The 288,358-nt window shown below is 42.5% G+C and overlaps 1 protein-coding gene and 1 long non-coding RNA gene across 3 annotated transcripts; both read right to left on the bottom strand.

The window, feature by feature from the left end:
* Positions 1-120,336: 120,336 nt before the first annotated feature.
* On the bottom strand, positions 120,337-272,458 carry KCTD16 (potassium channel tetramerization domain containing 16). Of its 2 annotated transcripts, XM_030212841.1 has the most exons (3): positions 271,623-272,458; positions 229,066-229,071; positions 120,337-120,778 (listed from the first exon to the last, which is right to left on the bottom strand). In XM_030212841.1, exons 1-3 carry the CDS (start codon positions 272,456-272,458, stop codon positions 120,337-120,339), a joined length of 1,284 nt encoding a protein of 427 aa, XP_030068701.1. The 2 variants fall into 2 exon arrangements, with proteins under 2 accessions (XP_030068701.1, XP_030068700.1); XM_030212840.1 differs by lacking the exon at positions 229,066-229,071 and having other exon boundaries at positions 120,337-120,791; positions 271,627-272,458.
* Positions 141,596-152,901, bottom strand: LOC115476456. Its single transcript, XR_003943179.1, has 4 exons — positions 152,824-152,901; positions 150,300-150,302; positions 148,220-148,224; positions 141,596-141,607 (listed from the first exon to the last, which is right to left on the bottom strand). It is a non-coding gene; the product is annotated as an uncharacterized LOC115476456 (long non-coding RNA).
* Positions 272,459-288,358: the final 15,900 nt, after the last annotated feature.

The raw sequence follows: 288,358 nt of genomic DNA, 5'->3' as shown, positions 1-288,358 counted from the left end.
TTGCTATAAAAATGCATTCAGATCCTGCTTAAGTCACAGAGCATTATTCATAATTAGCATTAATGTCCAGATAAAATATTTGACCAGTCTTTAAGTGACTTCTCAATAATTTATTCAAAGTTTATTGCAATAATACCAATGCTCTTGAACACCTTCATATGCAAGCTAATGTCATTATGCACCTCAATAAAAATTCCAAGGCAATTCAATCTTAATGTACCATAAAAACAGACAGCTACCCCAAAATGTTAATTACATCCACTGCATTCCGACTGCAAAAATCTCTCACTGCACTCATATAATCTGCAAAAGAAAATAAAGGGAAAATGGGTAATGGCAAAGATTAATTACATCTTGAAGCAGCTTGAGTAATCTTTATTCTATTAATTAGTTTAATGATACATTCATTTAGACTGAAAATATGAAACCAGTAAGATTTTAATTAAAAAATCAATAACTCGTTAGCAAGTTATTGCTGTACCTACAAGAGTCATCTATTTAATCTCATGTTGCTGGATAAGAAATGCTTCAGATGGCAATTTGAAGATTGATGTTCACGTGTCTTTTTTATTTCAAGTGATTGCTCATAAAGACATGCCAGTGATGCAGAAATAATAGGTCACTGGCTCTTTCCGCATTCTATCAAGCTAAGGCAAACAGGAAATGTTAGATTACCCCAATAGTATACTAGGTTATAATTACAGTCATCATCCATGATTGTTAATAGTATTTCTAGGTTATTGTTATGGACTGCTTGTCTCTGGTTGATGAAATGTATGTTAAGGGCCAGTTTTCAAACTGTTGGCATTGAGAAAGAAATCATCTTCTTACTAAAAGACATTCCACCAATTTTCAGTGCAAAAGTGCACATGTCCTTTTGCTTTAAGATTTGTTGTAGGTATAAATTCCACCTGTTTACTTGCACATTTATACACAGGAAGTAGGCATATTGCAGAATAATGTACAAACGTAGCTACACTGAGAAGTGCAATTTTCTGATAACCAGTTATGTGGATAAAATGTACTTTGCCAACATAAATTACTTCTGAAAATTGTCCTTTTCATGTTTCTGTCTTTATTTTATTGGAAATTGTTCACAGAAAATGGTTTTTACTAAAACCACGTTTTCTGCCTCGTTACAGCTGTACATCTTTGGTATTTAGTCTCAGCCTTCAAGGGATGCCAACAGGTTGGATTTTCAAGATAACCCTGATGAACATGCATGAGGGAGATTTGCATACAATGGAGTTAGGAGGCATGCCAATATTCATTAAGTACATCCTGAAAACCTTACCTGTTAATGGTCAATGAAGACTGGGAGTGAAGACCAAGGTTGTAGATGTGTTTTGGGCGCACGCTGATCCATTTTTCAGTGCACCTATAAAAAAAGGCTTTTTTTTTTATTTTTGTTGAAAATGGATGTGTGGCAAAGTCAAAATTGCCACGCATCCATTTTGGGTCTGAGACCTTACCACCAGCCATTGACCTAGCGGTAAAGACTCGCGTGGTAACCGGGTGGTAATGACCTACGCACGTCAAATGCCACTTGGTGCGCATCCGATACACGCGTCTGAAAATAAAAATTCTTTTTCAGGCGTGCGTATCAGACACGTACCAAAAATGAAATTACCGCAAGAACCACACGGTAGCCATGTGGTAACTCCATTTAGGGGCACATTGGGCATGCATAGATGCTTACAAGGCTTAGTAAAAGGACCCCTGAGGTGGCTAGATCTGTTGCTGTTCTGGAGGGGGGGGGGGGTGGATTTCACCATTGCAGCTTCTTCATTTTGGTAGATTTTAGCATAGGCCTGGTTTCCAAAATATAGGGAGAGATCTGAAAACTTTAACATTTGATTAGCTGTTTTTCCTTTGACTTAAAGTAACATTTCCAGGTCTCTATTTTCATTAAGGCATCAATCATTTTCCTTAAAAAAATTGCATGAGATTCCTTTCGTAATAATATTAGATGCTGGGAAAAAAAGGCTTTTAAAAAAAATAGGGCAGTAAATGGCCGTGCGCTAAAATTAAAAGCAGTACATGACTATTTACTACCTGAGCCCTTACCGCCACCCACTGACCTAGCGATAAGGGCTTACGTTCTACATGCGCAGTACTCGAGCAGCATGCACCAGTGCGGACCTGCTGCCGATTACTGTGGGAAACAGCACATGCACACGTGCGGTAGTCCTACCACCTCTTTGCAAAAGAGCCCCTTAGGAAGAGAAAAGGCTGTCCTTAGTTTCTGGGTAGCAGACTGAACATTGCTGCTATCTGGGTAACTTTCGGCGTTGAACATTGTGTCCCGATATTCAGCATCGGCCAGTAGCCACATAGTCCTATTGAATAACTGAAGTTAAAACAAAACTGACCCTGGTGGCTAAATATTGACCCGATTACTTCTTTTCTGTATTTGAAGCCGAAGTTACTTTCCAGTTCTTTTAAAATCACTTACTCCAACAGAGTTACGACGCCTGAATTTAAATTGAAAGGTCAACAGTGTTATTTCAGAAACATTCTCCTGCTTCTTCTGGGTATTAGTCTGCTTGTATAGCATGAAATTATATGGTACTGGAGAGTCTCATATCAGATACTGTGATCCTACCTCACTGCATAAACTGATATTGGTCAATTCATGCGTAAGGCAAAAGTCATTTTCATCCACCTTATGTGATGAGTTTCACAGAATACTCAGGGTACCCTGTATATCTCTTCCAAAATGCTTTGGCAGACACAAAATGTAAAAACCCCTTTTGAAAATGTGTTTAAAAACTTGTTGTTAGCGCATTACAGAGCCTTATATACTAAGCTGTGTTAGCTGTAACCATTAGGGGGTAATTCTAAAGTGGGCATTAACATTTACACGATAGTTGCACATGTAAATGTTCGGAATACTAGTGAATAGTGTATAAGCGTAATACGTGAAACACATCAATGCACTATTTTGTAAATATGAACATATCTTACACAGCACATGTTTTACAGGTGGATGTACATGTAGGCGGGTCCTGGGCAGAGTGTGGGAGGGGCACACATTTACATGCACAATTTATAGAATACCATAAGTTATGCCTGTATCATTGGCACTTAGGTGAACACATGCCAGATCTATGGTTGCACTGGTGCCCAATTTTGGGCACGCTGCCAAGACACATGCACAACTTAATTGGCTAATAAGCTGTTAACCATCAATAAGTGGACGATGCTAATTACTGACATTAATTGGCAGCAATTAGTATTTTTGTGTGTATCCGGCTGTGCATTATTCTATAACACTGGGTACCTAAATCCCATAGCGTGCAACCCAAAGGGGGTGTGGCCACGGGAGGGGCATGAATGGGTCATGGGTGTTCCAAATATTTGTGCACATTGTTATGGAATAATGGGTCTCTGCACTCAACTTGGGCACCTGGATTTACAGCAGGTTTCAGCAAGCGTTAGTCTGGTGCCCAGAACTGGGTATGGAAACCAGCGCTATTCTATAAAGGGGTTTTGCCCTTTTTAGCATAGCGCTTATTACCGAAATTATCTGACCTATTTTTGAATGCTATGTATATATCAGGCACTCTTTGGGGTTCCTGTACAAGCACACAGTTACAGAATTACTCCTTTAATGTGATACATAAGAAAAGCCATACTGGGCCAGATCAATGGTCCATCTCACTTAGTACCCTGTTTCCAACAGTGGCCAATCCAGGTCAAAAGTACCTGGCAGGAACCCAATTAGTAGCAACATTCCATGCAGAATCCCAAAGAATAGCAAGATTCTGGAATCCCAAAAAGTAGCAAAGTTCTGGAATCCCAAAGAGTAGCAACATTCCGTGCTACCAATCCTAGGGCAAGCAGTGGCTTCCTCAGGTCTGTCTCAATCGCAGACTATGGACTTTTTCTCTGTCTGTAACAAACTGTCCTACATCCATGACCTCTTTATCTCTCGTACTCTCTATCTGCTTGCCCTAACTGAAACTTGGCTTTACCCTGAAGACTCTGCTTCAGTTGCAGCCCTATGCCATGGAGGTTATCTTTTCTCCCATACTCCTCACCCAGTTGGCCGCGGAGGTGGTGTTGGGCTACTACTTTCACCCTCTTGTAGATTTCAACCTCTTCTTCTACTTCAGTCTCACTGTTTTTCTTCCTTCGAAGTCCACTCCATCCATCTATTTCCTCCTCTGCCTCTCCGAGTAGCAGTCATTTATCGACCCCCTGATAAGTCCCTTTCTTCCTTTCTCACTGACTTTGATGCTTGGCTTTCCTTCTTTCTTGAACCTTCTTCTCCTTCCCTCATTCTTGGGGATTTTAACATTCATGCTAATGATCCCTCTGACTCTTATGCTTCGCAGTTTCTTGCTTTAACATCCTCTTTCAATCTTCAACTGTGCTCCACTGCCCCCACTCACCAGAATGGCCACTGTCATGATCTTATCCTCTCCACTAACTGCTCACTCTCCAATTTCTGTGCCTCAACTCTTCCCCTCTCTGACCATCATCTGATAACTTTCACACTTAAACACCCTCCTCCCCAATCCCGTCCAATCTTAACCAATACATTTAGGAATCTTCAGGCTATTGACCCTTCTATTCTGTCCTCCAATGTTTCAAATTTCTTCTCTACCACTATGTTATCCAAGTCTGTCAATGAGGCTGTCTCTTCTTATAATACTATTCTCTCCTCTGCTCTGGATACTCTCGCTCCTCTCATTCCCCGTTCTGTAAAACGTACCAAACCCCAACCTTGGCTGATCTCTAGAATCCGCTACCTACGTTCCTGTGCCTGCTCTGCCAAATGCCTTTGGCTGAAATCCCGTGCCCATGCTGACTTCATACATTTCAAATTCTTGGTGACCTCCTTCCAGTCTGCTCTTTTACTTGCCAAACAGGACTATTACATCCAGGTGACTAATTGTCTTGGCTCAAACCCTCGTCGTCTCTTTGCCACACTGAACTCTCTCCTCAAAGTGCCTTCACCTCCAACCCCCCCTTCACTTTCCCCCCAGACTCTGGCTGAGTTCTTTCATGATAAGGTTCACAAGATTAAACTTGAATTCTCAACCAGGTCACCTCCACCTCTCCTTCCCTTAGTTCATTCTCGCAACCCTCTAACCCCTGCCTCCTTTTCTTCCTTTTCTGAAATCACTGAAGAGGAAACTACACATCTTCTTTCCTCCTCGAAACTAACTACCTGTTCCTCTGATCCTATTCCCACCCAACTACTTAACACTATCTCTCCTACTGTCATTCCGTTTATCTGTCATATCCTCACTCTTTCACTGTCCACTGCGACTGTTCTTGATGCCTTTAAACATGCCGTAGTCACACCACTCCTTAAAAAGCCTTCATTGGACCCTACCTGTCCTTTCAACTATCGCCCCATTTCCCTCCTCCCTTTCCTATCCAAGATACTTGAACGTGCTGTTCACCACCGTTGCCTTGACTTTCTTTCATCTCAAGCTATTCTTGATCCACTTCAATCTGGCTTTCGCCCCCTTCATTCAACTGAAACAACGCTTGCTAAAGTCTGCAATGATCTGTTCCTAGCCAGATCCAAAGGTCTCTATTCTATCCTCATCCTTCTCGATCTATCTGCTGCTTTTGACACTGTTGATCACAGCCTGCTCCTTGATATGCTGTCCTCACTTGGATTTCAGGGCTCTGTTCTTTCCTGGTTTTCTTCTTATCTCTCCCAGCGTACCTTTAGTGTATACTCTAGTGGATCCTCTTCTACTTCTATCCCACTGTCAGTTGGTGTACCTCAGGGATCTGTCCTGGAACCTCTTCTCTTCTCCATCTATACTTCTTCCCTTGGTACTCTGATCTCATCCCATGGTTTTCAGTATCATCTTTACGCTGATGACTCTCAGATCTACCTCTCCACACCAGAAATCTCAGCTGAAACCCAGGCCAAAGTATCAGCCTGCCTGTGTGACATTGCTGCCTGAAACCACTCCTCCTCCCCCATTCTCTATTTCTGTGGATAACACTCTCATCCTTCCTGTCTCATCAGCTCGTAACCTTGGGGTCATCTTTGACTCCTCCCTCTCCTTCTCTGCACATATTCAACAGACTGCTAAAACCTGTCGTTTCTTTCTTTATAATATCAGCAAAATTCGCCCTTTCCTTTCTGAGCACATTACCAGAACCCTCATTCACGATCTTATCTCCTCTCGCTTAGACTATTGCAACTTGCTTCTTACAGGTCTCCCACTTAGCCATCTCTCTCCTCTTCAATCTGTTCAAAATTCTGCTGCACGACTAATATTCCGCCAGGGTCGTTATGCTCATATTAGCCCTCTCCTCAAGTCACTTCACTGGCTTCCTATCCGTTTCCACATACAGTTCAAACTCCTCTTATTGACCTATAAGTGCATTCACTCTGCAGCTCCTCAGTACCTCTCCACTCTCATCTCCCCCTACATTCCTCCCCGGGAACTCCATTCACTGGGTAAATCTCTCTTATCTGCACCCTTCTCCTCCACTGCTAACTCCAGACTCAGTTCCTTTTATCTTGCTGCACCATATGCCTGGAATAGACTTCCTGAGCCGGTATGTCAAGCTCTATCTCTGGCTGTCTTCAAATCTAAGCTAAAAGTCCACCTTTTGATTGCTGCTTTTAACTCCTAACCCTTATTCACTTGTTCAGAACCCTTATTTTATCATCCTCACCTTAAATATTCCCTTATCTCTTGTTTGTCCTGTTTGTCTGTCCTAATTAGATTGTAAGCTCTGTTGAGCAGGGACTGTCTCTTCATGTTCAAGTGTACAGCGCTGCGTACGTCTAGTAGCGCTATAGAAATGATAAGTAGTAGTAGTAGTTCTCCAGGAACTTGTTCAAACCTTTTTTAAACCCAGATACGCTAACCCAGTTACCACATCCTCTGACAGATAGCCAGTGCATACTAATTCCTGCATTTGCACAATGGGGTGAGAATGGGTGGGGATGTACTGTACAGTTAAATAGAGGTAGTCACCATGCATTAACTGTTAATTAATACAGCAGTTAACACCTCCTAAATAGGTGGTGGAAGAGTAGCCTAAAGGTTAATTCAGCGAGGTGAGAATCATGGAAGCTACAGTCATGAGCCCCTTGAGTTGTTTTTGATCTTGGCAAGTCACTTACCCCTCTATTGCCTCTCTGGGGACAGGTAACAAAAAAAAGGTGGGGACTCGTTTCAAGCCTGTGTATCACAACAATAATCCAGAAATGAGTCTGTTCACACTGTATATTCAGCAGTCTATGGAACCTTTGGGTTTGAATTCCAAAATTGATTGGACTGTATTTTTTTAAGTGTGCAGGGAGCTTCACATGCCTGGGTTGGACGTCTGCTTGGGATTTGTATATTTTATTTTTCATTTTACGACTTTTGTTTTTCTGTACTTTTAATGGGTTTTTGTTTGTTCACTTTTCTCTTTTTGGCCATTTTTGCTCAGCATGTGGCTTGTTGTTTCACGCCTCGGGTGTTTCTTTAAAAGCCCTAGCCTCGCGATTGGTTGGTGATAAAGACAGTCTGTTTTTTTCAATCCTCTGCAGCCATTTCGTTTGATTGGCCACTTGTGACGTGTTTGTGGGCACCTGGCGTATATGAGACGCCGTTTTTTCGAGGCACTCTGTGCAGCAGCAGCAGAGCTCTGAGCCTTGAGCTAGGCAAACCTATTGTGTATGTGTTGCCTGGGGTTTTTTTGTTCTATCAAGCAGGGCAAGTGGATCACTCATCAGATTATTTTTGCTTGGTGTTGTAGGTCTTTGTAGAGATCCACTGGAGCAGTGACTGCCAGTCTGGAGTTGGCGTCCTTATCCCCTGAAGAAGCCCCTTGGTGAAACGAGTCCGTCGGGTGTGGATGCCTGTCCAAGACGCTGCAGCCAGCTAAGTGGTTGTTTCCTTCCTTTTTAAAGACTTTGCAACCATGTTGTTGAAGCACACTTTAGCAAACTTCAAAAATTAAACAAATACTGACATGTTGGGAAATCCACACACAGGGTGGACTGGGGGTTTTTGAGACCGACGATTAAAGAAGCTATGGTAACGTTCCCTTTTTGAAAAATTCCAGCAGTCTTGCTGTGTGTCACCTTCTCTGAGGTCTTTCCCCCATTTTTTCTTATTTTTCCCTGCTGAATATACATTGTGAACAGACTCCTCTGTGGGGACAGGAAAATATCTACAGTCCATGAATGTGACTCGCCTTGAGCTACTACTGAAAAGGCATGAGCTAAATTCAAGTCACAGTCTGAAAAGCAGTTATCGCACAGTAAATAACTTTTTTCTGCATTAGGAGAGTAATTTTATATTGAGGCATCTGCAACATGATTACTTGGAACCTATTCGAAAAAGACAAGTAGGTGTCTACTTTTCTTTATAGATTACCAGCATCTCATGCCATATTCTAGATGGGTTTACTTACCTGGTAGAAGCCTATTCTATAAATTATTATTATTATTATTATTTGTAGCATTTGTATCCCACATTTTCCCACCTATTTGCAGGCTCAATGTGGCTTACATTTGCCGTTAAGGCTATTGCCATTTCCGGACTTTAGATATGCACATGATTTTTCAATCAAGTGCGTACATACATGGTAGAAGAATGCATTGTGTACTTACGTACTTGTTAACACGTGGTTTGCAAATAAGTGTGTATATGTGTAGTAGAAGAATACATTGTAGTCTTGTGTAGATGTCGGCTTTATGTAGTTGCTCAGGTGATGGTATTATGGTGAAAGTAATAGTGTAGGGCAGTGGTTATGTCGTTTCGGTCTCAGTCTTCGTTGTTGTTGTTTAGAATTTAGGACGGTTGTTTGTTGTATGGTTTTTTTGAATAGTTCCGTTTTCAATAGTTTGCGAAAGATGGTTAGATCTAGTGTTGTCTTTATGGTCTTCGGGAGCGCGTTCCATAGCTGTGTGCAAATGTAGGAGAAGCTGGTTGCGTAGGTGGACTTATATTTTAATCCTTTGCAGTTGGGGTAGTGGAGGTTAAGGAATGTATGTGCTGACCTTTTAGCATTCCTAGCAGGTAGGTCTATGAGGTCTGACATGTAGGCCGGAGCTTCTCCATTTATAATTTTATGGACCATGGTGCATACTTTGAACGCAATTCGTTCCTTTAGTGGAAGCCAGTGTAGTTTCTCTCTTAGCGCTTTGGCACTTTCGTATTTTGCTTTCCCAAATATAAGTCTGGCTGCCGTGTTTTGTGCTGTCTGAAGCTTCTTAATGACTTGTTCTTTGCAACCCGCGTATATTGTGTTGCAGTAGTCTAGGTGACTTAACACCATTGACTGTACTAGGCTGCGGAATGTGTCTCTTGGGAAGTAGGGTTTGATTCTTTTAAGTTTCCACATGGCGTAGAACATTTTCTTTGTTGTATAAAGCAACATAAGTACCTATTTTGCTCTATAGAATACAGCTATTAAGCTTATTTGCCATGTGTGGAAGTTTGATCATGTTTCTCCTCTTCTTCAGAAGTTCCATTGGCCACCCATTGAACAGCACATTATTTTTAAGTTGCTCACTCACACTTTCAAAGCACATAAAATAGGTTTGCCAGATGATCTTGCCACATTTACCATTCCATATTTTCCTGCTCGTCTGCTCTACTCTATAAACTATCACAGATTGGTTCTTCCTAACCCTAATGCAGCTCAATTAGAATTCACCCATCACCCATCACTTTGCATAGGTTGTCAATGCCCCTGACCCGCCTCCCCTCTCTCTCCCTGCACTACCTAATTGTCCCCTTCCTTTTCTCCCCCCCCCCCCCCGTTCCCTCCTTTTCATCTTTTACTACCTTAGGTGCCCTTTTACTAAGCTGCATAAGCGTCTACGCATGCCTAATGTATGCCAAAATTGAGTTACCGCCCAGCTACTGCGTGGCTCTTGTGGTAATTTCATTTTTGGCCCACGTCTAATACGCGCATCCGAAAAATAATTTTTATTTTCAGATGTGTGTATTGGACATGCGTCAAGTGGCATTTGACACGCATATGTCATTACTGCCTGGTTACCGCTAAGTCAATGGCTGGCGGTAAGGTCACAGACCCAAAATGGATGCACAGCAATTTTGATTTTGCCGCATGTCCATTTTTGGTAAAAAATTTAAAAAGGCCTTTTTTTACAGGTGTGCTGAAAAATGGATCGGCGTGTGCCCAAAACCTGCGGCTACATTACCGTAAGTCATTTTTCAGCACACCTTAGTAAAAGGACCCCTTGGTTTGCTGTGAGTGTTTCATTATGATTGTTTTACTTTCTTTCCTATTAAATTTTGTAGTTCCTTTCTATACTATCATTTTTATGATTTTACTGATTGTAAACTGCCCAGTTCTGTGACTCAGTAGGGGCAGTATAGCAAGTTTTAATAAACTATAAACCACACAGCTATAAGTTAAGAACAAGCACTTATGCTTTCCATAGAGCTGGCATAAGTGGGCACAGCTATGTTCTGGTAATATGTATGTCTCTCAGCCAGGCTATGCCCATGTGTGTTCCTACCTGTCACATATGCACTATATAAGATACACATACATTTACAGAATATCACATATGTGGAATTTTGACACTTATACAGATATCCCCAAATTCTGTATATGGCACATACAAATTTTGACATGTGCCCAATTTATGCACACAATTTGAGTAACGAGCCAATCAGTGTCAATAATTGGGCACTAAAAATCAGTTATTGGCATTAATTGGCAACAATTTGGATTTACGCTTGCGTCTAGCTCAGCGCTATTCTACAAAAATGTGCACATGAATCTTTTCGCGTGCAACTGAAAAGGGGGAGTTGCCATGGGAGGAGTATGGGTAGCTCATGGGTGTTCATTAAACAGCATGCAGTATTAAAGAATTTGGGAAGTCCATGCCTAATGTACGCAGAAGGATATATGCCAGGTTTCAGTTGGTGTAAATCCTCACATCCAAAGTTGGGTGCGGATCCTGGTGCTACGCGCTATTCTATAAATGGTGCCCAATTTGGAGCGGTGTTTATAGAATTTTTTCAGTGGCGAAATATGGGCACCATTTACAAAATCTAGTCCTATATCTGCAATCATATGCATGTACATACGCCCTTATTCTAATCATTTGTGTGCATAACTGGTGTGTACTTGCTGGCATGCAAGACAGAAGCTTTATCTTAGATCTCTCTGTACGAAATCCTCAGGGGTCCTTTTAGTAAGCTGTGGTAAATGGGGGCCTCCACTTGCAACAGTGCATGTTTTTGATGCAGGCTGAGGTCCCCTTCTACCACAGTGGGTAAAAGCTGTCTCTTTTTTTCTGGAAAAGAAATGGCCATGTGGTAAGTGAATTAATTGCCGCAAGGCCATTTTGGGGGGGGGGGGGGGCAGAGCACTTACCGCCACCCATTTCTGGCCAGTTAAATCACAATGAATATCGACCCCACAGGGGTCCCTCCAGATATCCAGTTCTAAGTGCCTGTCTTAGAATTGCCATGTACAGGTCACTACTTTTATTTATTTATTCCCAGTACAATTTAACTATAAGGGTCTCAAAGCCTGGCCAACAGATCTAACAAAAAAGTCTACACTTTCATGCACTTCTTTCAACTTTTCATTGTTTTAAAGTATGAAGTGGAGGTGGCAGGTGACCCTCCTGCCCCTCTATTAAATGTTCCTATCTCTTTCATTTATCTTACTGCCTGATTCCTCTCACCTCTAATAAGTAGCCTCACTAACGGCAGTCATCAGATACTTTATAAACGGAAGCATCGGATGTGGAGATAGTAACCCTCCAGATTTCTTTTTTTTTTTTTAATTTACAAAAGTGACCTCAGACGTTAAAAAGAGAGCTAGGTCAAGGATGAATTCAGCACAGCCGAGTTTCTAGCAGAAGCACTAATGAACTACAAGCGGTTCCCATAATTTGTGGCACTATGACCTTTACAAAAAGACAAGTGCAAACAGACTCAAAGAAATTATGAGCCATGGTGCATTTTGAAATTTTAATAAAACTGTACAAGAAACAAAATCCATTTTTTCCCCCTGAGAGCTCTTAGCAGTTGCTTAAAGGTCATTGCTAGAGCGACCTTTGGGATTGATATAAGTTATTCTCTGAATTTGTATTTAAAAAAAAACAGATGTACTCTGTCGCTTCCCAATATTCAACAGGCAAATTTTTCAAACTCATTTACATGGCTGAATGCCAATTTATGATGGTAATTTAACCTGTTTGCTTTCTTTAAATGTGGCTAAAAATATGAGCAGAATTTACAATATATGTACATTTAGCAACATTAAAAAGGGGCATTACCGCAGGATTAACTTGGCTTTACTTGCCATGTGGCCATTTCCTGTAGGAAAGCGAAACTTCCCTTTTACCAGCTGCGGTAAAAGGGGGCCTCGCAGCGCATGTAAAACACGCATCGACGCCAGCACCAGCCCCCTTTTGCCGCAGCTTGGTAAAAAGTGCCTTGAATGAATGCCGTCAAAAAGATGGTAAATAAATCCTAATAAATAAAATAAATAAATGCGAAAAGCTCTTCTCCTGTAGGAGTCCAGTTTGGATCGTCTTGCCTATGACCCTAGATGCTTTCTCTTTAGCAGTGTGTAAATATTTTTAAACTGTCCATTCATTGTAAACTCAGGGAGGACATACATCTCACAGCGCACGTTCCTCTAGCCTTTTCATTATTCAAGATTAAGTTTTATATGAGGATATATGGTTTGGAATTTTTTTTCACAGATCTCAGGCCACCAAAGAATCGTTTGCAGAGCTGAACTCCTAACTTAACAGAAAACACTATTTCTGATCATGCCAGCATTGCAAGAGGCTTCTACATAGGCAAACACTTGGACACTGGAGAGACAGCAAAGTTAGATTACTGGAAAGACTCAGGGGGTATTTTACAAAGGCGCTCTAGTGTTCTTAGCGTGCGTTAAAAATTCACATGCCACTAAATGCTAAAATGCCCATAGGAATATAATGGGCGCCTTAGCGTTTAGCGTGCACTAAAAATGCTAGTCCACGTTTTGTAAAAGGGGCTCTCAGTATACTCAGCCATCACACAAATAATTATGGGTAAAATGGAGGAAAGAGCTGAGTGCTGAAAGACTTTCAGCAGAACCTGCTAAGGCCGGAACAGGACATTGTTGCAACGTCCGGTTTTCTGTTCTTTCTGGGACACTGTAGTCATACAATTAATATTTATCTCATGGCCTGTGAATATTGTGTCTTTGAATGTATTAAGCCTAGCTCAAATATTTTTAACTAGGAACTGAGTCGATGATATAACTTAAGCTATCAGTTTTTTTCTTTCTATATGTCATAACTGGATTGAGATTTATTATACTTGACACAGGTAAACACACCCTGATCTGTCACAGTTTACAATGATTAATCTCATCTGTGTCACCAATTTACCATTTACAGGCACAGACAAACTGTGCTCTGATTTAATATATGCAAAGAGGAAGAAATGATCAGAGTGCTTACATCCCTGAACTAGGGAAGGGATAAAGAAACTTGGTTTCTTCCTTTGGTGCCAGTTATATTCCAAAGCAGCCTACAAGCACAAATTAGATGGAGATTTAGTATGGAAAAAAGACCTCAATTAGTCATTTAGTTGACTATTTAGGAGTAATTTCTATAACGTGGATGCTAAAATGTACATGTTAATTATGCACATAGATGATTAGAATAATGGCACATATGTGCACACAAGGCCATAGAAGCCAACTTGCCAAAGTATTGAGGGTGCTAAGCCCAGTGGAAATTACCTCTTCCTGGACATATACAAGGAATTTTCTCAATATTGGGGGTGCTCAAGCACCCACAGAGTCGGCTCCTATGCACAAGGCATAAATGCCAGAATTCCAGCTAAGCACTACTCTATAAATATGTACATATCTTAGATAGAAACATTGAAAACAAAGGCAGATGAAGACCATATGGCCTATCCAGTCTGCCCATCCATGCCATCTACTCTCCCTATAATTCCCTTAGAGATCTTATCTACTTGTCCTAAGTTTTCTTGAATTCAGATATAGTTTTTGACTCCAGCACCTCCACCGGGAGGCCATTCCATGCTTCCCTTACACTTGGTGTATTTCCTTAGATTATTCCCAAGTCTGTCTCCTTTCACTTTCATCCTATGCACCCTTATGCCAGAGTTTCCATAGTGTATATTTTATAGGTAGGGAGAGCCTGGGCAGGATTCTTATTTTTGCACGCAACTGTTGCAACCCTACCTTGTTCTTCTGGCGGCAACCATATTGGAAGGATCATCTGAGCAGCAATTATCTTGGGAAGATCATCTGAGGGGCAGCCATCTTGGTAGGATTGTTTGAGGAGCAGCCATCTTAGGTAGCTCTCTAGGAGGCAGCCATCTTGAGTATCTTTTGGGTGTGCCCTATGGGATCTCTTGCCTCTCAGCTGAGACCAGGATCCTCTGATTGGAGACCTATTTAAGAGCTGGCCTGAGCTACCATCTTTGCTTCAGCTTCTTTCTGGTTAGAAATCTGGCGTGTTGGATTGTTTTCTCTCTACCTGATTGTTGAACTTGACTTTGGACTGGACTTGACTCTGCTTACTTTGCTGCCGGCCCTGACTTCGGATTGCACTTGACTCTGCTTACTTTGCTGCCTGCCCTGACTTTGGATTGGACTTCTGTAGCGTCCGCCTGCCTCTCCGGCGGCCGGCTGACCCCGTTCAGTTCCTGAAGTCCTGGTGGCCGCCTGCACCTGGAGGCTCAACTCCTGGGGAACGGTGGTTACGCCCAGGTGAAGCTGGGGTTTGTTCAGCTGCCCGACCGAGTGCGGCTTCTTCATCAGCACCATGCTCAGTCGGGGCACAAGGGCTCACTACCGAGGATCGTAACAGTAACTTAGAAAATGCTATAAATTGCATACATATCTGCAGCATTTAGGTATGAGCATGTACACTGGTTTACACATGGCAAAAGTGATCCCTGCAGCTACCGCAGGGCCCTTCTTAACGCAGCTTGGCAAAAGGACCCCTTAATTGGCTGTGTTTTTACCACTTGCATATATCCAGTAATTCAATGCTGGAGACTGGACATAACCTAGCATTGAATTTCTGGAGATAATGCCAGCAGTCACTGTTCCTCCTAAGCTGAGCTGGAGTCCTCCAACTGCATTTCTCCCAGTGGGGGGGGGGGGGGGGGGGGGTGGTAGTGCTTCAATATTGTGTTTTCAATTGCTAGGGACGTGCAGGTTCCCTGGAGCCCTGCATAGCATGCCTGTCCCTCACTAGTGAAAATATGATATTGAAACAGCACCCCCCACTGGCAGGACTGTAGGTAGCGGACTCCAACTCAGCTTAGAGAGAACAGTGCTGGCAGTGGTCAGCAAAATGCTGAGCACCACCAGGTGAACATCTATCCTGAAAGATTTAGGACCATAATTTTTGCCCTTAATATAATGGTTTGTTTGTTATTTTTTTTAAAGATTTTGCTCAATGTGAATTACATTCAGGTATACTTACAATTTATTTGCATTGAAGCAATGGAGGGTTAAAAGTGACTTACCAAGATCACAAGGAACAGCAGTGGGATTTGAACTGGGGACCTCTGGATATCAAGACTGGTGCTCAAACCACTAGGTACTCCTCCACTCTGATAAGAAAGTAACAAATAATATAAAGGGACAAAACCTGACATTAACCATAATTTAATTAAACTGTCTCTAATACACATTTTAGTGATTTTGTATCTGGGGTCCTTCTCAGAGTTTCTACAGTGCTACTTTGTAGCTGATTTCCAAAGAGAAACCAGCTGTGTAGATTGACCGTGAAAATGAAAATAAACAAACTAGAGAATGCCACTGACATCCCTTCTTTCATTTTAATCTGAAAGCATCACCTTTCAGTCTGTCTAGTGCAAGAGGCACATTAAGGAAGAGAAGCAGTAACAGAAATAGTACATCTCCCCATTCAGGCAACTATAATCGAGTACCATAGGCTTATCTAACCAACCTTTTGCTAATTTTTGAAGTTACTGTTCTGCTAAAATGCAAGTCTACTACTGAGTTTCATGATTACGGACTCTGAAAATGCTGGTTGCTTGGCTTCTTTTTAAAAGCAGGTGTTTATTCGACTCTGTGGTGACTCTCCTCGAGACTTTTAATTAATGGATTGATGTTCAGAGAGATAGGAATGTTGAATGCCAGGACAGTTCTTTAATCATGAGATTGATCTCCAATGAGAGAGGAATGGTTCCTCAGGAGCGTACTAATGAGAAGGAGGGGAGAAAGGCGATAGAAGTAATAGAAAATATTTTAGAAGACGTGAAATCTTTGGAAGCTCTGTGTGAGCTTCCTGCTTTCTTTTTCTTTTCAAATATTACACACAGGCAGCTAGATTTACTAACATGTACTAGCGTGTTAGCACACTCTAAAGTGTGCTAACAAGCTATCCCTGGACTGTATATATGATGCAAAAAATTGGACACCCTTCCAAGACATGTGCACAACTTAATTAAGTAATTAATTTATTAGGATTTATTTACTGCCTTTTTGAAGAAATGCACTCAAGGCAGTGTACAGTAAGAATAAATCAAACTTGAGCAATAGACAATTACAACAGTAAAAATATTCAAATAACAATACAACGTATGGCATAGTATACTGCGAAAAACTGCATTGGCTTCCCATTAGAGAACGAGTTGCCTTCAAGATATGCACCTTGATTCACAGGATCATTTATGGGGACGTTCCAGATTACATGCTTGAATTGGTTGAGTTACCACTCAGAAACAGATTCAGTCTCTCACGATCCTATTTAAATTTACACTACCCAGATTGTAGTGGACTTACGTATAAATCTACTTATGCCTCCAACTTCACCTTCATAGGCACACAACTGTGGAATGCTTTACCCAAATCAGTTAAATCTACTCAGAATTACCTGAATTTCAGAAAACTATTGAAGTCCGTCTTGTTCAAGAAGGCTTATTCTCCAGGTTCAACATAATCTGTTTAACTCCGGATTTAACAAGACTCATAGACACTAATTATTCTTTATCATCATCTACATATTTCTGTTTAAAAGTTATCTATATGTTTATTATCTTACTTAATACTGTTTGATTATACTTTTCTTTACTGGAGCCTTCATACAGGTTTGTGTAAGCCACAATGAGCCTGCAACTAGCAGGAAAATGTGGGATATAAATGTATTAAATAAATAAATATTCAAAGATGGAACAAGAAGAGTTAGAAAATAAGGTGACTAATTTAAATGTAATGAGCCATTAACGAGTAATAACTGGGTGCTAAGAATCAATTGTTGATGTTAATTGGTACCAATTATTATTATTATTATTATTTGTTACATTTGTATCCCACATTTTCCCACCTTTTTGCAGGCTCAGTGTGGCTTACATAATTACCGTTAACGGCGTTAGCTGGTTCCGGTCTGAACAAATACAAGGTATGAGTGAATACAAAGTGATATTATGGTAGATAAGGTACATGTATGGTAGATAATTGGGGGAACTTAGAGAGGGGGAGAGGGAGGAAGAGTCAGGTAATGTCCATTATGGTCTTTGGTTATATTGTGTCGCAGGTGTCCAGGTATTTTTTATGTTGGGTCGGTGGGGTATGCTCTTCTGAACAGGACTGTCTTTAGTGCTTTCTGGAAATTTAGGTGGTCTGGCGTAGTTTTTACTGTTTTTGGCAGTGCGTTCCATAGTAGTGCGCTTAAGTAGGAGAAGCTGGATGCATAGGTGGATTTGCATTTGAGTCCTTTGTTGGTTGAGTAGTGGAGGTTTAGGTAAGATCATGCAGATCTTGTGGTATTTCTGGTTGGCAGGTCGATAAGGTCTATCAGGTGCCTCGCCGTAGATAATTTTATGAACAGTCGTGCAGATTTTGAAAGTGATATGTTCTTTGATTGGTAGCCAGTGTAGTTTTTCTCGGAGTGGTTTGGCGCTGTCAAAACGTGCTTTTTCCAAATATAAGCCTGGCTGCTGAGTTTTGGGCAGTCTGAAGTTTTTTTTATGATTTGATCCTTGCATCCCGCATAGACTCCATTACAGTAGTCTGCGTGGCTTAGTACCATTGATTGTATCAGATTACAAAATATTTCCCTCGGGAAGAATGGTTTCACGCATTTGAGTTCCAACATTGAGAAAAACATTTTCTTTATGGTGGATTTAGCTTGGGTCTCTAGTGAAAGGTTATGGTTGATTGTTACTCCGAGAATTTTCAGGCTGTCTGAGATAGGGAGGGTGTATCCTGGGGTATTAATGTTTGTGGGTTTGTATATATTGTATTGGGATGAGATAGTGAGGCAAGTGTGTTTTTTCTGTATTGAGTTTTAATTGGAATGCATCTGGCTGCATGCTATTCTATAACACTGGGCACCTAAATCACCTAGCGTGCAACCCAAAAGGGGGTGTGGCCATGGGAGAGGCATGGGCTGGTCAGGAGCATTCCAAAAAGTTACATGCAGTGTTATAGAATAATGGGTTTCTGCACCTAACTTGGGTGATGGGATTTAAACCAGGTTTCTGCAGGCGTAAGTCTGGTCCCAAAAACTCATGGAAGCCATCTTTGTTTATTAATATTTCATTTTATTTTTTTCTAAACTTGCTTTACCACCATCATCATCTGATCAGCAGGTCAAAGCAATTTACAGTCTAAAATATATTTCTATATATGTCTCAAGAATACTAAGATCCTCTAGACCAGGAGTGAGCAAACCAAGCCCCCAGGAAGGTTTTCAGGATCTTCACGTTGAATATGCTTAAGTTCTTCTTTCATCCACTACCTCAGCTGTGTGCAAATAGGCCATATTCATTCTACAAATCTTGAAAACCTGGCTGGGTTATGACCCTTGAGGCTTGAATTTATCCATCCCTGGTCTAGGCAGTTTACAAATTAAAAGTTAAAAACTTAAAACGTATAATAAAAACAAAAATCAGCACACTATGCCATAGTACCATTTCTCCACTAAAATGATAGAATATTAGCTCTTAGAAGGAGCTTTGGTGGGTGGGGGAAGGGTCTAGGATCTTAGGGGAAGAGGTATGAGAAGAGAGCAGGGCTGCTTTGTAACATCCTGTTGGGGAGGAGTTTGGGGGATCGATCAAGTGGGAGGAGGATCGGAAGGGGAGGGGTTTATCTTGTAGGAAGGATCAGATCTGGACAGGATGATCCTGAAGGAGGGATTGGATCTGGAGGAGAGCAGACTGAGAGGGGGAAATGTGTTTGGGGGAGTGTGAGGTGTGTGGGACCTGACACTGCCAATGTGCTACTGGACTGCCAGTAGCACTGGTGCACAACTATCGGCAGTTGTGACATCTAGTGTGTGATACAGACTTGTGCACTAGCTGTCATGAATGGCCACGCTTCTTCCCTGCCCCTGTCTTGCCCACTAAGCTGCTTTAAGCAACTAGTGTGAATGTTTGCCATGTTAGTTGTGTTAGAAATTAGCACAGGTTTGCACTAGTCTAATACTACTACTACTATTACTACTATTTAACATTTCTAAAGCGCTACCAGGGTTGCACAGCGCTGTACAATTAACAAAGAAGGACAGTCCCTGCTCAAAGGAGCTTACAATCTAAAGTACAAAAAGTGCAGTCAATCAAGATTGAGGCAGTCTAGATTGGTAAAACTATTTCTAGCTGCTTAATGCAGCTTTGTAAACATACCCCGTAAACATTCTTGCTGTCCAAAGAGTAGGGAAGGGATGTGAGGCAACCAATCCAGGCAGGACCCGAAAAGCTGAGTAGATAAAATCTTTATTACCAATAACCAGACTCAACACTGTTCCGTGTTTCGGCAAATGATATGCCTGCCTCAGAAGTCAACATATTTTTTTCAATTGTGAATATATTTTCAGATGTGCAATCTTGTAGCTGGAAATCTACCTTTGCTAAATCGTCCAATGGCATCTCAAAAAGCACAGCACCAAGAATGTCACTTAAAGCGTGGTAATAATTCTTCACATCCAACCATTACCAAAATCAGAGCTAAACCATTACCAAAATCAGAGCTACAATCTTCTTGGTAATGGTTAAAGATTTGCAAGTTACTAACAATCTAGAGAAATCATGGCTATGTTTGTAAGAAGTTGTTAAATAAATTAGAAAAACAAGTCTTCCAAAGCATGTGTTACAACATAAGATCCAGTGCATAAAAATAGGATAAATACCATTTATTTTAGCCACTTTGAATGCTATTCATTTCAAGCCCTGCCATGCAGTCAAGTGTTATTTATTACTGTATCGGAGCTATTGAATGAAATAGTGAATTATTCAATTCAAATTCTAACAATATGAATGGAGAATCCACTATGCCAAAGGATCCTAATTATAATTACACACATTTGTTCCTTCTTTAATAGACATATTGTCTTTTAAAAAATCCCTATAAGGACAATACGGTAGCCCCTTCCACTACGTTTTGGCTGAGCAGGTCTTGAAGGGAATTCATTTTGGGACCCTTGTCTAGATCCTGGGACACCAGTGCTTTTTCATTATGCCCCAAGAATCTCACTGTCATAAAGAGCCAGGGCCATTGAAGGTACCACATTTCTACATTATTGACATTAACAGTCCAATCATTCAATAGTCTGCTTTTCAGTCTCCACTCATAAAAAGAAAATATGGTTATATGAGGTCTGATTTTGCACTTGTTTGAAACAAACAATATCAGTATTCATTAGAATAATCCTTTCATCTCAGCACATTGTTTTTATATTGTGGGTATTGAAGATGTGCAATAGCTGCTAGATTAGTTGAGCTCTTTTGGCCCAAATCTAGAGTAAGTTGGCATTCAGTGTACACATATGTTGTATCTTTCCTCTCTGATAGACTTACTGAGAGCTAGTTGTATGAGTCTTATAGAAATTTCTCTCAGGGTTTTCTAACTTAGGCTTTAAAATGTTGTCTGTCACAAACATAACAAGCAGAAGAGCTCCAAATTGCACAGCTTCATTGCAATAGGAATGTAATATGAATGGACAAAGAATTTTAGCACATTTAACTCATATAAAAAAAACCCTCTTTGATATTGGTTCAGCTACTCCACGTGTCCATCTTTCCCGGGGTTCAATAACTTCTCTGAAAATCCACTGACGAGGGCCAAACTTTAGACAAATGTGGAACATGAGCCTGGCACCTACCCTACTGAAAATGAGGCAATTTCCAATGCAGTCAAAGTTGAACCATGATGACAAATATCTCTGTTAAAGAATATTGTGATAATATTGGACGACATAACCAAAAGATCTGGGAGATTCATTTGTCTACATCATGTGAGCAGATCAAAAGGGCTAAATTTACTAACGTGATCACGTCATACCATTCCTGCAGAAACTTCACTGGCTACCAGAATAACACAGGGCTACATTTAAAACACTATGATCTTCAAGAAACCTTAAAGAAAATGGGCCAGAGTACTTGAAGAACAGGATCTCCCTCTACGCACCTCCAAGGTTGTGAAGGTTCTACCAAGGAATATCCCCAACCACACTCTCTCTAAAGGACATCACATGATGTGATACCTGCCAGACAGCCTTCTCTAGAGTAGCCCTCACATTCTGGAATGCACTCACTGAAAGGCTTCTCTCATTGCAAGACTATCTCTACTTCAGGAAGCAGGTGAAAACTTGGCTGTAATGGAAGATGTAACTAATTAGCTAGTCTCACACACACACACACGAAGAAGGAGATTCTATATATGGTGCCTAAAAAATTGGCACTGAAATCAATTCCAGCTAAGCGTATTCTATAATCAGAAGGGAGGAGAGCAGCAGGAAAATCTGCCGCTACCCAGAGTTTAACTCAATACTGGCTGAAAGTCCAATTCCCAGTTAATCTGCTGTCCGAACTTGTCTGTTTCCTAGTGGACTGAATATCACCGCTAACCAGCTAGGTCACTGCTCTGCACTAACTCTGTTCCCGGCCCGCCCCTAACCTAGCCGGTAAAGGAAAGGCTGTTTAGTGGGGGAATTCAGTGGCACTGTCTAGTTAAATGCTACTGGATATATCCCCACTTAGCCCCAGATAAGTGATGTAAACAGCCAGGGGCCTCTCCTGGCCATTGAAATCACTCACTATCAGGGCCTAAGCTTCTGCTTGAAGCTACAGAGGATGAAGTGACTTGCCCACAGTCAGAAGGAGTATCAGCGGAAGAACAAGGATTTGGATCCTAGCTTCTCTGGTTCTTAGCCTCCTGCTCTAACCACTAGGCTATTCCAATGGAAAGCATGAACTAACATTTTTTGAAGTGTTATAATCTGCCTTGGGCCCTTGCTTGGAGAAGAATAAAATAAATTAAAAGCACTATGTACTGAGCTATTCCATGAGGAACTGAACTGAGGCTAGGTAATCACTAATTGTCATTTTGCACGGGTAATCAGTGTCACCTACTGTTGTGTCCTTGACCTCAATTATTCTTGGGTTACTGACTAAAATCTAGCAGCTTCAAATCTTAATCAACATGACTATGGGAAAAAAAAGAAACAAGAAAAAGGTGAAGAAAAATATCAGCCAAAGAGAATCTAAAATTAAGTTGACTTCCAACAGAAGCAGTATCCTTTGCTGTCTTCAGAATTATTCTGACTCCCTCCAGGGGTTAGTGCTGCTCTCAGAACCAGTGACCTCTGTAGTACAGTTACTCCATCAGTTATAACATAGGGACTGTTACACATATAACATAACTAATTGGCATGAAATTGGCAATAAATAGTAATAATTAACATTAACAAGCACCAATTGATGCTAATTTGATGTGTGCGTAACAGACTTACAGCCCTAATCTATAAACCATGCACCTAACTTTTCTCGTGCACAAATACGAAGGAGGCATTAACATGGGTGAGGGAGCATGGGCGTGTCAGGAGCGTTCCAACTATTCTTCACACACTTGCATTGGGCAACAGTTTAAAAAAACACGATGTTTTTATCACTGACCTGCTCTGTTCTGCTTTTTGGTTTATCTGAGTTCAGACCTGTGCCTCTACTTTTGTTCTTTATAAATTAATCTCATGCATATTTATTGTGGGTATCCTGAAAACCTGACTGGCTAGCTGTGTCCCATTCACCTGCTATAAAATAAATCTATTCCCCAAGAGAAAAACCATCCAGATTAAAATTGAAAGAGATACGTATGCTCTAAGCAAAGATTCACTCACTTGGAAAACTTATTTTTTTTTCTTTCAAAATGTGTAACTAGAGGTTTGAATGCAAGAAAGAGATGGGTTATTGTAATGTATGCAAATATTCAATCCCATGTAAAGAAATCATTGCCTTGAAATAGAAATTTAATGTTCTTTACCAAACAAAGATATATTTAATTAGCAGGATGGAAATCCTTTAAAACAGTCATGGTATGTTTTTATCAGTTGTCACAACTATCAGGAATGGTGAGCCCTTAGACCAAAGCCGGAGCTTTGGCAGACAAATCACCTGGGCTGGCACAGGCAGGAATCAGAACAGACTGGACTAAGATAAACTAACAGACTCAACAAGGCAGGACAGAGGTAACTAAACACAATAGACAAAACAAGCACTGGATCCAGACGAGGCAAGGAAAAGAAGGCAAAGGGGCCAGAACTGGAACCCAGACAGGACAAGGCAAGACTTGGAACTAGAATAAAACTGGGACAAGGACCTAGAAATGCAAAACAAAGCAACACACGGAAGTAGATTAAAACTGTGTCCACAAAAGGGCAAGACATGGACAAGGCAAGAACTGGATCCGGACAGGACTAGACTGAAAGAGAAAACAAAGCACAACTAGACAGGCCACACAGGGCAGGAGCTAGGCAACAGAATAACAGAAGCAAGACAATACACAAGGCAGGAACAGGATTCAGGATTCTCAAACAGGCTTGGCTGGAACAGGATTCAGGACTCTCAAACAGGATTCAGGATTCTCAAACAGGCTTGACTGGAACAGGATTCTGGAATGGGCTTGGCTTGACTGGAACCTGATGCTGGAATGGACTTGGCTTGGCTTGACTGGAACCGGATGCTGGAATGGGCTTGGCTTGACTGGAACCGGATGCTGGGACGGACTTGGCTTGGCCTGACTGGAACAGGAGTCTGAAAGGGACATGGCTTGACAGAGAGAAGGGACAGATACTAGCTCAAACACATAGCAGGGGCAGAACCTGGCTCAAACACACAACAGGAACAGAACTTAGCAGAAACAGAGCTCAAGAGCCAGAAAGTAAACATGCAGGCAAAGGATTAAGCAGATTAAGTGAAGACAAACAAACAAAGAAGCAATGTGCATACCAGCATCCACAGCTGGAAGGGAAAGGCCAGGCAGATTGAGAGGCAGCAGACACACCTGCATAGCAGTGAAGTAATTAGGGACAATGCTGGCTTCTACAGACTCTCAGAATTAACAGACAAGAACTACACACACAGGAAACAGAACAGGGAAAACAGAAAACAGGAACAGAGCTTGGCTAAACACAGAGATTGGCTTAAACACAGAACTTAACTATAGCAAGAGTCAAAAGCAGGGCTAGACTAAAAGCAGAAGCCAAGGGAAGTCAAACAGATATAGACACCAAGGGCAGGGTGTGGCTCTAGAACCAGGCTTTTAGGATCAAGGTTCAAAAGCAAACTCACAGAAACAAAACAAAGCATTGAAACACAAGACTCAGGGAAACACAGAACAGACCTTCAGGAGCAAGGCTCAGGAACAAAGCCAAGCAGGGATATGACCTATACAGGCAACACAGATTAAGAGACCTCTTGCAAAGGCCATGTAGGAAAGCTCCCTGGGTCCTTATAAAGGAGTAGGCTGATGTCACAAGTAGGAAATGAAGCAGAAGCAGGGAGACCAAAGCGAGGCTTGGCTTACAAGAAGAACAACAATAAGGAAAAAGGCAGACTGGAGAGGTCACAGAGCTAGATACAGAGAAACAGTAGGTCTGAACATAAGGGCACGGCCACAACCGTGACATCATTTTTGTTCTTAGAGAGAAAAAAAGGCTTTATCTCCAGGAATGCAGGCTGCATTATCTTGGGTTGCAGCCTGTAATACACTGAAATGCAGCAGATGAATGAAAGTGGGTTACTGACTCTGCCTCATTTACATATGTTATGTTTTTTGTATTCCTAAAGTTCCTTTTGTTGCGAATGTTGACTAGAGCAGCTCAAATGAAGGCAATGAGTGCTTAATCCAATTTGCATTCCGTCATTAAAAACGGTAAGCCTTGGAATTGCAAACTATAACCGAAGGACCGGTGGTCACCAGTTTATTCTGAAAATCATTCTTCTCTGCTGACCATTAATTCAATCCTACTTTTAAAACAGAGGCATCTCCTAAGAACTCAGAATAACTGATAGTAACTGACAACAGCATTTCAAACTGGCTATTCATTTTATGCACATAAATCAAATGTCTAAAAGTTGTACTTCCACAATGTAACCACTTTGAAAGGAGGTATTCCTGCCATTCTGAGGCCCACTTTTATAGTCTGGAACTGCAGAAGGACCTTGGCAGACTGGAGAAATGAGCAGTGTGTGTCCTTATATAGAAAGATGACTCCTTAATGGTAATACCATGACACTACCACTAGGGGTTCCTGGAGCCATTTTGGATTATGGTGCAGATGAGGACAGGACTGACTGAGCATTGCTTCTGCCCAGATCATTACCCATCAGAACTTCAAGCACTTTAGCCGGGGGGAGGGGGGAGCTAGAGGTTTAGATTTTGAGATGGGGCCCAATGTGTTTGATCAGCCATAACAGTCTTCGTCTCTTTCCAGTTGGTACCAAGGTACTTCAGATTTCCTTTAATAATGTGTAACCATAATATTGGCTCTTACATGCCCATGTGCCTACATACATGCAAATATGTTGGTATTCTCATTTACACACATTCTTAGGTAAACATGGTGCCCTCCTTATAAAATTACCCTCATTCTGCATACTAACATAAGTTCAATATTCTTGTTAGCTCTTTTACCAGCCCAATAGCACCGAATGTCTTATATGATCTGGAATAAATTGCACATCTGTTCTCTTTGGAATTGACCAGGTTCTGTTGCTTTCACCCACTGTCTTTTTGTTTTGTTCTGTTTTCCTTATTGCAAGTGTTTCACAATTTCTTGTCTTCTGTGATTTAGCATAGAGCCATACTGGTCCATTTGAACCTGCAAATAGGTGACACAGAGGCGTATTTTCAAAGCACTTAGACTTATATAGCAACCTATGGAACTTTGTAAGTCTAATTCCTTTGAAAATGAGCCCCACAGCGAGGCAATTTTTGAAAGGTCTGACAAAGCTAAACGTACTTAACCAAGTAAAAATGGTATTTGGAAACTGTTCCCCTCTCAGTTTTTGTAAAGGCGCAAACACTGTTTCTACCCCCAGACAAAAGTGGAGGAGGGAAAGAGCACAAAGGGATTTCATTTTGAAACTTCCACAGATTCTTCTTTGCAGTTGCTTCAGAAAGGTGTATAGTTGCTGGATAGAAGATGTCTCCATCTTCCAATGACCCACATTTTCAAAAGGAAACTCCCCTATAATGCAGTGATTAACACATCTTCTCCCTGCAATCTACGAGCATTGCTCTGCAGCTAACTGAGTGCAGGTTCAGAATGTAAGCTCTGCAAGCAGATGTGCCTTGTAAGTGTTACTCTTATTGTTAATAATTTTTTTTGTTACATTTGTACCCCGCGCTTTCCCACTCATGGCAGGCTCAATGCGGCTTTGTTATGAGTGTCTAACTATCCCAGGAAATGAAGCAATGTGGTCTCTCAGTACCATAACTCTGAGAGAAACTGTAAATATCCATACCTACAAAGAGGCATCAGGGACTTAGCCATGGGGCGGGGGGGGGGGGGGGGGGGGGGGGGGGGGAGTGAGTGCCTGGGCCCCTGGCTGGTGAGGTCCCCAACCAGAAGTGCTCCTCTACTCACAGCCTACATTTTCGCTGCGCCACTGCCACCACACCAGACATCCACCCCCCACGCATGCTTGGTTTTTGCAAAACTAAGCATGCACAGGGCGGACCTCTACTGCACCAACATGCAAAGGGGGTTGGGCCTTTCCTGTGCATGCTCAGTTTTGCTGAAACTGAGCATGTCCTGGGGGAGGAGGCAGGGAACATGCAGGCTGCAGGTGGAGGAGCATTTCCATTGGCGGGGCTTAGGGACCTCTGCTAGCTCAGGTATGTGGGGGTCACGGAGGAGGGTGAAGAGCAGCAGCAGGGTTGGGCAAAGTTTTGTGCCCCACAACTTTGTACTTAGGCCTTTCCAAGGGGACTGGTAGGCATAAATTCTCTTGTTTACCTAAGTAGGTGCCTACTTGCCCCCTCAAACCAGGTACCCTTTTATAAAATTACCTTAAAAATGGCTTTGAAAACAGGGTCCACCATTGTTCCATTTTTTTCTGTTAATAACTTTAAGGGCGCTTGTCATGTGACTGTAAAATTAGCATTTATTAATGAAACAGATCACGTTCTCTGTATCACATTATCCTCTGGATTCTATAACACTGCACGTAACTTAATTGTCTTTAAAAGCTAATGAGTACTGATAACAGCACATAACTAATTGGCACTGATTAGAATTTAGGCACACTCGCTAAGCGTATTCTGTAATGATGTGTGCTGAATTTTTAATGCACGGAGGTAAAAGGGGAGTGGTTATGGGCGGGGAAATGGGCATTTCATGGGAATTCCAAAACTTAGGTGTCTAGTTCTAGAATATGGCCCTGTGTGCCTAAATCTACGCGCTAAGGTTTACACCAGGTTTTCATTGGCGTAAATGAATGCGCACAGATATTAGCGCTGAAATAACTAAGCATATTCTATAACTGGTGCCTAAATCTAGATGCCAATTATAGAATACACTTAGTTGGCACTGATTTCAGTGCCAATTTTTTTTTTTTTTTTAGTCGCCATATATAGAATCTTCACCTATATGGCTTCAGTATTCCTCAGACGATATTACTGAATTTCTTTTTATCGCAAGAAAACTCTTAGAAGGATATTTTTTTAACCAACTAAAATGCCATATAATTCTTAAAATAATGCAGTTTATTTTGAATTCTAAATTGGTCTATACTCCCTAAGGCAGCTCAATAGCAGTAAAATATTACAAAGATTATCCAGGGATGTAATCTGAATGATTTATACATGCACGTTGGCCTACATGTCATGCAGCAAAAAAGCTGTTTGAGTGAAATACGCACATTTGTGGCATCCAAGCAGAAAATGTCCACAGAATGGAAATGGTGATTGCTCTCTGTTGTGTGCTGCATATATTAAGGTCCTGTCAAACAGAAGCTGTATTCTACAAAAATAGTTAAGATACATTTCTACTTGTAAAAGGATCTCAGGTGACGGCAGTTTTGTTCTGTACCATCTGGTTCACTAAAGCGATATTAGCTGGTGCAAGTAATGAGGTAGGCCACGTCCATTTTCCATCACTGTAAATAGTCTCATTAGTTCTCTGTGTTTTCCGTCATACAGTGTTCATCCTTCACAGTAATTCAACTATTTATATGCTCCTATTGGCAAATAAATTGAACTGTATGGTGGAAAGAATGAGATGTATGGATCATTCTTTCAAAATACTTTGCATCCTTCTAACGCATAACATTAAAGATCACGTAGAAACATGAAAGACATTAGTCTCCAGTAAAGACCAGCCTGAGGGATATGGTGCCAGTAGGAAGAGATTATCTCAGGGAAGAAAAGTCATGCAACCAAAGATAGTAACATAGTAGATGATGGCAGATAAAGACCGAATGGTCCTTCCAGTCTGCCCAACAAGATAAACTCATTACACATGTTTAGGGCCGGATGAATGCGGTGGGGGAGAGCGAAGCTGCCTGTGTGTATGACAGCACAGCGCGACGGTCGAAAAGGAAAAGGATTCCACTTGCAGGGACGATGCAGCGGAGCCTGGGGAGAAGACAGGGCAGGAAGGAAGCGATGAACGCTGCCTCCGCGGGACAAAAGGGCAGCAACAGTGCGGGAAGGATGTGGATGCGCGGGCCTGGAGGGAAAGTGGCTGAGCTGCTGGGACATGGGAGGGAGAGGAGGAAGGGACTTGAGGGAAGGGAGAGAGCTGCTGGGACATGGGAGGGAGAGGAAGAAGGAACTGGAGGGAAGGGAGAGAGCTGCTGGGACATGGGAGGGAGAGGAAGAAGGGACTGGAGGGAAGGGAGAGAGCTACTGTGACATGGGAGGGAGAGGAAGAAGGGACGTGAGGGAAGGGAGAGAGCTGCTGGGACATGGGAGGGAGAGGAAGAAGGGACTGGAGGGAAGGGAGAGAGCTGCTGGGACATGGGAGGGAGAGGAGGAAGGGGCTGGAGAGCTGCTGGACAAGGGAGGAAGAGGAAGAAGGGACTAGAGGGAAGGGAGAGAGCTGCTGGACATGGGATGGAGAGGAGGAGGGGATTGGATGGTAGGGAGAGCTGCTGGACATGGGAGGGAGAGGAGAAAGGTGCTGGAGAGCTGCTGGACAAGAGAGAAAGAGGAAGAAGGGACTGGAGGGGAGAGAGCTGCTGGACATGGGAGGATAGGGAGAGAAAGAGGGGAGATGGATGTAAGGATGCAGAGAGAAAGGGGCGAGACTGGAAGGATGTGGAGAGAGAGGGGAGACTGAACAGAAAAGGGTAGAGAGATAGAGAGACACTGGATAGAAGGAGAGGGGAGATGGGAGATAGAGACACTAGATGGAAGGATCAGGAGAGAGGGTAGATGGGTGGAAGGATCAGGAGAGAAAGAGGGAAGACATTGGATGGAAGGGTAGGGAGAAAAAGGAGACGCTGGATGCAAAAGAAAGAGGGGAGACACTGGAAGGATGGGGAGAGAAAGAGGGGAGCTGCTGGATGGAAAGAGGGAGAGGACAGAGTAGGGAAAGACTGGAGAATAAGAGGAAGGGGCATGTGGAGAACAAGGGTGAGGAAAAGATGAAAAGCCATAGGTGATGAACGGACAGGAAACTCTGGCAAGAGAAAGACGAAGGAAAGCAGAATCTAGAGACTGGGAGCAACACAATGAGAAAAAGTAAATGACCATACAACAAAGGTAAAGAAAATAATTTTATTTTTAATTTAGGATAAAGTAATATGGTACCTGTGTTAATAAAGTTTCAGAGACCAATACTTCCTTCCTTAGATCAGGAGAGGATACCATAACAGCATTATACTGACCTGAGGCAGGAGGTTTTGGCCTCTGAAAGCTCATTGAAAAGGGTGTTAGGCTATTAAATAAAGTATTTTCTGAAACCTGATGCACTGAAAAGCAGCACTTCACCCCTGTGTGACAAATGCATCTGATTAGTGTGACTAAATTTTGCTGGGGAAGGGGGGTAGAGAGGAAATTTTGTGCCCACCCACTTTAGGTTCAGGCCCATCCAAAATTGGCAGTCTGGCTATGCCACTGCTTGGAAAAGAGACGGCTGAGGAGAGATAAGGAAGGCTAAGAGGGACTTCGAAAAAAGATTGCATTGGAGGCAAAAACACATAGTAAAAATTTTTTTTAGGTATATTGAAAGCAGGAAGCCGGCAAAAGAATCGGTTGGGCCGCTAGATGACTAAGGAGTAAAAAGGGCGATCGAGGAAGACAAAGCCGTAGCGGAGAGATTAAATGAATTCTTTGCTTCGGTCTTCACCGAGGAAGATTTGGGTGGGATACCGGTGCCAGAAATGGTATTCGAAGCTGACGAGTTGGAGAAACTAAATGAATTCTCTGTAAACCTGGAGGATGTAATGGGGCAGTTCTACAAATGGAAGAGTAGCAAATCTCCTGTACTAGATGGTATTCATCCTAGAATACTGATAGAACTGAAATATGAGCTTGTGGAGCTATTGTTAGTAATATGTAATTTATCCTTAAAATCGAGCATGGTACCAGAAGATTGGAGGGTGGCCAATGTAACGCCGATTTTTAAAAAAGGTTCCAGAGGAGATCCAGGAAATTATAGACCGGTGAGTCTGACGTCGGTGCTGGGCAAAATGGTAGAGACTATTATTAAGAACAAAATTACAGAGCATATTCAAAAGCATGGATTAATAAGACAAAGTCAACATGGATTTAGTGAAGGGAAGTCTTGCCTCACCAATGTACTACATTTCTTTGAAGGGGTGAACAAACATGTGGATAAAGGGGAGCCGGTTGATATTGTGTATCTGGATTTTCATAAGGCGTTTGACAAAGTACCTCATGAAACACTCCAGAGGAAATTGGAGAGTCATGGGATAGGAGGTAGTGTTCTATTGTGGATCAAAAACTGGCTAAAAGATAGAAAACAGAGAGTAGAGTTAAATGGTCAGTATTCTCAATGTAGAAGGGTAGTTAGTGGGGTTCCCCAGGGGTCTGTGCTGGGGCTACTGCTTTTTAGCATATTTATAAATGACCTAGAGATGGGAGTAACTAGTGAGGTAATTAAATTTGCTGATGACACAAAGTTCAAAGTCGTTAAATCGCGGGAGGATTGTGAAAAATTACAAGCAGACCTTACGAGACTGGGAGACTGGGCGTCTAAATGGCAAATGACGTTTAATGTGAGCAAGTGCAAAGTGATGCATGTGGGAAAGAGGAATCCAAATTATAGCTATGTCATACAAGGTTCCACTTTAGGAGTCACGGACCAAGAAAGGGATGTAGGTGTCGTCATTGATGATACGTTGAAACCTTCTGCTCAGCGTGCTGCTGCAGCTAAGAAAGCAAATAGAATGTTAGGTATTATTAGGAAAGGAATGGAAAACAAAAATGAGGATGTTATAATGCCTTTGTATTGCTCCATGGTGCGACCATACCTTGAATATTGTGTTCAATTCTGGTCGTCGCATCTCAGAAAAGATATAGTGGAATTAGAAAAGGTGCAGAGAAGGGCGACGAAAATGATAAAGGGGATGGGACGACTTCCCTTTGAGGAAAGGCTAAAGCGGCTAGGGCTCTTCAGCTGATATGATAGAGGTCTATAAAACAATGAGTGGAGTTGAACGGGTAGATGTGAAGCGTCTGTTTATGCTTTCCAAAAATACTAGGACTAGGGGGCATGCGATGAAGCTACAATGTAGTAAATTTAAAACTAATCGGAGAAAATGTTTCTTCACTCAATGTGTAATTAAACTCTGGAATTTGTTGCCATTGAATGTGATAAAGGCAGTTAGCTTAGCGGAGTTTAAAAAAGGTTTGGACGGCTTCCTAAAGGAAAAGTCCATAGACCATTATTAAATGGACTTGGGGAAAATCCACTATTTCTGGGATAAGCAGTATAAAATGTTTTGTACTTTTTTGAGATCTTGCCAGGTATTTGTGACCTGGGTTGGCCACTGTTGGAAACAGGATGCTGGGCTTGATGGACCCCTTGGTCTTTCCCAGTATGGCAATACTTATGTACTTATATCATTAAGGTCTATAAAATCCTAAGTGGTGTACAACAGGTAGAAGTGAATCAATTTTTTTTTACTGTTTCCAAAAGTACAAAGACTAGGGGACACTCAATGAAATTACATAGTAATACTTTTAAAACAAATAGGAGGAAATATTTTTTCACTCAACAAATAGTTAAGTTCTGGAACTCGCTGCCAGAGGATGTAACAACAGTTAGCATATCTGGGTTTAAAAAAGGTTTGGACAAGTTCCTGGATGAAAAGTCCATAGTCTGCTATTGAGATGGACATGGAGAAGCTACTGTTTACCCTTGGATTGGTAGCATGGAATGTTTCCACTATTTGGGTTTCTGCCAGGTGCTCATGACCTGGATTGGCCACTGTTGGAAACAGGATACTGGGCTAGATGGACTATTGGTCTGACCCAGTAGGGCTATTCCTGTGTTCTTAAGATAAGCACCCATTATAGAGTAATCAGAGGGAATATTCTGGAGCACTGCTTGCTTAAGGACAGCTGAATATTGGAGGATGACCAGCTCTGTGGGGTTTAACTGCTCTGGAACCTCTCTTGCCTGGTTAAACCCTTTTGAATATCAGGCTTAATTAACTAATAATATACGGACAGATACACAAACTTTGGATTGCATACCCTATTTGTATTGGTTAGAGCAATGAGCTTATACAACCAAGAAAGACCTATTACCATGACAACTCATATCCTTTCAAATATAAAGCAAAAATGAAAAAAAATGCTTTTAATTTTTCACATTTCCATGGTTCATAGTAGTCATAAAGATTTCTAACTTAGCCCATTGCATCTTCTTCACCAGCACTGTATCATAAAAAATAAGAGAGTAATTGTGGAAGGCATTTCTATGGGTTTAGCAGAAATAGCCTGCAGGAGGTCAGGAGTCAGGACTCACAGGAACAGATCAGCGAACGCACCGGAGACCGGCGCTGAAGAAGACTTTGGCTGGTGGGGGTTGGGGACCCCCACCAGCAAAGGTACCTAGCAGCGGTTATGGGGGAGGGTCGGCTGCCGGAGGGGGGGTCGAAAGTGGCAGTGAAAGGTTGGTGGTGGGCTAAAGTGCCCCTGCAAAACACAGAGGTGGAAGAGAAACATGCTCCTTATATGATGCATCATTTGATTCTGCTGACATTTGTCATACCTCTGTTATATGAATGTTTTACTGTGCTGCTTTAATGTGTGTGTTGCTTACACTGTATTATATTATTGCTTTTACGGTAATAAGATTTAAAGTTGCCTATCTTCAAGTTTATCTCATTGGTCTTACTATGTATTATGCTGACATCTGGTCATTTTCCTTTTGTTATGCTGTTAATTCTGTCCAGCTATACCTGCTGTATACTGCCTTGGGTGAATCTCTTCATAAAAGTGATTTATAAATCCTAATAAATATATATCATAGAGGAAAATCAGGTGCTGTTGTTTTCCATGTAGCTCCTCATCAAGAGACAGAGAGAAAGAGAGAGAGAACTGCATGATCACTTCTCAGCATTAAACGGACGATCTCTGATTTTGCCCAGTTTTTTTGGTTGCCATGGTCCCCAAGAGAAAAATACACAGTAGAGCTGGACCATCACATAAAAAAACTAGTATATAAAAACAGCTCAAGATTCACTTTCACAGATGCCCTTGCGTAGCGCTAACAGTTTAGTCCCAAAACAGAGACCGCCATTAAGACTAATATTCGGACAGGAGGTTACTGGTGTCTTTCCTGCTGATTTTTTGACTGAAAATCCTGTGTTGTTACTTGTTGCTCACCTGTGTAGGATAAAGAACTGTGTCACTATATTGGATGACAAATCAGCATCTACCTGTTGGCTTCTACCACATCTCTGAACAACATTTTCAAGTGAACATTTGAAATCTTCTACCACAATATAGTAAATATTTAGTCAGAGATGAAATTAAATTAAATTTAAGCTAATGTATTCATTTGTAGTCCACCTTTACCACAAATATGTTCAAAACAATGGAGTCATTTACCTAGGATCACAAGGATCCACAGTGGGAAGTGAACAAAGTTCCCTCCACAAGTACTTCAAACAAGAATTTCTGTGAGGTTGGGTGGGTTTCAACAGCCTAGACCTGCTAAGGACAGTGAAAAGGTATGTTTATTTATTTTGCTCACACCTTTTCCAGTAGTAGCTCAAGGTGAGTTACATTGAGGAACAGTGGATATTTCTCTGTCCCAGGAAGGCTCACCATCTAAGTTTTGTACCTGAGGCAATGGAGGGTTAAGTGACTTGCCCAAGCTCACAAGGAGCAGCAGTGGGATTTGAACCGGCCACCTCTGGATTGCAGGAGTGGTGCTCTAATCAGTAGGCCACTCCTCCACTCCACTGTCTTATAGATGTTGGTAGCAATTGTTAGTATGTTGGCATTGCCTTGCAATTCCACTTTAAAGGACTCTAGTGCAAGGTCACTGTGTGTAGATTGATGATTTGCTATTAGGTTCTATTAGAATTGAATATATGTGTTTTTGTTAATTTTAGAATTCTATGAGTGCTGCAGCCATGCATTGCCAACACAATATAAACAGTTCTGAATTCCTTGTCAGTACAGTTGTTGAGAGAAGATGGGGCTCAGAAGGATGAGGCCAGTGATAAGGTATACACATGATGGGTTGGATTGCTGGAGCATGTCGCAACGTCAGAGTCATATTACATCTTGTGTTTGCTGTAATTGCTCAGCTGGATTTCCTACAGTTGACTGAGTGATAGCAAGATAAATAAATGATAGCGTTACTCTATTATATTATATGTAATAACCCCCTAGTAGCACCAACTGAATTCAAGAATAAATCTTTGTCTACATAACTGGACCAACTCTGCCTCACAATATAACTAGAAGAAATCTATTTCTTTAGCTAGAGAGTTCATCATCACTTAAATAACAATATGCAGAACGTATGTATAAAAATCTTATACAGGGGGGTCCTTTAAAGTGCATTAACATTATACAGTTACTATGCATTAGTAGCAAAATGTAATGCACAGTAACTGCAAAGTTTCTACATTAACTACTGTTGGCATGCCAGCATCTTCTCATATAGTTAATGCAGAGAAAATATAGTTAGCATATTCAACTGCATTGCAGAAATGCAGATACGCTTAATTGCACTTATCTGCTGTGTTAATGCTAGCCACAATTCAAGCCCATTCCATGCTGTGCAGTTAATATAGCATGTTCAAGTGTACAGCGCTGCGTACATCTAGTAGCACTTTAGAAATGATAAGTAGTAGTAGTAATATAGGAATTAGCCCATGCTAAGTGTCAAGGTGCTACGTTGATTGTTAGCACAGTCATGCACTAACAGCACACAATAATTAGTTCCATAACGCAAATTACAATATTGGAATATTAACAGAAGTCCAGAGGTCCATTGTGATAACATTATCTGAAGAAGGAGGAACCCCAGGCTGTGTGTCTAATGTCTTCCAGCATTTCCCAGTTTTGCATCCATCGGTTCACAGTGTACTGCGTGATGCTTTTTCCTATTTCCCTGTCTGGCTTTCCTATGGTGTTCTATGGCTGTTGTTCACGCCTGATTACAGCATTGATTAGCTAATGGTCTGTTTAACAGGGGCAAAATGCTTGTTTGGCCACTTGTCTGCACCAGCTTGAAATGCCAGCTACATCCTTTCCAAAACCCTTTGAAAATAAAAAAGAAGCAGAGGACTCTCTGCCCCTAAAAAAAAAAATAATAATAAATACCCAGTGTACCTGAATGTAACTCACCTATGAGCAAAATCTAAATCAATAAAAAATGAATAAAAATAGTATTAAATTGATATACATTGGTCCTTGATCTCTGAACTCTAGGGCTAGATTTAAGTAAAGACACTTGAATGTGAGCATGTGCTAACACACAATAACCTGTTAGTTACCAGAGATCATTATTTTATGCAATGGAAGCTCGGTTTTTGTCCCGTTTGGTTTTGTCGTACAGCGTTTTGGCTGAATGCCCTCAAAAAGATGGTAAATAAATCCTAATATAAATAAATGTACTAATAATGCATGTGATAGTGCATTTTTGTAAATCTAGCCCTTTGCCTCATTACAGTTATTTTTAATACATTAAAACAGAATTGTAGGAGTGAAAAGAATGGATGTTGTTGCATGCAACCTAGGACATCAGAGCTAATATTACTGCCTGAACTGCATATCTTTGGTCACGTAAGATTAATGGAGAATTAATGGGATCATCAATCGATTTTCTCCATACTGATTATTCTCTGGCAAGTATTAATCAGGTTTGTTTCATGACTTATTAATGGTAAATTGATCCCGGGAGATATGATCTTCGTATTTACAAAGTGCTTAGTCATGCTGGGGGGGGGGGGGGGGGGGGGGGGGGAGTCTCTTCTCAATGCATACAGCTGCTGCATGTTTTGAGAACACAGATATTTTAATTTCCATTACATGCAAATTTTACACCCTTCCTTATCTGCAGCTTTCTAACAAACACAACTGAGAAGGGATCCTCGGCTCAGCTCCTAATCAGTTCATCACTATAGTCTCCAACATCAACATCGAGCTTATCCTCAAATATTGCTAAATATGCAATATATTATTACCCTGTCTTTTTGAGCTATCACCATATCAACAAGTGACGCACACACAGGTAAAGAAAGTCAAGCACCATTTCTGTCAAAGCTACTGGATCTTTGCAAAAGAGATCAACACAAGTGTAACATGAGCTAGTCAGTTCAGGTTGTTTTGGCACCAATACCCTTGTGAAACCATCCAACCAGCTTGTAAATGAGTGTAGTGCCATCTAGACAGATGGGCATGAGCATAGAAAGATGAAAAGACTGAAACACTAAAATGTGGAAAGACTGGAGGATCGGTCATTTCAGTGAGTTTCGCAGTGATTTTTCAGCCAGGAGATTGAACACAAAAGTGCAAAATTTACCATGAAATAAAAACAGACCTTGAAGCAAACTAGGGAAAGGCCAGTTTGTGGAATTTTCTGAGCAAGATTTAGCTGTTCTACAAATTGCTAGTAAGCTGATTTGCACTGTTCTTCGGCTCCTAAGTGATTTTACATTTGAGAATACACTCACATAGGCAACTGAGCAGGCAGAAAGCAATCAAATAATGCCATTTTTCTTCACATAGGTGCTTATTTTGGAAGCTCTATTTGTGTTTTGGATGTCTGAAAAATGGCATTTAGACATTTCTATTGCCTGGATGTCCAAATCTCAATTTTATAAAGTCAGGACATAGACATCTGAAACGAAGGTCACCTTGGGGCATGGTCTGGACATGTCTTGGACGGGACTAGGGAAGGGACATAATATTGGACTTCAAACACCGAATGTAGAAGGGAAAGGATGTCCATGTGAAGTTGTGGTTATAGAGAGGTGTTCTGACTGAGCAATGTTCCACTGAATAAAGTAAGGCAAGTCACAGTAGGCCTTTTTCTGTTCCTGGAGGACTCACAATTAACAACAACAAAAAAAAGTTACAAAGTACTGCAGTGGGATTCAAACTGGCTGGTTCTTAGCAGGCTGTTCTAAGCATGGTGTGGCATATGTTCCTTTGCAGCCACACTGATGTCCTTGTCCCTTGTTTTGCCCCATTTTGGACATTTCAGTTTGTAAAATGGATGTATGTGCTGGACATAGCCACCACTTGAAAATCTATCTCTCATGTATTTTAGAACAGGCTGTATGTTTTAAAATACAGGAGAAATGGACGTCCATATGTGGTGTACAGACTGGGACACTCATTTTCTGAGTTTCTGAAATGCTGCTCATAGTATCACATTTAGAAATACAAAACACACTTTAACGCATTGGCTTCTGTGCATGCACATTCTGATTAATGGGTTCCAGAGATAGTCTTACCCTTAACCCTCTGTGTGCCTTCATTAACTCATCCACCAGGGCCACCAGCGCTTTCTCTGCTTCTCATTTCACATGCCACAGCAGGAATTGTCTAATGCAAGATGTGCTAAAGCAATTCTGTGTTAGTTTTGCCATCTGAATGCACTAACTGTGTGGTAATTATTTACTTATTTCAGGGGTAGAAGTGTGGCAGGGGCAGAGAATGGGTGTGGATGTGCTAATCAGTTGCTCATGCATATTACTGCTATGCTAACTGGTTAGCACATCCATACTGTGGGACCCTTAATGTCACCTATACAGGAGGTAGTACGTGCTCCTGAGATAACGGGGTTCTTTTACTAAGGCACATAGGCGCCTATGCATATCTAACGCGCATCAAATTGGAACTACCGTGTGCCCTGGGTTCAATTCTGGTTGCTGCATCTCAAAAAAGATATAGTGGAATTAGAAAAGGTGCAGAGAAGGGCAACGAAAATGATAAAGGGGATGGGACGACTTCCCTGTGAGGAAAGACTAAAGCGGCTAGGGCTCTTCAGCTTGGATAAAAGGCGGCTGAGGGGAGATATGATAGAGGTCTATAAAATAATGAGTGGAGTTGAACAGGTAGATGTGAAGCGTCTGTTTACGCTTTCCAAAAATACTAGGACTAGGGGACATGCGATGAAGCTACAATGTAGTGAATTTAAAACGAATCGGAGAAAATGTTTCTTCACACAGTGTGTAATTAAACTCTGGAATTCGTTGCCAGAGAATGTGGTAAAGGCGGTTAGTTTAGTGGAGTTTAAAAAAGGTTTGGACGGCTTCCTAAAGGAAATGTCCATAGACTATTATTAAATGGACTTAGGGAAAATCCACTATTTCTGGGATAAGCAGTATAAAATGTTTTGTACTTTTTTGGGATCTTGCCAGGTATTTGTGACCTGGATTGGCCACTGTTGGAAACAGGACGCTGGGCTTGATGGACCTTTGGTCTTTCCCAGTATTGCAATACTTATGTACTTATGGTCAGTGGTGTTCTGAGGGGGCTGACACCTGGGGCAGATCGCCGATGTGCCCCGACCCCGGGTGCAGTGCCCCCCCGTGCAGCGCGCCCCCCGGCGAAGGGACACCCCCCACCCCGGCAAAAGAACCCCCCCCGGGTGCACGCCGCTGGGGGGGGGTGCCGCGCGCGGGTCAGCGTCGTTCGTTTCCATGCTCCCTCTGCACCGGAACAGGTTACTTCCTGTTCCGGGACAGAGGGAGCATGGAAACGAACGACGCTGACCGGCACGTGGCACCCCCCCAGTGGCATGCACCCGGGGTGGACCGCCCCCACCGCCCCCCCTTGGTACGCCACTGCTTATGGTAATTCCATTTTTGATGCATTTACAAATCACGCAGTAGACATTCCAGCCTGTAATCGAAAGAGAAAAACGCCTATATTTCAACCCAAATCGTGAGACGGGCGTTTTTCTCGCAAAGGCGCCCAAATCGGTATAATCAAAAGCCGATTTTGGGCGTTTCCACCTGCACTCCGTCGCGGAAATGAATAAAGTTGACGGGGGCGTGTCGGAGGCGTGTCGTAGGTGGGACTGGGGCGTGGTTATCAGCCGAGGAGAGATGGGCTTCTGTAGCTGATAATCGAAAAAAAAGGCGTTTTTACCGCGATTTTGGGTCACTTTTTTTGGACCCTTTTTTTTCACAAACAAGTCCCAAAAAGTGCCCCAACTGCCCAGATGACCACTGGAGGGAATCGGGGATGACCTCCCCGGACTCCCCCGGTGGTCACTAACCCCCTCCCACCAAAAAAAAACCCACTTTAAAAACTTTTTCCCGGCCTGTATGCCAGCCTCAAATGCCGTACTCACCTCCATGACAGCAGAATGTGTTCGATTCTCTCACAGCCTTTCCCTGGGTCAGATGTGGCTCTCGGGTGCACTACAGGGTCACATCAGCATTGCGTTGTAGTGGGTGTAGGGTATTGGGCTCCATGATTTCATTAGCTTGTGTTACAGTCTCACAATGTTGGTAGTTGGTAGGCTCTTCTCCCATGGTGCTTTTCCCCCAGCCTACTGGGTCAGAGTGTGCCCTGTTGTGTTTCCTGTTGTAGTCCATGCGGTACATTTTTGTAAGCCAGTTTTAGTTCCCTTTCCTGTGTTAGCCACGTTAGACAACTTAGTTCTTACCTTGAATGTGGCTGAAAGAGGGCATTGTACAGCATTCTGCCAGCTCTGACCTACTGCTCATCTCAGTACCAGGGAGACTCGTTGCCAGTGGGGCACAACCTCTGCAGTTAACTGTGAGTAAATGTGCTTATTCCAATAAAGGACGTTTTCGGAGAGATTAGTCTTCAGGTGTCAACTGGTGTGTCAATGTTATACAGCAGTAACAAGTCCTAGAGGCCTGCGTGTATGCAGGTCCCTGGAGCACTTTTAGTGGGTACCGCAGTGCACTTCAGGCAGGTGGACCCAGGCCCATCCCCCCCCACCTGCAACACGTGCTGGTAAATGGGAGGCCTCCAAAACCCACTGTACCCACATGTAGGTGCCCCTTCACCCCTAAGAGCTATGGTAGTGTTGTACATTTGTGGGTAGTGGGTTTTGGGGGAGGGGGGTTGGGAGCTCAGCACCCGTGGTAAGGGAGCTATGCATGTGGGAGCATTTTATGAAGTCCACCGCACTGACCTAGGGTGCCCAGTTGGTGTCCTGGCATATCAGGGGGGCCAGTGTACTACAAATCCTGGCCCTTCCCACGACCAAATGGCTTGGATTAGGACATTTTTGAGCTGGGCGTTTTTAGTTTCCATTATTGCTAAAAAAAAACAAACGCCCAGCTCAAAAACGTCCATTTTTTTTTCAAAAATATGGTTCGGCCCGCCCCTTCACGGACCCGTTCTCGGAGATAAACGCCCATGGAGATAGGCGTTCACGTTCGATTATGCCCCTCATTTTCTACTGCTTGGTGCTAACTGGGCGGTAAGCACCAGTGTACGCGTGTTGATGCTTACCATCCGGTTAGCATGTGAGACCTTACCACCAAGTCAATGGGTGGCGGTAAGGTCTCAGGCCGAAAATGGACGCGCGCTGGTTTTAATTTTGCCGCATGTCCATTTTCAGCCAAGACCTTTTTCCAGGCATGCTGAAAAAATGGACCTGTGGGCATCCAAAACAGGTGCCTACACCAGTGCAGGCCATTTTTCGGTGCACCTTAGTAAAAGGGCCCCAATGGTCATATGCTAACATTAGTTGTGACAAGGCAAGCCCCAGAAATTCCCCAGTGAAGCAGTTGAGCCCAGAACTACGGGTCCCAGAAGTCCTTGCAAGAATGAGTAAGGAAAGTAGTCCTAAAAATGGAATGGATCCCCAGTCCCAGCAGGGGGAGCAATGGCTCGAGGCAGGGTGAGCCTGTTACTCCCTTCCCCACTAGAGGGTGAGGGAAGGATGAAGCTCAGTTTCCCTGGCTTCACCATGAGTATATAATTCCTCCCAGCTGTGAGAAGGGGAGAGCAGATTTCCTGGAGGCTCTCAGTCACCAGGGAGAAGGAGAGACGAAGGGAGAGAGAGATTCCATGGAGTATGTGGAGGAAGGAAGTAGCCTGCCACTAGAGCTGCCTAAGGGAGAGGAGCCAGTTACCATGGAGTGGGAGAATTCAAAGGTTGCCCTGCCTAGCACTTGAAGGCAGTGGAGGAGGCCACACCGGGAGTGGTGCTGAGAGGTGGGAGAAACTGCCAACCCTGTCCTTACAGGGTTCCCTCTGTGCTGTGAAAAGGCAGGTAATTTGTGGTATTGGTTTGATGTGCAAAGAATGTCCATGAAGATTTGTTCTGAACTGTTGTGCTTTATTGGAAGTACGCTGAACTCTTACTAAACCCTTCTGAAGGAGGGAGGAAGGGAAAGCTAATGCCCTAATAGAAGACCTGAGGTCTTGAGGAGCTGAGCGTTTGCTGAGGGAGTTTGGGACCTGGACTGTACCTTTTTTTTCTTTTGAAGATTATCTTATGAGGACTGTACCTTTTTCTTTTGAAGACTATATTAAAAGGGCTGTACCTTTTGTTATGAAGAATTAATTACGATTTTTGGTATGAAATTGCCTTGACAATAAAATGCTTTGTCCCTGAGTTCCAGTATCAGCAGTATTCTGTCCAGGAACCCTGGGAGCCCCGCAGGCTTGCCTGCTCCACCCAAGAGGAGGAAGCGGACCCCCCTTTACATAGTGCATGGCTATAAATGAAACAAATTGAAAAAAAAAGCCCTTTTTGATGGCCATGCTAGAAATGGGCTTAGTGCAAGGCAAAGATCGGTAAGGGCACGCTAAACCCATTTCTTAGGGGAATTTAGAAAACGAAGCCCTGTGTCTGTGTCATTTTCCGAGAGGAAGAGGGTTGGGAAAGGACCTGAAACTGCAGCATTACAAGAACACAAACAACAGAGCTTTTGATGTGTTTTTATTTCTCTTGCTGTATTCCATTTCTATTAAGCAAAGAAAGCAGAAAGCTTTTCAGAATTTTTCTGAATCCGTGGGGGATTACCGCTGCTATAGTGTTTGAGAAGTAGCACATAACAAGTCCCTGGAGAGCTTTTTTCTTCCTGTTTCATGGGGCTTTTCAGTTTAAGAATGAGAAAACTTTTAGCCACATGGTTCACTTCAAATTAATTGTTTTCTAGTTCTAGACTGTGATTGATCAATTCCCCCCTTTTTTTTGTAAAATGTGCTGAAGTACTAAAAGAGAAAATGAAACATAGGTGTGGATAAAATGGAGTGCATGAACTGGAATTTACGATACCTGGGCAATCATAAGATCAAAGGCTACATTCTCACATGCTGAGCAAAAGAAGGTGATAAGATTGCAGCTGAAAACGAGATGAAAGATAATATGACTCTGGGGGCAGTAGCAGTAAGTAAGGAGTCGATATTCCGCGTGCAGGAGAGTAGCCCACGTTAATCATCAAAAGAGAGTAAAATACACATGCCTATCGTACATGTATCCAGTGGCGGTCCAGTCCGAGCAAGTGGCACAAGAGAATACATGAGTATTTTATTCTCTTTTTATGATTCTATGTGTGCTTGATACCATCAGACCATGTGACTCCTGATGCCGGTGTTTTCACCGAAACACGGCACCATGTCGAGTCCTTTTTCACCTGTTAGAATTATGTACCATTCTCATCTGATAGAATTCAGTCAAAAGGTTGCATTAGAAGCTTACCCTTATAGGTTAGAAATATAGAGGGTCTTTTACTAAGCTGTGGTAGCATCAGCGCGGTAAACACCGAGACACCCAAAGGAATTTAATGAGCGTTTTAGCCTTTACCGCCACCTGATGTCTACCATGAGCTAAAAACGCTTCCATGGCTTAGTAAAAGACCACCATAGACATTTCCAACTTAATTCTATATATAGCACTCAAACTTGCATGCTCAATTTTGGGTATGCAATTTAATTGCTTAATGAGCCAATTAGTGCCAATAATTGGGTGCTAACAATCAATTATGGGTGCTAATTGGCAATAATTGGAATTTACGTGCACATCTTTAAAGTTGCTGTTCTATAGAGACGTGCGCATACATTTTTCTGTGTGGATTTGAAAAGGGGGTGTGGCCATGGGAGGGGCCTGGGTGGGTCAGGGGCAGTTCTAGGATTTGCATACAGTGTTATAGAATTTGACAGATCCACAACTAATTTAGGTGCAGAAATTTACACCAGGGTTCAGTTGATGTAAATCCTTGTGTCCAAATTTGGCGTAGATCCTAGTACTAAGCGCTATTCTAGAAATGGTGCCTAAATTGAAGCACCGTTTATAGAATAGTGCTTAGCGTGCATTTTTTTTGTGCCCAAATTTGGGTGCCATTTACAGAATTGAGTCCTTCCTGTCTTTATTTGCTTTGATCCATGTTTTTAATAAACCTTTGTACTTTTATCTTGTGGATAAGTACTTTCTTATTTCTTTTTCTTTTTGTTTTTTTTGAAGAAGCCATCTCATACTAGGACTTCTCCTTCATATATTGTTTTGGTCTATCCCTACTTTTTTCTTTGTTTTCTGATTTTCCCATAGGGCATTTTCTTCTCCTTTGTTTGTCTTAATAGTGAACCACACCATCTAGTGATTACTAGATGCCAAATGATCACCCACTATAAGATCAGAAACACTGTTCCCATTTGTAAGCACCAGGTCTAGTATGGCTCTACCTGTGTGGGTTCTGTTGCCACCTGCTACAATAGTTTTCCCTGTAGAGGTACACTTGTCCATGAAGGTGACAGTATTCTTCATTCTAGTACTTGAGCAGTGTGTAAATATGGGCACCCTGTTATAGAATCGCCTTTCCAACAAAAGGAGTGAAACATGTGAAACGCTGCCAGTCAGTTGATCGCCTGTGCTGTCCCATATATTGTATAAGTCACCTTTGTGACTGCTACACACTCAGGCTCATTTTCAAAAGAGATGGACGTCCATCTTCCGACATAAATCGGCACTTGGACGTCCATCTCTCAGAGACGTCCAAATCGGTATAATTGAAACCCGATTTTGGATGTCTCTAGCGAAAGTCCGTTGCAAGGATGTCCAAATCTGAGGGGGGCGTATCGGAGGTCTGGTGAAGGCGGGACTTGGGCATTCTTAAGACTTGGACGTCTTTGAGCCATAATGGAAAAAAGCAGAGACGTCCAAGATTAAAATTTGGACGTTTTCACCCGGACCTGTTTTTATTGCGAGTAAGGCACAAAAAGTTGCCCGAAATGACCAGATGACCACCGAAGGAAATCGGGAATGACCTCCCCTTACTCCCCCAGTGGTCACTAACTCCCTCCCATCCTCAAAAAACATCATTAAAAATATTGATTGCCAGTCTCTATGCCAGCCTCAGAAGTCATACTCAGGCCCATGACAGCGCATGCAGGTCCCTGGAGAAGTTTTAGTGGGTGCAGTACACTTCAGACAGGTGGTCCAAGGCCCATACCCCCCTATCTGTTACATTTGTGGAGGAAACAGTGAGCCCTCCATAACCCACCAGAAACACTCTGTACCCACATATAGGTGCCCCCCTTCACTCGTAAGGGCTATGGTAGTGGTGCACAGTTGGGGGTAGTGGGTTTTGGGGGACTCAGCACACAAGGTAAGGGAGCTATGTACCTGGAAGCATTTTATGAAGTCCACTGCAGTGCCCCCTAGGGTGCCCGATTGCTGTCCTGGCATATCAGGGGGACCAGTGTACTAAAAATGCTGGCTCCTCCCACATCGAAATGGCTTGCATTTGGACGTTTTAGACTTGGACATCTTTGTTTTCGAAAGTCGCCGAAAATCAAAGACACATCCAAAGCTAAGGATGTCCAAATCCAAGGACATCCTTGGTATTTTCGAAACGAAAGATGGACGTCCATCTTTTTTCGAAAATAACCTTTTCCCCGCCTTTGAATTTGGACGTTTTACAAAGACGACCAAATTCCAACTTAGATGTTTCTTTCGAAAATGCCCCTCTTAGTGTACTATGTATGTCAAGGGCTCCTGATGAAGACACACCTGCTGAAACACGGCCATGTCGAGTCCTTTGATTGTACGTGCACAGTACTTTGGAAACAATAAATAAGATACATATATATATATATATATATATATATATATATATATATATATCATTCAGCTTTGGCTTCCTCAATTTTTATTTCCTCCAGAGCATGTCAGAGGGGATGTGAGGATTCAACAAGGATAGCAGTTTTGGATCCATATATGGCTACATACATATCTGTGTCCTGGAACGTAGACTCCTTTAGTTCCAAGAGGAACTTCTTGTCATAACTGAAATCCATTGAATTAGCATTTTGGTAGCACCATGTTGACCCTGCAAGCAGAGTATACCCTAGGACTATACAGTACAAAATATAGTATTTTACACTATGAGAAATTGTGAAAGGGCTTCCGAGGGGAGGGGCATAACTAGAAGCGTAACCAGGTTTTGATGTCGGGGACCAGACCTTTTTTATAATAGGCGCCGGTGCGAAGCTGATGGGCTGAACTGCATTGGTGGTGTTTCATCCAAAATTCATTTGGGGGAGCTACTGGTCCTCTTGTGTCCCACCTAGCTATGCCTTTGGGCATACCTCATAGCGGCGGCAAGAGGGCCTCCTCCTTCCTTTCAATACCCTTCCTTACACGGGCTCCATGAGCAGAATTTATGTCACTGTTCTGGATCCATTTTCAGCCTCAGTTTTTTGCCAATCCAGTGAATTGGGAAACGTGAATAAGACTATATTTAATTAACACTGATTGATGAATTCCACTGCTTACTTTATTTGTCCCTGGGATACTATGATTTTATTCATTTCTCATTGCTTTTATATGAACAAAGGACCTCTGAACAAAGACAGCATTTCACACAAATACAATGTTAAAACAGAAGGCCACGCACAACACAGGCAGGCAGGGAGCATTGCAAGTAATTGTCCTGTTCAAACATAAAAATAAATTCAAACTACTACTTATAGACCAACTAAAACCAGTTCAAAGAAAGTAAAGTCACTTCCGCAGAAGAGAGGAAAAATTGCCATCAAATAAAAGAAGAAAGATGAATTTGACAAAACGCTGAGATATAAGGATCTTATATGACCCCCAACAGACACAATCAGGAGTAATGGTAGCATTAGTGGAACAGAAAAAGGCATTTCAAAGAGTCTCTGGAGTGATTCACACTAGCCAGCCACAGTATCAAGAGAGCTATGTTCCAAGCAAGGTCTTAAAAAGAGAACGTCTAAACCAATGAAAACCCAGTTTAGCCATCGGCAACTAAACTACTTGTTAAAATCCCAATCAGAGTTGCATCCAACAGGTCATTTGAGTGCTGTGCAGTGCATGGAAAGGTCTACGTCCATTCCTATTTTGTACAAAGCTCAAAAGTTTTGAGTAGCAACTTTGCTGCCTAAGAAGTAATGGGGAGCTCTAGGGCTTTGACAGCGTTCCCTCCCGAAATTATGCATCGAGGTAAAGTAGAATATAAATGCTCATATTAAATTAAATTATTCTTGGATTGTCTCTTTTCTTTTGCATATTGCTGAACCTTGTTGAGGGAGGGGGCCCTGCTCATTAATAACCACTCCCATCCAACAGAGAGGTATAATTTACTGAATCTACTCCAATATGTGAATGTGTCTGGTTCTCATCATTGGGCCCTTGGCATTGACAGTTCAGGCCCTCCCAGAGGCAGAAGGTGTACCTGAGTTATAAAGACACAGGATATTAGAGACGGAGGAGCTGATAAGTACATAAGTACATAAGTAATGCCACACTGGGAAAAGAGCAAGGGTCCATCGAACCCAGCATCCTGTCCACGACAGCGGCCAATCCAGGCCAAAGGCACCTGGCAAGCTTCCCAAACGTACAAACATTCTATACATGTTATTCCCGGAATTGTGGATTTTTCACAAGTCCATTTAGTAGCAGTTTATGGACTTGCCCTTTAGGAAACCGTCTAACCCCCTTTTAAACTCTGGCAAGCTAACCACCTTCACCACGTTCTCCGGCAACGAATTCCAGAGTTTAATTATGTGTTGGGTGAAGAAAAATGTTCTCCGATTTGTTTTAAATTTACTACACTGTAGTTTCATCGCATGCTACAGTGTAGTAAATGCTGGAGCTAAGTGAGGATTTAGGCAGAGAAGTAGGAACAAGCTGGAGCAGAGTTTTGGGAAGAGGTCTACTATGGTCATTACACCAGGGAAACAGAGTTGCAGGGAAGTTCAAATCAAGCCTGGTCTCAGAGGCCAATCAAGCCTGGTCAATGCAAGGCCAATGAGCCTAATCAGACATGGCCCCTCCTAGGCCAATTGGACAGCATCTGGGTGGAGTCAGTCTCATCATGTGAAAGGAGATGTGAACTAGGTTCCTGGCTGGTTCAACAGCAGCTGGCCCAAGCACTATGTTAGAAAATACTCTTCCCTTAAAGTTTTAGGATTCTTACACTATCCACCTGTAAAATAAGCCAGTTGAATTTATCCCAACTCGTATTTTCCAGCTTTGTCTGAAGTATTATTTAAAGCACTTTTGTATGACTCGTCCTTGCTCACCCATCTGTCACAGCCTTCTGGAAAGAATTGAAAAAAAAAAGATCAGTGGAGGTTTCAGCACAAAGTAGTCATTTTTAAGAGGTTATATAGATCAGTTGGACATTATTGAAAATGTTCTCTACCAAAACGGTGCATTAGTGAGTATCTTTCATTTGTAATCATTTTATTAGAGTATACAGTGCTATGCTTATGAGTTATACTTACCCAGTGTTCAGGGCTATCGAGATGCCTACAAAAAGCCTGGTCACGGAATTCTACATTCTATCTCCCCTCCCCCAGTTGAGATCCTGTATCAGGTGTTGAAAACAAGAAAAATGACTTATTCTTTGGCTAAATCCCCTGCCAGAAGAAGCCATGATCTCTAGACACAACAACTGTGTCATATAGAAAGCACAGAATCTGTTGTGTTCCCCTTAAGGATTTTTAGGTACGCTGTCAGCTCAGTCAAGAGGCTAACTTGAAGGAGTATCCATTCATTCAACTGGAAAATCTGTGTAAGTGCTGCAATGCTTGAACTGTTTCACCTGGCATTTGTGTTGGGCTACCATCATATCAACGTGTGTGAGCCATATTACATGGACTCCCAATCCGCCTGGCTGATGGCGTACAAATGAATGGGGTCAATATTTAGTGTGATTTAACTGTGTAGGAGGGTGTTGACATTAAACACCTGCTTTTAGCAGGCATAAGTACAGCACCCAGAAGTTATTATTTATTTATTTTTGTTACATTTGTACCCCATGCTTTCCCACTCATAGCAGGCTCAATGTCGCTTGCATGGGGCAATGGAGGGTTAAGTGACTTGCCCAGAGTCACAAGGAGCTGCCTGTGCCTGAAGTGGGAATTGAACTCAGTTCCTCAGGACCAAAGTCCACCACCCTACCCACTAGGCCACTAGGCCACTCCTCCACTCCTAAGGCATGGGATCTACACCGATTGCTATTCAATAAAGGATATACACTCCTTACAGACCAGCGCTTACCCTCAGATTCTATGTAGCGCGCCTGGAGATCTACACCGAAATCCAGGCGTATTCTATAATAATGCGCATAGCGTAATTGGCTTACCAAGCTAATTAGCATTGATAACAGCACTTAACAAGCAATAATGAGCACTAATTGGCAATAATTAAAATTTATGCACACAACTTGCTAAGTGTAACACAGTACACCTAACTTCTAACGTGCACAGGCAAAAAGAGACATGGTTATAAGTGGGGAAATAGGCATTTCATGGGCGTTCCAAAATTTATGCACGTAGTTATAGAACATGGCCCAGTACACATAAATCTATGTACCGGGATTTCCGCCACGTTTTCATTGGCATAAATGGAGGCACATAGTTTTAGGCACTGGGATATAGACTAAGCATATTCTATATACCGCGCCTAAATCTAGACACTGCTTATAGAATATGCTTAGTTCAAAATGTTTTCTGCACAGATTTTTTTAGGTGCCATATCTATAATCTCCCCCTTAGCGCTCAAATTTTTCGTCGACAAATTTTTGGCACCATTTATTAAAATTCCCTCCTGCGTGCTGCCTGCTAAGCCCATTTTTAGCATGGACACTAAAAATTCCTTTTTGTTGTATTTGTTGAATATATGGTCATGCGCTTGCATTAGCGTTAGCTCATGGCCAATGAAAAAAATTACCGCAGCAACACCATCTCCTATTTGGGAGGCGCTATGAGCTCCAGTGTTATGGGGCTGCGCTAACTAGATAACACGGCAGTAATTTCAGTGTGCTAGCTTATTAGCATAGCCACGCCAATTTTCTACGCCTGACATGCCCCCATCCAATTAAATGTAAATATGGTGTACTTAGCGCTCACAGATGGCAAAACAATGTGGAGCCCTTTAACATATCCCACTTTAGGTAATTTTTGCTGGATTTGGCACACATTAGCACGTAACACAGCTTAGTAAAAAGACCCAAATTCAGCTACCATTGTTAAAATGCTACTTAATGAACAACATAATAAGATTTAGCATCGTTGGGTAAAAAATGTTTAGGATAACATGGTCACTCTATTAGCATGAACACAGACACAAAAAACATTGGCTAAACAGTGTGAGCTTGTTACTTACCGAGGGGAAGGAAATAGAGTGAGCTCACTAATATGAGGGGTCCTTTTACAGATGGTGGTAAGCCCAATGCAGGCTTACTGCTCGCTATTCTGGGACTACCACCGGCCCAACATAGCTGCTGGTGGTAGTTGTGGGTTGAGCACGTGCTGTTTCCAGGGGAAAAAAACCCAGAAATTGTTAGTGTGGCGGTAACCTGGCTGTAATTGGGCATTGTCGTGCACTGCCCAGTTACCGCCAGATTATTGCTGGAGTCCTTACCGGCACCTTAGTGGGTGGCAGTAAGGCTTCCCTGCCACATGGCCATGAGGTAAGAGGTGTTAAAACTAAACATTCAAAACTTTAATATTGAAAAATATAATGAAATATAATGTCCAATTATGTATTTTTAATATAATCATTCTGAAATGCCTGGTGTTGGGGTGATCATGATTTCTGAGTTGAATCTCAGGAAGAGCTAGAGACCTAAAGTTAACGGGTGTGGAGGTGGTGAAGGCTCAAGCAAGGCTGAAAGCTCACTTAAGGTGTCTAATCCCCTTGTACTTGTTCCGTGATTTCCCATCATGCCTCTGAAATCACAGCTTCCTGTGCAGCATGTAACTCATGCCCACAGTCATTTAAGATAACGTTGTAAATTGAGACTATCTAAATTTTGGCAGATAATATTACTTCTTCAGTTTTATCGAACCAAGAAGAACCAAAAAAGGTGTAAGCAAATTCCAGAGCGTGGGGGCTAATCCTGAGAAGGCTTGCTGGCGGGTATCACATCGTACAATTTCTTTTGATGAGGGTACAGATAGTGATGATCCTTGAGAGGACCTTAGAGGTCTTAAAGGTGTGTAAAGGGCTGAAGAGCCCAAGCCGCTTTAGCCTTTCCTCATAGGGAAGTCTTCCCATCCCCTTTATCATTTCCATCGTCTTCTCTCTACCTTTTCTAATTCCGCTCTATCTTTTTTGAGTTACCGTGACCAGAATTGCTCACAATATTCAAGGTGTGATTACACCATGAAGCGATATAAAAGCTTTATAATATTCTCATTTTTGTTTTCCATTCCTTTTCTAAGAGTTCCTAACATTCTCTTTCCCTCTCTACTGAAAATATGACACTAGGAACACTATACCAAAGCTGGAAATGAAGGTAGCAGGACAAAGGCTGTTCCTTCAGCTGCCTCCGATAAGATTCATTTTACTATTGGTTTAGTAGTGGAGGGTTCCTCCTGTCATCATGTTGTGTGAGGGGTATGGCGTAGGGTTCTCAGGCTGTATTTAAGCAGCAATGTGAATTAATGGAAACTGGATGAAGAAGATTCCCAATCAGTGAAGAAAAATTAGAAGAGCAAAAGTGAGGAATGAGAATCAAACTGTGCAAAATGTCTCCGCTAACCATAATGCTTCCATGCAGACAGTATCCTGTGACGAGCAGGGAAGAATGATAAATTGCTCAGGTATTAAGCAGTAATTAGATCTCTCTTAAAATATTGTAATATATGATTGATATTGCCTGGGTGGATGGGGAGCTGAATAACTAAAGTGTAATGTGTGGTAGAGGCATTGGTCCAGGTTCCTGACCCTGGGCTGTGCTCAGGGCCGCCGAGAGGGGGGGACAGGGGGGACAAAAGTCCCCGGGCCCGGGCCTCCAGGGGGGGGCCCGGCGCTGCCGCAGTCAGGCCCACCCGCCCTTCCGTCGCTCCCACAACTAACCTTAAGCCTTCCGTCGCTCCCACAACTAACCACCTTAAGCGTCTTCATCTTCGCAGCAAGCAGCAGCAGCAGGGCAGGCCACGCCTTCCTTCCGTGTCCCGCCCTCGCCTGACATAACGTCCGCGAGGGCGGGGCAGGGAAGGAGAGGTCTGCCCTGCTGCTGCTTGCTGCGAAGATAAAGGCGCTTCAGGTTAGATCAGGGGGCCTGGCACTGGCAGCGGGTGGAGGGGGGGGCCTGGCACGACCAAAAGTGTGGGGGGGGGGGGCCCGAGGGCAGCCTGGGGGTGGCCTTGTCCCAGGCCCGGCCCCGGCTCTTGGCAGCCCTGGCTGTGCTGGGTAGGAAAGAGTTAACTCTCAAGGTTCTACCTTCTTTAGAAGTTGTCCTCCTCCTGAGCTGTACTAGTCCTTCCAGGTATGAATCAGGTACTCCATCATCTACATCTGTCACTCTCTCTCAGCGCCAAGGTTCTGGGAGGATGGGTGGGATTCCTGGCTCTAAACACACCCTCTATGTGCTCCACGGCTTAGGTGTGAGATTCTTATCCCTGCCTTCTTCTCTTTTGTGATGGAGGAAGTAGCTACCTTAGAGGGTCTTTTACTAAAGTGCATTAATGTTTTTGGCGCGCTAATATTGTGGGCATGCTGAACGTTAGAGGCGCCAATGTATTTCTATGGGCGTCTCTAACATTTAGCACACGCTATAAACATGAGCACACCTTAATAAAAGATACCCTTAGCTCTGTGGGCTTTCTCTCTCTCTCTCTTTCTCCTGCATCCTGGGTAGGGTATTCCTGGCCTGGCACTGCCCATATACAGTCACAATGGCTACTGAAACAGCTATCACACAGTCTTTTGATTTTCTTAATGTATATTGTACTATGAAAACATTTATTTTCTTTTTACTAATATAGAACTACAAATTGGCTTGACCAAGTTACGCTTGTTTGAAGACAGAGCTTTGCTTCCAGGCAAATGACTTGCATTATCAGGTTTTGGACTCAGCTTGAACAAATGAGAAATTCAGGAAATCTCTGTAAAACAGGAGAGAGAGAGAGAGAGAGAGAGAGAGAGAGAGAGAGAGAGAGAGAGAGAGAGAGAGAGAGAGAGAGAGAGAGAGAGAGAGAGAGAAGCATCTGAAGAAAAATGCCCAAGTGGTGAACAGCACAGACTGGCAAAACACTGCTGTCCTGACAGGAGGAACCAAACCGATTAAACATCTTCAATCATAATTATAAATGACAGGCTAGAATGGTTAATTTCTGTAGATGTGGTTTCTAACGATGGTGAGGTATTTTGTGGCATGAGGTGAATGGGAATGGAATCTAATTATGTATGCAGATCTTTCATGCATGCATTCAGATGGCAGCATTTCAGTGCATCCAATTTTTTTTCTTTTCTGTGGAAATATGACTGTTATCTTTATTTTTCTAATTAACCAGACGACTGGGTTGCTACATATTGCCAAGCGCACGAAGAATGGCTTCACTGTGATAGCAGCTTCAGCGTGATGCACTTCTAGCAATAAGCAGACCCACTTTGAGCATGTATTTATAGTGCTACAAATTCACACCTTGATTAGGGCCATGCATTTGTATCACATTATCATACTGAAGTGCTGAAAAGTCAATATTTGACAGTGTAAAGGAACCATGGGGACAGAAGGACATTTCCTGCAAAAGGAAGGCAAAATGGCTGCCTCCAGTTTGCTTGCCCAATTTGAAAATGGCACTTCTTTAAGTCCTTAAGCAAAAACAGTTTCAAAACTGGCAAATTGAAGAATTGCAGTGGCAGTGTGTCTCACTGTACAATTTTTTAATATCTCCAACATACCCTCCAATGTGCTATTCTGGTGAATTCAGAAATCAAATATTTTTGTCAGTAATTTTTTAAAAAGTTGATCACTGCTGGCTTTAAAATTTGACCTATTGATATTAAAGCTGTATTGAATAGCATATTTTTCTATTTGGTGGAATACCCAGTGTACCTGAACGCAACTCACTTTAAGCTACTTCTGAAAAAGGTGTGAGCAAAATCTAAATAAATAACCACAAACCAGGTGTCTGCCACTCTGTTCAGCAGCCTCGGTTCTCATTTTGGCTGACAGGAGCCTGAGGATCTATTCCAACCATGTTGCTCCATTACAGTGCTTTTGGTACTTGCTTAATTTCTTTAGTGATAGGAATGGCCCTGGCTATAGCTGTACTGTTCCCTCTAAGCTGAGTGGGAGTGCTCAGTTTAGAGGGAACAGTGGGTGTAAGGGAGGGGAAGATGGGACCCAGAAGAAATATTTAGGTACTGGATCTGAAGACTAGTCACTTGTTGACTTGACAATATCCATAAATGAAGAAAAGCTTGTTGACTTCACATTATCCATAAGTGAAGAAAAACTCCCATTCTGCAAGTTTGAGTAGTGAGACAGTAATTTCAGAACAGCAGAGGAATGTCATCAAGAACATACCAGACTGGTGTGAGATGAAAGGTAAAAGAAATCTATGGTATTTAGGCACTGCCTTGTGGAATGGTGCCACTTCATAGAATTGCCCACAAAATGACTTACATGGGTAAATTCAAGTTAACTTTTGTAAAATTTAGGGTTGTGGATTGATCATGTGATCTAGCACAATTAACATGTTAATTTTCTGTATGTCTAAAATTTTTAATCATGATTAATCTGCAGCCACATCCCACCTCCTCTGATGCAACTTTCTGTTTCCATGAGGGTGGGTCATGGCTGCAGGAAGGCTCTTGAAGCCTGTGGAGGAAGCCTGGTTGCATCAACCCAGGAAAGTTTAGAAAATGGCCAGAAGGGTAGAAGGGAAGGGAAAGGGAGAGATGCTGGTCTGGAGGGTGGGGGGGATCATATATACAGCATGAGATGTGATACTGGGGGAGGGAAGGGAGAGAGTAACCTGACAGGAAGGAGCAATATCAGAACTGAGAAAGATGGAATAATATAGTTAACTCAAGATTAATTTTTTTTTAATTGTGAGGTTAATTAGATTAAAAAAATTTATTGTTCAACAGCCCTAGTAAAATTACGGGCTGACTATTGCATAAACAATAGTACGCACAAATTTGCACAAATTCCTAGCATGTGTACTTGTACACATTCAAAATAAACGACATAGATGGGGAGAAGAAAGTTATTTGTAGATATTAGTCAGTCTCCTCATATCACTTGTGTTGTATAGTTCTGCACCTGTTCCTATACTGGCCCAAAGGTAGGTGGGTGTATTGTACCTGTGATTCATGCTCTGGCCACAATTCAGTAGGAAACCGTGAGGCACTTTGGAAATGAGCTTGCAGCCCCAAAGGAACAAAATTCTGTGAGACTTCAACCTTCAGAGGGACTGGCAAAGAGAAAATTAGTATTTATTTATTAGGATTTATTAACCACTTTATGAAGTTAACCCAAGATGGTGTACAGCAGGTACAGATTAACATAAAACTTATAATTTTGTTAACAGCATAGTAAAATAACCAAGAATAAACATAAATACAATAAATGAGGTGAACTTGAAAACTTTAAATTGAAACCTAATAATAGAACTTCCGTGAAACAGTATCAAAAATATACACATTTAACAGCACTGGAATTCAAATATCAGAGATATAATATGTAGAAATACCTAATAATCACACATTAGAATATTCAAATAACAGAGATATGATGCTAATGCTTTTCTATTATATATGTTTATGTCCAATTTTATGTAGTATTCAATTCAGTACATAATATTTTTCATCTGATGGTATTAATTGTCTTTCATAATTAGAATCATATCTGTTGTAATTAAGTGGGACATCTGTGAGGGATTCATGCACACCTGGATGAAAAGGGGGAGGATGGAGGCTGGCATCAAATACAAATCTCTTTAAAACCAGTGGCACTTCAGGAATATACATGATTTAATGTTCCTAAGGACTTTGATCTCAAAAGAAAGGAGAATCAATATTTGAACATGGACCAGAAGAAAGGGGATAAAACCGGTCACGGAGAAATTTCAAGAGGGCTTTTCTCAAGTTGGGGTAGGACACAGGAAAGCTCTTAACACAAGCTTCCAGTGCAATTCAGTGTTATTAGCAGTTAACATGGAATAAGGAGACAGAGATTCAATTTGGCAGTTCTGGCCACTGCGACAAAGAGAAGTTTGAACCCCATCAGACTTATTTATTTATTTATTTCAATATAAAGAATTTCATTCATGAATGCTTGATGCAGATCTATGACCTCCAGCTCAATGCACTTCACTATAGCTCCTGGGTTTCAAGAAAGCAAGGCTCCAGGTGCCAGAACTAACTGTAATGACAACGACAAAGTCAATGTGGACAAAGGTTTATGATGGCTGAATGCACAGACACTGAAAAAAACCTCAAGCCAACAACACATTGCCAATTAATGAGCAGACTGTCTATTAAAAGGAGAAAAGGAACCTCAGAACCTTCATGGCTTCCTGCTATTACAACTTTGTAAAGCTTTTGAACTGCGAGTTATGATCACTGGTCCAACAAAGCTGGCATATGAGTCAATTAGAAGACAATAAAAGTGCAGTCGGTTGGTTTGGACCAGCTGAGCGGATTGCTCTAAGGGGTCATTCTCCCTAGATCCTTCCTTTTCCAGGCAGCTCCTCTTTAGAAGGAAGGGGAGGAGCCTGACTAACAAGAAGAAGTGGAGTTGGATCAGCTGGAAGTGGATCTTCTGCAACAGGGTTTTGGCTTTTGCTTTAATTTCCTTGCAAATAAGTGGCAATCTTCTAGGTTTTTGAAACTTATTAAAATGTAGGAAGATAAAAACCATATGACCTATCCAGTCTGCCCATCCATGCCATCTACTCTCCCTATCACTCCCTTAGAATAGAAAAAAAAACCTTGACATTTTATCACCAACATATTTTTTTTCTTAATATGCCACTCGCTTCATAAAGCACATCCTGATGACAGAAGAGGCCTGCCTGCTCATCTACCCAAGCAGAGGAGATCTGTTAAAGCAAGCCTACTCAAATGAGCCAAACTAATCCTATGAACCCAATTACCCAATACTTACACATTTCTACCCACCTATATCTTTTATTATTCTGCTATACTCAACTTATATTTTCCCTATCAAGTTTCACTATCAATAATCTGTAATCCCTATTACTATGTAAGCTGCATTGAACCTGCTTTGTGTGGGAAAGTGAGGGGTACAAATATAATAAATAAATAAATAAAATAAATGTGAGATAGAAATAACTTTAAAGAAATCAATACCATAACATAATTTTGATTTATAGTCCGCCATACCTTTCAGTTCTTAGTGGAGTTCAATCACAAGAAGCTGGATATTACCAGGAAACACAAAAACAAAAATGAAATCTAACGTCACTATTCTATGCTAATCCATTGTTATCAATTTTTGTTACCCAATACATATTTTTGAAAGAGTAACATTTTAAGGTGTCATCTAGGGGGTGGAGGAGGGGGAGAAGGGAGAGGGGATATGGGTAGTATGTGGAGGGGGAGGTTGGGATGTTAAAGGTTTGTATATAAAAAAAAAATTTTTATTGTCTTGCTAGTTATTGTGTGCTGTTCTTTGTTATTAATAAAGATGGTGGTAAAAAAAGGGTGCAGTCTAAACATTTTATAGGTCAATGAAATATAAAATAAGAAAAGATGGTGGACCAAATGTAATCATCCATCACAATGGTTTCATTGTCAGGCTTTTCTCTCTTTAAAACCCATCTGAGTTCTATCTTTCACTATCATTATCCTGATAAATGTATCTGTCCTTTCATATTAAGGGTACGTCATCTGCCAGCTCTGCCTTCCTCAGCAATGTCGCCCCTGCTACCCACCCCAAAAGATACTTGGGAAGGAAAGAATTGCCATAGTCAATACATTATTTGTTGCTGTAATCTAATCTAATTTAATTATAATTAATTGATTTTCAACATTGTGTATTAGCTTTGGTTAAAGTGGTAAATGCATCCTTGTACGGGATGCATTTGATTGGACAGCGTGCTATAGCAGACAGCACTGAGGAGGAACAGGGTGCTTGGACGGCACAGCCTGTAGTAATATAAGCAAGAAGGGCTGTGTACTCGGAGGGAGATGTTTATCAAGGATGTTTACCAATGATTGTTTATGTGAAGGTTTACAATAAATAAATTTTGCGGACCTGGCTGCGGCCTAAATAAATCCACATTTGTTAAAGAAATTGGCTTCTGGTGTGGTGTTTGGATAGAAGGGGGTGACTGAGTGAATGCCGAATGCCCGTGTTGATTGCAGAGATTACAAAATCTGGCTGTGCGTCTTTTAAGTAACCTTCAAAAATCAGCTCATGTGACTCAATCTCTGAAACAGTATCACTGGTTACCAGTAGAATTTCGTTTCCACGCTTAAACGCCTTCTTTTAACATTTAAAGCTTTTTATGGTGGTACTCAAGGTTATTTATCAATGTTTACTATTCCTTATTGTCCTGGGCAGATTCTTAGATCCCTGAATGATCATTGTTTAGTTTTGCCTAGTTCCCGCATGACGCAGCTAGAATGTGCACATCACAGTGCGTTCTCTTTCATGGCACATGCTACATGGAACTCTCTCTTTGCCAATCAGAGGCAAATTATCCCTAAAACAGTTTACATGTAAATTAAAGACTTAGCTTTTTCAGAAGGCTTTTGAGGGTACTTAAGTTTCTTGGGATTGATTCTGGGCAGCACGAGTCTGAATCATTGCTCCTTTTTGTCTCCTTTTTGTGCGACTGATGTTAACTTTCCTATATGATATTGTAGTTTTTTTCTTTAATGTGAATTTTTAGATATTTCACCACTTTGATCTTCCATGTGATAGTTAAAGGCAGTATAGCATGTTTTTATTATTATTATTAATAATAATAATAATAATAATAATCTTCCTTTTCATTGTTTGGAATGGACAATTTGGGGGCATGATGATACATGCAGTAACACTATTTCCTCCAGTGCATATGAAGGTGCAAAAAGGTCAAACAGTCGTAAACTACCCAGGCACTGTTAGAGATGAGTTTTATAACTGGCCATCTGAATTGAGAAGGCAAAAAGATGCCTATTTGCAATACATTTTACAAAGATAAATAAGCACCCTCTGTTCAATGTGCAGTGGCGGCTAAGAAAGTAAATAGAATGCTAGGAATTATTAAGAAAGGAATGGAAAGCAAAAAAGAGAATGTTATAATGCCTTTGTATCACTCCATGGTGCAACCACACCTTAAATACGGTGTGCAATTCTGGTCACCGCATCTCAAAAAAGATATAGTGGAATTAGAAAAGGTACAGAGAGGACGATGAAAATGATAAAGGGGATGGGAAGACTTCCCTTTGAGGAAAGGCTAAAGCAGCTAGGGCTCTTCAGCCTGGAGAAAAGACAGCTGAGGAGAGATATAATAGAGGTCTATAAAATAATGATTGGAGTGGAATGGGTAGATGTGAATTGTTTGTTTACTCTTTCCAAAAACACTAGGACTGCGGGGCACATATTGAAGCTAGAAACTAGTAAATTTAAAACAAATTGGAGAAAATATTTCTTCACTCAACGTGTAATTAAACTCTGGAATTCTTTGCCAGGGAATGTGGTAAAAGCAATTAGCTTAGCAGGGTTTAAAAAAGGTTTGGATAACTTCCTAAAAGGAAAGTCCATAAGCCATTATTAAGATGGACTTGGGGAAAATCCACTGCTTATTTCTAGGATAAGCAACATAAAATATATTGCACTGTTTTGGGATCTTGCCAGGTACTTGTAACCTGATTTGGCTAATGTTGGAAAGAGGATACTAGGCAACACTTATGTTCTTATGTGTCTTTGCAAAATACTAGCACAAATCCTGCAGAAATCTCATTAATCAAGAACAAGTGTGAATGTATCCGTCTAAACTATGACTCCACTTATAATTTGCCCAGACTCCACCAAAGAACATGCCTACAGAAAACATGCATATTTGCACATGTGATCTTGTCATCATGCACACTTTAATGTGTGGAGAAGTTTTATAAGAGGCATTATTCCCAGATTCTATATATGGTGCCCAGATTTGGTGCTCAACTTTGCACGCGATCCTGAGATCTGCTTGCAATAAATTAGTAATGAGCCATTAACAATCAATAAGTGACTGCCAGTAATTATTGACGTTAATTGGCTGTAATTTGGTTTGCACATGGATTTGGCCATGTATGCGGAAGTATGCTGATATCTAGGTTTTTTTCCTATCACATCAGCAGACAATGTGTCACAGGTTTTGGGGAAATGTATGGATCAGATCCAGTTTTGGAGAAAGGAAAACAAATTGTTGTTGAATGTATCTAAAACTGAAATAATGATGTTTGGAAGTCAGTCAGTTTTGTTTCCTTTGGGTGCCTGCTATGGTTAAACTGCATTTAAAAAGTTTGGGGGTTATTTTAGACTCTCAATTATCATTTAGACAACAGATTGGTTAACTATTACAGTCATCATGTTACAATTTGTGTATGTTGATGAAATTGAAGCCTATGTTGTGTGCATATGATTTTCAAATATTGGTACAATCATTGATATTAATGAAGCTTGACTACTGCAATGCTTTAAACCTAGTTGTGACGAAGATTTATTTATTTATTTATTTATTTGTGACATTTATACGACGCCGTACAGCACTTGTCTTTGGTCGCCGTCTGACAGAGCAGAGCAGTATCCTAGCCTCCAAGACCCTGATGCAGCAAAAATGAAACGCTGGCCACTGTCGGCTTGGGGCATGAAGACTTAAACTGACGCAGCAGCAGACAGTGCACTCGTTGCACACGGACTCGTTCAGCAGACACAGGCACAAGATAAGCCTGTTGGCACTAGCCATTACAATAAGTGCCTTTCTTGTATTTAGCACATTCTATTCATCGCTCAGCCTGAAGTGTATAGCTTAGCCAATGATGGAGTTCATCTAAGTTGCACAATTAATATTTGCTTTGCCACGTCTTTAGTTTCGTGGTTTACACTCCATTTCTGAAGGTTTTTTTTTTTTACGTGCCAATGATGAAGAGAGGATCTTTGTGATCCGGTTCAGCTCTGTAAATACATTGTATCCGTGAGCTCTTTGAGGCCGTTTTTCCTTCTGAATAATAGTCAATTCAGGCAGCTTTTTGTTTATTCGTATCACCTGGGGACAGTTCAGATTCTATTGTTATATTCTAGTGACATTTATATCCTACATTATCCCAAACAAGTTTGAGTTCAGTGTAGCTTACAATAAACAATATAGGATACACAACAAAGAATAATCCATAAGAAAGTAACTTGTTGTAAGAATCCAATTTTACAATACAGTATCATAAACATACTGGGATAAATATGGATGTTTAACATTTAGAAAATATATTATGAATGAGAAATTGTATATGAAGCAAAGAGAAAGTTAATGGTAAACAGAGTACTAACCAATTCAGGTAATTATTAGTTGTTTGAGATATGGTTGTTCTTCGTGAGGGTTTGTTTGAATAGGAACGAGTTGAGGATTTTGTGGAATCTAGTATATTACTGTATATTTCTTATTTTGGGTATAAGATGTGGTGAAACACTTTGCAGATAATTCAGAACTCTGCAGCTAAATTAATTTTGGGCAAATTTGAGCATGTCACTCTGCTGTTGAAGCAGCTCTATTGGCTGCCTGTGATGTACCGTATGCAATATAACATTTTGGTGTTGATCTTTCAGACATTGAAAAAGGTGGCACCATGATATTTACAAGTGATAAAACTGTTACTGTCCAGCACATTGAGATCTGATAGTGAAATGCAGTTTCTGTACCAGCATCAAATATAGGGACCCTTTGACTAAGCTGCGTAAGGGCCTACATGCCAAATCAACACTAACCGCCTGGCTAGTGCATGAGTGCGGTGGTATTTCTGAATTTGGCATGTGCCAGAATCCTGAGGTAGAAAATAGTTTCTACCTTGGGCTGCTTACCCAGCGGTAAACAGCAGTTGGCATGTGCTGCATGCTTACTGCGTGGGTAACATGTGACACCTTATCACGAGGTCAGTGGGTGGTGGTAAGGTCTCACGTTGAAAATAGACGCGCACTAGTTTCAATTTTAGCGCACATCCATTTTCTGGCCCCTTAAAAAAGGTCCTTTTTCCTAGATAAGGTAAAAAATGGGCCACCACATGGCCGAAAGACACACTCGCACTACCGCAGGCCAGTTGTTACGTAGCTTAGTAAAAAGGACCCCATAATTTGTTAAGCAGAGATATCAGCATGTGCCTTCTCTGTTGCGAGTCCAGCACTGTGGAACAGGATCCCAGGACATATTTGTCTTTGCTCAACGTTGCAATAATTTTAAAAACTTTTGAAAACTAATTTGTTTATGCAGGCTTTTTTTAATGCCTAGGTGAGAGCTTTAAGTGTATTAAGACAGATGGCTGTTTTCCACCTGATTAGAATGGTTTCTGCCTGGGGTTGTATTGTTATGCTTTACAATATTAAGATGAATGCTCTTAAGGGTTCTGTCAGCAAGCTTTTTCTCAAGCAGTTCTTTGATGTTTTTTTTATGTTTTAGTTTTAATGTTTTAATTTCAGTTGTTTGTGAATGATTACTTTATGCATATTTTTCTGTAAACCGCTTAGTTTTAGGTGGGGTATAAATTTTAAAAAGAAATAAATAACGATCAGCGCCCAACTCCTCTCATGTGCAACCCTAGAAGGGGGTGTGGTCATGGGAGGGGCATGGGCAGGTCAGGGGCGTTCCAATGAATTACGTGCAGTGTTATAGAATTTGAGGGATTCATACCAGGCTTCAGCTGACATAAGTCCTCACGCCCATTGTTGTGGAGAAGAATCCCTGCTAGGCGCTATTCTGGGGTGTTCATCCCAGAGCATTCCTTTACAGAATAGTGCAGAACATTGATTTCTCCCAGCAGTTACTTTTTGCCACCATTTACTGAATCCAGCCCTATATATGTACTAAAATGACTTTGTAAAATGGTTCCCCTAGAGGGGCGGAGAATGGACATGGAAGCGGTTTCAGCAAGTGTGCTGACACTGGTGTGCATCAAGGGGCCCTTGTCCTTTTACAGAGCAGCGGTAAGCCCAATGAGGGCTTATCGCTTGTTCTTCCGGGACTACTGCCGACCCAACGTGGCTGCCGGAGGTAATCCCACCCCAAGTGCACACCATTTCCAGAAATGGCTTGCATGGCGATAATCAGGCATCGCCCCGCATTGCCCGGTTATCGCCGGATTAAAGTGGGTGACCTTATCACCACCTCAATGGGCATAAGAGTTATTTCACCGTGTGGTCATTTTTGTGTGTGTGTGTGTGTGTGGGGGGGGGGGGGTTGCCAGCTGCAAAACCCCCAGAAATGGCTTGTGTGGCGATAACCTGGTGGTAATCAGGCATCGCCGCATGCTGCCCGGTGTGAAGAGTAAGGGGCTGTCCTATCCTGGGTAGGCCACTAGGTAGCACTGTTCCCATAGAAATGGGGGAAAAGGTCCAGGTCATGTCATTATTGAGGAGTCCACCAGGGGAGCCGGTAGGGGAAGGCCTAGATGGAGGTTGCTAGGACCGAGGAGAGTCCTGGGGTGGAAACAGGTGGAAGGTGTTATGGGCTGGGTTCTACCTGGAATTAGGGGGAAGAGCCTAAAGAGGAGGAAGCTAATTAACCCCCTTATACCTACCTGAGTTTTGAAAGGAAAGAAAAGAGAGAGGAGTTGGAGACCTGGCAGATGAAAGAAGAATATCCCCCTTTGAAGGTACTGGCTGGACTCTGGGGATTTTTGTTAATCTGTTGTGGATAGAACTGTGTATTAAGAACAATGAGCTAGCAGCCAGGGGCTGGAGGACAGAGCTGTATACTCCTGGTGAGGGGAAAACATCTTGGCCAGGACAGAAGGTTGTTAGTACTGAGCCCAGGTGTCTGTGTGTGGGAGGCTCAGTGGGAAGACCTGTGAAAGTGTTTTAACTGCAAGAAGTGTGCCCAGGGTGCTGGAATAAAGAGCTGCCTGATGAACATGCTGTTGTTGAGAACTGCTTAATCTACATCTAATTTGCATACTAAGAACAAGGTCACCCTGAGTGGAAAAGGGACCCCGGATCTTGAGGTTGGTGTGTTCAGGATGCTGGGGAGGGATCAGTTGGAGTCTTGCTCAGGAGCCATAGGCCAATGAGGCCTGCTGGAGAGCAGGAGGAGAAGCCTCATCTTCACACTGGTTACAGCCAGATTAGCGTGGGAGACCTTATCAGTACCTCAGTGGGCATAAGAGTTATGTCACCATGTGGTCTTTTTTTTGGGGGGGAGGGGGTTATCGGCTGCGAAAAAACAGCCCTGGTGCGTGGGAGAAAAGCTAATGCACGACCTTTTTTCCTGCAGCTTGGTAAAAGTATCCCTGACTGACTGATGCTGACAATTCAGGAGCCTTTAGCACCCGATAAACAGGAAGTAGTAAATGCATCTGTGCTAATTTTTGTAATGGTCGCAACAAATGCTAACATTAGCGCAGGGCCAAAAAACACATACTTAATAGAAAAAGGCCAAATTTACGACCATGCTAGAGATGGGCTTAGGTTAGCATATGGGAAGGACTTGCGTAAGAACACGCTAAGCCTAGAGCCCTTTAATGTAGTCCCTTTCCATAATTTGCATCAAATGTTCCCATCCAGTTGGCTGAGAGACCCCCAGCCAGCTGAGTTTTCAGAATATTCACAATGAATATGCATGAAACAGATTTGCATACATTGTCTAGAAATCCTGAACACCTAACTGGCTGGAGGTCCCCAGGACAGGGTTGGGAACCTATGACCTACATTCTTCTGTAGGGAGCCAAACCACTGACAAGCTTGGACTCGGATTTTTTTAATGGTGCAACAAAGGCACAGTGCTTTCCTTGAAATGTTTGCCCAGAGATCACTTATTTGTCCTTGGTGTACTATAGAATGTGTAAGCTTGCTTTTGCTGTTTCTCACTTTTAAGAAAAGAATGATTCACTGCTAAAGAAGTATAAAAATGAAATGCCCTTTGGAAGAGCTTCCTTTAACAGAAGCTGTCAGAGACACATGCTCCAAATGCCCATTAAAGAGCAAAAAGCTACAGATACACTGTAAGAGTTCCATTGTTGGCAAGACCCTAAATCTAAAATTTAGTTCTGTACAGGAGCAGGCAGCTCCAGTATTTGAGAAATACAAACATGTCAATTTTTCATCACTGTAGTGAATGTGCGCCAGTTATCAATTATAATAACAGGCATGTAGCCTGTATCCATCTGCCTATGAATGTGTATTTCAGTAGTGGCCAAAAGGTGGCAGTATATTCTATTATGATAATAGAAAACATTGCCACCTTTTGGATACTGACCGTACTGCAGCTAAGCTCATTTTCTAGATAGGAATTTAGGTAGCATTTACATAATTTTATATGTTTGCGGTACTCAAAGCCCAAATTTGCTTTCTTCCTACCACCATTGATTATTATTGTTACTATTATTATTATATATATTTTTATAGTTGCAGTGCCATCAGTGGTAATAAGTATTCAAATAAAATATGTTCCTATCCCATGGAGCTTATAGTCTAAGTGGGCACTTGAAGCAATGGTCATATGGAATGTCAATAGCAGAACAGGGTTTGAATCCTAGCTTTGCTGATTCTCAGGTAGTAGGGAAGGACCAATGGACTTTCGAATCACCAAAACAGATCTATGTACTCTACAGTAAAGGGTTCAGTTTTTCTTATCAGATACAAAGACTCCTGATGCAGGCATGTGATTGCCGAAAGATGGCACCGTGTCGAGTCTTATTATTGGCCTCTCAATAAACTTTCATAGTTCTCCGTTCCTGCGGATCTGTTTTGGTGATTTGGAAGTCCATTGGTCCTTTGCTGATTCTCAGCCCAATTCTCTAACAACTAGGCCTATGATACACTTTTCAGTGATAGCTCAAGGCAGGTTACATTCAGGTATGGTAAGTATTTCCCTATCCTGGGAAGGCTTAGATTATGTTTGTATCTGAAACAATGGAAGGTTAAGGGGTCCTGTTACTAAGCTGCGGTAGCGGCAGGGGCCATTTTACCCCGTGCCAGGGCCCTTTTTACTGCAGAGGGTAAAAGCCCCAAAAACAAAATGGCCATGTGGCAAGAAAACTCTTACCTTGTGGTCATGTGGCAGGGAGCCCTTACCACCACCCATTGAGGTGGCGGTAAGGGCTCCCGTAGTAACCTAACAGTAACTGGGCAGCATGCAGCAATGCCTGATTATCACCATGCTAACCATTTCTGGGGGGGGGGGGGGGGGGGGGGTTCCCCGGAAATGGCGCACAATCAACCTGGAACTAGCACTGGCATTGGGCTTACCGCTGCTCTGTAAAAGGGCCCGTAAATGATGCCCAAAGTCACAAGGAGATTTGAACCCTGGCTTTCCTGGTTCTCATCCTGCTGCTCTAACCATTAGGCCACTCCCCCATCATTGAAAGGTGGCCTACGATTCACTTAGATATTCAAGGAACATCTGCCTTTGTCTGGACCTTCTCTTTTATTTTTGAGATGGCGAAGGAACGTATTAAATTAGTCCTTATTTTTTATTGACTTTTATTTCCATGCATTCAAAAGGATTAACACAGCCGTCACATCACTTTATTTTTGTCTGAAATGCTTCCAGATGCACTTGAATTCCAAAGATTTAGTAGACGAGTAAGTCAGCTGAATATTGCTCTCACCAAATCTGCCCTTAAGAATTTTCAGTTCTTAGCCTGTTTTTCCATCTTTCCAATCTGGGTGTGCATGCCAAGAGCTGAAAGCTCTTAGGAGGGGCAGATTTAGTGGTGGAAGGGTAAGCTGTTGAAATATATTAGATAAACTTTTATGAGACAATGTGGGAAAATAGTGTGGTTTTATAGAGAATAAATGGAGAGTTGGCAGATGCTGACAGTGTTGGTCACTAATGAGTGAATGTAACTGAGCCAATTTAGTAAATTAGCAGAATCTTCCAGCATTCACACAGTTCATTGTACAAGTGGTACAGCAGAGGCTAGAAGTGGAAATTGTAAGATTGTTCAAAAGCATCAGCCATATCGAGTGCTTTTCTGTAGCAAACAGACATCTGTTGTCTGGGCCTTTCCACAGTCAGGGTAGTTGGAGCAGCTCTTTTGATCTCGTACTAGTAAAGACTATTGACTATTTTGATCACACACAAGAGGAAAGTATTCTAACTAAAGCCCCTGGATTATCTACCTCTGTACTTATTTCCTGGACATCAAGTCTCTGAAGACTGGTCACCAGTACAGTGGAGGCTTCAGTACCCTTGTATTGATTTTTTTTTTTTTTTTTGTCTGTGTAGGAGTGGCCTACTGGTTAGAGCACACAGTCTTGACCAGGGGCGTATCTGCATGGGGCCACAGGGGCCTGGGCCCCCGCAGATTTCGCCCTGGACCCCCCTACTGCCACCGTGGGTACCTTTGCTGGCGGGGGACCCCAACCCCCACCAGCCGAGGTCCGCTTCCTCCTGCCGCTGCGAGGTTTTTTAAGTTCATCGGGATTCGTCCTTCGTCACTCTGTGCTGCTGTTCAAAGAAGCTGCTAGCTGAATGCAGTTTCGGACTGAGTCTGACGTCGCTGCTGCACGTTGTACATGAGTCTGACGTCCTGCACGTACAACGTGCAGCAGCGACGTCAGACTCAGTCCGAAACTGCATTCAGCTAGCAGCTTCTTTGAACAGCAGCACAGAGTGACGGAGGACGAATCCCGATGAAGAACTTAAAAAACCTCGCAGCGGCAGGAGGAAGCGGACCTCGGCTGGTGGGGGTTGGGGTCCCCCACCAGCAAAGGTACCCACGGCAGCAGGGGGGGGGGGTCGGAAATGGCGGCGGCGGCAGCTGGGGGGGCTATAATGTGCCCCCTCACTCTGGCTTCGGCCCCCGCTACCGCCGACTTTCAGATACGCCCCTGGTCTTGACATCCAGAGGTGGCTGGTTCAAATTCCACTGCTACTCCTTGTAATCTTGGCCAACTCACGTAACCCTCCATTCTCTCAGGCAGAAACTTAGATAATGATCCCTCCAGGGACAGCAAAATACCCAGTCAACCTGAATATACCTAAATCACTTTGAGCTACTTCTGAAAAAGGTGTGAAAAAAATCTAAATAAATGGATAAAGTCATCACCTTTGAACTGAGCAGGGAGTGATCATGATTATAGATTTGTTATGAACTGAATACAACATTGTTAAAATCCTGCAGTATTAAAATATTATCTATAGTAACATAGTAAATGATGGCAGGTAAATAAAGACCTGTAGGGTCCATCTAGTCTGTCCAACAAGATAAACTCATTTTACATGGTATGTGATACTTTATACGTATACCCGAGTTTGATTTGTCCTTGCCTTTCTCAGGGCACAGACCGTAGAAGTCTGCCCAGTACTGTTCTTGTTCTAAGTTCTGAAGCTAACATCGAAGCCCCCTAAAATTTACACTCTAGCCCATCCCTATCTATTCAGTCACAATCAGGGCGTAGACCGTAGAAATCTGCCCAACTCCCGTTTTGTTTCCAATTACCGGCGTCGCCACCCAATCTCCATTAAGATTCCACGGAACCATTCCTTCTAAACATGATTCCTTTATGTTTATCCCATGCATGTTTGAATTCCATTACCGTTTTCATCTCCACTACCTCCAGCGAGAGGGCATTCCACATATCCACCACCCTCTCCATGAAAAAATACTTCCTGACATTAGTCCTGAGTCTGCCCTCCTTCAACCTCAATTCATGACCTTCCCGGCTTCGGAAAAGGTTTGTTTGCGGATTAATACCTTTCAAATATTTGAACGTCGGTATCATATCACCCCTGTTTCTCCTTTCCTCCAAGGTATACTTGCTCAGGTCAGCAAGTCTCTCCTTGTACGATTTGCAACACAAATCCCATACCATTTTTGTAGCTATTCTTTGCACCACTTCCAGTCTTTTTACATCTTTAACAAGATACGGCCTCCAAAACTGAACACAATACTCCAAGTGAGGCCTCACCAATGACTTGTAGAGGGGCATCAGCACCTCCTTTCTTCTGCTGCTTATGCCCCTCTCTACGCAGCCTAGCATCCTTCTGGCCACGGCCGTCGCTTTGTCGCATTGTTTCTTCACCTTCAGATCCTCCGACACCAACACCCCAAGGTCTCTCTCCTGAGTCGATCTTACTAATCTCTCCCCTCCTATCCGGTATCTCTCTTTTGGGTTTCCGCACCCCAAGTGCATCACTCTACACTTCTCGGCATTAAATTTTAACTTATATCCTACTGGGAATATTTGCTCGTTCAGTTTCACTTCTAGTGTAACTCTATTAGTATTAGAAACCTTGTTATATTGTGCTTATTCGTTCCACCTACTGTGTCAATGTGTGATGTGCTGTGTTATAATATAATAGTGCTCAGTATCTGATGTTGTGGTTTTAAGCTAACAGGTAGCATAAGCTACCACCTCTACGTCCAAGTGCTTAAAATGAACTACACCAGCATAACATGAAATAGAATATTCCAATAAAACAAATTTTAGTATAAAACGTAACAAAAACAAAATATTATCTATAAAAATACAAAAGGGCACTTTCAATCACCTCTCAAAGACCTAAGTCTTAGTAACCCCCCCCCCCCCCCCCACCCAACACACACATCTCTATTCAATCCTGAGAAGAATCAGCAGAATCTACAATTATCAAAGAGTCAATATTCAATGTGATTTAAGCAGGCAGGAGAGGATGGTTGAGTTGTGTACTTGGGGGCATGGTTTGGGTTTTGGGGAGGAACATATTGGGGGATGGATTTGTACCTAACAGGGTTGGGGTATTAGAGGGGTTGGATCAGGAAGGGTCAAGGGATCAGAGCAGGGGATTGAAATGTGAGGGCAGGGGGTTTGGCTTCAAGGTCTCTGGTTCATAAGATCATACACGGTGAAGTTCCGGGTTATATGTCAGACCTTATAGACCTACCAAAATTTTACACCGAATCTTCACTAAACATAATTCTGTACTTCCAGATTGTCCATACTAATCAACAAGATTGAAGTTTAATATTTCTGATTGTCCAAGTTAATCTATCACGATTGAAGTTAATCCAACATTTCTGATTATGAAAATGCACTTTCTGTAACTGTATTCCTAATCCTCTCTGTCTCCTTCACCTTAAATATGTATTTCTCTTCCGGAATTGGTGATCACCATTATGGAAAATGTAAGCCACATTGAGCCTGCAAATAGGTGGGAAAATGTGGGATACAAATGCTACAAATAAATAAATAAACATCAGGGAGATCAGAAATGGGGGTTGGAGAGAGCAGCAGAATGCTTTTGTGGGGTGGAAGGGATCAGACTAACCAGCTCTCCTATGTGGTTCCTGGCTGAATATCATTGCACCTTCTACTTGTTTTACACTCAGATGAAAACTCATGTTCTGCAGGAGATTACTCTACTGATTATCAGAATGAGGATCTAGTAAATGCTGCTCTTCATTGCTGTGGTTTTCAGACAGGTTGAATTCTTCTGGTAGAACATTGATTTCGTTTTCATGCAGGAGGAAAGATCATTAAATGCACTTAATTAGAAACAGCAAGCAAAGTGAGTTTTGGATCTTCTATTGCAGATCTTAAAACATTTGAAGATAATCCATCTAATGGGAAGTGAGGAACAGGTCTCAGTATCTGTGTGAAAAATAACTAGCATCTCCTAAAAGTAATAATGCACCGCAATAGGACTTGCTAGAAAAGGAGAGTTGTTTAAGTCGATTCCGGGGTTGTAATGAATGTGAAACATCCGTTATAGGAAAGCAAATAAAGTGTCCTTTCTTACTGGTAGTAATGTGCCAATGATCCTGAGAAATCTGCCATCCATCAGCAAAACAATCTACATCTATGGCCTTCCAGGATGTGTAGGATATTTTATTTAAGGACGTGCATTCATTTGAAATAGCATGAGAAGTGTTATTGATATTTCTCATGTCATCTCAAGCCATTGTTAGCTTGAAGCAACCAGAAAAGCCCCCCATAACATTGATATGTTTTTTGTGTTGTAAACAGTGTGCACCCTTCATGAATAATGTGCCTCACAGCAGTGGCGTTCCTGGCCTGGATGGCACCCGGGGCGGAGCGGCGATGCACTCCCCTCGGTGCAGCGCCCCCCCCCCCCCCCGTTAAATTACACCTCCCCCCCCCCCCCCGGCGAAATGACCCCCCCCGGGGAAGTAACCTGTTCCGGGGCAGAGGGAGCTGCAGTGAACGAGCGATGAAGTTTAGCGAACTCAGAGCAGGCGCGCGCCGTGGCACCCCCCAGCGGCGTGCACCCGGGGCGGACCGCCCCCACTGCCCCCCCCCTTGGTACGCCACTGCCTCACAGTACTTCAAGGCTGGCTTAGAATTTCTTCAGGGGATGGGAGGGAGGGGATTTTAAGGGGGGTACATTAAGTTCCAGGGAGGTGGGAGAGAGAATCAGAAAAGAGAGCTGCCAGTCTTATTCGCCACCACCTGGAGGTGAACTGGGCACCACATAAAGTTAGGACAACCTTTTTAAATATAAATTATGAGCGTCACTTGGCAAACTTAGGCCTTCCATCGACATGATGTAAGAGGGCTAAACCTAAACATGGGTACACCAATGCCAACCTTACGCTAGTAATCTATAATGGAACTGGGCACCAAAATGTGGTTATAGAACTGGAACTAACTGCAAAGCATTGGGACTCCTAAACTAATTTATAGCACTGCCCCCGTCAGCAATGAGTGGGAAAAATCAGACATAGGAACATAAGAATAGTTCATCTAGCCCAGTATCCTGCTTCCAACAGAGTCCAATCCAGGTCACAACTACCTGGCAGAAACCCAAAGAGTTGCAGGATTCCAGAATCCCAAAGAGTAGCAACATTCCGTGCTACCAATCTCTGGGTAAGCAGTGGCTTCCCCATGTCTGTCTCAATAGCAGACTATGGACTTTTCTTCCAGGAACTTCTTTAAACCTTTTTAAAACCCAGATACACTAACCACTGTTACTACATCTTCCGGCAAAAAGTTTCAGAGCTTAACTATTCATTGAGTGAAAAAATATTTCCTCCTATTTGTTTTAAAAGTATTTGCATGTAACTTCCTTGAGTGTCCCCTAGTCTTTGTATTTTTGAAACGAGAGAAAAATCGTCTCACTTCTACTCATTTTACACCACTCAGGATTTCATAGACCTCAATTATATTCCCCCTCGTCCATCTCGTTTCCAAAATGAAGAGCCTTAACCTCTTTAGCCTTTCCTCATACGAGAGGAGTTCCATCTCCTTAATTATTTTGGTCATCCTGCTTTGAACCTTTTCTAATTCTGCTAAATTTTGTAAAAGATAAGGTGACCAGAATTGCACATAATACTCAAGGTGTGGTTGCACCATGGAGCTATACAGAGGTTTTATTATGTTCTCTATCTTATTTTCCCATCCCTCTCCTAATAATGCCTAGCATTCTGTTTGTTGTTTTGGCCATCACCATATACAGGGCAGAAGATTTCAGCATATTGTCCACAATAACATCAAAATATTTTTCTTGGGTGATGACTTCTAGGGTGGAACCTAGCATCAAACAACTATGATTTGGATTATTTTTCCCAATGTGTATCACTTTACACTTGTCGACATTAGACTGGCAGCCCTATGTGGGAGAGATCTGGCTGCTGTACCTGACGGCATCTTATTTCCCCTTCCTCTTTACCTCCGATTGATGTCTTCTAGACACCTTTGCATACCATGACCTGTCAAAAAAGATGCAGGTTAAGCTGGACTGCAGCACTAATACACTAGAAGTGTAAAATCTGTTTTCTTCAAGTCAAACCCCTACAAGTGTATCTACTTTCCACATGCTTTAAAAGATTCATGAAAGAGCTTCTGTGCAATTTCCTGTTAATGTTTCCTTTCACTTCCTTTTCCTCTTTTGGAAATATTCCAAAAATGCTTGTATTTCTTTTTTTAACCAATCACATACATTATATAGCAGCAAGTGCTCCTCAAGATTCTTGACTTACTGCAATAAATCAAAGAGTCCTTTAGAATCTAATTGGCAACTGATGTACTGGTAGATTGGAAGTGCATTGTTCAGTTCGCCCACGTAACTGGTATAGTGTTTACACAAATTTTATGCACCGTTGTTGAGGGAGACAAGTTGCCTTGCAATAATTTATTTCCACTCTAAGAATCAAATGAATCAGATGCTGACAATATCATTACCCTCAGTAACACCAGATGAAAATTTCAAGCATAAGTGCAAGATTAAAACCCGGTGCCGGTGTCTCGGGAGAAGGATTCGTTTACAGCACCTGGATCAGTTTATTGTTTCCTGACCTGGATCCACACCAAGTTCTTTCAGTTGTGCAATAAGAAACATTTTACCAAGCCGCGTAAGCATCTATGTGCGCCAATTCCAAGATACCACCTGGCTACCGCATGGTCCTTGTGGTCATTTCTTTTTTTGGTGTGCATCTGCTACACGAGTCCGAAAAATATTTTTTATTTTCTGGTGCATGTCAGCTACGCACGCCAAGTGGCATTTGGTGTGCATAGGTCATTACTGGCCAGTTACCATGTGAGTCTTTACCGCTAGGTCAATGGCTGGTAGTAAGGTCTCAGACCCAAAACGGACGTGTGGCAATTTTATTTTGCCGCACGTCCATTTTTGGCAAACATTTTAAAAAGCCCTTTTTACAGGTGCACTGAAAAATGATTCTGCGTGCACCCAAAACCTGCGCCTCCACTACCGCAGGCCATTTTTCAGCGCACCTTAGTAAAAGGACCCCATTGTCTTACTGTATCTTTGCAGGTTTTAGAGCCCATTTCTAAACGGGTTGCTTTTCAAAGTTTTAGCCAGAAGTTAGCTGGTTAAAGCTTATCTGTTAAAAATGCCTCCCCCTCCCACCCTGAGTAGCTGAATGTTACTGGCTAAGAAGCCCTTTTACTAAAGGCTTGACGTGCAGTAACAGGCTTGCCGTGAGCCAATCAACGGCAAAATTGGGGGCAGAAGACATTTTAGAATGCTGGTGGAAGTTGGTATTTGAACGCCTATCTTGAGCTGCGAGCAGTTATGCTGTGTCAAAGCCTGGTGTAAATACCGCAACTAAATACTGTCATTTGCACATATAACTGACAGTATTCTAAAAACTTTGCATGCATGTGCCTGACACACCCTTGACCCGCCCATGCGTCCCCCCCCCCCCCCCCATGTTAATGTCTCCCTTGCAGTTATGCACCATGGGTTAGATTCTATATATGGTGCTAAAAAAAGACCAGCTCTGAAAAAATGCACTATTCTATAAGCCATGCTTAAAGTTAGGTGCGGTTTATAGAATAGCGCTCACACCTGGGAATTGCGTCTAACTTTAGGCGTGGCCACTTGGCACTAACTGAAACATGGTACAAATGTACATGCCAACATTAGGTGCATATCCCCATTATCCTATAACAATGTGAGTTAGTTTTAGGAACTCTCCCATTCCACCCATGAGCCTCCCATTTCCACGCCCCTTTTTTAGATCGTGCATAAAATTTAGGTGTGAATCCCACGCCTAAATTTACACATGTAAAGTTCAATTAAGTGTAATTACTGCCAATGTTTGTTAAAAAGCTAATTATTGGTGCTAATTAGCTCATTTTCAATTAAATTGTGCGCACAAATTGGGCCCAAATTTGCACATGAGTTTTAGCGACTTTTGCAGAATTAGTGGTATAAAACTTAAACTCTACTGGGTGGATATTCAGCTGGCAACGTTCAATGTTTTGCTGATCATCACTAGAGTTATGCCTGGAAATTCAGGGGCCACGGCAGGTAAAAAAAAAACAGTCCCCAGCACACATGGCCATGTGGTAAGAGAACTAAGTCTTACAGCATGTCCATGTGATGGGGAGCCCTTACCGCCACCCATTGAGGTGGTGGTAAGGGCTTCCATGCTAACCCAGCGGTAACCGGGCAGCACATGGCGATGCCCAACTGCTGCCGGGTTACCGCCATGCAAACTATTTGGGGGGGGGGTCTTTTTCCTCCAGAAGTGGCGTGCTTGGGGTGGATCTACCATCTTAATAATGGCTTATGGACTTTTTTAAAGCATGCTAAGCTAATTGCTTTTACCACATTCTCTGGCAACGAATTCCAGAGTTTAATTATTCGTTGAGTGAAGAAATATTTCCTCTGATTTGTTCTAAATTTAGTACTTAGTTGCTTCTCTGCATGCCCCCTAGTCCTAGTAATTTTGGAAAAGAGTAAACAAGCGATTCACATCTACCTGTTCCACTATTTTATAAACAAAAGATAAACAACTTCACTTTGCCGTCATTTCTGATTTACTTTAGGTTGATAGGTTTTCCCTTTCATCAGGTAATGGGAGTCCAGGTGCTATATGCAAATTTCTTTACATGACAATTAGCTTTGCACCTGTATTATCTATATTAAAAAAAAGAATTCCAGTTGCTAACTGTAAATTATGATACAGCTCACGAGCTACCACACGACGTTCATGCTTTTGATAAGATGCTGTGAGCTGTCAATTGATTATTACTGCAGGGCAATGTGTCATTGGAAGTTATCATGGGTGCAAAGTACATATGATATGGGGAGAGGATACTTTCAACTATTTAATTAATTTTCCCCTCTAGCTTCAATTTGACATCTTGAAGACACAGTAGGTTAGCTTTCATTCTGGCAGATAAGCTGTGGAAATCTGATAGGAATCCATGTATCTATGAATAGTCAATTTATGGAAGTTTATCATGTACTTTTTTCATCACTGTCAACCACACTCTGTATCCTGTGCAGAATTACCTCAAGGTTTTCTCATTTCCCTTGTACTCTTTTCCCCTGTTTCGGTGAATCAGTGCTTCTGGGCAGATGCATTTGGTGGACTGTAGGGCTTAAATGGAGCATCTATTTATATATGTATAAGAATTAATATACATGCTAATTCTATATATGGTGCTTAAAATTGTGTCTGCAAATATGGGCATACATCTAATTTGTGCACATAATTTAATTGATAAATGAGGCAATTATTGCAGCAGGACATGTTTATCTACTCCTACCCTAGCTGAGATAATATTTAACCATCTCTCTGAACTCATGTGCACCTGAATTAGTCACCTCTTAGTCTCTTACCTGTCTATGGGGTCCTTTTACTAAAATGCACTGAAAAATGGCCTGCGGTAGTGTAGACGTGTGTTTTTGGCGTGCACAGAATTATTTTTCAGTGAATCTACAAAAAATGCCTTTTAAAAATTTTTGCCGAAAATGGACGTGTGGCAAAATGAAAATTGCCGAGCGTCCATTTTGGTTCTGAGACCTTTCTGCCAGCCATCGACCTACTGCAAGAGCCATGTGGTAGCTGGGCAATAACTCCATTTTGGCACACATTGGACATGCGTAGATGCTTACGCGGCTTAGTAAAAGGGCCCCCACATGATCCATTTTTGCTTATACCCTACACTGTCAATTAAAATGTTCTATTACGTATTGTGTTGATATTGTAAGTAGTAACTATGCCATACTTTGTATTGTTATTTGAATATTTTTACTGTTGTAATTGTCTATTGCTCATGTTTGATTTATTCTTACTGTACATCACCTTGAGTGAATTCTTTCAAAAAGGCGGTAAATAAATCCTGATAAATAAATAAATTATAGATGTAGGGCTGGATTCAATAAATGGTGTCCATATATTGGCGCCACAAATGTCAGCGCCCTGCGCTATTCTATAAAGTGTGCTCCGGGATGTGCACTCTTTATAGAATATCGTTGGTTGCTGAATTCTGTTCTAACTTTGGGCATAAAGTCTTACACCAACTGAAATTGGGTGCACATTCTATAATACTCCGTGCAATTTTCCAGAACGCCCCTGACCCCGCCCATGGGAATTTCCCCTTTGACGTTGCCCTCAGATACACTTAGGGCCCCTTTTACCAAGCTGCGGCAAAAGGGAGCCTGTGCTGGCATCGGTGTGTGTTTTTCACTCACCGAGGCCTCCTTTAACTGCAGCTGGTAAAAGAGAAGTTTCACTTTCCTACAGGAAATGGCCGTGTGGCAAGTAAAGCCGCGTGGCCATTTTGGAGGGGAGTCATTACCGCCACCCATTGAGGCGGTGGTAAGGGCTCCCATGCTAACTCGGCGGTAACTGGGCAGCATGAGGCACTGCCCGATTACCGCCGGTTACAGTCCGGCACTATAAAAACAAATGACGGCATGCTAGAGGTGGGAAATACCGCCAGGCTGCTACAGTAGCCCAGTGGTACTTCCTGTATAACGAGTGATAAGCCCTCATTGGGCTTATCACCGCTTAGTAAAAGGAGCCCTTAGATACTATTTTATAACTGGGGATGAAAGTATATTTCCACGCTGATCTGCTGTTTCAGCACATTTCATACATTGGAACATGTTTCTGCACTAAAATTTGGGCATGGAATTAACATCTGTCTTTGGGCCCCATTTATAGAATTCCCCTGAAAACGTTTTGCTGAAAACGTCCAAAGAGTCAAGTAGTGAAAATGACCATTTTCAAACCAGAAAAAACGTCTATCTTTTTTCTTTGAAAATGATCATTTACTAGATGCTGTTGTGCTTAATACATCTATCTTTTTGGACCATTTTCCAAAAATAAAAGGTCCAAGTGAGAAACGCACAAAATCAAGCCACTGGGATGTAGGAGGAGCCAGCTTTCCTAGTAGACTGGCCACACAGGCATCTCAGCAGAGCAGTGGGGCCCCCTACGTGGAGTTCATATAAAAGGTCCTAGGTACACAACTCACTATTACCCCCTTGTATTGTATGGTGCGCTCTTCAACACCCATGAAAAACCTATTGCACCCAACTGGAGGAGTGGAAGAGTGGCCTAGTGGTCAGAACACCAGTCTTGCAATCCAGAGGTGGCCGGTTCAAATCCCACTGCTGCTCCTTGTGATTATGGGCAAGTCACTTAACCCTCCATTGTCTCAGGTACAAACTTAGATTGTGAGTCCTCCTGGGACAGAGGAAATATCCAGTGTACCTCTCTGTAACTCACCTTGAGCTACTACTGAAAAGGTGTGAGCAAAAATCTAAATAAATAAAAAACTTTACAACACTACAATAGTCCTTATGGCTGCAGGTGACACCTACATGTGGGTACAGTGGGTTGGGGGCCTGACACTTTCCACCACAAGTGTAATAGTTAGAGTAGATTATAGGCCTGGGACAACTTCTCTACAGTGCACTACACCCACCACTAGGCTATTCCAGAGACCTGCTTGCTGCTCTAATAGGACTGGCCATAACATCTGAAGCTTTCATAGAGGCTGGCATGTACTGTCTCATTTACATCTTTGTGGGGAAGGAGGGGGGGGGGGGGTCAATGGCCACTGAAGGAGTAAGGGGGTATCATTTCCTTATTCCTGCAGTGGTCATCTGGTCATTTAGGGCACTTATAGCCCTGATGGTTTTGTTTTGTTCCATTATGGCAGAAAGACGTCCAAGCGTTAGGAATACCCACATCCTGACTTTAACACACCCCTGACATGCCCCCTTGTGATTTTATTGCATTTCTGCTAGACTTCATAGAAAAATATCTAAAATATATTTTCAAAAATACCAATCTGGACGTTTTTGTGAGAAGAATGCTCAAATGCAGATTTCTGCCACTTTTTGGATGTTTTTCTCTTTTGAAAATGAGCCCCATAGTGATTAACATAAGCATTGCCATACTGGGAAAGACCAAAGGTCCATCAAGCCCAGTATCCTGTTTCCAACAGTGGCCAATGCAGGTCACAAGTACCTGGCAAGATCCCAGAACAGCAAAACAGATTGGTACCTTATAGGCCAGCAATGCTTGTGTATACAAAGCTTACATTCAGTAGAACAGTCATGGTAGACTCCAGTTCTTGAATACATTCCTGGATTTCCACAATGAATATTCATAGATCCATTTACATACAAGAGCTTGTTTAATTTGCATGGTATAGCAACTTTGAAAAGCAGATGTGGCCTGCAGATCGCCATTTTTGCTCCGGTGAATATAATCATTATGCATCCTAATCCTATGAGTACATAAGCAGCGCTGGCCTGTAATTCACTAGAACAAGCTATGAGCAACTGATTTGTTATGACTCTAAGAAGTTTATATTCCTGTCTGGTTTTCCTCAGATGCATGAGATCTTCTCAGATAAATGTATATGTTTTATCATTTGACAGGTATTGAGTTTTTTGTTTTGTGAAAACAGTGATAATAAACTGCCCCTTGGCTTTATAAAAATCTACTCTAAGTAATAATTCAGTTTACTACATTGAAATGTTTGTATATCATTACAAGTATGGTATTTCTTTAGCTCAGCAATTTCCCCAGTCTTAGTACTTACTGATCAATAAAGACTCACCACTTGTTTCACCTGGAGAAAACCTTGTTTATTGCATTAAGGCAGGTTTGTTGCATTAAGGCAGTGTGATGGTTTGAGTAGCAGACAAGGTCTCCCAATTAATATTTATGCAGATGGCTATTTAATTTAATAACAGAAGTTTGTTCTTTGATTTTTGTAGTGTCAAAACATTTAGTTTCCCTTCCTACCATTGTATGCACATTATCTGGTTGAAAGTAGTGGTTTATTCTTCTGGTTAGGGGTTGGTTAAGAGCATAAGAATAGCCATAATGGGTCAGACCAATGGTCCATCTAGCCCAGTATCCTGCTTCCAGGAGTGGCCAATTCAGATCACAAGTATGTGGCAGAAACCTAAACAGTAGAACATTCTATGCTACCAATCCAAGGGCAAACAGTGGCTTCCCCAGTCTATCTCAATAGTAGACTATCCTGCTTATAATCGAAAGAGAAAAATGCCTATATTGCAACCCAAATCGGGAGATGGGCGTCTTTCTCCCGTGGGCGCCCAAATCGGTATAATTGAAAGCCGATTTTAGGCGTTTCCAACTGCAATCTGTCGCGGAAACGGGTAAAGTTGACGGGGGCATGTCAGAGGCGTGGTGAAGGCGGAACTGGGGCGTGGTTATCGGCCGAGGAGAGATGGGCGTCTTTAGCTGATAATCGAAAAAAAAAAGGCATTTTTACCGCGATTTTGGGTCACTTTTTTTGGACCCTTTTTTTTCACGAACAAGTCCCAAAAAAGTGCCCCAACTGCCCAGATGACCACTGGAGGGAATCGGGGATGATCTCCCCGGACTCCCCCAGAGGTCACTAACCCCCTCCCACCCAAAAAAACACTTTAAAAACATTTTTTCCAACCTCTATGCCAGCCTCAAATGCCGTACCACTATGACAGCAGAATGTGTTCTATCCTGTGACTGCCTTTCCCTGGTTCTGATGTGGCTCTCGGGTGAGTGTGACACCTTTTCTGTTATGCGCACTGCAGAGTCACATCAGCAATGCATTGTGGTGGGTGTAGGGTATTGGGCTCCGTGATTCCACTAGCTTGTGGCAAATGCTCACGATGTTGGTAGTTGGTAGGCTCTACTCCCATGGTGCTTTTCCCCCTGCTTACTGGGTCAGAGTGTGCCCTGTTTTGTTTCCGGTAGTCCATGAGGTAGTGGCCATTTTTGTAAGCCAGTTTTAGATCCCTTTCACGTGTTAGCCACGTTAGAGAACTTAGTTCTTCCCTTGAATGTGGCTGAAAGAGGGCATTGTACAGCATTCTGCCAGCTCTGAACTACTGCTAATCTCAGTACCAGCGAGACTCGTTGCCAGTGGGGCACAACCTCTGATCTGCAGTTAACTGTGTGTAAGCGTGCTTATTCCAATAAAGGACGTTTTCGGAGAGATTAGTCTTCAGGTGTCAACTGGTGTGCCAATGTTATATAGCAGCAACAAGTCCTAGAGGCCTGTATGTATGCAGGTCCCTGGAGCACTTTTAGTGGGTACCGCAGTGTACTTCAGCCAGGTGGACCCAGGCCCATCCCCCCCTACCTGTAACACTTGTGCTGGTAAATGGGAGGTTTCCAAAACCCACTGTACCCACATGTAGGTGCCCCCTTCACCCCTAAGAGCTATGGTAGTGTTGTACATTTGTGGGCAGTGGGTTTTGGGGGAGGGGGTTGGGTGCTCAGCACCCGTGGTAAGGGAGCTGTTTCTGAAGTCCACCGCACTGACCTCTAGGGTGCCCAGTTGGTGTCCTGGCATATCAGGGGGCCAGTGTACTACGAATCCTGGCCCCTCCCATGACCAAATGGCTCGGATTAGGACGTTTTTGAGCTGGGCGTTTTTAGTTTCCATTATCGCTAAAAAAAACAAACTCCCAGCTTAAAAACGTCCATTTTTTTTCGAAAATACGGTCTGTCCCGCCTCTTCACTTACCCGTTTTCGGACATAGACGCCCATGGAGATAGGCGTTCGCGTTCTATTATGCCCCTCCACGGACGTTTCTTCCAGGAACTTGTCCAAACCTTTTTAAAACCCAGATACACTAACCGCTTTTACCACATCCTCTGGCATTGAGTTCCAGAACTTGACTATTTGCTGAGTAGAGTTGAAGTATGAACCTGGGTCCTTTGGTTTACTGTCCACTGCTATGCTCATGCACCTCCCTCATGCATGTCCCCTTGCATTTATATGCTAAGCAAGTTGTGCATTAAAGTTGTAGAATATCGCTTAGTGGTTACACATGTAACTCTAACCACTGTCCCCTATAAGATGAGCAGGAGTCCTCCAATTGCATTGTTGCCAGTGGGGGGGGGGGGGGGGGAAGGGGTGTTTCAATATTGTGTTTTCAGTTGCTAGGGACAGGCAGGTTCCCTGAAGTCCTGCAGAGCTTGCCTGTTTCTCACTTTTGAACATGGAATAATGAAACAGCACCCCCCACTGGCAGGTATGTAAGTGGAGGACTCCCGCTTAGCATTGAGGGAACAGTGACTCTAACAGAGTCAGAATGGAATCAGCTACCGGTGACGGTTAGGAGGCAGAAGAATCTGACAGCTTTTAAAAGACTGAGACAGCACTTGCTGTTATAGGCAGACTTTGAATCATGAGTGCATAGCCTGCGGGACTATTCCTTCTTTCTTTTTAATGTTTGCTTGTGGTTTGATGTTGTAATGAATGTGTTTTCTTATGTATATTACTCTGTACTCCGCCTTGGATAAAGATGGGTTATAAATTGAAATCAATGAAAATGAAATGAAATAACAGTTAGATGCATAAGTGCAAGTGTATCCTATAACTTATGTGTGCACTCACCCCCGTATTCTATATATGGCACCCAAATTTGATCTCTACCTTCTATGTAAACTGGACCTTCACAATTTTGCTGTGAAACAAATGTCTTTTTTCTGCTCATTATATGGAAGTCAACTTGCTGCAAAAGCTGTGTCCCACACCTCCAGGAGGAGGACGAGAGACTGTTTCCTCTTGGTGCCTGTTTCTAATTTCCCATCAGTCTCTGGTTCTCTGTATGTTTTTACAATTTATCTATTTACAAAAATGTATAGTCTACCAATCCACAGAAATCCCTTATTCTAGGTAGATTACAAAACCCATAAATTTCATTTATGAAAAACAAAGGGAACACAAAAAGACACTTTCCTTAACCAAACTCAATGAATCTTTCTAAAAATAAAGAATCAATATAAAGCAGAAAAAAACAAAAAGCATATAAAAACCCTCCCTAATTAAGCCCAGGAAACTAATGCTTCCTAAACATATGCTTCAACAAACAGGATTGCCTTCCACTTCTTAAGAAGTAAAAGAAAGTTAGACTTTCCCTCTTAAGTCTTGTGGCAGAGAATTCCACCTAGCTCGCCCAGCGACTAGAAAGTAATGCCACACTGTATTTCTCATACCGGAATTGGCGATCGCCAACACGGTACTATGTAAGCCACATTGAGCCTGCAAATAGGTGGGAAAATGTGGGATACAAATGCAACAAATAAATAAATAAAGGTCCTGGTTTGAGAAGCAGTAGATCTGGTGGCCATATTGGACAGAACCTCCCACAAATGTAGACTCGCAAGTAAGCACATTTCCCACTGCAGCTCCTTGTGACCCTGGGCAAGACATTTAACCCTCTATTGCCCCAGGTACAAACTTAGACTGTGAGCCCACTAGGGACAAAAAAAGTACCCACTTTGGTTGTACCCACAGAAAGGTAGTATATCAAATCTATGACCCTTTACCCTGTCTTCCATATTCTTCAGAACATTACCAAACTCTTGAGATAAAAAATTGCACTTCAGTGAGAAACTCATTCTCAAATTCCTGCCTAGAGTCCTGAGTACGCTACTAACTATTTTTCTACATATTTTGCTATTGGCATAAAACCCGAGAACCCTCATGTAAACAGGACTCTAATACATTTCTCCATGTTGGTTCTTTTCAAGTGCTGAACAAGGCACTCGCTCTTCAACTCACCTTGAATGTGTCTGAAATTTCAAATCTTTCTTTACCACCACTGAGCATTTTACAGTGTCAGATGTTGCTTCCAGCTGTAAGAGAATTTATTCTGCATGTTCCTTTTTTAAAAAAAGTAAAAGCAATTTAGAACACTTACATCTGCGGAATCAGTCGTTCCTCACAGAGTGCAACACCCAAGAGACACTTGTTTTGGTAATACTTTTGGATACATCAAAGACACCATTGTAGAGCAGTTAATGATTGCCTTTTCATATGGGTTTTTAAATTTCAAAGTAGGGGTCTTTATTATTCATTTCAATCTGTCTTTCAGATCATCTTCCATAGACACTCCAGATTAAATTTTCTTCATTATCATCACAGAACTATGTGAATAAGTGGCACATCTGTTCATGAAGTGGTTTATTATCTGTTCTGATGAGGTTTTGGATGAATAGCAAAATGACTTAAATATGGAGAGGACAAATATGCATAGGTTTTTGTGTAATCTTATATTCATAGATAGAGGGGGCTCACTAGCAAATCCGATTTTTTTCACAGAGCAGCCAATTAGCAACCACTGATTTCTGCCAGGGCCATCGTCAAAGGGAGGTTGGCATAGGGGGAAAAAACCCTTGGTGCTTCTTTCCAATTTAATGAAGATATCACAAGGATAAGTAACACTTAAGATAACAAAATGCTCATTTGGCATTTTTACATGAAAAAAATGCAGAGTAGAAAGGGCTGCTATTTTGAAGCCTGGTTCAAATCCTACTGTGGCTTCTTGCATAGGAGTCAGCTCTCTTGGTGCCAGTGGGTGTTCAGCACCCCAAATATTGAGGAAACTGTTTCATTGTATCCAGGGATGGATAATTTGTAGTGTGTTTAGCACCCTAATCATTTTGATATGTTGGCATTTATGGTTTCTTGTGGTCTTGGGCAAAGTCACTTACAGGCCCTTTTACTAAGGTGCATTTATTTATTTATTTATAAATCTTTCTAAACCGCTCTATCCATTAGTCCTAGGTGGTGTACATCAGGAACAGACACAAAAAGCATAGAAGAAGACACATAAAAGCTACAACGAAGAATCAGCAAATGAACTTCCCTTTCCATGACTACAAACTTGTGGCTGCAGGCCTAATACTCAAGATAAACTGGAAAGGCCTGGGCAAAAAGAAATGATTTTAACTGTTTCCTAATCTGAAGGATTGAAGTTATAATACATATATAGTCACAGGCAAAGTATTTCTGAAGCATTGCTGAACGGTTAGCTTCAAATTGAATACACTTAATAGACAGAATGTCCAATAAAAGTTTATCTGCAGAATGTAAACTACGAGAGGGCTGATACAATTGTAAAGATGAAGCTAATGCCAGGGGTGCATCATTGGTCAAGGCCTTAAGAATCAAGGTCAACACCTTAAACCTAATCCGTCAAAGCACAGGAAGCCAGTGCAAATCCTTCACAGCTGATGCAAAGCCATCGGTGCATAGTAAATGCCATCGGTGCATAGTAAATGACGGCAGATAAAGACCTGTACGGTCCATCCGGTCTGCCCAACAAGATAAACTCATTTTACATGGTATGTGATACTTTATATGTATACCCCAGTTTGATTTGTCCATGCCATTATCAGGGCACAGACTGTAGAAGTCTGCCCAGCACTGTTCTTGTACTAAATGTTCTGAAGATTCTGGAATCCTAAAGAGTTACAAGATTCTGGAATCCCAATTAGTAGCAACATTCCATGTAGAACCCCAAAGAGTAACATAGTAAATGACGGCAGATAAAGACGTTATGGTCCATCCAGTCTGCTCAACAAGATAAACCTGAGATTGATTTGTCCTTGCCATTCTCAGTGCACAGACCGTAGAAGTCTGCCCAGCACTGTTCTTGTACTAAAAGTTCTGAAGCTAACATCGGAGCCCCTTAAAATTTACACTCCAGCCCTTCCATATCTATTCAGTCACTATCAGGGCACAGACTGTAGAAGTCTGCCCAGCGTGGCATATAAAATAGCACTTTTTTGTGCCATATATAGAATCTAGTTGATTATACACATATAGATAGAGGCATTTTCTAATCTACGTGTGTATGTGATAACTCTATCCATGCTTCACCCAAACTCCACCCCTGTATATGCTCACCGACAAAGGAAACGCCATCATGTCATGACATGTATTTTAATGCTAATCAGTATTTGTTTTGAGGTCATTTCTACATGTGTCGCCACCTATGGTAGAGGCTGACCAAAGGACAAATCCAACACTGGAGATAGTGCTAAACAGATGTTTATTTGTTGATTGGAAAAAAGGACACGACACGGTCCGTATTTCGGCATCACAAAACGCCTCCCTCAGGGGTCATAATAGTAAAGAAGCATTCTGAACAAACAAAATTACCCGAAGGTATCCGTTCAAGAGAAAACTGGACAACCAGCACTAACCAAAGGAGTCCGCTCAATGTATGAGAAAATAAAACATCTGTTTAGCACTGTCTTCAGCATTGGATTTGTCCTTTGGTCAGCCTGTACTCTTGCCTGATTGGATGATTTGACGTAGAGGTTTTTCCTGTTTGCTGTTCCTGTCACCACCTATGTGCAGGAATTACCTTCTTTTAAATGGGCTACACTGATGCAATGTTATGTGTCTCCTTGAACATGTAGCATATTCTGTACAAAATGGATGTAGAATGAATTTAAGATGATATGGTTGGAGTATATGATTATATTTTATGAAAATGTTGTAATGTCATTGTCTAGTATTGTCTTATTTGGTTCACTGTGTATGTTTTATTGTTACCCACCTAGAATGATGGATTGTGGGGGCTATAAATATTTTAAATAAAAATTACCCCAATAAGTGTTTCCACTCTATTATCCTTTATTCCTTGTTAATACTTACTATACCGCTTTAGGTGATACATGGAACAAAGTGGGTTACATACTAATGAATAACGAAAATCAATAAAGACAGGAAATAGAACTCCAATGTTATATAGGACAGATGGGGAAAGAAACACAATGCACATATTGCAAACGAACGAAGGAAAAAACTATTGTGTTACTAGAAAAAAACACTCATTGTTCCCCAGATTCTATATGGGTTGCCCAAAATTGGGTGCGGAGCACAGATGCACACATAAACTAATCAATTGGGTGCTAACAACCAATTATTGAGGTTAATCGGAGTTAATTATTTAATAAACCCGAATTAGCCCGATCTCTGCAACACAACATAATTAAAGCATGGTATGGTCAGGACACAAATCTTTCGTAACACGATCCCCTAATGTGGTTGTACCACATTAGCTTTATCTAACTATTTAACCACAACATCACTTTGTATTTGTCTACACCGGAGTCCGCAAGCGCTTTTCTGGAACTACGTAGGCCACATTGAGCCTACACGTAGATGAGAAAATGTGGGATACAAATGAAACAAATAAATAAATTGGCACTGTGAGGGAGTGAGGTTACAGTTCAGCCACTTTACAGCAGGTGGCACTAAACCTGCCGTGTCAGAGGCTAAACTGCAGAGCCAATGTTAGGCCAGGAGGGCATAGCTCAACAGTGAGCAGGAAGTAAAAAGCCCTCTGGCAGAGCAGACCGGAGAGGCCCAGGGAGGAGAGGAGCTGCCCTGGACTATAGGTCTCCACTACCTGTGTGTAAGTAACCAGAACCTGGACAAGGTAGGCTAAGCTTTGACTATAGCTTTATAAGAATACTGCTGACTACGACTGGAAAACCCTGCATAGAGCTGTGTGTACTGTGGGCTTGTGACCTGTGTGGAGTCTGTGTCTTAACTTAGAGGCCTTATTCTTCACCATACTGTCCCTGTGAAGTAACAGGGTTCAGTATTTCTTTACTAAAAGGAGGTTTGTTTTCATTTTCCCCTTGTTGGCGCGCATAATCACAGGCAGTAATGGATTTATGCATGCATATGCCTACACCTAATCCTATAACGCTGCGCCCCCATACAGGCTCATTTTCGAAAGAGAAGGATGCCCATCTTTTGACACAAATCGGAAGATGGGTGTCCTTCTCACAGGGTCACCCAAATCAGTATAATCGAAAACCAATTTTGGGCGTCCTCAACTGCTTTCCATCGCAGGGTTGACCAAAGTTGATGGGGGCATGTCGGAGGCGTAGCGAAGGCGGGACTTGGGCATGCCTAACACATGAATATCCTCGACCCATAATGGAAAAAAGGGCGCCCCTGACGAGCACTTGGACGACTTTACCTGGTCCTGTTTTTCTTATGACCAAGGCACAAAAAAGTACCCGAACTGACCAGATGACCACCGGAGAGATCCCCCAGAGGTCACTAACCCTCTCCCACCCTCAAAAACATCTTTAAAAATATTTTGTGCCAGCCTCAAATATCATACTCAGGTTCATCACAGCAGTATGAAGGTCCCTGGAGCAGTTTTAGTGGGTGCAGTGCACTTCAGGCAGGCGGACTCAGGCCCATCCCCCCCTACCTGTTACACGTGTGGTGGTAAATGTGAGCCCTCCAAAACCTACCACAAACCCACTGTACCCACATCTAGGTGCCCCTCTTCACCCGTAAGGGCTATGGTAATGGTGTACAGTTGTGGGTAGTGGGTTTTTGGGGGGATTTGGGGGGCTCAGCACACAAGGTAATGGAGCTATGTACCTGGGAGCAATTTATGAAGTTCACTTCAATGCCCCCTAGGGTGGCCGGTTGGTGTCCTGGCATGTCAGGGGGACCAGTGCACTACAAATGCTGGCTCCTCCCGTGACCAAGGGGCTTGTATTTGGTAGTTTCTGAGATGGGCGTCCTTGGTTTCCATTATTGCCGAAAATCAGAAACGACCAAGTATAGGGACGACCATCTCTAAGGACGATCTAAATTTCAAGATTTGGGCGTCCCCGACCATATTATCGAAATGAAAGATGGACGTCCATCTTGTTTCGATAATACGGGTTTCCCCACCCCTCCATCAGGACGTTTTGTGAGGACGTCCTCAGCAAAACCTGGGCATCCCTTTAGATTATGCCCTTGATAGTGTCTCCTATGCAACCCAAAATGGGGCCATGGCCATAGGAGGGGCATGGGCAGATCTGGGGAGTTCCAAAGATTTGGGCACCAAGATTTATGCCAGGTTTCAGCTGGACAGAGAAACCTGCTGTAAGTGTTATTCTACAAAGGGTGCTGAGCTCAGAGCACCCTACAGAGAATAGCAATTAGCGCAAATCTTTCCTGGCACCTACATTTTGAGCAGGCTTTACTAAATCTGGCCCTATGTTCTTAAATTCTAATGCATTATTACTGTAGCTACTCACTGATGTGCATCCTATGCAATGTCAGTAAAGCTGTGTAGAGCGGATGAAAATTGTATAGCACAGACTTTTACATTTAAATATATGAATATTCATTTCATTTCAAACAAACTCCTACAGCACTATCAATATTGACTGTTCGTATTGTGCCCCTCAGAAGGGTTTATGCACACATCACAGGAATAGAAGTTTAGCATATTATATGATTACAAATGTTAAAGATGTGCACAGTAGCGTCTCTCAGTCAAACAGGATAGGAATATGAGTAGCAGATTTGGTCCTCCAAAATGGGAATGGCTGCACATTGTTTATCAGTTCTCCAAGAAAAGGTAGGACTGTGTTATAGCTAGGGGTTTAAAAAGCCTCCTAGAATGTCAAAAAATCTACATTTTTTAACATTCCTGTTTGACCACGTAAGACAATGTTGGATTTTGATTTTAAAAGACCAACAAGTATACTAAAGAAGTAAAAAAAAAAACACCTTTTCCTCTTTCATTGAGACTTGGAGAGTTACCATATGCCTTGTTCGCTTCGATCGCCTTCCAGGAAGCTGGTCTGCCTCGGAAAGTTGTTTCACTGAATTCCTTTCAAATATTTGTGTTGCTAATGTTTTATTAGTAGGTGATATTAATTTGCATCTTGATAATGCTAGGGATGTTAAGACAAAGACCTTATTTGATTTTCTTGCCTCCTAGTAATTTCTTCTTCCACATTCCCAATCTTCCCACAGTAGGGGTCATCTGCTGGATGACTTATAGAACTGTACATATGGAGGATTTCTACCTGTGTGACCCATCCTGGTGCCATGTCCCTTGGTCAGACCATAAGACTCTGGAGTTGACTCTTTACTTGAGGGAAGCTACTAGATCTTTTCAGTCCACTGTCACATCTCCTCCTTTTAAATCGAGAGGCGGAATTAATCCTGTAAAATTCTGTTCTGGAATCTTTGATAGTCCACATCTTCCAGACGCAGAGATCAAGGATTTATTGTGTAAGTGGGATGAGTTATGTAGTTCTACTCTGGATAGTATGGCTCCCATCAAAGTTTTGCCCAAACTCACTCATAGGGTATCACTCTGGTACAATCAAGGTATTCTCCTCCTGGAGAGGCAGTGTAGAAAATTAGAGAGAAAGTAGACAACACATAAATCTGATGAGAACAAAATGCTTTGGAGAAAGGCTATCGGGGATTATAAGAAAAAGATTGTAGAAGCTAAAACCCTCTACTACAAAGAGAAAATTGGTTGCAACCACTTAAATACCCATAAGCTCTTTAGCCTTCTTAATAGGCTTCTTTCGACCAAAAACTTAACATCAGTAATTGGAGGCAGCTTTCATCTATGCAGACAATGTCACAATCTATATCTCAAGACTGGTCTTCAAGAAAATGTCTCTAAGATTAGGCTTGGTCTTCATTTGTTCTGTTGGAACCCTGGGCTTCCAAATTTAAATTTAAGTTAAATAGAGATAAGATTAAATTTCTTGTGGTAACCTACCCCTTCGACTGTACTGTAAGTAATAATTTTACCATTGACAATGTGTCCTACCCCCTAGACACTATGCTTAGGGTACTGGGTGTATTAATTGACAAATCACCTCATGTTTGAGCCTTGGGTTTCCTCAGTAGTGGAAAAATCCAAATAGATCTATTTGGAAGCTGAGGAGAATCAAATCATATTTCTAGCCTGATATCTTTAGACTGCTAGTTCAATCTTTGGTTTTAACTCAGTTCAATTACTGCAATTCCATCTATGCTGGATATAAACAGGATGTCCTTAAATGGCTGCAAATGGCCCAAAATATAGCAGCTATACTTGTCCTCAAGGTATTGCGTTTTGATAGAGCCACTCTATTATTATTCAAGATGCAGTGGCTGCCCATTAAAGCCAGGATTATTTTTAAGTTATGTGAGATTAGTAACTACATTAATTTTCCCACTTAGGATCAGCAGTTACTAGTCTCAATCTGCAGAAGATTCAGAGTGTTATATTTTAGGTGTGTAGTGCTATTTGCAACACTTCCCGCCATTTCCAGCAGTAAATAAGACATACACATCTACAGCAAGCGATATTGGTAGACTCATCCACACAACATAGGAAAACTCCTGAGGCAGGCCAGTGGGCCAAAACACGGCCGTGTCGAGTCATTGTTATTGATTACTAAATCTCCTAGACCAATACAGCATCATCATTTTATCGAGTCACCTTTGCTGTCTCCTTTGTGGCATTACCTCTGTGAGGTTCTTTGTTCTTCTGGTTTCCTGCCTAAATTTCATAGCACGTAACTCCAAAGGGGCATGGTCATTGGAGAGGCACGGGCAGATCGAGGGGCATTCCCAGAATTTAGGCACAATGTTATAGAATATATCAATTGTCCATCCAACTGCCATAAATGCTGAAATCCAAGCATATTGTATAACAATGCACATAACCTAATTGGCTTAACAAGCCAATCAGTGTTATTAACAGCGTTCAACAAGCAATAATGAGCACTAATTGGCAATAATTAGAATTTACACACACAACTCCCTAAGCGTATTCTGTAACATACTGCATGTAAATTTTAATGAGTGCAGGCAAATGGGTGTTTCATGGGCATTCCAAAATTTATGCACATTGTTATAGAATATGGCCTTCTGTGCCTAAATCTATGCACCGGGATTTATGCCACGTTTTCATTGGTGTAAATGGATGTGCTTAGTGTTAGGTGCTAGGATATCGACTAAGCGTATTCTATATACCACGCCTAAATCTAAGTGCCACTTTTAGAATATACTTAGGTGGAAATGTTTTCCGCATGGATTTTTTAAGCGCCATATATAGAATTTTGCCCAAAATGCATGGTAACCTAGGCCTCCTTTTATAAAGGTACGCTAGCATTTCTAGTGTTCACTAAAAATAAGCATGTGCTAAATACTAGAGATGCCTATATATTCCTAAGGGCATCTCTAGCATTTATCACACACTAATCGTTAGCGCACAATTAAAACACCAGCGCGCCTTTGTAAAAGGCCCCCCTAGTATTCTGTGAAAGACTAGCTTAGCACAGATCAGGCCATTTATTAAATTTTGCCCTTGGTTTTCAAGTATCAGGCAGCCCAGTGATAAATCTGGCTCCATCCAACCCTAATATTAACACATGGTCTACACCACACAAATATTGTACAGTGCAGTTATTAGGTTCTGTGCTTAGTCTCATGGTCATGTGAACCTGAAGATAAAGCTGTAGAACAGTCATTGCTGGACAGTGGCATAGCTATGGGTAGGCACAGGCCCACCCAGCAGCAGCACCACACTGCTCTTTCCCCTCTTTCCTCCATGGCATCCCGGTATCTGTGCTTCTCTCTCTGAACCCCATCCTTCTCCAGTGTACTATACAGGCATTTTCAGCGTCTGCAGGAATTAATTTTCACTTTTTGCGCCAGCCCCGCAGGCTTCCATCTGCCACGTCCCATCAGACAGGAAGCAGACAATGACGTCAGTGAGGGCGAGACATGGGCACACGGCAGATGGAAGCCTGCGGGGCCAGTGCAATCAGCGAGAATGAATCACTGCAGGCGCTGAGAATTCCTGTATGGTACACCGGGGAAGGACAGGGTTCAGAGACAGAAACACGGATGCTGCGGAGAAGAGGAGGGAATATACAGGGTAGGTGAAAAAAAATCTGTATTTTTAAAACATCTCTGGGAAGTTATTTGGGTGTAGGGGGGGGGGGGGTCAAAGGGCCCATCCGGGTTACCTCTGGGCCCATCCAAAATACTGAGTCTGGCTACACCTCTGCTGCTGGAATGAGAACCAAAATTGGTAAATCCACGTCCTGAGTTACTTTTTTAAAAAAAAAGAGCAATGTTCTGCTTAGTGTAGCTCTCTGCCCTGTCTACCTTTTTCATTTCTTATGCATTTCTCTGTTGAGTTAAACCAACACTAGTCACCAATTCTTAACATTGTATTTTTATATCTACAATTCAACAACGGTCTTCAGAATGATTTTGATAAAGAATTATGAATTATACCTGGATTACCGCTGAAGGCATTTTAAATATAAAATCCATTTAATCCACATTAGCTGTGGAACATTATTTCTGCAATGCTGTCACAATGGAAGATATTGTATTGAATAATTTCTGCCTCACACTGAACAGGATATCAATCACCTTTTACTCCGGACAAAGTTTTAGAAGGGAAGCATTTATCACTATATAATAGAAGAGTTTGAAACTGAAGTTTTCCATTATTGTGTGCATAGAAGGAATATGAGATGATTAGGACCAGCCAGAAAACTCAGAGTTGACTCAGACATGTTGCAGGATAATAGAAATAGTCAACCCTGGAGAATTTATTCCCAATCTACAAGGGCCAAAAGCGTAGAGGCTGTCCATCAACTTTAAAAGTAGATCAAATCTGAAAATAATTCATATCAAAGGGATCTTTACAAAAATATATGAATGATTTAACCTGATTTGGCATCTAATACTGACCTGCTGGCATTCTTGAACTGTATGACCGAATGCTAAGCAACATGGTAGGTCAAAGGAAACCTAGAATTCATCATCGACATTCTAAATGGCCTGGTCCATCATGGCGACTGAATATATTGCATTGATGGTACAATGTTTCAAAATTTGCATGGGGAAGACCATATTCAAAGATAGTCCATGGGTAAAAGTAAAACAGCATTTTGCTCTGTATACAGACAAAAGAACTTGTTGCTGTTCAATCATGTAAATGCTTCTCAGTCATACTGCAATGGTGGTCTCGTGGGCAGGGATATTGCAGGGAAGATAACATTGCAGAAAGTTTGTTTTTTATTTCAAACTTTGAACATTATTTCACACGAGAAAAATATCCCCAGAAAATCAGGCACACAGCAATTATCAAAGCAAAATCACGTGTATACTTTGTTTTGATTACTAGCAAAAACCCTACGGGTATACACTACTCACTGAGGAGCCGTTTTACTAAAGCTTAGCACACACTAGCAGACATTAATTACCGTGTGCTAAGTGCCATGTAGCCACTAAGTATAAAATAGAAGACAGCATTTTGGGGTCCTTTTACTAAACTGCAGTAAAAAATGGCCCTGAGCTAGTAATGGGGGTCGTTTTTGCAGCACACTGCGGCCCTTTTTACCGCAGCAGGTAAAAAAGGCTAAAAATAACCATGGCCATGCGGTAAGATTGCTCTTACCGTGTGGCCATATGAGAGGGAGCATTTACCACCACCCATTGAGGTGGCAGTAAGGGCGACTGCGCTAGCCTGGCGGTAACCGGGTAGCACTGTCCGATTTTCGCCAGGTAACCACTACGCTAGAAAATAGTGCCCTATTTTCCCTACATGGGATATGGTATGCGCCAGGGCTGGAATTACCACCAGCGCCCGCATTGGGCCGGTGGTAGCTCCGTATTTGGCATACAATACGCCCGCGTTGGTCTTATCACTGCTTTGTAAAAGGGCCCCTTAGCGTGTGCTAATTTTGTTAGTGCGCACTAAGCTTTAGTAAAGGGGGTCTCTGAGTTTCTCCCTAAACACAAGAAGGACTTGGAGATCTAGAATTTTCTTTTACTTCAGTATAACACATGCAACTATTTCATAGAATCCAATATTCAAGAAAAGCAGGAGTTCCTAAATTGTACCTCCTACATTGGGGGCCCTTTTACAGAGTGGCGGTAAGCCCAACGTGGGCTCGCTCGTTCTGTTGGGACTACCGCCAGCCCAGCACAGCCACCGGTGGTAGTCCCTAACCGAGCGTGCGCCATTTCTGGGGGAAAAAGAAAACCCTCGGAAATGGCTTGGGTGGTGACCCGGCAGTAATGGAGCATCATCGTGCGCTACCTGGTTACCGCCGGGTTAGCATGGGAGCCCTTATTGCCACCTCAGTGGGTGGCAGTAAGGGCTCCCCATTGCATGTGCCTGGGGATTTTTTACCTGCTGTGGTAAAGGGGCCCTGGCGCGTGAGAAAAATGGCCCCCAGACATCTGCACAGGGCTCTTTTTCCAGGTGCTTGGCAATAGGGCCCCTTAGACTCCGAAATGTGTCCAGTATTTTCAATCAAAAATCAGGACCAAAGTTTTCAGCTGAAAATTCACTTTAAATGTAGAAGTTTACAATGTATGCGCTTCACTTCATTCTCCTATGTTTAAAAGCCTAGGACTCCATATTCTGCTGGTGGTGATCAGCATCTTGCCGACTGCTGCAGGTATTAAACCCGGAAATTCTGAAAAAAGTGAAGTATTGGAAAGGTGTCTACAGGACTTATCAGACATTACTGGGAGGGAAAGCAGAATATTATGCACTGCTGACCTGCATCTCTCAAACATGTTGACATTATTTTCTGGTTCCCAGTTTAGGGGAAAAATCAGTTTCTCATTAATTATGTCTGGATACAGATGATAAGCTGGTGAGATGAGTTTAGTCACTCAAGGGCAAAACTATGCCTGGTCTCATTTCAGGCCAGAGGATCGGAAAGTGCATTCACGGGAGGCAGCAGATATTGATGTGCTTAGAGGAGATAAAGTTAAATCCAGAAAGACCTTAGCAGAGAACTGAGCAGGTTTCAGGGCACTTGGACATCCAGCTCTATGTTACAGATGTGCTCCTCAACATCTGTTTCATTCATACTTATTTCCTTGGCTTTTGACTTGTGGAGGAAAGTAAAAAAGATACAGAGGAGTTAATCACTCATATCCCCCATGGATAAAGTGTATCATTTTGTTATCAATAACATTTGAATTTATTTTACAGTATGATTTATTTTAAGAGTAATATGCAAATTATTGTATAGATTTTGCTTTTTTAGGAAAGAAATAATTTTTATTGTTATGTTTTATTGTATTTTGTATGTGGTTTGTTCCCCGCTTAGACTTTTATAGATGTAACGGGTTATAAATAAAGTATTATTATTGTTATTATTACTATATTTATGTACTTTTAAACTACTCCCCACCATGGAGTGTTAAACCTCACCTTCATTTCACAAATGTATTTTGATCAGTATCTACACAGTACAAAAAATTATGGGGTTGACGTTCAGCCAATGGCATTCAGCAGTTTTCCGACCGCCAACAGCGTTGCACCCAAAAATTCTATGTCAGCCAGGTCTGAGCTCTGATATTGAACTTCCAGGTTTATGGAGTTGGTGCAAACTATAGCCAGTTAAGGGACCCTTTTACTAAAGAGTTGCCATGCAGCACATCAGAACTACCACAGGCCTAACACAGCCTCCGGCGGTAGTTCTGCCCCCAGGGGCCCTTTTTCTAAGGCATGTAGGTGCCTACGCGCATCCAACATGCGTCAATTTGGAATTATTGCCCAGCTGCCATATGCCCGGGTGGTAATTACATTTTTTACACACGGTAGAAAATATTTTTTATTTTCTACCGTGTAGTGCTAACCAGGCGGTAATCGGCAGTGTATGTGTGCTGACAATTACCGCCCAGTTAACGCATGAGACCTTACTGCTAAGTCAATGGGTGGCGGTAAGGTCTCAGGTACAAAATGGACACGTGCCAATTTTTATTTTGCCTCATGTCCATTTTTGCCCCCCCCCCCCAAAAAGGCCTTTCCTGTAGGCACACTGAAAAATGGACCTGAACGCGTCCAATACATGCGCCTACAACAGCGCAGGCCATTTTTCAGTGCACCTCAGTAAAAGGACCCCAACTGTGTGGTATTTCCAGCGCTACCAGAAATTCCAGAAAAATATTACCAGCAGTATTCAGGCAGCACGCACGCTGTCCCGTTATCACTGGCTTAGTGTGAGAGACCTTACCACCACCTCAATGGATGGCGGTAAGTGCACCCCCGCCCGAAATGGCTGCGAGGTAAGTGCAAACATATCACATGGCCATTTCTTTTTTCAGGCCTTTTACGGTAAAAAGGGCCTCAATGTGGGGCAAAAATAAGCTTAATAAAAGAGCCCCTAAGTGTGATATTCAAAACTGCATTAAGAAAGGACTGACTTTTATAAGGTCCTGTTGATGCGGTTACCTTGGCCAGTTAAGTGCTGAAAATCAGCCACCAGCCAAGTTCTGACTTCGCCCCTGGAACACCCCCAAAATAACTGGTTTCAAGTTGGGCATTGACCAGACATTTTCAGCTGCACTAACTAATGACCAATTAGACCAGAGCAATCGATTTAACCTGCCAGGAGCCATTTCTGGCTGGTCAAATTGCTTTGAATATCAACTCCTATGAATTCGATATTGGACTGGAGCCTTCTGAAGCTGAGAATCATGTCCATGCTGTTGGCTGTACATATGCACATCTGCAGACATGTCATGCGGTTGAGCAGATGTTGGATGTAAAGCAAAGTTCATTTTTGTCTTGGGTTGGCAGCATTTCCCTTTTTCTCTGGGGTATTTTTCTGTACAACACAGATCTGTCTCCTTTTTTTTTTCAGCTCCCTAAGCAGGATCCATGGGATGCCTTGTTCTTGTCTCTGCACAGACAGGATGTCGTAAGCTCAAAGGGATGAAGGCATATCACTGAATCTGAAACAAAACTGGAGTTTTGTATCAACTAGTCAACACCAGCCAATATCATTAGAAATGTAATTGAGTGGGTTTTTTTTAAATCTTAGGTGAAAGAACTGGCCTATACTAAGTGATCTCCCAGGGAAAATGTCATTGTAAAATGAATTTTAGTTTACCTCATGTGTGCAAACAGGAACTACCATTCAAAATTAAGGGAACAATTTTAGGCCAATATCAGGGTTCTGAACTTAATAAGTTAGAAGGGCAATTTATTAAGGGTACATGGCATCTATAGATAAAACCTAAGCTGGCATTTGGGTGCCAACATTTAAGCACAGGTGTAAATGTTACCCTCCCCCCCCCCCCCCCCCCCCCCGCTTGCTAAGCCGTGCTTGTGGCTGTCAGTGTGGTAATGCCGACACAGCCCATGTCACTTTGATTGAATTATGTTGCTGTTGCCTCGCGACTTAGAAAACAGGGAATTAGTGTCTGAATAGTGGCACCTCGGCACGCAACTTACGGTATTTTATAAGTTTGACACCTAATGCCTTTGCAACTTTTAATCTGCTATATTTATGTTTCAAATTACTGTTACGCCGAGATGACAGATGTTTAGGAAAAGGGTTCTTCGATGCGAAGAAAGGCACAGTTTTCAATTTGTGCCACATTTTCAATGAGAATGAAAATTCAGTCAGATGCAAAGGTGAGTTGTTTTTCTTCATATCCTCAAAACAGTTGAACTATTTCTTGCAGATGTTAAAACATCTTCATTTGGTTTTATTTTGTTGCTGAGTAACATGAGACATTTATCCGACGGGTTCCTGGGAATGTGTATAGCAGGGATTTATGGTACAAATCCAACTCAATTGTCCATTTAGAAAACATTGTCCTAAAGCATAGAGTGGGAACTTGCCGATCAAGGCACTTACCAAGATGTTAATTTACTCCTGATCAATTACCTAATCCCAGTGCCATTAACGCATTACCTTCACTACATCAAGGCCAATCAATAATGGTAAGTAGCTTAGAGGGCAACAGGAATTTTGATTACAACCTGCAGCCAAGACCTTTTTGCATATGAAAAGACCCTATAACAGAATTGTGCCTTCAAGGCTAGCTAGAATTATTGGGCTAGACCAAAGGACAAGGCCTATGTTTACCCTTTGACAAAAATCTAGAACTGCCAGGGCATCATTTAGTAGATTTTAATAGATGCATAAAATGAAAAAGAGATAACTGGGAGAATGAAAATACCACTGAGTGATGCAGAACAGTATGTTACATCTTGGGTGTAGCCTTGTTCGACCAGTGTAGCACAGTTCTTTTGTCTTTCCAGTGGCTGCATCAAACCATTCTGACATTACACAGTTCTGAAGGCTGAATGGAGTTTGCACAAATAACACACTAAATGTAATTATACTTCTTTGTGATGCTTATTTCTGCTACAACACTACATTGAAAATTATTCTCATAGCCTATCAGTTTAGTTAGTTTATTAGGCGTGAGGTACAATGGTTGCCTTCACTGCAGCAATCTTTCATGATAACTTGGGTGCTCTTGGCTTTCTCTGATGGGCAGTAGGAGGATTAATTGTACAAACAGAACTAGTTCCATCTTAGAATTCTGGGTTTTAAGAAATGCCGAATCATTATTTCACAAATCAAAGTCAACACCTATGGAATGATCTGATCGAGGAACAAAATAGCTACTGATTCTTGTGATTAGTTTATTCCAAAAAGATTTGGGATACAATAACATGGAAGTTCAAATTGCCCACCCCCAGTCAGTGCCTAAATTTTGTCTGATCAGCTTGTTGTCTGGATAAAATTTATATGACCAAACAGAGGCAGTGCTGGGGAATTTCCAGGGTTTAATTTTGGCTGCTCGGTGCTAGGCAAAGTTACCTGAGTAAATCAGGTTGACCAATAGCTGCCCTAAAGTTACCTGGACAATATTGCCTAGTGAACGTTGAACAATGTATATTGCAGCTTTGTTCAGCTGACGTTCTCTACTCATGGCCCGCTGAGTCTGGGTCTTACAGTCCTATAGGGGGTAATTCTCTATAGATCACCTAAAGTTAGGCACCAGGATTATGCATGCTAAGTGTGAATTCTATAATGGCAGCTGTGGGTGCAACTGCCCTTATAGAATACTAGGATAAGTCCACATTTACACACCTAACTTTAATCAGGAGTAGCTCAATGGCAGTGGTAAATATTCACACCTAATTTAAGCATTTAGGGGCACTTTTACTAAGCAGTGGTAAAAGGGGGCCTGCGCTAGCATCAGCATATGTTTATAATGCACGCCAAGGCCCCATTTTACCACAGCGGGTAAAAGGTTGTCTATTTTAAAAAAAAGAAATGGCCGTGTGGTAAATGAACCACTAACCACGCGGCCATTTCAGGGGATTGTACTTACCGCCACTCATTGAGGTAAGCGGGCAGTGGCTTACTGCTGGGTAAATAGATAATATTTTTGTTGCACCGGAAATGGCATGCAATGGGGTGGAGAACTACTGCCGGGCTGCTGCGGCAGTTCCTGTTTGGCGCACAGTAAGCCCAGGATGGGCTTACCACTACTTAGTAAAAGGGCCCCTTAGGCACATAAATGCTAGTATTCTATAACCTGCACGCTTAACTGCCTGAAATGCCCCTGACCTGACCTTGGAGTTGTATGCTACAGAATTTGATTGTGCAAATTATACAATGCTAAATAAGGACAGTTAGGTGCAGAACAGCCAATTAACACCAGTTATAGCTACTAATTGGCTGCTAAGGCCAACTACCAGCTAATTAATTCACATACCTTATTCTAGAAGTGGTGTGAGCAAATTTGCATGCTAGTTAGAAATTTGGGCATGCAACTTTCTAGAATTAGGAGGATAATAGATATCATTAGAAAAAGACTGTATACATTGTTCAGGTTATCTCCCAGCTCCACAGTATGGCAGCTTGCAAGATATCACTCCTTATAGGACACTCCTTACCTTGGACAGTTTTACTTGTCACTCAACGTGTAATTAAACTCTGGAATTCATTGCCAGAGAATGTAGTAAAAGCAGTTAGCTTAGTAGGGTTTAAAAAGGTTTGTATAATCTCCTAAGGGGTCCTTTTAACAAAGACGAGCTTGCAATTTTAGTGCATGCTAAAAATAAATATGCGCTAAATGCTAGAGATGCCCATATATTCCTATGGAAGTCTCTAACATTTAGTGTGTGCTAAAAACGCTACCGTGCCTTTGTAAAAGACCCCCTTAAAGAAAAGTCCATAAGCCATTATTAAGATGGACTTGGAAAAATCCACTGCTTATTCCTAGGTTTAAGCAGCATAAAATCTGTTTTACTGTTTTGGGATCGTGCCAGGTACTTGTAACCTGGATTGGCCACTGTTGAAAACAGGATGCTGGACTTGATGGACTTTTGGTCTGTCCCAGTGTGACAACGCATATATTCTTATGTTCTTCTGTTCTTACGCTTAGCACTCTCTTGTATTGGGTAATTAAGTATAGATCCCATTTTAGATCTTGATCCCTTATTTTCCTAAGACAAGTTTATCCACTCCTACCCTAGCTGATATAATATTTAACCATCTTTCTGACCTCATGTGCACCTTTCCTTAAATTAGTCACCTTACTTTCTAACTCTTCTTACTCTCTTACCTATCTATATGTTCCATCTTTGCTTATACCCTACACTGTCAACTAAAATGTTCTATTACATGTTGTGTTGACATTGTAAGTAGTAACTATGCCATACTTTGTATTGTTATTTGAATGTTTTTACTGCTGCATTTGTCTATTGCTCATGTTTGATTTATTCTTATTGTACACTGCATTGAGTGAATTCCTTTAAAAATGCGGTAAATAAATCCAAATAAATAAATAAGAGAGAAACAATTTCTTGCATGGTGCATTTTCAGTACTGTCATTTGTGTATGATGTGCAAATTCACCAAAAATAGGCATTTTTCTTTAACTAATCTAGGACTCAGCATATGTTTGATACTTTTTTATTGTTAAAAGTTCTTTTATATTAATCAGTGCTTCTGAACAGAATCACATCTTTAAAGTATAGCTATGTATTAGAACAATTACAGTTTTTTGACATACGGCATATACCACTTAAAGGCCACTGCTTGAAAAAAGAGTAGGCTGGTCTTAATGGACCAGTAATGCTTTAATGGGAATCCATCCACCAGGAGCACAGGTACAGAATGCTTTGCAGCAGGCTAAAAGCTAGATTTTATATTCTACAGGAAAAAATAGGTTGCCAGAGTCATAATAGTTAAAGTAGATTTGCTATCAACAGACTGTAGAGTATTGTCCAAAAACCTCGCTGGTGGAGAATGACAAGACAGAGACATGCATTCAAGTGAAACCATAGTCAACAATGTCAATATCTAATCACATTTATTTTTGTAATACCTTCCTGTAAAATTAATTCCTCATTCTTTAACTTCATCAGTTTAAAACTGCTTTTCACAATTGCACACAAAATAACTTGTAAACAGTTTGACATTACACGTCTGTACAAGTGAACCACATTGTGAAGTTGAGGTAATTCTGTGGGTGCCACTTGATATAGATGTGCGAGGGACTCATGCAGCCCTAGTATACTCAGAAGGTGCTTGAATGAGGCCAGAAAATGAAATATAGTCATCAATGGCCCTCAAACACCTCTGTATCCCTTGTTTCATGGAGCAAAATTCATGAAAGGGTCTACTCTGAACCTCTTGCATTTGAAGCATTTCTTGGTAAATAGGGGAAACGTGTATTGACTTGAATTGCTACTATGATGTGTTTAGATGAGAAAGACCAGGTGCTAATAGAGAATGTGAAAGAGTCAATGCCGCAGTAAGTTAAGCAACCAGAATAAATATGATTTTTAGAAGTCATCTATTGTCGACATCTTCTTGATCAATACAAACAAATTATCCAGGTTAGGTAATTCATAGATGATTATTATTAGAAGGTGGTTAAGCTGGATGCAATTCATGTGTGAAAAAAATATATCTTCTATATAAATGTGTGGTGCAGTACTTCTGATTAGAGGATTTCAGTGTAGCCATTATGGATCAACTTTGACCAAACAGAGGAATAGTTATCCTACTCTGTAGCAGCTAAAATGACAGAGTTTGATGGCACCTGATAGACTAATCAATTTCTTGAGGCATGGGGTTTCAAGGGATAAGAGGTGCAGAGTATCTTAAATCCAGCACTGACCCTTTCAGCTTTTAACAGCTAGGACCGTACATCTTACAAGCTCACTATCCATAAAAGTATGGACTTCTTTATGTCAGTTTCTTAATTTCAGAGCGAAGTTTACTTGGTTGATGTGTTGAGCGTATCCATAGGAGGACAATTTTGAAAATGACACTCAAGTTCCACAGCAAAACAGACCATACTTTTATTTAAATCTGCTACGCACTAGTTTTGGAATGTTCTGGTATTATTTGACAGATTAATTTGTTCTATGCCTCAATGATTTCGTAAACTTGTATCCTATCCCCCTTTCCATCCTCCAAGGTGGAAGCCCTTGCCTGCCTATCCCCTCTTTGTAAGAAAGTCAAACCCCATATCATTTGTCACTCTTCTCTGTGCTTTTTCTAGTTCTATCTTTTTTTGAGAAGTGGTGACCAGAACTTTGCATAATAATACTCAAAGGTGTTTTTGTGCCAGAAATCAACATAAAGGCATTTCATATTCTTTTCTCTTTCTTTCCAAATATCATTCTATTTCATTTTTTTGGCTTCTGCCACATACTGAGGTGAGCATTTTAATGTGCTTTTCTATGAGGAACTCACAATCTTTTTGCACAAGGTTTTACTCCTAATATGGATTCATAAGCCCTATATAAATCACTTGGATTTCGTTAATAACCAGTAGACATTTTTTGGAAAAAAAGGGGTGGTGGCTTTCACTTAAGTTCTGTGCACTATCTTCCATGATCTTTGTTTGGAAGAGCGATCAAAAGAAATCCTTAAGCAAATAAATCCTCAAGTTGAGCTGCACACGTGTCGTGGCTATTTACGCACTTCTCTTTTACCCATGTAATTCTGTTGCTGTATGTGCTTACAGGAATTTTTATTTAAATTTGCACATTTATTAAAAGACAAGAGATTGATGCACCCAACTTTAGGACAGAAACATTTCCAACAGATAAACATTCAGCAAACTTTACAAATAAAAATGACCTCATATGTTTAATTTTAAAAGTCTATGCCTTAAATATATCTCAAAATACAATCTAAAACCCGTCTTGTTTTCCTCTGCCCTGACACTACATGTCATAATCTAGTATCAATTTCATGACAGTGTGTGTGATCTTCATTACATCCTTTCCAGTAACCATTGATAGCTGAAACTGCACAGGGAAAATGGTCTGACCATCATTCTATGCCACAGGGTAATTCTATAATTCTAGTAATGGTCCCTATGTTAAGCTTATTCTTTACAGAAATGTAGTACAAGTGGCAGAGAACACTTGTACCCTATTACTGGTATAAACGCCCCCATCTAAATGTATGCATGAACATGACTAAATTATACTATTCTATCATTTAGGTGCATACATGAGTGCTCCACCCATGTGCACGCTTGCCAGTCAAGTACATGCCATAAAAGCATGGCATGTACTTTTCTGCTTACATGTGTACATGACTGGAATACTGCCATTGCTTAAAACTTGGCGTCTCCCTGTAGATTTATCCACTTTAATTACCACACTGCCTGATTTAAATATACTCAAAAGGGTGTACTTGATAGTGATGCCACAGGATTCACCTAGTATGATGTGTCATCATTCCGTCTGGGTATTTCCTCTATCAGGATTTTCTGGGTCAGCTTTATAAATCAGCATTAATGTATGAACTCGTGTTATTGCTATTTAATGCATGTTAATTAACATGGGTCCCAATAGGATATAGTTAATAAATCACACATTGAGAAGCAAAAACAACCTTTAAGTGCATTAATGCACGTTAATGAAATGTTAGTACATCAATCCCTTTATATTTAATTCATTTCCTCTTTCTTTTTCCTTCTTGTTGTCCCCCAAATGGTGGACTCACACAAATAGGGCCAGATTCTCCAAATGGTGCTGATAAAATTCAGTGGTCAGCGCTATTCTATAAAGGACACTTTGGGATGAGTTTTTATAGAATTTCCATGAGGTTTCGGCAGGTCTAAGTCTGGCATCTAAAGTTAGGCATGCAAATTGGTGTTACAGGCATTTCACCCTGTATAGAATGGCACTTAGGGCATTATTCTATAAAGGTTATGCTCCTAAAATTTATACTCCTAAATTATGAGCATAAATTTAGGAGCATAACCTTTATAGTATAATGCTATAGGGGCTCTATGCTCATAATTTAGTAGCATAAATTTAGAAGCGTAAATTATGCTCATAAATTAGGAGCATAACCTTTATAGAATAAGGCCCCTATCATCTACTTTTTCCTGACACCCATTTACAGACTCCCCATAGTGTTTTCTCCATGCCAGCACTTCCATTCCACTTAGCCCTACTATTCAGATAACGTATCCAGATAAAAGGCAACACATGCCCCTTTGTCAGTGTATATGCATAAGCACCCTAAACACTGCTTGATCAGGGTGCATGGAACTTCAAGGGGGCATGCATGTGGGCAGAGCATGGGCAGGACATAGGCGGGCCACCCAGTGATGCGTGTCCTTGCCACATTTGGGTGCATGTATTTCTACCAGCTCTATGGCTGGTGTAACTGCAGGTACCAAACAAAAAGAGGAAAACCAAGCAGTCCCATGCAGTCAAAAACAGTGCACAAGAAGGGTGGGAATGATCAGAATGGTGGCCCAGGAGGTGAAAAAAAATATTTGTATTCAGCAGTGCAAAAACAAGCACTATGCGGAGCATGTACAATAACCCTTGCTTGTAGGTGGGATGCTATAAAGACACTTGCTTGGAGATGTAACTAAATGTAAGGTGCTGATTCTGGGTCACACTAGTATTCCAGAAGGGAATCTTGGTACCCAGATGACATTCTAGAATAGGTGCCCATCACGTGGCAGCAGGGCACCTAAGAGGAGACATCCACTTACAGAACCTGCCTCCATAGCAGCTGAATATCGCCTGCCCTCACTCCGCCCCAAAACTGGCACTTTCTTGTATGCATAGTATTGGGCAGCTTAACAATTTAACTGGCTCAATACTATCCAGGCAAGTTTGGAAAATATAAGGATAGGCAAGTTCTATATTGCTGATATCTCAAGTATGTGCAACACTAGACTTATGAACTAAAGCAGCAGTATCAAATTGTCATCCTGGAGGGTCTGAAACCATTCTGGTTTTCACGATATCCCTAATGAATATGCATGAGATTTATTTCCACAGAAGAGAGGCAAATATCTCTTGTAAATATTAATTAGTAATGGTCTGAAAATCTGGCTGGTTTGCAGCCCTCCAGGGTTCCAGGTTGACACCTCTCCATTAAAGATTAACATGCATGCCAAGGTCACTTAGCATGCAGAAAAGTGCATGTCATTCACTCATGACTTAGTACTGTATATAGATGAAGCGGATCTGCACTACACAAGTGGATTAATGATAAAGTTAATGCAACATGTCAGGATAAGTGACAGCACTTAACCTTGCAGGTAGTAAAACTGACCACCTACAATTGTAAGTCCCGGCACTTACCAACTCTGCATTCAGCGGCCCTTTTGCCAAATAGACTGGAATTTGAGAACATTCTGACATGCATGCTCCATTTCTGACCTAGATGCCATATGGAAAATTGGACTTCACAGGGGCTGTTAACACACATAAACCAGATTACACACACTAACAGCACTCTCATCCCATATTAAAGCTTGTGAAAGTAGTAGATCGACCCACGTTTTCATCTCTGGCAATTCCTTTTTAGAATTCTTTTCCTTTTATCATTAGAACTGAGATGAATTACTATATATTTTGAAGAAAGCTGAAAACTTTTTTGTTCACTAGATTGTGATTTTTTAAATATATTTTAGACTTTTAAATGTAGTTTGACGTATTGCTGCCGTTTTTAATCTGTAAACTGCATTTGACCCTAATTAGTGGATACAGTGGTTAATAAGAATCCTGTTGACATTGATACTGACCTCAGATTATGAGCCAGTGTAATACCGTTTCTCCTTCAATCATCTGTGCATCAGAAATAAGTGACTATTGGGACCATACATCAAAGCAAGAGAAAACGCTAACCGCAAGTATCATTCACCACAGAAAACAAAAGTGTTGTACGACTTCTTCACAACATGTCTGACCTTAGGAAGGTGAAGGGTCCAAGACAGATCAGCCAGGACTGGCTCAAGGAATCGTGGTGTCCTGAGCCATCTTGCTTTAGCAGCGCCCCTCCCATCAAATCACAACCAGTGCCCCCTTCACCACCTCCGAATGTCCAGCATCTCTCCTCCCCATCCAGTCTCTTCTCCCCCTCCTCTGCCCTCCTCCCTACAGGTCTGGCACTGCTCTCTCACATCTCTCACTCCCCCATGGTCCTGTAAAGTTTAAGCTATGCGGCAGTGGTGATGGCAGCAGCAGCATGACAAGCTGAATTCAGCCAGCCTCTAGTTCTTCCCTCTGCCATATCCTGCCCACAGGAAATTGCATCAGAGAAGGCAGGATGTGGCAGAGGGAAGACCTATGGGCTGGCCAAAGGTAGCCTGTCATGCTGCTGCTGCTGCTTCCACCAGCAACCAATGAGTGGAGGAGTGGCCTAGTGGTTAGAGTGGTGGACTTTGGTCCTGGGGAACTGGGTTCAATTCCCACTGCAGGCACAGGCAGCTCCTTGTGACTCTGGGCAAGTCACTTAACCCTCCATTGCCCCAGGTACAAATAAGTACCTAAGCCGCATTGAGCCTGCCATGAGTGGGAAAGCGTGGGGTACAAATTAAAAAAAAAAAACTTTACAGGACTGTGGGGGAATCAGGGAGGTGAGGAAGCAGTGCCAGACCCACGAGAAGGGGAGAGACTGGATTGGGGGGAGGGGAATAAAAGGCTTAACTTGTAGATCAGGTGAGGACAGAGGCTGGGTATTTTAGTGCCAATCGCCAGTGCCCTGGGCCAGAGCCTCACCTGGTCCAATGGTTAAGCCAGCCCTGAAATCAGCCACATCAGCACCTCAGAATGCTAAAATGCATGACTCTACTCTCAAGCTGATAATAAATAACAGTGCTGGGGATGGGGCTTCAACCCCCAAAGAACAATGCCACTATTCACCCGATAATGACAACTCTGTTTCCCAGAAGCAATTACTTTGACTAATTTGCAATTATTGCTTATGTTGTCACTCTCTCCAGGAAATGTTTTAAATGTTCATATAAATCCATTCCCTACTAACATGGTGCATCCCACTCATGATTGTATAAACCTCTATCATATCCACTTTAGTCATCTTTTCTCTAAGCTGAAGAGCCCTAACCTGTTAAGTCTCTCTTCATAAGAGATCTGAAGGGGTAACATAAATCAGACTCTATTCTGGATCATTTCTTGTGGTGTACAATTTCTGTGGATGCTAATCACTTCACAGCCCCCATGAAAATGGAGTCTAACTGCATGGCAGTCCTCTGAGATAAAAAGCTCAGCTTAATCTTTAATTTCATGTAGCAGGCAGTGGGAAAAGAGCTGAAGAGTGAAACTGAAGCACAGCCCACAGTAGTTTCAAGTGACACTGACACAGAAAGATAGTCCTTTTCAGCTCACCAAGTACAGAAAATAAAGCTGAATATTTTCCACAAACTATCATCATATGAGATTGTTAGTTTTCACCAACAGTGTACAAATATGTTTAATTATTTAGTCCCAGAGCTTGGATCATTCTCAGTGGGTGATTCCTATTATTGTTTAAATAATAAGCATTTATGGGCTGTTGACACTGTGCAGTTGCCAGTATGGTTTCCAACATATCTCATTTTAATTAGTAAAATTTTAATTCCTGGTCCTGTGCATTCTTCTGCCACTTGTAAATCTTTCTTTCCCACTATTAATCTTTGTATCACAAATTCTCAGAGGTCTCGAAGCAGTGGCTTCAACCTTAGTCTATGCATATTTATTCATATGAAAACCAGAATGTCTGGGCAGGACAGGGTTGAGAATCACTCTGTTAGGACCAATCATTCTCACTGCTTAGAGGCAGGGCTGAATTTTGCCAGAGAGGAGAATCTCAACTCAGATAACTTGTTCTGCAGGCCTGTTAAGGATTGTGAAACACTACAGAAATGTGTATTTGGACTTCAGATAGAACATAAGAGTAGCCATACTGGGTCAGACCAATGGTCCATCTAGCCCAGTATCTTGTTTCCAAACAGTGACCACGCCAGATCACAGGTACCTGGCAGAATCCCAAAAAGAGTAACAAAATTCTGGAATCCCAATGAGTAAGAAGATTCCAGAATCCCAAAGAGTAGCAACATTCCATGTTACCAATCCTGGGGCAAGCAGTTGTTTCCCCATGTCAGTCAGATATAGTGGCATCTTAGTTCATTCAATGGGTCTGATATAGAACAGTTAAGCAAAAGATACAACATGACCCAAGCCTCACCCTTTGACTTTCTCAGTATTCTAAACTATAACCAAGGGGTTTTTAGATGATATTGATCCCATTGTCACATCCTCTTCAAAATGGAATTTCTCTTATCAACAATGATCAATGAAAGTGGAAGGTAGAAGGCTGTAGTTTCAGATGTAATCTCTATCAGACTACAGAACCCTAATGTTGAGGAAACAAGTAAGCAAGAAACTGAGTCTTCTCCAATACCTGATCTGAAAAGAGTAGAAGATAATCCCAGGTAAAATAATTGAGGCTGCTCAACAGGACAGTGACCAAATGATTTAGAAGCAATGATAAAGATAAACATTGGAAGATATAATAATAAAGAAAGCAATAGAGAACTTTACAGCAGCTCAATAACTGATGTTGCTATCATTCCTCAATACACAAATTAATAACCTAAAAGATCATTTAAAAGCTAGAATTCCAATAGCTATGACTTGAACGAATTTTGAGCAGCACATAAGGCAAGAATAGAAAGCAAAGACTTTGGGCATGTTATATTGAAGTTTTGCAACATGGTAACATCTCACCATCCCTTGCCCATCGCAGGAATAACCATCTCCAAGATATAGCCCAAACATTGAGAAGAGGGACAAAGTTATGGAGGAGAGATGTTTGATGGGAAAAGATGTAATTTTGCTGGCACTTAAAAATCCCACCCAGCCCTTCTGCAAATGTATATATTAAAATGAAAACCCATAGATATAGATGAATGCCTTTTCCACAAGACTGGAGCCTACCAGCTATATCCACAGGACAGAGGGATTTCTATAAACCACTAGGCACAAATATCTGAGCCCATAATGGCAGGAACTTTAAGTTCAATGGTTGGCTCAGCATAGCTCGATTATGGTACTTGACCATACTCAGTCATGCAGATAGCGGGATGAAAGGCTTAACATGGTTGGTCAGCTGGGAAGTAACATAGTAAACAAAGATTGAAATGGTACATCCAGTCTGCCCAGTTGAAAGATGTCTACTTGGAATAGAAGGTGTAGCTCCCTCTAAGCTGTGAGGGAACTACAGATCAAGAATACTGCACACATAGCAAAGCATAACATGCAGAAGAAAACAGAATACTGTATTTTAATTAGGTGTTATAAAACAGCACAGAGAAATCAAAGTATTTGCATCTGCCTGATCTTAGCAGCTGAATATGACCACTTAGTTCAAAATGAAGCTTAAAGATCTTATAGGGCTGATAGAATTGGAAGAACATTCATGGCATCTAGTGCAGACTATGAACATGAAATTAACCTTATAAATGCCTGGATGAACAACAGAATGGCTTAGAAGTAGATTATTTGGATGTGCTCATGTGTGTTAAGACTTAACTGTTTGATACGCAGAGTTTATAATAAACAGGCAAATGTCAAAAATCGCAAGGAAAAACTTTAAGGTTTGAAAACTTAGCTTACCCTATTCCAGCTTCATGATAATTGAAACAATTACAGTTAAAAAAAACAGATTGTTGCTTTGAACTTTGACTTTGTTTCATTCACATAAAATAGCATAATAGCCTATATACTCTCAACTATAATTATGGTTCAATGTAATTTATTTGATGTTTTCTAATTATTTAAAAGGATAATTATATGCATGTTCTTCTGTTACCCGCTTTGAGTAAAGGTGGGATACAAATAAATAAATAAAATAAATAAAGATATAACAATATAACTTTTGAAAACTTACTTTCATTAAAACAACACTTTTGAAATCCTCATATTTTTTTTGTATTATAGTTGCCGAGGTATCCTTATTTGAAGTCAGCTTATAAAAAGTTGCTCAAATGGAAACTTTTGTGCACGTAACCCATTAAAAATTAGAGGGAACACTGGCAGAGGGTCATATAAATTCCCATATAAAGACATAGGGGCCCTTTCACTAAAGCACAGTAAAGCTCTGCACTTATAGTGCCCCTTTTACTAAGCAGCGATAAGCCCAATGCGGGCTTACTGCTTGCTAAACAGGAAGTACTGCCTGGCTACTGCAGCAGCCCAGTGGTACTTCCCACCCCTAGCGTGCCATCATATCCAGCAGTATAAAAATACATTTGTTTTTGTAGCATCGGAGTGTACTTGGCGGTAATTGGGCAGTGCCACACACTGGGTGGTGGTAAAGGCTCCCCCTGAAATGGCCAAGTGGCAAGTGCTTTATTCGCCGCACGACCATTTCCTGCAAGAAAGAGAGACTTCCCTTTTAACTGCTGAAGTAAAAGGGGGCCTTGGCACGCGTGAAAAACACACGTCAATGCCACCAAAGGCTCCCTTTTGCCACAGCTTGGTAAAAGGGGCCCACAATGTGGTAGATGTTCAAACTACAGCACAATGGGAAGAAACGTACAAATTGCACCCAAAATTGGGTTCCGGAAAGATCCGTGCTAAACCGTATTCTACGCAGAACCCTCTTTATAGATCTCATGCTCAGCTTTGGCTGTCATACTTTTGCCTGCTGAAACCTGGTATAAATGCTGGTTTGCAATTAATAGTGTACTGATACATAGTCAAAAATACATTAAATATGTAGGAGCTAACTCAACATGTACAAAACGATGCTCGCGACTGCTCACAATAATTACTTTTTGAAGGACCATCAGAATTTTTGTCGATGTTTGCAGTCTTCACCATACTGGTGCGATCATTTGCCATCAAATATTCCTAATCGGTTCCAATGTTTAAATCCTTTGTTTCTCAAAAATGTTTTTTTTTTATATTAAAGTATTATCTTCATTTGAATTTTATATTTCCTTTTCTTAAAATTTTATCTAGCATTTATAATAAATCTCAGTTCAGAAAAGCATTCACTTATCTTTAAAGTATACTTCAAAAATGCGCTTGAACTTTTTCAGAATTCCATTTTTGAAGTATACTTTAAAGATAAGTGAATGCTTTTCTGAACTGAAATTTATTATAAATGCTAGATATATTTTTAAGAAAAAGAGATATAATATTCAAATTAAGATGATACTTATAGGGGCCCCATTTACTAAGATGTGCTAACATTTTTAGCACAGACACCGATAGGAATATATGGATGTCTTTAGCGTTAGCACGTGATAATTTTTAGCACATGCTAAAAATGCTATCACGCCTACAACCAGGGGCGTATCTGCATGGGGCCATGGGGGCCTTGGCCCCTGCAGATTTCACCCTGGACCCCCCTCCCACCGTCAACCCTCCCCCGCCGTCGCCGTGGGAGGGGGGCCAGAGCCAGAGTGAGGGGGCACATTATAGCCCCCCCGCCCCCACCGCCGCCGCCATTGCCGACCCCCGCAGCCACCACTGTCGACCCCCCTGCCGCCATCACCTACCTTTGCTGGCAGGGGACCCCAACCCCCGCCAGCCGAGGTCCACTTCCTCCTGCCGCTGCCTTTAAAAATATTCCTTCAGCTGGCGGGGGACCCCAACCCCCGTCAGCCGAGCTGAGGTTTTTTATGTTCTTCTTCGTCCTCCGTGCTGTTCAAAGCTGCTGAATCCAGTTTTGGAGTCTGACATCACTGCACGTTGTACGTGCAGGACGTCAGACTCACAGACTCTGTTTCTGTTAGTCTGACGTCCTGCACGTACAACATGCTGCGATGTCAGACTCTGAAACTGGATTCAGTAGCTTTGAACAAGGTGGAGGACGAAGAAGAACTTAAAAAACCTCAGCTCGGCTGACGGGGGTTGGGGTCCCCTGCCAGCTGAAGAAATATTTTTAAAGGCAGCAGCAGGAGGAAGTGGACCTCGGCTGGCGGGGGTTGGGGTCCCCTGCCAGCAAAGGTAGGTGATGGCGGCAGGGGGTGTTGACAGTGGTGGCCGGGGGGGTCGGCAATGGCGGCGGCGGTGGGGCTATAATGTGCCCCCTCACTCTGGCTCTGGCCCCCCCTACCGCTGAAGTTCAGATACGCCTCTGCCTACAACGTGGCTTAGTAAACAGGGTCCTAATATTAAAATATTTTTCAGAAACAATTTTATTTTTAATTTATTTATTCATGCTTCTATCCTACAATTATCCAAAAATGAGTTTTGGTTCAATGTGGCTTACATTAAACAGTTACGGGAGATTACATTGATACATAGCAATTGCTAAGATATATGGGTTACAATTTTAAGTTCTATAGAACGGTGTTCCTTGCGGAATTATATCAGGTTATTAAAACATTGGGACTGATGAGGAACATTTGATGGCAAATGATCGTACCAGTATGATGAAGACTGCAAACATCGACTAAAGTTCTGATGGTCCTTCAAAATGTAATTATTGGGAGTAGTGGTATGCAATTAAAGGCATTTGGACACATAAGTGACCCTTTTCTATAACATCCTGCCTAATTTCTCGAAACTCCCTTGACCCGCCCATGTCTCTCCCATGGCCACACCCCTTTTTGAGATGCATGCTATAAATTTTAGGCACATATTTTATAGAATAGGACTCAGGGCAGATAAGCATGAAAACCAAAATGGCTGCCAATTAACACTGATTATTGATTGTTAAATGCTCATTAAAAATTTGTTTACATCAGAATCTGGGATCCACACCCAACTTCGGGCAACCCATATAGAAGCCAGGTCAATGTGTAAAGCTGGTGCACTAGCTGTTGAGGACATATCTAACGTCTTCCAAAAAAGCTACCACATAGAAAGAACTTTTACCTCACCTAAGGAGGCAATTGATTACAGTGAGCGCTAACTTTGATATGCCATTTGTGTGCATAAATGATAGAATAATGGCATATACATGTCTCTGTGTGCACATACACACATAAATGCAAAATTCTGCCTAAGCAGCATTCTGAAAATGCAATGCAATGTATTTTACAGATAGGTGAAGACATGGGTGCAGTCTAGGTGAAGCATAGGTAGTGCACATTATATGAGCTCTATGACTGGCATAGGTGCTTACACCTAACATTATGGGGAAAATTCTATATATGGTGCTAAACATATATAGAATTCCGTGCTGAATGTTTGGCACAAAAAAGTGTTCTAATTGCTGGCAGATCCGCATGAAAATACACTTGCGCACCCATTAATAAAATAGCGCCTAAGTGTTTCCATGTGGATCCATGGGAGGGGCATGGGAGGGCCAGGACCTTTCCTTTAGAATGCACACAGTGTTATAGACTTGCATGCCAGGATTTACACCTGGCTTCAGTTGGTATAACTCCTTCCACCCAAAGTTGAGCACAAATCCTGGCATGACATGCTATTCTATAAAGAGCACCGATCCTGGAATGCCCATTATGGCATACAGCTCAGCACTGATTTCTTTCAGCACCAATCTTTGAGCGGCATTTATAGAATTTTCCTCTATATGTCCGATTATGCTACTATTTCATAAAGGAAAGTTGATGCCCTTCGGGCACCTAAATATAGGGGTATTTTACACAATTGTCCTCTAAGCTGGCAGTTCCACAAGCGGGCACCAGATTCCATTATAGAATACTACCATAACCAGTATCAGCGTACCTTACATTGAGGCACCTGTAGTTACACCAGGCCATAGACCTTGTGTAAATCCAGCAGAGGTGCTATTTGGTAAGTTACACACATTAACTGGAATCCCTGTCCATGCTCCGCCCACATTCACACCCACCCTGCATTGTGTGCTATAGCAGTTATGCAGACCCATATAGAACAATGTTTAGGGTGCTAATGTATGTTAGTGCTACTTTTTTGATCATATGTGCGGAAAGGGGCAACAAACACAGATGCCTAGTTAAAGAGATGCCCTTCACATACAGTCACAGATATGCAGATGTAATTTAAAACTGTTGATCTGCAAGACTGTCAGTATGCAGTAATTTACTCTGTGCTAAATGCAATGTGCAACCCATTGCCATTCCTGTCCATTTTCCACCCCTTTACAAGGTATACGTGAAGTAGGGTAAACTGTTCGTCATGCTACGATGGTAGCAGTTATCACACGTCACCGAAAGGCCACCATAGATCTCCTCAGTCAATATCAGAGGCAGTAAGACCCAGTCACAACAAACTGAAAGAACAATGCTCTGTGTTCTTAATAGAGTGAAAGTAAAATAGTCTGTAATCATAAAACAGGGAAAGTAGAATGATCTGGTCTCTGAAATGATACTTGTATCTTTAATTAATATTTGTTTTGCTGTAAGGAAGCTGTGGCCCTATTTTGATTCCACATAACACAGTCCTTCATTGTAAGTAGGAAAAGGGCAGGTCAATATTCAGCTGCTGTAGGGTTTGTTTTTTTAAGTATCTGGATAGTGGTTGCTGCTGAATATCCAGGAAATATGGTCAGCACCAGAACTTATCCAGATAGTGGCAATATTCAGCCTACTATCCAGATAACTTAAGACAACCATTTAGGACCCAATAGTCTGCCCATGCTGATCAGTGTTTTTTAAACTTCTTGACAGCCACAACCTGAATTAAGACTGGCTAATCAATGCTGGCACTGATTATACGGGTACATGTAGCCACTCAGAAGTTAATCGGGCACTGACCAATATTCAGACCACTGTCTGGTTAGCTCGGTGGATAAAGTTAGGACAGCCTTTTTCCACTTATTTAGCTTTTCAGCAGACTGAAATATTTGCACTAACCAGTTAACTCCCAGCTCCGCCCAAGCTCCACCCCAGATGACCCTGGCACCAATCAGACTCTGCCGGGGCAATCACAGGCCATATTCAGCAGCACTGTTCTAACTTACCTAGGTAAGTTAACAAGATAGTGGACTGAATATTGCCGTTATCCAGATAAGTTCCAGGACCACTCTGGATCTGTCAATGCTCCATCCTGGAACTACTGTATAGTTTTGAGTCAGTCCATAAAGATATTCAGATGCGCTATCCGGATAGTACAGAGGGGGTCTGTAAGAATATTCAGAGGCCTATCCAGATAGTAGAGAGAGATCTGTAAGGACATTCAAAGGCAATATCTGGACAGTACAGAAGGGGGGGGGGGGGTCTGTAAGGATATTCAGTGACACTATCCGGATAGTACAGAGGAGGGTTTGTAAGGATATTAAGAGTCTCTATCTGGATAGTGCCGCTGAATATCCTGGTCAGCAGATAAGTGATTTTGAACATGAATGAGGGGCTTTATTGGAGTGAGGGGGTGGCTGTCCAATGTTGTGTATTCAGTAATATCTTAGGCAGCTCATGTAGTGAGAATAGAAAATAAATGGTGTTTTAGAAAACATTTCATGATCTGACTGCCAGATATTTGCAAGAATTGAATGGATTTGGAAGGTAAGTTATTAATGAATGGAAAAAATGGTTCTTTATTTGTCATGTAATAGGTCAGTAGTCAAAAGCTCTTTTGTATTCAACATTAGGAGCTAACCATATAAATGCTTAAAAAAGAGTGCCCTTAACAGATACATTTTGACCAGTCAACTCAATAAGTTGCCTGTTTTAAATGTAGGACTGTAAATTCAGAGGCCCTACTGAAAATACAGCCTGGGCCTATTAAGCTGTTTCATTTGTATTCTGCTAACATCATAAACATTGTATCTATGTTATTTGACTGTTTTTCCATATTTTCTATTATAGTATCATTTATATTCTGCTGACATATTTCTGTTATATGATTGTTCTACAGTGCTGTTAAATGTTTATATTGCTGATACTGTCCTATTACTAAGTTTCAATATGCCATTTCCAAGTTTACCTCATTGACTGTGTTTTTACTTACAGTATTTTTTCTCATTTTACTATTGTTATGCTGTTAACAAAATTGTAAGTTTTATGTTAAACTGTACCTGCTGTACACTGCCTTGGGTGAATCTCTTCATAAAGATAGTTAATAAATCATAATAAACAAACAAAGAAAGAAAGAACTAGGGGAAACCCATCCACTTATCTTTAAGCATCATCTGTCTTTCTGACTGTTGCCCTATGAAATTGTATTTCATTGCATTACATTTCTTTTTTTGTAATGCATGCTGATCGCAAACAGTGTGTACTGAATGCATTTAACATGCTTTATTTTCAAATCGTGTGCACTAAATGTATGTGTGTGTGTGTGTGTGGGGGGGGGGGGGTAATTCTATAAGGAGCCGTTTAGATTTACATGGCAAGAATGCATGTAAATTATGGTAAGGTATGCTTTACAAGTGGGCATTCACATGGGCAGAGCCTGGGTAGTATGTACAATACACATATAAATGATAGAATACTTTGATTTAAATGCTTTTTTTTAAATAATCTAGGTGTGAACTTTTACACCGGATCTATGATCACCTAAAACATAGGCACATATTTCACCAGTTACACTGGTAGTCTATAAAGGAAAGTAGATGAACTTTTATAGAATTGCTCTCTAAATGCATTTAGGACACTCTATATGCAAACAGGGGGCACTAACCCCCAAATTCTATAAAAGTTGCTAAGCATTGCACATGCAAATTTGGGCATGTGCCTAACTTGTGCACATAATTTAATTGAATAATGAGCCAATTAGCATTGATAAGTGGCTTTTTAAAAAACAATTATTGGTGGTAATTAGATTGAATTAATAATTACACATATAAATTTAGGCATAGCACCTGTGCCTAAATTTTCAGCGTGGGTCAGAAAAGCGGTGCAGTCTTTGGAGGGTCATGGTCAGATCGGGACATTCCCACAATTTATGCACATTGTTATACAATAATGGGAATCTGCACCTAATTTAGGTGTGGGGATTTACACCAAGATTTCACTGGTGTAAATGGTTGCACCTAAATGTAGTCACTATTCCCGGTGCTAGCACTATTCTATAAACAGCACCTAACTTTAAGTGCTGTTTATCGAATAGCGCTATGTGCTTTTTTCAGGGCTGATTCTGTAGGCACCATTTATGGAATGTAGTCCTAAATGCATTCAAGATTCTCTATTCACAAATAATGAATACAGTAATTCTAAAAGGTAATGCCTAGTGTTAGGCATGATCAATGCACATATTGGTATTTTAGTAATTTCTGCATGTATATAGCAATGTATGTGCATAAAATGTGGGCGGTGCGAGCAGGTACTTGCATAGATTATAGAATGCTATAATTTATGCATGCTCTTGTTAGGCATGGAGGAGTAACCTAATGGTTAGGGCTCAGAACCTAGTGAACTGAGTTAAACTCCCACTGCGGCTCCTTGTGACCCTGGGCAAATCACTTAACCCTCCATTACCACAGAAACAAAAAACTTATTTCCCTCCTTTTACAATGTCACGTGGCTTCGTAAAAGTGGGACTTAGATTGTGAGCCCACTAGGGACAGAAAAAAATATCTACATATAGCATATGTAAATCACTTCAGCTGTATCTACAGAAAGGTGGTATATCAAATCCATGACCCTTGTAAACCACTTAGTCATCTGTATATCAAGTGTACAAGTAAATAAATAAACATAGGTGTGACCACTTACACCAGCTACAAGGCTTTTTTGGCTTCTTACTCTAGTATTTTATAAAGAAAAGTAGGAACTTAATAAGTTTGAAATAGACTTATTTTGCAGCTTTAAAATAGGTGCCCACTTATCAAATTATCCTCTGCATGAATTTGCAGATGCTCTATTTGTAAACAATATGCTTTACAAACAGAAAATGTAATTAAAAAAAACGTTGTTAACATATTTTGTTTCATTTACAAAATTGCTTTTTTCATTGATATTTTCAAATTGTTTCAAAAAGAAAGCACATCCCTATCCAGAAATCCAAATACATAAGTGGAAACTTATGTGAAATATCAAAAAAGGCACATAATCTATGCCTATGCAGTGGAAGTGAAACTGGGACAGGTTTAGCATGTCCTCTATTGCCAGAAGCCATCTGGTAACCAGACATCGGTGTGCATTCAAAGTAATTTAACCAGCCAGAAACTGCTCTTTGCTGGTTAAATCATCTGTTTAGGGCTAACTGCTATTTTTCAGTGGCATTTAACTGGTTAGTGCTGCTGAAAATAAACGGGTAGCGCCAAACTGAAAACTGGCTATTTGGGGGGTGTTCCAGGGGTGAAGTCGGAAGGCCTGTTAAGCACCAATATTCAGCACTTAACTGGCCAGGTTAATGACATAAATAGGACCACATAAAAGTCAGTCCTATCTTTATGTGGTAACCCATTGTTGGTTAAGTGCTGAATATTGCACTTAAATAGCATCTATGCATTAAGGGATAATTTTTCGAAATGGTGCTGAAAGATCAGCGCCAAACAAAATAGCACTTAGCACTATTCTATAAATGGCGCTCAAAGTTAGGCACTTTTTATGGAATAGCACTTAGTGCCGGGATCCACAACTACTTTTAGGCACGCCTATTTAGACCAACTGAACCCTGGTGTAAATCCTTGCGTCTAATTTAGGTACGGAACCTTATTCTATAACAATGCACATAAATTTCAGGAACGCTCCTGATATGCCCTGACCCTCCCATGGCTGTGCCCCCTTTTTTGATTTGTACACAAAATTTAAACATGGATTTGGGTGTGTAAGTTTATGTGCGTAGGTTTTAATTAATGCCATTTAGAACCGATAATTAATTGCTAGGGCCCAATTATCAATGTCAATTGGCTCATTATTTCATTAAATTGTGCATACAAATTGGGAATGTACCCAAATTTTCACACGCAATTTAAAGCACCATTTATAGAATCCAGGGGTAAACTGCTCCAGAAATTCAATGCTGGTGCCCAGATATGGCCCAGCATCAAAGTTCTGGGTTTTACGCCAGCAGCGGTCAGAAAAACACTGATCACTGCCGACTGAATATCGGGCCCTTTGGTATTCAGATCAATTTGGATCAGAGACTTTTTAAGTACAGTATCTGACAGGCAGATTTATACTGGCCAACCTCTCCATCCTAACCCTTGATTAGACCATTTTCGTCTGCACTATACCAATGTACACCTTTTTCTGTTTGTTCGCTCTTTACACCAGAATGTGACATCAAAGTTTCAGCCCAGTGATTAACCACTGTAGCCTAGACAGTTTTCAAATGTAATACAGAACTGTGGAACAACTTGCCTCCAGTGAAGGGAAGGGAGAAAAGAGAATCATGAAATAGCTTTCAGCCAAGGTCTGGAATGTTTTCTTGTCAGCGATGATGCCTTAAAATGTTATTTTCTCACAACTACCAGTGAAAGATCAGACAGTATTTGAAATAAAAGCATTGGGTGGTGGAAGATGAGGGGGAGGGGAAAGAAAGATTGTCACAACTCACACATCTGACCGTCCTAGAAAAAAGGAAACCAAACAACCGTGGATTATCTGAGCTCGCTAAGTAGCTGTCCCTTAAAAAAAAAAAGGTGCAGATTGAAGACAAATTATTTATATTTTTATATATGCACACATACACTGCCATGGCATAATTCTTTTTTGTTTTTTTGTAGTCACATATTGTGAATCTGTCCTCATAAGAAAACATGCACAATAAAGCAGTACTCCTAACATTACCTTAACCTCATGAATTTCCACTTGGATCTGTGCACTAGTTTTGCGTGCATGTGTGTGCATGTGCGTGCATGTGTGTCTGTTTATTCTGTGTCTGTTTCTTAAATTAAAAATATTCAACCTACTTAACAGATCACCAACAAAAGCCTTTAATTGTGCTTCCAGAATTGGGAAACAGTGTTGATACCCTGTGATTATAAATGTTAATGGGGAACAGGCAGATAGGAGAGTACTATAAATAATGTGCTGTGACCTAACAAAAAGAACTGTTTTTGTACTGTAAATGTAAATTTGTGAATGACATCACTTTTTGTTACGCCCCCCTATAGGTGATACTTTCGGAGAAGATCAGACTGCCAGGGGTACTTCCTTTCAGGAAACCTGTCAGGTATTTTGATCTTCATAAAATCCTGGATGCATTTTTCTAGCTCTTCCTCAATTGACAGCTTCTCTTTCACCACTTTCTTTTTGCTGGAATTGGACTCTCTGGAGCCACTGGTCAGAGTTCGCAGCAGGTCGCTTTTCCGTCGGATTTCTGACTGCTGTAGCAGCTGCACGGGGCCTTTTTTGGCAGGTCTATCCAGAGTCTGAATGTTGGTTTGGCGGGTTACGGGACCGCAGATAACTGTCTCCTGGGGGGAACTGGCTTCCGACTGGCTGTCACAGCTCGATGTGGAGAGTTCGTTGCAGGAAGTGCCACTTTCCCCCTCCTTCTCCCCTTTGCCATTTTTACAGCAGCAGTCACAGTGGGGCGATGACCACCTTCTTGAAAGTCCCCCTAAAACAAATCATATGTACATAACAAATTAGTACAGTCCTGGAACATCCAGTCTGTGTATGAATTATGATATCATTCAACGCACAATTTTACCTTTGTCCAAACACATAATAGCTTATTAAATGATGATGGATAAACAGTAAGTTCAAAATTCTATGAAGCTTGTCACCTAAATTTATGCTTTGTGCTCACATTTGCATGCAGAAGTTACAGAATAGGGTCAGTCACATGTACAAAATAATGCAATAACGAGGAGCTAATGGGTATTAATGAGCAATAATAAGACATATATGACCTGAATTGCCACCAATTAGCAGTAACGTACACAACTGCCCTTGGTCGGTATTCTAGAAGTTGAGTACACAAAATCTGATGCACGCAATGTCTAGGGGGTGTGGACATGGGAGGGGTATAGGCAGGTCAGGGATGTGCCCAGCATGAGTGTGCACAGGTTATAGAATACTATCATTTATGCATGTAACTGACATCACACATGCAAATGGATGCTTACACAAGCAAATTGGTGGCATGCCTCAGATGCTGACACTGGCACTCTTGCATATCTCAGTTCATGTTGAGCTGAGCATGCGTGGGAGTGGCATGTGTGGGAGTGGCAAGCTTCAGCTGCTGTCGCTGGCATCCTGCACTTCTCAGTTCGAGTTGAGTTGAGCATGCATGGAAGTGGCATGCTTCAGTTGCTGATGCCGGCACTCCCACACATCTCAGTTCAGGGAGTGGCATGCTTCAGCTGCTGACACTGGCACTCCCACACATCTCAGTTCATGTTGAGCTGAGCATGCATGGAAGTGGCATGCATGGGAGTGGCATGCTTCAGCTGCTGTTGCTGGCATCCTGCACATCTCAGTTCAAGTTGAGTTGAGCATGCATGCATGGGAGTGGCACGCTTCAGCTGCCATTGCTGGCATTCTGTACATCTCAGTTCAAGTTGAGTTGAGCATGCATGCATGGGAGTGGCATGCTTCAGCTGCTGTTGCTGGCATTCTGTACATCTCAGTTCAAGTTGAGCATGCATGGGAGTGGCATGTGGCATTCTTTGGCTGCTGACGCCAACACTCCTGAACATCTCGGTTCATTTTGAGCTGAGCATGCGTGGGAGTGCCAGCAGTGGTGGCAGAAGCATTTCACTGATTTGCTCACTGCTCAAGTAGTATGGAGCTTGGCCTTCAGATAGCAGAGCTTTTCAGCTGGCGAGGCTCGGACATCCCTGCCAGCAAAGGTAGGACTCAACACCATTGGTAGGGGAAGACCTGAGAGGAAATGGTAGCCTAGGGGCACAGTGAACTGATAAAGTTTGGGATCCTGACTTATGTCCTGCCTCTGCTCCACACCTGTGCACTCCCACTTGCAAAATATTGGCATTTAAATACTTATGTACATATACACAAACACACACACACACACACACACGTGTAAATGTTAGTATTCTAAACATTTATGGGGTAGAAGTTCAACCGGCAGCGGCGAGTATTTTGTAAACTGCTGCCGGCAGCATTATTCTGGATATTCAATGCCAGGCCATGTCTGGCACTGGCACTCTCTTCTGCAATATTCAGCACTTAACTGCCTGACACCAATAGGACTGTGCTTTATGCGGTCTGATATGGCTGCTTAACTTTGGCAGTTAAATTCTGAATATCAGCACTTAAGCACATAAGTGCCAATTCCACCCCCTGGACTGCCAACAAAAAGGCCGGCTTTCTAACTGGATAACAGCCACTGAATATTAGTGGTTAGTCCTGCACAAGTGAATTAACCTGTTAGCAACCATTTCTGGCTAGTCAAATCGCTTTGAATATTGACCCCCTATGTGTTTAACGCATGTGTAAATGGGAGCACTTAACAAGACATCTCAAGGAATGCTGTCCAGGTCCCTTTCTGCTTCCAAACTCCCTTCAAAGAAAGCAGAACATTCTCCAATGTTGGTGCTTCCTTTTTTTCAAACAAAACAGCTCAGGAACTCACAGGCAGATGATCAAAAGCCCCGCAGTGTTCCAAACAGCGCTCTAAACTAGCGCTGGAACAGCGTGGGGCGCTATTAGACCTATGATCAGAAATAATGCATGCAAATTTAAGCAGTACAACTATCTCTGATCATGGGGTAGAAGTGCGGGCGAATTGTGCCGAGCATGCGCTCAGCAGAATCCTCCCACACTTGTTTGACAGGTCTGGGCTGTCAAAAGTCCAAACCTGTCAAACACAGAAGCTGAAGGTCCATGGGACCACCAGGCCCTGACTACCCATGCCCCCCAGTTCCCCCCCCCCCAAAGCAAATCTGCCAACAGGGGGCTGGAGGTCCAGCAGACCTCCGGTCCCCCCTGACGACCCCCCCCCCCAGGTTCAGGGAGGGCTGGAGATCCAGTGGGTCTTCAGCCCCCCCAAACCCCCAGAAAATGGTCCCTGGTGGTCCAGTGGCCGCTTAAAAAGTGTCCGTTAAAAAGAACCCCCTCCCAGTCCCCCCACCTTAGTTGGAGGAGGGAGGTAGCCTGCCTTCCTCCTCTTCCTTTGGTTGACGCCGCTGCAAAATGGCAGCGCCCAGCCTCTCCCAGTGCATGCTGGAATGCACTAGGCAGAGCTACAGACCATATAAGGCCCTTATATGATCTGTAGCCTCGCCCAGCGCATCCCAGGATGCGCTGGGAGGGGCTGAGCACTGCCATTTTGCGGCGGCGTCAACCCAAGGGAGAGGAGGGAGGCAGGCTACCTCCCTCCTCCAACTAAGGTAGGGGGCTGGGAGGGGGTTCTTTTTAAGGGACACTTTTTAAGCGGCCACTGGACCACCAGGGACCATTTTCTGGGGGTTTGAGGGGGGGGGCTGGAGACCCACCGGATCTCCAGCCCTCCTTGAACCTGGGGGGGGTCGTTGGGGGGGACCGGAGGTCTGCTGGACCTCCAGCCCCTGTTGGCAGATTTGCTTTGGGGGGGGGGGGGAACTGGGGCCTGCCAGCATGCAACTGCATGCTGGACAGGACTCACCATTCCTCCCCAATGATCTGCAAACCCTAACGCCAGCTCGAAGCTGGCATAGGGTTTGCCGCGGCCAGCAACCCAAATTTTGGCGCGCTGACCGCTGATCATTGGCGATGAATGTGCTAAGCCCTGTTTAGCATGTATTTGCATGCTATTTGTGTAAACAGCCCTCGAGCGCATTGTTTCACGTGCTCGAGGGCTCTGATTATGGGGTGGTAGCAAACGCCGGCACTAGTATGGTGCTAACAGCCTCTAGCACCGACGTTTGCTTTTGATCACCTGCCTATAAATGATTGCAAGGTCATGAAGTGTCTGCTACTATTTATATGACTGTTACAATGGCATCAGCAGGGGAGGGTTCAAGGAACATAGTGGTCTGGGAGATTTTTTTTCAAAGAGTGGCTCATGTTGTATTGACTCACCACGACTTACTTGAAGGCAATCTGTTCACTGATTGCTGTCTTAATGCACAGCATTTTGGGCTAGTCGAGTTACGAATCTGTGCCGATTTCTACTTCCTCTGAGTCTCTCACCATTGATTTGCTGCTGCAACTGTGCTAGACCTACTGCCACAGGATGTGCCATGCAGCTGTGCAAATGGACTGGTGTGAGGCTGTAGTGTGCAGCAGCAAATCTATGGTGGGAGACTTGGAGTAGTGAAGATTGGCACCAATTAATAATTCAACTGGCTTGACGATAATGCATGCTGAGGCAGCCAGTCAATGATCACATTGCATTCAAATAAATCACGCTGAGCATCTCTCTCTCTCTCTACGGTGTCACCAGCAGCTGGCTCATTGACACATGCCCAAATATCCAGGACACCATGGAAAAAACATAAAAGAGAATTTTTTTAAATTTGGAGGAATGAACTAATCTAAAAATCATAATAGTCCCAACATCATGAATTTCTACAATTGTAGAAAATGTACAATTTATTACCAGGTTGATAGACACGATGCATTTTTTAATTGCTTTTTTAATCTAAAATACATGGTCTGGCTAGCACAATGCTCTTAAACTGTCCTCCCTTTGCACTGTGATCATCACAGTGCTTTGCTTATGGATTTTTGCTGGAGACAGCATTACGGCAGATGTCTTAAGTTTCTGTCAAAGTAAAGACTGGCTGAAAAAAAAACCCCATAAAAACTGGTGAGCTAAATAGAGAGCTTTTCAGTGCTTCTCTTATCACAAAGCAGGCATACACAGCTTCTAAGTTTTCATGGTTTTGAAATTCTGGTTGATCATGGATGAAAGCTTCACATTTTAGGACCAGAAAAAGACTTTGCAAGTACAGCAACCCAAGTACAATCTGCTATTCCTGCCAAGCATGCACACTGATTTTCCTTTCCACGGTTAAAATAAAGTCTTTCTCTTTACAAAGCATCAAGTAGACTGAGCATGTTCAATTTAGACACAAAAATGGCAGAAATAACCTTTTTAGTCCCATTGATATGGAATGGAGGAGTACTACATTGGATGTACCCTAGAAAGGTAATATATCAAATACATGACCCTTATCTGGTCCACAGTGTCCTCATACTGGTTAAGTTCTAGTCTGAGTTACATCACAATGCAATAACAGAGAGCCCCAGTGTCTCATTCTATAGGAAGCTGAGGAGATAATTTTCTAGTATCATTTTTGCATATATGTGACCACATACATATGAAATAGCCTCTTATAAAAGTATGTAAAATGACATGATAGTGTGTAATTTGCTGGTGGGAAGAATTTTGCAAGATGCTCACACATTATAGGGGTGTGCAGCCAGAACATTTTTGTTCCATGTTGTTTCCCATGTCACTTGTGGGAATGTTTATTTTTTTTTTCGTTCTGTCATCATGGTAGCAATGTTGTTAAGAATGTGCACTCTTTTGAAAGAGTGTGCACTATTTAGCAAAGCATGCACTATTCAGGAAGACTCTTCCTGAATAGTGCATGATTATGTGAATAGGGCACACTCTTTCAAAAGAGTACAGCGTTTGCACTGTTTTGAAAGTGTGTGCACTAATCAGAAAAGTGTGCACTATTCAGGAAGACTTTGAACTCCTTTGAAAGTGTATGCATTATTCAGAAAAGCGTGCAAGGAAGCATGTGCACGTTTTTGAAACAGTATGCACTATTCACAAAAGTGTGCACTGTTCAGGAAGAGTGCATACTCTTTTCTGATAGTGCACACTATTTTTGTCTTGCATACATTATCAAGAAAGAGTAGATACTCTTTCTGAATACTGCACGCTCTTTGTGAATAGTTCCCCCTTTTTTGAAAGAGTGCGCTATTGACAGCATTCATTGGTCTAGATTCAGTAAATGGTGCCCAAATTGGGTTGCCAAAAAATGTATCTTGGACTAGGCTTTACTTCGACAGATCCTGTTCTAGATTATTAGTGGAAGTTGAGACTTCCCAACCTGAAGGTGTCAGTTCCAATTTCTACAATTTCACTGTATGTAATTTTTTTTTTTGGCAGGTAAACCTTGTTTTACCTGATAAAACACAACAACAACAAGCTGCCCGATATTCAGCCACCGGCGGGCAATGCTTTAACTGTCTGCTACCGGCATTCAAACTGAATATTCATTGCTGGGCCATTTCTGGCGACCAGCACTGAATACCCAGGTTTCCCAATGCCAGCTAGCACATGACCAGTTAAGTTGATATTTAGACTTAACCATCCACGGCTTACTGGCAAAGATAGGCCTGCTTTTTTATGCAGCCTTATTTGGCAGCTAAGTCTAGCTAGTTAAGTTCTGAATATCGGGACTTAACTGGTCATGTCCCCCACAACACTGGCATTATTTTCAGTACTAACCAGGCACTTTCAGCAGCGATAACCAGTTAAATGCTGCTGAAAATAACTGGTTATCCACCAAGATGTGTGTTAATCAGTCGGTGGCCATTCCTGGCTGGTTAACTCATGCTGAATATCGACTTGAAATTCTTAAAATTTGTACGCGTGTTTATAGAACACTGGGTCAGTGCAACTAACTTGGGCACCAGGACTTGCACCAGGTATAATTCTGGTGTCCATAGTTAGGCACAATATCCAAGCTTACATGCTATTCTATTAACAGTGCCCCTTACAGAAAAGTACTTTGGGCTTTGTCAAGGATGGGTGAAACAGAACCCCGTCGGATTTAGAAGATAAGTGCTATATACCTTTACCTATAAAAATTTTAAAATTAGAAGCTACAATTGAAATATATATGATCAAGAGGATACAATCAAGAGGGAAGTAAGAATTATGAGCATTGGAGGTTTTTTAGCCGATGAAGAATAAAGCGTCTGTGAGTCGTGAAGCAAAACTAGACTTTGACTGCAGATGTACCGAGGCCTTTTCCTCCAAAGGTTTTTGGAACCACCTTAATGTTTAGAACATACTTCATCGATGTACATATATTCCCAAGCAGTTGTAGATATACTCAGGTACATTTTAGCCACAACATCTGCAGGTTTTTTGAAGCTATTTTATAAGCGCACACATGTGTCTATGCTGTCCTTATAAAATTACCCTAAAACAAGCATCTACTTGCTCATCCCATCTAGGTGGCCTATTATAAAGCAATCTCCACCTGTCACCTGAATAAGAGCCCTGCCACACACAGATTAGCAGTCTATGTGCAAAAAAGGGCTCTGAACTCTGAAAATACACTATCATATTCTGTGCAAAGTATAGACATATGTAGATTTTTTTCTTTTGTGCTGGTACTCAGTGACCTGCCCATGACCAGGCTTCATTTTTGCTCAGAAGGGCTGAGTAGCTGCAATTACAAACTCTTCTGAAGCTGAACGGCTGCTCAGATCATTTATCGACTTGCATTTGGCAGGTTCTGTGCTCATAGTAAAATGTAATTATCACCTCCTGCTTGCACAGATTGGCAAATTTATTTTAGTAATAAATAAATAAAATTGCCCAAGACATGCCAGGCCCCTAAATCAGGAAAATATCACTGAACAAAACACACTGCCTATCATAAGTTAACATAATCCTTCAAACAGTTTTCATCATCCTTGCAATTTTTCTACATAAATTTGCATGACTGGCTAATGAGATCATGTGATAACTGTGAAAACCAACAGCACACCATCTGAGGTCGTGATAGACATCTAGGGGTCCTTTTACTAAGCCGTGGTAAAAAGTGGCCTGCGGTAGTGTGGGTGCGGGTTATGGGCACGTGCAGAATTATTTTTCTGCGTGCCTGTAAAAAGGGCCTCTTTCTTTTCCCTGAAAATAACGTGTGGCAAAATCAAAATTGCTGCGCGTCCATTTCGGGTCTCAGACCTTACCGCCAGCCACAGACCTAGCGGTAAAGAATTTGTATGGTAATGACCTATGCACATCAGATGTCACTTGGCATGCATCCGCTACACATGCCAGAAAATAAAAAATATTTTTCAGATGCGCGTAGCAGACGTGTGCCAAAAATGAAATTACCGCAACAGCCATGCAGTAGTCGGGTGGTAAGTTCATTTTGGCAAATGTTGGGCGTGTGTAGACGCTTATGCGGCTTAATACAAGGGACCCCCAGATATGCTATAGTATAATACTGTAGTTCTTAACCCAGTCATCAGGATCAGTGGCGTGATGCCCCCCCTGGTGAAAGAACCCCCGATCCCCCAGAGAAAGAACCCCCCTGGGTGCAAGCCGCTGGGGGGGAGGGTGCCGCGCGCCTGCCGGCTCTTCGTTTTCATGCTCCCTCTGCACCGGAACAGGAAGTAACCTGTTCCAGGGCAAAGGGAGCATGAAAACGAAGAGCCGACAGGTGCACGGCACCCCCCCCAGTGGCGTGCACCCGGGGCAGACCGCCCCCACCGCCCCCCCCCCTTGGTACGCCACTGCTCAGGATACACCTAGCCAGACCTCATTCAAAACAAAATTTAAGATGACAAAATGGGATGCAAAACCTCAGCACCATGGAGAGCTCCACAAGGATGATACACAAGGTTAATGCAGAGTAGTTTTATTTTGTTGAAAACATAGACTGGTCAGTTCAAAATGACATTTGTTCATGTGTTAAGTGTACATGGGGAATTAAGAATCATGGGCCAATATTTGGAAACAATCTAAAATATCAATCCTGAAAGCTGATTATTTGGGGCCAATTTTTTCAATAGAGCACTACTGTCATTCTCTCACCTCTCACAAAATGTCTTTGAAAATAGGGCATTTCATATGTTGCACTTAATTCAGAAACTCTGGAAAGCAAAATATTAGACACTGAAAAAGCAGATTATTGGGGGGGGGGGGTCTTTCTCAGATTCTACTGTATATCTATGATATATACTGGAGGGGAGGGGGGAGATTTACTGCCTAAGAAAAACATTTCAGACTGAAGAGGCAGCCACATGCATTCAGACTACTCCCTGAACAAGACAGAATATCCTTTTCACTATGTGAGGGTGTCTCTTGAAAGTGTTGGTAATGTGTACATTTAATTCCTGTCCATGCAATATACTGTACATTAACTGAAGCACATTTACACAGAGGGGTGAATTCTATAAATGGGGCTGAAAAAAGTGCTATTCTATAAGTTCTGCTTATAGAACAGCGGTTTATAGAACAGAGCTTACACCCGGGAAATGCGCTTAACTTTAGGTGTGGCCATTTGCACCAAATGAAATGTGGTGCAAATCTTTGCACCTAAATTAGGCACATTCCTCTTTCTTCTCTAACCATGGGGGTCTTTTTACTAAAGATTAGCTTGTGTTATCTGCAGCAGGGCCCATTTTATTCCTATGGGCCCTGCTGTAGATAACCCAAGCTAATCTTTGATAAAAGAACCCCTAAGGGCATTAATTTTAGGAATACCCCATTCTGCCCACAACCCTCCCATTTTTGCATCCCCTTTTTGAACTTGCATTAAATTTATGCACATATATTCCAATTACATCAAATTAGTGCCAATAATTGCTTGTTAACAAGCCAATTATTGGCATTAATAGCTCATTATTCAATTAAATTCCACACATAATTTTTATTTACTTTTATAGAGAATGTACCCTTTTTATGTTTCCCTCCTTTCTATCCCTTGGATGAACTAAGCCTTCTTTGAAATTCCACATCTCATAACCAGCCTTTATTCTGCCTCCCTCATCCATGCTGTAAAAAAAAAAATCTACCTTCCTGCTCTGTTCTTCAACTTTAACTTTTAAAAAATGCAAAAAAAAAAAAAAAAGGCCATAAGTGGCAATTCTATCAATTGGTGCCTCATCTAAGCTGCCACAAAGGAGTGAACTTAATGCTGCACCTAAATTATTATTCTAGAATGCTAGAGCACAAGTGCATTGGCATGCAAAAATGTAGGTGTGGCCCAGTGGTGGCCCTACCATTAGGCCACCTGAGGCAGGGGTAGCAGCAGCAATTCCCATGGGCTGCCGTGCCATTGGCACCTGCCTCTTCTCCCTACTGTGGCCAGCTTCTTGATGTAACTTCCTGTTTCCTCAGAGGAGGGACTCAGTAGAGGGAGCAAAGAGGCCGGTGTCTGCAGCAGCACAGCAGGGCAGCCTATGTGAAACACTTCCACTGCTGCCTTTTGAAAAACACAAACATAAGGTAAAAGCAGGGAAGAGGGTTGAGGAGGGAAGGGGAAGATGCTAGACCAGGTTTGGGCATGGGTGGCTTCTCATCCCTGCCTCGGACGGCAGATTGCCTTGGGTCACCCCTGGAATGCTTACTTCTAGTAGGTCAATGGCTAGTATAAGTGGGTGTGTCAGTATTCTATAAGTTGAGTGGATCATTTAGCAACACACCCATGACATACCCATGCTCCTCTTGACAGTTTCACACTAAGGAGCCCTTTTACCAAACTGCGGTAAAATGTGGCCTTACTTCATCCTTATGTGGGTCATTCCCATGTGCTAAGGCCATTTTTACTGCTATCTTCCCCTTTAATGACCACACATTCATTTTCCCATTAGTGTGGGACCATTAGACTGTGATACCCTACTGCCACCCATTATATAGGTGGTAAGGCCTCATGCATTAACCACATGCTATTCAGTTAGTGCATGGCAATGTAGCGGCACTAACCAATTAGCATAGAAAATGCCCACTCTCCACCTCCAGATCTAACCTAAAATTAAATTAATTTTTATTTTTTGGTGCATCGGTAGTGCACACACATGCACAAGTTACCACAGGCCGCCTGAGCATGCCCTGCGATAAGTCCTTTTTGCTGCAGTAAACAAACGTTTAGAAGCACTGGCCAATATTCAGCGCGTTAACCTCTGTCTTGGCAGATAGCTGGTCATTTTCAGCAGCATTTAACCAGTTATCACTGCTGAAAAAGCCAAGATAGCACCAAAAATAAAGCTGGTGATGTTGAAGGCATGACTGGTTATGTCTCAATATTCAGAACTTAACTGCCAAATGAGTCTGCATAAAAAGCAGGCCTATGTTTGCCTGCTAAGCCATGGCCGGTTAATTTTGAATATTGACTTAACCGGTCATGGGTTAGCCGGTGTTGAAAAACCCGAATATTCAATGCTGGTCGCCGGAAACGGCCTGGCATTGAATATCTGGGTTGAACACCAGCAGTGGGCAGTCAAAGCGCTGCCCACAGCTGGATGAATATCGGGCAGACTGTTTTTATTTTTATTTGTTGCTTTTCTATCCCACATTTTCCCACCTATTTGCAGGCTCAATGTGGCTTACATAGTACCGTAAAGGCATTGGCCAAGTTCGGTAGAGAAACAAATACAAGGTGATATTGTGGGCGAATAAGGTATATGTGTGTCAGGTACAATGGGGGTTGAAGGGAAGAAAGGTTATATAGTGTCCATTTCGATCTTTGGTTTTGCTGTATTGCAGAGTGTAGGTATCTATGTTGGGTCGGTGGGGTATGTCTGTTTGAATAGAAAGGTTTTTAGTGATTTCTTAAGTTTAGATGGTCATGGGTTGTTTTTGTTGCAGGAATTACCACTATTGTTAGCAGAATCTGTGGTACTTCAGGAGTCAAACACCACACACCAGAATGAGAAAGAAGTCTTCTTTATTTGCCAGCAAACAAAGTAGGACATCAGCTCTAGGTCTCTCTGTGTCCTGTCCTTCTGTGTCTCTTCTTCTAAGCTCTCTGGATCCTGCGTCTCCTGTCTGTCCTCTAACGTAAGCTGCTTCTGCTCTCCTTTATATACCCTTCTAGCCCCCCTTTCTCACCAGATGGTAAAGAATAGATTGATTACCCTGTCTTGAACTAATTATCTCTATACATTTATTCAAAAATATCAGTTACATAGGTTTGAGATATTTCCTAAACTGACCTATGACCTGGGGCCTCTCAAACCAGACAATGTGGCACCTATCTCCTGCATTTTATTATTATTAAATTCCCAGCTAACTTCATAACTTAGGTTCATTGAGGGGCTAAGGGACCAGTCTTGCTTAATGGCACACAGACATGGTTTGTTATTACTTTCAGAAGACCAGTCCTACACTTAGCTATAATTCATCAAGGAGAAGACTTGACTTGTCCTGACCTCTTTCACCTATTAGTTTCATACACAAAACTAGCTAGGACTGTGGATAATTCAAACCAGATGATGACCTCTTAAACTGCAGACAAAGCTCACTTGAAAAGTCAGACACTGGATTGAAAACATATTCTACATAGAAATAGAACTTATTAATTACACAGAATAAAACATATTCTAAAATAAGCAGAAATCAGAATTCCTTATAAGACAAAATCTAAATCATTTAGAATTATTTAAACCTACACTATCTCCTTCTAAACAGCGTTAAACTGCCTGCGAAACTGTCCAGTATGCCTTGCTCATAATGGCATCCAGATGTGGTAAATATGAACTAGCCTTAACAATCCATCACTCAAAAAGGGACAAAGAAAGTTTCATTTCTCACTGACCTTTCTAACCTCTAGTCTAGCAAAAGCTAGACTTCTGAGCAATTAAACCCAGATGGCATTCTTCCACTTTACAGGACTGAAAAGTTAAACACCAAATTAATATGATTTCTTTGCCCAGGCTGCCTCATTTTCACCGCTTTTGGAAATGCGTTCCATAGTTGTGTACTTATATAGGAGAAGCTGGGTGCGTAGGTTGCTTTGTATTTGAGTCCTTTGCAGCTTGGGTAGTGGAGTTTTAGGTATTTTCGAGATGTATTGGTTATGTTTCTGATTGGTAGGTCGATGAGGTTTATCATGTATCCTGGGACTTGGCCGTAGATAATTTTGTGGACCAAGGAGCAGATTTTGAAGGTGATATGTTCTTTGATTGGAAGCCAGTACATTTTTTCTCGAAGGGGTTTGACACTTTCGAATCGCGGTTTACCAATACAATAGCACTTAATCACATAACTTCCAATTATCGATGTCCACCATGTGCAAAGTGCTACTAATCTATGTACAAGGCACACTACTGATATATACTTTACGTGGCAGTGTGTGGAATTGTCTTTACTATATTTCACACAGAGGTGTATTTTCAAAGTGCTTAGACTTACAAAGTTACATAGGGGCCCTATTACTAAGGCATGCCAAAAAATGGCCTGAACGGGTGTAGGCACGTGTTATGGACATGCGCAGGTCCATTTTTCATTTATTTATTTATTTTATTTATCATTTTACTTAATTACATTCACATTTATCACATAAATGTAAAGAAATACAGAAATTAATATAAAAAGGAAAACATTTTCTCTCAACAATATATATTTACATAATTGTCCACAATTGGAAGATCCAAGATCAGGAAAACAATCTTAAAGAAAATAAGAAAAACTCAAAATGGTTAATCTTACACTTCACATTTTCTGAGGGAGGAAGGTTAATCGGTTACTGCAGCCGGTACAGTGGTAACTGAAGGAAGTTGCTGCAGAGGATTCTTCATCTGTTTCCACAAACTCTATAATTTCTTAGGTTCAAACAAATAAGTAATAAGGAAAATAAAACACTTATAAGGGAATCGTGCTAGGAAGGTCCCACCTGGGGCAATGATTCCTGGCTGAAAAGCCAAGACTTCACACCTCCCAGTCTGCGATTCCCTTGATGTGTCAGGAAATATATTCATCTTTGAACCCAAAAAACTATCAACCATGTATCGGAAATACAATTTCAAATCAAAGACGAAAGTCACTAATAATATAACTCTATCTATAACTTCTGAATTTTCCAAAATGTCAGTTAAACACATCTCTTTTCTCTGAAAGAAGATTTTAAAGGAAATATAATTTTAGTCACCAAAAGGTGGCTATCAGAAGGTATTAGCAAAGTATCAGAGAAATATTTCTTCAAGATATATAGGATATTATAGGTAAATTTATCATTCTCAAGTTATTTTCCCTTAATTGGTTCTCCAGAAATTCCAATTTTTATAAGAAAAATAACTATTCTTCATTACCAAATTATCTAATTTTCATAGAGAAGCCATTTCCGTAATCAAAGTCTCTTTTTATATCTTGGACTTCCACTTTGTTAGATAAGTATTAATATAGATTCTTTTAACTCACATAGTGAAAAATTTTAAACATCTGAAGAAGACAGTTATTCACATTCTACTGCAGTTCCTATAGTATGTCCTTTATGACATTATTGGCTTCACCAAGTCCAATTTCTCCACAGAAACCGCTCCAGATATCTTCGGGGGGAAGAGCTCATTCTCCAATCCCCCAGTTGGTTTATTATCCGGAGTCGATGCTGCGCCAGGACCTCCTCGGGTCACATGAAAATCCTAACCCACTTCGGGCGTTTCCATTATTGACCTCCATAGCGAAGCATTACTATTTTTCAGTGCACCTGCAAAAAAGGCCTATTTTTGTGGCCGAAAATGGACGTGAGGCAAAATTAAAACCAGCGCGTGTCCAGTTTCAGCATGTCACTTTACTGCCACCCATTGACTTAGCGGTAAGGTCTCACATGTTAACCGAGCAGTAATCATCGCCGGGTAAGCGCCACATGGTAGAAAATTTCTACCGCGTGTTTGGGACATGCGTCAAAAATGGAATTACTACCTGGGGCATGAGGTAGCCGGGCGGTGGTTCCAATTTGACGTGCATTGTATGTGAGTAGGCACCTATGTGCCTTAGTAAAAGAACCCCATGGAGGGGCATAATCGAACGAGGGCGTCCATCTATAAGGGCAGCCATCTCTAATGACGGCCCCGTGAAGCAGCGTACCCGACCGTATTATCGAAACAAGATGGCCAGCCATCTTTCATTTCGATAATACGGCCGGGGCTGGCCAAATCTCAACATTTGGGCCGCCCTTAGCGATGGCCGCCATTGGTTTTCGCCGATAATGGAAACTAATGGTGGCCATCTCAAAACCAGCCAAATCCAAGCCATTTGGTCGTGGGAGGAGCCAGCATTTGTAGTGCACTGGTCCCCCTCACATGCCAGGACACCAACCGGGCACCCTAGGGGGCACTGCAGTGGACTTCACAAATTGATCCCAGGTGCATAGCTCCCTTACCTTGTGTGCTGAGCCTCCCAAATCCCCCCCAAAACACACTACCCACAACCGTACAACACTACCATAGCCCTTAAAGGGTAACGGGGGGCACTTAGATGTGGGTACAGTGGGTTTCAGGTGGGTTTTGGAGGGCTACCACTTACCACCACAAGTGTAACAGGTAGGGGGGGGTGGGCCTGGGTCCGCCTGCCTGAAGCGCACTGCAGTACCCACTAAAAACTGCTCCAGGGACCTGCATAGTGCTGTGATGGAGCTGGCATAGAGGCTGGCAAAAAAATGTTTTTAAATTTTTTTTGGGGTGGGAGGAGGTTGGTGACCACTAGGGGAGTAAGGGGAGGTCATCCTCGATTCTTTCCAGTGGTCATCTGGTCAGTTCAGGCACCTTTTCAAGGCTTGGTCATGAACAAAAAGGCACCAAGTAAAGTTGGCCAAATGCTCGTCAGGGCCGGCCTTCTTTTTTCCATTATCGGCCGAGGCCGGCCATCTCTTAACCACGTCCCCGTCCCACCTTCGGTACACTGCCGACATGCCCCCTTGAACTTTGGCCGGCCCTGCGATGGAAAGCAGTTGAAGCCGGCCAAAATCGGCTTTCGATTATACTGATTTGGCCGTCCTTAGGAGAAGGCTGGCCATCTCCCGATTTGTGTCAGAAGATGGCTGCCCTTCTCCTTCGAAATAAGCAGGATAGTAACCTATGGAATTTTGTATCTCTAAGTGCTTTCAAAATGAGTCCTGTAGGGGGAGATTCTATATATGGCACCTAAAAAATCAGCATGGAAATCAAAGCTAAGTGTATTCTATAAGCAGTGCCTAGATTTAGGTAAAGTATATAGAACACTCTTCACTTGTCTATTAGATTGTAAGCTCTTTGAGCAGGGACTGTCTCTCTTTGTTAAATTGTACAGCGCTGCGTAACCCTAGTAGCGCTCTAGAAATGTTAAGTAGTAGTAGTAGTTGACATCTGAACACTTAAAACTATGCACCTCCAGTTATACCAATGAAAACATGGCATAAATTCCGGCATGTAGATTTAGGCAGACTGAGCCATATTCCATGCCCCTTTTTGCCTGACACATTACAAGTTAGGGGCACTGCATTACAGAATGCGCTTAGCGAGTTGTGCGCATAAATTCTACTTATTGCCAATTAGTATTCATTATTGCTTGTTAAGAACTATTATCAAGGATGATTAGCTTGTTAAGCCAATTAAGTTACACATGTTATAAAATACGCTTGGATTTCGCCATGGATCTCTAGGTGCGCTATATAGAATCCAGGGGATAGTGGTTTTCTAAATGGGCTTTTAAGTTCTACCATAAAAGCACAAAGCAGGCAGCTAAACAGAGACCAGTTACCTGGCCTGTATTATTTCAGCCACTTTTCTTCCTGAAGCCCAGAGGTAACAGGTGAAATATTTAGTCTCCAAGTGGGGTAACCTAATCACGTTTAGACTGTTTTAATTTTTCATTGCTAATACAAAGAAACAATGGAACCTTGGACTACTGAACAGACAGCAGCTGCCATAAAATAACAGTAACTCCGTGGAAGTATGTGGTTCCCCTTTAGAACAGAAAAGTGGCATTACCCATTGCACTGGCTGTGGGATTCTTTTTTTTTTTTTTTTGCATAAGTTTGTTCTGAATACAGCAATGTATTTTTTCTAGCAAAAAATGTGCTGGTACTCAAATGCCAGGCCATCCTTCAGGGGTGGGGTGATCACTGAGGGACCCACCCCCACAATAGCCAGGCCCCCTGCAACCAGTCACTGAATCTATGGCCAGGCAGAATTGGTGTGTAGAGCCTGAGCTCTTTCATTAAAACTTGCTGACCATGGGTCAAATTTAACAGACAATGGAAAAGGTGCCGGTACTCAGTACCCCCAAGTACCCCCTCAAAAAAAGCCCTGGAATACAGTCAGGCCAAATGTAACTTTGTAGACTTGGAGCGTGCTTATGCATTTTCTCCAACCTGCATTGCTGCAACCTATCACTCTGGTCTTCTCATTATCCATCCCGCTGATAGCTGTGAACACCGAGCACACCATTTACAGAACAACTAGGAAAGATAACTTCCACTCCTCCATTGTCAATGATGAAGGATCCCTGCAGTCTGTGAGATGTGTGGCCAAATTTAATTTATAAACCTGCTAGAACACTTTGTGGCGTGTGAAACAAAAAGAGTCAATAATGGTTCAATTGCAAGTTTTAATATTCTAGCTTTGGAAAAGGCAGTAGATTGATGCTTGATAAAATGGAGTCACATGAACCCTTGCCTGGGATCCCTTATTTGTTAATAAGTAACGTGGTTAAGGGCCTGAACAGAAACTCTTCCAATCTTTAAGAGCTACAAAATGAATTTTCCATCTGCCGCTGTCGCCTGGGTGGATATTTTATCTAGCAGTGTGAGCACACAGACTCGATTTCTAATCCCTTCTCTCTCACTGACTTTGTGTCGCTCTGGGCAAGCCACTCTATCAATAGGAACAAATTACTGACTCAACATTTATCAATTAGAACCTCATCAGATTTGAGCACACGTAACAACCTTAGCCTCCAGTAACCCAACTTGCATTGAAATGCTGCAGTTACCATATTGTAATACCAAAATTTCTGTGCTGAACCATGAAAACACCAGGTTAGTGGTTGGAGGTGTTTCTAGCAGGTGTTTCTGGAATTCGTTGCCAGAGAATGTGGTAAAGGCAGTTAGCTTAGCAGAGTTTTAAAAAGGTTTGGGCGGCTTCCTAAAGGAAAAGCCCATGGACCATTATTAAATGGACTTGGGGAAAATCCACTATTTCTGGGATAAGCAGTATAAAATGTTTTGTACTTTTTTGGGATCTTGCCAGGTATTTGTGACCTGGATTGGCCACTGTTGGAAACAGGATGCTGGGCTTGATGGGCCTTTGGTCTTTCCCAGTATGGCAATACTTATGTACTTATTAACATCTTCCCATATGGTTAAACCAGAGACAATACCCTCACCGCCTAACTGCAATACAAATAATGTCAAGTAGTTAGCTAAAACCATTGAGGTGTTAACCGCTATGCGTTATCTGCCTTATTAACAGTTAAGCAGATGATTCCCTTGTGGAACTTTCATCGATTCATACAATTTTATTTATTTATTTTGATGTTTATAACCCACATTATCCTGAACAATAAATAAATAAAACAACTGGCAAGGTTTACAATACCATAAACAAAATATCAAGTAAGAACAGAGTAGAACAAATAAGATACAAATAAGATGGTCCATTGTTTTGGTCATCAGTTCCTTAAGTTACTGTAACGTCCTCTAGCAGGAAAGATGTAGAACACGTTCCAAAGGTTACAAAATATTGGTGCCCAGATGGTCACTTGAAAGGACAAGCTGCCCATCAAGGAGAGTATTCATCTCAAATTGTTGGCACTGCCTTCTAGGGTCCAGATTTACAGTGTTTCAAGTTTATTATGGGTTTTCTACTCCGCCCATCGCCAAATACATCTTGGCGGCTAACATACTAAAAAATAGAGAGATAAGAATGGAGTAAATGTAAAAGTAGAACTACAATATCGATAGGACAGTGGGGGGCGGTACAAAGGTAGGGTGCGCTACATTTCAGACTCACAGTTAAAGTGAGGAGTTGGCATATAAACGGCTGCTCGAAACATAAGCATCACGAAAAAGGAATGTTTTAAATTCTGTTTTAAACACCTGAAGATTCTCTTGATCTCTCAGTGTTTGCGAATGCTGATTCCAGTGTTTTGGGGCTTGAACTGAAAAATAGCACAAAGTGTATGTTCATGAAAAATTTCTCGAAAAGATGGGACAGTGAATAGGAATCGCACTGTACGTGTTGGAACATATGGAGTCAGGTGACGAGAGAGATATTGAGGTTCACCTGACATTTTGATTATATGTACCAAAAGCATAGTTTTGTACATGATTCTGTGTCTGATGGGAAACCAAAGCACTTCCCGAAGCAGGGTAACGAAGAAGCGTTGAACTGGCACCTTCCTGATAGATGTCTTTGTTCTACTCAAGGGCCCTTGTTGATGCCTGCCACTACAGGAGATACTTAACTCTCAAACAAATTCCCAGCTGTATCTAAAGTCTTATTCTTTTTCAAGCTCAGTTCCAAACAGCACAAAAATTGTTCATGAAGTCTTTAAATATTTATTTCAACCAAATTCACAAGTTTCAATCCATATTCTGAACTTTTTTCACACGTCTCACTTCTGTAGAAAATACTTTAAAATGCTTCAAGGTAAAAGTTCTTCATATTTATTTTCACATTTTGCAGAGCATGGACACCCCCACCAACATGCAGCATGTTTTGCCGATGCTGCCTCAGGGTGTGGTCCGCCAAAACTTATACTTGAAGAATCACACATACTGCAACCTCCGTGTCCTAGAGGAGCGCAGTGGCCATGCGGTGGGGAGCCCTTACTGCCATCAATTGAAGTGATGATAGGCACTCTGGCGCTAACCCAGCGGTAACCAGGCAGTGCACGGTGATGCCCGATTACCGCTGGTTTAGCACCACGCAAGCCATTTCCAGGGGTTTTATTTCCCCCCCCAGAAATGGCGCACACTCAAGGTGGGCCAGCGATAGTCCCGGAAGAGCGAGCGGTAAGCCCGCGTTGGGCTTACCGCCACTCTGTGAAAAGGCCCCTCAGTCCCCTGCTTTCATTGCACAGGGTTGGTACTTACCTTGCATTAATTTTTGCTGTTAACATGGGATAAGTGCAAAGCCCTATTACATAGCATAGCATAGCATAGTAACATAGCAGATGACAGCAGAAAAAGACCTGCACGGTCCATCCAGTCTGCCCACCAAGATAAACTCATATGTGCTACTTTTTGTGTATACCCTACCTTGATTTGCACCTGTCCTCTTCAGGGCACAGACCGTACAAGTCTGCCCAGCACTATCCCCGCCTCCCAACCACCAGCCCCAACTCCCACCACCAGCTCTGGCACAGACCGTATAAGTCTGCCCAGCATTTTCCATGCCTCCAAACCACCAGCCCCGGCACAAACCATATAAGTCTGCCCAGCACTATCCCCACCTCCCAACCACTGGCTCTGGGACAGACCTTTTAAGTCTGCCCAGCAATATCCCCGCCTCCCAACCACCAGCCCCGCCTCCCACCATCGGCTCTGCCACCTAATCTCAGCTAAGCTTCTGAGGATCCATTCCCTCGGAACAGGATTCCTTTATGTTTATCCCACGCATGTTTGAATTCCATTACCGTTTTTCCTTTCCACCACCTCCCGCAGGAGAGCATTCCAAGCATCCACCACTCTCTCTGTGAAAAAATACTTCCTGACATTTTTCTTGAGTCTGCCCCCCTTCAATCTCGTGTCATGCCCTCTTGTTCTATCGCCTTCCCATCTCCGGAAAAGATTCGTTTGCGGATTAATACCTTTCAGATATTTGAACGTCTGTATCATATCACCCCTGTTTCTCCTTTCCTCCAGGGTATACATGTTCAGGTCAGCAAATCTCTCCTCATACGTCTTGTAACGCAAATCCCGTACCATTCTCGTAGCTTTTCTTTGCACCGCTTCAATTCTTTTTACAGCCTTAGCAAGATACGGCCTCCAGAACTGAACACAGTACTCCAGGTGGGGCCTAACCAACGACTTATACAGGGGCATTAAAACCTCTTTTCTTCTGCTGGTCACTCCCCTCTCTATAGAGCCTAGCAACCTTTTACTTACGGCCACCGCCTTGTCACACTGTTTCGTCGCCTTCAGATCCTCAGATACTATCACCCCAAGATCCCCAAGATCCCTCTCCCCGTCGGTTCCTATCAGACTCTCCCCGCCTAACACATACGTCTCCCATGGATTACAATTTAGTAAAAAAGTCCCCTCAGTTTCTGACATGTAATTTCTCCTTGATTTCATTTGACAAGCTTTAGTCCATCCAGTATATAAATTATATGCTGTCATGGTTTAAAGCGGTGCTATAGTTTTATCTATATTAAATCTCATCTGACATTCTTTCCTGCTCATTTCCCTACATCCTCTTACAACAGAAATGAATAATTAAGCCATGCATAGCTAATCATAATTATTTGTTACTGGTTTACTATAGATAATACGTATGAGACAAATTTTCAAACAGCCCACGATCATTTGCTCCTCATCTCACCCCCCTGTTTCCTCCCTCATTAAATTCAAAGACTGTGTTTTTATAACTATTTCCGTGATTTTATTCTTGTACATCGTCATTTTTTATTTGGGGTTTCCATCTTATGTGAAACATTTTCAATGGGTGCCCCTAATACAGCAGCTGAACAGCAGAATCAGCTTGCTAATTTTATACCGTTAACTTTGTCCAAATAGTCAGCCACTGCTAACCATTACCGTCAGATCTAGGGAATTGATTTGTGTGGCATCACGTTTTTAGCGCGCGCTAAAATTGTAGGCACGCTAAACGTTAAAAACGCCAGTACATTCCTATGGGAATCTCTAACATTTAGCGTGCCTACAATTTTAGCGTGTGTTAAAAACGTGAGTGTGCCTTAGTAAAAGGGGGCCTAAGATAGCTATTTACCCCCGGATCCTATATAGTACCCCTAGTGTTCAATGCACATTCTATAACAACGTGCATAACTTAATTGACTTAACAAGCTAATCAGTGGTTTTTAACAGCACTTAACAAGCAATAATGAGCACTAATTGGCAATAATTAAAATTTACTCGCACAACTCACTAAGCATATTCTGTAACGCACAACACCTAACTTCTAATGCACGGTGCCAGAAAGGGGCGTGGTTATGGGCAGGGAAATGGGTGTTTTGTGGGTGTTCTAAAATTTACATGCACCGTTACAGAATATGCCCTTCTGGGCCAGATTCTATATATATATATATATATATATGGGGGGGGGGGGGGGAGGGGGCAAGTATTGGAAGGATATATGTGCATAATTTAATTGGTGTAATGAGTCAATCAGCATTTTTAACAGCACTTAACAATCAATAATGAGCACTAATCAGAATTTATGTATGGAAATCGCTAAGCGTATTCTATAAAGAACTGTGCTTATATTGTAAAGTGCACAGTTCAAAATAAATGTGAGTAGTTTAAACTGGGCATATTGGTGGGCATGTTTATGGGCATTTTGTGGGTGTGTCAAAATTTCTGCACGTAATTACTGGATACGGGTCAGTGTGTCTAAATCTACGTGCATGGATTTTCAACAGGTTTTTATTGGCATAAATGGCGTAGGTTTAGGTACTACAGTATCGACTAGGTGTATTCTATAGACTGTGCCTAAATCTTATTGAATACGCTTAAATCAACGTGGATTTTTAGCGCCATATATAGAACCTAGCCCTCTGCGCCTAAATCTATGTGCCAGTATTTACACCACATTTCCCTTGGTGTAAATGGATGCGCTTAGTTCTAGGCACTGGGATATCAACTAAGTGTATTCTATAGACCACGCCTAAATCTACACTCCACTTCTAGAATGCGCTTAGATGGAAATTTATTCCACACGGATTTTTCAGGCACCATATATAGAATCTAGCCCTCATTGCTGAACATTGCACTGTCTAAATTTGAAAGGCCTGCCCCATATACACCCTCTCCTGCCCTCCTTTGTGCTTGACTAAATGTCAGCAATTTTTGTGCAGGTATTAGACACAGCAGAGCGGAAAGGGATTTTTAACTGGTTAGATTAATGTGGTTAAAAGGACAATTCCAGCTGCATCACTCTTTCAAAAACAGAGCCCTGTTTTTGTCTGTTATGGTTAAAATGATAACTAAGATTTATCTACACTAGAGGGTCCTTTTACTAAAGTGCAATAAAATTTTGCACTCACTGTGCAGTAAGAGGGTAATTTTAGGGTCATGTTACTAAGCTGTGGCAAAGACTGGCCTTAGTGCACCTTTTACATGGTTCTTTCCTACGTGGTAAGGCCTTTTATACTGCAGCCCTAAAATGGTTGATTTTGTATTTTTTGGTATTAATAGCCATGCAATATCATTGCCATTTGTGTTGTGGCCATTAAAAAAAAAATTAAAACCATTACTGACACTCGCGTGGTAATCCTGTGCTAACTGTTTAAGGCAGGAATGCTCATTCTCCGCCCCCTGTGAAAAAATAAATAAAACTATTATTAGTGCCCTGATTAGCACATGCTAATTTGGCAGTTACTACAGGACGCCTGAGCGCATCCCACAGTACAATGCAGAAAACAGAAGAGTAGAGTTTATCTTGTTGGGCAGACTGGATGGACCATTCAGGTCTTTATCTGCTGTCATTTACTATGTTACTATGCATATGTTACCTACTCACAAGCTGAGCTTCCTTTAGCTGCTGCCTTGTGCTCCAGATGAGGTATTGAAGAGGCAGTGGCAGACTTCAAATGGAGAAAAAAAGAATGGAGAGATACTAGAATGAGGGGAGGGGGAGGAGGAAAAGAGAGATGAGAGGCTGGAAACTAGGGGGTAAAGGGAAGGCAAGATTCTGGTCACCTGTGTGAGAGCAGGTACGGATGGAAAGGGGAGAAGCTGTGTGTGTGGGGATAGGGGGGGACAAGTATTGGAAGGATAAAGAAATGTTGCCTATCTTTGGGCGATATACAGAGGGGAAGGGGAGAGGTGATGTAGGGCACCTTGTGGAGAGCTAGGGAAGACAAGGGGAGATGCTGGACACAGGATGGGGGCAGGTAAGGAAGTGAAAGAGAGATGCTGGATGGGGTAGGAGATGCTGAGCTATGAGGAGGGAGGATAGTATGGGAGGGGGGGGGGGAAGTTGAAGGTTCACCTAGGACTTCATATACCATTGGGCTGTCTCTGAATGCGCCACTGATATCCCATAGAAAAAAAAAACAAAAACAGGAATTTATTTGCCCTTTCACATTTAGTCAAGAGAATAATGATTTTTTTTAATCAACCACCTTCAAAATACCAGAGGAAAAAAAAGGAAATGGTGTAAGGTTTGGTATAATTAGCCATGACAAGTACAGCTGTGCCAGTCTGCTCCTTTCATAATCATATTCTCAGCTAATCGTTCTACTAATTAGTGACGTTCAAACTTAATTTCTGGCTGTCTTGGAGAATAGCTACAGTCCACTGGAGATTAGAAAAAGGGGGAGGGAGGGGTTGTTGGTGCAGTCCAACCTGGGATATATTTTAATGAGAAAAGAAACAAGGTGCTAACTACTGCAGCAGGCAGAGAATTCCTGTGAGTGGATTCTGCATTGGTACCATGAAGGACACAGAGCTCTCAAAAGCTATTCACAATCCACTGTTGCTCCAATAACAAAGTAGGTTTGTTGGATTTCTTATCTTTTTTACATTTTGACCTGACAAATTCTTGCTGCTCCTTTGTACTTCCAGCTTGATTGGAAAGAGGTCCTGTATCTGGTGCCCTTAGGACTGTTTACCCCAGTAGTTGTCAAACCTGTCTTGGAGGGACCCCTAGCCAGTCAGGTTTTCAGGATATTCCTAATAAATATGTATTAATCCTTATAATGAGCTCCCACTGTTTCTCACTAGTTACAATATATGAATAAAATAACACTTAAGTAACTACTTGTTTATAAGTTTTTACTTTTTTTTATTTATATCAACTGCAAATTTATAAAAATTCTTTCCAACTTTTATGGTTTCTTATGATTTTCATGCATTCATCCATTTACTTACTCTTACATATCTCTTCCACCCTCTCATCTCATTCATCCTCATGTTTCCAAATTGATATTGTACTCAGTTCACCATCCAGAGATCCCTACTGAGAATCCCAACTCGTGTTCAGTCTTCTACTGTATTAGCAGCGATCACACGGTCTCTACAGGGCCTGTTTCACAAAAATGCTGCTAATACGGTATAAGACTGAACACGAGTTAGGATTCTCAGTAGGGATCTCTGGATGGTGAATTGAGTACAATATCAATTTGGAAACATGTTGTGGAATGATATTTCCCATTGGTCTCACTAAGAACAAGCACAACAGTGCTCTTGCGTGTAATTAAAGGGTGTGTTCCCATGGGAGGGACATGGGCGGATCATGAGTGTTCTCCCTATTGCATGAACTTTATAGAATACTAGTAAAAAAGGCCCGTTTCTGTTTGTAAGGAAACGGGCGCTAGCAATGTTTTTTTTTTTTTTTTGGTATCTGTAGAGTTGTTAGTAAAGTGTGTGTGTTTGAGTGTGTGTCACAGTGAGACACAGAGAGTGGAAAAGAGTGTGTGTGTGTGTGTGTGACACAGAGCTACAGTGTGCCAGAGTATGTGTCTGCGCGTGTGCATGACCCCCTCATTCTGTCAGATGTGCAGTTACCCCCACCTTTTGTGTTTGAAGTTCTGGGACCACAGGGGCGAGCAGTGAGTCTGAGTGTGTGTGTGTGTGAGAGTGTGTCTGTCTCTGTGTGTGTGTATTTGTGTGTGTGCATGACCCCTTCCTTCTGTCCGTGTTGCAGGGTCGTCCCCTCCCCCCCCCCATGTGTTTGTATTTTCAGTAACTTTTCCTTGTTTTAATCCTGCGATTGTGCTCTTTTGTCCATGCCCTCCATCCATCCATGTGTAACATTTGTCCTCTCCCCTTTCCCTCTCATTCTGTTCTCTCCCCCCTCTCCATGTGTTTTTGTCTGTCTCCCCTTGAAGTTCCAGGCCCCTCTCTTTTCCTCCCCCCCCCCCCCTGCATGTGAGAGAGAACATGTGTGTGTGTCAGACAGAGAGTGTGTGTGTTTGAGAGTGTGTATCACACAAAGAGTGAAAGACTGTGTGTTGTGTGTGTGTGTATGACCCCTTCCTTCTGTCTGAGGTACAGGGTAGTTCCCCCCCCCCCCCCCCCCCCTGGTTTTTCAGTTCCTTTTCTTTTTTTTTTTTTTATCTCGTGATTGTGCTTTTTTTTTTTTTCCTGCCCTTTCTCTCCCATAAGTGTACCTGCTGTTAGGAAAGTTGGTCCGTCTGCTAGGCTTCAAGCAGCTTGCATTATAGTCGACCCCTGCTGATACGCTGGAGGCTGTCTCTTCACCTTTGTTTTTGTTTTGTTAGTGCGGGTCCAGAGGGCTGTTCAGCTTCCTGCTGCTTGCTGAGGTGCCCGGAGCCTGTGTGTTCACTTTTTTTTGTTTTTTTTTGGTTAGTGCAGGACTGGAGGGCGATTCAGCTTCCTGCAGCTTGCAGTGTGGTCGAGGGCCCCTGCTGAGTTGCCCGGAGGCTCTCTCTTCACCCTTCTGGGTTTTTTTTTTTTTTTTGTTACTGTGGGTCTGGTGCTTTTTTTTTTCTTTTTTTTTGCACGTGCCAGCAGCCAGTTCCTGCGTTCAGCTGTGTTTGTTGACGTCATTGAGTTCGATGCTGCCTAGTAGACCACCTGCTGAGGGAGCCACGGTCCCAAGCATTAGAACGTTGAAGGTGAGTTTTATTATATAGGATTTGCATTTATGCATGCAATTTAGGCGTGACCCTTTACACCAGCCATAGGCCTGGCTTAAGTGAGATGCATTACTGTGTGCTTACACGAGAATTCTACAACAGATCCGGTGTGCAAATGTGCCATTATAGAATTACTAGCTGGGCGCCCAAATTTTAGGCATCTAAGTTTCAGTACTCTTTATGGAATTGACCCCATGTGCGCTATAGGGTTGAATTCTATACATGGCGCCAAAAAAATCATCACAGAAAAAAAGTGCTGTTCTATAAACCCCATTTAAAGTTAGGTGTGGTTTATAGAATAGTGCTTATAGACCGGAATCGTGCCTAACTTTAGCCATGGCCATTTGCACCAACTGAAATGTGGTACAAATGTACACACCTAAATTAGGCACATATACTACTACTACTACTTATCATTTCTATAGCGCTACAAGGCATATGCAGCGCTGTACACCATACACAAAAAGACAGTCCCTGCTCAAAGAGCTTACAATCTAGATAAGACAGGCAGACAGACAGAACAATTAAGGGTAAGGGAATTGACCCTCCCACTTCCACATCCCCTTTTTGTACTCATGCGTAAAATTTAGGTGCAGATCCTGTGCCTACATTTATGTGCATATATTTCAATTACATCTAATTAGTAGCAATAATTGGTTAACAAGCCAATTATTGGTGCTAGTTAGCTCATTATTCAATTAAATTGCGCATGCATATTGGATACGTGCCCAAATTTGAACACACAATTTTAGTGACTTTCATGGACCCTTTTACAAAGTGGCGGGCTTACCACATACCAGTTTGAAGCTACCATTGCCCAACATGGATGCCAGTGGTAGTTCCAGCCTCAGCGTGTGTCATTTCCCATGCTGGAAAAAATAGGACTCAATTTTTTTGCACGGTGTTTATCCGGTGTTAATCAGGAAGAACCACACAATACCCAATTACCACCGGGTTAGTGCCGGAGCTCTTACTGCCACCTAAATGGGTGGCAGTAAGTGCTCCCCTCCGCATGACCACAAAGTAAGAGCAATCTTACTGCATGGCCATGTATTTTTGTAGGTTTTTTACGCGCTGTGGTAAAAAGGGCCTTATCACACGGGAAAAATAGCCGTTGCTGCTACCGAAGGGGCCCTTTTTACTGCAGCTTGGTAAATGGGCCCCTTATAGGATTTGGGAGCATATTCCCTGATCCCCCCCCCCCCCCCAAGCAAACAAAAAAGAAAATATGCTGTCAGTAACTTCTTCCCTTAATCTGGGTAAAATGTTTGCATGCTATTGATCCTCAATCCTGCTTTTTGCTAAACCGAGGGCAATTTATAGAAAAACTAGCCGTTAAGCCAATTAAAATGGGCAAGATTTCCAGGTACCCTCCTCGCCGCCGGTCCCTCCCCCCTCTGTGCCGGGCCCCCCGCACTGACCTGACAGCACCTCTCACCTCCGTGTGAAAGCGCTGCAGGCAGCAGCAGATCACTCTGCTGCTGCCTGCAGTGCTTCCACACAGAGGTGAGAGGCGTTGTCAGGTCAGTGCAGGGGGCCCGATATGGAGGAGGGTGGGAGCGGCAGCTTGGATGGGGGGGAGGGTGGAGGTTGTTGTGCGCGATGTTCATTTCCAGGTGGCAGCATCCGACAGTGACTCCGACTCCGTTTCCCTCTCTGTTCAGCCCTCTGACATCATCATGTCTTAACACGAGGGCGGGACAGAGAGGGAAGTCACTACTGCGCATTTGCAGGTGAGTTGGTCACTTGCCATTTATATGTTTGATGTAAAGTTACCCTGGTGAAGCACTATTTATCTGGATAAATGCTTTAAAATCCATTGTGAACTAAGCCCTATACAGCCAAAGGAGAGCATTAAAAAAAAGTTGGCATCTGATTTTTTTTAAAAGGGAAGAAACCTAAAACAGGAAGTAGAAATCCATGGGTCGGGGCTTTATTTGCTGGTTTAATGGATACACAGTTTTCATCACAGAGTCTGAATGCTACACCCAGGGCTCCCAGCAATTTCCCCCAGTCTGCTACACAAAAAAACCCATATTTCAGCCATGTGATTTCAGGTTTATCATAATGTTTTTATAACACACCTACCATTCAATACTGCCTGAATGTTAAAGCAATAATTGAAGAGCACGCTGGGTTTTCTACCTCTTTTTTGGTTTTTATTCTATGTGTTTTTAAATACTTGTTTTCCATGCTAAATACTAATCATAAGGTTATAACATAGGAAAATGGTTGAGTACATTAATAAGCAGTACTGAATTCAGGGGGCAAATCAGAATAAAGCTACAGGTACCAAATTACTACTCAGGAAAATACTACAAAATCCTGAATTTAAAAACTATTAAGCTAATTTTGCAAGTTACTACATTCTCCTCGAGGGAGAGGGACACCCATTTCTGCAGTGGCAGATAAAGATGTGGACCCCTCCCGGGGAATACAGCTGAATGCAATACTGAAAATGAGGAATGTACTTTTTTTTTAATCACACAGTAGCAACAAGAAATGTGATCTATAAATAATAATAACTTCTGTGAGTCGGATAAAGAGGTTCCGAAATGTCAGCATCACAGAAACAGTAATTTTATCATTTTGAACTGATAATTTGCTCCTTTCATTACTTTGTGGTTTTTCTTCCTTCCTACAGAGAAAATCTGGCTTTGAAGCAGCTTAGCAAGATCAATGGTCTGCAGGGTCGTCTGAATCTGAAGAAAGAAGATTTGTGAACTCGGTATCTCATCTGTAATGACTTCCTTTAACTAACTTTCTGTCGGCCCAATTAAAGGTCATCTCAGACTAGGGATGCGCACTTTAATTTTCAGCACAATTCTATAACTTGGTGCCAAGATGTAGGTGCCACAATGGAACATGCTTACAACCAGATTCTATATATGGTGCCTGAAAATTCCGTGCGGAATAAATTTCCACCTAAGCATATTCTGTAAGCGGCACTTATATTTAGGTGCAGTATACAGAATACGCTTAGTTGATATCACAGCACTTAAAACTACGAGCATCCTTTTACACCAAGGGAAACATGCCGTAAATGCTGGCATGTAGATTTACACGCACAGGGGCATATTCTACAACAGTGCTTGTAAATTTTGGAATGCCCACAAAATGCCCATTTCCTCACCCAAAACCATACCCCTTTTTGGCTGTGTGCATTAGAATTTAGGCACAGTGCGTTATAGAATACGCTTAGCCAGAGAATGTGGTAAAAGCAGTTAGCTTAGCAGGGTTTAAAACAGGTTTGGCTAACTTCCTAAAAGAAAAGTCCATAAGCCATTATTAAGAGGGGGAAAATCCACTGCTTATTTCTAGGATAAGCAGCATAAAATGTAGTGTACTGCTTTGGGATCGTGCCAGGTACTTGTAACCTGGATTGGCCACTGTTGGAGACAGGATGCTGGGCTTGATGGACCTTCGGTCTGTCCTAGTATGGCAACGCTTATATTCTTATGTTCGAGGTATAATGCAGCTTGTGAAGTTCAACACAAGCTGTATTATTTGATTCACATAATAATGAGGTATGTTGCCTGCCTTTGCATCTCACTGATACGTAGACCATGGTAACTTAAACTAATGTACATATGGTAAAATGATGCACAATTTGCTATTTTCTATGCATTAAGGGGCAAAAATGATACATTATTTCCTCAATGCACCTTAGTAACTACCTCCCTGAGGGGCCCTTTTATTAAAGGGCTGTAGGGCTACTACCTTATTGGCACATGGCAAATTGGGCCTAACACAGGAGCCTGGCAGTAGTCCCAGTCTCTGCTGCATACCAACTCCTGTGCAATGCATTTCTATTTTCTAGTGCCAGGGTTTACCCATTGGTAGTCGCACAATGCCGCTCGCTGCCCAGTTACCGCCAGGGCCCTTACCATCTTCTAAATGGGTGGTGGTAAGGGCTCCGCCGGGAAATGGCCACGTGGCAAATGGTTCACTTACCACAGGGCCATTTCCCCTTTTTAAAAAAGAAAGCCTTTTACCAGCTGCGGTAACAGGAAGCCTCAGTGAGCAGATTCCTCAGGGCCCCTTTTACAGCAGCATTGAAAAAAGGGGCCCTGAATTAGTAAACAATTTTAGTACTCCTGTTTCAAGAGAAATGGAAGAAATTTCTCTTACACTGCTGTCAAAACAGTTCAGTCTACGTATGAGGATAGAAAGGCCTGAATTATACGTTCATAGTTTAAGTTACTTAACCTCTGCAATAAACACTTACATCTGTTGCATGAAAATTAGGGCTTAAGCTGTCAGCCTCTGACAACGATCATGAGCGCATATACAGACTTTGATCAATTGATAAGTCTATTTCATTGCAAATGCAATTAGCTTTCAGTGTGCTGGAAACCAATTCAAAGATTAGCGGAGTTTAGTGCTGGTAACACCTTCTATAATTATGACAATTCAGAGAACGCTAGGAGAATATTCTTTCTGACAGCTCTTTGTAAGAAAAATAAATCCACATAAGAATACATAGCAAGAGCTAGTCTTGATTAACACAAGAATTCCTGGAAATGTATTAGAGTTACAAACTTCCCACAGATTCCCTGTGTTGGTTTTATTGTACACACTTGAATGTGCTGTTACTGGGAAAGCAGCTGGAAGAACAGCACAGCTTCTTAAAACTCACATGATTACTTTAAAATCGATACGGAGATATAGTTGCAACAAGGAAATAGAGTTCAGAAGCACAGTCACAGAGAGGTCGATTTTCAAATGGAGTTATGCACTTGCCTGTGGCCATTAAGGGATAATTCTATAACAAGGGACCTACTACAGGTGTTAGTTAAGGCACATATTTTAAGTCTATTCTATAATGAAAAGTAGCTGTTACTTTTCCATAGCACAAATGGTGTGACCACTTCCACCGACCCTGTGCCAGGATTCACAGGATTCTATCATTTACAAGCATATATGTGTGCTCTGCTCAAATTCCATTCATGTGAATGCCCAAAGGCACAGCACATGCCATCGGAGAATGATCCCTACTGTACTTTTCCACTAGATGGTATTCTCTGAAGTCATTTACACGGTGGCGGCCCTACCATTAGGTCACCTGAGGCAGGGGCCTCAGGCAGCACTCTTCCTGGAGCAGCATCTCCCCCCCCCCCCCTCTTTCCTGGGTTTACCTTCTTTTCACGTTTTTCAAAAGGCGGCAGCGACTGCGATTGCTATATGCTGCCTTGCCGCCGGCACTGGCCTCTTCTTTTTACTGTGGTCCGCCTCTCTAATGTAACTTCCTGTTTCCTCAGAGGCAGGCTGCAGTAGAGAAGAGGCTGGTGCCAGCGGCAGGGCAGCGAATAGGAATCGTTGCTGCCGCCACCTTTAGAAAAATGGAAAAAGAAGGTAAACTTGGGAAGGGGGTGGAGGAAGGAAGAGGGAAGATGCCATACTGTGGCTTTGGGGGGTGGCATCTCAACCCTACATCAATCTTGCCTTGGGCCACCCCTACATTTACACACATAATACCCATTTCTAAATACAAACCCTGAGATCTGCTGATAAATTGCTCTTAGAAATTCCGAATTTTTGTGCTGTTAGTTTACTTGGCCTGAGATCTTCTACATTTCAACTAATGGGTCCTTCTTTATGAAACTCATTGCCTGTTGATCTATCAATCAAAAACCGCTAAAGCTATATGTATGGATGGCTGGATGGATGGACAAACAGACAGATGGACTGACTCTCAACAACAGGCAGTATCATCTGAAGCGAAACATACCTAAAAACTAGATATGCAACCCCCAAAAAACTAGATATGTAACCCCCAAATCTGCCTGAGCAACAGGAGGCTCACTAGTGCTCCCCTTATATTTGTGGATGCCCTGATAACCCAACTGGCTGGCAGTTCCCCGGGACATATTTGAGAACCATTGGTTTACTGCACATTAAACAGTGCACGTCATTACTTAGTGGCATACACGATTCACTTAATGGAACAATTGAAATAAAAAGCAAAACAAAAACATTAATACCAAACAACATAAATGAAATGAGAATCTTTCTCCTGTGTGCCCCTCCTATTAGCACTTTCATCTCCCTTATCAAGGTATGAGGGCGGTCTATAGAGACTACACATTGCCCTCTCACCTGCTCAGAGAGACCTGAATGCAGAGATCTAGTCAAAAACTGAGGGCCCTTTGTACTAAGCCGTCTACGTGCTCCTAATGTGCGCCAAAATGGACTTACCACTCAACTACCGCATGACTCTTGCGGTAATTTAATTTTTGACACATGTCCGCAAAATATTTTTTATTTTCTGGCGCGCGTAGCAGATGCTCGCCAAGTGGCACCTGACATGCGTAGGTCATTACCGCACAAATTCTTTACCACTAGATCTATGGCTGGTGGTAAGGTCTGAGACCCAAAATGGATGTGCGGCAATTTTGATTTTGCCGCACATCCATTTTCGGGGGGGGGGGGGGGGAAGAGGCCTTTTTTACAGGCGCGCTGAAAAATAATTCTGCGTGCGCCCATAGCCCGCGTCTACACTGCCACTTTTTACCGCAGTTTAGTAAAAGGACCCCTAACTATTTTGCACCCTAGCCATTGATTAGTTTAGGGTCCAGTTTGGAAAACCTAGGTGCCTTGTGCTGACAATCAGTGTCAGGTGCCTGTTCTCCCCCACCCCCACCACCTTAAATTCGCTTCTGCAATCATCCACTTTTTGGATTTCCTAAACTTAGGTGCCTACTGAATTTAGGCATTCAGCTCTTGTCAGTTTTCAAAAGCTTCTAAATCCTAGAAACAGTCACCCTACAATATTCAGTGGTTCTGTAAAGATACTGTAAACTTAAGCATTCAGTTTAAACCAGGGATTCTCAACCCAAGCCCCGGTATGCACCTAGCCAGTCAGGTATCTAGGACATCCATAATGAATATGTATGAAAGAAATCTGCACCCACTACCTCCATTCTATTCAAACCTATCTCATAGTAACGTACATAGTAATGTGGTACATGATGGCAGATAAAGACCTGTATGATCCATCCAGTCTGCCGAATAAGATAAACTCATTGCATGTGGTATGAAGTAATACATCATACGTATACTTGATTTTGATTTATCCTTGTCATTTTTAGGGCATAGATTGTACAAGTCTACCAGGCACTGGCTTTGTTCTAAAATTTCTGAAGTTGTTGTCAAAGCTCCTGAACAGTTCAGCCCATCCAAATCTATTCAGCCTCAATCAGGGCACAGACCATAGAAGTCTACTCAGCACCAGCTTTCCTACTTAATCTCCACTAAGCTTCTTTGGATCCAATCCTTCTAAACTGAATTTCTTTGTGTTTGCTCCATGTATTATTGAATTCCGTTACCATTTTCATGTCTACCACCTCCCGCAGGAGGGCATTCCAGGTATCTACCACCCTCTCAAACAAAAAATACTTCCTGACATTATTCCTGAGTCGGCCCCCTTTCAGCCTCAATTCATGCCCTCTGCTCCTACCATGCATATTCATTGTGAGTATCCTGACTGTCTGGACGCATCCCAAGGACTGGGTTTAGAACCTCTGGTTTAACGAAATATATAGTGAAATTGTCATTGCTATCTTATCGTTTGAAATTCAATGATGCTAATGAGTCCTCACATCTGGCCTGCTAAGTCCATCTCTGGTGGATATGTCTCCAGAAAGGTAATGGATAGAAAACAAGTGGTAAAGAGGAAAGCTACCGAAACGGCTCATAGTTTCACCACTAGCTCTGTGAGGTCAGACCTGTTGGCTTTCTTTGAGGACTGAGTTTGATGCCCTTTCATTGTAGGAACACTGTTAGGAGATCCACATGAAATATTAATCCTAGAAGAGAGACGTAGATACATATTCTCAAGTGACTGTTGCAATGAACAGTATTTCCATATTCATGGAAGTTCAATTCATTCTATATGGTACCTCTATCCTCTGCTTGAAAAAATCAAGAATATGAATAGCAACATTTTAAAAACTGGATTCCAGCAGGGAAAGCAATGAGCTTTATCAATCAGAGGAGAAGAGTAGAGGAGTACTCATCTATTTCAATGGTTTAGGCCATCAGCCTTCAGGTATGTTGCCAAGGTGATCCACTTAGTTTCCAAGCAAAGGGATGCTGGCTGACTATCTATTTGAGCAGAACTCTCTCCCTGTGGAAAGAAGATTTTCTATAAAGAGATCTGTGTTTCCCCTGCTGTTTTACTTATGAGCAAAAGAAAAGAGCAGCCAATTCAACAGCAAATAAGAAAAGAGAAATGTGAACATTTTCTAAAGAAATAAAGGACAGAGAGAGAGAGAACATAAAAAGGGTTATGAGATATAGATAGAGAGAGAACATATAAGGGTTATGAGAGAGAGAGAGAGAGAACTTATGGTGGGAGAGGATGGAAAGAGAGAGTGAAAGATAACTTAAAATGGACAGAGAGAGAGAGAAAGAAAGAGCAAACATAAAGTGGGGAGAGTGGGAAAGAAAACTTACAAGGGAGAGAGTGATAGAGAACTTACAAGGAGGGAGGAGAGAAAGTGACAGAAAACAAAACATACAAGAGGAGGAGGGAGAGAGATAGAGTGAGTGACAGACTACTTAAAAGGGGAAGAGAAGAGAAAGAGAGAAGAAAGATAGAATGACAGAGAACACCTACCTAATATACAGTATACAGGAAAGTACTAGCTCTCCACTTAAATACTATGAGAATAATGTTATAACAGAGGCACCTACAAAAATTCTCAAAAATGTGTCATTTTTATAAAGGCTAGAATATATTTCCTTCACACTATATACACAGCAGTAAACCCCCCTCCTCCCAGACGCTTACTAATTAACTAGGTAATCAAAATCATAAATGAATGGAACTGAGACTATGCAGTATAAAGGAGTGTAATATAATCACTTCTCACTGCCTTTGAATCTTCATAAAATAAGCTCCCAGAATCAGCCCCCAGCAGTGCACAAAGAAAAAACCTCAGAGAAAGTCCCTCTTGTAGTGCCATACAATCCAGAGCTGGAAAAATGGAGAAAAATCATAAAAGATTTAGAGCCAGCACTCCAGAAAATGAATTGCTAAAAGAGATTTTCCCGGCTCCACCAATGCCGGCCTTCTAACAACCCCTAAATCTGAAGGAAAAACGATTGAAAAATAAACTTAAAAAGAAGAGAAGGATACTATCATGGCATCACATATCACCCTTGACATACCTCCAAAGACACTATGGTCCTCCCAAGGAGTATCCATAACCACACCCTCTCCAAGACATTACAGGAGCCTTCTCCGGAGTAGCCCCCACTCTGGAATGCATTCCTTGAAAGGCTCCATTTAAAACAAACTACTCATAGACTATTTAGAACATACCAAGTGAAATCAAACAAAAATATCACTACCTTGGAAAGCATACTGTGGAGTACCCCAAGGATCACCACTTTCACCAATACTTTTCAACATAATGAACACATTGGACTCATGGGCAAACTCTTTTGAACTGAAACTGAACACTGAAAAAACACACTGCCTTATCCTCTCATCTCAACACAATACGTACAAACCCACAACCTTAATCACGCCAGAACACTCCCTCCCCATCTCAGACAGTCTGAAAATACTCAGCGTTACAATCGACCGCAACCTCACACTCGAGAGCCAAGTGAACTCCATAACAAAGAAAATGTTCCACTCAATGTGGAAACTTAAACACATAAAATCATTCTTCCTGAGGGAAATATTTTGCAACTTAATACAATCAATGGTACTAAGCCACGTAGACTACTGCAACGGAATCTATGCGGGATGCAAAGAACAATTCACAAAGAAATTCCAGACCGCTGGAAATACAGCAGCCAGGCTGATATTTGGCAAATTGCGATTCAAAAGTGCCAAACCCCTCCGAGAAAAGAGCGTAATACCTTCAAAATCTGCACCCTGGTCCATAAAATTATCTACGGCCAAATCCCAGGATACATGACAGACCTTATAGACCTACCAAACAGAAACACAACCAGATTATCCCGAACGTACCTAAACCTCCACTACCCAAACTGCAAAGGACTTAAATACAAAGCAACTTATGCATCCAGCTTCTCCTATATAAGCACACAACTATGGAACGCACTGCCAAAAGCTGTGAAAACAACCTACGACCACCTAAACTTCAGGAAATCAGTAAAAACCAACCTGTTCAACAAGGCCGTCCCAACATAAACACCTACACCCTGTAACACAGCAAAACCAAAGCTCGTAATGGACACTATACAACCTTTCCTCTCCTCAATCCCCATTGTACCTGAAACACATGTACCATTATTCAACCACTATATCATCTTGTATTTGTTTCTTTACCGGTCTTGGCGAATGCCTTACGGTATTATGTAAGCCACATTGAACCTGCAAATAGGTGGGAAAATGCGGGATACAAATGTAATAAATAAATAAATACTTCAGGAAGCAGGTGAAAGCTTGGCTCTTCAACCAGGCCTTTAATGGAAGAAGTAACTAACTCGTTAGTGACACACAGACACACACACACCAGGGGCGTAACTAGGTGGGGCCATGGGGGCATGGGCCCCCGCAGGTTTAGCCCAGGCCCCTCTGCTTTCACCCCCCCCCCCCCGCTGCCGACCCTCCTGTGCCACATTCGACCCCCCTCCCGCTGCCGCCAACCCTCCCCTGCCGCCGCCATCAGGTACCTTTGCTGGTGGGGGGTCCCCAACCCCCACCAGCTGAAGTCCTCTTTAGCGCCGGTAGGAACGTGCAGGACATCAGGACTCACAGAAACAGAATCCAGATCAGTGAAAGCGCCGGACTTGGAGACCGGCGCTGAAGGAGACTTCGGCTGGTGGAGGTTGGGGACCCCCACCAGCAAAGGTACCTGGCGGTGGCGGGTTGGCGGCGGCGGGAGGGGGGGTCGAAAGGGACAGGGGAGGGGTGGTGGAGTCGGGGGGCTAAAATGTGCTCCCTCACCTCGGCCTCTGGTCCCCCCTCCCACCGAAGTCTGGCTACGCCCCTGACACATAAACATGCACAGAGTGATACTGGCAGCACATACTGTAGCAGGATATGTTTATCTACTCCTAGCTGAGATAATATTCAATGACCTCTCTGACTTCATGTGCAACTTTCTTTAAATTAGTCCCCTTATTTTCTAACTCCTCTTACTCTCTTACCTATCTATATGTTCCATCTTTGCTTATACCCTACGCTGTCTATTAAAATGTTTAATTACATATTGTGTTGACATTGTAAGTAGTATACTATGCCATACTTTGTATTGTTATTTGAATATTTTGGCTGCTGTAATTGTATATTGCTTATGTTCAGTTTATTCTTACTGTAAAAACATTCAACATAGTAACATAGTAGATGACGGCAGAAAAAGACCTGCACGGTCCACCCAGTCTGCCCAACAAGATAAACTCACATGTGCCATTTTTTGTGTATACCTTACCTTGATTTGTACCTGTCTTTTCCAGGGCACAGACCGTATAAGTCTGCCCAGCACTACCCCCACCTCCCAACCTCTAGCCCTGCCTCCCACCACCGGCTAACATAACATAACATAACATAACATAACATAACATAACATAACATAACATAACATAAAGGGATCCTATTCATGCTCCACCTCAAATGTAGTATATATTATTCAATGCAGAAAATGTGAAGAAGTACCCTATATTGGGGAGATGAGCCAGGTGCTAAAGACAAAAATCATCTCACCAAGTACCCCAGCAAACACCACAAAGTAATTAAGGGTGACACCTTTGTGGGTGAATGTTTCTCAGAACCTGGACATTGTGTAAATGACCTTATGGTCAGAAACTAAAAGGTAACTTTAAAACAATCCAGGAATGTAAGACCTTTGAAGTAAAAATGATGAACTATTATGACTTAACAAGGGTCTGGGGTACCTATCACATTATGAACCATAAAATTATACTGCTTTGTCACCTTCTGATCTCCCACCCACTACTCCCTGTTTCTTACTTTTCCCCTTTCCCCCACCTTTCGCTCAGTCATGTCACTGGAATGTTTTCCATGTTTCACTTATATGTATTTTGGAATTGTTGGGGTTTAACCTGGAGGGAGAGGCTCCTGTCCGCTGCCCAGTTAAACTCCACTGAGTTTATTTACTAGATATTTAGTAGGATGTAACTGGTTAGTGTTGCTGAATATCCCCTCTGGGCGCCAAAACACTAACCAGCAATGGGGTCCTTTTACCAAGCTGCAGGAAATACAGCCTTGCGCTAGTGGCGGGGGCTGATTTTTCACGGGTGTCAAGGCCCTTATTACTGCAGCGGGTAAAAAGCCCCCAGACACACATGGCTATGCGGTAAGAGAACTCTGAGGTGGAATCACCTGCTACTTTTAGAAGCGTTCGGTACAATCTGCTGCGGATTGAAAAGTCTCTCAAAGGATGATTTGGGACACATGTTGTCACTCTACAGAATACCGGTTTGACCCCTGAGGCAGGTGCTCCTTTGCGTCGAAACACAGCCCTGTCGGGTCCATTTCATTAAAGATTGTACCATTGTTCCAGCCTTGGAGGCCCTTTTGTACTTTTTTTGTTGTCTAGCATTTAAATACCCCATTTTGGAAAACATTTTGCCACAGGAACAGAACACAGAATTTATTATGTCAAATTACTTAATTTTATATATAAAAAAATAAGACACCCCTTACGAAATGACTATTGGAATTTTTCTCTCATATTAGGTAATTTTGTAAAAGAACTTGTACGTGAAATGTCCAGAAAAGCACCTATCTATACAGGCAACATATGTGCCAATATACTTGCCTAATATAGAGGCCCTTTCACAGAACGGCGGTAACCCAATGCGGGCATACCGCTCGTTCCGGGACTACCGCTGGCCCAATGCAGCTGCTGGCAGTAGTTCCAGGTTGAGCACGTGCCATTTCCAGGGGAAAAGCCCCTGGAAATGGTTAGCATGGCGGTAATCGAGCATCGTCACGTGCTGCCTGGTTACTACGGGACCCCCTTACCGCCACCGGTAAGGGCTCCCCGCCACATGGCCATGCAGTAAGAGTTCTCTTACTGTATGGCCATTTTGGTTTTTTGGGCTTTTTACCTATGTGGTAAAAAGGGCCCTGGAACGCAAGAAAAACGGCCCCCACTGCTACCATGTGGCCCTTTTTCCTGCAGCTTGGTAAAAGGACCCCATAGGCTCTTAGAGCTATTTCTAGGCGTTCATGCATGCATGCATTCTATGCGTGTACAGTGTACATGTGTGCATGCTAAAATTCAGCCAAGCTTTTTTATAGCAGGCCATTTTCCACATGTATAAAATTTGATAAAGTTACTGCGATATTGTATTTTCTAAGTTCAGCATCCAGTCCTGTTCCTGCCATTAGACAAGCATACAGTGAGTGGCTCTGTAAAAGTCTCTCTATTGATTCTGGACCCCTTCCAACTCTTAATTGTTTCCTCTGCTGTTGTTTTTATATCAATTAGTGCCTTTTCTCTATCTATCATTATTCTTTAGCCTTCAGAATGCACTCTTCATGAGCTGAGATGTTAATAATTTTTCAGGGCTGTCAAACCTGTTGTGTTTCCTTAGCTATCATAAATTAAAAATCTCATTGCAGTTAAAAATTGAAAGAAGCAACACTGCATTTTTTGTTCCTACATAATAAACAGTCAGTCATATCTATTTCTTTATGGAAAAACTGGTACTACTGTTCTAGTCTAAGGGTGTGGCAGGATATTGGCGAAGCTCCAGGGGTGGGCTGGAAAGCTAGCTGCGGGGATAGTGGTGCTGGTTTCCATCAGGCCTGAGGTCACCAAGTTGATGGCTCCTTCTATTGTTTGGCCACCAGAGATCATGGGACTGTTTGGTTTCTTCCACTGCATGGCCACCGGGTTCCTGGAGATGAACATTGCACACCCAATCTCCCTCAAGCATATTGCAACTAAGTTTAAGATGTAATGTTCTTTCTAGTGCAGGGTCAGTAGCATCTTTTCAGCATGGGACTCCAGGTTTTGTCTTGTGCAGGGTCCCCCAAGTTCCTTTTGAATTGGGGCATGGACTCACAGGGCTCTTTCCAACATGAGGCAGCGAGAGTCCTAGGGCTCCTTGTTAGGTGAGAAGAAAAGGAAAGGAAAGAAGTTCCATAGATGCTAATGATTACAAGAGGTCTGCGTTTGTTGACTACTGCTATGTAACTCCTTAAGCCAGTGGGAAATATTTTATATTGCCATTTAACACCCTTGCTGAAGAGGAATTCTCTTTCACTTAGTGGCCCTTTTACTAAGACGCGTAACGCGCACCAAAATGGAGTTACTGCCCGACTACCGTGTGACTCGTGTGGTAATTTCATTTTTGGCGTGCGCCCGATATGTGCATCTGAAAATTCTTTTTTATTTTTGGGCACGCGTAACGGACGCGCGCCAAGTGTCATTTGGCACACATAGGTCATTACCACCCAGTTACCACGTGAGTCTTTACCACTAGGTCAATGGCTGGCGGTAAGGTCTCAGACCCAAAATGGATGTGTGGTAATTTTCGTTTTGCTAATCTCCATTTTCAGCAAAAATTTTAAAAAGGTCTTTTTTACAGGCATGCTAAAAAATGGATCGGCGTGCGCCCAAAACCTGTGGCTACACTACCGCAAGCCATTTTTCAGCACGCCTTTGTAAAAGGACCCCTGTATTTCATTGCATGGTACTCACAATGAAAACAGGAGTGTGGAATGATCACTTTGGCACTATGCATGACAAAGGATAGCTCAGGGCTGATGCAAGAGACATTCTGATAATGCACCATCCCACTGATGGCATCCTGGCTTCCCACTGAAAAGTGTCCTGCAGTAGGAGGAAGAAGTCAGCAGCTGGAGAAAAAACTACTTATTCACATCAGCTCTCTCCTGCTATTCACTACTGCCTGGACTAACCTGAAGGATGAGTCAACACTGAGTCTCCCACTCTCTGCTGACATCATCAGAGCAACGGAGTCGCCTGATGGTTAGAGCAGCAGGCTGAGAACCAGGGAAGCCAAGGTTCAATTCTCACTGCCAGTCTCTGTGATCTTGGGCAAGTCACTTAACATTCTATTGCCTCAGATACAATTAGGGGTCCTTTTACTAAGCTGCAGTAAACAGTATTGTGTGCTTTCCGCAGGTTAAAAAGCATTACTGCAGGGCGCTATACCGACTAGCACAGAACATGCTGCCCTAAAAATGTGCCAATCTAAAAACTACCGCAGGATGCCTGAGTGCGCCCTGCAGTACTGGACTTTAACCTGCGGTAATCAAGCGTTAGTGCTTATCACAGGTTAGTAAAAGGGGCCCTATGTTTTATATATAATTTGAATCCATCTCTAATGAGAAAAGGGTTTAGCAATCCAGTTAATTGCTAATTCTTGTTTATAAATTATATTCAATATTTTTTGTATTTTAATATTGTATTCTATCATTCTTTCTGTAAGGGTTCAATAAGGTGGGACACAAATCTACATAAAATGGAATAAACATATCATTCAGATGAGATGTAAAATAATTTATGGGGCTTTCAACCATCAGAGTGCTCAGATAATCAGAATATGAATCATTTTTGCATGATAATTAATCAACTATGGGAATGGTGAAGATTGTATAGCTGAGATTCAGGCAAGGTTGAGCAGCGATGCCCCAGAAGAAAGAGACTGATGGGATCCTTCAGAAAGAAAACATTAAAGCTGACCCTGACCATTTTTACTAGAATGAAAGGTGTAATTACTCTGAAAGGCTTTGGAAAAAGACCTCAATGTTGCATAATGGTACAATTAAGCAAATATGTACTTTCTTCTCTAGTTCTTCAAACTGTGGTGAAAATTCTAGGGATGCGCTTTCATTTAAAATTAAAATAGGAAATGGTCAAAGGCATTTTCTATTTTGCCTTGTTTTGTTAAAACTAAAAGTGAGAAGACATTTTGTTTTGTTTACAAATTCTCCTTTGACACTTGCTAAAGGATCTTTTTACTAAGTTCCGGTAAGAGCTAGTGTGTGCTGATTGCGGGAAGTACTAAGGCATCCTGCGGTAAGTTCTGAATGTGCATGTCCAAATCATGCTAAAGAAAAAATTTACATTTTTCTGGGAGGGGGTGTGTCTGGGGGTTGGAGAGTTGGTGTTTCTCTGCTAATCAGTTAGCGCATCAACATTGTTGTAATTATAATAATAACATTGACAACCTACATTATTATAAAATTCTAAATGAGGAACAGAATTAGTTTTTAAAAGTATATCTGAGCTTAATTCAGATAGTGTTGTCAGTTATTGCTCATTCCAAGAAGAAGATTATATTCACGAAACAAGCGACAATTGATATTAAATTTTCCGTCTCTGAAAGGAGTCAATCATAAATCTATGAGAGAAAAATCAATTGACTTTCAAAGTATAAGGTTCCGGAACAGCCTACATGTCACTTTACGGCAAACTGATTCATAGTTATTTATTATTTGTAATTATTTAGATTTTGCTCACACCTTTTTCAGTAGTAGTTTAAGGTGAGTTATATTCAGGTACACTGAGTATTTCTCTCCCTGGAGAGCTCACAATCTAAGTTCATACCTGAGGCATTGGAGGGTTAAGTGACTTGCCCTAGATAACAAGAAGCAGCAGTGGGATTTGAACTGGCCACCTCTGGATTGCAAGACCGGTGCTCTTACCACTGGGCCACTCCTCTTTAAAACCCTGTTTTCAAATCAAAATTTATAATATTTTATGATGTCATTCTCTTACTGTATTGTTTCATATTGCAGGGAGGCTCACTGAGTTCTGGTAATCCTGAACAAAGTTAAAATAATGACCGCCTGACCCTGACACAGCTAGATGAAATGCTGGCTACCGTTGGTCATGGTCTGCGTGTGGAGGACAAACAATTGTTCAACTAAGTACCATGAGCTGCTTTATTGTGTAAAATTCTTTAAAGGAATTATTGGAAATCAATTTTGAGCACTGCTGTATTTTGTTAGTCATTTTAAAAGCAGGTTTTTTGCCGATGATGAAGCAGTCCTGCTCCCGTGGCATCGGGAGCTTCTTGAGGCTTTTTCCTCCTTATTTTTCAATATAACTGATGCATCACTCACTTATTATTATATAGAGAATTCTGTTCAATTTGTAATTTTGTTAACATTTTTGATTCTCTTCCTCATACGATATTTATTTTATAACAATGTTAGCATGTGACCATTCATTTTGAAAATGGAAAATCGGCCATTTTCCAGCAGCTGAAAAATGGCCTTAGTACACGAAAAAGATTGTGTAAGGTGCGCTGAAGCCATTTTCTATCATAGCTTTGTATTAAGACCTCTAAATGTGCTAAGAAACTTAAAAGAATGTCCCTGGGTCTGCACCTATTCCCAACATCTTGGAGCCCCCACCTTTCATCTTCCTCCTCCTGTGGGGTTCACAGGGAGCAGAAGCTATCTCCAGTGGTACAATATTTTCAAACGTGCAGGGAGGGTCCAAGGATGTGGGGGAATGGGTGTAAGCCAGAGGTTTTTTTTTAAAAAGTTTCTTGACATGGGTTTTGGTTGAGATCACACTATTGTAAAAGAGCACACGCTGAAAACATCCAACATGAAATGAAGAAAAGATATACTTGATGAAATGGAAGAACCCAAGCCCCAACTATGAAACAATCAAAACCAACATGAAAAAAAAAATCTTGTACGCTCATAATGAATTCTACAAGAGACAGTCATGCTAATACCTGATGGTCTTTCAATGTGCAGTCAATCAAGACCTTCTATCTGTAAATCCTGATGTGCAGCAACGGAGATGGTGAATGAGAAATTAGTAGACATTTTAAGTGATTTTGATTTCCTTACCCATCTAGCTCTCTCAATGATGAGTCTTTGCCAACTTGGCAATCGAATATGACAATAATATAGATGCAGCTGAAATAAGTGATGTGATTCTTTCATGTTTCAGGTATCAGCCATCATCCAGCAAACTCTGATGCTAATGCTCTGCTCCCAAAATCATATGGTTCAGCTATGGTTCATGAAGCACCATTTTCCTACCCATCAATCATATCTCCTTATTTGTTCCTCAAGTGAAAGCCCATTAATTGAGCCTTCCTATTAATTCATTTTATGCACCATATTAGAGAAACCTTGCAATATAGCAACACAGTAAACATAGTGGATGAAGGTAGTTAAAGACCAATAAGGTCCACCCAGTCTGCCCAGTAGGGTTGCTAGGGTAGGACCTTCCATGCAATGTAGGTCTGTTTTTGTTTTGGGGTTGAGAGGGATTTGTACCTGCTGCACAGTGCAGATTACTTTCCATATTTATTTATTTATTTATTTAAGCACAAGTAAAAAAGGCCCGTTTCTGAAACCAATGAAACGAGCGCTAGCATGTGGGTTTTTGTGTGTGTGTGTGTGTGTGTGTGTATGTGTCACAGAGTTATTTTGTGTGTGTGTGTGTGAGTGTGTGAGGGTGCGGTGTGTGTGTGCAGGTTGTTGACGGCTGCAGGGGAATGCTGGAATATTTATGCGCTGCAGGAATCAGCGCCGTCTTTTTCCGGGTGCTCGAGGAATCCCCGAGTTGGGAGACAGCTTGCCTGAGGCTGGGGATGGTTGGGCACGTCCTTAGCCGCATTGGCAAAAGGGGAAGAGGAAGGGGGTGGGGAGTTACCTGCAGCCGCCTGAGAAACCATGTATTCTTTGTTTGTTTTGTATTATTAGTTTGCATTTCTGTTGAAGAAAGAGTGAATGCGTTTCGAATGATGGAGGTGGTGCGTTGGTGTGCGGTTGTTTCTTTAGTTTGGCAGCCAGTCTCCAGCGATTCCTAGGCAGGGAAGGAGTACTCCTCCCCCTTCCTTGGTCGCTGTTTGCTGCTGGCTGGGTCGCGGGTAATCCTTCCAGCTGGGCCGCAGCTTGTCCTGTTCGCCCACGTCCCAGATGGTGATGGGCACGTTGTTTTCTGGCTCCTCTGACTCCATGTCAAGCGATCCCAAATTTAGTCTGTGCTATAGGCCCTCTGGCACTCTTCAGTACTGGCATTAGGCATTTAAAAATTTCTCTCCCCCCCCCCCCCCGGTCTATTTTTGCACATACCCACAGCAGGAATATTCTTCTCTCGTTCCAGCGGTGGTTCTGTGCTCTCCGTGCTGCCCAGATAATGAGCCATTCTGCTGGGGAATGCTCCTCCCTTATTGTCACGTAGTTTCCTCTGATTGGTCCGTCTTACGTTGCCTAGTGTTGCCTGGGAACGGTGTTGTGATGGTCCTTTGTGTTTCAGAATGTTGAGTGTGTTTTTTCTGATTGGTCCGTCATGCGAGGGCGGGGCAGAGAGACATGGTCAGTGTTGTGGCTTCACCACCATGAATCCATGAACCCTTCAGTGAGTGACTGAGTGACTTCAGAACGTTGTCTTCAGAACGTTGAGGGTGAGTTTTATTATAGTAGATAACAGTCATTTCATATCTGATTTGAGTTAAGGTGCTCCATTCTTGTCTTCCATCCTCTTGCCCTTTAGCGATCCATTGTGTTTATATCAATTCCAGCACTGTTCTTGACTCCCTCTGGAAGACATTGCAGGCCTCCACCACCTCCTTCTTCAGGTTACTTTTAGCCTCATACCATGCCGTTTACTCCTTGAGCTTCATTTCTGAACCATTTTGGTCACTTCTCTCTGTACCAGCTGTGTAGTCAGACTGTCAATTTTTAGGAGGAGGGAGGGTGTCTGAGCACAAAGTGGGAAGGGGGAGACACAAAATTTTACCCTGCCCCAACCCTTTCCCTGCGCTCTGTGGCCCCTTCCTATGACCCCAAAAACCTGAAGCACCTGGTAGGGATCCCTAAACTACAACAGCTGAAGAGGTCTTCCATCAGTGGTCTGGCAGTTGACGGCACTTTCAATGAGCTGCTACTACCACACTGGCCCCCCTCCAACTGGGTATGCATGGGGGGCCCAACACAGTGTCAGGGCCCCTTAGAAAGTGCTATTGATTGCCAGGCTGCCAGTGGAGGACCTCATTGGCAGGTGAGGCTTGGTGATTCTTACCAGCCACTGCAGCAGATGCCCAGTGCTGCAATTTTAGGAGGCCTGAACCCAAAGTAAGAGGGCCCAGGCCCCCAAGGCCCCCTCATGGCTATGCCACTGCTCTGTATTGACTCCAAACTCTTTATGTTCTTAGTGAGATACATCTCTAAAACTGTACACAGTACTCCAAGAAAGGCCATATCAGTATCTTGTATAGCAGCATTGTCACCTACCCATTCCAGCAGATCGTGCCCTTCACTATTCATCCTAACATCCTTCTAGCTTTGGTTACTGCATTGCTGCATTTCTCCTCCTTGGGATCCTTAGGTTACTAACACCTAAGGTCTCTCTCTTGGTCTGTGTATATCAGCTTCCCAACTCCTATTGCATACAGTTTCCTTGGGTTTTTATCCCAATAAAGATTAACTGTTAAGTATTCAACCAGTCTTCAAGTTTATGTACTGTAAGAATTCAAGGCAGTTTACAAGTGTTCTACCAAATATTAACACATAATTCAATAATTAAAATTCCCATCATCATTAATGCAACAATTACAACTCAATAAAATATCTAAAACAATACTTTTGAAATGGCTACTTTTTAACAGAATCTATGTAGTTATCTATCTAGAAGTCCCAACAATGTAATAATAGAATAATCTAAATGAGTCAATGTAGCCAATTGCGTGATCAATCACAGGTGTCTAGTTCAAAAAATGATTTAATTTAAGATTAAAAAAAAACTTTCTTGACCAGCGTGCTAATTTGTGGCTTCATACTCAATCCAGAGTTCATTTCTTGTGTTGTCTACTTCTTCTGAGGTATCCACTCTGTAGCAGATCTTCATTCATCTGCAAAAAGAAAGAGGCCGATCTGATTAGGGAGGCCGGACACAACTGGGCTGAAGGCCCGCAAAGAGAATAGTGTCAAGGAAAGGGTTAAGGATAGGCAGGGGCAGAGGGGGGAGGGGGAGAATAAAGGAGAGCTCACAGGTAGGGAGGGGTCTTTCTGAATAGGCAGCGACAAGACAGAAGAGCAGAAGTCCCAACAATGTAATAATAGAATAATCTAAGTGAGTCAATGTAGCCAATTGCAGGATCAATCACAGGTGTCTAGTTCAAAAAATGATTTAATTTAAGATTTAAAAAAAAACTTTCTTGACCAGCGTGCTAACTTGTGGCTTCATACTCAATCCAGAGTTCATTTCTTGTGTTGTCTACTTCTTCTGAGGTATCCACTCTGTAGCAGATCTTCATTCATCTGCAAAAAAGAAAATGTTTGCTTCCAAACCTTCTTCATCAGGTCATTGCATAGAAAAGTGTACTATAGTTTGAATTTGTGCTCATTTACTGAAAGTGGTAGAAAGCCAGAGAGCGTCTCAGTCCGAGCAAACTCGATGTATTTTCATCTGGTATCGTTCTCTATGTTATTTTTTTGTGTTGGCCACATGCATTCTCTCTTGGTCTGTGACCAATATTTCAGCAAAGGACAGAGTTGGCTAGCTCCTTATTTTGTATCAGATTTCTGGCAACAAAAATGAGATTAGCACATGCCAAATAGCCAAGAAGAACATCTTTTAGGTCTCAGGTAGCTTCCTGTCTTGCAGGATGGAAACTATAAGTGATCTGAAAAGGAATCGGTTTCTCAGTTTCTGTGCTATGATTATTAGTATTCTTTGTATAAAGAATCCATCCAGCTATTGAGGAGAATTTCTTACCCAGTTTTTTCAGATCTATGATCTCTCTCTCTCCTCGCATTACAGTTCTGTCCAGATGCCAAAGTCATGGTTCGTGTGAAGTTCTAATAAGAACATATATCACATTGCTGCAAGCATTCATGAAAACACCTGCTTCATTTAGCCCTGCCAATGGCACAGTCGCTGGTGGTATGAGGGACCCTCTAGCAAACCGAGCTGAACTTAGCAACATGCATGGATTGTAAGCAGGAAATAAGGGCACCTTCACAGTTTGAAAGGATTCAAGGCTTAAGGATTGCCTTCTATACAGTACTAGTAAAAGAGGCCCGTTTCAGAGCAAATGAAACGGGCGCTAGCAAGGTTTTCGTCGGGAACACCCCCCTCCCCCCTCCCTGGCCAACCCCTTCGTTGTTCTGCCATAGCTCCGCCCCCAACATCATGACGTTTGACACGAGGGCGGGGCCCGGAGCGATTTCCCACCAACCCCCCCCCCCCCCCGCCTCCCTGCCTCCCTCCCTGCCAACCCCTTCGTTGTTCTGCCATTGCTCAGCCCTCGAGGGCGGGGCCCGGAGCGATTTTGGTGGCTTCACCACCACGAACCTTCAAACCTTTTTGAAGGAAGTCAGGGCTTGGCTTCACTGACGTCAGTGTCCTCAGAACGTTGAGGGTGAGTTTTATTATAGTAGATGTGCCCAATATTCAGCTGGCAGCGCTCAGTGTTTTGCTGTTTGCCACCAGTGTAATACCCAGAAATTCAGTGCCAGGCCATGTCTGGGTTCTGGCAATTTCCGGATATACAGATCCGGTGAAATCATAGCTGGTTAAGTGTGATAATCGGCACTTAACTGGCTAAGAAGAACTATCTAGATATAAATGGACAGTGTTGTGGGAGATTTCTCATTCTGTCCCCCCCTTGGGTTCAGAGAACCCACAGAGAAGAGAGAGAAAACTGGTATGAACAGGTGTTTTACAGGTTTGTGAAGGAGCTGACTGCAAAAAAGTCTAGCTTGAAAAACAAGTGGGATCATGAAGGAGGTGATCACAGAATCTAAGAAGGAGAAGAGACATTCTAAGACAGGAGGATAGAAGAAGAAGTTGTCGCGTTCTCGTGGCCCTTGGTACGCTGTCAGGTCCTCGGGGCCACACTGGGAATTGTGAGCCCTTGGGCCCTTGCCGAGGAGCGGCAGAGGCAGGCAAGACCACCTTGGAATCGGATATACGGAAGAACAGGACTGGAACTCGGGATCGGAAGTAGGCAACTGGAACCGGCAGGACAGGATCCGCTTCACCTGCGCTTGGCCACCGTTCCGCTAGAGTTGAGCTCTAGTGTGCAGGTGGCCGGCAGGACTTGAAGGACAGGGCCGGAACTGGAGACCCAGAGGACCCCCCGGGTCTAGGAAACACGAGGGAAACTAGACTAAGAACTAAACTCAGACAGGGAGCTGCTGCACCGCCACTAGAAAGAACCAGAAGGCAGACCAAGGAGACAAGACATAGGAACAAAGACTAGAGCAACATGCCAGCAAGGCAGACTGGGGATCAGGGAATACCCAGCGGGTAAACCCACTAGCTAGGAAGCAGCAGGAAACAGGGACCATGCCCTGGCAATAAACACTAGCTAGACAGAGAGACAGGATTCAGGATATACACACAGGAAATACAAGCAGGGTAAGCACACAGACTAGGCAAGGCAGGATTCAGGATATACACTCAGGAAATACAAGCAGGGTTCAAGATAGGCAACAGAGCAAACAGAGTAAACCAGGAAGAACAGGCCAAGGGTTATGGGCCGGCAGCAGAGCAGAGTAAACCAGGAATATCAAGCCACGGGTCTGAAGCCACAGCCGCTCCACACACCAAGAGGGAACTCACAAAGGCTGAGGCTTCACATGCAGACAGAGAACAAACACGGACAGAGGCTTCACCCCAAACACAGAGTAAGCCAGGAACAGAGGCTTCACCCCAAACACAGAGTAAGCCAGGAACAGAGACAGGGAAACCCCCCACGGAAAGACAACAGACACAGAAAGAAGTTAGGCTGGAACCCAGAGAGAGGCTAAGCAGTAGTGCAGCAGACACCTACTAACCTGACCTGGCCTAAGAGCATAACACTTCATGCAAAGGCACTGACTGCAAGCCCAGCACTTCCTTATGAAGGCTCTCACTGATGAGTCACTACCAGCAGGACAGAAGCAGGAAGTTCCTTGCCTCCAAAGAGAGGCTTGACACACAGAGAAAGAGAGCCCACAGGAAGGACAAGCAGGAGCCATCTTGGATACTGGCATAGAGGAGGCGGCAGCCATCTTGGAAGAGGCATAGCCCACACAGGTGAGGTCCAGTAAGGCAATCAGCACACAGAGCCAGAGAGAAACTAAGACAGAGACAGACACAGAGACAAGCAGAAGCCAGCACAGCCACTGACTCCCAGAAACAGGGTAAGTATGAGGGTGGTCACAGCCACAGACGTGACAGAAGTAACCCATTGTCTACTTTTATTTGCTGTTTGCATCTCATGTCTATGAAGTTCAACTGGAATGGACATTGGACTATTTTAGACCAGTGCCTACAAAGAGAGGGGTCCTTTTGCTAAGCTTCAGTAAGCACTAATGCATGCTTACTGTAGCTTGAAAGGGCTTACCATGGGATGCGCTGAAATGTCCCACAGTAATATCGCATTCGCTAAAAAATTTAATTTTCACAGAGAGGGCATGTCTGGGAGTGGAGACTGGACATTTTTATACTTATCAGAGCATCGGCAATGCCAACGCGCTGATTGATTAGCATGTGATTAGCAAAGGCACGTGGACTTTGATCCTGGGGAACTGGGTTTGATTCCCACTGCAGCTCCTTGTACATAAGTATTGCTATACTGGGAAAGACCAAAGGTCCATCAAGCCCAGCATCCTGTTTCCAACAGTGGCCAATCCAGGTCACAAATACCTGTCAAGATCCCCAAAAAGTACAAAACATTTTATACTGCTTATCCCAGAAGTAGTGGATTTTCCCCTAGTCCATTTAATAATGGTCTATGGATTTCTCCTTTAGGAAGCTGTCCAAACCTTTTTTAAACTCCACTAAGCTAACTGCCTTTACCACATTCTCTGGCAACGAATTCCAGAGTTTAATTACACGTTAAGTGAAGAAAAAGTTTCTCCAATTCGTTTTAAATTACACTACATTGTTGCTTCATCGCATGCAAATTTAATTACCTCACTAGTTACTCCCATCTCCCACTAACTACCCTTCTCCACTGAGAATACTGACCATTTAACCCTACTTTCTGTTTTCTATCTTTTAACCAGTTTTTAATCCACAGTAGAACACTGCCTCCTATCCCATGACTCTCCAATTTCCTCTGGAGTCTTTAATGAGGTACTTTGTCAAACACCTTCTGAAAATCCAGATACACAATATCAACCTTTATCCACATGTTTGTTCACTCCTTCAAAGAAATGTAGTAGATTGGTGAGGCAAGATTTCCCTTCACTAAATCCATGTTGACTTTGTCTCATTAGTCAATGCTTTTGAATATGCTCTGTAATTTTGTTCTTAATAATAGTCTCTACCCTTTTGCCCGGCACCGATGTCAGACTCACCGGTCTATAATTTCCGGATCTCCTCTGGAACCTTTTTTAAAAATCGGCGTTACATTGGCCACCCTCCAATCTTCCGGTACCATGCTCGATTTTTAGGATAAATTACGTCATCTACTACGTAAGTTACTATGTTACTAACAATAGCTCCGCAAGCTCATTTTTCAGTTCTATCAGTAATCTGTGATGAATACCATCCAGTCCAGATTTGCTACTCTTCAGTTTGTAGAACTACTACTACTACTAATAGCATTTATATAGTGCTACCAGACGCACGCAGCGCTGAACATTTGACATACAGAGACAGTCCCTGCTTAAAGAGCTTACAATCTAGGTAAAACAGACAGACAAGACATTACGGGCAAGGGAATTACAGGGTAAAGAGGAAGAGGGGAAGAGAAGGGCAAATGAGTAGGGGCTAGGAGCCAAAGGCAGCAGTGAAAAGGTGAGCCTTCAGCATAGATTTAAAAACAGGCAGAGATGGAGCTAGACATATGGGCTCGGGAAGACGGTTCCAGGCATAAGGTGCCCCATTACATCCTCCAGGTGACTTCTTCCGAAGTATTTTCTTTTAGCTCTTCCTTCACCTCACTTTTTAACCACGCCGGCTGTCGTTTGGTCTTCCGTCCTCCTTTTTTCATACACAGAATATATTTGGCCTGGGCTTCCAGGATGGTGTTTTTGAACAGCATCCACGCCTGATGTAAATTTTTGACCCTCGCGGCCACTCCTCTAAGTTTTTTTTTCACTGTTCTTCTCATTTTATTTTAGTCTCCTTTTTTAAAGTTAAACACTAATGTATTTGATTTCCTATGTATACTTACTTCAAAGCTAATATCAAATCCGATCATATTATGATCACTGTTATCAAGCGGGCCCAGCACCATTACCTCCCGCACCAGATCATGCGCTCCACTAAGGACTAGGTCTAGAATTTTCCCTTCTCTTGTCGACTCCTGTACCAGCTGCTCCATAAAGCAGTCCTTGATTTTACCTCCCTAGCGTGCCCAGTCAATATTGGGGTAATTGAAATCACCCATTATTATTGTGTTGCCCAGTTTGTTTGCGTCCCTAATTTCCTTTAACATTTCTGCATCCGTCTGTTCATCCTGGCCAGGAGGACAGTAGTACACACCTATCACTATTCTTTTCCTCATTACACATGGAATTTCAATCCACAGTGATTCCAAGAAGTGTTTTGTTTCCTGCAGAATTTTCAATCTATTTGATTCAAGGCTCTCGTTAATATACAATGCTACCCCTCCAACAATTTGATCCACCCTATCACTATGATATAATTTTTACCTTGGTATGACAGTGTGCTACTGGTTATCCTCCTTCCATCAGGTCTCAGAGATGCCTATTATATCTAATTTTTCATTTAGTGCAATATATTCTAACTTTCCCATCTTATTTCTTAGGCTCCTGGCATTCGCATACAGACATTTCAAACTATGTTTGTTTTTCCTGTTTACATCATGCTTAGTATTTGACAGTATTAATTTGCAATCTTTTGCCTGATTTTTATTTTTATTTAAGGACACCTGCAGCCTTATTTTCGAAAGTGATGGGCGCCCATATTTTGACCCAAATCGAGAGATGGGCACCCATCTCACAAAGGCGCCCAAATCGGTATAATCGAAAGCCAATTTTGGGCGTCTTCAACTGCACTCCATCGCAGGAACGAAGTTGACGGGGGCGTGTCGGAGGCATAGTGAAGGCGGGACTGGGGCGTGTTTATCGGCCGAGGAGAGATGGGTGCCTTCGGCCGATAATCGAAACAATAAGGCCGGCAGAAGCGAGAATTTGGGTCGCTTTTGCTGGACCCTTTTTTTTCACGACCCAAGTCCCAAAAAAGTGCCCCAATTGGCCAGATGACCACCGGAGGGAATCGGGGATGACCTCTCCTGACTCCCCCAGTGGTCACTAACCCCCTCCCACCACAAAAAATAAACTTTAAAAGATTTTTTTGACAGCATGTATGCGAGCCTCAAATGTCATACCCAGCTCCCTGACAGCAGTATGCAGGTCCCTTGGAGCAGTTGTTAGTGGGTGCAGTGGACGTCAGGCAAGCGGACCCAGGCCCATCCCCCTACCTGTTCCACTTGTGCTGGTTAATGTTGTCCTCCAAAACCCACTGTACCCACATGTAGGTGCCCCCCTGCACCCCTTAGGGCTATGGTAATGGTGTAGACTTGTGGGCAGTGGGTTTTGGGGGGGATTTGGGGGGCTCAGCACACAAGGGAAGGGTGCTATGCACCTGGGAGCTATTTTAATTTTTTTTTAATTTGTAAAAGTGTCCCCTAGGGTGCCCAGTTGGTGTCCTGGCATGTGAGGGGGACCAGTGCACTACGAATCCTGGCCCCTCCCACGACCAAATGCCTTGGATTTGTTCGTTTTTGAGCTGGGCGCCTTCGGTTTCCATTATCACTGAAAACCGATAGCGCCCAGCTGAAAAACGAACAAATCCTAGGCATTTGCCCCGCACAACCCGTATTATCGAAAAAAGATGGGCGCCCATCTTTTTTCGAAAATACGGTTTGTCCCGCCCCTTCGCATGGCCACCCACGGAGATGGGCACCCACTTTCGATTATGCCCCTACTGATCTGCTACGGTCTCTTTTGCAACCTCACTATCAGGATACCCTATCTTCCCTGTTATCCCGAACCATGCGCTTTTGAGCGACTGTCGGCCTTCCCCCCTCCCTGGTTTCTAGTTTAAAAGCTGCTCTATCTCCTTTTTAAATGCTGATGCCAGCAGACTGGTCCCACCCTGGTTAAGGTGGAGCCAAACCTTTCGGAATAGGCTCCCCCTTCCCCAGAATGTTGCCCAGTTCCTAACAAATCTAAAACCCTCCTCCCTGCACCATCGTCTCATCCACGCATTGAGACTCTGGAGCTCTGCCTGTCTCTTGGGCCCTGCGCGTGGAATGGGTAGCATTTCAGAAAATGCTACCCTACAGGATCTGGATTTGAGCTTTCTACCTAAGAGCCTAAATTTGGCTTCCAGAACCTCTCTCCCACGTTTTCCTATGTCATTGGTGCCCACATATACCAAGACAGCCGGCTCCTCCCCAGCACTATCTAAAATCCTATCTAGGTGACAAATGAGGTCCGTCACCTTCATACCGGGCAGGCAAGTCACTAGGCGATCCTCACGTCCACCAGCCACCCAGCTATCTATATTCCTAATGATCGAATCACCGACTACAACAGCTGTCCTAACCTTTCCCTCCCAGGGAGCACTTGGAGACAAATCCTCAGTGCGAGAGGATAGTACATCCCCTGGTGGGCAGGTCCTGACTACAGGAGTACTTCCTACTTCACCAGGGTGATGCTCTCCTTCTAGGAGACCTCCCTCCTCCAAGGTAGCACAGGGGCTAACAGACTGGAGGTGGGACTTCTCTACAACATCCATGTAGGCAGTGGCGTACCAAGGGGAGGCGGTGGGGGGCGGTCCGCCCCAGGTGCACGCCGCTGGGGGGGTGCCGCAGCGCGCACCTGTCTGCTCCCAGTTCACTACGCTCGCTAAATTCTCTCGTTTGCTGCAGCTCTCTCCTTCTGCCCCGGAACAGGTTACTTCCTGTTCCGGGGCAGAGGGGGGGAGCTGCAGCAAACGAGAGAATTTAACAAGCATAGCGAACTGGGAGCAGACAGACGTGCACTGTAGCACTCCCCCCAGCGGCGTGCACCCGGGGGGGGGTCATTTCGCGGGGGGGGGGGGCGCATTGGCGATCCGCCCCGGGTGCCGTCGAGGCTAGGAACGCCACTGCCTGTAGGTTTCCTCTATGTACCTCTCTGTCTTCCTCAGATCCATCAAGTCTGCTACTCTAGCCTCAAGAGAACGGACATGTCCTCTGAGAGCTAGGAGCTCTTTGCATTGGGCACACACATATGACATCTCACCAACTGGGAGATAATCATACATGTGACACTGAATGCAAAAGACTGGATAGCACCCCTCTCGCTGCTGGACTGCTGACTCCATCTTAGTGTTTTTGAGTTTTTCAATAATGTAAAACTTGCTACAGTATTAAGGATATTAGCCTAATATAAAAGTGTCTTTTAGTTTATATAGTATATTGTATGATTTATTTAGTGTTTCCTTCTTAGATGGTAATGAAATGTAATTAAAACTCTGTAAGAGAACTCCTTGCTTGTTACCCTAATTACAATAGCTGACTAAAAATTAAGAGTTGTCCTAGGGGTGGGTGGGTGTTGGAGAGGGTGGGTGGGAAGACTAAACTAGATCCTGCAGTGCCTGCTAGATTCTATCTATTAATGCTGTGGTACAAAGTTTTTAAAACTATGTGGAAAAGACTATGGAGATTAGTTGATAAAATTTGCTTTTTATATTTTTATTTTGCTTATCAGTATCCTACAATTTCTCCTTTAAACCCCAATCTTTAAGTTCCCAAAGCACAAAGCAAAATAGTGTTCACTTACCAGAGAAATGTCCCCTTCTCTCGGAACGTCTGGGCAAGTCATTTAACCCTCCATTGCCCCAGGTACAAATAAGTACCTGTATATACTATGTAAACTGCTTTGAATGTAGTTGCAAAAACCCCACAGAAAGGTGGTATATCAAGTCCCATTCCCTTATCGTCTACAAAATAGATGGTGGTAAGAGCTCACACACTAATCTTTGTTAATAGTCATGCGCTAATGGCAAAGCATGTGGCCATTAATGTCAGAAACCAGAAATTGGCCATCTTCCAGCAGTTGGAAGAAATGGGAAAGACCCCTGTAAGGGCACACTTAGGCCACTTTTTTGTGTACCTTGGGAAAAGGACCCCAGAGTGAGGAGTGAGACACTGAGGTGTGCATAAAGCATGAACAGAGGTAGGACCTTGAGACGTCTTTCCCCACCACTCAAGACCCACAAGAGAGGTAAGGAAGATCTCTACTCATTATTATAGCCGTTGGACTTGCCACACAAACAGTCCATGAGGGAACCGCTGTATGCCAGGGTATAGACTGAGCCTCCTCTATTAGGGCTAATCAGGTAGTGGGGGTGATATAATAAAACTGCGTAATAAGGGATGAGAATAATGGGTTTATTGAAGAAAGAAGTCTTTTTCAATTATTTTCCACAATATCCACAAAATCTTTTTTTTTAGTAAGTCTCAGAGGATAATACTTCTATTCAATATAATGTATAGACACATGTAGCAGAACATAAGGAAATCAAAGTAATTTTTAGTTCCTGAAGCCTTTAGAATGGAAGCTTTGGTGCCATTCATTTGCTGCACTCTCTCCTCTGCATTTCATCTTACAGCCTCCATAGAGAGGTCACCAGCTGGCACGGGAACAGTGCACTTTCTTCTAAAAATGTGACAGCTCTTGACCAGTAAAATATTTATGACAATGGCTATATTTTTGTAACAGGATTAGCTTGCATTATCACTTACGTCAATTCCTAATTAGGGGCTCACAGTAAAACAATGACTCAGCAAAAACTGAGAAGATGATAGCAAGTACCTTTGGGAATTTAATTCAACCAGGCCTGGTATTTGGCAACATTTGCTCAGTTCACAGGCAATGGAAACTACATTTCTCAAAATTCAGTTCTATGTAATAGGTTGTAAATTCATATTTTTCTTTGTAACATTTATAGGGGTCAATATTCAACTGGCGGCGATCAGCGCTTTGTTGACCACTGCCAGCATTATACCCGAAATTTAATGCCAGGCAACATCGAGGCTCCAACATTGAATTTATGGGTATTTGGAGCAGGCAATAAACATAGCCAGTTAAGTGCAATATTCAGCACTTAACTGCCTGAGTGACACAGCATGAAGGGGGTCTTTTACAAAGCCACACTAGCGTTTTTAGCTTGTGGTAAAAAAACAGCTGGCGGTAAACACTAAGATGCCAATTATATTCCTATGGGCGTCTCAGTGTTTACTGCCAGTTGATTTTTATTGCGAGCTAAAAACGTTAGCGTGGCTTTGTAAAAGCCCCCCAAAGATAGGGCTGACTTTTATATGGTCTAAAATAGCCATTTAACTTAGGCGGTTAAGTGCTGAATGTCAGCACATAAATGAGTGCCAACCCTTCCCACAGACCAGCCACAAAATTGTCGGTTTAAAATTTAGCAGTCTGTGGTGATATTTAGCGCATTAACTGGTTAATTGCCACTGAATATCAAAGGATAGCCCCAAACAAATGATTTAACCGGCCAGGAACCATTTCTGGCCAGTTAAACCACTTTGAATAATGACCCCATAGTTTTTATCTGTTTTTTTCAGAAATTGTTTACAAACTTATGGAACCTTCTACAGTCTATGTCCCAGAAATGCCAGACAATGATCAAGTATTTTTATATCACATTCATTGTTGGTTTAATCATGATGACAATGAGTGTGACTGTTGGGAAGACTAGATAGACCATTCAGATAAGTACATAAGTACATAAGTAATGCCACACTGGGAAAAGACCAAGGGTCCATCGAGCCCAGCATCCTGTCCATGACAGTGGCCAATCCAGGCCAAGGGCACCTGGCAAGCTTCCCAAACGTACAAACATTCTATACATGTTATTCCCAGAATTGTGGATTTTTCCCAAGTCCATTTAGTAGCGGTTTATGGACTAATCCTTTAGGAAACTGTCTAACCCTTTTTTAAACTCTGCCAAGCTAACCGCCTTCACCACATTCTCCGGCAACGAATTCCAGAGTTTAATTATGTGTTGGGTGAAGAAACATTTTCTCCGATTTGTTTTAAATTTACTACACTGTAGTTTCATCGCATGCCCCCTAGTCCTAGTATTTTTGGAAAGCGTAAACAGACGCTTCACATCCACCTGTTCCACTCCACTCATTATTTTATATACCTCTATCATGTCTCCCCTCAGCCGTCTCTTCTCCAAGCTGAAAAGCCCTAGCCTCCTTAGTCTTTCTTCATAGGGAAGTCGTCCCATCCCCGCTATCATTTTAGTCGCCCTTTGCTGCACCTTTTCAAATTCCACTATATCTTTCTTGAGATGAGGCGACCAGAATTGAACACAATACTCAAGGTGCGGTCTTTATCTGCCATCATTTACTATTGTTATTTACTTTGTAATTGCATTGTACAGGTTTTTATTTTAGCTATGGATGTAACAACATGATTAGAAGAAATGAAGATAGCCTTGGTGAAGAATACTTTTCATGTTTAGAAAGAAATACAGAATATGCTACCAGATGATGAACTGCGTGTTCATTTTTAAGTACCATAATTGATCTGTAGCGTCACCTCTTACTTCACCACAAATCTATCCATGCTTTTCTCATATTGATTTAACTTCCATCACCATCCTCTGGAAGGCTGTTCCATACTTCTACCACCCTTTCTATGAAGACAGATTGTTGACACTTGGCAGGACTAGGCTTGAAGTTTTGTGATTCTGGTTATATGCTCAGTCTTACCCCTGTGATAGAATATCCTCTTATATTTTTCACCCCAGCCTCCTCTCAGCATCCTTTCTTAAATTTTGTCCATCCATTTAATGACTTCCTAACTCTTCCTATATCTGTTGCATAGCAGCCTAGAAACACATGCCTGGACCTGTCTGTTTTCTCAGGTCAGAAGAACACATCAGACAGATATTTGGTCATTACTAATCATAGATGATGTATTTATTGCAGCCAAGGACTGATGGGTCCTTTTACTAAGGTACACCAAAAAGTGGGCTGTGCTAGTGTAGACGCGTGTATTAGATGCGTGCAAGTCCATTTTTCAGCGCACCAGCAAAAAAGGCCTTTTTAAAGCTGAAAATGGACATGAAGCAAAATAAAAATTGGCGCACGTCCATTTTGGGCCTGAGACTTTACTGCCACTCACTAACCTAATGGTAAAGTCTCAAGCGTTAACAGGGCGGTAATCGTTAGTGTGTGTACAATGCTAATTACCGCCTGGTTAGAGTCAGGCACCAGAAATGTTCCGGGGTGCATAGTGGGCGCACGTAAAAAATGAAATTACTGCCTGGACAATGCAGAAACTGGGCAGTAGTTCAAAACTGACATGCGTAGGACTCGCAAACACACCTACGTAGCTTAGCAAAAGATCCAAATTCATTTAAGACTGACTCTTCAGCCACAAATTTCTGCAAAATCTTCACTGGCTACCAGTACAACACAGGAAACTCTATATCTGATCTTCAAGACCCTTAAAGGAAATTGGCCAGAGTACTTGAAGAACAGAATTACCCTCTACACACCTCCAAGGTCACTAAGGTTCTCCCAAGGAGTATCCCTAACCACACCCTCGCCAAAGGACATCACACAATGCAACTCCTGCCAATGAACTTTCTCTGGTGTAGCCCCCACACTCTGGAATGCACTCCCTGAAAGGCTTTACTCAACACAAGACTATCTCTACTCCAGGAAGCAGGTGAAAGCTTGAATCTTCTTCTAAGCCTTTAATGGAAGAAGCAGCTAGCTTGCTAGTCACACACATAATGACTAGTACTGGTCTGTACATACTGTAGCAAGACTTGCTTATGCACTCTTACCCTAGCTGAGATAATATTCATGTACCTTTCTGATGGTGCAGCTTTCTTTAAATCAGTCCCTTTATTTTCTAACCCCTGTTACTCTATCTTATCTATGTGTTCCACCTCTGCTTACACTCTATGCTGCCTATTAAAATGTATTATTGTGTGTTGTGTTGACATTGTAAATAGCATACTATGCCATACTATCTACTGTTATTTGAATATTTTTACTGCTGTAATTGTCCGTTGCCTATGTTCAACTTATTCTTGCTGTATACCATCTTTTTTTTTTTTTGTTACATTTGTACCCCGTGTTTTCCCACTCATGGCAGGCTCAATGCGGCTTACATGGGGCAATGGAGGGTTAAGTGACTTGCCCAGTGAATTCCTTCAAAAGGTGATAAATAAATCCTAAGAAATGAATGAATAATATCTGTAAGTAATGGTAAATAGTAGAGAAGTGCAGGGCAATAATCTTCATTCAGTTTAGTTTCTCATGTCATTTGAGAAGCAAGCTGGCTGGGGGGGCCAAGTCCCGCTAGAAGAGAGGAGATATTCTGAATGAAGAGTGGGACGGGCAGGGAGTCTGGTCCTCCCAGCCAAAGATGAAGCTTTGTAGTAGACTAACTTCTGACAAGTAGGAGGGCTACAGGTGACCACAGTGGAGGCTGGGAAGAAGAGGGGAGTGGGACCTGAAGATTCCAAAAGGGGGAACAAAGGAAGGAGGGGATGATGAGTGGATGGGAAGGTGAAGGAGGAATTAAAGAGTGCAAGAATGGAAGACGAAAGAATGTGTCACCACCCTATTAGATAGTCCCTTACATCTATACCCTCCTACCCATCCCTCTGCCACGCTGCGACAAAAGGGGGCCGATGCTGGTCACGCATACTGAGGCCCCCTTTTACAGCAGCTGGTAAAAGGGAAGGTCTCGCTTTCCTGTAGGAAATGGCCGTGCGACAAGTGAAGCCTGCTAACCCGGTGATAACCAGGCAGCACGTGGCACTGCACGATTACCGCCAGGTATAGTCTGGCACTACAAAAATAAATAAATACATAAATTTTTGTAGCGCGGTAGGGGTAGGAAATACTGCTGGGCTGCTGTGGTAGCCTGCCAGTACTTCTGTTATAGCAAGCTCATAGGCACACACACACAAAACTAACTCAGACTCGTGAAGTAACTAACACATACATGCAAACTCAGGAAATGCACTCCTTGAGGTACCCATGCAATTCTAGCCTTGTTTTAAATTGTGTTTTAAGGGTTCCAACAGTACATAATTTATCTATCTGACGGCACCCAGTCTTAATAGCCCTGACAAAACAGCCCCAACAAAAAAGCCCTGACAAAACAGCCTTGTAACAAAATAACCATTGACATTTCACACCCTAACAAAATAGCCCTTGACAAAATGGCCCCTCCCACAAAACAACCCTTGACAAAATAGCCCCTACACAAAATAGCCCCTTAACAAAACAGCCCCCTAAGAAAAAAAACACATCACAAAAAATATAATAAATTACAACTGAAATCTTCTCTGACAAAGACTCCTACCAGCATTCAATTGCATAAAGCACATATAAATAAACAAAATTCTATAGCTACAAACTGGTATTCATGATCTGTTCTGCTATTTACAGAAACCATTCTTCCATCAACATGTTAATTAAATATATTTATATATATTGTCATCATTTTCATAGTCTTACCAACCTTATCCTGTTTGGCAAGGTAAGATTATTAGGGAAAAAAAATGCAGTGCCATATTCTGGGCAGCCTGATTGGGTTCTTTTGTCGGGGGGGGGGGGGGGGTAACTTGTCAAGGGTTATATCGTGGGCAGGCTGTTTTGACAGTGATTGTTATGTCAGGGACTATTATGTTGGGAGTTCTTTTTGTTTGGAGCTTTTTTGTCTGGGCTATTTTGTCGGGGCCATTTTGTCAGGGCTATTTTGACCAGGTATCTGACATAATTGTACAAAGTCCACCCCTTTATGGTCTACAGCTTTCCATGAATCTGTTCAGAGAACTACATTTCTTTCATTGTGCCGGATTTTTCCACTATTCATTTCTTTTAACTCCTCTTCCAGAAAGTCTCCCCAGCTGTGTGTTGAAATGATGATTTAAGCACTGGTGTGCACCATTTCCCTAGAAAGTGGCATAGTAAAGTTTACAGTTATAAAACTCAAAGAGCTGTTTCAGCTGTAATAGTCCTTCACTTGAGTACTGTAGCTTACATGCGTTCCAGTGGCGCGTAGACAGCTCTCTTTCCTCCACTGTAGGATACAGTCATGTGCGACTGAAATGGGGTGAACATTTTCTGCTTGTGCTATACAAAATTAGTCTGTGATTCATATAAGCTGGCAAAGACTTGGTAGGAATCAAACAATTTTCACAAGTTGCGTAAGACTATTGATAAGTTTATAGCAGGAAATCTCAACCTACTCCTCAGTACTGTCCAGTTTTCAGGATGTCCACAATGAATATGCAGGAGCTAGATTTGCATACAATGGAGGTAGTGCATGTAAACTTATCTCCTGCATATTCATTGTGGATATCCTGAAAACCTGACTGGCTAGGTGTGTCCTCAGGATTGAGCTGAGAATCCCTGCATAATAAAGTGCATTTTCTTACATACCATCTTCAAATAATACTGTATGTTACTGCAGTTCAGGGCAGCTAACTGATCTCAGATGCCAGACTTTAAAGCTACCTTCACCATTTTGAAAATTGCCCCCATGACAGTAAAAATACACACTTTTGAGAATGCAAAGACATAGCACCAGTTCCAAATCCAACCTCCCCACTCCAGCAGGTACATAAAGGTATATCCAAAACATACAGACCTGCACTGAGGCACTGTTTTTCCTTCAGAAATGCAGTGAAAATTACCCTGTGTATGTCTAGCATTTCAAAACACTATCCCCTGATATTCAAAACTATTTAACCAGCCAGGAAGGAATCCTTGCTGGTTAAATATCGTTTAGTGCCTAACAGTGGATGTTCAGAAGAAGGGGGCAGATTGAAGGGGGGTAGACTCAGGAATAATGTCAGGAAGTATTTTTTCATGGATAGGGTTGGGATATATGGAATGCCCTCCCGCAGCAGGTGGTGGAGATGAAAACGGTAATGGAATTCAAACATGCGTGGGATAAACACAAAGGAATCCTGTTTAGAAGGAGTAGGTCTATGGCAGGGGCGTAGCCAGACTTCCGTGAGAGGGGGGTCCAAAGCCCGAGGGGAGGGGGCACATTTTAGCCTTCCCCCGGCACCGCCCCCCCGCCGCCATTGCCACCCCTCCCCCACATCTTTTCCAACCCCCCTCCCGCCGCGAACCCTCCCCCGCCGCCGCCTACCTTCACTTTTGCTGGTGGGGGACCCCACTCCCCGCCAGCCAATGTCCTCTCCGTCCTGCTCCTGCTCTTGTTGCATGCATTGCTGACGTCCTGCACATTGTACATGCAGGACTTCAGACTCAGAGAACAGAGTTTTGTTCTCTGAGTCTGACGTCGCACGTACAACGTGCAGGACGTCAGCAATGCATGCAACAGCAGGAGCAGGATGGAGAGGATGTCGGCTGGCGGGGAGTGGGGTCCCCCGCCAGCAAAAGTGAAGGTAGGCGGCGGCGGGGGCGGGTTCGCCGGGAGAGGGGTCCAGGCTGGAATCTACGGGGGCCCAGGCCCCCTCAGGCCCCACGTAGCTTCGCCACTGGTCTATGGAATCTTAGCGGAGATTGGGTGGCAATGCCGGTAATTTGGAAGCAAAACCACAGACTTCTATGGTTTACACCCTGATCATGACTGGATATGGATGAGCTGGAGTGTTTAGGAGTGGAGGAGTAGCCCAGTGGTTAGTGCAGTGGACGTTGATCCTGGGGAACTGAGTTCAATTCCCACTGCAGCTCCTTGTGACTCTGGGCAAGTCACATAACCCTCCATTGCCCTGGTACAAAATAAGTACCTAAATATATGTAAACCGCTTTGAATGTAGTTGCAAAAAAACAAAAACCCTCAGAAAGGCGGTATATCAAGTCCCCTTTCCCCTTCCCTTTAAGGGGCTTTGACGTTAGCTTCAGAACTTTTAGTACAAGAACAGTGCTGGGCAGACTAGTCTTCTACGGTCTGTGGCCTGAGAAAGGCAAGGACAAATCAAACTCGGGTATACATATAAAGTATCACATACCATGTATAATGAGTTTATCTTGTTGGGCAGACTGGATGGACCGTTCAGGTCTTTATCTGCTGTCATATAGTATGTAACTATGTCATTTACTATGCTACTAGATAACCAGTTATCTCCTGCTGAATATCCCTGTTATCTAGTTATATTGTGCTACATAGCCGGCTAGGCACTGATATTCAGTGCCTAACTGGGTATGTTGAGCAGTCAAAATAGGCCACTTAAATAGCAGGCCTATCTTGCATCGCTAAAAAGATAACCGGTTAGTATTGAATATTGGCATAGCTGGTTAAACTTTTAGCAGCCACAATGAACCCGGATATGCCAACAGTGGACAGCAAATGCACTGCCCACCGCCGGCTGAATATTGGGCCAACTGGAGCCTAAACATAGGCACGACAAGACATGCATTTAGCGCCAATTCTGTAACTCCAGTGCCTAAATCCCCTAAAGCAAAACTCTAAAGGGGTGTTGCCAGGGATAGGGTAGGGGCATTCTCAAAATTGCTCACAGAGTTATAGAATACTGCCACTCCCGCACCCAGATGCGAAGAGCTGGGCACCAATATTTACAGCAGGTTTCGGCTGGGGTAAATACCGACACTCAAGGGAATGGGCTCCAACTGCTATTCTATAAAGAGCACTCAATTAAGAGCATTCTTCAAAGACTGGTGCTATGTGCTGATTTTTTTCCAGTGCCTACATTTGAGCATCATTTACTGAATCAGTTCCTATGTACGCCAGAAAATAAAACTATTTTCCGGTGTGCGTAGCAGACGCACGTCAAAAATGAAATTACCACATGGGCCACGCAGTAGCCGGGCGGTAACTAAAAAATTGACATGCATTGGGCACGCGTAGGAGCCTACGCGGCTTAGTAAAAGGGCCCCTTAGTGATTTTAGCTAAATAATTGAAATACGGAGGAAAACGGTACAGGGCTAGGATTAACTGGGATAGACAGGAGTAGTGGGAGGTGGGATGAGGTAAAAATTAATGCCATGAGTTCATTTGAGTGCTTATTTCCTTAGACTGAAGAAGTGAGATTTATTGATTGATTGATTGATTTTATACCATCCAAACAGGGAAAAAAAACATCCAGATATGCAGTATTTTTGAGGGTTTAGTGATATACTGCCTGACACACCTGATGCTGCAAAATAGATGCCCTGTAAGTCAACAGATTTCTATCTGGCAGAACAACAGCTTAACGAGCAGCAGTGTGCAATGACAGTGATAGAAAGTAGAAGCTGGCTTGGAAAATTAGCTCTCTCAGTTTCACATCTGCACAGTGGGGGCAGCTGCCAATCACTGTCTCTAGAGACAGACTGATTTGGCTTCCTGGCCACGTGCAAAGTCACGTTCTTCTAAGTTAAAAAATCGGCATGAAAAAATGAATTGGTCTGTTAGGGAGAGCTGAACAAATGTGGCTATGAGAAACAAGCTGTCATAAATTGGCAAGGAAAAAGTAGCAAATTCATTTGATAAATATTTTTTTCCTGCACTGCATGCAATTAACTCTTGGTTCACTCATGATATTAAGAAAGCAGCCAGTCCTCTTTCTTGTTAAGACGAGGGCTTTCATTCTGCAGTCATGGCACAAACTTGTGAAATGAGAGGGCCTTATTAAAAACTAGGAAAAAAGGCCCGTTTCTGACACAAATGAAACGGGCGCTAGCAAGGTTTTCCTTGGAGTGTGTGTGTTTTACAGATTGTGTGTGACAGTGAGTGTGTGATAGAGAGAGAGTGAATGTGTGAGTGTGTGTGACAGAGATAGAGTGAATGTGTGAGTGTGTGTGACAGAGAGAGTGAGACTGTGTGCGAGAGTGTGTGTGTGTGTGTGTGTGAGAACGAGAGTGTGTGCCAGGGGCCCCCTCCCTCCCTCCCTCTCTCCCTCCCTCCCAGTTTCAGGGTCCGCCCGCCCCCCTCCAAGTTCCAGGGTCCGCCCTCCCTCCCACCCACCCAGTTCCAGGGTTGTTGCCCCCCTCTCCCCCTCCCTTCCAGTTTCAGGGTCACCCCCCCTCCCTCCCTCCCAGTTTCAGGGTCTGCCGCCCCCCTCCAAGTTCCAGGGTCCACCCAACCAGTTCCAGGGTCGTTGCCCCCCCTCTCTCCCTTCCTCCCAGTTCCAGGGTAGTTGCCCCCCTGTTCCCCCCCCCCCCCCCTCCAGCCACCCTGTGATGTTTAAGTGAAAAATTAGGGAGCTGTGTAATGTAACAAAACGCACCTGCAATGTTGTGAAGCTGACTCTGTGGCTTCATTGAATTGAAGGGTTGGAAAGGTTTTCAAATTCGTCAGTGTGTCACCTTCTCTCTCGGCCCCGCCCTCGCGCCTCTGATAGGTCCGCCGCCCTCGACGTCAAAACGTGATGACGTCGCGGTCGTCAAAACGTGATGACGTTGAGGGCGGCGGACCTATCAGAGGCGCGAGGGCGGGGCCGAGAGAGATGGTGACAAATTCACGAATCTGACGAACCTTACGAACCCTTCACTTCAGTGAAGCCACAGAGTCAGCTTCAGAACTTTGGAGGTGCTTTTTATTATAGTAGATATGTTACCAGAAAGAATGTCATATCAAATTATACATATACAGGAGAAAATAAGTTTAATTTAAGTACAGCATCAAAAAGGATAAAATTCACCGTATTTACTGCCCCTCCCTCCTCATATTTCATGTGCCTTTGACAGATGATTTAACTAACTTGTTAGTTTCACTTACACACACAAGGAGTGACTGGGGCAGCACATGTTTATCCACTCCTACCCTAGCTGAGATAATAGTTAACCATCTCTCTGACCTCATGTGCAACTTTCTTCAAATTAGTTGCCTTATTTTGTAACCTCCTACTCTCTTACCTATCTATGGGGTAAGGTGCACTGAAAAATGGCCTGCACTGGTGTAGATGCGTGTATTGGACAAGCGCAGGTCCATTTTTCAGCACATCTGCAAAAAATGCCTCTCTTGTTTGGCCAAAAATGGACGTGTGGCAAAATAAAAATTGGCACGTATCCATTTGGGGCCTGAGACCTTACCGCCACCCATTGACTTAGTGGTAAAATCTCACACATTAACCGGGCAGTAATCATCAGCGCGGGTACACTGCCGATTACCGCCCAGTTAGTGCCACGCACCGGAACTTTTCCGCGCGTCCAGTGGATGCGCGTAAAAAATGAAATTACCACCTGGGCCATGCAGTAGTTCCAAATTGGCGCGCATTGGGCGCGTATAGGCACCTGTGCAGCTTAGTAAAATGCCCCTATATGTTCCATCTTTGCTTATACCCTACACTGTCAATTAAAATGTTCTATTACTATTGTGTTGACTTTGTAATGTAGTATACTATGCCACAATTTGTATTGTTATTTGAGTATTTTTACTGTTGTAATTGTCTATTGCTCATGTTTGATTTATTTTTACTGTACACCGCCTTGAGTGAATTCCTTCAAAAAGGCGGTAAATAAATCCTAATAAATAAAATAGATACTCTTCATAAAAAAGGGCCAACAGTTGTCTATCACCTTGCACCAAAGCAAGCTGTCTTACTGTGTGTTTCTCACCAGCCTTGTCAAGGTTTGAAATGACTTCGTGTCGGAGGCTGCAAGCCAGGGCAAATGGGTAGTGTACATGTTGCTGTTGAATTCCCATCACTAAGCTCTGTGCTGTGATGAGACATTCCCTATTTTATGCTTCAATTATTTTTATAGAGTGAGGGTAGGGGAGGAGGAAGGGGAAGAGATTCTTTGTCTTTACCCTGCTTCTCAATAAGATAGATTGTGAGGAGTTGAACATAAAATCGTGCTGGCCTTGTACAGCAGTGATAAAGCAGTAAATTATTTCAGAGTTAGCCAGCTGAAAACCATTGCCTCCTGAAGGCCAGGCGCTAGTCTTAGTGAATTAAGTTGAGGGTCTCAGTCCAGTTCCCCAGTGGACAAGTGTCCACATATCACTAGATAGATACCATTAAAAGTAACTTTGATTGACACCATTGTCGGGATTCTCAAAAAAAGAAGTCAAATATCCAATGGGTGATAAGATAATTGATCTTCTCACCCTCAAAGCAGGGTAAGAAAGCTATGAGATGAATCTTGCAATGAACTACCCACCCACCTTCTGCTTCTTCTAGGTACAACTTAGGAGCTATGCTCCCACTGCCACCAATCCAGCACCTTTCATTAACACTACATTATTATTATTATTATTTATTGTATTTGTATCCCACATTTTCCCACCTGTTTGCGGGTTCAGTGTGGCTTACAATACATTGTGTTGATGGAAATACAATTTGTTACAACTCGATTATGGTTACTTGTGAGGAGTTAGGTTAAAACAAAGTCTACGTATCGCTAAGGGGAATAAAACAATGGAGCAGAACGATGGAACAATGGAAGAGCAACAGACATTGATAGGATTACATAATAATAGCGTTCGGGTATAACCTTATTACCTGTAGATTAAGGTGTAAGTGTGTTAAGATTATGGGGGATGACAGTACAGATGGGAAAGTATAGATGCATTACTGACATCGTGAGTGGACTTCATGTGTTTTGATCCTTTCGATAGATTTTTTCAAAAAGATAAGTCTTCAATAATTTGCGGAAGTCGGTCAGCTTGTAGGTCGCCTTCAGGTTACGTGGCAGTTTATTCCAGAATTGAGTGCTCATATAGGAAAAGGTGAATGCGTGCAGCACTTTGTATTTTATGCCTTTGCAATTGGGGAAGTGGAGGTTGAGGAAAGTTCGGGATGATCTTTTAGCGTTTCTGGGTGGTAGGTCTATCAAGTCAGACATGTAGGCTGGGGCTTCACCATGAATGATTTTGTGGACTAGTGTGCATACTTTAAAAGTGATGCGTTCCTTGAGTGGGAGCCAGTGTAGCTTCTCTCGTAAGGGTTCCACACTTTCGCATTTTGGTTTCCCGAAGATGAGTCTGGCTGCTGTGTTCTGGGCTGTTTGAAGTTTTCTCAGTATTTGCTCTTTACAACCTGCGTATAGTGAGTTGCAGTAATCCAGATGGCTGAGTATGAGTGATTGCACTAGGCTGCGGAAGATGGATCTTGGGAAGAATGGTCTTATTCTTTTCAGTTTCCACATGCTGTAAAACATCTTTTTGGTTGTGTTGTTTGCGTGAGTTTCGAGTGTTAGGTGGCGGTCAATAGTGACTCCAAGGATTTTTAAAGTTTCTGAAATAGGGAGATTTAGTTTTGGTGTGTTTATTGGGAGGTAAGTATCAGGCATTGAGTTTCTTCTGCATTCAGTTTCAATCGGAATGCATCTGCCCAGGTGCTCATGATGTGTAAGCTTTGGTTGATTTCATTGAGGATTTCTTTAATGTCTTGTTTGAAAGGAATATATATTGTTACGTCGTCGGCGTATATATATGGGTTAAGGTTATGGCTCGAAAGAAGTTTTGCCAAGGGTATCATCATTATGTTGAACACAGTTGGTGAGAGGGGTGATCCTTGCGGTACTCCACATTCTGGTGTCCATGCTGCGGATGTAGATGAATTTGATGTGACCTGGTATGAGCGTATGGTTAGGAACCCCTTGAACCAGTTTAGGACATTGCCTCCGATGCCAAAATATTAGAGTATGTGTAGTAGGATTCCGTAGTCGACCATGTCGAAGGCACTTGACATGTCAAATTGTAGGAGGAGTATATTGTTGCCGGCTGCAATCATTTGTTTAAATTTAGTCATTAGTGTAGTTAGTACTGTTTCAGTGCTGTGATTCGATCAGAATCCTGATTGGGCATCATGCAGTATTGAGAGCAGTTTAAAAAGACAAAAATGGAGGTGATTCAAGGTTTTTGATGCCTGAATTTCAGTATAGTAAATGATGGTAGAAGACGACCAGATTAGCCCATCCAGATTCTTCTACTTATGTAGGTAAATAGGAGACAATTCCACAAACTGGCACCACCTAATTGGGTTGCTCAACAAATCCAACTGTGAATCAAGCACATGCAGACTAAACATGATTCACGTGGGAATAGTGAATCAGATCTATAGCTATTTACCACCTAATTGGGTGCCAAAATGCCATCATAGAACACTAGTGGAAGTTCGTATGGGTGCTCCTATGTTTAGATATGACAATTTACGCCATGTCTGCCTACATGTGCCAAGTGATGGGTGTATAAATTACACCTATCAATTGAAGAAAGACCCATGATCCTGCCCATCTTCCACTCATGAATACACCCTCCCATGCAGTTATGCACTATAGCAGTTAGGTGCTATCTTCTAAAATAGTGCCTATTCATGCTTAACCATCAATTATTGGTGCCTACGATGTGTGTAAGTGGCATGTACATCTAATCCATATTAACCAATAAACTCTACAACAATCCCCCACCCCGCTTTTCTATCTGCTTTGCAGATCACTTCTTATCCTCCTCCGTCTCATTTTGTCTAACTGCGTTTACAACTCTTCATTCCCTACTGTTACACTGGCTCGTCTGATGGGTGGGGTAGAAAGTCCTTAATAAACTTGAAACTTTCCTTTGCCTTACAGATTCTCTGTGCGCATCCCATGCTTTAATTTAATATTTCATTTTAAAAAGACGTTTATAGCCCATTTCTCTCCTAACTATGGGGCTGATGATCAAAGGTGAATGAATGCGGGCACAAGAGACCACTAGCGCCAGACAAGTGCCCAAATTTACCAGCATGGGATGAAGAGAAGGCCTTGGCATGACAATGAGCGCACCAGGGAATACCGCAGAAGTTCTGCGGTATTCCGCCCGTATGATCAGAGTACTGTGCTCTGATCATACGGGTGGAATAGTGTTTTAACCCTACGCCAGCTCGGTATATATAATGAATTATCCACTCTTAAAAATACAGTAAAAATAACTGCCACCTGCAAATTTGTTTCAGGTAAACTAAACTAGTTTTTTAGGGAAGAAGTTATCAACTGGGCTACCGTTTATAATGTGCTATTTTACCACAAGTTGTGCTGCTCCCATTTTATGCAATGAGACCTACTAATAACTGGTTTTAACAGTAAAAATAACACATCAAATATTTTGCTTGTATACAGTTTGTATGCATTTTTAATTTACTTTCAATTGCTTTTCATTTCCTTTCTACTTACTGTTCAGTGGGGGTTAGCCTCTTATTTTTGGTACTTTTTTAATGCAATTTGAAAGAAATCAGATGTAGTAGGTAAAACCATGAGTAGGTCAACTCATCCTGATAAAAACTGAAGCTCCTAAGCAACCATAGGAACAGCTACATTTTACGGCTAAGATGGGCTAAAATGTAGCTGTTCCTATGTTTGCTTAGGAGCTTCAGTTTGGCATCCATCTTAACACTAATTCAATCTCTTGACATGTCTACACAGATGACAACCAAATCCTCACCTGCTCGATCCCACTAATCCGTCAAAGCTACAAATCCTTACACTAAATTCGACTCCATTGCTACTAGGCTGTCAAATAACATGATTCTAAACCCCACTAAATGGAAGGCCCTCATAATTTCAGACAGCGGTACAACAACTCCTGCAACACCCCTTTGTTATCCATGGCAATCCTATACTCATAGATTCCACACTGAAAATATTTGGCTTTATACTAGATGATAAACTCAATTTTCAAGCACAAATCTCATCTGTAGTTCAGCGTTACTTCTATAAACTGAAACAAATCCAATCTGTAAGACATTTTTTCCAGCAACCCGCACACAAAACACTAGTCCATGCTTTAGTTATTAGTCATCTAGATTATTGCAACGCCCCTTACCAGGGCATCAAAGCCATAGATATTCAGCGCTTTCAATTAATCCAAAATGTTGCCATTAAACTCATCAAGGAAGCTACAAAATATGATCATGTGACAGCACTTCTTTGAGAAGCTCACTGGCTACCAGTCTCACACCATATATTTTTATATTTTTTTTGTTACATTTGTGCCCCGCGCTTTCCCACTCATGGCAGGCTCAATGCGGCTTACATGGGGCAATGGAGGGTTAAGTGACTTGCCCAGAGTCACAAGGAGCTGCCTGTGCCTGAAGTGGGAATGGAACTCAGTTGCTCAGTTCCCCAGGACCAAAGTCCACCACCCTAAAATACTATCTCTGGTCTATAAAACCCATCAGTCTAACATCCCACTCTTTCTGTCATGCATTTTAGTCCCCTACTCTCCTAACTGAGCTCTCAGGTCCAGCCTATAAGCACCTGTGAACTGTTTTTAGAATATATATATATATATATATATATATATATATATATATATATATATATATATATATATATATATATATATATATATATATATATATATATATATATATATATATACAGTGGGGGAAATAAGTATTTGATCCCTTGCTGATTTTGTAAGTTTGCCCACTGACAAAGACATGAGCAGCCCATAATTGAAGGGTAGGTTATTGGTAACAGTGAGAGATAGCACATCACAAATTAAATCCGGAAAATCACATTGTGGAAAGTATATGAATTTATTTGCATTCTGCAGAGGGAAATAAGTATTTGATCCCCCACCAACCAGTAAGAGATCTGGCCCCTACAGACCAGGTAGATGCTCCAAATCAACTCGTTACCTGCATGACAGACAGCTGTCGGCAATGGTCACCTGTATAAAAGACACCTGTCCACAGACTCAGTGAATCAGTCAGACTCTAACCTCTACAAAATGGCCAAGAGCAAGGAGCTGTCTAAGGATGTCAGGGACAAGATCATACACCTGCACAAGGCTGGAATGGGCTACAAAACCATCAGTAAGACGCTGGGCGAGAAGGAGACAACTGTTGGTGCCATAGTAAGAAAATGGAAGAAATACAAAATGACTGTCAATCGACAAAGATCTGGGGCTCCACGCAAAATCTCACCTCGTGGGGTATCCTTGATCATGAGGAAGGTTAGAAATCAGCCTACAACTACAAGGGGGGAACTTGTCAATGATCTCAAGGCAGCTGGGACCACTGTCACCACGAAAACCATTGGTAACACATTACGACATAATGGATTGCAATCCTGCAGTGCCCGCAAGGTCCCCCTGCTCCGGAAGGCACATGTGACGGCCCGTCTGAAGTTTGCCAGTGAACACCTGGATGATGCCGAGAGTGATTGGGAGAAGGTGCTGTGGTCAGATGAGACAAAAATTGAGCTCTTTGGCATGAACTCAACTCGCCGTGTTTGGAGGAAGAGAAATGCTGCCTATGACCCAAAGAACACCGTCCCCACTGTCAAGCATGGAGGTGGAAATGTTATGTTTTGGGGGTGTTTCTCTGCTAAGGGCACAGGACTACTTCACCGCATCAATGGGAGAATGGATGGGGCCATGTACCGTACAATTCTGAGTGACAACCTCCTTCCCTCCGCCAGGGCCTTAAAAATGGGTCGTGGCTGGGTCTTCCAGCACGACAATGACCCAAAACATACAGCCAAGGCAACAAAGGAGTGGCTCAGGAAGAAGCACATTAGGGTCATGGAGTGGCCTAGCCAGTCACCAGACCTTAATCCCATTGAAAACTTATGGAGGGAGCTGAAGCTGCGAGTTGCCAAGCGACAGCCCAGAACTCTTAATGATTTAGAGATGATCTGCAAAGAGGAGTGGACCAAAATTCCTCCTGACATGTGTGCAAACCTCATCATCAACTACAGAAGACGTCTGACCGCTGTGCTTGCCAACAAGGGTTTTGCCACCAAGTATTAGGTCTTGTTTGCCAGAGGGATTAAATACTTATTTCCCTCTGCAGAATGCAAATAAATTCATATACTTTCCACAATGTGATTTTCCGGATTTAATTTGTGATGTGCTATCTCTCACTGTTACCAATAACCTACCCTTCAATTATGGGCTGCTCATGTCTTTGTCAGTGGGCAAACTTACAAAATCAGCAAGGGATCAAATACTTATTTCCCCCACTGTATATATATATATATATATATATATATATATATATATATATATATATATATATATATATACGTCAGCTTCATCAGCTTCACTGGTGCTTTCATCCTGATGGTATAGAAAGTTTTAGCAATGAAACACATCAATTTCATATTGCCCAGAGAATTCTTGCAAGGAAAATCAATTCCAACAATGAAGATTAATCTCTTTGCCACCTTACCATTTTGTTTCATCTCATCAGGTAGATCAGGTAATTAATGAAACATAAAGGCCATCATTTTAATATATTTCTTATCATTGATTCCTGCACCTGAGCTCCTGAGATCAAAAAAGCATTAGGAAAGATAAGGTTGTCTATGAAGATTAGAAGCTGTCTGTACAAAGCAAAATCTTTGTTGTATGTGCAAAATCAACCAAATTAGCATTTATTAGTTTTTTTATTTGTATATCCACAGGGCAGAAACTTTAGCAGTATAATCAGCACCATTATCCCCCAGATTCTATATAGCGTGACCGAAATTGCGTGTTCAAATCCAGTCATGTTCTAGATTTGTATGTGTAATTTAATTACTTAACAAGCCAATTAGCGCAGATAATTGCCACTTAAAAAGCAATTATTGATAATAATTGGCATTAATTAGAATTTACACGCACAACTTGCTAAGCATATTCTGTAAAATGGTGCGTGTAAATTCTAATGCGTGATGCCAAAAAAGGACGTGGTCGTGGGTATGGCATGGGCGGACCACGGGTGGTCTGAAAATCTACATGCATAGTTATAGAATACACCTGCTCCATGCCTAACTTAGGGGCCCTTTTACGAAGCTGTGGAAAAAGGGGCCCTGTGCTAGTGGCGGTGGCCGCACGCTGAGGCCCTTTTCACCATAGCGGGTAAAAAGTCTGAAAAAAGAAATGGCCATGTGGTAAGTTTACACTTACCACATGGCCATTTCAGTCATAAGTGCTGCCTAATTACCACTGGGTAACCTCCTGCAGTAATATTTTCCTGGAATTTCCGGAAGCGCTGGAAATGCTGCGTGCTGGGGGGGGGGGGGGGGTGGATCGAACTACTGCCAGAGGCCATGGTAGGCCTGCGGTAGTTCCGATTTGCTACAAGGCAAGCCTATTACTGCGTGGCAACCCTTTCGTAATAGGGCACCTTAGGCACCCAGTTTCACTTGATATAAATGCACATGCCTAGAGTTGGGTGCTGCCATGGCCGCTAAGCGTATTCTATAAACCGCACCTAACTTCAGGTGTAGTTTATAGAATAAGCCTAGGCATATTTTTTGGCATCAATTTTTAAGGCACCATACACAAAATCTAGCCCTATATGTATAGTCAGGAGCGCTAAAAATATGTATAAAGGCTCATTTTAGATAGATTGGAATCGATACATCCAGATTAGGATGTGCATAATTCCAGTCGAATTTTAGAAAAGGATCTGCCAATAAAGAGCGCCCTTTCTAAAAACATATGTTAAGAACACATGTATGTGTTGTGGCTACATGCAACAGCATCCATTTTACAATTGTCAACATGGAGAACATCAGCGGAGGGAACATGACATGTGAATGCCTACACGTACACGTGCAAAAGTGTATTACAGAATTTACATGTGTAAGTGTCGATTCTTCCATGTGCGATTGCCATTTTACAATCCTACATATGTAAATGTCCCTAATTAAGTATAGAGGCTGCAATCTTTCAATACTTTCAGATCTGAGGTAGACAAAAGCAATGGTGGATTAAGGAAGAGACTTCCCTTAATCCTTCCTGTAAAAGGCTGCCCGAAACAAGCACTTTTAGAAAACCTATACATGGCATGCCATAAATCCCAACATTGAAAAATGAAGGCATCCATGCGTATTCCCTATCTGAAATCCCACTTCGCTCTTCTGCATGTAGTGCAGTTTTACACATGTAAACACTAGCTTTCTAAATTCAGGTTTTCTAAATGTATCCTAGATACTCATGTAGATGCTGTAGTCTGCCCCATCCTCAAAAAACCCTCACTAGACCCTTCAATTTCAGGCAACTATTGTTCTGCCTCTAATCTATGTTTGTTTGTTTTTTTAAATTAGCCCTAAATGGCTTATTAGCCAATTTAGTTGCACATGGATCTTAGGATAGCGTGCAATATTGCGAGCACTAATATGTATGTCATTTATACAATCTGGCCAACCGCTTCTCTGGACAGTGGCTGAAAATCACCACTAAGATATAGTGCAGCTCCGCCCCTCAGTTGTACAGATACTGCTGGAGCACTTAGATGGATTTTCAGTCTAACACTAACTGTATAGTGGCTGAAAAGCTAGGTAGAAGGAAATTATATGTTTACCTGCTAACAGTCAACATACATATAATTTCTTTTGAAAACTGACAATTTGGTTCTTTAGGTTGTGACACCTTTTAGTGGACTCGCAAAACAACCCTCTAGAAACAGAGTGTACAAGGAGGGGCATTTCTAATGCAGATCATCCTGGTACTCGCTACAGATCAAATGCTATAAGAACTGCACCTGAATTATCTGGAGTTTGGATTTGGAAACTGTGATGGGTCATGCAGGTTGATGTGTAAGTCTCTATGATCCCCACAGGACGTGGAGGTCGCGCCTGGGTAGAATACATCACTTCCTGGTGGTGTTGTGAGTTATAACCAAGCAAGTATGTGAGACTGTTTAGCAGACCAGAAAGTGTATCAATGCATTACAGAAATGACAAATAATTAAATCAAAAATTTCAAAAGTCAATCCAAATTCAAACAGCCAAAACTATTTAAATATTCAAGTAGAATGACTAGCTAACGTTCTAGCTGTGACCTGATGAGAGACAGACAGCTCAGTATGTTTTGGACTTTGCACTGTACATATGGGAAATCTGGGCAGGAATGGCTGGTTGTACCAAAGTGGAAATGAATTCATTATTATTTCAGGTTTCAAGAAAACTGAAACTTACAAAAGACAAATTGTTTAATGTAAATATTTAATTATCATACAGTGAATTTCATTTCATGGATGCTTGCATTTTATGCTGTGATAAGTGTTACTTTATGAAAGGTACATTTAAAACCGCTGTGTAAGACAAACAACCATTTGTCCATACTGCAGTGAAGCATAACATTAGGCCTAGCTCCGTAATAAGTGAAGAATTCTTTTACATAAATAATTTAAGAGCATAGGTTCATCCCTTTGCCTTAACTGAAACATTTCATGCGCCCATTCTGATTTAAATGCCTCCCATAATTGCATTACTCAATCATACATTAGTCTTGCAGCCAATTTATAAGATTGGAACGTCACATGCAACAGAAAGCATTGATCTTTATTTCTGACCCTTTGGCACTACAGTTTTCTGGAGTCTAAGGAAAAAGGAAAGGGGGGAAAAAGTCAAAAAGATATCTTGCATTTGAGATTTGCTTAATTAGTTTTCTAAACTGCCTTCTTTTAAACAAAAAGTGCATGGAAAAAAGTAAATCCCTATTGATCTAATTAGTGGTTGTCCCAGAAATCAGTTCTTCCCATTGCTGTGGGCAGATTATTGGAGGAACGTGAACAGTTGTCTTAGAATTTCAATCTTTTTGTTTCTCAGCATGGTCATTTTTTGCCAAGTTCAGACTTGGCAGGTTGTGGTATTTGTTTTACTGAAATAACACAAGAATTCTAGAACACCAATGTAGCAATGTCAATGGATGAATACAAGGGACAATGACTGTTGCAGATACTGTGGGTTCCAAAGACTCCTGTTTCCCTTTTTGGTAACATGCCATGTGAATTTATTAAAACATTGCACTTTTCTAGCAAATGTATTGTGGTTTCCAGGTTACTTCACTTAAATGTGTACAATAAACCAAAAAATATCTTTTTATTGACTAGCTGTTAGGATTTTTCCCTTTTGAAAGGTATGAGACTCTTGAAGGCTTGGAACGAAATGCATTGTATAATCACTATCACTTTGCTTTGTTTTTTGTTTTGCTTGTTAACCTTTATTTATTTATTTTTCTCTCTTTTTTTTTTTTTTTTGCAAAACTGTTGCATAGTTGGAACTCGGGTTGTTCAGACAGCAGTTATGGTAGTTCATTTTATAAATCCAATTATATGGGGTTACTTCTTATCGCTGAACCCTCAAATTATATATCAATACAGTAGTCCCAGCATTTTAACCTCAAATTTATACATGATACATATATTCATTCCATTTGGTCATTACATTTTTTCCAAAAATTATCTTAGGACAGTCAGAAATAGCGAATAACAGTAATGTGGTATACAACTCTTCTCGCTTCCAATCCTCATCGGTCCTTTTTATAAAATTGCAGTATCATAAATCATTAAGGCGGTCTTTTATTAAGCTGCGGTAAAAAGGGCCCTGCGCTAGCTGTTTTTGCAACACGCTGAGGCCCTTTTTACTGCAGCGGGCAAAAAGGCCGAAAAAAAGACATGGCCATTGAGGTGATGATAAGGGCTCCCGTGATAACCTGGTGGTAACAGGTAGTACGTGGCACTGCCCGATTACCACTGGGTAACCCCCTGCGGAAATATGTTTTGAATATTTCTGCTAGCGCCGCAAATGCCGCATGTTGGGAGTGGAACTACCACCAGTGCTCGCGTTGGGCCGGCTGTAGCTCCAGATTGGCGCACAGTAAGCCTGAGGTGGGCTTACCGTCACTTAGTAAAAGGGTCCCTAAATTTCATTTTAACTCATATTTATTTACTTAACTTCAAGTTCTAGACCTACTTGCATGAGTTAAAAAAGAAATTTAATGATTATGAGTGTAATTTTATAAAAAGGACTGATGAGGATTAGAAGTGAGAAAAAGGCAGTTGTATATCGCATTACTGTTATTCGCTATTTCTGATGGTCCAAAAAAAATGTAATGAACAAATGTAATGAATGCATGAATGTCAATTATAAATTTGAGGTTAAAATGCTGGTTCATGTTATAAAGCATTTTCTACATCTAAAACATGCTTTATACATGGAAAAGAGCTTGTATAAAATTGTGAATCTAAATGCGTGCATCTGTATCAGAGCTTCCCAAGCCTGTCCACGAGGAACACCAGTCAGTCAGGTTTTCTGGATATCCACACTGAATATCCATGGAGAAAAATTTGCATGCAAATCAATCTCATGATTATTCATTGTAGATATCCTGAAAGCCTGACTAGCAGGGGTTCACCCCAGGACATGTTTGGGAACCACTGGCCTACATACAAGATGGTACATACTTATCGATTTGCTACATGTAAGCAGTGGCATAGCTATGGGTGGGCAGGGATCCACCTATTTTGCTTCAAGCCCACCCAGCAGTGGTGCACATTCTTGACATTGCTGCAAGAATCCCCAAGCCCTACCAGCTGAAAACATCCTTTGCAGAGCACCCCATTCCACCTGTGCAATGGAGAAGTTGGCAGTGCGCTTCTATTTGCCAACACTAGTACAACCGCCCCCCTCCCCCCATATATGTTTAGTTCATGTGCATGAACTGAGCATGCACAGGGGTGCTGGCAACAGCAGCTGGAAGCAAGCCACCAACTTCCCTGCTGCTCAGATGGCGCGGGGGGGGGGGGGGGGGGCTCCACAGAGAATATCTTAAGCTCAGAGGCATAGCTACGGGGGTCACCAGAGGAGCGACAATTCCCCCAAACGGACTTTCAATTGTGCCAGCGCCTATTTTTCATGCTGTCATGTTTAAAATACATGCCAGTGCCATCGGCAGTCCGCTCTTCGCTCCCCCATGTCCTCAACCTGGCTGCGCTTTTGCTTAAGACAGCAGGGTTTGGGGATCCCCGTCAGTAATGCCGGGGAGGGGGGGGGAGGTGTAGAGGAAATGTTTGGGCCCTCCCCCTCCCCCTAGAAATTGACTTCTGGCTAGGCTTCTGCATGTAAGCACTCCCAGGGTGAAGTCTGGATGGAGCAGGGGGCACATGTGATGTGCATGTGCATTGTATCCTCATACGGTACTAAGGCCCACTCACACCTTTCTTAGGGGTCCTTTTACTAAGCTGTGGTAAAAGGGGGCCTGTGCTACTGTCAGCCTGTGTTTTTCATGCATGCCAAAGCCCTCTTTAAACCGCAGCGGGTAAAAGGCTGTCTTTTTTTCTGGAAAACAAATGGTCATGCGGTAAGTGAATCACTTGCCACGCAGCCATTTCGAGGAGAGCACTTAGTGCCACCCATAAGGGCTCCTGCGCTAACCTGGTGCTGCCTGATTACCGCCTGGTAAGCATTGGCTAGAAAATATTTTTTCTAGCGCCGGAAATAGTGCGTGCTGGGGGTGGGAATTACTGTTGGGTTCCTGTGGTAGCCTGGCGGCAGTTCTGGATTGGCGAGGGCCAGCCCTTTAGTAAAAGGGCCCCTTAGTAAATAGAAATTATTGCTTTAGGGGCATGTTATGGGTGGGGACTGTGTCCTGCACTTAATGTGGCGGTTGCTACCATGTGTTCACTGCTAGCACAGCAGGTAATGCAGGGCATTTAACTGCATTATTAGCCATGCGGTTGGTGCATAGTAGCAATCGTCATTTTACATTAAATACCTGGGTGTCTCCTCCGAAAACCTATTAATGTACACTAGTTGCAAATCTTAGCACAGGTGAGTAAACAAGCTTCCAGATTTTAACTTGGGTTTTAATGTGCATTAAGAGGTTACAAATGTGAAAAAAAACCCCAAAAACATTATCACCCATTCAATCCCAAGTTAAACACCCAACAGAATTATAAATGCACGAAAGGGGTTAGGAAAGGGGCAGAGAGACAACACGGAGGGGAACACAGCTTAACATATGTTACTTGTGAGGCAGTCTGTTATTGTGGAAATTTTAACTATACTTCTAAAGATGGTTGACTGCTTCTGTGGTAAAAGCCGTCAAGTTAACGTGTAATGATATGCATTAACGAGACAGATGGTTTTCTCCTCATGCTGGGCACAACCTGTTTAACCTACAAAACATTACCACTGAAGTTTTGTCGTTAATGCACATGAAATTCTACATTGAGCATATGTTACAGTCAAAACTTTACTACAGGTTAGTGGATAGGCTTCTAAAAATACAGCAAGATAGATCGGAAGAGAGATGGGGAATTTATTTTAGCACTAATATGATAATGCATAGAACTGTTAAGGCTGGGCAAAATGTAATAAATAACCAGAAACCTTATATTAAAAGCAACTGTTAAACATTGCCTTAGTGTACCCTTGTGTAATTTTTTTCTGTGCACTCAGGCCACTTTTACCAAGGCCGTAAAAATGGCTTTTTCTATTTTTTGTATTATTGTCATTTGTGTGAGTTCCAACTACTGTGTGTGTTTATGTATCTGTGTGCATGTACATGCCCGTGTATGTTTGTATCTGTGTTGCTTCTCTGTATGAGTTTCTGTGTTGTCTCTGACCTGGAGGGAAAAGGAAAGCAGGGGGTTGAATGTAGTGCCCACTAGGTTAAATAATAAACTGAAATGAAGTGTGATAATATATCTGACCATTAGGTGTCACTGTCAACAGATTTCAAAGGATAGATTTTAAAGTTTATCCACAGGGTGCCATTGTCCCAAAGCAATAGGCACTGCCATGCTTCTCCACCACTAGGGGGCAGTACACACAGCAATCCATAGCAACTTATACAGTTCAAGGGCCCTTTTGCAAAGGTGCATTAGGCGCTATGCGTGTGCAGTGCGTGCCAAAATGAGACTACCGCCAGGCAACCGCACACACACACCCCCCCGGCGGTAATTTCAGATTTGGCCTGCACCCATACTGCCTGATTTATTTATTTCCTTCCATGTGCATCGTTTCTGGCAGTTTGGTGTGCGCTGAACAGTCACTGCGCGTGTAGCGCATGAACCCCATTAATGGCTCAGGCCGGTTTTGGGCGCGCGCTGGTTTCAGTTTTATTGCAGGCCCTTTTCCTGTCCCATTAAAAAAAAGTAATTTTTTGCAGCTGCGTCAATACATGTGCCTACACTACTGCAGGCCACTTTTTACTGTGGCTCGGTAAAAAGGACCTCTCAGTCAGTAGGTTTCACAGTGGAATTTACAACATAGAAAATGAAATATTGAATCAGAAAGAACCAGCCTAGCAGGAACAGGGGTGTGTCAGCAGAGGGGAAGGAGAAATGTGATAGAGAAAGCATGCAAAACATTCATCAATTATTCCAACCCTTATGTGTGTGTCTGTGTACCTACGTTTGTCTTTGTAACTGCACCTGTGTGCATCTATCTGTATATCTGTGTACAGGCCTGTGCTTGTGTGTGGTGTGTGCTTGTTGGTATATGCCTCAGTTTCTTTTTCTGTGTATCTGTGTTTGTGCATATGCCTGAATGTGTGTGTACCTTTGTTGGCTATGTATAATGAGCCTGTGATCAGGAACTTTAAGCAAAGGAAAGGAGAACTGTGAAAGGAGCAATTCGCAAGCTGATATGTTTCCATAGAAATGCATTGGGTCATTTTTAAAAGAACTTTATTTCTCTGGAAACCCCCAGTTTGATCTGGTCCATTCTTAACTCGATGTGTCTTTTCCCAGGCTCTTCCCCCATGCTAAATTCGGTCTCATTTTAAGTTTATGGTGAATTATTTTACACCCACTCAGATAAGCAGAGAAACAGACATTCTCAACCTCTTATGTATAAGTCTTTTCCAATATTCTGTTGGATTGGAAAGAATAAAAAAGGTTACAAAGATATTACTGTGCATGAGAGCTATTGAGAACTTCTTCAGAAATGCAAAAATATTCAAAAGCTTAGCAAAAACTCTTCCAGGTAGACCAGATGGTACTGTCTTCACTGGAATAGTTTTTTTTTTCTATTTTACATCAATTGAAGTCATCCTAGAGGCACGTACTCTACTTTCCTTAAATAGCAATCAGCACATTAATCCTAGAAAGCTTTACAAGGAACATTAAGCCATGTTTGGACAAACCTGTCCCATAGAACACTGAACCGAAACACGGTTGTCATTAATTTTCCTGCCGGCTTCAACAGCTACCAGTGTTGTCACAGTTTTCAGTAGGGATGAGCAGCTAGAAACATTTTGTTTTGAGTTGTTTCCCATTTCATTTATTGGAACGTTCATTGTTTGGGGGGGGGGGGTTCTGGGGAATTGTTTGATATGGGAGCTATATTGTTGACAATGTGCACACTTTGCAAAAAGCGAGGGTGCACTGAAAATGCATCCAGATGCACTTTAAAAAATAAATAACGAAATAAAAAAGAGCTACTGGTATTAATCACTTGATATTTCAACCTCATAAAGGTATTTCTTTTTATCTGCGTTGATCTGGTCACATCTGGAAAAAGAAAGGCCCTAAGCTCATTATTTTTAAAGACACTCTATAATCCACTGGAATTTGACAATGGATATAACCACTTTAAGAATTTAACAAGATCTCAGTCGTGCAGCTCAATGAACCAGATTCATGTCATCAAGACTTATGCATTTCCATCTTCACTGGTCATTTCATATTATCATAATATTATATAAAGTGCTAATTGTTCCCATAAAGAAATGTATTTTAATATATGTTTTTGAAAAAAGTAATACTAATTTTTGTCGGCTCAGGGGGTAAATTGTCTTTACATTTCTCTGCTCAGGACAATTTACCCCTGAGATGACAAAGATAAGTGTTCTACTTTTTTTCAAAAACATATATTAAGATAAATTTCTTCATGGGAACAATTAGCACTTTATAAAATATTATGATAATATGAAAAGACCAGTGAAGAAGGAACTGCGTAAGTCTTGATGACATGAATCTGGTTCATTGAGCTGCCCAGCTGAGGTCTTGTTAAATTCTTAAAGTGGTTAAATCCATTGTGAAATTCCAGCGCATCATAGAATGTCAGATAATACATTGTTGAAATTAAACATTGCGTTTGCCATCAAGAGTAAGTTTACCATTATTTTAAAGAAACACTTAAAATCAAATTCTTGTACAGCTCGGAACTAAGGATGACTGTCAAATCGCTCTTATAGCCATATCCACCTGCATTGTCTCCAGAAAGACTTATAGATCCAGGCTATCCACTGGCCCAAGGGTATCAAGGCCTCCTTCCTCTTCATCTCGACTTAATCAACTCTAGGGGATATCATATAACCTAGATACTCCAATAGACTTAGGCTTAGAGATCTTCAGTGTTTCCCTCATAAATATTTCCCACAATTCATATGGTGCTAACAATCTGGTCTTAGGAAAATTTCATAAATGCAAATCCTTACTCCATAAAGAGTACTCCAAAATTTTCATCTTATTGTGAATGACTAAACTGTCTTTTACATGAGAAAAGTCCACCACCTATAAAAATGCAGTTTTGACTCACTGTCTGGGTAACCAGCTTCTCCACAAACTCTGGTAACAGACCCTTGCATCTCCAGTCAAAACCTCTCATACGTGATCTCTTGGCAAAACAGACACCATGGTCGCATTTCGTGTCAGCAGGTCACATATAAGTTCCCCATCTGGTATCAGTGGAAGTACAACACATCAGCACATGCCACTGGGGGAGGTGGGGATCTAGTGTCCAAGCTCTACATGAGAATAAGTTGTTGAATCAGACGGGAGATACCCATCACCAGGTGAGCATCCATCGGGCCTCTTACTGACGCAGTGTTCAGGGAAGAAATCCCCTTTCTTTTGGCTTTTTCCTTCCCATAACATTAAGGAAACCAACCGAGGACCTGGAGCTCCCTCCATGAGCAACTTAGTTTGGTGCCATCTTGTCATGCGACTCAAGGGGCCAAAATTAAAAAAAAAAAAAAAAAAAGAAAATCACTTCCTGGATTTTTTGACAGTTTGTGTTGTTTTATTTCTCTTGCTGTCTCATAATGTCAGTTCGGTGAAACCTAGGATCATAACTTAAAGATAGTAATGTGAAATGGTAGACCAACAACTTTTAGTAAATAATTAGAACCTGGAATAGCAGCGTTGGCCCATTGGCCACCAAACTCAACAGGCATTAAATGATAATAGAATCCTGCTGAATGAAGCCACTGCTACAAAGATTTAAAAGCTACTATTCTCTGATTCTCTGTTCTATCAGAGATCATGCTTTTTGGCCGCAGTCGTTATCAGATAATTGCCACTGCCCTATCTTTAAATGCCCTTGCTTTAGGCTCAGCACATCTAATGATTCACACAGACTATTGATCTTATGATAATGGACACTGCCATGGGCACTCTAGTGTAAATCTTATCGCAGTATGACTTGCTGCCACCTCTCTACTCAGGCTCTGCATTTCTTTTAACATTTCTAGCTATTTTTCTTAGACTTTTTAAAGAAAACTTCAAAGCCGAAGGGCCAGAATGCATCACAACTCAATGGGCGATGCTTGAATTGACCTGTGATGCAAGAGGAAACATGCAGTATGTGGAGCACTGTTTTACTTAGAACACAGAGATCGGAATTGAGACATCCAGGTTGGGACATGCTGAATTCCAGTGATGTTTTTGAAAAGGACCTGCCAACACAAAGTCTTTTCTAAAATAGCTGCAGACATGCAGTGTATTTGCCAGCATGTGCTGCAGAAACAGCCATTTTACAAACATACACACTGTAAAAAATGAATGACACAGAGCTGGCAGCTTGAAGTAGTGATTTCACAACCTTCATGTGTAAGTGCACATTGAAAAAAAATGAACGGCACAGAACTGGCAACTTCATTGTAGAGGTGCCAGTACCAGGGGTGGGTTGATAGTGGGCCCCCGGGCAATGAGGACCATTGGGTTCCCCTGGTCCTGCTGTCGCCAGCCCCACCAGGTCCTATTGCTGCCTCCTCGGTCCTGCAGCCCTCCTGGTCCTGTGGCCACCCACCCGGTCCTGCTGCCTCCCTCTCCCTCTGCCACTGACCTTTTCCTTTGGTCCTGCAGCTAAATTGGCCATCTGCCACTGACACTGGAACTTCTCTCTGACATGGCCCATACTTGTGGAAAAAGGAAGTGATGTCAGAAGGGGGCAGGCTGCAGCAGAGGGAAGTGCTGGCATTAGCAGTAGATGGCCAATTTAGCTGCCAGTGCCCCTGCCTGCAAAGAGAGGGCTCTGGGGTGGGAGCCCAGGAGGGGGAGAAGGGGGCATGGTTCCGGAGAAGGACGTCGCACATTGGGCACATGGGAGAGAAGCATTGGCCCTCCCTCCCCCAGTCCTGGGCCCTTGGGCACTGCCCGGTTGTTGCCCGTATGGTCAGTCTACCCCTGATCAGTACTTACATGTGGAAGCAGTGATTTCACAACCTACATGTGTAAGTGCACATTGAAAAAATGAACAGCACAGAGCTGGCAACTTCCATGTAGAGGTGTCAGTACTTGCACGTGGAAGTGGTGATTTCATAACCTCCATATGTAAGTGCAGACAAGTCCACATGTAGCTGCCCTATTTTGCAAAGCTAAACATGTTAAGTGACACTAATTAAGTAATGAGGTCGCAATTTTAACTACTTGTCATTTTGGAGAATGACTCCCTTAATCCCTCGTGTAAAGCCCTGGCCATAATGAGCACTTTTTAAAAACCTATGCATGCCTTTGAGCTGGTTTTCCCCCATACATGTGTATCCCCCTTGTAAAGTGGGGAATACACCTGCAGATGTTATTTTGCCCAAACAATGCCCCCTTGAAATCTGTATGCGGTTTGGATCTCCATGTGGAAACAGTGCCTTTCCCAAATCATAATTTATGCACATATGCGATATATGCAAGTAGAACCACTATTTACATATCAAAATGATTCTAAAATAAATGGGCAAAATTTCAGCAAACCACATCAGTGCAGTGCAAGTAAATCAGACAATCAGTCAGTGGAAAATATCAGGGAGCTCAGTTGCTCAACTGAGTTGGCAAAGGAACACCACAACTAAGCAGTCTATGAGTATCTTCGCTTGCCTGCAGTGTCCTTGGCAAATGCCGCAACTTTGTGTTTGCTTCCTCCTTAGATCTGTACAGCAAGCTGCCAACCCATTCTTGAAGCAATCTTTGCATCAATAAAGCCTTGCAGAACTCTTTTGCATCCATAAATAATATATGCGCAGGAAGAAATGTTCTCTCCGGGAAGCGCCAGAACATATAAAGAATTACACCATTTATGTTTTGCATTAGCTGCATTTCATTTAAAATCAACCTTGCAGTGTGCATACAATTACTAGGCATCTTCCATTAGCCTGACAAACTTCTGCTGGAGAAACTTCCAACAATAACGCACTGAATAAAACTAGCCATCAGAGGATGACAGTGTTGACTGAAGGAAAAAACAAATTCAGGAGAGAATAAAATTAGCATGTGTGTCATTCAATTTTCATCCAAATAACTAGTGGTGGATGTTGTACAGTGGTAACCAAGACCAAGGAACTGTCCTCATATTTTTTCTTCCAAGAATGTGACAACTAAATGGTGAACTCACATGTAAGGGGAGTTGGCAAGGTAAGACTACAAAATGACCTGAGAGCCTATGAAATGGAACTCATGCAAATTAGTGTGCATTCGTTTACAAAAAATGTAGCATGCATCCAACAGGGTTTGCATGGATGCCTGCACTTGCTTTTCATCCAGGTAGAATTTTCCTAGAAAAGTATTCACGTAGATTTGAAACTGTCATCTACACATGAGCATTTCCCCTACCAGCCTAGCCATGATTTGCTTCTCTCAATGAGGCAGAAAGTACAGGTGTTAAAGAGGCACTCATCAGGTTCTGCTTTCTAAAAATACACAACAGAGACCTCTAGTGACACTGCTAGGATAGGGCATGTGACCTTTTGACTCAGAATATTCTCACAGCTTCTGAAACATGGGGGCTGGCTATCCTACCTGTGACGACAATGGTAGGAGGATGCACCGCTTGGAGGGAAACTGAGCCACTATAAATACCAAGCCCAGTGGGAGTTTCCTTGTCTTTGGTTCCAGTTTCCCTGGCCTTTAGTAAACCACAGGAACCCCTGCAACCCTGTATTTGCTTTACAACCACTGCCTGTGTATAGTTTAAACTAAGGTTGTCCCATGTTTTTCCTGCATCATCCAAGTTCAAGTAAACCTTTTGGTTCAGAAGTGCAACATCTGGCCTGGACTGACTTATTGGATGAACAGAGAGTGTGAGTGAGTAGATGATGTCCAAGGGTAACCTACCCTCATGCTCACTGGGCAAGCAAGGGTTCCATATGTATCCTAAGTAATTTAGAGAAATGTGGCATTAAGGATAAGGATTATATATGCATAAGAAGGTTGAGGTGCCTCAGTTCAGTGCTCAGTAGAATAAGATTGTTGTTGACAGGCTAAAATAGGGAAAATACCCATAAAACTGTGCAAATGAAGTACTGAGTGACCTCAATGTTATGTGACAAGGAAACTGATTTTTTTTTCATATATTTACTTGTTTTTCTAGATTGTTCCATCTTTGCTTATACCCTATGCTGTCTATTAAAATGTTTTATTGTGTATTGACATTATAATGTAGTGTACTATCCTGCTTATAATCGAATGAGAAAAACGCCCAAGTTCTGACCTAAATCGGGAGATGGACGTTTATCTCACAAAAACGGATAATCGAAAGCTGAACTTGGACGTTTTCAACTGCACTCCTTCGCAGAAGCGTACAAAGTTGACGGGGGCGTGTCGGAGGCGTGGTGAAGACGAGACTTGGGCATGGTTATCACCCGAACAGAGATGGGCGCCTTTCGCCGATAATGGAAAAAAAGTATGCATTTGTAGCTAGAATTTAGGGCACTTTTCCTGGACCCTGTTTTTTCACGAATAAGGCCCCAAAAAGTGCCCTAAATGACCAGATTACCACCAGAGGGAATCGGGGATGACCTCCCCTGACTCCCCCAGTGGTCACTAACCCCCTCCCACCACAAAAAATGATGTTTCACAACTTTTTATTTTCACCCTCAAATGTCATACCCACCTCCCTGGCAGCAGTATGCAGGTCACTGGAGCAGTTGTTAGGGGGTGCAGTGGACTTCAGGCAGGTGGACCCAGGCCCACCCCCCCTACCTGTTACAATTGTGCTGCTTAATGCTTAGTCGCCCAACCCCCCCAAACCCACTGAACCCACATGTAGGTGTCCCCCTTCACCCCTTAGGGCTATAGTAATGGTGTAGACTTTTGGGCAGTGGGTTTTGAGGGGGATTTGGGGGGGCTCAACTCACAAGGAAAGGGTGCTATGCAACTGGGAGCTCTTTTACCTTTTTTTTTGTTTTTGTAAAAGTGCCCCCTAGGGTGCCCAGTTGGTGTCCTGGCATGTGAGGGGGACCAGTGCACTACGAATCCTGACCCCTCCCACGAACAAATGCCTTGGATTTATTCGTTTTTGAGCCGGGCGCTTTCATTTTCCATTATCGCTGAAAAGCAAAAACGCCCAGCTCAAAAATTGTCGAATAAAACATGGACGTCTACTTTTTTCGAAAATACGGTTTGGTCCGCCCCTTCACGGACCCGTTCTCGGAGATAAACGCCCATGGAGATAGACATTTTCGTTCGATTATGCCCCTCCACGCCATACTTTTTATTGTTGTTTGAATATTTTTACTGCTGTAATTGTCTGTTGCTTATGTTTGACTTATTCTTGCTGTACACTGCCTTGAGTGAATTCCTTCAAAAAGACGGTAAATAAATCCTAATAAATAAATACAAATTAGCTACAAAAGAACCCACCTATTTGAAGATGCAAATGTCCATCTCAGAAAAGTGTTTTACAAGTTTCACCCACGCTTCTTCACACATTTTTGTCACATGCAGTGCACACTTCTGTTTTAGAAATGTGCCTGTGTATTGTCATCTGTTGGTAAATAGCCCAAATCCACCACCCTGGTGGCAGCTGCCACTTGGCGTGTGTTCCGCAGCGTTCTGTAGAAAAAAAAAGCCTGGCTTCGTAAGTGGTTTCCCCCCCCCCCCCCCCCCCCCCCCCTCTTAGCAATATAATAAAGCTTGGCTCTTATTATTTGGGAATGACTAAAAGAAATGTGATAGTCACTGGAAATCAACAGTAAATAATGAATTCACTGTGCGGAGGTTGAGTTTGTGGATGTATCAAAGTACCTTCTGGGTGGTGGAGGTATAATTTGATGGTTAGTTAATCTTTTTTCCTGTTTCGTCTGGGAGGCAGGTTTCTGTGCGCCAGATTGGGACTTGAGGTTGGTTTTATATGTAACTTTTCTCCACATGTAAATTTTTAATAAGGATCAGAGCCTCCTGACTGAAAACCTTGGTAACTGTTTATGCTTAAAGCAAAATGGCATCTGCACTTATCATGATGATAATCATTAGGTGGTGGTGACATTGTTTAGGTGAGGTGGTTAGCATGAGTGTACGCTTGTTGCAAATTTATTCAGGATGATATATTCCAAACCAGGGGCGGACTGACAGTGATCTGGGCCCCCTGGCACAGAGGGTCATTGGGCCCCCCCCCCAGACCCCTGCTGCTGCTGCCGCCACATCCACCTTTGTTTCCAGCACACCCCTGCACAATACAACCTCCCCCCTGGGCCTACCTTGAAGAGCCTTGTGGACTAATGGCCTCTTTGGGGGACAAGAAAGACCCCAGGAAAGACCCCCACTCTTTCTTGCCCACTGCCGTTGCTCTACCCAGCACCACCACTTCTTCGTCATGGCTGCTGAGACTGCCTACAGCAGTCTCGCGAATCTTGACAGTCTCAACAGACATTTTGAAGGTGCGGTGGTGCAGGAAAGAGTGGGGTTCTTTCCTTCCCCCCCCCCCCAAAAGAGGCCACTAGACCACCAAGGCCCCTGAAAGTAGGCCAAGGGAGAGTCCACTGAAGCTTGGGGCTTGGGGGTGGAGAGAGACACTGGGCCTCCCTAGACCCTCTGGGTCCTTGGGCACTGCCCGGTTGCCCATTTGGCCAGTCTGTCCCTGTTCCAAATTTTACTGAAATTGGTCAGGTTTTGACAGAGTTATGCAGAAATCACAGTATCCCCCAAATTCTATATACAGCACCCAAATAGTGTGCACAGTTTAATTGCTTAATAAGCCAATTAGCATTATTGGTACTAATTGGCAACAACTGGAATTGCGCGAACATCTTTATAGTCGCATTCTATAAAGATGTGCATGTAAATTTTTCCAAAAAAGGGGGAAGGCCATGGGAGGAGCATGGGCGGGTCAGGGACATTTCTAAGATTTGTGCACAGTGTTATAGAATTCGAGGGATCCGTGCCTAATTTAAGCACAGGGATTTACACCAGGGCTCAGTTGGTATAAATTTTCATGCCCAAAATTGGATGTGGATCCTGGTGCTAAGCAGGGCCCCTTTTACCAAGCTGAGGCACAAGGGGGCCTGTGGTAGCGTTGGCATGTGGATTTGCCACACGCCAAGGCCCTTTTTACCAAAGCAGCTAAAAGGCTGTTTTCGAACCCCCCCCCCCCCCCCCAAAAAAAAAAAATGGCCCTGTGCTAATCACAGGGATTGGTGTGTAATCATTTCCTAATCATTACCTTAGAAAATCTGCAGCTCCTCAGTACCTCTCCTCTCTCATCTCTCCCTACATTCCTCCCCGGGAACTCCGTTCACTGGGTAAATCTCTCTTATCTACACCCTTCTCCTCCACTGCTAACTCCAGACTCTGTTCTTTTTATCTTGCTGCACCATATGCCTGGAATAGACTTCCTGAGCCGGTACATCAAGCTCCATCTCTGGCAGTCTTCAAATCTAAGCTAAAAGCCCATCTTTTTGATGCTGCTTTTAACTCCTAACCCTTATTCACTTGTTCAGAACCCTTATTTTATCATCCTCACTTTAATATTCCCTTATCTCTTGTTTGTCCCGTTTGTCTGTCCTAATTAGATTGTAAGCTCTGTGGAGCAGGGACTGTCTCTTCATGTTCAAGTGTACAGCGCTGCATACGTCTAGTAGCGCTATAGAAATGATAAGTAGTAGTAGATGATGGTAGGGGCTCCCATGCTAACCCGGCGGTAACTGGGCAGGATGCAGCACTGCCTGATTACTGCCGGGTAAGCCCTGAGGCTACAAATGCTAGAAATGGTGCATGTTAGGGGTGAGAACCTACTGCTGGACTCCTGCAGTTGGCAAAGCGAATGGTATGTGTACTGCTGCTTTGTAAAAGGGGCCCTTAGAGAAGAAAAAAAATAGCTGTCCAAAGTTATCCAGATATGCCATTATCCAGGTAAGAGTAGCAGTCCACTGTATACCCAGTACCAATATCTGGAATATTTCACTATATCTTTAAACATTGTGACTGGCATTTAAAAGCAACGCTGATCGTGGAATTTAAATATTGCCCCAGTAGAGACAACTTTTATGAGCTACATGTGTAGATGTTCCCAGGGGCAGAGAATGGAAAGCTTAGGGGCTAGATCACTACTGATGCATGTATGTTATATAAAATATTTGCACAAATTTACACCTGCCACTGCTGCTTCTTGTGATATTGGGGAAGTCAATTGACCCTCCACTGCCTCAGGTAGAAACCTAGGGGGTAATTCTAGAGCAGGGCCCCTCCACTGAGGTACTCCGGTAATGCAGGGTAAAAGCCCATTACATATGAACACTTGGGGATCCAATTGTCCTTATGGAACACTAGGGACTAATATTCAGACCGGCAGCAGCACACCTAGAAATTCAGTGCCGGCATTAAATTTCCAAATTTTTTTGGCCACTATGAACCTAGCCAAGTGGATCTCAAACCCGGTCTTGGAGGCACCCCAACCAGTCAGGTTTTTAGGATATCCACAATGAATATTCATGAGAGAGATCTGCATGCAGTGGGGACAGTGCATGCCAATTTCATTCATGAATATCCATTGTGGATATCGTGAAAACTGACTGGCTGAGGTGCCTCCAGGACAGGTTTGGGATCCACTGACATAGCTGGTTAAGCCGATATTCATTGGCTGACTGGCTAAGTTGTAGCGGCCAAAGATAGACCTGCTATTAATGTTGGTCCATCTGGCCGCTAAACTTAGCCGGTCAACCAGTGAATATTAGCGCTAATCAGCTATGTCGTGCAACATAGCTGGGGACTGGGCAAGCTGCTAAGCACCAGTGGTGTTCCTTGGTTGTCTGCCACCTGGGACAGATCGCCACTGCGCACCCCCCTGGGTGCAGCATTGTCCCCCCCCCCCCCCCCCCGGGTGCAGCATCATCCCCCCTGGCACATCACCTTAAAGCTGCCCCCGGGTGCATTCTTCTTTGCTGGGGTGCTGGTAGCAGCCATATAGCTGTTGGCTCCGCCCGTTTCTTGCTGCCTCTGCCCCGGAACAGGAAGTAACAGCAGCAGCAGCAGGGAATGGGCAGAGCTGCTACTCCCTGCACTGCTCCTGCTGCGTGCACCCGGAGGCAGACCATCCTCACTGCCCTGCCCTCGGTACGCCACTGTTAAGCACTAATATTCAGTTCGAGATAGCCAGCTATATCACGCTTATTATTAGTGTTTTGCCGGCTTAAGGCTACTTAACTAGTCAGAAGTCATTCCTGGCTAGTTAAATAGCACTGAATATTGGGGGGCTAGTATATATTGGGTTGCCCAATATTAACGAACATTTAGACACCCTCCAATAACACCTGACATAAACATAGCAAGCGTTCAGACATGTCTGCCTTGCCTATGGCGTCCTGTCTTCCACCTATGTGAACAGCCCCCTTATAAATACACGCAGTGTTTCTTGAGTGCCTAACGACAGAATACCACATAGACACATAGCTGGCACATATATGGAAATGACTTGTTCGAGAATTGCCCTTTTATATTATAAGCCTTCTGGGGACAGGGAAATACTTGGTCTTCAGCTACTAAAAGGCTTGAGCTAAATTCAAGTAGATAAATATATAACAAAGAAATTATGAGCCTGGGTTGCACACAAGTTCTGTGATCCATAACTAATTGCAGCTTGAAGCTCTTTTTGCTTTCAGATAAACTTGAAGAATGCCGAGAGACTAAACTGTCCTGCTGTTTCTATGACCAGTAGTTGCTAAGCAGAGATGCAGATTGCAAAGGCTAAAAAAATTAGGTTGTACAACCATTTTGCCTCAGTGAAAATGGGTAAATGTAGCATGCAGAATGTTGTAATTGGATTTTTTTTCTTCAAAACTTATAAAAAGGTCTCTGATTTTATATTTATAATTTTAGGGCTGTCCATTATTTTATTGTACATAGGCTGGTGATAAAGGAAGGCTAAAATCTGCAAGTAGCTACTTTTGCATTAAATTGTGAGTTTTGTTACATAGACACACAGGGTTCACTGCCTTGGTCAGGGAGTTGTCATTTCAGAACACTTTAGGCTCTTCTACTGACATAAAAGAGGAAAAGGTTGGTTTAAAGAAGTGTCACATCAGAGAGATGGTTTATGTGTAAGGACTTGTCAAAAGATTAGCAACAGCACCTGAACAGCAACATAAGATCAGGGACCTTTCTGGAAGAGTCAATATGGCCGCTCACAGGGGATATTCACAGATGATTTCCTGAGAGGGGATGAGAGAGAATAAATTTCTCTCACCAAATCTTGCTGAGTAACTTCACGTGGTAACCTTGCTCTATAATATCAGCAAAGTGATCACTATAATTGAACAATGACAAGAAGGGAAAAGAAAAACTCCTTCTGAAATTTGTTTTTAACATTTTTCATGACATGGGTCCAAAGTATCTTTGTTCGCAATCAGATCTTAATTAGACTACTTCTTCAATCACAGAAATGAAACTGTGATAAGGACTGAACCCTGATAAGAGTTGCACCCCATTTTCAGAATAACTTTCCAGATGATCTTAAATTTGAATTGTCTTATCTTGCTTTTTAGAAGAAGATAAAAACATTGCTTTTTGATAGACTGTTGACTAGGTTATGAAAGCCAGGTGTCCAAAGTTATAGAAGGGAATGTGAGAAGGTTGTGGTGGGAAGGGGGTGATAAGTTATAGCAATTAAAAAGCCCCTGATGCAGCCTAATTGGGCAAAACATGGCCACATTTGGCTTGTTCACGTGATTTGATGTTATTCCTTCAGCTCTGTAAACAAGCTACACGGTTCAGTATTCCCACCTTCTCCCTAATCCTTTCCCAGAAAAGACCCTCCAAGACCCCTCACCTCCAATCACAGAAGGCTGCAACCTCCCCCCACAGGCCAGTAGTCACTGGTCATTCAGGTGTCATGGGACACGAGTGATCCCCAGTTGCACCTGTCCCTGCCACTCCAGATTTCAAAATGGCACCGGCAACCTCTAGAGGTACTCTTGTAGTACTCTGGATCATATGATTTTTATTAATCCTTTTTTGTAACAGTTACTGAATCTTGATACTTCACTAAAACATTTTTATAATCCTACAATGCTGATGATGTGCAAACTTTAGGTCAATTGCTTTCCAACTTTCTCAATATTATTTCCCCCTGCCACAATTATGGTAAATATCAAGGGATACAATGAGCTCTCTTCTTAAGGACCGTTTTGAATGGTGCCAACAAATTTAACATTTCCACTAGTGAATTATTCCATGCTGGATAGCTTCATCTATGCTGAAGTCTGATATGTTCCTTAATTGTAACTAAAGCTCCTTTAATCTTTCCAATTCATAGGAACTGCATATTGTCTTTACTTATCTCATTGCAGACAACAATTTTCTGTTATTAATTTATTTATTTATTAGGATTTATTTACCTCCTTTTTGAAAGAATTCACTCAAGGCAGTGTATAGTAAGAATAAATCAAACATAAGCAATAGACAATTCCACCAGTAAAAATATTCAAATAACAATACAAAGTATGGCGTGGTATACTACTTACAATGTCAACACAATACACTCTGATTCACAGTCCTTTACTGCCTTGGCTTCAGCATCTTTCAAGGGTAACACAATAAGAACATCTATCTCACACTATGTTGGGATACAGTGTTCATGCAGCAAACTCAATATGATTTCATCAGGGATACCAATAGTTTGCAGATTAGCTGTTTATTTTACTTGAAGAACAGGATGACCCTCTACACACTGCCAAAGACACTAAGGTCCTCTCAAGGAATATCACTAACCACACCCTCTCCAAAAAAACATTACAAGATGTGATACCTGCAAACGGGCCTTATCCGGAGTAGCCTCCACTCTGGAATGACCTGCCTGAAAGGCACCGCTTAACACAAGACTATCTCTATTTCAGAAAGCAGGTGAAGGCTTGGCTCTTCAACCAAGCCTTTAATAGAAGAAGTAACTAACCTGTTAGTCTCACTCACACACATAAGGACTGACTCAGGCTGCACACACTGCAGCGGGACGTTTATCCACTCCTACCCTAGCTGAGATAATATTTAACCATCTCTCTGCCCTCATGTGCACCTTTCTTTAAATTAGTCACCTTATTTTCTAACTCCTCTTACTCTCTTACCTATCTAGATGTTCCATCTTTGCTTATACCCTTCACTGTCAATTAAAATGTTCTATTACGTATTATGTTGACATTGTAAGTAGTATACCATGTCATACTTTGTATTGTTATTTGAATATTTTTACTGCTGTAATTGCCTATTGATCATGTTTGATTTATTCTTACTGTACACCGCCTTGAGTGAATTCCTTCAAAAAGGCGGTAAATAAATCCTAATAAATAAATAAATATTTGTCTTCATCCCCGCCTGTCCTTCGGCCTCCACAGTCCTATTGGTTTACTTTGCATAGTTTCCAGCCTCTGTATGTCTGATCTCATAACGAGTCATTAACCTTTTCCCATCAACAGCTGTGTTGAGCGTTGAATGCTATACCCAGAGACGATGTGTGCACTCACCAAATCCACCAACTCTTAATTGTTGATTCTAAATAAATTCATCATTCTAAATACTCTCTCCTTCCTCCCTATCACTCATTTCTATCTTTGCAATATTTCAATGTCAGTAGTGCTCTGACTTCATGTGAGGGAAATGCAGTCTCTGTGAAGCTGGAATACTGGGAAAACTGTAGTTATGAGTTAAAATTAAATCTTGAGATTTCTCCTCCCATTAGAGTCTCTTAAGGCTTCTGTGAGCATGTGGAAATGTTGAAAACTATCTGCAGTTTCAGCTAAAAATGTATTTGAAAGAATTTTAACTGGCATCATTAAAGATATACAAAAAGCCATCTGGGTTGTGTGCCCTCTTTTTCCTTGTCTGGTCTTATTCAGGAGTAAACCAACAGTTGGTGCAGTGCCTGAGAACCTGGGGAACTGGGTTCAATTCCCAGTGCAGCTCCTTGTGACACTGGGCAAGTCACTTAACCCTCCATTGCCCCAGGTGCAAGATTTAAATTGTGAGCCTACTAGTGACAGAGAAAGTGTCTGCATATAATATATGTAAAACTACTTTGGTATATCAAATCCAAGACCCCTCATTCTTTTATCCTTCAGGTTTACAAGATGATATGCAGTGGGAAACAATGGGAACAAACCAGCTGTTGATCACAACCATGACTGGCAAGGGATTCAGCTCTCCACACCCTGATGGCAGAAGTTTAGGCTGTCTACACCTGTGATTAAGGGCTGACTTAGTGCCACCCGCCATATGTGAGCTAAAATTATACATTATTGTTGGACAGAACCTGGCTGCCCAGAACAGCTTCTAATTAGAAACAGAAAATGACAACAGAAAGGGCCACAAGCCCAAGTGATATTACAGAATCTAGCCAATCTCAAGCTTCACTCTCACTGCTGTATATTCAGTTGTAAAAAAAAATGGAGCTTTATTAGGAAGAATCGATTTAATGTTACTTATATAGGAATGTTCAGTAGAAGTGTGAAATTGTTAATTATTTCTCTGGAGCACTTACAGAGCTTTGTGAGGTTTTTTTTGTTTTTGTTTTTCTTCCAAAGGCTCACTCCCAATACAGCACCCTAACGGAGGACATCTGCTTGCACTGATCTTGCAGAATGAGCACCCATGCATCCCTACTTCTTTGCTTAACTGATCCCCTACTGCACTCCCTTACCCTGGGTTCACTGGCTTCAAATGTACAACTCTCTCCCCTAACCTCACCCTCTATCAATTGAACTGCCCTTCTCTATCCTCCCTCCTTCCCAGTTATGTCTTTCATGAATCTTTAAGGGCTTCTCAAAATCCTACCTAGATACCTTTCCCCTCTCCTCTATCAATCCTCGGGATTCAGGGCGGCAGCACCCTTATGAGGTTCACATGATTAGGCCCTTCTCATGCTCATCCACAGAGAGGACAGAAACAAAGAGAAAATAAAGCAGTCTATTAGACAATAAAGCAGTTTAGAAATGACACTTGGACCACCAAATGTTTTGTTCTTAGGTGACAAATGATGATGAGTGCAAGGCAGAATGATGATCCTTGCATAACAAAGAGGAGAGGCAGATGGAAGCTGACACAGACACAGTCACTCAAACGATTTTACTGCACTACACGCTCACTAATTTGGGCTTCAATTTCTTTGAAACATTGACCAAGGCCAATTCACTATGTAAGGATCTTTAGCAAGCAGTTTATCTTGTGCTAGCAGGTGTGATAAAGCTAATTTTCATCTTTTAATTGCAAATGAATGTACTTTGGTTCCCCAAAGGTCATGTCCAGAAGCTAGCAAGCTTTGATGCTTACTAGTCTACAGTCCTCTATAGGGAGTAGTGAGGTATTTCTACATCATCAGTGCACACTGAGGGGTCCTTTAACTATGCTGTGGTAAAAAGTGGCCTTAGTTCACCCTTAAATGGCCGTACAAATGGCTGTTTTCTATTGGCACTAATGGCCATGTGCTAAAATTATGGCGCCTGAAAACTCTGCATGGAATAAATTTCGGCCTAAGCATATTCTGTAAGCAGCGCCTATATCTAGGCACATTATATACAATATGCTTAGTTGATATCACAGCGCTTAAAGCAATGCACATCCATTTACACCAAAGGAAACGTGGTGTAAATGCCAGTGTATAGATTTAGGTGCACAGGGCTTATTCTATAACAGTGCATGTAAATTATGGAATGCCCAGGAAATGCCCATTTCTATGCCCTTAACCACACCCCTTTTTGGCTGCACGCATTAGAATTTAGGCCCAGTGCATTATACATTATGCTTAGTGATTGTAAGCTCTATCGAGCAGGGACTGTACATAAGTACATAAGCATAAGTACATAAGCACTGCCACGCTGGGAAAAGACCAAAGGTCCATCAAGCCCAGCACTCCGTCTCCGACAGTGGCCAATCCAGGCCCCAAGAACCTGGCAAAACCCCAAAATTTTATAACGATCAATGGACTTTTCCTTCAGGAATCTGTCCAGACCCCCTTTAAACTCAGCAAGGCCAGCTGCCATCACTACCTTCTCCGGCAATGAGTTCCAGAATCTAACCACGCGCTGAGTAAAGAAAAACTTTCTCCAATTTGTTTTAAACCTGTCTCTCTGTGTCAGGTGTTCAGCGCTGCGTGCGTCTGGTAGCGCTATACAAATGTTAATAATAATAATAATAATAATAATAGTGAGTTGTGCGTATAAATTCTAATTATTGCCAACTAGTGCACATTATTGTTCATTAAAACCTGTTAAGCCAATTAAGTTACGTGCATTGTTATAAAATACCTTTGGATTTCAGCACGGGGTAAATGCTAAGAAACCCATAGGTATGAAATGGGCCTCTTAGCATTTAGAACATGCTAATCATTTGCACACAGTACATCCATTAGCGTACTTTTGTAAAAGAACAAGACGTATGAGGAGAGACTTGATGACCTGAACATGTATACTCTGGAAGAAAGGAGAAACAGGGGTGATATGATACAGGCGTTCAAATATTTGAAAAGTATTAATCCGCAAACGAACCTTTTCCGGAGGTGCAAAGGCAGTAGAACGAGAGGACATGAAATGAGATTGAAGGGGGGCAGACTCAAGAAAAATGTCAGGAAGTATTTTTTCATGGAGAGAGTAGTGGATGCTTGGAATGCCCTCCCGCGGGAGGTGGTGGAAATGAAAACGGTAACAGAATTCAAACACGCGTGGGATAAACATAAAGGAATCCTATTCAGAAGGAATGGATCCTAAGGAGCTTAGCCGAGATTGGGTGGCAGAGCCAGCCGGTGGTGGGAGGCGAGGATAGTGCTGGACAGACTTATACGTTCTGTGCCCTGAAGAAGACAGGTATAAATCAAAGTAGGGTATACACAAAAAGTAGCACATATGAGTTTGTCTTGTTGGGCAGACTGGATGGACCATGCAGGTCTTTTTCTGCCGTCATTTACTATGTATGTTACTATGTATGTAAGAACCCCTTAGGTGCTAACAGGTGCATAACACAGCAAAAAAAATGGATGTGCTAAAGCATCATACATTAGTTTTGGAATGTCCACGTGGTAACTGTGTGGTAAATATTTTTGGGAATTCTTTTTTTCAAGGGGGCATTCCTGCATTAACTAGGTAGTACTTCTACATTATCATGTGGTTAGCGCACAGATAACGTGGAGCCTTAACCATCCACAAAATAGCTGGTGCTAAGCTGCTCATTTAGGAGCCCTTTTAAGGATTGGCTCACGGCAACAGGCTTGCTGCACACCAATCCAGAACTACCACTGGGCTACCGCACGAGCTCGGCAGTAGATCCTACCTCCAGCGCGTGCCATTTCCAATGCTACAAAAATACTTTCTATTTTTGTAGCACCGGTGCTTACCTGGAAATAATCAGCGCTGCCTGGTTACTGCTGGATTACCACAGGAGCCCTTACCACCACCTCAATGGGTGGCAGAATGTGCTCACCCCCACCTTCAAAATGGCTACGCATGTGGTTCACTTACCACACAGCCATTCCCCCCCCCCAAAAAAATAGCCAAACATTTACCCACTGCGGTAAATGGGGGACCTCAGAAGGCGTCAAAAATGCACGTAGCTTAGTAAAAGGACCCCACAGTAATTTTTTTAAAATGGCAGCACACTAATGGCAACATTATCACATGGTTATTAAAGGAAAAATAGAAAATCAGGGGTTTTACAGCTGCAGTAAAAATGGCTTTAATGCATGGGAAGGACCCACATAAGGGCTACTGCAGCTTCGAAATAGGATCCCTAAGAAAGACGAAGAATTTTTTATGTTTTTGTTTAAGTTATTCCTTGAGTTTTTCTTCTAGGTAAAATGGACAAGTGTGAAATGAACAGCAGTGTAAATTGAAGTCTCCTACCTGTCACTGTAAGCAGCCGCAGCAGGGCCCCACATCCCAGCATCCAGCTAATGACCTCAGCTCTGATGGGTGGGAGAGCTGAAGATCTGATCTACTCCCCAGACTGTGAGGAAAATCAGCTTGCTTGCTGTTTGAGTCCCATTTACGACTGAATCAAGCCAAATGAAAGAAAAGCAGATTTCCAAAAGCGCTTCACCATGGACACAGAATAGGAGAAAGCCTTTTGAAAATGGAGCCTAGCGGATATTTTTTGGATGAAGCATACCTCCTATCAGCAGGAACGCAACTGCAATTACCATCCCTCGCTCTTTTTTTATTATTTTTAGGACTTCCAATGACTAAGGCCACAATTTCAGACTATTATTGCCCAGACACATTTTTTTTCTTGTCCACTTCACTTTTCTTGCAGAGAGTTTAGAGTCATTTGCAGAGAGTGACCAAATGGTCTCAAAAGCACATGCATTAGAGTATTTTTAAAAATATTATTATATTGCCATTAACAATATATAATGAAATCCGTTTTCTCCAGGTCCAATATGGCTGCTAGGAACTAAGGGACATGGATCCTGTATTAGGGGCGCCTTAAGGAATGGATCAGGCGTTTAGGAGACATTTTTTAGGTTGAGAGGGAACTGAAGTGAGAATGGAGGAGGAACAAGGGGAGGGCAGGAGAGAGTCTAGGAAGGATCAGGTGCTGGTTTTTTTTTTTTTTAAAGCTGGCAATCCTGGGCAGGAGTAACCGGGAATCAATTCTGCCTCATTTGGATCCCTCAGAGAGTTAAGAAATGAGGGGGAGGGAGGTTATTAGTTTGGTGTGTTTGGTCTATGATAGAATGGGACTTCAGTAAAAGTTTGCTTTTCTTTGATTTTATCTAATTTATAAAAGAAGAAATGGAATAGGAATTAGAGAATGACATGGGGACAAAGTAGCCCCCATCTCTACCCTGTCCCCCAATTGTCTTTTATCAAAAATGGTGGAACCAGTGCGGTTGAGTTTGCGGGTACAGGGAAGGCATTAGGTCAAAGCTTGCGGGACAGGGTGGGGATGGGGACAAACTTTGTCACAGTGCCATTCACTAATAGGAATTTCTTTGAGAATTTCCTATTTGTTTTAAACAAAAGCACATCCCTGCCATCCAAAGCTTCCCCCAAGAAATCCATAGTCTAGTAGCCTGGCTCGTGAGCATTTGGGGCTTCTTCCGATCATGACAAGGAATTACTAATACTTTTGAAACTATGCAAAGGCCAACATTTTGCATAACAAGAGGTCTGAAAAGGAAATATTCTCCCAGAAAAGGAAATAATCAGCTGGAAAACCTCAAATTTTCATTTTTCTTCTCTCTAAAGTGCCTTCTTTTCTATTCTTAGAATAGTAGATGAATAGAAGAAGATGTAATTGTGGGAAGAGTGCATTTTGTCTTTTCCTAGTGTTGCTGTGTAGTATAATTTTGCAAGGGTACCCACAGTATATTTCATACAAATGCAAAGCCTGAAGCATGGTAAAATGACTATTTTCATTCTCTCCCCTGACTTTCACTGTGTCTACATGAACAGCCCGTTCATTACAGGTTTTCCATCAGCTTCTGTGTCTTATGAGTCATCTCTGAAATGTAAGGAAGAAATTATTAAATTACAACTGATAAGCCATGAAAAAAAAAGACCTAGCATAGTGGGTGGAGATTTTTTTTTCCTTTCAATTCATTCTGAAGCCTTTCAGCTGCTGACGGCTCAGACAAGCAGCTCAGATTAAGAACGGAAATTATTCCTTACTCAGGCAGAACCAGCCCCACCCCTGTGGGAACAGAAATTCCAGGTAGACTCCTTGTTATCTGTAAACCTTGTTTGTATGGTCTTAAAAATCCCTTAGCAGAGAGGCGGAACAATGTCCCCTGGGCAAGGGTCACTTTCTTGGTTCCTAAGCATTTATGTACACTAATAAATGCTATTTCACTCATCAAGGTGTTATTAACAGATGGCACATCAACTGTTTGCTAAATTCATGTAACTGTCAATGATTTGAATCTTCTAGTATCTATAATCCAAATAGGATCTCATTTGCCACTTCAGAAATATACTACTACTACTACTACTTAACATTTCTAGAGCGCTACTAGGGTTACGCAGCGCTGTACAATTTAACAAAGAGAGACAGTCCCTGCTCAAAGAGCTTACAATCTAATAGACAAGTGAACGGTCGGTCCGATAGGGGCAGTCAAATTGGGGCAGTCTGGATTCACTGAACGGTAAGGGTTAGGTGCCGAACGCAGCATTGAAGAGGTGGGCTTTAAGCAAAGACTTGAAGATGGGCAGGGAGGGGGCTTGGCGTAAGGGTTCAGGAAGGTTGTTCCAAGCATAGGGTGAGGCGAGGCAGAATGAGCGGAGCCTGGAGTTGGCGGTGGTGGAGAAGGGTACTGAGAGGAGGGATTTATCCTGTGAACGGAGGTTACGGGCGGGAACGTAAGGGGAGATGAGGGTAGAGAGGTAGTGAGGGGCAGCAGACTGAGTGCATTTGTAGGTAAGAAGGAGAAGCTTGAATTGAATGCGGTATCTGATCGGAAGCCAGTGAAGTGACCTGAGGAGAGGGGTGATATGAGTATATCGGTTCTGGCGGAATATGAGACGTGCAGCAGAGTTCTGAACAGACTGAAGGGGGGATAGATGGCTAAGTGGGAGGCCGGTGAGGAGTAAGTTGCAGTAGTCCAGGCGAGAGGTAATGAGAGCGTGGACGAGAGTTCGGGTGGTGTGTTCAGAGAGGAAAGGGCGAATTTTGCTGATGTTAAAGAGGAAGAAGCGACAGGTCTTGGCTATCTGCTGGATATGCGCAGAGAAGGAAAGAGAGGAGTCAAAGATGACTCCGAGGTTGCGGGCAGATGAGACGGGGAGGATGAGGGTGTTATCAACTGAGATAGAAAGTGGAGGAAGAGGAGAAGTGGGTTTTGGTGGAAAGACGATAAGCTCGGTCTTGGACATGTTCAGTTTCAGGTGGCGGTTGGACATCCAGGCAGCAATGTCGGATAAGCAGGCCGATACCTTTGCCTGGGTCTCCGCGGTGATGTCTGGTGTGGAGAGATACAGTTGGGTGTCATCAGCATAGAGATGATACTGGAAACCATGAGATGAGATCAGGGAGCCCAGGGAAGAGGTGTAGATTGAGAAGAGAAGGGGTCCAAGGACCGATCCCTGGGGAACACCAACAGATAAGGGGATGGGGGTGGAGGAAGATCCATGAGAGTGAACTTTGAAGGTGCGGTGGGAGAGATAGGAGGAGAACCAGGAGAGGACAGAGCCCTGGAACCCAAATGAGGACAGTGTGGCAAGAAGTAAGTCATGATTGACAGTGTCAAAAGCGGCGGATAGATCCAGGAGGATGAGGATAGAGTAGTGGCCTCTGGATTTGGCAAGGAACAGGTCATTACAGACTTTAGAAAGTGCTGTTTCTGTCGAGTGAAGAGGGCGAAAACCGGATTGAAGCGGATCAAGGATGGCATGAGAGGAGAGAAAATCAAGGCAGCGGCTGTGGACTGCGCGCTCAAGTGTCTTGGAGAGGAAGGGTAGGAGGGAGATGGGGCGGTAGTTGGAGGGACAGGTAGGGTCTAGTGATGGTTTTTTGAGGAGTGGCGTGACTACAGCATGCTTGAAGGTGTCGGGGACAGTTGCAGTGGAGAGAGAGAGGTTGAGGATATGACAGATGGAGGGGGTGATAGTAGGAGAGATGGTGTTAAGTAAGTTGGTGGGGATGGGATCAGAGGAACAAGTGGTGCATTTTGAGGAGGAAAGAAGGCGGGCGGTTTCCTCCTCGGAGATATCAGGAAAGGAGGAGAAGGAGGTCTGGGTTGGTTGGTTGAGGGAGAGGGTTGAAAGGTGAAGAGGAGGAGGTGGCTTGGTAGTGAACTCAAGGTTGATCTTTTGCACCTTGTCGCGGAAGTAGTCAGCCAGTGATTGAGGAGAGAGTGACGGGGGGGTGGGAGCGGAGGGCACTTTGAGGAGGGAGTTAAGGGTGGCGAAGAGACGACGAGGGTTAGAGCTGAGAGAATTAGTCAATTGGGTGTAATAGTCCTGTTTGGCAAGGAATAGTGAGGACTGGAAGGAGGATAGCATGAATTTGTAGTGAAGGAAATCTGAATGGGTGCGAGATTTCCTCCAGAGGCGTTCAGCAGATCGGGCGCAGGAGCGAAGGTAACGGATGCAAGGGGTCAGCCAGGGCTGGGGATTAGTACGCCTTGTGGGACGGGAGGTGGATGGTGCAAGGGTGTCCAGAGCAGAGGAGAGAGTGGCATTGTAAGCGGAGACAGCCTCGTCAACAGACTCGGAGGACATGATGGAGGGGAGGAGATTAGAAATACTAGATGATAAGGTGGGAGGGTCAATAATCTGGAGATTCCTGGAAGTAGTGGTTAATGTTGGGCGGGGCTGAGGGGGAGGGTGAAGAAGTGTGAAGGTGATCAGGTGATGATCAGAGACAGGAAGAGCTGAGGTGTGGAAATTGGAGGGTGAGCCGGAAGAGGAGAGGACGAGGTCAAGGCAATGGCCATCACGGTGAGTAGGGGTGGTGGAACAAAGCTGGAGGTTGAAGGAGGATGTTAGAGTGAGGAACTGAGAAGCGTGAGAGTTGGACAGGTCATCAACGTGTATGTTGAAGTCTCCGAGAATGAGGGATGGAGATGAGGGTTCAAGAAAAACAGAAAGCCAGGCATCGAAGTCGGTGAGGAAGGAAGGGAGGGATTTATCAGGGGGGCGGTAAATGACTGCCACTCTGAGTGGCAACGGGTAGAATAGACGGATGGAGTGGACTTCAAAGGATGAGAAGCAGTGAGACTGTGGTAGGAGGAGGGGTTGGAAGCTACAGGAGGGCGAGAGTAGTAACCCGACGCCTCCTCCACGGCCAACTAGGCGGGGAGTATGGGAGAAGAGATAGCCTCCATGGCATAGAGCCGCAACTGAGGCAGAGTCGTCAGGGGAGAGCCAGGTTTCAGTTAGGGCAAGCAGGTGAAGGGAATGAGAGATGAAGAGATCGTGGGTGAAGGGAAGTTTGTTGCAGACCGAGTGGGCATTCCACAGTGCACATGAGAAGGGGAGGGAAGAGGGGGGGAGGAGGGGAATAGATATGAGATTGGAGACATCCCGGAAACGTTTGCATGGATAGGACGAAGACAGGTGTGGGGGACCTGGATTGGGATTGATGTCTCCTGCGGATACATGCTGACAATTCAGGGTTCAGAAGCCCATGGGAGTATTTCTGATAACACGAACTGCATGAAAGCTACCAAAAGGTGGCACAAGAGAGCAAACATTTCAGAAGATGAAGGCCTGGAGAGACCACTTGGGCAGCTTCTCCAGACGGCTCTAAACTCTCAGCAAGAAATTTGAAGTGGGCTAGAAAAAAATGATATAAAACAGTCTAAAATTGTGACTTTAGCCACTGGAGGTTCTAAAAATAATTTTTAAAAGAGCGAGAGACGATAATTGCACTTGCGTTCTTGCTGATAGGAGGCAGACTTCATCCAAAAAATATCATCTAGGCTCCATTTTCAAAAGGTTTTCTCTTATTTTGTGTCCACGGTGAAGCAGTTTTTGGAGTATAGATGGAAAATAGGTTTGAGAAGTATATTTTCAAGATATCCTTTAACCTGCTGGTCAGTTCTCAAATGTAAAGAGTATACCCCTTCACTGATATTCTCTATTTATCACTCATTGAATCAGCCATGAATACAATGGGATCTTACTGAGAAAAGAAAGTGGATAAATCATGACAATGGGTACTGCTTCCCATCTGTATTCACTCACTTGACATACAGCTGTGCAGGGAATGACATGAGCTAGGGACAATTTGTGACACAGATAGTCTTGAAAGTGTTTGTCATCAGAGAGGTAGGAGGAGAATCTCCAACTAGCCCTGTGAAGCCGTGCAGAACCAAGATCAATAGCCACCCAAATTATGGTATGATCAGAAACTTCTATGGGGCTGATTTCCGTATGCAAGATCCACAGAAACAAAATGGCATCTACAAGAATATAGTCCAGACAAGACCAAATATTATGAGCCCAAGAAAAATGAGTATAATCACAGATGTCTGGGTTATGCAGGGATCCACTAAATGCAAAGAATGGCAAAGATAAGACAGATCCTTACCTCCCCCAAGGGCCGGACATGCCTGTGGGGAAAATCGATCTTGATGGCTGTCCAAAACTTGATTGAAATCTCCCAGTAATATCCACGGGGGCAGTTGAGTGCTGAATGCCCAAACTATGTGCTGAAAAAGTGTGTAGTCATACACATTGGGGCCATACATATTGAGTTAAAACAACTCCTGTCCCATGATATTCAGATGGATCAAACCCCTACAAGCTTTTCAAGAATCATGACTCCTCCCCTGTGCAGAAGAGAAGAAACAATTGCCAACCCATTGCTGGCGTAACTTTTGGTGTTCATCATCAGACAATTTGGTTTCTTGAAGACAGGCCACAGAAACCTTGTGGTGCTTCAACACAAAGAGAATCTTGGTACATTTAATCAGGGGTGTAGTCCTAGAAACATTCCAAGATGCTATACGAGGCAGGGGTGGGTTAACCATTGTCCCACAGCCAGAAAGTGAAACATGGAGAACAAACAGGGACCAATCAGATTTCCAGGTGCCAAGCCCTCACCTAAAAGCACAAAAATAGATCAAGGAAAATACTCCACCAGTTGCAAAATAATTTGAAAGTGAAGAACTCTCTCACTACATAGCACCTAGCTAGCACTAAGAGCCCAAATGTCAGCAATATCCACTAAAACAGTATACACCCAGACCCCCTCCCATCCCCCCTCTACCCACTCCCCCTCCCCCATCTCCAAGAACCCCTTCTCCCCCTCCCCCCCACTCATCCAGTATATAACTTGGCCATCCCCACTTCCATAGAGAAGGTCAATAGATCATGTATTGGTGCAATGGTGAGCCTCTCTCCAGAATCACACCTAAGGGCAGTGGAGAACTCACTCCAAAAAGATGTATCAGTATCTGTAACAGAAAGCATATGTTAAGACAGTCTGTCATCATACCAATAGGGAGCCCTGGATAACAGGCCCACATCCAAATGGTACCCCTAACAAGAAAAACACAATTTATAAAGAAACAGTACAGTACAGTCAAACTGGCTCTGTTGTGTTAAGCCACTTGGCAACCCCTTCAGGAGTGTCATAAGAGCTCCAACCACCATCCTGGAAGATCTTCAAAATCACTGGGTAGAGACGCATAAATTGATAGTTCTTTTCCATGAGCTTGGAACAAGCTGACGAAAATGCCCAATGCATAGCAGAGAGCACCGTGGAGCAATGTCCCCCTAAGCGGAATGCATGAGCGATTGCTCATACATTGTAGGAGCGCTGCTCACAGATTTTACATGGTTGCTCACAAAAATGGGTTTTTTTGTGTTATATACAGAAATCCATTGCTAATACTGATGCTCAAAAATAGTTGTTTTTTTTAAAACTTGTTGCTCACATACCAGGCCACTCCTTAGAGGAAACATTGCCGAGGAGTAATCCTGGAAGATATGGACCGGAGACTCGTCGTATAAAGTCTGGTCCTTTCAAGCTTTGTAACTGCACAACAATGCAGCCTTCTGTGCATAGCCATGGAACGTTGCTATAACCACTCTGGGACGAAGGTCTCTGGGCCATTTCACACCCAGCCAATGGGCCCTCTCTAGACGCAAGAAAAGCCGAAGCCAACCAGCATTCTAACTTCTGCAGTAGTGATTTCTCTGGCACAGACTCCGGGATCTCAACAAATCAGAGGTTACCACAGTGCACCCAATGCTCCAAATCATCCAGTTTGTTGAGAGTCGACCAAGTCAGCAAGGCGAGAGAAGTCCAAGGTCTGAGCTTGTGCGCCGTCTTCCAAGTTGGACACCCTGCAGTCAAGTTCTCTGGTTCTTCGGGTTAATTTGGAGGTAAAGTTGGGATAATCCTGCAATCTGCTCAGAAAGCTGCATGAATCAAGGGTCAAACACCTACACCACCAAAGTGGTTGTCTCCAAAATCGTTGCTTCAGAGCAGAAGAGCTGCAGGACCTGAAAAGACACAACCATTTTATTGTCTGCAGGCCGACCACAATCTTCCGTTGTGCCTTAGATGTCATTGGGGCTGATTTTGTCAAAAATCCATCCATGCAAGTGATTGGGAGCAAATGGTCTGGTACTGTTCCAAAAATCAATGACGGTAGTGAGCCCATGAAACAAGATTGAGGAGGGGCCCCCGAAGCTCCTTACAGCATCATGTGATCCTGCTGGCCTGGTTTTAAATAAGCATACTTAGACATTCTCTTCCCCAACTACACATCCTTAATAATGAGAGCACATATGCAGACAATGCACATTGGACATGGCTGTTAGGTAATGCTTCCTGGAACGGCCATTAGGACACATTAACCCTAATGCTCCTTAGTGCATAAGTGTCTTGGATAGTAATTCAAATTCTAATTATACTACAATCTCACCTGCCTACTAGAAATGATACCAAACCCTGTGGGCTATAGCAGGTTTCCATTTCTCTAATGTTAGCATATGGTACAGATAATAATTTGGTTTAAAAATGAAGCCTGCATTTCAGCATTTTGCATTCCAATATGCTCACTGAGACTTTTCTTTTTAAATAGAAATCCTTAACAAGAAGATCTGATTTGCATTTTAACTCACTGCTATGATTTTTTTTTCTAGAAATATTTAATGAGAAGTCTGCAAAAAGAGATGAATTCACATTTCTGTTGCATCAGCCCCATCATTTTTTTTTCCTCAGGAAGCTGAAATTTAGGCAAAATTGGCTGCTACGTGTGACTTGGAGAAAAATGACAGTATTTTAACAAACATGATGTTCACAGGGCTACAATTACAATATTGCTTTAAACACAATGGAACATTGCTGGGTTTTGAGAAAAATAATGAAAATCACCCAATACGTTCATTTAAAGATGTTTCGCTGTTTGGGTGGAAATCATATATAATCAGTTCCCCTGGAGATCTCTCATACATTACAGAGAATGTATACATAATGTATCACCATTGCTTTAAGCATAAAGAAGCCAACACAATAGTGAGTCGGATATTGCATAGAATTCTAGAATAACCTTGTTTTAGTAAGTGAACACATGCAATATTTCAAGAATAAAAGTGTACCTTTGATCACTTTCACTCTTGGAGACTATGGAGAAATTCAATAACGGGGAGATTCCATTTAGGAGGCCCAAGGCAGTAACAGAGACGACAGAGGGGAGTGCTAAATGGAGCTCACTCTGAGGAAAGGGATGTTACCAGTGGTGTGTAGCAAGGTTCGATTCTTGGGCCGGTTCTTTTCAACACTTTTGTAAGTAATATTGCTGAAGGGCTGTCTGGTAAGGTTTGCCTCTTTGTGGAAGATGCCAAAATCTGTGATAGGGTAGAAATCCCTGATGGTGTGGAAAACATGAGGAAGGACCTAGCAAAGCTTGAAGAAAGGTCTGGAATTTGACAGTTAAGATATAATACTAAAAAATGCAGGGTCATACATTTGGGCAGCAAACACCTGAGGGGTTGGTACAGAAGACCTGTTGTGCATGAAAGAGGAGTGAGACTTGGGTGTGATCATATGTAATGACCTTAAGCTGGTCAAACAGGTAGAAAAGGAGATGGTGAAAGCTAGAAAGATGCTTCAGTGCCTAGGAAGAAGAATGGTCAACAGGAAAAAGGAGGTGATGCTCCCCCAGTATAAGACTCTGGTGAGACCTCATTTAGAATATTGTGTACAATTCAGCAGACTACACCTTCAAAAAGATATTGTATAATTATGGTACAGCAATAGGCCCCCACTGGACTTCCACCGGAAGGGTGGAAGGCCAGATCTTAGAGCTCAGGCTGTTAAAATACTAGCCAAATCTACAAACTTGCTGGAATAGCAAGACCTAATGTGAACACCTGGGAAAGGCCAAAAGAACTGGGCCTAAACAGTGGCGTACCAAGGGGGGGGGGCGGTGGGGGCGGTCCGCCCCGGGTGCACACCGCTGGGGGGGGGGGGGGTGCCGCGGCACGCGCCTGTCAGCTGAGTTCGCTGAGTTCGCTGACTTCGCTGCAGCAGCTCCCTCTGCTGCCCTGGAAGTCAGAACAGGTTACTTCCTGTTCCGGCCGGGACAGAAGGAGCTGCAGCGAAGTTAGCGAAGTCAGCGAACTCAGCTGACAGGCACGCGCCGCGGCCCCCCCCCCCCAGCGGCGTGCACCCGGGGGGGTGTCATTTTGCCGGGGGGGGGGGCACGCTGCACCCTGGGGGGGCGCATCGGTGATCCGCCTTGGGTGTCATGCCGGCTAGGATCGCCACTGGGCCTAAATGCTGTAATTTGAAAGAGTTAGGTCAAGAGACTGAGAATAAAATGGATGCTGAGTTACAAAATGGAGTAGTTTGTCCCACATGACTGAAAATGACAGTTAATAGAAAAAAAAGTTGTTTACCAAAAAGGAAACGCCAGGTGTTAAAAAGAGGAACTTAGAAATAGAAAAAAAGTGAAAAAGAAGAAGTTGTGGTTGGAAAACTTTCCATGACCAGGCTCCCATAGAAGATAATGTGTCTAATGCTTTTCTAATGAGGAAGAATTAGTATAAATATAGGGTCAGATTTGAGCAATTGGGAGAAGAAGCTGAGTTGCTGCCAGAAGTGCTGTCCCTCCGAACTGTTGTTTGATTGATGTCCCTGATTGCATTGCCTTGTATTGGTAAGCATAAATAAATATATATCTTTACCTTCTGTCTTCTCTCATTCTTATAGAAAATCTAAGACATTAGTGTAACCTTGCAACAAAGATGATTACTATAAAGAGTCTAGATACCTTTGCAGTGATAAGGAGTCAGATGGCCACAAACCCCAGCATTCCAAGGTATCCAGAGGGTAGTTGTCCATCTACCCTCGCCACAGCGAGGAGTTCATGGCCAGCTTACCATCCATAAAAACAATATAAACAGGATGGAGTCAGTCCAGAGGGTAGCTACTAAAATGGTCAGTGGTCTTTGTCATAAAGACTATGGGGACAGACTTAAAGATCTCAGTATGTATACTTTGGAAGAAAGGCAGGAGAGGGGAGATATGATAGAGGTGTTTAAATACCTCCATGGCACAAATGCACAGGAGGTGAGTCTCTTTCAATTGAAAAGAAGCTCTGGAACGAGAGGGCATAGGATGAAGGTAAAAGGAAACAGACTCAGAAGCAACCTGAGGAAATACTTCTTCATGGAAAGGGTGGTAAATTTGTAGAAGCCCCCCCCCCCCCCCCCCTGTGGAGGATGCAGAGACAAAAACTGTATTTGAATTCAAGAAAGCTTGGGACAAATACATAGGATCTCTAAGGGACAGGAAGGGATGGGCAGACTGGAAAGGCCATGTGGTCTTTATCTGCCTTCACTTTTTTTATGTTTCTATGGCTAACTGTAACCAGAGAGTACTGAGTATCAGTACTTTCCATCTACATTATAACTGTTCCATGGGAATGTCTCCTACCTCAGTGCATTTTGCTATGTAGTGGCGTTCCTGGGGCGGCTGACTCCCGGGGCACCCCCCCCCCCCCCAGCGAAGCAACACCTTCTCCCCTCCCCCCCAGGTGCATTTTTACCTGCTGGGGGGGGGGGGGGTGCCGCGCGCCTGTCGGCGTCGCTCGTTCCATGCTCCCTCTGCCCCAGAACAGGAAGTAACCTGTTCCGGGGCAGAGGGAGCACGAAACGAGCGGCGCCGACAGGCACGTGGCACCCCCCCCCCAGCGGCGTGCACCCGGGGCGGACCGCACCCACTACCCCCACCTAGGAATGCCACTGTTGCTATGGTAAATTTTGCATGGGCAACAGTTTGCCTTAACAAAAATTATTATTCGGGGGGGGGGGGGGGGGTGATTTCAACTTCACAGATTTGTAGAGCTAATTCCTTTTTTTTGAATATTGAGTCCAATTAGTTGAGATGCTAAGGACCATTAGTGTTACTGAATATTGCAGACTGAGCGTGGACTTGGACATTGAGCGTGGTAACATTCTCCCTCACTCTGAGAAGGAGGTGTCCAGCTCCTGTTATAACAGCTGCTGTAGTTAGTAACTTCCCATGATTCTTGTTGTTGTCCTGTGCAGCCCCCTACTATATGCAATAGAAAAAAGTGGGGCTATTTGTTGTTATATTAGATTGTGCGGGTCTTTTACTAAAGCTTAGCTCGAGTTATCTGCAGCAGGACCCATAGGAATAAAATGGGCCCTGCTGCAGATAACTCAAGCTAAGCTTCAGTAAAAGACCCCCTGTATGTTACTGAAGTTTTTTCATTGTTTTTGCTACATTTGATTTATTGTATCATTTAAAGAGGAAGTTATCAATGTGGGTTATTGTTAAACTAGGTTATTTTACCACGTTGGGTAATTTTACCACAGTTTGGGTTACCTTAGCACAGGCTATCATTGAATAAGGGGGGGGGGGGGGGGGGGTTATCAACATGGGCTACCATTACAAAGGATTATCTTACTACAAGTCATGCTATCACAGAGTCCCATTGGTAAAATAACCCACATTGATAACTCCCCCCTCAGTGATTTCACAATTACCCAAAGGCTGTTTGGATAGGCAATCCATAAATTGTAGCAAACCTATAAATAAAATAATGATTTCCATCTTTCTTTATTATTATGTTGGAGATTTGAACTTTGCTCTAAACTGCAGCACTAATGAAAGAAACTGGGTGGAGAAGAAGAGAATTTAATGATTTTGACATACAATAAAGTGTGACAAATGTCAATGGCAAGGTTGCATGGATAGATCATGATAAGAAATTCTTGCCCAGTCAGTATGTAGACAAATCTACTGCAGCTTCAAAGCACTGAGAATGTTGGCTGAGCCTCTGCAAACCCATCAGAGAAGCTAAGTTAGTGCCTTGTCCACGCTGAATGCTCCCAATAGTTAGTGAACTCTTCATGAATATAGCTGGATACTCTTGTACTTCAGGCTATTTTTCTTGCTGCTTTTTTTTTCTTTATCCTCTCTTTACTGTAATCTTGGATCATTACTTGTGGACTTGAGTGATATTTCTTTATATTGAGATTACTGATGTATTATTTTATGTTTTTTTTAATTGTCTTGATATTATCACTTTGCAATACAAGTGTTTGCTTGGTTGATATCTAGAAATGTCATAAATTAATTAAAAAATACCATATGTTAAACCGGTAAGTAAACAGCAACTAATAAGATGGGAATATGAAATATGAAGAAAAGTCCAGAACTAGTGGGATGCTTCCTCTGGGTAGGAGATAATTAAATTCTTAAGCTGCAAGAAAAGCCAATATTTGAAAATGTCAGACAATATGGGGAAGTAATATTATTACAAGCTTTGAGGTTAAACACGGGAGGAGAAGAATACCGGGACTGGAATAAATAGGGGATTTTGCGCTCTCACCTTTGGATAGAATGACATTCTCTAGTAATAGGGCTCTTCTGTGTTCCTCAGTCTTACTGCCTGAAAAAGAAACAAGTTACTTATTGAGAAGCACCTTCTATCACTGGTCCTGAATTGTGGAATCCACTTCTATTGTATTTGTGATGGGAACTAGAGTCACTGAGCGCAATAGTCAGCCACTGGCGTTAAATCCGGATATTCAATGCCAGGCCATTTCCAGCAACCAGCATTGAATACCTGGTATTTTTTTGGCCACTACACTTATCCAGTTAAACCAACAGTCAATGGCAAACAAACCTTTTCTGGAGACGAGAAGGTGGTAGAACTAGAAGACATGAATTGAGGTTGAAGGGGGGCATGCTCAGGAGTAATTTCAGGAAGTATTTTTTAACAGAGAGGGTGGTGGATACATGGAATGCCCTCCTGCGGGAAGCGGTGGAGATGAAAACGGTAATGAAATTCAAACATGCGTGGGATAAACAAAGGAATCTTATTAGAAGGAATGGATCCACAGAAGCTTAGCAGAGATTGGGTAGCAACACTGGTAATTGGGAAGCAAAACCAGTGCTGGACAGACTTCTACGGTCTGTGCCCTGATCGTGACTGAATAGATATGGATGGGTTGGAGTGTAAATTTTAAGGGGCTTCGACATTAGCTTTAGAACTTTTAGTACAAGAATGGTGCTGGGCAGACTTCTACGGTCTGTGCCCTGAGAATGGCAAGGACAAATCAAACTTGGGTATACATATAAAGTATCACATACCATGTATAATGAGTTTATCTTGTTGGGCAGACTGGATGGACCATACAGGTCTTTATCTGCCGTCATTTACTACGTTACTATGACCAGTTAAGTTATAGTGGTTAGCGATGGGACTGCTATATCTGCTGTCTGATTTAACCAGTGATCTTGTCCGGTCTAGCGCTGAATATCCATGCCTAACTGGATAAGTTATACAATATAGCTGCTTTAGCGGTAGGTGCTAACTGCATATTTCATGGGAGACAACCAGTTATTTCCTATTAAATATTCGCAGTTAGCAGCAAAAATGCTATTTAACCGGTCAGCGGCCAATTCTGACTGGTTAAATAGCGCTGAATATCGGGAGGGAGCCTCTCTTAGAAGGGGTCTTAAAACATACCATATATACTCAAATGTAAACCCATCCGAATATAAACCGAGGTAACCTTTTTCCCCTCCAAAAAGGGGGTAAAAAGGTTGACGACATAAACCAAGATTAGAAATTTGCGTGATCACGGTGAGCCTTCCCAACTCTTTACTGCCTCCTACAGCTACCCTGATCTTATTGTCTGCTGTCTTCTATTGTGGTTCACTTCACTGGTCTGATCTAATAAGGGTGGATAGACAGAACAGTGCTTTCTTCCTTTCTATATTTCATTTGCACAATCTCTCTATATAATAATTGGTCAATCTGCGTCCCTGGATGGCTGGCTGGGTTCATAACTGTATGCAAATGAGCTACGTAATTGGCTCGCCTCCAGCCTTCCCTTCCCTCTCAGTGTCCCGCCCTCACGGAAAGAGGAAATTATGTCAGAGGAGGGCAGGACACTGAGAGGGAAGGAAATGGAAGGCTGGAGGTGAGCCGAGCCTGCTGCCGCTGCAACTTGAGGTAAAATAAAAATTTGGAAGGCAGGGCAGAAGGAAAGAAAGGAGGGCTGTCGTGGGAGAAGAGCGTGGGCAGGTGAGGGCTGGGGTTGAACTGGAACTCGGGTGCTTACAAGGGGGGCAGGTGGGGGCTGGGGCGAGTCACTGGACATGGATGGGATGGGAGGGAAGGGCACAGGAGAATCGCTGGACATGGATGCGATGGGAGGGGAGGGCAAGGGAGAATTGCTGGACATGGAGGGGAAGGGAGGGGAGCAGAGAGAGGAGAAATCGCTGGACATGGATGGGAGGAGAAAGCAGGGGATAATCGCTGGACATGGATTGGTAGGGGTGGGGAGAGAGATTGCTGGACATGGAGGGGAGGACATGGGAGAGAAGTGAATTGCTGGATATGGATGGAGGAGAAGGCAGGGAAGACAGAAGAGTTGCTGGACATGGATGGATGGAGGGGAGGGCAGGGGAGCAAAGAGGAAACAATAGAAAAAGAAACGTTGATTTGGAAATGGAGAAAATTTAAAACAATGGCGATTAAACGATAGTCTTGCTAAGACCCGTTTCATTTTTCGTGAAATGGGCTTTTTTGCTTGTATATCATGATTTTGATAGGAAAAGCTGAAGGGATTGACAAAAAAAAAGGGAACTTGAGGCTTAGTTCACAAAAGGGTTCTTCTACTATGATGCACTGAAAAATGGGCTGCGTAGTGTAGGCGCATGTTTTGGTTGCGCGCAGATCCATTTTTCAGCGCACCTGTAAAAAAAGGCCTTTTTCATTTTGCCAAAAATGGACGTGCGGCAAAATCAAAATTGGCGTGCATCCATTTTGTGTCTGAGACCGTACCGCCACCCATTCACTTAGCGGTAAGGTCTCAGGCATTTACTGGGAGGTAATGGTCACCGCGTGTAAAATGCTGATTACTGCCTGGTTTTTGCCGTGCGCTGAAAAATAACATATATTTTCCGACGCGTGTAGTGGATTCACGTAAAAAATGAAATTACTGCCTGGGCCACACGGTAGCTGGGCGGTAACTTGGAACTGACACACATTGGGCACACGTAGGCATCTACACGGCTTAGTAGGGCCCCAAAGGCTGTACAGCCATAGATGATGTCTTCAGGCAAAAGCTATTGACAGGTGTTTAGATTATTACAAAGCTTTGTAGATAGACAATAGGTGGAGGGAGGGGGAAGTATTGGGTATTTCTCATTGTCTTGGAAGAGGAGTAATATCTTTTAGTCACACTCTATAGCTAGTAGCTGAGATATATTTTAATTGCATAGCAAATGAACAAGAATAATTATGCTAACTACAGGGGCCACTTTCCCTGCTGTCATGCACTAATGTTGCCGTGCTCCATACTGAGTCTGCTAAAATATGTAGCACACAGCTGAATAACTACTGCACAGGCTTTTCCTATGAATTAAATCCTTTTTGTTACTCTGAATCCAAAAACATAACACAAGTCTAGGTAAACTTAGGCAATAGCATCTGATAAATGTTTTGACTAAGAACTAATAATATGCAGGGGCGTAGCCAGACAGTCAATTTTGGGTGAGCTTGAGTCCAAGGTGGGTGGGCACGGAATTCATGCTCTCCCATCTGCTCTGATTTGCTCCGCTCTCTGCTCTTTGTCCTTCCCTCCACCTGCAAGCCCAAAATATTAAATACCTGAGCAAGAAGGGATCTAAAAAAAAACCCCGCCAGCTGAAGATTTCCTCCTGCTCAGGCAGTCAGCGCTTTTCCTAACAGCAGCCAGCAGCACTTTCCTTGAGCTGATGCCACGGCCAGCAGGCTGTGCATGCATGAAAACTAAGCACGTGCAGAGGGGCTGATGTTGGTGTCAGCTCCAGGCAAGTTCTGCCAGTTGTGGTTTGAAAGAGCACCGGCTGCTTGAAGAGGAGGAAATCTTCAGTTGGTGGGGTTTGTGCTTCTCTGCCAGCCATAGGAAGAGTGCCAAAATTTTGGGTGGACCTGAGTTCAAATAGGGTGGGCCCTGGCCCACCCACGGCTACGCCACTGATAATATGGTCACATGTAGGAAACCTTTTTCGCTATGGGAAGAACATTGTCACGGTATGATACAGTTATGTCTGTGTGTGTAATATGTGAATTGTGACTCTGAGCCTGAGTGAAACCAGTTCATAATTTAAAAGCAGGCTTATTACACTCCATTTATCCATCTATTAAGCTGCAGAAATTGTGTCCTGCCCAGCAAGGGGCTATTTGGAATTTTGAGGGAAATGGAAGGAAAAGTGTTGATCTGGTTCTAGCTGGGTTGGGGAACACCCCAAAGGAGATGAACTTCTTATTGTAGCTACTCCACCCCTCCCCCACCCCCGACCGTCATTGCTCTTACTGTTCTTTTGCTGGCTGAAGCTGACACCAATGCTGTGTACTGGGCCAGTGCGGGGCCTTGAGCATCAGCGCATGTTCAAGGCCTGCCAGCTCCCGCCCTCTCTGAGATTCTCGGGGAGAGATTCTGGCGGGAGCCGGCAGGCCTTGAACATGTGCTGATGCTCAAAGCCCTGAACTGGCCCAGGACACAGCATTGGTGTCAGCTTCAGTCAAAAAACGAATGGTAAGAGTAAAGCCCATTAGGGAGAGGGGTGGAGGACAGTAGCACCGGTCATCGGATGGGGAGACTTGGGATAGAAGCGTTGGTTATTGGGGGAGGATAACCTTTGGCGAGGGAGGGAGGGAGGAAGGAAGGAAGAACCAGAGACTTGAATATAAACTGAGATCCCAATTTTATATCTCAGTTTATATTCGCGCATATACAGTTATCTTTCATTTTTAAACTGTTGATGGCATAATTTTAAATGGATTATGTAATTTTTAGTTAAAAATTAACATTTATTTAATTTATTTTTCTTTGAATGATGATTTTGTATGATTTTAAATTAGTTATGTATGTACTGGGGAGAATAATTCTATTATTCTATTACTCCTGTTACTCTATTTTATCTATCTATATGCTCCATCTTTGCTTACATCCTATGCTGTCTATTAAAATGTTTTATTGCATATTGTGTTGACATTGTAATGTAGCATACCATGCCATACTTTGTATTGTTGTTTGAATATTCTCACAGCTATAATTGTCTACTATTTACGTTTGGCTTATTCTCGCTGTGCACCGCCTTGAGTGAATTCCTTCAAAAACACGGTAAATAAATTCTAATAAATAAATATAAAGGGACACCTAAATTTAGGCGTCTATGACACACCTATTTCAAGCCTATTCTAGGTATGAACACTTACACGAGACATAGAGCTAATGGCAATGATCATGCCTAGATCGGGAAAGTATAATACTCCACAATATGCATTCATACAGGCCCACCCAACAGTAGCACACTTTTAGTGGTAGCTGGTGGGAATCCAAGCTCCACCAGCTGAAGACTTCCCCCTGATGGTAACGAAAACACTACTCTCCATGATACCGGAATCTGCACATGCTCAGTTTTCAACGCATGCCTGCTGCAGACTGCCAAAGTGGAAAGAAGTGTTTTTCTGCCAGCTGAGATATTTTTATTGTGGTGGTGGTGGGTGGGGGAGAACACTTGGTGCCCACCCACTTTTTGCCTAGGCCCACCCAAAATCTCTTGTCTGGCTACGCCCCTGCAGTGCACCCTGACCATTCTCCACGCAAATGTGAGCAACCACCCGTACGCTATAGGTTATAGCATATATGCTCACGTTTACTAAATCCATCCCCACCCCCTCCCGGAGTGGAGGAGTGGCCTAGTGGTTAAAGCACCAGTCTTGACATCCAGAGATACCCAGTCCAAGTTCACTGTTGCTCCTTGTGATCTTGGGCAAGTCACTCAACCGTCCATTGCCTCAGGTACAAACTTAGATTGTGAGCCCTCAGGGACAGGGAAATACCCAGGTGTACCTGAATGTAATTTACCTTCAGCTGCTACTAAAAAGGTGTGAGCAAAATCTAAGGGGCCCTTTTACAAAGGCGCGTAAGAGCCTACGCGCATTAAGCACTCGCCAAATCAGCCATTACCACCCAGTTACCACATGCCCCAGGCAGTAATTCTGAATCTGGTGTACACTGAAAACACATGGTAGAAAATATTTTCTATTTTCTACTGCATGGTACTTACCCAGCGGTAAATGGCAGTGGGCACGTGCTGCATGCCTATCGCCTGGGTAGCACGTGAGACCTTACCGCTATGTCAATGGGTGACGGTTAAGGTCTCAGGCTGAAAATGGATGCGTGCTGGTTTTTATTTTGCCACACGTCCATTTTCTGGCCCTTTTCTAGGTCGTAGTAAAAAGTGGCCCAGCAAGAACCCAAAAGACATGCTCGCACCACCATAGGCCACTTTTGCCGCGGCTTAGTAAAAGGACCCCTAAATAAATAAATTGTGTGATTCCTGGAGTATCTTACAAAATATTCTGCACATTAATTAATAAATTCTGTACCAACTATGGTTCAGTTAGCTACTGGATCATCCCTTCCCATTTGTAAACCAATTGCAACTACATGAGATCAGATATTCTTCAGGCATGATCATTTCTGAGAAACACAAACTATACTTCATCTGACACACTGAATTTTAACATATATTATTAGCTGTGTGTGATTGTGACTACAGTTAAAATTAAAGGCCAGCTTTCTGAAATGCCAATTATATATTTTCACTGATGCTTAAATAGTTTCTCTGTTTGAAAGGACTGAGGCAGGATTGTGTTAATCTGGATTTACCAGCTAGCAACACTTTCAAAAGGCAACTATGGGTTGGGAGGTGAATAATTAATTGCAGTAGCCCAGTAGAATGGAATGCAGAGCAGAAATATTTAGCCTAGATATCTGGAAGTGAAAAGATCAGCAGAAATGGAAACCTGTAGCTCTTTGTTAAAGGGTAGAAATAAAATACTAGCATTTGCTTAATGTTCTGTGTGTTAAAATTACACAAGGGGGGGGGGGGGGGGGGGAGTTTGCATGCTATCCAAAATTAGGCAGCAGGTCTGGAATTAGAGATTTATTTGGGTGTCAGAGGAGAAGATAGGTTAGTAGGTGTTGTCAGGATTTCTGCTCGCTAGTTGTCTGTCCGTCCCCTTGGGGATCCGTCTCTAGGAAGAGATGACACAGCTTCTGTCACACCAGCCAGGGAGTTATTCTCCTTGGTGATAAGGAGAAGCTGATTTTCCCACAGGAGGGAATAGAGTCAAAGGCAGACTTCTGAAAGGGGTTGAGCTGTGAGAAGGGCAAGAACTCTAGATTTGCCTTTAAAAAGCTGCAACTGCAAGTTGTGAAAAAATCCAATGCTAAGCTGAATCTAATAGTGATTAGATTTAGTTGTACAGAGAGCTTTGTATCCACTGCTACCCTAACCAAGATAATGTTCAAGCACCTTTCTGTCCTTCTTTGCAATTCTCTTTAACTAGTCCCTTATTTTCTTATTCCTATCTATATGTTCCATCTTTGTTTACACCCTATGCTGTCTATTAAAATGTTTTACTGTGTCTTGTGTTGGTATTGCAATGTAGCATACTATGCCATACAGGAGCCGCCCAACCACTAGGCCACCCGAGGTGGGGGCCTCAGGCTGTACTCTTTGGGGAGCGACATCTCCCTCTTCCTTCCTCCTGTTTGTGGCATGCCTGTTTGTGGCATTTATCTGTTTCGTCATGTTCCAAAAGCCAGCGGCAGCAGCAATTCCCATACGCTGCCCTGCCGCCGGCACCCGCCTCTTCCCTTTACTATGGCCCCCTCTCTGATGTCACTTCCTGTTTTTCAGAGGCAGCCACGGTAAAGGGAAGAGGGGGTGTCAGCGGCAGGGCAACATATGGGAATTGCTAACACTACCGGCTTTTGGAATGTGAGGAAACAAGGTAAATGCCGCAAAAGGGGTGGAGGAAGAAAGAGAGTAGCATCTCAGCCTGGGGGGGGGGGGGGCAGACTCTTAGCTCCACCTCAAGCGGCATCTTGCCTTGGGCCACCCCTGATGCCATACTTTCTATTGCTGTTTGAATGTTTTTACTGCTGTAATTGTCTATTGCTTATGTTCGACTTATTCTTACTGTACGCCGCCTTGAGTGAATTCCTTCGAAAAGGTGGTAAATAAATCCTAATAAACAAATAAATATTTTGTTATCTGTTTTGTCCCACATGGATTATTGCAACATTGTGTTGCTGAGCTTCCCAGATAGGCAACTACCATAGAATTCAAATGATGCAAAATATAGCAGCAAAGCTGATGTTAAGGGAAAAGCCTTAGATCTTGCTGGTTGCCAGTTAAGGCAATTTAAGCTGTTAACTCTTATTTTTTAAGATGGATTAGGTCAGTTAATAACAGAAGATAGATTCAAATCCATTCAGGAAATACTCCAAAGCTATAATCTCTCTTGAAGATCCTACATCCAGGGTCTTTATATGCTCCACAGTTGCTCACCCTGACCTTTCTGATGATGGTTGAGAACTTGAAAACGTATTACCCTAGGATCTTTAGGATATTCTGCCTCTAGATTTTATCACTTTTATTAATAGGCTACTATCCACAAACGTACAGGTACAGAACAGATATGGTCAACTGATACTGCTGAATACAATTCAACAAAATACTGGGGGAAATTTTGGGGCCCATTAATTTGACCATCTTTATCGGCCTCCATCACCCAAACTATGGGCCACTTTTACAAAGCGGCGGAAAGCAGAACACGGGCTTAACACTTGCTAAAAAGGAAGTACTGCCTGGCTACTGCAGCAGCCTAACATTAGATCCCACCCCCAGCGAGCGTCATATCCAGCCCTACAAAAATATTTTTAGTTTCGTAGCACTGGTGTGTACCTAGCGGTTAGCGTGGGAGCCCTTACTGTCTCGAATGTTATTAAATAAAGCTGTGGATTACTGCTATATCATCACCTTCGCTGTGCTTTGCAAGCTTTATATAAACCCATCATAAGAATGAGTGATACACAACATTGTTGACTATTTGTTCTATATTTCCTGTAATAATTCTATTTGTGAATACAACTACACTGGAATTGAAAAATAATTAAATCATATTTATTGATGTGCATTTAATATCCATACTGGAAAAGTGATACAAGCTCCCCCATCATTTTCTAAACATCCTGGTTTTCTAGGGGTCAGAGAGGCATTCCAAGGACTAATAGCAAGGACAACTAATTTCTTTTTTTAGATTTCCATCCCCTACCCTGAATCTGTCAGTAAAGAGTGATTTATCGAAACCAGACTCAGTACAATCTTGCACCTGGACAATTTAGCATTCTCTTGAAACGGTGCACCATACTGTTTGGATTAAATTCCCTTCCCCCAAAGAGAGAATAATAAAAAAAAATCTGAAAAGTTTCTAAGAAAAAAAGTGAATCAGACAGCAAAATCACTTTCCATTTTAAGTTCTGTTGATACACTGATAGAATCCTGCAGCGATTTGATTTGTATGATTAAAATCTTAACACATACAATAATACTGCTGTCACCCAGCTCTCCACTCCCAATAATAAAATGGAAGATATTAAAGAGGGCTGACGGAAATATCTCATTTAGATATTTCTAGGCCCAGATAAGAAAAATAAAAGAAAGATGCTCCCATTTACTAAAGTCCATTAAGGTTTTGCACTTAAAGCAGAGGAACAGCCAAAGTTAAGGTTACAGTTAAGTACAAAACCTCTTCAGTAACTTTTGGGATTTTTCCGAGCATTTAAAGAGAGCCATTCTATAATACCATGCGGTGAAAGACTTTTCTAGAATGCATTTTCTAGAATGGTAGAGAACACAGACCTGGTGCAGCTGTGGTCACAAGTGCAGGAAAGACACACGTAATGTACTGTATTGAGAGAGACATGGGGAAAGCCATTGCTTGTCCCTGAGATCAACGGTAGTGTTCTGCTTTTGTACTCCGCGCTTTCCCACTCATGGCAGGCTCAATGTGGCTTACATGGGGCAATGGAGGGTTAAGTGACTTGCCCAGAGTCACAAGGAGCTGCCTGTGCCTGAAGTGGGAATCGAACTCCGTTCCTCAGGACCAAAGTCCACCACCCTAACCACTAGGCCACTCCTCCACTCCTCACTTTTGCTACTCTTTGGGATTCCGGAATCTTGTTTCTCTGTGGGTTTCTGGAATCTTGCTACTCTTTGGGATTACAGAATCTTCTGGGATTCTGGATGGAATCTTGCTTTTCTTTGGAATTCTGACATCTTGTTATTCTTTGGGATTCTGTCAGATACATGTGATCTGAATTGGCCATTGCTGAAAGAAGGATACTGGGTAAGATGGACACCTTTACAAAATAGCGCTTGTGTATTGCTGCCCTTTACATGAATAAATGTGCACAAACTTGTGAAAGTGACAGTATTCTGTATACTTATATACTCGAGTGGTGCATAAATGTGAAAGCCCCCTTAAAGAATCAGGAAAAAGTGCATATTGAATCAGGGGAAAAGTGCACTAACCCCCAGGTTCTATAAAGGTCACCCAAATTTGTGCATGGATCCCAGCTCTGCACGCAAATTAATTAATGAGCCATTAACAATGAATTATTGATGTTAATTGGCACTAATTAATGCTTACGCAGATTATGGACTTTTTCTCCAGGAACTTGTCCAAACCTTTTTTAAACACTGATACTCTAATTGTTTTTGCCACATCCTGTGGTGGTGAGTTTCAGTGCTTGGAGACAGACATTTTTTTCAGTATACAAATGGCGGAGTTATACATTGATCACCAAGTAATCAATGCATAATACCCTTTGAACAGAGACCTATTTTCATGTTTTAATACCTCATTTTCTTACCATCTGAATATTTTATGCTTCTGGTTTTATGTCTCCATTTGACAGTAAAGCAAAGTGATGTGTCTCCTCAAGACTCTAATAACTGCCTTGCAAGATTTCAGTTGTACATTAGAAGCAACAAACTTCAACTTTACTTCTTCAATTTCACTACAAAGGCTCAAGGTTATCTTCTGCCATTTCTCTTCTGTTAAGTCGCTTTTATAATCAATCTCTCCTTCCTGAATAGAAAAAGATAATGATATAAAGTCCTTTTTATCCCTGTAGCTGGAAGATTTCCAATATCTTCTGGATTCAGATTAGCATGCCCTGGGGAAAATTCCAAAGGCCAACAGTTACACTTTCCAGGCTCTGGAGGTTTCCAGCTGCAACTCAGCAGGGGAATAGTGACTACATACCCCCCCCCCCCCCCCCCCCCCACATGAAAGCATGTTCAGGCTGCTCAAACCTGGGGAGCTCACTGCCAGCATCCTCTCATCAGTTACTAAAGGCTGAATAATAAAAGCATTCCTGCTGTTCATTTGGCTATGTAAAAACAGTTTTCTTATTGTTCTCATTAAACTACAGAGGACTAAGATATTCCAAAAAAGGATATTAGTTCCTGATTTCAAAGGAGCATTGAGGCTACAGCCAAGAAATTCTTCCAAAAAAACATACAAATTCATAGCACCAGCTCAAGACCCTACAGATAATCGCCTTTAGTAATCTATCCTGCTTATAATCGAAATAGAAAAACGCCTATATTGTGACCCAAATCGGGAGATAGACGTTTATCTCACAAAAACGAATAAAGCGGTATAATCGAAAGCCGAATTTGGACATTTTCAACTGCACTCCATCGCGGTTGCGGACAAAGTTGATGGGGGCGTGTCGAAGGCGTGGTGAAGGCGGAACTGGGGCGTGGTTATCGGCCGATCAGAGATGGGCGCCTTTCGCCGATAATGGAAAAAATATGCGTTTTAGCGAGAATTTAGGGCACTTTTCCTGGACCCAGTTTTTCCACGAATAAGGCCCCAAAAAGTGCCCTAAATGACCAGATGACCACTGGAGGGAATCGGGGATGACCTCCTCTGACTCCCCCAGTGGTCACAAACCCCCTCCCACCTCAAAATATGCCGTTTCACAACTTTTTATTTTCACCCTCAAATGTCATACCCACCTCCCTGGCAGCAGTATGCAGGTCACTGGAGCAGTTATTAGGGGGTGCAGTGGACTTCAGGCAGGTGGACCCAGGCCCATCCCCCCCCCCACCTGTTACACTTGTGCTGGTAAATGGGAGCCCTCCAAACCGCCCCCCAAACCCACTGTACCCACATGTAGGTGCCCCCTTCACCCCTTAGGGCTATAGTAATGGTGTAGACTTGTGGGCAGTGGATTTTGAGGGGGATTTGGGGGGCTCAACACCCAAGGGAAGGGTGCTATGCACCTGGGAGCTGTTTTACCTTGTTGTTTTTTTTTTTTTTGTAAAAGTGCCCCTAGGGTGCCCGGTTGGTGTCCTGGCATGTGAGGGGGACCAGTGCACTACGAATCCTGGCCCCTCCCACGAATAAATGTCTTGGAGTTATTCATTTTTGAACTGGGCACTTTCGGTTTCCATTATCGCTGAAAAACAAAAACGCCCAGCTCAAAAAAAGATAAACGTCCATGTTTTTCGAAAATACGTTTCGGTCCGCCCCTTCACGGACCCGTTCTCGGAGATAAACGCCCATGGAGATAGACGTTTCCATTCGATTATGCCCCTTCATGGCTCTCACTACAAAATATACCATTGTGATTGATAGTGGATGTGTCTTTACCATATCACCATGAGATAACATATGCAACAACAGAATCGATGATTTTGCATTTTCTTAAAAACTACGCCTACAGGTATAACAGGACTTTTGTGTGCGCCCCAAAACATCAGTCCAATACAGGTTGGGCTCGTTTAAGCCATAGACCATGTCTGTGTTGCTTCCTCGATTCAGTAAGTCTCTATATGCTCTCAAATCCTAGCTCTAAGGGATATTTCAGACACCTCATAGTAACAGTTTGTAATTTCAAGAGTAGCGAATTTAGCACATTGTCATCCAATCCTGACATGCTAGGTAACCTGCAGATATAAAGATGCTACAATTATTCAAGAAAGGAATGATTATATTGAGAATATGTATACATTTGTGACACTAATTTTCACATCTAATTAGACCAGAATCTGTATGTTGCACTGCAGAAACACATATCCAATATAATGAGTTATGGCGGAGAGCTCAGTTCACGTCCAATGAATCTAACTGTTCTAAAATGTGACTCCAGTTACTCATGTCATATATACTTTATCTAAGGTCTGCAATGATATTGAGAAACCTCCAGACAAGCCTATTATGCCAGGAAAATTGTTCTTAATTATAGCCTCTTTTAAAATGTACAGACTTTTTCCTTATGGAATTTCTCTGACGTTGTCCATCACACATTAGCAAAACATCATCGGCAAAAGATCTTTCTGGCACTGACAAGACTCCTCCTTAGCCACTCAAAATGAGTCTTTATCCACCAACTTCCTTTGAGAGGAAGTTTTAATAACAACCACACACTGAACATCTCTCCCATTCCTTCTCCCCCATGACCTTCCCTTTCTGCCGAGCTGGACCACCACCCATTTGTGTTTGTGACCACTTAAACGGCCGAGTCACTGTCCTTGACTTGCCTCAGCAGTTTGTAAGTCTAGTATTTCACCTGTGATGGATTCTCCATAGTAAGAATAAATAACTAAGCTTTATTGTTCCTCAGACTGAAGACAGGACATTCCCATGTGAACTGCGCATTACTGTTCTGATTGGATGTATCAATTCACCGAGAAGTGTTTTAGTGGCAGCTTATTTAGGCTCTTCCCTGCAGGAACTGTAAATCTACATATTTTCCAGCTTTCTAATTTGAACAAATTGAGCACATGGAAACATTGTAACATTAGATGTAAGCTTTGTGCTAGGTATTTTATTTTCTGGATAAAAAGAACAGTCCCTGGGCCCTGATACATCATTCAGAAAAACTTCTATTACCCAGAAGTGGGTTGGTTTTATATGATCCATTATCCAGAAAACTCACATTATCTAAATTCCTTTTAACACAAAAAAAAAACAGAAGAAAAAGAAAAAAACATGATCAGAAAAATTTATTTCCCAGAATGGCTTCCATTCCAACCATAAATTATTATAGAAGAATGGAGTCAGGTTCTGAAAACAAGCCAAGTACAAAATGCCACTATTTTAACTATGCAGTTTTGTGAACATCCCCTCAAAGAGTTTTTAAATGGAAGGAAAAAGCCTCTGACTCCCTATCAGCATTATTAAAATACAGACTCACAGGATATTTATCTCACAGGCTCAAAAATCCTTCCATAATTAAATTTTAATTTTTAACTTCCAATAAGTCTGCAAAAATGTGAAAAATCAATTTATAGCTTCGATACATTATGCTGATCAAATAGCACTTAGTTTAGGAATCCTTCAGAGTTGTTATAACAGGGCCCACCAATGGTGGCCAGTGTTTTGCAATTTGCTGCTTCAGGGATTAAGGAACGCGTTGGGGAAATTCTATACATGGCATCGAAAATAAGGTGCTGATAAAAATCAGCTCTCAACATTATTGTATAAAGGGCGCTCCAGGATGAGTGCTCTTTATAGAACAGCATTGAGTGACGAATTCCGTGCTCAACTTTGGGGGTGAGGACGTATGCCAGCTGAAACCTGGTGTAAATCCTGATGCACAAGTTGAGCATAGACTCTCGCTCTTCTGAAATATTATATGCATCTTTTGTGAATGCTTCTGATCCACCCACATCCCTCCCAATGCCACACCCCCTTTTCAATTACATGCAATCCAATTTAGGCGTCCATTGTTACAGAATGTGCATAGCCAGATTGGCTCCCAGATCAATAGAAATCAAACAAAATAAAACATGGAAAAGAAAATAAGATGATACCTTTTTTATTGGACATAACTTAATACATTTATGTCCAATAAAAAAGGTATCATCTTATTTTCTTTTCCATGTTTTATTTTGTTTGATTTCTATTGATAACCTTAACAGTGGACTAACACGGCTACCACGCTCCCAGATCATAAATTGCGCCAATTGGAACCCATTAACTAATTATTTTGGGTGCTGATCTGGGATCTTCGCCCTTTATAGAATCCGGCGGATTGTGTATGGAAGGATTTTTTTTAGCCTGTGACATAAATATCCCGTGCGTCTGTGTTTTTCAATAGTGCTGACAGGGAATCTGAGGCTTTTTCCTTCCATTTAAAAACTCTTTGAAGAGAAGTTTACAGATTTGCATACTTATGATAGAGGAGGGTTTTTTTAAAAACTCCATTCCAATCATTCCAGATAAATGGTGCTCTCCTGAAAATGATGTGCAGCTGTTGGGAGAGAATTTTGCACCACCCAACATGCAGTACTAATTCACAAACAGTAAAAATTGATTCTTCCCCTGCTGCTGCTGAACTCAACCAACACGGTGGTCAATATTCAGTGGATCAGCCACCACTTAAATTATCCACTTAAGCCACACTATCCATTTAAGTAAGACTGAAGAAAATAGGGACCTTATATTAAACAGATAAGTTATCCATTTCATGTAGGACAGTTATTAATCAGCTGTTTCTTACACAAATAAGCCAAAAGCTATTCAGTGGACAGCCCTAATTTTTCAACCCAAATGATTTATTTGATGTCTCTAAACTATTCCATAAATTCTGAATATCAGCCTTGCAGCAACTTAGCAGATGTTGGCTGGTTCACCCAGTCTACCTAGTTGAAATTTAGAAATAGAGAAACCGAACATGGCAGTAGAAAAAGACCAAAAACAATGAAGATGCATTGTGCTTTAACTACTGATGTCATGCACGCCTTGAGACAGCTTATGATAGTGAAACTCTGGCCGTAGTTGGTGTGACTGACCTTTTTTGCACGTTCGTCTTACAAGCAGTTTGGATTTGGAAGTTTAATTTAAGTTTCTTTTTACTTCTTATTTTTGGATCCTTTGATGTTATTCCTGTGAGGTTTTTAGTAAGAAGAGTATTGAGTTAAGGGTTTTTTTATGCCGATGAAGAAAGTTGACCCACAGTTTTTCCGTCTTACCCTATAAATATTAAATATTGGGTGGAGGTGTGGGTGCAGAGGCTTTTTCCCTTCTCTCATTTTTGCATTTCACAGGAATCTAGAATTATTAAGTACCTTGTAATTTATATTACAAGAGGTTGTTTTGTTTGAGATTTCAGTATCCTCTTGTCCTCTTTATTTTGTTTCAGTAGAAAAAGACCATACAGCCTATCTAGTCACCCATATAAACTGCTCAACTTTACAATCTTTTCCTCCTCTCCTTTGGAGATCCTCTGTGTTTGTCCCAGGTTTTCTTGAATTCTAATGTTGTCCTTTTTCTGTACCTCCACTAGGAGGCCACTGCATGCATCCACCACTTTTTGTGTAAAGAAATATTTCTGTAGATTAGTTCAGAGCCTACCCTCTTTTAGCTTCATCCTATGACCATTCATTCCAGTGCATGAGCCAAACCAAAACTCCCTCAAGAAGATTCTTACAAAACTGCCTTAGGTATATATGTAGAAAAGTAAGTGCAGAGAAATTATACTGGCCGATACCACAGGAGCCAACTTTTCAGAATTATTAGAGGTGCTAAGCCCAATGGAAATAACTGCTCCCTGGACATATACAAAGAATTCTCTCAATATTGGGGGTGCACAAGCACCCACAGCACCAACAAAGCCGGCTCCTATGGCCAATACTCAAAGTGCTACTGAACACTCAACCTATCTCAGCAAAATCCGGACAGTGCTAGGGTGGTCCGTGAGTTGTACCTTGGGTAGCACCGGAGGTTATCCAGTTAGTGGCCATATTCAGACTACTACCCAGAGAAAGTTAGGACAGCAAAAAGACTGTCCTAACTCAATCCAGTTAGCAGTCTAAATATGGCCACTAACCAGATAGCACCGTTAGTCAGCACTGATTCAGCACCAACCAGGATCTGGTTATGTGCTGCTGAATATTCTGTGAGGAATGGGTCAGCTCTAGTTAAATGGTTAACCTGGTTAACTAGCACTGAATATTGTCCTGAATCAATTTACATAGTCATGAAGTCATAAGCCACACAGCACACCCAAATAACATGTCCATAGCGGAGATCTTTTCAGGACCAGAGTACTGCATGTCTCTGTGCTTTATACAGAATCCAGGGGATTATAGGGTGAATTCTATAAATGGTGCCTAAAAAACTTGGCCCCCCAAAAACCCCCACATAAGCGACATTCTATAAACTGTGCCTAAAGTTCAGCACGGTTTATAGAATAATGCGTAAGCAAAGAGGTTGTGTGTAAACATAGGTATCGCCATTTGCTCCAATGAAAATGTGCTGTGAACACCCCTGCTTCACTCCACTCCAGTAACAGCAGATAAACTAACATTTAGCTCTTATGGCTTGTGTCAGTAGAATACCAGTAAGCCTCAGATTGTTGTGCATGCAGGACCCTTTGAATCAGACGCCTTGCCTTTTCCTTGTGCCTGCCAAAAAGCGCTCTTCAGCCTAACATTCTATAACTATGTGCTTTCTCCGACATATAATTCAATGAGAAAAAGACCCTGGAACCTTTATTTCAACATCTAAATAAAGGCCCATCGTTGGCTATTTTGACTGAGAAATGTTGTCCAAGAAGAATAAGAGACCTTCCTTGGCACCATCACATGAGGAAGTGAACACAGCTGAGCCATGAGCCTAAACCTGCTTCTGTTTGCAAAGCAAAACAACCCACAGTGAATTAATTTGCCATTGAAGAAACAGGTTTGCAGTCACAACAGGAATAGGATGTGCAAACAAGCACCTGCATCTTACCACAAACATGTTATTTTAGGTGTTTTTATGATTACATAAGTACATAAGTATTGCCATACTGGGACAGACTGAAGGTCCATCAGGCCCAGAATCCTCTTTCCAACAGTGGCCAATCCAGGTCAGAAGTACCTGGCAAGGTCCCAGAACAGTACAATACATTTTATGCTGCTTATCCTAGAAATAAGCAGTGGATTTTCACCAAGTCCATTTAAATAATGGTCTATGGACTTTTCCTTTAGGAAGCCATCCAAACCTTTTTTAAACCCCAGTAAGCTAACTGTTTTTACTAAATTCTCTGGCAACAAATTCCAGAGTTTAATTACATGATGAGTAAGAAATATTTTCTCCAATTTGTTTTAAATTTACTACTTTGTAGCTTCATTGCATGCCCCCTAGTCCTAGTATTTTTGGAAAGAGCAAACAAGCGATTCATGTCTACCCATTCTACTCCACTCATTATTTTATAGACCTCTGTCAAATCACCCCTCAGATGTCTTTTCTCCAAGCTGAAGAGCCCTAGCCGCTTTAGCCTTTCCTCATAGGGAAGTCATCCCATCCCCTTTATCATTTTCATCTCCCTTCTCTGTACCTTTTCTAATTCTACTATATCTTTTTTGAGATGCGGTGACCAGAATTGAACACAATATTCGAGGTGCGGTTGCACCATGGAGCGATATAAAGGCATTATAACGTCCTACAAAGACTTGGAAGGGATGAGTGAAATCATTTTAAAGGACATCATAGCTATGTATCATTTCTCCTTCTTTGTATATAACATAAATAGCCCTACTGTGTCAGACCAATGGTCCATCTAGCCCAGTATCCTGTTTCCAACTGTGGCCAATCCAGCTCACAAGTACCTGGCAAAAACCCAAATCGTGGCAACATTCCATGCTACCAATCCCAGCTTCCCCATTTCAGTCTCAATAGCAGACTATGGACTTTTCCTCCAGGAACTTGTCCAAACCTTTTTTAAACCCAGATACGCTAACCGGTTACTACATCCTCCAGCAAAGAGTTCCAGAGCTTAACTATCTGCTCAGTAAAAAAATATTTCCTCCTATTTGTTTTAAAAGTGTTTCCATGTAACTTCCTTGAGTGTCCCCTAGTCTTTGTACTTTTGGAATGTGTAAAATATCAATTCACTTCTACTCGTTCTACACCACTCAGGATTTTATAGACCTCAATCATATCTCCCTTTTCCAGCTGAAGAGCACTAACCTCTTTAGCCTTAACCTCTATGAGCAAAGAAAAAAAAAAGAATAAAAAAAAGTGCATGTTCTAGCACATAGAATGGAGAGAGTAGACGTGCAAATCTCTGTCGTGAACATTCATTAAGTGCCCCTTTTACTAAATTGTGCTAGGAATTCCTCCGCTGCAATGCCGACAAAGCCTATTCAAAGGTTATCTTGAAACCTAGCCCATTGGTGGTCCTCGAAGAATGCAGCCAACAGGACATTAATGAATTTATATCCCGCTGTTCAAAAGTGGATTACATAAGACAAAAATACCAGGCATTCCTGAGAAGGCACATAATAGTTAAACAGCAAGCCATAGCTAACAGATACATACTCGTGAATTACATTAAAAAACTTTTGGAACAAATGAGCTTTCAGCTGATGATGGATGGACATATAATTCCATTTTGCCCTCAGTCCAGGAGGTACATTGTTCCAAAGCAAAGCAGCTAAATAAGGGAAGGGAAGCTTAACCACTTCTTAGATTTTACCCCTTTAACATTTGGGAAATGTAAAACAAGTTATTTGCTATCATCTAATTGATGTCTTAAGACTAAGTAAATGGACCATATAAAATCAAACAGCCCAATTTAAATTGAATTCTTGCTTCCACGGCAACCAATGTAATTTCCTCGGAGTTCGTGTTACTCTATCAAATTTCCTGGCTTTACATAGCAATCTAGCTAAAGACTTGAAGTCTACTAAGTAGTTTATTGCATGTAAAACATTGCAATAGTCTCATTGGGACGCTACACATTGGACTCCTCCGCTTCTAATGGTCAAGACAGTGGGCTTAGGAATCCAGGGAACTGAGCTTAGTTTCCACTATGGCTCCCTTTGACACAGAGCAAACCACTTAACTCTCCATTGCACCAGCTACAAAAATCTTAGGGCCCTCTTTACAAAGGCGGACTAGCGTTTTTAGCATGCTAAAAAGTAGTACGTGCTAACCGTGTAGACGCCCACAGGAATATTATGGACATCTACACAGTTAGCACATGCTAATTTTTAGAATGTGCTAAAATCACTAGCTCACCTTTGTAAACAGGGACCTTTCTAAACAGAGAACGTACATGTATGTAATGTGTAAACCACTTTGACTGATTCACAGAAAGGCAGTATAACAAGAATATAATAAACATATGCCTGTAGCAAATATCAATATGCAATAAGAATTAGTCATAACAACACTAGTAAACAAAAATGAGAATGTTATAATGCCCTTGTATTGTTCCATGGTGCGACTGCACCTCGAATATTGTGTTCAATTCTGGTCGCCATATCTCAAAAAAGATATAGTAGAATTAGAAAATATATAGTAGAATTAGAAAAGGTACAGAGAAGGGCAACAAAAATGATAAAGGGGATGGGACGACTTCCCTATGAGGAAAGGCTAAAGCGGCTAGGGCTCTTCAGCTTGGAGAAAAGGCAACTGAGGGGAGATATGATAGAGGTCTATAAAATAATGAGTGGAGTTGAACGGGTAGATGTGAAGCGTCTGTTTACGCTTTCCAAAAATATTAGGACTAGGGGACATGCGATGAAGCTAAAATGTAGTAAATTTAAAATGAATCAGAGAAACTTTTTCTTCACTCAACGTGTAATTAAACTCTGGAATTCATTGCCAGAGAATGTGATAAAAGGTGGTTAGCTTAGCGGAATTTAAAAAAGGTTTGGCCGGCTTCCTAAAGGAAAAGTCCATACACCATTATTAAATGGACTTGGGGAAAATCCACTATTTCTGGGATAAGCAGTATAAAATGTTTTGTACTTTTTGGGGATCTGCCAGGTATTTGCGACCTGGATTGGCCACTGTTGGAAACAGGATGCTGGGCTTGATGGACCTTTGGTCTGTCCCAGTGTGCCAACACTTATATACTTATGTACTTGGGATTCTGAATGGAATCTTGCTACTTTTTGGGGTTCTACATGGAATGCTGCTACACTTTGAAATTCTGCATGGAATCTTGTTATTCTTTAGAATTCTAGAATCTTGCCACTCTTTGGGGTTCTACATGGAATGTTGCTACTCTTTGGGTTTCTGCCAGGTACCTGTGAACTGGTTTGGCCACTGTTGGAAACAGGATGCTGTGTTTGATGGACCTTTGGTCTTTCCCAGTATGGTAATACTTATGTACTTACTAGTAAAAAAGGCCCGTTTCTGACACAAATGAAACGGGCGCTAGCAAGGTTTTCCTCGGAGTGTGTATGTTTGGGAGAGTGTATGTGAGAGTGACTGTTTGAGAGTCAGAGTGAAAGTGTGAGTGTGTGAGAGAGAGAGTGAGTCTGGGTGTGAGTGTGTTTGTGAGAGAGTGTGTGTGACAATGAGAATGTGTGCAAGTGTGTATGTGAGACACAGTGTGAGAGAGAGTGTGTGTGTGTGGGCGAGAGAGAGAGTGTGTGTGAGACACAGATTCTCTGTGAGAGTGAGTGTATGAGACCAAGCGAGTGTGTGAGTGACTGTGTGGCACATAGAGAGTGAATGTGATACAGTGTGAGACAGAGTGTGTGAGAGTGAGAGTCAGAAAGACATTGTATATGAGAGAGATAGTGTGAGCCCTGCCCTCCCAATCCATGTCCATCTGTCCCCTACCCCCTCCATTAATCCTTTTCCAGCAGTTCCCATCTCTCCCTGAGCCCTGCCCTCCCAATCCATGCCCATCCATGCTCCTCTGTCACCTGTCCTCTCCATTCATCCCTATCCAGCAATTCCCCTCTCTCCCTGAGGCCTGCCCTGCAATCCATATCCATCCATGCCCATCTGTCCCCTCCATTCATCCCTATCCAGCAATTTCCCTCTCTCCATGAGCCCTGCCCTCCCAATCCATGCCCATCCATGCTCCTCTGTCCCCTGCCCCCTCCATTCATCCCTTTCCAGCAATTCCCCTCTCTCCCTGAGCCCTGCCCTCCCAATCCATGCCCATCCATGTTCCTCTGTCACCTGCCCCCTCCATTCATCCCTATCCAGCAATTCCCCTCTCTCCCTGAGCCCTGCCCTGCAATCCATATCCATCCATGCCCATCTGCCCCTCCATTCATCCTTATCCAGCAATTCCCCTCTCCCTGAGTCCTGCCCTTCCAATCCATGCCCATCCATGATCCTCTGTCACCTGGCCCCTCCATTCATCCCCATCCAGCAATTCCCCTCTCTCCCTGAGGCCTGCCCTGCAATCCATATCCATCCATGCCCATCTGTCCCCTCCATTCATCCCTATCCAGCAATTCCCCTCTCTCCCTGAGTCCTGCCCTCCCAATCCATGCCCATCCATGCTCCTCTGTCCCCTGCCCCCTCCATTCATCCCTATCCAGCAATTCCCCTCTCTCCCTGAGGCCTGCCCTGCAATACATATCCATCCATGCCCATCTGTCCCCTCCATTCATCCCTTTCCAGCAATTCCCCTCTCTCCCTGAGCCCTGCCCTCCCAATCCATGCCCAGCCATGCTCCTCTGTCCCCTGCCGCCTCCATTCATCCTTTTCCAGCAAGTCCCCTATCTCCCTTCCATGACCCCCCCTCGCATCCATGCTCCTCTCTCTCCCATGTCCCAGCCTGGCCCGCCCTCTTTCCCCCCCCCCTTCGCATCCATGCTGTCGTTTCTCCCCTGCCCTCCCGCTCCCATTGTTCTTCTTTACTGGCCACCCTCTTCTCTCCCCCCAACATCCCTTTTTGTTTTTTTTCTTCTTTTTAAATTTACCTCCGTGGCGGTTCCGGCAGCGAAGCGTCAGGGAAGGAGGCGGCGCTCCCGACGTCTAGCTTTCCCTTCGCTGTGTTCCGCCTTCTTTTGACGTCATCCTTGATGTCAAAAGAAGGCGGAACACAGCGAAGGGAAGGCTAGACGTCGGGAGCGCCGCCTCCTTCCCTGACGCTTTGCTGCCGGATTTTTTTTTTTTCCGCCCTCGACGTCATGACGTTTGACGCGAGGGCGGGGCAGAGACGGCTGGCTGGCTTGAAGGCTTCACACCACGAATCCACGAACCCTTCAGCCTGGGAGTGACGTCAGATGGCTTCATGGCTTCACAGAACGTTGTCCTCAGAATGTTGAGGGTGCGTTTTATTATATTAGATGTAGATCAGTCTGCAGGTGACAGAGCTAAACCATGATATTGCCTTTAGGTGATTCCATTTGTAGTCTGATTAAATCTATAACTAAGGGGCCCTTTTACTAAGGCACGTTGGAGCCTACGCAGGTCCAACACACATCAATTTGGAACTACCGCCTGGCTACCGCGAGCCCCAGGCGGTAATTCCATTTTTTTACACGTGTCTGATACGCGCAGCAGAAAATATTTTTTATTTTCTACCGTGGCGATAACCGGTCAGTAATCGGCAATGTACGCGTGCTGACAATTACCACCCAGTTAACACGTGAGACCTTACCGCTAAGTCAATGGGTGGCAATAAGGTCTCAGGCCCAAAATGCTGCACATCCATTTTCAGCAAAAAAAAAAAGTCCTTTTTTGAAGGAATGAAAAACGGACCTGCACACGTCCAATACATGCGCCTACAACAGCACAAGCCATTTTGTCAGTGCACCTTAGTAAAAGGACGGACCCCCCCCCAAGTCATCTGAGCTAGCGAAGAACAAGACATCTGCAGCCAAAGCTTAGAAGTTTGTCATTCAGAAGGGGATCATTATATACAGCCTATCCTGCTGCTTTACTCAAGGGGTAACGATTAGCTCATGTTATCTATAGCAGGGCCAATAAGAACAAAATGGGCCCTGTGGCATATAACATGAACTAATCATTAGTAAAAGACCTCCTTAGTAAAGGATAAGCAGAAATATCCATTAGCAGGGCATTTCTCTGAATAATATGACAGAGACCCTAATAATCATGGAGGTAAGGCCTCATTTTCCAAAACTTTTTTCTATTCTGTGCAGTTTTAAAACCATGACCCACAAATTATATTCTTAAAGGTGAGAGCATTCAGGAAAATAGAAATGCTGTCATTTCAATAAAACAGGGAAATAACCAAATTTATTGTCTTGTTTTGCATCATTTACAGTTTGAAATTAAGAAAAAAAAAGAATGACAGTTTTTGGCCTCCTGCTTTGTCCCATATCTGGCCCTGTGATCCTCCCTGAGGAAACCTTGAGGCATATTTTCAAAGCACTTAGCCTTCCAAAGTTCCATAGGTTTCTTTGGAACTTTGGAAGGCTAAGTGCTTTGAAAATATGCCTCCTTGCCTCCTCCATTTTTGCAGGACCCCAGTTCCTCCACCATCCTCCTGCCCCATTAGGACCTGGAGGCATGCGGCAGATTATGGTTGTGCAGGGGGTTGCCTGGCGAAGGAGGAGGTGGGGCCTCTAAGGGGTTGGAATAGTCTTCCTTAGTGCAGTAAGAAAGGACATTGATGTGCCAGGCAAAGAAGAAGAGATGCCAAGGGGTGGGGTAGTTTCTCAGGGCTCCTTGATAACCCTTGTACCAGGCCCAAAAAGAACAAAATGCAAGAGGAAACCAAATATTAGAAAAATACAATTAGAAAAAGAAAAAAAACAAACAAAAAAAATTATAAATAAAACACTAAATGTTTTCCTTGCATGCTTCAAAAATAATCTCAGGTTTTCAGCAATTAATTGTGGAGAGTTTTTTTTCTCAGCAGAGAGATCACTGTATTCCAGGGGTGGACTGGTAGTGATCTGGGACCCCAGGCACTAAGGGTCGTGGGCCCCTAACCATCTATCAAAAAATGATTAAACTAGATGAAAGCTGGGGGGAGAATGGGCCCTATTATCCCAATGGTCACTCTGCCCCCGCTGTACTCCCTTACTCAGTCAACTCAATCAGTTTAGATATACAGACATGAATGGATTCCTCCACAGACACTGTTATCAGCATAAGAGAATTTTTATCTTGTTAGTTACGTGCCCTTTCTTGAACCTAAGAATGCATGAGAGACTAGCTTTCCTTTTGTTAGATCACCTGGGAGATTAGAGAGTAGATCAATATACCCTGCCATGCAAGCAGGAGAACTTGCTCTTTTCTATAATTTCCTTCTTGATTGTTGCAAATTTGAGAGGCCACTTTATGACTCTGTCATGTTTTCTTCTATGACATGTATAAAGACTCTACTCTGAAAGCAGGAGCAAATAATTACTAGAGAAACTTTTCACAGCAAACATAACGCCTGTAACTGCTCATTTCCCTAGAAAAGTACAGGAGCAATCCATAGTGAAGAGGATAATATAAAAATAATGAGTGGATCAACTATTTCATGTGTATATTTAGGGCCCCTTTTACTACGCGGCGGTAAGCTCAACGCGGGCTTACCGCTCACTAAACAGGAAGTACTGCCAGGCTACCACACCAGCCTGGTGGTACTTCCTACCCCTAGCGCACCATCGTATCTGGCGCTACAAAAAATATATTTATTTTTGTAGCACCGGAGTACACCGGGCAGTAATTGGGCAGTGCAGGCACTGCCCAGTCACCACTGGGTTAGCGCGGAAGCTCCTACCACCACCTCAATGGGTGGTGGTAAGGGCTCTGCCCCGAAATGGCCACACTGCAAGTGCTTTACTTGCCGCATGGCCATTTCCTGCAGGGTAGAGACTTCTCTTTTACCTGCTGCGGTAAACGTGGGCCTTGGTGCATGTGAAAAACACGTGTTGACACCAACACAGGCCCCCTTTTGCAGCAGCTTGGTAAAAGAGTCCCTTAAAAAAAACATTTTCCTGAAGTGAGGTGAACAAATTATTCAAACTCCGTTTGTCAGAAATAGATATAGTGGAGAAGATGAAGAGGTCAAGAAGAGGGAGAAAATGACAAATGGACAGGAGATCCTGGCAAGAAAGTTAAGAAAAGCCAGGAAACCAGTAACCCAGATCAATATGATTAGAAAAATTAAATGCTCAGAGAAACTAGATAGAAAAAAAATACATTTTTTAAAATTTGGGATGAACTTGAGAGGTATCCATGCTATTAGTCCACTTTAAAGGTTAATAAATAAATATAAAACATAAAAATGGAAAATACACAGTAATAGACAAATGTAATACATTTCTGACTAGCCTTCAGAGGCAAAAACCTCCTTCCACAGGTTAGGATAGTATCCTGACCTGAGGAAGGAGGTTTTAGCCTCCAAAAGCTAAACAGAAAATGTATCAAATTACTCCAATAAAATGGTCTCTCTTATTTTCTATTTTAATTTTAGTTTTATTTATTAATTTTTATTTTAGTGAGACTATATCAATTTTTGAAATTTAGATCTCTATCTTTATATTTTGCACAGTATAGAGTGGCATGGATCATATTTTCTATTTCTCTGGTGTTTATTTTATTTATTACATTTGTATCCCACATTTTCCCACATAGCAGTAGGCTCAATGTGGCTTACAGGTTCCGGAGAGGAGAGTACCAACTCCGGGAATATATACAGAGTGGAAAATAGAGTAACAGTAGGTATAAGGAAGCTGTTAAGGTTCCGGAAAAGAGAGTGCAACTCTGGGACGAATATATAGTAGCATATAGAGAGAAGTAATCCCAATGAGGCTGATAAGTCTCCAGGGATGGGACTACAGCTTCTAGTGAGCAATACAGAGTAGGATAAGGGTAGAAGTACACTTAATTATAACTGGAGTGGTAAAATTTGTACAGTATGAACTAATATGATTATGTGGAAGGGGTACTGTTCATTTCTTAGTTCGATAGATGTGATGCATTGTTCATGAATTAGTTCGGGTCTGCTGCGTAGGCTTTCCGGAAGAGGTGAGTCTTGAGGTCTTTTCGGAATTTTAGATGGGTGTTCACAGTTCTAATGTTTCTAGGTAATGCATTCCAGGGCTGGGTGCAAATGTAGGAAAAGCTGGATGCATATGTTGATTTGTATTTTAGCCCTTTACAGTTTGGGTAATGCAGGTTTAGAAATGTTCTGGGTGATTTGATGATGTTTCTAGTTGGCAAGTTGATAAGTTTGGTCGTGTCGGTTGGGGCCAGACCATGGATTATTTTGTGGACAGAGTGCAAATTTTGAAGGCAATTCATTCCTTGATTGGTAGCCAGTGCAGTATTTCACGTAGAGGTTTAGCACTTTTGAATCTTGCCTTTCTGAAAATGAGTCTAGCTGCCGTGTTCTGTGCAGTCTGCACTTTCCTTAGATCTGTTCTTTGCATCCCGCATATACGGCATTACAGTAGTCAACATGTGATAGTACCATTGTTTGAATTATGTTACAGAAAGTTTCCCTAGGGAAGAATTGTTTGATCAGGTTGAGTTTCCACATTGCGTGGTTATCAATAGAAATCAAACAAAATAAAACATGGAAAAGAAAATAAGATGATACCTTTTTTATTGGACATAACTTAATACATTTCTTGATTAGCTTTCGAAGGTTGCCCTTCTTCCTCAGATCGGAAATAAGCAAATGAGGTAGCAGATAGTATATATGAGAGAAACATCAAAGCATTACTTTGACTGTCTGACAGAGTGGGAGGGTCGGGGCAACCTTCGAAAGCTAATCAAGAAATGTATTAAGTTATGTCCAATAAAAAAGGTATCATCTTATTTTCTTTTCCATGTTTTATTTTGTTTGATTTCTATTGATAACCTTTAAGAGTGGACTAACACGGCTACCATACCTCTCCACATTGCGTGGAACATTTTCTTTGTGGTGGCAGAGGCTTGGCTCTCCAGGGTTAGATTGGTGTCAATAGTAATTCCAAGGATCTTCAGTTTGTCTGATATTGGGAGAGTATGTTCCAGGGTTTTTATGGATGAAGGGAGGTTTGTTTTGTGGTGAGAAAGAAGAATAAGGCAGTAAGTTTTTTCCTTGTTGTGTTTGAGTTTGAATGCAGAAGCCCAGGCATCCATTAAGCTTAAACTAGTCTTTATTGCAACAGTGATTTCTGTTGGATTAGAGTTGAATGGTATGTAAATGGTGACATCATCCACATACAGAAAAGGATTAAGATTTTGCTTGTATAGGGCATGAGCAAGGGGGATCATCAGATTAAATAATATGGGTGAGAGATGTAAACCCTGGGGTACTCCGCAGTCGGTTCTCCATGATGGTGTTGACCTGTATGCAGAGTCTGGCTTCTTGGGATTTCAGTTTAATTTTTCTCTACATATTTCTATTTTTCATTTGTGCTTTTTTATTCTATACTTGATAAAGGTTTATCTGTATTTGTATGTGAAAAAGGCCATTAGCACTGAATATCTATGTAGGATTGATTGATCTGTACTAATCCAGTTTGCTTAAATTTCCCAATAGGCATACGGATGTTTTATTACCACTGCAATATTTATAGTGCTGCCTTTTCCAAGTTAGGCCCTTGTTGTGTGACTCACTACTACTACTACAACTACTTGACATTTCTAAAGCGCTACTAGGGTTACGCAGCGCTGTACAATTTAACATAGAAGGACAGTCCCTGCTCAAAGGAGCTTACAATCTAAAGGACAAATGTACAGTCAGTCAAATAGGGGCAGTCTAGATTTCCTGAAAGGTATAAAGGTTAGGTGCCGAAAACAACATTGAAGAGGTGGGCTTTGAGCAAGGATTTGAAGATGGGTAGGGAGGGGGCTTGGCGTAAGGGCTCAGGAAGTTTATTCCAAGCATAGGGTGAGGCGAGGCAGAATGAGCAGAGCCTGGAGTTGGCGGTGGTGGAGAAGGGTACTGAGAGGAGGGATTTGTCCTGTGAGCAGAGGTTACGGGCAGGAACGTAAGGGGAAATGATGTAGAGAGGTAATGAGGGGCTGCAGACTGAGTGCATTTGTAGGTAAGAAGGAGAAGCTTGAACTGTATGCAGTATCTGATTGGAAGCCAGTGAAGTGCCCTGAGAAGAGGGGTGATATGAGTATATCAGTTCAGGCGGAATATAAGACGTGCAGCAGAGTTCTGAACAGATTGAAGGGGGGATAGATGGCTAAGTGGGAGGCTAGTAAGGAGTAGTTTGCAGTAGTCAAGGCGAGAGGTAATGAGAGCGTGGACGAGAGTACGGGTGGTGTGCTCAGAGAGGAAAGGGCGAATTTTGCTGATGTTAAAGAGAAAGAAGCGACAGGTCTTGGCTATCTGCTGGATATGCGCAGAGAAGGAGAGGGAGGAGTCGAAGATAACTCCGAGGTTGCGGGCAGATGAAACGGGGAGGATGACATCCATGCAGCAATGTCAGATAAGCAGGCTGATACCTTGGCCTGGGTCTCTGCGGTGATGTCTGGTGTGGAGAGGTATAGCTTGGTGTCATCAGCATAAAGATGATACTGGAAACCATGAGATGAGATCAGTGAGCCCAGGGAAGAGGTGTAGATTGAAAAAAGAAGGGGTCCAAGGACAGATCCCTGGGGAACTCAAACAGAGAGCGGGATGGGGGTGGAGGAAGATCCATGAGAGTGTACTCTGAAGGTGCGGTGGGAGAGATAGGAGGAGAACCAGAAGAGGACAGAACCCTGGAACCCAAATGAGGACAGTGTGGCAAGAAGTAAATCATGATTGACAGTATCAAAAGCAGCGGACAGATCAAGGAGGATGAGGATGGAGTAGTGGCCTCTGGATTTGGCAAGGAACAGGTCATTACAGACTTTAGAGAGTGCCATTTCTGTCGAGTGTAGAGGGCGAAAACCGGATTGAAGCGGATCGAGGATGGCATGAGAGGAGAGAAAATCAAGGCAGCGGCTGTGAACAGCACGCTCAAGTATTTTGGAGAGGAAGGGTAGGAGGGAGATGGGGCGGTAGTTGGAGGGACTGGTAGGGTCAAGTGATGTTTTTTTGAGGAGAGGTGTGACTACGGCGTGCTTGAAGGTGTCAGGGACAGTTGCAGTGGAGAGAGAGAGGTTGAGGATATGACAGATGGAGGGGGTGACAGTTTGAGAGATGGTGTTAAGTAAGTTGGTGGGGATGGGATCAGAGGAACAAGTGGTGCATTTGAGGAGGAAAGAAGGCGGGTGGTTTCCTCCTCGGTGATATCAGGAAAGAAGGAGAAAGAGGCCTCGGTTGGTTGGTTGAGGGAGAGGGTTGAAGGGTGAAGAGGAAGAGGTGCCTTGGTAGTGAACTCAAGGTTGATCTTTTGCACCTTGTCACGGAAGTAGTCAGCCAGTGATTGAGGTGAGAGTGGGGGGGGGGGGGGAGCGGAGGGCACTTTGAGGAGGGAGTTAAGGGTGGCGAAGAGACGACGAGGGTTGGCTCCTGAAAGTTAGTGCTCTTAGTATAGTAGAATTACTTTAAAGGTCCTGGCTGACTTTTGTAGGGTTTTGTATCACTTCACAAAATGCCTGGTACTGGATTTTGAATTTGGATTTAGCTCTCACCTTTCTCAATAGTAGTTCAATATGAGTTACATTCAGGTACTGTAGGTATTTCCCTGTCCCTGTACCTGATGCAATGAAGGGTTAAGTGACTAGCTCAAGATCTCAAGGAGCAGTAGTGGGATTTGAACCCTACCTCCCCTGGTTCTCAGCCTGCTGCTCTAACCATTAGATACAGCTAATACAGATAACGGGGCCAATATTCAGACCTTAGGAGTTAGACGGGCCACCTCCCATCATCAGCAATGACCCAAATGTTCAATGCCGGGGCATTTCCGGTGACCGGCATTGAATATCCGGTTCATTTTTGGCCAGTTTAAATTTAACCGGCCAAGCCAGTATTCAGCAATGGCCGGATAATTTTATAGCAGCCAAAGATAGGCCTGCCATTTGGGTGGCTCGATTTGTCCACCAAACATAGCTGGCAATGTGCTGAACATTCGCAGATAGCCAGGTATATCGTGCAATATAATGGGTTAGCCACTAAACGCTGACCCTGATTATTTAGCAGGAGATAACCGGCTATCTCTTGCTAAGTATTCACAGATAGCCAGTTAAGTGCTATTTAACCAGCCAGGAGCCATTCCCGGCTAGTTAAATAGCGCTGAATATCAGCAGGAATATATGCAGCTATATTCCAAACATGTTTTGTAACTCAGGGGCCCTTTCACTAAGCCATGTAGGCATGCATGTGCGTCCTACGCATGTCAGTTTTGAACTACCGCCCAGCTACCGCATTGCCCAGGCAGTAATTTCATTTTTTATGCACGTCCACTAAGCACGCTGGAAATTTTCCGGTGCGCGGCGCTAACCGGACGGTAATTGGCACTGTACTCACGTAGATCATTACTGCCCCATTAATGCATGAGACTTTACTGCTAGGTCAATGAGTGGTGGTAAGGTCTCAGGCCCAAAACGGACGCAAACCATTTGCGGCCAAAAAAAGACCTTTTTTGCATGTGCACTGAAAAATGGACCTGCGTGCGTCCAATACACGAATCTACACTAGCACAGGCCATTTTTTGGCTCACCTTAGTAAAAGGACCTCTCAGCAATTAACTAAAGGCCTACAGATCTTATATGGTCGCCAGTAACCTTGGGATTTCTGTTACAGTGCTTCTGAAAATCAATGTTCACATGGCCAATAGGAAGGTCCTAGGTTGGGGAGCTAGGACTGACTGGGAGGCAAGTAATGAAGTGCCTGCAGATAGTTCCAGAATTGTATTACCTTGGTGCATTATTTTGAATTTTTTTTTTTTGGCACATAGTTCGCTGGAGTGTATTCAGTGTGCATAATACCATCAGTAACAGAGGTACTAGCGGCAGGGTAGTGGGTGTCTCTGCACCAGAGACACATTAAAGGGATCCTTCCCTGATGTGTTCAAAATTGTCCCTACTATTTCTTTACTACTGACATAGGTGTTGCCTACCATCCCAAGGGTTTTAACTTGTCTCACCACGCTCCATCCCATCAATCCTAGTCCGACCCCACCCTACTTAAACCCCCTTAAACATCTGAGTTACCAAATACCTATGCTTGAGCTACTACTGTGAGTTAAAGGCATAAGGGCATAAGAATAGCCATACTGGGTCAGACCAATGGTCCATCTAGCCCAATATCCTCTTCCCAACAGTGGCCAATTCAGGTCACAAGTACCTGGCAGAAACCCAATTAATAGCAACATTCCATGCAGAATTCCAAACAATAGCAAGATTCCATACAGAATCCCAAAAAGTAGCAGGATTCTGGAATCCCAAAAAGTAGCAACATTCCATGCTACCAATCCCAGGGCAAGGAGTGGCTTCCTCATGTCTGTCTCAATAGCAGACTATGGACTTTTCCTCCAGGAACTTGTCCAAACCTTTTTAAAACTCAGATATGCTAAATGCTGTTACTACATCTTCTGACAAAAGCCAAATAAATATACAAGGCCAGATATACCAAGTATTTCCCCAAACTTCCTGAGTACAGCTGGCTGACAGTCTCGCTGAAAGATCAATTCCTCATCGTTTCCATTTCTATGAGTAATTAATGCATTCATTCTAAGAACATTATCAAATATTCTATAGCTCTGACTGCTGAAAGCTAACTGGCTCTGGTACAGACATCCTAATATTCAGCTAACTAGTTGTTATTAAGCATTTCTTGTGGCTTCAGTCCATTAACCTGAATGTAAGAGTAGGATGAATTACGGCACAGTTGGCAGCATCTAATTAAATAACTTTTGGTAAGGAACCATGGAGAACCTATGAGATCCCACTAGAAATCCAGCTGCCAGTTCCAGTGGTTGTCAGCATAGAAGTTAAAACTGAGTTTGGAAAACATAGTAAAAAAATATGAATTTTTGTATGATATAAATGTTTTATAGCACCTTTACTTTCTAGTCAACTTTTTTCGTGCCTATTAAATCTGCTCAGCTGCTGCAGAATATAAAGAATGTGAGAAAACTAAGGCTAAGAAACTGTAAGATACTTTTACAAGAAGTTGAAGGTTGCAGCTTTTCAAAATATAAACCATAAGCTACTAAATCAACATAAGTAGAGCAGGACCCACAATACCCCTCAATGTGTAACAGTGTGCCTACAGCAGTGGCGTAGCTAGGTGGGGAGCCAGAGGAGCTGATGCTCCCCCAAATACAGTTCTGCCGGTGCCAGCACCTATTTTTTTTTCGTTATGTTGCATAGAAAATGTGCGCCGGTGTCGGCGGAAGTCCGCTTTCGCTCCCCCCGCACCGTCAACCTGGCTCAGCTTCTGGCCTACAGTTAGACGTCATGGGCCAGATTTTATATATGATGCCTAGAAAATCTGTGCGGAAAACATTTCCACCTAAGCGTATTCCATAAGCAGCGTCTAGATATAGGAGAGGTATATTAAATATGCTTAATTGACATCTCAGCACCTAGAACTACGCAGACTCTATTTATACCAATGAAAACATGGTGTAAATCCCGACGCATACATTTTGGCGCAGACGGCCATATTCTAGAACAACGCGCGTAATTTTTGGAACTCCTATGAAATGCCCATTTCCCCACCCATAACCACGCCCCTTTTGCCTGCACACATTAGAATTTAGGGGCAGTGGGCCCAATTCCATCTACAGCGCTTAAAATTAACGCACATTAGGCAATCACGCCTAAGCATATTCTAAATACCGCATGTAAATCTATGCACAGTATTTAGAATACGCTTAGGTGTAGTTCATGTGACTAAATCTATGTGTGTCCATTTATGCCAAAGAAAAGCTGGTGTAAATCCCTGCATATAGATTTACACGCACTGGCCCATGTTTTATAATGCACATAGATTTTGGAATGCCCACAAAACGCCCATTTCCACGCCCCTTTTTGCCTGTGCACATTAGAATTTAATTTAGGTGCAGTATATTACAGAATACGCTTAGCAATGTACGCGTGTAAATTCTAATTTAGTGCTCGCTATTGCTTATTAAGAGCCGTTAACAATTCTTAACATTTTGTTAAAACAATTAATCTATGCATGTAGTTATAGAATATGCCTAGATTTATGCATGAAACCGTGCGTAACACTAGGCACGCTATATAGAATCTGGGAGAGTGCACTACAGAATACGCTTAGCATTGGGAAGTAAAAGGGAGGAATGTGCCCAGCACATGTGCACAAAAGCTGTGTGGTAAGTATGGTTCTTGCGCGTACGCCTAGTTGAAACAGGGGAGCACGTGCAAGAGATCCTCCCCCCAGCACAGCAACTGTGACTGTGGCCCAGCCTATAGTAAAACCTGGGAGCCCAGGCAAGTTTTATACTTCAGAGGAGAGGAGCACGTGAACTCCTGTTCAACTGCCGTTAGTTTTTGCCAATCTTCCACTGAATTGTAGCTTCTTTTTGGTAGTCCGGAATGGGCCCAGTTTTGAGATATTGCCTTATTTAGAGAAGAAGACTTGTTTTGGCACCATTATAATTTCATGCTTGTGAGGGCTGCATGCACGACAAGGCATTTTCTTTCAGTTTCTCCTCTTAAGTCCATGCACTTCGGACTTTTGGCTGTCTGAGGTCTGGGCTCAGGCTGTTTTTATATTAAAGTGGCTCCCAGGTTTTCTTGCATGTGAAACAATCACTTCGAAAGCAGGGTCTGCCAAGCGTGCACAGTCACTTGAAAATTACATGAGAATACTGAGAATGTCCTGTTATCACAACCCTAGCAACTGAGACAATATCCTTTTACATTTACCTAAATGGAAAGACATTCAAACCCAAGTATATCAAGTCTCTAATGCCATGACACTACAGAGCTGTCAAATCCTCTCCCATGGTGGCTTTCAGCCCAGTTATGGTCTACCAGCAGGCAATTACAGAGCAGCTAGAAGGAAAAGTGTGCCCCTAGTGGTGAGGACAGAAAGGAGGTCTGCTTCTTCTCTCTTTCTCAGCTCTGGAAGCAACAGCTACTCCTCAATACATGCTCTGATTAAAAGCATCAGCCACAAGGACAGAGATGAGGCTGGAAACCTGCTACTGGCCTACTGCCACAGTAGCCCCGGAAGGGGTAGAGCGGTGGAAGGAATGGAAAGAAAAGATGAAGAAAAGCACAAAGGTGAAGAGGAATGAAAGAGAAAGAGGAAGGGAAATTGAAATGGGAGGAAGAGATGAAAGGGGAAAGATGAAGAGAATGAAATACACAGAGAAAAGGGAGAGACATAGATGAATGAGGCTCGTATGTGTGACTAAAGTCACGCTAAGGTTACATTTTGTCCTTTTGTGTGGAGAAAAAGACAAAACAGACATACAAACTACAACAATACAAAGATAAGATGAAAAAGTGATAAAACAATAAAAAGACACATAAAATTCTGGAAAGGCTAAAATAAATTTGAAATAGAGTGGAAGAAGTACAAAATGGCAGTCATTGCAGTAAACCAGAAACAAATAAACCTGAATACAGTGAGGGGTCTAAAAAACACCCTTTAAGTGCATTCTATAGGATGTTCTTTTGCACACACTGTATGGTATGAACCGAGTGCATTTGAAATCCGGGAATTAGCTGCAGCCCTTGAGAATTTTATAAACCAGTAATTTCACCCCCTGCAGACAGAAACTAGGTCAGGGCATTCCAGAATTCTCCAGCTGAACCCACAGTACTTAGGCACAACAAATATACATGAGGCAAATTTGCATATACTGGGCCATAAATACACATAAATTTATCTCATCCCTATTCACCATGACTATCCTGAAAATTCAACTGGTTGTAAGGTCTCCAAGACAGGTTTTGGAAGCCCCGAGTTAGACCATCCCTGTCCTAGCGGTACAGCATAGCATCTAACGCTGTGATGGTGAAAGAACCATAGTTGCCATGTTAGACTCCTTGAGAAAAGCGCCAACAAATACATTATAGGTCATATGTATTTATGAGACTAACTTAATAGATGTGCGACTAGCATTTATCAGGTCAGTGACTCACTTCTGTCAACCCTCCCTCCCCCTCCTGTTTACTGAGCTTAATGGATTCATTTTCCCTGTATTAGCTAAACCTAGTGTAACTGCACTGATTTTTCACTCATCCGATAAAGGAGCAGTAATTGTTAGTCCAATGAAAAGGCCTCACCTTCATCTTTGATCCTTATTTCTACATTTGTTTAGGAAGCAAATTCTCTTGTTTTGCCAAGGGTGGCATAAACTCAAACAGAGCATTGACTGAAAGAGTAAATGTTGCAGCTACAGACAGTTTATCAAAACATGCTGGTGAGTTTGGCTAGCAGACAGTGACGTCCTGTATTCTCCAAGATACTGATATCAGTAGGACCCAGTGATTCCTTACAAGCATGGCTGCCCACCCTTCATATTCTAGCAGAAAAAATTTTGGAAGAAGGCAAGAACAGGCCTTAATTCCCTATCCAAATGGTTCAGCCTAGAACAACTTTTAAAAGAACAGGGAAAAATAATGGGAAGATTTGTTGACCCAAAATGAAGGACTCTCCAATCTCATAAGGGATGCACAACCACTCTGTACAGCACAGCAATACAGCATGGTATAGTAATGGGGTGGTATGTGTACATATAATAAGCACCTAGTTACACTGCTGGTTGGGTTAAAAGAAGTCTAACTTTCTTCTGATTGTCCTGTAGTTCATTCAGAAGCCAGTCTTCTTCAACCAACCCTGGTGACCCCACAGACAGTAGGGATTCAGGATACTCACCACGAATCTACATGGGATCATTTTCCATATTCTGGGTCTCCACTGTCAGTAATTTGATCTCATGCATATTCATGAAAATTATCTTGAGAACCCAATGGATTCTGATGTTGCCGGCACAGATTCAGGAAGTCCTGCTTAATAACCAAGGGAAAGCTCCAAAGAACACGGCCACAAATGACCCTGCTACCTTTGCAAGCTTATCTTTGGAAATAATGGCTTAAACCTGAATAATCCCTTAGTATGAAACTGTAACATGTGCCAAGCTATAAACATTTGAAATAGATTTTACCAGACAATTTCATATGACATGCTGCAAAATATTCTTGCATTTAATTGCACCAACTTGTGTCCTTGTGAAAATATGCAGTGCTGTGTCCTGATAAAGTTATTATTATTATTATTATTATTATTATTAATTACATTTGTACCCCGTGCTTTCCCACACATAGCAGGTTCAATGCAGCTTCAAAGTTGCAATTAACATGTCACTAAAGCAACTCCTGGGCAAACATGCAAGGAAGGCCTTTTACCAGTAATAGATGCAGGGACAAGGGGAAACAGGAAGAGAAAAAGACCTGTTTCTGGAAGACTATGCTGCCCTCTAGCTAAATCAGATTAATTTAGTCCAAGCAATATTGTAACAGTAGTTTGCCTGAAAAGCCCGAAGAGCCAAGGGAACTTGATTTACTAACCAAAATGCATCAGTTGAGTACATCAAATACACAATAACGAAGATTGGTCTTAGTATCTAGGCAGGATAGTATCAGACAGATATATAGAGAAAGTTTTCCACAGAGTTCCAATCGTGCTTGCGAAAGCACCTACCCAAATGCAAAAGAATTCATACTTACGATAGAAGACATATTCAGTGTAACTTGACCAAGTCTTGTCATCTGTATACTGATTGATGAAAGAAGCTGTCACTGAGGAATTGCAGGCCACCATGTGGAATCCACATTCTGACAACATGTCAAAAGCCCTTTCCAGGTGCTTGAACTTGAGGTAGAACCTGGAGGTGTATCTATCTGGAGCTCTGTCTGGGTCTCTACTTTCATTCAAAGTTTCACCAAAGACCTCTTTAGTGAGGGCAATCCTTCCACAAACCAGAATCCTTGGGACCCTCCTAAACTTGGCATCTGCTTGACTCTCTCTGCCCATGGTACACGAACCCCTGTACCCAACAGTGATAAAGCCCCATTTCCTGTCAGGCGGTAGCAGTGACGCTGGAGGGCACACTCTTGTGTCACTCCCTTGAGAGACCTCTTCGTAATCACTATGGCAGTGGTCATCGGGACTCTGCTTGACGTCATCAGGGGCCAGAAGCTTGACCAAGTCTGGTAACTGGAAATACTCAGCCTCACGCTTCAGTCTTCCTTTCTCTGGAAAGTGATCTGGGAGGACCACCTGCTTGTCTCGGAGAAAGTCTAGTACATAACGGAAAAGGAATCCATCACGGTCAATGAAGTACCTTCCCTTGGCATCCTTGACCAGATCATTAGCTGTATCTCTCTTTGGGGTGAACATTTTCCAGAGAAGGGAGTGGGGTACACCTATTAAGGTAGAATGTCGCGTGAAATAAACTTGACCGCCAACATTCAGTTCCACCACGTCAGGTAGAGAATGTGAAAGAGCACCTTGCTCCCTTGGAGGAGGAAAAGTTCTACAGTTGCCACTTAAAGCCATTGTGCTTTTCATTAAAAAAAAAAAAATGCAATTACCAGGGAGCTGCAGTCCTCACATGAAACAGCAAAAATAAGGTTCCAGAGCCACAACCCTGCAAAAAGATCCCAATATCTGAAGCCTGCAGCTTCCAAAGAAACGTCCAGGAGGAAAAGTGGGCTGTGATGCTAACCCACCAGCTCAACCGCAGAGAAGGAACTGCATTATCAAATTCATCATTTCTAACTCATCGCCAGCCTGCCCAGGCTAATCCCACACTGATTCAGGGATCTGTTGAAAGAAAAACAAGCTAAGGTTTATTTAGCCAGGCATCTCAGAAGTTACAAAGTACAACCTACTCTTTAGTCCCCATACCTTCTCATTTCTGGATGTGAATCAAAATGTCATATTGAATGATTTGCTTGCATTCTAAGTCAAAATTAAGACTGCAACATTTTTTGGGCAAATCTGAGTTCACCACAGCACAAGCCATAAAATTTAAGGTTTCCTAACAACCAGATTCGGAGTTGCAAATGCTGCTGTATCATTAACGATTCATTTTTAATTCTATCTAGAATCGAACTAGCAGCTGTTTCAGGTGAGGCTAAGTGGGACCTTGCAAAATAACTTTCACCCTAAAAACATCATTTGCTCTGCTGAATCCGACTCAGTTACTTGTTGAGGATGCAGGAAATCTCTTACCTGAGTTGCAGCATCATTAGGAAGAAGAAGAATTTTACCAAAAAGCCGGAACACCGAGTCCCATTCATGTAGCATCCAAAAAAAGAAGAGAAACGTATTTTCTAAAATGGGTTAAAAGGCAAAATCCTCTTTTGACAACCAAGCAGAGTCTCGTAAAGTTAACGGTACGGAAGGTAAATTCAAAGAAAAATCATTCCATGAAAGAGTAAAGACAAAGAAGTTGTCAGTGGGGTCGCTGGCTCAGATTGCATGCAGAAAGCCTATGATCTGAAGCATGCAAGGGACAAAATGCCAGACTGGCACCCTACACATGAAAAACAACGAGGTTCCCATGTCTCCAGGAAAGAGAGAGCGAGACAAGAGGGGAGGGGGGAGGGGACCAGTTTGCAGTGGCTTCCCAGTCTTGTGTCGGGAGCTAGGATGCTGGGCTGACCGTAGCTGCTGTGTTGGGTGGTTCCACAGCTCCCAGTGCAATTCAGAGATGCTGTTATTTGAGCAGTGCAGGGAAGGAACCATCCAGGGAAAAAACTATTACATCATCTTAAAGGAAAACCGCTTTGACAAGAACGTGGCTTTCTAGTTCATTAACCACTTAATGACAACATAAATGACAGCAGATAAAGACCAATTGACCTACTCAGTCTTGCTTTATTAAAAAAAAAAAAAAAAAAGAAAGGAGATGCTAGCACTTTAAGAAAAGATCGTACTAAGACATTTTTTCTCAGTTTTCGTCCTGGTGCTCCCTGTATCCTAGGGGTTGGTCCTTTAACCTATTACGTTTCTTTGTATGGCAAGATGAATATGCATCGTATTTTGGGCTGTAGACCAGACAATTAAGATCAGAATGGTTTCCCTTTGCTAATTGCTACTATAAATAAACTTAGACAGTATCAACAGTGCCATCCTTCAGTAGACATCAAGAGGCTTTTAAAAATGCCGTTCAGGTCTGGGGGATTCACTCGGGCTTTTTCCCAAAGCAGTAATCCTGGAAATAAAATCTGAATTTCGCTGACGAAACTAATCAAACCATTACACAATACTGTTTCCTTTTCTTGTTAAATGCCAATGAAATAGGGGAAGTCAAGTGGACATTGTATCAAGGTACAATTGACAAAATATAACAGGTTATCGGGGGGGAGGGGCAGTGGGGGGCATTCGATGAAGCTACAAAGTAGTACATTTAAAATGAATCGGCGAAAATGTTTCTTTGCTCAAAGTGTAACTAAACTCTGGAAAAAGGAAAAGTCCATAGACCATTATTAAAATGGACTTGGGGAAACGCCACTGCTTATTTCTGGCATAAGCTGCATACAATGTTTTCTACTTTTTTGGGATCTTGCCAGGTATTTGTGACCTGGATTGGTCACTGTTGGAAACAGGATGCTGGGCTTGATGGACCTTTGGTCTTTCCCAGTGTTGCAATACTTATGTACTTATGAGGATCTCCCAAATATTTCTCCCAGATCGTCTTGTCATTTTTGAGTTATTCACAGTTTTCTCGTCTTTCTTTGTGTTTCCAGGTCAACTGAATCCAGGGCTGGGGATTTGGGACTATGAACCTCAGGGCTGGCCCAATCATTAAGCAAGTCTAGGCAGGTGCCTAGGGCAGCAGCTTCTAGGGGGCACAAAAAAAAAGCAACACAAAGCAAAACAAAAAAACCCAACGGAATAGATGTTATGGATGATAGAAGCAGCTACTTAAGTTTTTTTTTATTTTTTTTATTTGAAGGATCAGCTTAAGTGTTGAACATAGCTGTACCCCATGAAGGAGTGATGTTAGAGTGAGTTCATGGCTCTCAAAAGGCATTATTTTTTATGTGACTTGTTAGGGACCCACAGAAGCTCTGTGGGTTTGTTGTTTTTAGCCCATTCTTGGATTCAGGACTGTAGGTAGCTCTGGTTCAAAGGTTATGAGTAGCTGTGCATCATCCACATAGATGTAGAACTGAGTGTCCATCAACTGAATTAGCTGGCTAGTGACCTGAGGTGGATATTAAACAAAGAAGGCAACAGGGTGGAACCTTGTGGTACCCTGCAGGTCAGTGCTGAAGGTGGCAACGAGGTGCTGCCAAACAGTATGGGCTGCTGCCTATCTGATAGGATCTGAACGAGGCCAGTATTGTGCCAGTGATGCCTGTTTCTGCCAGTCAAGCTAAAATGACATTGTCCACAGTGTCCAATAACACGCCAAAAGGTGCTGGGAAATCCAGAAGTGCTAACATCAATCTATTATATACTTAACCATTAGGTAAACTGGGTGCTCACCCAGGGCAGCATTTTCTGGGTGAATGAAACAGCAGCTACAGTGAACGCAAACTAACAAGGAACTTAGGCACGGGTTTTCATCACGTGCAGAATCCTTTTTCAGCACACCTGTAAAAAACTCTTTTTTATATTTTTTGCCGAAAATGGACGTGCAGCAAAATGAAAATTGCCGCGCGCCCATTTTGGGTCTGAGACCTTACCGCCAGCCATTGACCTAGCGGTAAAGTCTCCCACAGTAACCGGGTGGAAATGACCTATGTGCACCAAATGAAACTTGGTGCGGGTCTGATACGCACGGCAGAAAATAAAAATTATTTTTCGCCCACGAATATCAGACGCATGGCAAAAATGAATTTACTACAAGAGCCATGTGGTAGCCATGCGGTAACTCCATTTTGGCGTGCGTTGGGCGTACATAGACGCTTACGCGGCTTAGTAAAATGCCCCCTTAAAGACGCATCAGCATGCACTTTTAGCTAGATAGAGGAGTGATGGTTAATTTTCAAACAGTCTAATTACCTGGGTTAAAAAGCAAACCTGGTTAAATGGCATTTGGAAATTGTGTGAAATCATAAGAAAAATGCCTTTTTGCTGGATTGTTGTGGGATAGTTGATACTGTGATCATCATGATCGCTGAGTTTAATTATGAAAATTTCAGAGGGGAGAGGGTTAGGGGAATGAAACATAACTGAGCGGGGCACAACGCTGACAGTTTGCCAGGGGTATCTAATGTAAACCACTTTGAATTTATGAAAGGCAGTATATTAAACATATAAATGGCAAGTGACCGACTCACCTGCAAATGCGCAGTAGAGACTTCCCGCTCTGTCCTGCCCTTGCGCCAAGACGTGATGACGTCAGAGGGCGGAACAGAAAGGGAAACGGAGTCGGACTGTTGGCCGCTGAAGCCTGGAAATGAACATCGCGCGCACCAACCTCCACCCTCCCCCATCCCCTCCGCCGCTCCCGCCCCCCTCCGTATCGAGCCCCCTGCACTGACCTAACAGCGCCTCTCACCTCCATGTAGAAGCGCTGCAGGTAGCAGCAGAGTGATCTGCTGCTACCTGCAGCGCTTTCACACGGAGGTGAGAGGCACTGTCAGGTCAGTGCAGGGGGCCCGGCACGGAGGGGGGAGGGAGCGGCGGCGAGGAGGGTAGCTGGACATGGGGGGAGGGCAGGGGGGAGACAGCATGGTTGCTGGACATGGGGTGAGAGCAGGGCAGAGAGGAGGGTTGCTGGACATGGGGGGAGGGCAGGGTTGGTGGATGGGGGAGGGGGAGGCCAAGGGAAAGAGGAGGGTTGCTGGATATGGGGGGGGGGGAGGATCGGTGGATAGGGTGAGGCCAGGGGAGAGCAGAGGGCTGCTGGACATGGGGGGAGGGCAGGGGAGAGAGGATGGTTGCTGGAGGGGGGGGAGGCCAGAGGATACAAGACGGCTGCTGGACATGGGGGGGAGGGCAGGGAAGAGAGCAGGCTTGCTGGACATGGATCGGGGGAGGGGAGGGCAGGCGAGAGAGGAGGTTTGCTGCACATGGATGGATGGAGGTGAGAATTATTACATTGTGCAAAACACAAATCTCGCCCGTTTTAACGGTCTTAACGGCTAGTCAAACAATAAACTAAACTTTACACCAGCCTTACGGTATATAGTTTTGATGTTTGTTTTTTTCCGTGTGATGTGTTTGTGAGTTAATGGATGAACTGTTTCATCTTAATTCACCCAATTCACAGTTATTAGGCAGACTTGAGAAAAGCCACTGTTTATCCCTGGGAATAAGCAGCATGGAATCTATCTACTTTTGGGGATTCCTCCAGGTACTCATGACCTAGATTGGCCACTTTTGAAACCTAAATGCACAACTCATAAGAATAAGATAGGTCAGTAAAAAAGCAGGTCTAACATGCATATGAGCAGTAATGTGGTCACCTCTTAAATTTATGTTCAGTAGTGCCCTGAATATAAGCATAAATTAAGCTCTCTTGCCAGCTGTTTTCAACATTAAGCCTGAGTTGATGGCTTACTCCCTACTCTCACTGGTCCAGTGGGTTTGATGGATCTTTGGTCTGACTCAACTTGGCAGTTTTTCTATATAATTTTAACCAAATTTGTTGGTCTGATTGGGGCCATGGAAGATACCATTGAAGCAAGGAAATCATTCTACCATAGGATCTTGAAGAGAAATTCTTCCCCCCTGCTTCTCAGGACCAGAAAAATAGGAGTAAAGGTCCTCTCCCTACCCCCTTCAAACTTAACTAGGTTGAAAAGCTGGGCTGTCCATGATAAAAATAGATAATAAACCGGATTTAATTAACTGCCTTTCAAACCTATGCAAAAGGCGATTTATACATCAAGTACAAGGGGACCTTATGCAAAGGGTTTTCAAGCTACTCATTGATGCTCCATGTGACCTTGAGGAGTGGAGCATGAATTTACTTGTTCAAGGTCATAGAATGTCATTGGGAGAAGGGGGTTTGAATCCTCACTTCCATGGGCCTCAACCTACTGCTCTACTAGCCGCACCCCCCCCCCCCCCCCCACACACACACACACATTTTCTTCTTAAATTCCACATTTGCATAATAGATTTCATCAAAATGTAGTTTTGGAGAGCACACTAGTGGATCCAAGATGGTGCTGTAGAGGCAGGATGTTGCTTTGCTTCGTCTCAACGGAGCATCCTCCTGCCCATTGGTAACATGGATAAGAAAAGGGACAAGGTTCAAGAGTTTCCCTCGACCCTCACAATCACTCCAGCTTTGAAACAGATGACACTCAATGGATTTGGGGTCCTGGCTTCCTCTCCCTCTGTCGAAACCAGCACAAAGGCATCGGCTAGCAGAGTTGATGTGGTTTCTCTTAGCCCCGTCAAGCAGGCAACGCCCCCACTCACACAGCCAGGAGATAGAGCTATTGCGGATGCTCCTGCATCCAGCGTCCAAATGGTTGAAAGACGAGTAGTGCATGGAGGGCACTTGTTTTCAGCAACAGAGGGGTTGGATCCTGAATCAGAGGCACTATTACAGGCTGCTACACGTAGCCTACCTATCCCAAATTATGAATACTCTCTCTCAGGTTAAGAACCCTGCTACTCCTGCTTGCCCATCTTGGGTTTTTTCTAAGCCAGTCATCATGACTTTGGAATCACTGTGGGACCTTGAATTTGATATGCATTCCTCTTTGCATTGCAATCAGTGACTTTGAAAAATCCAGAAGATGTAAAGGTTTTGTCTGAGGCTGTCTTGCTCCAGGCACAAGATTCTGTCCAGCAGTCCTCTAAGCTAGATTCATTAGAAACAAAAATTCAATCCCTGGAAGTGTTGGGGTCAGCCTCAGTTAAAGACAAGAATTTTTTTGCACTGTCTCATGGAGTACTTGGAGAATCAAATTCGGAGACATAATGAGACTGCTCAACTTTCCTAGGTCTCCTTTGATTGCGCCAGCAGACATGGTTAAGAAATATCTTGTGGAGGTCCTTATGATGCCAAATGACTCATTACCCCCTATGTTCTGAGTTTGGGAAGATCTGCTAATGGGACCCCTCAGGGACAAGTAGGGGATAATACAAATTTGCCATCTTTTCTTGTGTCCTCTCTAGAGGTTATTAGAGAACTACATTGGTGGATTCTTTTGCTCTGGAACAGGACCACAATGTAGTTTTGAAACTTTCTTTTAGACATTTACAAATGCTGTTATTCGGATCAAAAGTATGAGTTTTTCCTGATGCAAGGCCTTCCTGAACAGGCTTTCGGTGCTAGTTTTGTGCTTAAATTTCCTTGTTTATGCTTTATAATTTTCCAGGGTAAACAATTTTAAATTTTTAATCCAAAGTAGTTGGAAGAATTTCTTGTAGCTAAAGAGGAGGTAAATGTCATTGTATAGTCCTATATGCACGCTGTAGGGGCAGATTGGGAAAGGTCTCTCGGGTAAACAATATGCCAACTGATGTTTTCTTTTTCTTAAGATTTTTCTTTTTTCCTATTTCTTTGATCTATTTGCTTTCTTTTCTGGGTGAAGGTTAAATTTATTTTATTGTAATGATGTAATGATTTTCTTTTCCTTGCTTTGCAATTTCTTTATTTCTTGTTTATCTCAGAGTGTTGAGATATATTGTTGTAAACTTTAATAAATATAAAACAATTTTTAATGTAGTTTTCGAGGGTAGTGGGTATAAGTTCTCAATGTGTTTCTTCACTCCCTCCGACCTTCATGGTACCTGATACACAACTACCTCATTCGACCACAACATAACCTTGTATTTGTTATCAACCAACTGGTGAACGCCTTTATGGTATTATGTAAGCCAAATTGAGCCTGCAAATAGGTGGGGAAATGTGGGGTACAAATGTAACAAATAAAAAAAAAAATAAATATACAACTTTGTAAGGGAGCCAGATACTCATAAATGGACATTCCATTTCTAAATTTATCTCACAATCCAATCTGATTTTAAAAATTTCAGTTGAGTATATGAAGTTTGATATATGGGGCATTGATTCTCCCTAAGTCTGTAGACTTTGTTTATATAATATAGTTCTAGGTTCCCCCCCACCCCTTCTTGTTTGACTTAATATCTTCCAGTGCTCTTGGGGGCTGATAAAGTCGTAAATTTATCCACTCCTACCCTAGATGAGATAATATTTAACCCTCTTTCTGACCTCATATGCAACTTTCTTTAAATTAGTCACCTTATTTTCTAACTCCTCTTACTTTCTTACCTATCTAGATGTTTCATCTTTGCTTATAATATGAATTTGACATCCTTTCTTGTGTCCTCTCTAGAAGTCAAATGTTAATGTTAAATTGAAATGTTCTATTAAGTATTGTGTTGACGTTGTAAGCAGTATACTATGGCATATGTTGTATTGTTATTTGAATATTTTTACTGCTGTAATTGTCTATTGCTCATGTTTGATTTAGTCTTACTGTACATCACCTTGAGTGAATTCTTTCAAAAAGGCGGTAAATAAATCCTAATAGATCCAGCTCCTCTTTTGTGAAGAGAACTTCACCTCCTATACTGCACTGACCCTCCATTTGCTAGTATAAAAATCAGTTCTCCCTCCTATATTTTCCACACTGGGAACACGGCTTCAGACTTTGCTGCAAGTATTTGATTCCTGCTGTGCTCCATATTCCTCCAATGACATCAGAAGTCACATGTCCCCCACTGATGCAGTACAGGATTAAGAACATAAGACTTGCCATCTTGGGTCACAATAAAGTTCCATCAAGCCCAGTATCCTTTTCCTTAGGGTCTGGCAGCTAAGATTCTGGCATTAAATCTTAGCTTAATCCTAATAGGGGATATATATATAATAGGAGGTACCTAAAACATTAACAACAAACAGTACTCCTGTTCTATATAAATTACAAAATTTTTATTAGTGAAAACAAACCAGTGCATTAAAAGAATTACCAAATAGTATCCCTACAACTCACTCACACTGCCATCCACACCAGACTTATACCCTGATCACATATGTAAATCCCACAAAGAACATTGAACATAAACCCTAAATTGCTTCAGTCTCTGTGTATCATCAGAGCACAATCTCAACAGTCAGTGAGCCCTAAACTTGGAGGTGGGGCTGGGATTCCCTGCCTGGACCTTAGTCCTGTTGGTGATAAGGGGTGGTTCCCCCTGAGGAAGAGCTACGAAATGTGGTCTCGCATTGGGGAACTTTGGAGTATACCAACTATGTGGGTTTAATTTACCTATCCCTGGAAGCCTCCCACTTACCTGAAACATTCTTTGGCTGCCTTTAATTTAAAGGTTTGACTGTGTGCAGGAGGATCACAGAAGATTTGTGTGACTCTGCAATTTCCAGTGTTTCTCTGTGGTTTTTTTTTTATCACAGGGATAAGAACAGTGGCTTTATATTGCAGTGGAGTTTTTTTTTCTTTCTTCACTTGAGAACTTGTTGGATACAAAGATCAGCAATGTTCAATATCTGCTACAATTATTAAGAACTGAGTTTTGTGTGCCCTTGTGTTTTTTTAGGGTTCACTGACTGATCTTTATTGAGATTGTGCTCTGATGATACACAGAGACTGAAGAAACTGCAACTTAGGGTTTATGTTCAATGTCCTTTGTGGGATTTACATATGTGATCAGGGTATAAGTCTGGTGTGGATGGCAGTGTGAGTGAGTTGCAGGGATACTATTTGGTAATTCTTTTAATGTACTGGTTTGTTTTCACTAATAAAGATTTTGTAATTTATATAGAACAGGAATACTGTTTGTTATTAAATCTTAGCTGCCAAACACTAAGCATTCCTCAGGCTTCACTTCATATTTTCTACACCTTCCACATTGCAACCCTATTGCATATTTTGGTATCATCCATAAAATTAAATGTTGCACAGAATGAGATCTTAAGGGGTCCTTTTCCTAAGGTGCACTGAAAAATGGCATGCAGTAGTGTAGGCGCGTGTTTTGGGCACACGTAGAATCATTTTTCAGTGCACCTGGAAAAAATGCCTTTTTTAATTTTTTGCCAAAAATGAAAATTGCCAAGTGTCCATTTTGGGTCTGAGACCTTACCACCAGCCATTGACCTAGCGGTAAAGTCTCACGCGGTAACCGGGTGGTAATGACCTACGCGCATCAAATGCCACTTGGCGTGCATCAGATACATGCGTTCAAAAATAAAATTTTTCAGAAATGTGTATCGGACATGCATCAAAAATGAAATTGCCACAAGAGCCACGTGGTAACTCCATTTTGGTGCGCATTGGGTGCACGTAGATGCTTTTAACGGTTTAGTGAAAGGGCCCCTGTTAGGTGTCTAAATCCTTTGAGCATCCAACCACAAGCATTTCTTTCCTACATGCAGCTTTCTTCCAAGCAAAACAATAGGTTCTTACAGCCACACAAACTCTTAAGAATATCAGCGCATTTTCAATTAGCCCATTGACCCAAGTAAGTAACCATTTACCAAAGAAAATGGCTTTTGAAATTGCCCTCATTACATACATAGAAACAAACTGAAGTGTGCAATTGTACAGGATTGTTCTGAGAGGGTTGCTGTTGGGATCTCTATGATTCTTGAGTTTAGGGGCCCTTTTACTAAGCAACGTAGGTGCCACGCATGCCCAACGCGTGTCAATTTGGAGTTACTACCCAGCTACCACATAGCTCTTGCAATAATTTCATTTTTGACGTGTATCCGCTACGCGTGCTGGAAAATAATTTTTATTTTCGGGCACATGGCAGAAACCAGGCGGTAATCGTCATTCTATGTGCGTAGACGATTACCGCATGGTTAAGGCGTGAGACCTTACCGCTAAGTCAACGGCTGATGGTAAGGTCTCAGACCCAAAATGGACGTGCACCAGTTTTTATTTTGCCACATGTCCATTTTCGGCAAAAATTTTAAAAAGGCCTTTATTGCAGGTGCGCTGAAAAATGGATCTGAGCAGGCCCAAGACACGGGGCTACACTAGCGCAGGTCATTTTTGGGAGAGGTAGGGTTTTGAAAGTTAATTGAGAAGGGGGTTCAAGATTGTGGGCTGGCCTAGCACCCTTACACTCTCACACTGGCCCTGAATAAAAGCCTCAGAAAACCAGGTGCATGAAAACTCCAAAAATCTAGTCACAGAAAACAGTCAAAAAGTAACAGCACCAGCCTTTGCTTCCACTACCGGGTCTTTCCTGTTTAGCAGGCTTACTGCACCACCTAGTGGCTCCAGTGTATATATCCCAAAGCACAGAGCGAACTGGAGAATAACACATTTTTACATTGTTCAGTTGTTATTCTTTAAGGGGTCCTTTTACTGAGGTGCACTGAAAAATGGCCTGCGGTAGTGTAGGCACATGTTTTGGGCAAGCGCAGCATTATTTTTCAGCGCACCTACAAAAAATGCCTTCATAAAGTTTTGCTGAAAATGGACGTGCGGCAAAATGAAAATTGCTGCTCGTCCATTTTGGGTCCGAGACCTTACTGCCAGCCATTGACCTAGCGGTAAAGTCTCATGCGGTAGCCGGGCAGTAATGACCTACACGCGCCAAATGCCACTTGGTGTGCGTCCAATACGCGCAGCAGAAATGAAATTACCGCAAGAGCCACGCGGTAGCAGTGTGGTAACTCCAATTTTGCGTGTGTTGGGCGCGCGATGATGCTTATGCGGCTTAGTAAAAGGGCCCCTAAATACTCTGAGGTCAATATTCAAACTGCATTTTGCACCATGCTAAACTTGTGGAACCCTGTTTCAGAAAGGACAAGGAGAGGGAATTCCAAACATTAGGTTGGGACATGGAAAATTCCAATAGTATTTTACAAGAGGCTCTAACAAACATAAAAGCCTCTTGTAAAATGTGTGTAAGGACATGCAAGAGTGCAGGTCTAGGCCTCTCCACAGTGAGTGAAAGGAGTGATTTCAAAAGGCTACACATAGGAAAAACACAACCTCCCTCCCCCCAAATGTGCATGGGAGCAGCTTTTTGAAACTGATGCTCCCATGCTCTCAGTTGCCATGACTCACCCCCAGCATCAGAAGAAGAAGATTAGTCTCTGTTTATAAACAGAACAATAAAAGCAGTGGTGAGGACCCAGGCAGAGAGAAGTGAGCAGCATGATTTAGTGAGCGCCATTCACATAATATCCTGTGCTGACTTAATTTCTCTTCCATTTCTTTGAAGATGTGGATAAAGGTCAGCCGGCTGATGCAGTGTATCTAGATTTTCAGAAATCTTAGTAGGGCTTAAGAAAGGTTTGGATAATTTCCTAAAAGTCCATAAGCCATTACTAAAATGGACTTGGGAAAATCCACTGTTTATTTCTAGGATAAGCAGAATAAAATCTGTTTTACTGTTCTTGGATCTTTCCGGGTACTTATGACCTGGATTGGCCACTGTTGGAAATAGGATACTGGGCTTGCTGGACCTTTGGTCTGTCCCAATATGGCAATGCTTATGCTTATGTTATGATCTTATGACAAAGCTCCTCATGAGAGACTCCTGAGAAAATCAAAGAGTCATGGGATAGAAGGCAATGTTCTGTTGTGGATTAGGAATTGGTTATTGGACAGAAAACGGAGGGTATGGTTAAATGGCCATTTCTCTCTATGGAGGAGGGTGAAAAATGGAGTGTCAGAGGGATCTGTACAGGGACCAGTGCTATTTAACATATTTATAAATGATCTGGAAATCAGAATGACGAGTGAGGTGATTAAATTTGCAGATCATACAAAACTATTCAAGGTTGTTAAATGCAAAGTGACGCACATCCGAATCATAGATACCTGATGCTATGGCGGCTAAAAAAACAAACAGGATGCTAGGCATTATTAGGGAAGGAGTAGTAAATAAGACTAAGAATACCATAATGCCTCTGTATTGCTCCATGATGTGACCTCATCTTGAGCATTGTGTTCAATTTTGGTCGCCCTACCTCAAAAAAGATATTGCAGAATTAGAAAAGTTTCAAAGAAGAGCAACCAAAATTTTAAAGGGGATTGAACTCCTCTCATATAAGGAAAGACTAAAGAGGTTAGTGCTCTTCAGCTTGGAAAAGAGATGGCTGAGGGGAGATATGATTGAGGTCAACAAAATCCAGAGTGGTGTAGAATGAGTAGAAGTGAATCAATTTTTTACCCTTCCAAAAAGTACAAAGACTAAGGGACACTCAACGAAGTTACATGGAAATACTTTTAAAACAAATAGGAGGAAATATTTTTTCACTCAACGAATAGTTAAATTCTGGAACTCATTGCCGGAGGATGCGGTAACAGCAGTTAGTGTATCTGGGTTTTAAAAAAGTATTATTCAAGTTCCTGGAGGAAAGGTCCATAGTCTGCTATTGAGACAGACATGGGGAAGCCACTGCTTGCCCTGGGATTGGTAGCGTGGAATGTTACTACTCTTTGGGATTCTGTATGAAATCTTTTTACTCTTTGGGATTCCGGAATCTTGCTATTCTTTGGGATTCTGCATGGAATGTTGCTACTATTGTAACCTAGGGTTAGGGGAAGAAAAGAAAAAAAAACTTACCCGGGGTCCGGTCTGGGGCCTCCGAGGGGCTCCCGGAGAGGCTTTCCGGGTCGTTCTGGGGGGCAGCGGTGTTGTCTCGAACCCGGGGACAATTGGGTACGTCCCTGGGTGTGGAGAGATGAGGACGGGCTTTTTCGGGGCCCGAATCAGCTGCAGCAGGCAGCGCGACAAATTTGGTGGGTTTTCGGGCCCTGTTTTAGGGCCGTTTTGCTCCGGGGTTCGGGGGCCGAGTTGGTGCCAGGAGGGGCGCTGCAGGAGGCAGCGCGTCTGTTTTGTAGGTCCGGGGACGATTGAGCACGTCCCCGGACGTGTAGTCACGAACCGGGCATTCCCAGTGTCTTCGGGCTCTGCTGGCCGCTTGTGAGGGGAAGCAGCGCTGCGGAGGGTTTTTTTTTAAGAAAAAGATGGCCGACGAGGAGAGGACGTCGGCGCGAGTGTGCATGAGGCGGCGCGCCTCATGCACATATCGGGATCGCGCGTTTTTACGAGTAGGCTGAAGCCGGGGCCTAAATTTTGGGCCGGCTTCGGAGTTTTTTTATTTTTGGTTCCGATTTTGATCCAGGACAATGAGGACCGGAACCGAGGGCAGGGTTCGAGTGAGCAGAAAATCCCGGTACAGGTAAGGGTTTTTTTTTACCCGAGATTGTAATGTATTTATTTTTTAAATGTGTAAATATGGTTTTTGATTTTTAAAAATTTAGGGATTGGTTCAATTTAAATTTGGTTTACATATTTGTGATCGGGGAATTTTTCTGGATTTTTGGGGTGAGTTAGTTTTTTAATTTAAATATTTTTAGGGGGTATTTTGGAGGGGTGCTAGTTTGAAGGGGTTAGGAAAGGGTTAACAAATTGAATTCGATGTAGCAGGTAGAGGGGAAGGTAAGGAAATTTTTAAGGTGGGTTTAAAATAATTTTGGGAATTTTGGGGGATTTTAGGGGCAAATATTGTGGGGCGGGTATTAAAAAGGGTTAAATTTGAAAAATAAATTCATAGATCAGGAATATAAGTAGTGCTTGGTGGTGGGTGTAAATTTGGAACATTTTGATGGAAATTTAGGGGTTAAATTTTTATTTTTAGTAATTCTCCATTAAAGTCTATGGGAAAAATAAAAGTAAAATGGGGCTACAGTTGGGCTTCTCAGAATTCCGTTTGCTACTGGAAAAAAATGGAATTCTGACGGTGAGTCTGATTGGCTGAGGGGGAGCGGAATTCTGCGTTGGGGTTCCGTTACCTAGGAGACGGTGCGCTGGCTGTGGTCAGAGGAGGCTGAAGACAGCGAGGCGAGAGGGTGTGTGTGAGCAGTGCTGGCGGAGCTTGTGAGAAAAGGGAAGGCATTAAAGGAAAATTTAAGAAATGAATGTGGGAGAATGGGAATGTTAAAGGGTGAATGAAGGGTAAGTGAGAGGAATAGGGAAATTGTGAATGTGTACCTAAAGTGTCTGAAAGGGGTGTTCCAAAGGATTGAGAAAAAGAGTGAATGGGGTGTTAACCTGTCAGGGAAGGGGAAAATAGCAGTGGGAAAGGTTTGAGTTGAATGAGGATGCATGGGTTCCTGAAGAGTTGGGTGCGCCTCCTTTATAGATAGGGAACCAGTAATGGAGCTTAGGTTAAAAGGATATAGGGAAAATTAATTTGATTTTATTCTAGTGAAACCGGCCACAGTTTTATTGTCCAAAATTTAAAACCATCTAGGACAGGGAAAAATTCATATGAGGTTAGGGAGTGAGGGTTTTATTCCCATTTAAGTTTTTAAGGGAGAGGTTCAGGGTGAATACGAGCTGAAAGAACCGGACATCGGAGGAATCAGTTCCAGGGCCCCTACGCAAGACAGATTTCCAGAGAAAAAAATACAAAATTGACAACGACAGTTAAGTGATGTTTGTTCTGTGAAAAAAAAACATTCTTACATATACTTACCCGATGAGACGGTTGATCCGTGGTACCTGAAAAAGAAAGAAAGAAAAAGACACAAAGAATCATTTTCTCACAAGGGAAATCTTACACTTAATAGTTTGAAAGAGTGAAAAGAAACTGTCTATTTTGGCTAAGGAATTTAGAAAAAAAACTTTAAATACTTATCTGATATTCTTTCTGTATGAAGCAAGTGCTCCTGCAGGGAGAAAGAAAGGTGACGTAAGAACACTGAGCATTTCTTCAAACAACATAAAGTTTGGTTAGGTTTTAGGAGTTATTTAATGTTACAGTAGTTGATTTTATAATTAAAGCATGTTTTAAATAAATCTTTTAAATTGTTTACATTATAATTGAGAAGTTGTGTTTTGTTGTCCACAAAAGGGGTAAAATCCTGAATTTAGTTTACATTCCTCGCTTATCCTTTGAGGGTTAGCGACGAGGTCAGTTTTTGTAGCTTGGCCCTCATGCCTGTGAGCTGGTAACTGGGAAGTCGCCACGACTATCAACATCTGGCTTCCCAGTTTCCTGCTCTATTTACGTCATCCACAAGTATAGGTGGGGTAACTCGCTTACACTATTTGGGATTCTGCCAGGTAATTGTGACCTGGATTGGCCTGCTTCCAACAGGATACTGGGCTAGATGGACTATTGGTCTGACCCAGTATGGCTATTCTTATGTTCTCAGTTTTGCTGAGGTCCTGACATCATGATTAGCTCATTGTGTACAAGACACCAGGATGCAGGAAAGATGCAAATAGATCTATCTGGAACCAAAGAATTTAAATGTAATTACAAGCAATTCTGTATATAAAAATACTGATAAAAGGTTATTTTATGCTATTAATACTATCTGTTTGTTGTTTGGTTGATACATATTACATTTTAGCATAATCTGGCATCATTCTTAGTACAAACTGTCAAAACACACTTGTAAAGGTTTTAGCAAAGTTACCAAATGCAAAAGGAAGTATATTTTACAGCACGTTTTAGAAAGAGTCAGCATGGGCATGTTTCCCTCTTTTATGACATGAAACAAAATGGAATAATCA

The sequence above is a fragment of the Microcaecilia unicolor genome, chromosome 8 (assembly GCF_901765095.1).
Source record: "Microcaecilia unicolor chromosome 8, aMicUni1.1, whole genome shotgun sequence".
NCBI classification, from domain to species: Eukaryota; Metazoa; Chordata; class Amphibia; order Gymnophiona; family Siphonopidae; genus Microcaecilia; species Microcaecilia unicolor.
The sequence above is the reverse complement of the archived record's forward strand: the minus strand, read 5'-3'. Positions and strand labels throughout refer to the sequence as shown.

Coding starts and splice junctions, on each gene's coding strand:
- KCTD16 (XM_030212840.1), bottom strand. CDS start 272,458: ATGGCTTTAAGTGGCAACTGTAGAACTTTTCCTCCTCCAAGGGAGCAA. Junction 120,792..271,626: donor CACTGAATATGTCTTCTATC/GTAAGTATGAAT, acceptor GATTTGTTTTAG/GGGGACTTTCAAGAAGGTGG.